The 211,238-nt window shown below is 39.3% G+C and overlaps 10 protein-coding genes and 2 long non-coding RNA genes across 27 annotated transcripts; 6 read left to right on the forward strand and 6 right to left on the reverse strand.

Annotated features, from left to right (window-relative positions):
- Window positions 1–17,515: 17,515 nt before the first annotated feature.
- Window positions 17,516–32,797, reverse strand: lurap1 (leucine rich adaptor protein 1). The gene is made up of 2 exons (XM_031283823.2): window positions 32,531–32,797; window positions 17,516–20,158 (listed from the first exon to the last, which is right to left on the reverse strand). Exons 1-2 carry the CDS (start codon window positions 32,741–32,743, stop codon window positions 19,283–19,285), a joined length of 1,089 nt encoding a protein of 362 aa, XP_031139683.1. The 5' UTR covers window positions 32,744–32,797; the 3' UTR covers window positions 17,516–19,282.
- A 422-nt stretch (window positions 32,798–33,219) lies between these two features.
- On the forward strand, window positions 33,220–50,564 carry ttc22 (tetratricopeptide repeat domain 22). Of its 2 annotated transcripts, none has more exons than XM_031283819.2 (9): window positions 33,220–33,342; window positions 46,018–46,306; window positions 46,696–46,996; window positions 47,872–47,927; window positions 48,006–48,121; window positions 48,244–48,362; window positions 48,637–48,798; window positions 49,181–49,333; window positions 49,419–50,564. In XM_031283819.2, the coding sequence occupies exons 2-9, from the start codon at window positions 46,044–46,046 to the stop codon at window positions 49,953–49,955; spliced, it is 1,707 nt and encodes a 568-aa protein (XP_031139679.1). In that variant the 5' UTR covers window positions 33,220–33,342; window positions 46,018–46,043; the 3' UTR covers window positions 49,956–50,564. The 2 variants fall into 2 exon arrangements, with proteins under 2 accessions (XP_031139679.1, XP_031139678.1); XM_031283818.2 differs by lacking the exon at window positions 33,220–33,342 and adding an exon at window positions 45,848–45,934.
- A 6,289-nt stretch (window positions 50,565–56,853) lies between these two features.
- Window positions 56,854–63,166, forward strand: LOC116039085 (cornifelin-like). 4 transcript variants are annotated; one of them, XM_031283826.2, is made up of 5 exons: window positions 56,854–57,041; window positions 61,289–61,323; window positions 62,399–62,504; window positions 62,605–62,792; window positions 62,885–63,166. In XM_031283826.2, exons 3-5 carry the CDS (start codon window positions 62,438–62,440, stop codon window positions 63,104–63,106), a joined length of 477 nt encoding a protein of 158 aa, XP_031139686.1. In that variant the 5' UTR covers window positions 56,854–57,041; window positions 61,289–61,323; window positions 62,399–62,437; the 3' UTR covers window positions 63,107–63,166. The 4 variants fall into 4 exon arrangements, with proteins under 4 accessions (XP_031139686.1, XP_031139687.1, XP_035863195.1 ...); XM_031283827.2 differs by having other exon boundaries at window positions 56,868–57,041; window positions 62,427–62,504; XM_036007302.1 differs by lacking the exon at window positions 56,854–57,041 and having other exon boundaries at window positions 61,187–61,323.
- An 8,998-nt stretch (window positions 63,167–72,164) lies between these two features.
- LOC116039084 (vegetative cell wall protein gp1-like) lies at window positions 72,165–88,191 on the forward strand. 4 transcript variants are annotated; one of them, XM_031283824.2, is made up of 4 exons: window positions 78,148–78,387; window positions 79,482–79,592; window positions 79,684–79,877; window positions 79,980–80,585. In XM_031283824.2, exons 2-4 carry the CDS (start codon window positions 79,526–79,528, stop codon window positions 80,379–80,381), a joined length of 663 nt encoding a protein of 220 aa, XP_031139684.1. In that variant the 5' UTR covers window positions 78,148–78,387; window positions 79,482–79,525; the 3' UTR covers window positions 80,382–80,585. The 4 variants fall into 4 exon arrangements, 2 of the variants coding, with proteins under 2 accessions (XP_031139685.1, XP_031139684.1); XR_004102241.2 differs by lacking the exons at window positions 79,482–79,592; window positions 79,684–79,877; window positions 79,980–80,585 and adding exons at window positions 86,961–87,069; window positions 87,820–88,010; window positions 88,109–88,191 and having other exon boundaries at window positions 78,312–78,387; XR_004102240.2 differs by lacking the exons at window positions 78,148–78,387; window positions 79,482–79,592; window positions 79,684–79,877; window positions 79,980–80,585 and adding exons at window positions 82,132–83,112; window positions 86,961–87,069; window positions 87,820–88,010; window positions 88,109–88,191.
- A 2,630-nt stretch (window positions 88,192–90,821) lies between these two features.
- On the forward strand, window positions 90,822–99,167 carry LOC118496267 (cornifelin-like). The gene is made up of 4 exons (XM_036007305.1): window positions 90,822–90,940; window positions 97,348–97,456; window positions 98,264–98,454; window positions 98,555–99,167. The coding sequence occupies exons 2-4, from the start codon at window positions 97,390–97,392 to the stop codon at window positions 98,741–98,743; spliced, it is 447 nt and encodes a 148-aa protein (XP_035863198.1). The 5' UTR covers window positions 90,822–90,940; window positions 97,348–97,389; the 3' UTR covers window positions 98,744–99,167.
- On the reverse strand, window positions 95,470–96,526 carry LOC118496269. The gene is made up of 2 exons (XR_004898814.1): window positions 96,405–96,526; window positions 95,470–95,747 (listed from the first exon to the last, which is right to left on the reverse strand). It is a non-coding gene; the product is annotated as an uncharacterized LOC118496269 (long non-coding RNA).
- A 628-nt stretch (window positions 99,168–99,795) lies between the features above and the next one.
- LOC116039086 lies at window positions 99,796–100,852 on the reverse strand. Its single transcript, XR_004102242.2, has 2 exons — window positions 100,731–100,852; window positions 99,796–100,073 (listed from the first exon to the last, which is right to left on the reverse strand). It is a non-coding gene; the product is annotated as an uncharacterized LOC116039086 (long non-coding RNA).
- Window positions 100,853–101,645: 793 nt separating this feature from the next.
- Window positions 101,646–103,729, forward strand: LOC118496268 (cornifelin-like). Its single transcript, XM_036007306.1, has 3 exons — window positions 101,646–101,782; window positions 102,590–102,780; window positions 102,881–103,729. Exons 1-3 carry the CDS (start codon window positions 101,716–101,718, stop codon window positions 103,067–103,069), a joined length of 447 nt encoding a protein of 148 aa, XP_035863199.1. The 5' UTR covers window positions 101,646–101,715; the 3' UTR covers window positions 103,070–103,729.
- A 392-nt stretch (window positions 103,730–104,121) lies between these two features.
- ttc4 (tetratricopeptide repeat domain 4) lies at window positions 104,122–108,040 on the reverse strand. The gene is made up of 11 exons (XM_031283822.2): window positions 107,754–108,040; window positions 107,450–107,567; window positions 107,169–107,330; window positions 106,636–106,713; window positions 106,345–106,469; window positions 106,170–106,256; window positions 105,746–105,981; window positions 105,517–105,601; window positions 104,998–105,080; window positions 104,307–104,399; window positions 104,122–104,243 (listed from the first exon to the last, which is right to left on the reverse strand). The coding sequence occupies exons 1-11, from the start codon at window positions 107,862–107,864 to the stop codon at window positions 104,216–104,218; spliced, it is 1,206 nt and encodes a 401-aa protein (XP_031139682.1). The 5' UTR covers window positions 107,865–108,040; the 3' UTR covers window positions 104,122–104,215.
- Window positions 108,041–109,684: 1,644 nt separating this feature from the next.
- Window positions 109,685–114,229, reverse strand: pars2 (prolyl-tRNA synthetase 2, mitochondrial). The gene is made up of 4 exons (XM_031283981.2): window positions 113,992–114,229; window positions 111,403–111,739; window positions 110,692–110,937; window positions 109,685–110,607 (listed from the first exon to the last, which is right to left on the reverse strand). Exons 2-4 carry the CDS (start codon window positions 111,724–111,726, stop codon window positions 109,726–109,728), a joined length of 1,452 nt encoding a protein of 483 aa, XP_031139841.1. The 5' UTR covers window positions 111,727–111,739; window positions 113,992–114,229; the 3' UTR covers window positions 109,685–109,725.
- A 3,967-nt stretch (window positions 114,230–118,196) lies between these two features.
- insl5a (insulin-like 5a) lies at window positions 118,197–120,860 on the forward strand. Its single transcript, XM_031283946.2, has 2 exons — window positions 118,197–118,519; window positions 120,408–120,860. The coding sequence occupies exons 1-2, from the start codon at window positions 118,348–118,350 to the stop codon at window positions 120,554–120,556; spliced, it is 321 nt and encodes a 106-aa protein (XP_031139806.1). The 5' UTR covers window positions 118,197–118,347; the 3' UTR covers window positions 120,557–120,860.
- An 883-nt stretch (window positions 120,861–121,743) lies between these two features.
- sgip1a (SH3GL interacting endocytic adaptor 1a) lies at window positions 121,744–209,570 on the reverse strand. Of its 9 annotated transcripts, XM_036006888.1 has the most exons (29): window positions 209,418–209,570; window positions 206,783–206,882; window positions 197,364–197,504; window positions 192,429–192,473; window positions 157,716–157,779; window positions 156,917–156,941; window positions 156,784–156,804; window positions 156,203–156,265; window positions 155,680–155,743; window positions 154,921–155,099; window positions 151,663–151,671; window positions 149,274–149,285; window positions 147,420–147,441; window positions 147,221–147,305; window positions 145,718–145,803; window positions 143,703–143,783; window positions 142,958–143,032; window positions 141,988–142,749; window positions 140,762–140,883; window positions 140,208–140,361; window positions 139,194–139,253; window positions 135,351–135,410; window positions 134,167–134,278; window positions 129,123–129,278; window positions 127,912–128,047; window positions 127,450–127,652; window positions 127,279–127,343; window positions 126,228–126,392; window positions 121,744–125,428 (listed from the first exon to the last, which is right to left on the reverse strand). In XM_036006888.1, exons 3-29 carry the CDS (start codon window positions 197,404–197,406, stop codon window positions 125,406–125,408), a joined length of 2,892 nt encoding a protein of 963 aa, XP_035862781.1. In that variant the 5' UTR covers window positions 197,407–197,504; window positions 206,783–206,882; window positions 209,418–209,570; the 3' UTR covers window positions 121,744–125,405. The 9 variants fall into 9 exon arrangements, with proteins under 9 accessions (XP_035862781.1, XP_035862788.1, XP_035862786.1 ...); XM_036006895.1 differs by lacking the exon at window positions 156,784–156,804 and having other exon boundaries at window positions 197,381–197,504; XM_036006893.1 differs by lacking the exon at window positions 206,783–206,882 and having other exon boundaries at window positions 197,381–197,504; window positions 209,418–209,566.
- Window positions 209,571–211,238: the final 1,668 nt, after the last annotated feature.

A 211,238-nucleotide genomic window follows, 5' to 3' on the forward strand; every position in this document is an offset into this window, starting at 1 on the left:
TATTTTAAAAAAAGTGACAGTAAGTGAATGATTAATAGTAGCAGAGTCAGCATGTCTATGCTAACAGTGTACACCAGACTGATATGATTTAGTAATGTAACTTAGCGTTCGTCTGTATTAATACAGAGATGTATATAGCCTAAATAAATAAATAAAAACAGCATATTAAAGGAGAATTCTGGCCAATTTGTACGTTAATCTTGATCGCTATAAATATGCGAGTACTTTCGATTGAAAAAAACACGACCTGAATCGGTGCTGGCAAACTTGAGTTGCTGCAGCTACCTCTACGAGCTTCCACTGAGTTAAAATGGCAGTTGTCGGGGCAAGTTTTAGAGTGCCTTTGTGCCTCTTAACAGACACAAAATTCAATTAAAATGTCTGTGCAACATGAACAGGGCCCTTACGTGACAACCAGATGCGTTTTCAACTCAGACATTGTTTAAATTCACCTACCCTGTTTCGATCCTGTTAGCTGCTAGCTGCCGTCCGTGATAAGTGTGTTCAGCCAGGCTTCTGTTATAATCATCACGCAGCAGTTCCGTCCATTTTGTGTGTGATCGATCTGGTGTTGTTGAGTAGGAGGCTTGGCAGTGTCGATTTGTGTGGTAGTTCCCTTAGCCGCGCTAGGAGGCCCGACCGGCATCCTTGCTTCTGATTTCTCCCTGCCTTCGTTGCCTCCTGCTCCCGAAAACAATCCAGTGAGCACCCTATGGTCTGGCTATGTCCTCCAGAGGACAGGTCATGCCTTCGCGACGAAAACTTGAAGTTTATTCCCCCTCAAAAATAGGTAATTGAGCACTGTAGTGGTTATGACCATATCAGTGCCTATGTAACTACATGGAAACAGGCCAAATGATGTCTGTGGCTTGCACAGTGATAGCGTTAGACAAGGCTATCTGTAGTCTCCCGCTGAAGTCCCGGTGTAGCAGGAAAAGGTAAAAAGTGTGCAGATCGCTCCGAGAAGCAAGGATGCCAGTCGGGCCTGCTAACGCGGCTAAGGGAACTACCACACAGATCGCCACTGCCAAGCCTCCTACTCACCAACACCAGATCGATCACACACAAAATGGATGAGCTACAAATACACACGGAACTGCTGCGTGATGATTATCACAGAAGCCTGGCTGAACACACTTATCCAAGACGGTAGCTAGCTCGCCCTGTTAGCTGCTAGCTGGTAGGATTGAGACAGGGTAGGTGAATTTAAAAAATGTCTGAGTTGAAAACGCATCTTTGTTGTCACGTAAGGGCCCTGTTCATGTTGCACAGACATTTTAATTTCTTTTTGTGTCTGTTAAGAGGCACAAAGGCACTCTAAAACTTGCCCGGACAACTGCCGTTTTAGCTCAGTGGAAGCTCGTAGAGGTAGCTGCAGCAACTCAAGTTTGCCAGCACCGATTCAGGTCGTGTTTTTTTCAATTGAAAGTACTCGCATATTTATAGCGATCAAGATTAATGTAAAAATTGGCCGGAATTCTCCTTTAACATAATATGTGTGTAATACGATAAATTATGATGTATAGGGTCGGGATATGAAATGAGTATAGCGTGAAAGGTAGTGGTATATTACATACATGCATTGTGCATTGTGCTTTACTAGTTGCGAAAAGTTATGAAACTGTTTTAACACCATACTCTATCTCCCACCTGTTGTCGCAATTACCCAATATAGATCATACCCCTGAAAGAATGTACAAAAAGGGTCACACCTTTATTGTTTGAAACCCTTCTGAAGACCTGTCGAATATGGTCTTTTTATTCTTTTATTTGTCATGAACAAGTCACGTAAACAAGAAAGGCTTCTTATCAAAGCTCCAAATACTCATGCGCCTGTATGTGTTTGCACATTTTAAAATTTCAAACCTTTTTCTTCAAGAGCATTAGCGTTTAAGCACATCCCTATCTAATTCTTAATATGTTTTGGATTACGTAGTCGGTGTATCTATACCATCACAAAACCTTAAAAGAAATTAATTACACATTGAATAAGTAGATGAATACGTACACAAAAGCATGCACACTGATTACATGTGCAAATCGCTCTCTTAAACTGCAGTAATTTTGCTGTAACCTTGTGACCGCAAAAGGCAAATACATCCGAATGGTGCATCGCTGTGTCTCTGAAAGCTGTAGTTTAAAGGCCTTTACACACCGGGCATGTTTGCTTTTTGCGAATAATTTGCACTTCAATATTTTTTATATCTATAAGAGAGTATTATGCATTTTCCTGTATGTTATTTGTCACGTCCACGGTGTGTAAAGGCCTCTAGACTACAGCTTACAAGGACACAGCAATCAAAGAGAATGTGACTTGGTCCAGACAATGTGGTTATTATACTCTTCTTAAACCGCTAAATAAAACCACCAACATATAGAGGATATTATTTCCCCATCTTTATATTTGCCACATGACAAAAGTACAATATAGTACTGATGCCATTCTGATGTATTTTCTTCTTACAGCCACAAGATGACAGAGTATTACTGCAGTTTAGGAGGATGAAATGCACCCTTGACAATCAAAAATGCTAGTGACAGAGCAACATGACATATACTGCACATTGCATTTTGCAGCCACAAGGAGACAGAAAGGCACCACTTATGGAGCTTACTAACTTTTTTCCCCCGGTGATGTCAAGGGAGCTGTATCCTTAAAGGCCCTCTGTGCTGGGTTTCTTGTATTTGCCATAGAAGGACATGATAGTGCAGAGAGCTGCAGTTGGCTTTGGCAAAGGGAGGTTTGAAAGCACAGAGGTGTGATGCCATGCAAGGGTTAGGTAATAGAGAGACGGGGGAAAGTTGTGTTTATGGTTCAGGAGCTCAGGATTATATTTTCTGTACTTAGAGGTCTTCTGTAAGGTGATAATGTCTTCGAGGATCCCAACCTGAAAGCCATCAGACACAAGTGTTGCAAATTAAGATGCATGACATCACACCAATGATCAAAAAGATCCAAAATCTAAAAACTGCCATGTCTAGTCAAGTGATCCAGATACCCCCAGAATCCCCCAGCAGCAGACCTCAGTACCTGCTTCATGGTCTGCAAACTTAGCAGCTTAACACGGGGTCGTGAGATAAGACGGCCGGCAAGAGAAATGCTACACGTGAAAGTTCTTTGGTGCTCTGCTGATCTCTCAGCTGTGACAAATTAGCATCGCCAAGAAAGGATTGAGCTTCAACACTTTGCCATTGAGGTGGTGTAAACAAATGAAGTATCTGTGAAATGCAGTAATCTTAAGATTGAACTTTTGTTCATTAGTGGGGAAAGAGTGACTGGTGAAAAAATAAGATTATGAACATTGACTTAAATGTTCCTTTTGAAGACCGTATGAGCTGCTCAAAGTTCCTGGCACAAAATGTTTTGTTCAAAGCCTTAAGCTTTGCCATGACCTAAAGAGATTTATACTCAGGCTTTGAAATGCTATAAGTAAAGAACTGTGAACTGTTTACACAAAACTCATTTTTCACAAAATAAATGTTCCTCTTGGTCACGTGTTATGTTATCTTAAGTAAAAACTGGATTAGCAATCTTAAATAATCCATATTGGGCTTAATGTCTCCATCTTTCTCTATTACCTGGTCCTTGCCCGTCTCTGCCTAAATCCATTCATCTGGAAATGGCAGCTCAAACACTTTCACAGAAAGCTTCCTCGCCTACCAGGAAATATCTGTCTGGTGTTGCAACTTTCTTCAAAAACAAACCTACGTGTCCTGACTGATTTATCTCTGGATGTTGTCATCTGGAAGTGATTTAATCACCTTTGGGTTGTAGAAGAAGGAGGTGGGAGTTGGAAAAACAAAAAAACAACTGACGAGGCAAAGAGGACAGTTTTGAAGAGGAGTAAAAAAGTAAATGCTGATCCACAGCTCTGCTCTGGTGGCTGAGAGGTTACAGGTAAAACCTTGGCTTTAAAGGACAATGTCAGAGGCTTTACATATATATAGCATATATACATCAAATCACAATCAACCAGTTTACTGTGTTTTAGGTATTTGGATGAGTTTCTTTCTCTCATTATAGGTATCCATTACTTTCTGTTCATTAAATGTATCATATTATATATTTACTCTCCACTTGATCCTGAGGAGAATATCTGGCCCGAAAGCAGCTAAATGCTCATACTGTATGTCCGCCAACTTTCTCTTTTTGCCATTTGGTGAGCAGGTAGTGTACATTGGTTTATTATAGCTTTTTTGCCCAAACAGCTGACTGCATCTAGAAGGGAGGCAATGTGAACCAAACAGTAAAGTTGCCGGCAGGAAAACCAAAACAATGAGCTGAAAGATGCTAAAACGCACTGTAGAGCTGAGGGAAACAGAGTTGCAAAGTTAAGTGATAATTTTATGTGTCCTAAATATAAGTGACACCTCTATTGCCATTCAACTGGTAATAGAAAAATATGCATTAGTGCAGCTTTAAGGGCTTCTTCAAACACACTGGTTTGGTACAGATCAAGGTGGTATCCACAGGGGTTGTCACTGGTTAGCTGTGGTTACCCACCACAGTAAACAAACATCTATCACTGCTGGTACACGTATAATTTACCTAAACTCTTTCTGCTCTCCCAAAACACAACGGTTAGAATTACTCAAAACCAAACCAGATGTGCTGAAATCTCTCAGCGGGATAAAAATAACCAAAAGGCAATATGCTTGTCGTCCATAAAAAGTTTATCTTGAAAAACCACTGTTACTATGCAGTTTTATCAAACTGGCCATCAGCGAACTGACAAATTGACCTGAAAGGCAAGTGTGTGTGTTTGTACCAATGCCACTGTTCATGCTGTGGCTCTAGCCATCAACTCTGTTAATGTGCATCAGGAGAAAGATTTAGCAGCTTGACCTTGTAAATCCTTCATTGATCGTCTGGCATTAATTCGTCCAGCAATCGGGAAGGGCTTTGGCTACTGCTGTTTATCCACGTTAGCTTTGAAGGCCTTAACATCTGGGGTAAAGGTCAGATTGTGGCAAGTTCACTGCAAAAGTCCACGGCTGCAAAGGAAATGAGGAAAATCCGCCTTAGCTGGTGCTTGAGTGCATGAGTATGCTGCATTTGGTTGTGCTCCCTCTTTTAGTAAACCAAGTGGAAGAGAAACATGGTCTGGTTGCCAGGCATCACAGCACACTGCAAGTTGGATAGATGTGGACTCACTGGGAATGTAAAGCCTTTCTCTCCCTGTTATCTGTAATCTTAAATCAACTGCAGCTCAGTTGTAGGGAAATCAGTGTCATCAACAATCTTAAGAGAAAGGAGAGACAATGAGAGAGAGAGAGAGAGAGAGAGAGAGAGAGAGAGAGAGAGAGAGAGAGGAAAACCAGAGAGCATAGGATGAAAAATATGAGAAAAGCCACAGTGGATAGGCAGTGGAAAAATGTATGAGTTAAAAAGTATCTGTAGCAGCAGGTGGAACAGAGCAGAGAAAACGAAGAGGGAAGAAAACCATGTAGACCAGGGGTCTTCAACGTTTTTTAAATCAAGGACCCCTTAACTGAAAAAGAGACGGAGCAGGGACCCCCCTACTAAATAATTGTATAAAATAAAGTTGCATATTAAACTGGGCCTACAATAACTTGTAGGGTGGCCTAAAGCCTTCATACATTTTTGCATAGAACACTAAGCTATTAAAATAGCCTCATAATTGTTGGCATGATTTTATAATTATGTTTTAATGTTAAACATACACACTTAGGATGAACTGTATCTGTGGATGGCTACCTTAGTGAAACCTTACATATGGGCCAGTAAGCCTATCATCAGTGGGGATTTATATTTGCTAATAATATGTTGGATTCATGTTAAGACTTTAAAATTTTGGAGAAAAAAAATTCAAAAATGTACTATCATTTGGAGGCCCCCCTGCATTGACTCTGAGGACCCCCTAGGGGTCCCGGACCCCCTGTTGAAGATCCCTGGTGTAGACAGAAGCTGTAGGACCCTTGGGGCCCTTTCTGTGCTGGAGGCCTCTGAGAGGATTTGGGAAGACATGCATATTGCTCTCTCACCTCATTTCTCTCAGACAAGGTTGCAAATATATGAGCTATTTGATAACTGTTAGATGATTTGTATCATCAGACATCTGGCAATATTTCATTTCAGAGAAAAGAATTTTCCAGTGATTGACTCTAGCCAAGCAGCTAGCCAATGAGAGCCTGGCTATCAGCATCCTTTACCCAGCGCAACTGGGCGAGCTCATGAATAGTAATGAGCTCAGGCAACATGATGTCAGACTGACCAGCTTTTGTAATTGGCCTGATTTCTCCGCTTATTTCTTTTCAGTGGCTAAAGCTGACAGAGGAGGTGGCAGTTCATTTTCACATTCACGACATAACACAAACACATATGGACCTAACATATTTCAAAAAATGCAAGTAAAAACGGTTTTGTGTGGCAGGGCACCTTTAAGAGTTTAATACTTAGTAAGAAGCTGAAATGTTTTAGTGAATTTAACATGTCTTTAAAGTCCATTTTCTCTATCATCGCTTAGGCATTTATGGATAGCCCTGATACATTTCCAAGTAAATACAGTTGACATCAACACATCCATCCATCCATCCATCCATGAACTGCAGTTACGCTAAACTTGCCTGTCTGTCTTTTAAGGAGGAGCTGAATTTGTTGCTAAATATCTGTGAACCCACATGAAAGTGCAGTTAAGTAGGATCATATTCTTCAGTTATGTTCAACCCACTAATTAAAGACCACCATTTTACCTCACAACCTTTCTCCATTGTTGTTTCCTGTTGTTTGGGCACAGAACAACTGGGTCACCCGAGCTTGATGGTGACAAACAAACATCCACGCTGTTTGTATTGAAATATGCCATCAAAGAGCTCGTCCTGTCTATTGTGACCTATTGTTCTGCTTGTTGGCACGAGGGAAAGAGAACCATTGCCCCACATATTTATTGGACACAAACTGGCATTCAACCAAAACCATTAACCCAATTATTTACATGGCAAAATTAATTTGTCCACTTGTTTATGGGAGGAAACATGAGATGCACATGAGTCTTCGAAAGGGACCTGGGGCAGCCTTTTTTCCATAAGTGGGTCGTATGAATGAAATGTCTCCAGATCAGTCAGTACGTGTGTCACAAAGAATGCTTGTCTCTAGCTAACAGGGTGAAAGAGGCTCAGCTGAATGGCCCCCTTTCACTCTGTCACTCAATTAAGGCCTAATTGGTTTGAGGTCCACAACAAGCATGTGGCAAGGCGACACCCCAGGCTTCTGTGCACTTGTTCACTATTTTCTGACTGGAAATATTCCTTTGATCTGTGAACTACCAAAGTAGGTTTTAAGCCAAGGGGTGGATAGCCTATTTTCTCTTTGAACATGTACAGCAATTTTAGACAATTACTTGGATATTTTTACAGTTCATTTGACGCACAGATGAAGTAGCTATTGAGGGAATGTCACAGGCCAGAGTGGTTTAGAGTTAAGTGCAGATATGGATCCATCCGAGACATTCCCATGAGCTGTCAGCAGTACAGTACAAAAGAGCATACTGTATCTGCATGGTGTGTTGCACTGCTTTAATGCATTACTAGAAAGCCTCTATCCCTGCTCTCCAGAGACCCATACAGTACAGCCATGTATTTTTTTTACTCCTTAAACCACAAACTGCACTATACTTGTGGTTATGTCAGATACATTTTCAGATCTTTAATTCTGCTAAAACTACTTTCTCAGTCAAAAACAAAAACCTGAAAAATACAATTTTTCTGGAAAAGATCAAATTAGGGATTCACTGATTAATTTTTACATTTTCAGTGTCCTGTCATGTCTGTAGAAAACCTTGCATCAGAGGTTTTAGGATCACACAATCGCTGTGAAATGTTATGTACTATAGAGTGCACTATATTTACTGTCTGCCATTTTCTGTCTTTTGAGTGTTGTGTTGTGCCTGTACACAGCTTTCTGCTAACAAAGTACACATGAGACGCATTGGGGAAAAGATCTCAATTTACTGCTCTTTATAGTGTAAATGGATTGTCTGTTATATGGGGAATAGTGAATGATGGTGTGATTTTTAGTAGGGATGCACCAAATCCAGGATTCGGGTTTGACTTTTTGACAGGGTTCGGTTTCTGCCGAACCGTAGAATATTTTTCCACCGAACCGAACCCTACACTTGTACTACGCGCACCAACGTAGTGACGCTGCCGTTGATTACGGGAAGATGTTTACGTATATCACAAACCGGCTCAATGCATATGACAAAAGAGGGGAGACCGAACAGGTTAAAATGCCAATAAAGTGTTTATTTTAAAGTAAACAAACTAATATTAACAAAAGTATCAAAACAGGTGTGGAATCAATGTTATCAGTAGTGTGTGCAGTGTGTGTGTGTGAGTGAAAGATGTGTGGACAAATGACAACTGCAACAAAAGAGATAAACCAAACCCAAACCAGGAGATGTGGATCCTAGGAGAAGGAGAATGCAGAGAGAGAACAAGCAGACATGACTTGTATAAATAGCCTTGGTTGAGGCCTACCCAGGTGTCCACCAATCAACTAACGAACCCTCCCAAACTGCAAGCTCATGCCAGGAAAGCCAGAGAAGCCACCAGCAGGCAGAAAAGGGAGGGGTCGTAACACGTAGGTGGAACGTTCAATGCAGTAGGCTGTGAGAAAGTGAAAATGGAACTCGTGAGCAGAAAAAGCACCGCCCGGCAGCACCCACAGCCAAAAGAAGGCAACCCAAGCGAAACAAAATTGTCACTCATCTGGCGATAGCGATGTGCTGTGGACGTTGTTTACTTCATTAATGTGTTTACTGTGCTAATGGACTGAGGATGGGAGTGGGATTCAGTATTCGGTTTCGGATTCGGTAGAATCTTAACCAGTGGATTCGGTATTTGGCCGAACCCTAAAAATCTGGATTTAGTGCATCCCTAATTTTTAGACACAACCCAGACACAACCCATCACTTAAAGTTCCTGCATACCCACAGTTCTTTTCACTTATTCTGGCTGAATAGACCTCTGTTCAGGTTGACGTTTGGTGGAACTTCTTGACGTCCCCAAACTACATTGCCAATTAAGAATGATACATGTATAACTTTCTTACCTTAACAGGTGCAACAAAACTAATAAGTCGTCACACACTCCCCAAGAGATGTGTAATGAGACAAGATACATTAAAACATGTGTATGGTTGGACATTAGTTGTGTAAGTGTAAAATACCACTTGTGATCTTAATGAGAACAAAAACAAACCAATTATATTAAGAGAAGAAACATTTGCTTGAAATGGGAAACTTTTGTGGCAAATTCCTCTATTCATTTCATCCTGGGGACTTTTGTTGCATCTCATTTCACTTCCAAAAAAAGGCATAAAACTCCCACAAAAATACTTAAATAGCTTTGCAAAGAATTTGCTTCAAAGACAACTCAACACATTTAAGATCTGTCATAAAAGAAGCCGTTTACAGATGGAAATCACCAACATCTAAACTAAAAAGATACTACATTTACAACATAACATGCAAAGAGATCTCTTCATTTACATCATTAAAAGAGAGACGGTGTACAGTTAAAATGCTCTAAAATAAACTTTCTTTCTGTGAGGTGTATCAAGCAGAACACCAACTTATTCAGTAGTTTTTTTTTCAAATCCCACACTTCAACATGTATTTGGTATATCTAATTTTATGTGCTAATTTTCATACTTAAATTATTGCAGTCCAACAGCTAATTATGTTAGCTGACTCCTCATGTACAAAGAAATACATGTCATCAGCTACAGGTCTAGTTTTTTAAAGTGTGTTTCAGGGTATCTTTTCCTTTATTTTTATAGCAGATAGTTTAGAGATGACAGGAAATGAGAGAAGAGACCACCAGGACACCCCGTTACTTGGATGGATTTAATTTAAGATAACACTCAATCATTTGGTAATAGCATCATACAGTACAGGTTAACTTCTGTATCACATCTGCCTGTGATTTAGTTTGATGAGGTTTTGATATATTTTACCTAAGTTTGTCTAAGTCTAAATATTAATAAAAGCACTTTCACCTAATATTGAAATAAAGATAACACAAACTGGAAAAGTGCAGCTCAGAAAAGTCTACTTATACATTATTCGTCCCTGCTGACCTTTTTTTCCCTCTGTATTCTTTAACAGGTTTGTTTGATCTAAGAACACGAGGACCTCAGCTAAATATTGAACACTCAAGTGGAATAATAATGAATCTAAGAGCCTTGCCTCGTTTACCAGGGATGACATAATCAATACTCCATTCAGTCTTCAATCAAAATGGAACTTACATATATAATAATACTGTACATATAATAATATAATGTCAGCTTGATATAATCTTTTTTCCCTATACTTGTTATTTTGATTGGCTGTATTTTTGTCTCTCTGTCAGTTTGCCGCCTAGAGACCTGCCTGAAAATGTGTTTACGTCTTGCAAACAGTGAGCAGTGAACACAAAATGGCCTCACAACTTGCATGCTGAGTATGATGCAACCATCCTGTGAGAAACACACACACACACACACACACACACACACACACACACACACACACACACACACACACACACACACACACACACACACACACATATCCAGTCACAAACACAGGCAGTCACACTAACACAAAACAGATGGCTTCGTCCTCAACCATGTTATGAGTTACTTCACCGCAAAATCTTTGTGTAGCCATTTGAAATTCCCAACAACAATTCCCAAAATACTGGCCTCTGCTGACCTTGACCCACGTTAGATCACGTCACTCGGTGGGAACACCACGGCCTAGTTCTGCCCCTTTGTTTGTTTGCCTCAGCGTCCCATAGACCCCGGGGACCTCTGGAGTAAAAACACAAGACAGTAGCAACCCACTCGTGGCACATTCCTCTGTCTGGGAACGTCCTAACAAACTCACAGGATCCAAGTAGTTGTTAATGTGAGGGGGAGGAAGACACGATGGGATTGAAAACATGAAGCTATTGTATGAGTGTAGCAAAGTGAAAAGAGTTCATATTATTAATCCCTAATATTAGTCCTGTCAGATTTTCCTCTAGTCTACCGAAGTCACTGTCTTATGTCACAGACAATGAAGAAGCTGAAATCTGGCATCCCTGGATCAATGTTTACAAATCCACATCAAATTTTATTTTTATCTGCTTCAATAAAGTTGAAGTTGGTGAGCTCATGCTCTCTGTGTTCTTTTGGCCATGGACTTCTTTATCCGCTCAAATCTAAACCGTGAAAGAAAACTATATGAGTCACTCTATAACATCTCACCTTTTGCCAAGACATTACACTCCTCTGCTCCTCTGAGTTTTGTATTTCAAACTCCTATTTCTGTCATTATTTCAAGATGATTCTTTTGATTCTCACTTGTAAATTTGGTTTTATAGATTCATCCCTGAAAATCTTTATTTGTCCTCACTGTGGTGACATTCGGTCAAAAAACAACATTCGAGGATGGAGGGGTCCTGATCTGTGGTTTCCTCTCACACCACGCTGAGGGGAGGATGGCCTGTGGTGCTTTTTCCTTCCAGCAGTTTTGGAAGACTCAAACTATTTGGGATGGTTGCTGTCATGACATTGAGGGGTACTCAAGGAGATAAGTGGTACTCTGTGTGTGTGTGTGTGTGTGTGTGTGTGTGTGTGTGTGTGTGTGTGTGTGATCAACTGACAGTGAAGAGAAAAGTGAACACCTTTTACATAGTTATTGAAATAAGTGACTTTTTTTTTTACATATGTTTTTCCACAATTAAATAACACAACATGTGTTTGCTAGCTGTTTTTACCTGCTTCCCATCTTTCTTCTAAGCTAATTAGCTGCTGGCTCAGGCTTCATATTTACTGTATAGATACGAGAGTGGTATTAATATTCAAATCTAAATCATGACAAGAAGGAAAATATATTCCATGAAATGTTTTGTGTGTTGTGTTATTCCTTTTGTCAATATTTTCTCTACCCACCCCCCTGTCCTCTACCCTGTCTTATAAGCAGGAAACCTTCCTCCCTCCCACTGTTTCACTGTGCTTTTACAGCCTGCCCACATTGTTTACGTGCACTCCATACACTTACCACCCGCTGTGGGGAAAAACACGCTCAAGTGGAAATAAAAATACCTTTGTCAGGGTTCTGAATAAAACGCAGGTTGAAGCCGTGGCATTTGCATAATCAGTCGAGTAACTGCCAGTTAAAATGCCGCTCTACAGCTCTGCTTAGCATCAGCGGGTCTCATGGCTCCTTGTGGTTGTTGGTTGTAAAATACAAGTCTCTGCTGACACAGGCGTCAACGACAGCCGCAAACACTTAGCCTGCTTCAATTAGCAGAGCTGTGCATTACCGGACAAAACCACTGTCTCCTGGGTAGTGAAAATCAATGGCTGACACTGACAACAGCATTTTAACACAGCAGTCCATCATCTCAACAGAGCAGCACTGCTTACATTTCTGTTGAGGTTGAGGAAAACCTTGTGTGGACTGTATGAGAAAAGTCATATTGTGGAAATTGTTATGTATATGTCAGAGGGCATTACACACCCTTCTACCCCCAACACCTTCTCACCCTCACACCCAGCCATCATCACCTCAATCTGTTAACCCGACCCAGTTTATTTTCACATCTGCAGAAAACACACACACCTGCATCACATCCCTGCCATCCTCCTCCTTTACAGTATAATCCCAGCACAGTGAAAATGCAGTTTTCCAGCAGACAGACAAAGGGGCTCAAAGGTTGTTGTTAGACTACACAAGGCTGATACTATCTGCCCCCCATTACAGCAAATCAATCGCAATACTGCTGAGCTGTAACCAGAAGGATGGGGGGGGACACAAATAACACTGGATTTATACACGAGCACACACTGAACACACACACGGGATTATGTCAGCTCATTTGAGAAGCACTTTACAATGAAATAGCACTGTGGGGATAAACACTTTTGATTTGTGCCCCTATAAAGGTGTGAGCATGTAAGGAAGTGTGTGGCCCATTGCACATGTGAATGCACATGTATGCTAGAAAACCTAATTCACTATTTATCTGAGCTATTTATCACAATTATTATGTGTTAGATATTCGCTTTCATGCAAAGATTGCTACTCTCATATTTGTAAGGTAATTATGAAGCTACAGTAGCTGGTTAGCTTAGCTAAGTACAAATACTGGAAAAAAGGAAAACAGCTATGCAATCTGATGTCTTACCCTAATCAGCCCTGTAACAAAATCCCATGTGAATATAGTGCTGATTTGGGTTTTCAGAATTTGTTATTATTTATTTCTTTTTCACACCTCTATTTGAAGTAGGGGAAATCATAAAAAGTAAATACTGGGTCATTCTACTTTTTGAGGAAGCATTTTCCATAAGTAGATATAAACCAGCTGCATGACACCTGTGAATGTTTATATGTGTTTCTCTATTAGGCCAAACCTGGTAGCCTATTTATTTGCTGTGGTTCCCTGACATCAAACTGCCTATGATGGTGGTTTCTTAGTGATTGCGAAAGCTTGAGACATCCTGCCAGAAGGACAGTGATGCTTTTTCTACTTTCATCAAACAGGATATTATGCTGTCGTTGTTGTGTGAAATGGCCATTGAGTGCTTTGAGTGCTAATGGATCTGCATTGATAAACCTTTGTGGGAGGGCTGGACCAAGTATTGATTAGAAATCTACATAAGGTTCACTGAAAGCACTCAGTGTAGTTCACATTAAGAGGTCAGGTGAAAAACAGCTGATGATCAAGAGAAGGTGGGGAGGTTTTGAATTTCTTATTTGCTTTCCTCAGGGGAAATATTTAATACAGAGTTTGTCCAAAGGATTTAAAAAAAACAAACAGCTGAATAGCATACTAATAGCATAGGATATTCTCATGAGCAAGGAATAAAAACACAAGCAAAAACATTTAAAATATCTTTATTCATTGGATAAGCTTGTATAATTTACATACTGCATAATATAATTCTCCACATTAATGAACACAATCAGTTATTATTATTAACATTTCTACTTCACAAAGGAAAAAAATATTTTTTTCTTGCATAACAAAATAATACCATAGTATTTCCATCGTACCATGGAAATAAAAACCGTTCCACTCACTCAAGCAAGATATAGATTGGACAGATCCAGTGAACTGCAGTCGGTCTCTCTGGCTTTTATCTTTCAATCCTCTAAGCTTTGTGTTGCCTAAGTAAAGTGTTGGACCCGGTTCAGAGCCCAGTGTGCACTCAGTGGGGTTTATTTCAATTCACTTCCATGTCTTTGAGCAGTTTGGGATGTGAACACACACACACACACACACACACACACACACACACACACACACACACACACACACACACACACACACACACACACACACACATACATACACATACTGGGATAAATAAGATTCAAGTAAAGGAAATGCTTAATGGCGCTCTTTGAGGAGCTGTCAGGTACCAAGTGACCCATGTCAGTCGTGGGATAAATGTGCTTGTGCATGTTTGTGTATGTATAAGAGGAAGGAAGAAAACAGCAGGATACCGGGGGTGGAAGCTTCCTTTTAGCTGCAAGCTGTGTGCATCGCTGTTTAGCGCAGCTGTTTATCCCTTTATCTTGCCTCCAGAAGGGCACAACCAGTCTGTCTCTTAGCTCTTCAAAATGGAAGAATAAAGGAAAAGGGCTTTTGACTGCATTTCAGGTGGCTAATAGAAAGAGTGGCTAAGCAGTGTGCCAATGTAGAACAGTGGGGAGAGAGACAAGAAGGAAGCAAAAAAGACTTCATCTACGGTGATGAAAATGAAAAAAATTGCCCTAAATTCTTGATATCTTGAGAAATATAATTTTCATCTGAAGCTTTTATTTAGTTTTACCGTGGATGTCTTGTGATTTCTGCCTCTCAAGAACTCACAACACTGTTAAAAACATTTTTTTCTGTTTTATTACATTACAAAAAAGATGTTTTGAGCCCAAATTGGGTACTATAGAATTAAACCTTTTTATTTCTAATGTAATAACATTAACATAAATGAAGTTTACGGGAGTGATTAACATTGTTTGGACAATACTTGTTTTTTTCAATACATACATATTGAGCTGAGATTAAAAATATTTTCAAGCAATTTTGAAGACCTCTTTAAAGTTTTCAAAAGATATGAACAAGGAATAGGAATTCTTATTAAAATGTTAATACGTAAGTATGGCTTTTTTAATGTTGAATAAAACATTTACTAATGCATTACTGATCAGCTATTAGCATTAATTATAACAACATTTGGTTATATGGTAAAACATCCCATTGATTGATGTTTATCCTTTGTATTTGTATTTGGTAATAAAGCAGATAAATGTTACTAGTCCATCAATCAATGCTCATCAGTGTCTAACTTTCTAAATATCCATTAAGTCTGCAGTTGTAAAAGTGAATAAGTCAAAATTGTTTTAATCATTAAGTCTGCAGTTATAAATGTTATCGCTGCAGCCCTTTTCTAGAAATAAGAGATTCTTCTCTACCTGGAAACCCAACGTTAATATTAATGGCTTATAATTGATCTATAAAACATTAGTAAATAAATCATTAATAAGCTCATCAGTTAAAACTTACAACCCCTTTTATACAGGGATCCTTCATCTCATCTCTTTCATCTCACCTGCCATCATTCAAACACTATTGCTATACTGCCACTTGCACCGCAGTAAACACTGTTTTATGTCATCACTAGAGCTGAAGCTTGCTCGCTCTCATTGTCATGGCAACCGTGTGGCTATCCACTCGCCTATGTAATCATGCTGTTTGTCTTGCTGCCCAGAATAGCTGGAGGGTGCCTGCCACCTGAAGCCAAGGCAAACACACCACGCACTGGACATCAGATAAATCCCAGACATCATAATAGGATTGGACGGAAGGGAGCAAGCCTGCCGGGTTGTGTTTACCTCCATACTCTCTAATATATACTGGAAAGCTTTGACTGAAATGTATTTTCCAATAGATTGCCAGTTAGTAACACTACCATGCTTATACTTATATCCCTCTTTCAAAAACAATCAGGCCACAAGCGATTTCTCCTGGCACCTAGACTGTCACCACTCATTAAATCTCTGCCATTGAGCGCTTTAAAACATGGTCTAATTTTAAACTGGATGTGTCCACTGAAAACACATGACAACATCTTGGTCTACAGTGTACCTTCAGAGAGTCACTTTAGCTTGACGTAATGTGTTTTACAGGTTTGTTCTTGGCAACTTCTTTTTCCATGTGGCTTGGCGAATTTGGAAAGAAAACCACAAACTAGCAGAGCAGAGAGTCTCTTTGGCATGCAATGTTGCATTACAGCCAACACATATGTTAAAAAGGAACGGTTTCAAATGACTTCATGTCTCTGACTGGATGATATACCGTGGTTGAAATACGTATCCAGCGATGGATAAATGCTCTTCTTTTTGTATTCAAAGAGATTTAGAGGGAAAATAAAATATGTTTTAATATGTTCCAACTCGTCCAAGAGTTCAAAGTCCAGTTTGAACACAGTTTTCCTTTCCTATCTCCTGGAACGGCCTACAGTTGCTGTTTCTGTGGTGCCGGCTTTATGGTGCTGTCTCAAAGTGAGAGGGCATTGTGTGTGCATGATGTGTGTGTTGGCACAGACTGAGCATTTCCATCGAACCAGTGTGGTGGGGGGAAAGTAGGATAAAAAGAAAGGCAGGAAGAGAGAAAAAACACTTTAGTGGCTCAAACAAATGGACATGCTGAGTTTGACATCTTACTGTAGCTGCCTTTAAGGACTTCTTTACAGTGACCTGGCAGGAAGTGGGTTGATTAAAGATAGACCGGCTTTGGTTGACTCCAACTTGTCCCTGTAGTTTGTCACCTCACTTCCTTCCTCACTCCTGCAATAATTACTACGACCACGAGAGGTTGCGGCCTAACTAGTCTATATCGTCGACGTTATCGCCTTCCGCTTTCTTTGTGTTGGCATTCTAAACTCTGGTCCATTTATGAGGAGTATGGTTAACTGCTCCTCAGATCTCTGCAGGGTAAATCCAGACAGCTAGCTAGACTATCGGTCCAATCTGAGTTTTCTCTCGCATGACTAAAACAACTTTTGAACATACACATGTTCCACCAAATTAAGTTCCTTCCTGAGACTATTTTGCAGCGCACTTAGCACCGCCCAAGACAATTGTGATTGGTTTAAAGAAATACCACAGCATGTTTCTTCTATCCCGGAATGCTGTGTGGACTAACCAACCTTCCTCCGCAGCGCTGTGGAGAAAGGGCTGGCAATGCAAGACTAATGCAAGCAGTTAACAAGACAAACAATGGACTGTTTGCTAAACCCCTCTCCCAGACTGAAACACGACAGACCTGTCAAGCTTTGGATTTCTCCACATGTTGAAGTCTAAAAATGTAAGGGCTGGATCATACATTGTGTTTATTCCATTATTCCATTATTGTAAACTCACTCTTAATTATCAGTTTTTCAAAAGGTCATATAAGGTAGGAGAAAGGGTAAGCCAAACCCTTTATCACAAGGAGCTTTTTTTTGACAAGGTAAACTGTAGCATACAAAGTTGTGTACCGATTATGTAACAGGTTCCCCGTTCGTTTATCAAATGTGTCGCTCTACCCCTGCAGCATCAACATGACTAACTGCAGACCGGTAGGAGAAGAAGTAACGCTATGATGAATGAGCTGAAAATGGTTAAAAACCTTTGGGACTCATCTATTCTTATCTGAACCTGACAGGCCAGCTGTGCTTAGGCAGGAAGTCAGCATCTCTCTCTCTCTCTCTCTCTCTCTCACTCTCTCTCTCTCTCAAACACACACACCCTTGTCAATAGTCTTGGAAACTCCAGGCTGCTTATGTAAGCCACAAGAAAGGCTTCAAGAAATATTGCTTTTCTTTTCTGATTGTTTTAGGTCTTCAACTCATTTCTCATGATTTAACCAATAAAGCTCTCAGCACAGGGCATGCAATATCCACCCAGCCAACATAACACGTTTGCCAGTCAACACTTACATAGCGAGAGCACACAAACTGGTTGGTATAGTCATTTGTACACGCAAGCAAGAGAGTAAAAAAACTCAGATTATCAAAACAGCAGTGCAGTCATCTCAAAAGGGAAAAGTACAGGCATATGTAGTTAAGGTTTACACCAATCAGGCACAACATCTGCTTAGTAAAAATGTACACGGGGTACCATAACGGTTAAAAGAAAAAATTATATTCAGCCATATTCAGTATTTGCCTACAACCAGCCACGACTGCTACCTGATGCACACTGTAGCTGTATTGCTTTTCAGTGAATATACAAGATTGCAGATGGTTGGTTAAGCACTGAAGGTATTTAGCTCCACAATGACACAAATGCTAACAGTGGGTATGTTATTTTTCGATGAGGGAAACTTTTACTAACCTCAGTGCTCTGTCTTCTATTTTAATATCTTCTATTTGTTTTGTTCAGGCAGCTACGAGTTCGGGGAGAAACACACTCACATATTTTATCAAAAGGTCTTTAATATTATGTTTTGAATAATACTTTATCAAGTAATACTGTCTATAACCATTACGTGTTCAGTTATATTGTCTTAGACAAAGGTTTCATATAATAAATTTAATTTGTGACTCAAACATGATGGTTTGATAGGGGAAAACTTTGGTCTTCTACTAACATAAATGCAGTACAATCGCCTCTGTCAGTGCTGTTTGTAGTGGCGTTAAAGGTCCATTACAGGGCGTATGAAGTAATTAAGGAGACCCCAGAGCAATATTCTTTACGGGGAGATCTTTGTTGTGCCCCTGGGGTTTTAATTATAGATTGAGTGTAATAAGAGAAACTGATCTAATGGGAATTATTTTTCTGCTTAATAAAGTCAAATTATAATTAAAATCTTCTCATTTACATTGGTCAATGTAGCATGTCAAGCAATCTGAAATCATGTTTCAGCTCTCCATCAGATCGTCTCACTGTGCTTTAGAAAAGAAAAGAAAAAATCAGGGAATAGAAAGAAAGACCCTGAGGCACAGGATTTTAAAACTTGATTTGTGTGAGGCAGCCCAGTTTGGCTAAAAATGGTCAAAATCCTGAAATGTGCATCCATCTTAATACTGACATCAATGTTTTATAGAAAGTTAGTGCAGTCACAGGAGGGAAAAACTTATTCTTAGTCTTTCAAACTCAGTGTCTTCCAACAAGGAAAGCTTCACTATGTGCATGTCAGACCAACAGTTCACTCTTCTTCTATCCTTCAGTGATCTGGTCTTTGATGTTACAGAGGGAGTGTTCAATAGTGGCTTTAGTCCTCTCTGTTATTATCCTCCTTACAAAAACGTCACATCTTCTTGCGACTGCACCCACCGCCAGTGCGCATCATACTCCAGATGCATTTTTCCGTTCATTTTGCAAGTATCCAAGTCGATCTTTCCATTTTTGTAAGGTTTGAGTTTGGGGCTCTGGCCGGTTCCCAGTTTCTCGTTGAGGCTGAGGCGGGTTGGGCTGCCTGTTTGTGTGATTGCTTTCTCCAGGACACCATTAGCCTTGATGGCTTGTGTCTGGGTATTGTCCTTAGAAACGGGACTTCCTTTACCCCTCTCTGAAGACTTCGTCCAGACCGGAGCGTCTTGCTTGGGGCCTTCAGACTTGGCTTGGGGAGAGCTGACAAGAACAGCTGGTTTCCCAGTCCCAGTCCCAGTAATAGCACTGGTACCCCCTGTCCCTGGTCCACCTTTTACCTCCATCCCATTTCCAACCCCAGTTCCATTTTCATTTGGTCCAGCACGAATCCCACTTCCAGACCCAGTTCCAGACCTCACCCCTACCCCAGCTCCTGTGACCGTGACCCCAGGGCCTCCCCCTGTCCGGCCCCCAGCGGTAGCCTCTGAGACCAGCGGCGTGGTGGAGCAGATGACTGACTCCGAGCTGGAGGGGCAGTACTCATCCATGTCATCCGCCAGGGTGTCCAGGTAGCTGCCGATGGAGATGTTGTCCAGCTTGTCATTGGGGTCCTGCAGGCTGCTCCAGGAGCCTCTCCAGGAGGTGTCAGGGCCCTCGCCTAGGCTGTACTGGCTGCTGGTTAGGCTGCTGCAGCGGCTGGTCAGCGTGCTGCGCTCCTCCAGCAGCCATTTCACTGCCTCGATGCCTTCATGGACCGCCAGCAACTGCTGCAAGATCTTGACGTCCACAGAACGCAAGTGAGCCTGCGGAGAAATAAAAAAAGGAGATGTGAATGAAGGTACAAAGTTTATGACTATTTTCATCGCGTTCATGTTTTGATAGTTTGCAATAGGAAAGCAAAAGTTCTATTTGAGAACCAGACAAACTATAAACCTGGGAACCACCAGGAGTCTGCATATATTTATTTTAAACATTCAGCTTTGGCTCCACAGGCGAGTGAAAACACCATTATAATGCTATTAAACCTTTGCAGATTACCATAATTGAAAGTAAAGTATAACAGAAGTTGGCAGGTAGAGTATACGCAGCAACCAGTGTGGAAACAAAAAAGGTAAATGTAGAGGGGGGGAAAGCTTAGAGATGGAAAGCAAGGGCAAAGGAGAGAAAAGATGGTTTAGAGAAATTGTGGATTAAGCTGTTTAAAGTGTTAACAGGGACATTTGACCAAAACTAACTCTGCAGGAGATGTTCAAAGATGGAAATCTGATAGAGTGGAAAGTATGACTATAGAATATGCCTAAATACCCTGTAAATGGTAAAAAAAATACTTGAATATTTATTTAGTCATGATATAATTATTCAAGTAATGATTAATCAGAAATAACAGCCACTGGTGTCTTCTAATGTTATAGTGTGTGTGTGTGTGTGTGTGTGTGTGTGTGTGTGTGTGTGTGTGTGTGTGTGTGTGTGTGTGTGTGTGTGTAGGAGGTTGAAAAAGCCAAACGATGAATAAAAGGAAAAAGATGGCTGCGGCCATGGAAAATTCCTCCCCAGAATACATTAGCAGAGGTCTGCGGTGAAGTGCAGGGCCAAGAGGTGATATATGGCACCGACATTCAAAGCTATGCAGTCCTCTCTGCAGATAACAAGTCTTTTTCAAAGCTTAAGCCTTTAGTCTTTCAGTATCTCAGTTTTCTAACACGTAATAATGTTTTTCTTTATTACTTTTTCTGTCTCTCTCTGCTACTTGCGCAAATGTGGTAGAATAGGTGGTCAAAAACTGCATATGTAGCGATGTTAGGTAGAAGTGCAGGGACCTTAAGACCTTTGCTGTCTGACCTTTAGGAGTCTTTGTATACTGCTCATTTCCTATATATATTATAGAAAGAAAGGTATTGATTCTTTCAACCTGCCAAACTATTTATCTCTTGGTCCTGCAATGTTAGCATCGATAGTCATGCCTCCAGTGGGGCGATGCATCATTGTAGAATTAGTCTGTATGGCATTTCTGTCATGATTCTCAAAAAAAACTCTCCCTGCCATCCCGAGATTCCTTCATCTACAGGGAAAACTGTGTATGTACAGAGAAAAATACGTCTCATACATAACCTTTTAAGCATAGGAGGTGGCTGACCTTTGTTTAAACCACTGCTGGCTGTAGAAACTACTTAAGCACCTTCAGTGTATTCCCCTCATCTTTCTCAGTATCAGGCCCACTGTAGTTAAACACTGAAGATGGGTGATTTAAATCAGTGGTTTCTAAACTGTGGGTTGGAAGCCCCAAAATATAAAACTGAGAAGTCACATAAATCTAAATTATATTTGTTTTTCTTCCTTTCTTCTATTTTTTTGTGTTTTTGTGTGACCTATTGAATACTTTCACATTTTTAGGCCTCTATAAATCATTCAAATGATACAATCAGAGAAGGAAAATCACCCTTTGGTCCACATTCAGGCCATAAACTTTGATGAGGGGTTACAAGCAGCTTCATTTCTAGGAGTCAAAGGCCTCAAAGGTTGGGAACCATCTGTTTAGATAATACTCCATGCTTACGTTGAATATGGGCGGGTTGCCCCTGTTACGTGCAGCCCACTATGTTACCGATGCCCATGTAATATGGACCTACATCATTAGCTCAACCACTGTTACTTAGTCTGATTGCCTTGAAATCTTTAAATGGGTTGTTTATGTGATTTGTGAGGACATTGATTTACCCAAACCTAAACCATAACCACTACATGCCTAACCCAAACCTTACCAAAGCATGACTTTAATCTGAACCAAAACCCAAGTCTTAATCATAAATGCAAAGATGGTCAAGCGTGTGGGAACCAGCTTTATGTCCTCAGATGGGAGTAGAGTCCCCACAAGACAAAAAAACTACTTTTTCAGGCTACACCTCAACACCCCGTGCTAGCATTTAACTACCATCTCACTGTAGCTCTCTGAACACACGTTCAGCTGTTTTGAGTTTGAATGCAGTTATTTGGACAAAAGCATCTGCCAAATGAAAATGTAATGTAACTATGTGACTGTGTAAAAAGATGTGTCCCCACATCATCTAAGATGCAGAAAAGACATCTGGAACAGCTAAGATGAAGAAGAATGGTGATCAATGTGGTGCAGATCTGCATGCATGCGTGCGGGGGGTGGGGTTTGAGGTTTTTTTTAGGCTGGCAGAGACTGAGCGCCTAAAGAGGGTGGCAGTAAAAGTAGCTCCATGTCTGTCAGCACTGAGGTAGCACAATGCTAACGAAGCTGTCTGTGCTCACTCTGCTGCTGAGTTGTCGGACAACATAGATCCACTAAATTCATTCTTCTTTAGTCGGAAGGCTGCCTTTTATTCCATAATCTATATTCAGCAAAAAACAGTTGTGATTGATGTGTATCTTTACTAGGGCTGCACAATATATTGTTTTTTTTATCGTCATTGCGATATAAACTGGCGCAATAAACACATTGCGAAAGGCTGCGACATATCGCGAAAGACACTCCGATATTTTTTGTGTTAGTTGAAAGAAAATATCAGTAGAAAACTGCACTTTAAAATGTGACTGTCATTCTTTTTTCAGTGTTGCCTTTTATAGTCAATTCACTGTTCAATATGTTCAAAAGAAGAATGTTGGAAATAATTTCCTTTCATTTGTTTTAAATTCAACAACCAATTTGTTGTATTTTGAGTACACTTTAATATATGTTTATTTTTCGCAAGTAATATCTTTATAATATCGCAGCCCTAATCCTAACCAAACCAAAATTATTTGTATCCACAATAACATGTAGACAAACACCCATTTTAAAATGCTTAATAATACTAGTCTGTAAAACACATGCAAGCAGTGTGTATTCTGACTGTACTTTAATATTCAATATGCTTTATCAGTAAACATGCATGTAAAAGGAAATGATGATACAAGTAGAGTTGAGTCAAATAATAGATAAATAATCTGCAACTATATTGATAATTAATGCTTTAAGCCATTTTTAAAGCAAAACATTACACAAAAAAACACTAATCAAGCAAACAATTTGTAGTCACAGTCCTGGATATAGATTTGTTTTCCTCAAACATATGGCATATACTGTAGAAAATGCGCATAATCCTACTACATTTTCCCAGAAAGAGCAATTTCAGTGAATAAATGTAGAATAACAAGCAGAAATGTAACCAAAATCCAGACCTAAAATGCAGCATTGCTTTTGGTCTTACTACCAGAAATGCTTTCATCTTTAGAATTAGTGGGCTATTAAACTAGAAATCAACATTGTACGATACAAAGATATCACATTCTGGTAAATAAAAATGTGCAAATAAGTCCTTTATGCAAATTGTGTTTTCATTCATTCATAATTTTTTAATTAAAAATGCCTACATGTCTATCATTGTGCCAACAGTGGAATCCGTCCAGTTTACATACACACCAACTGTGTCTTATATTGTGTGTTATGCCGCTGTTCCAGCAGGAAAATTATTTAATCTTTTCATTATTTCCGAATTGATTACAGCCTTTAGTTATACGATGAAGTCAAACTGACTTATTATAGAGAGGACCCACTTGATGAATGAAAAAAGTCAAACTGGGGCCAAAAGGTTTTTTGGTGAGTCCAGTCAGCCAGATGAGAGCAGGGAGTCCAGGACGTCTGCAGTCTTGAGGACTGAAACACACATTAATCATCTTTTTTTTCTTCATTTTTGTGCCATCAGTATACAGCCAAACGGATTTCAGTTTTCCTGCTGAGGCATGAGGCCAAGCACCATAAGACTGCATAGGATTCTGGAAAGTTAATGTTTCTGCCTTTGCACTGCAAACAATATTCAGAATCATTCTTTATTTAAAATGAATCTGCTAAATGAGCAAGATTTCACTAGGCTCAGGATTTTTCTTAAATCAAATGACATTGAAATTTTAATAGCAGAGTAATCTGCCTTAATCTAAACTGTTTTCATGACACCTAATACTACAAAATTCATTAAGTGGGAAAAAATGCTAAATTAAATGGTAACACTTCAGTGATCTCCTCTGCATGAGGGAATTTAAGTCAAGGTGTGTTTCAGTCCCTGACTTTGACTGACCTATTTCTATCTCTTTCAAACTACAAAACACCGGTGAGACCCTGAACGTGCCACGACTGCTAACACATCAGACGTACCTAAAACAGCTTCACACTGTACACTGAGAACATTACTGGGTTTATTGTAGTAAACATTGTTGTTTACTAGGGGTGTAACGGTACGCAAAAATCACGGTTCGGTACGTACCTCGGTTTTAAAGTCACGGTTCGGTTCATTTTCGGTACAGTAAGGGAAAGAAATGCAAACATTAAACTGCAGGTTGTTTATTACTATAAACTTTTTGTTTACACTTTTTAATAAAATATAATAAATAAAATATATATAAAATAAAAAAAGAATAAGAAAAATACTGCTGCAAAGTTCTCCACTAAATCTCAAACCAATATCACATAATAAAATATAATGAAAAATATAAATAAATAACTATGGATTACAGTGCAGCATTACCAATCCCAGCTTGTCAACAACCGAGTATGGTCGTAGATCAGCTACTATAAAAACACCAATTGCTTTCGTTATTGCGTTGGCCCGATCGGAATTACCAGCAAAGGTCTGTTTAAATGCCAACGGGAGCTGCGTTTGAATTACGGTCGTTTTTTTCCTTGTAGTAGTGATGTTCACACTCGCGTGATGCCTTTTCAAGTGCGTTAACAAGTTTGAAGTGTTGCCAGAAACATACCCGATCATTACTGAGCAATGTCGGCACACTGCTTTCGTCTTATCGACTAGTTTTTGTCCGTTGACGTATTTCTCTGGGAAACCGAAGTGTTCCCAAACAGGAGACCTTAATGATATGGGTGGCTCTTCAAGCTCCGGCTTGTCCGTACTGTCTATGGGCTTGTCTGCATTGGCCATGATGCTAGCTAGCGAGAGGCTGGGCTAAAGCGTGCCGTGTATGTTGTTGTTGTACAGCACGCGGTGTGTGATTTTTATTTTTTTCCCCAAACCTCTTCAGCGGAAATCCCGCCCTGCAGTCGATTTCATTGGTTTAGGTTACAGTGACGGCGGGTAGGTTTAGAGATCAGTGTTTGGTGTAGGCAATCTGTACAGTGATTGACATATTGACATGACCAATGAAAACTTTAGAATCAGCTGCAGGGCGGGATTTGCGCTGAACGCGGAGACTTCCACCACTTAATATGTTCGTGTGGAAACACGAAAATTGACCTATGTTCCGCACACAAAAGATTGCGTTTGGCCGTTCGGTGCACACGTGCACCGTACCGAAAGCCCTGCACCGAAACGGTCCGGTAGGAATACACGTACCGTTACACCCCTATTGTTTACTATTGTGGATATTTTGTTGGACTTTGGTTTCCAGATTGTAGTCTTTTTGGGACATTTTCTTCTGTAAAAATTGTAGAATTATGTGGCAGAGCAAATTGTGGTGCCGTGTTTGGGATCAGAGGTTTGAACCTTGGTTTTATCCAGGCAGAGATGTTGATTAAATGGTTACACGAGACACAAACTGAGGCGACAGCTGCTGCAAAACTCTGAAATGTTTTAGATAAAAAAGTCTTAAGTGATTGTTATTTTTAACTATCAACATGTTATTTATCAAATTCTAAAGCGTGACAGTAGATGCTCTGTCATCTGTGCTGTTTTGCTGTTCAAATGTTTTTCCCAAACAGAAGCCATGTGTTATTTTTCAAATAAAACTTGGCCTGATACTAACTCCTTATCTTAAAGGATTAAGGGGATACGATTTAGGTCTTATTTTTGTAGTTTTGGCCATCATTCATTCTAATCTGCAATAATATTCTTGACTTATTTACAACCAGTCTTGGCTGACCGCTTGTGTTTCTTGCCATCTGTCTCCGTTGCATGAATTTATCAATTATTTTGGTGAGTGTTTTGTTATCATAACCAAAATTGACAATGAAAATAAAATCCAATTTGTAATAAAACAGAATAATCCTTTTAGTTTTATTTTACATGTTATTGTAGACCAGCTTTCCCTTTTCAATATGCAAAAGGAAGTGTAACAATGCAATTTCAATCATGTATTGACAGATTGAGTGTCTAAACACAGCCATTCAGTCATGATACGGTACACTGCAATAACGTATGCACCGCTTAAGTGTGATCAGTGACGCAGACTCTCCCATGTGGGTGAAAACAGCTTCTCAATGTCACACCGCTACCTAACAGACTGCTGAATCACTGCCAGCAGGGACAGCATAAGCACACTTGTTTTCTCGTACACCAGCAAAAAAAAAAAAACCTGTCTCTCTCTGTGCAGTCTCTCTGTCATGTCCTCTGGTGTCCCTGTCTGTCATTTCACCTTCCCAATCTAACTCTGCAGACATACGGTGTCCTTGCAGAGTCCCTACAGGCTCAATTGACAGAAGGTCGGCCCTGTCGCTCTGTAAACCTCCAACTGCTCCATCTGTCTACCTTCACCCCTGAATGATCCGTAAAATATCTACTCATCCTTGTATTTTTTTTGTACTCATTTTCTCTTTTGTGTTTCTATATTTGACTGATCAAAGCATTGCACCTGTTTTTTCTTCTCTCATTATCATCTTTCTCCATCTCCTTGTTCTATTTGTCCCTTACAGACTACCCAGCAGATGTGTTTTGGATCACAACACGCAGGATTGTTTTTATTATTAAAACATATTTGGGAAAACAAATTAGTATTTAAACATAATTTCTTAGAGACAGGGTTGAAAACTAAATATTATGGGCAAATAAAGGACTTCAGGTCCTTTGGCAATAATTTAATTAGACAAAGTCTTTGAGGAGATATGGCCAGTAGCTAGAAGACTGAGACTGAGTTAAATAGACTAGATTTGGATTCCCTACAGCTCTGCTCTGCACTCAACGCTGACTTTGCAATGTCATGTAACTGCCCAGAGGTGGAAGAAAGAGGTAGAGAATGACAGGGAAAAGCTACAGAGAGAGAGGATGACAAGACAAGAAGAATGACATACCCCGAGCAATAACACAGCATGCACCCTGTATGAATCCCATTGATAGTTGTGTGTGTGTGTGTGTGTGTGTGTGTGTGTGTGTGTGTGTGTGGTTTTGAAGGAGTGAAGTCTCTGTCTCCAGTAAATCTGTTTAGATCAGGAGAGTCTTCCATTAGACAGCTGGAAACAATTGCACAAGACAGAAGCTTTAAAACTGCTCTCACAGGGATGATTAGTAATACTAAATCATTAAAAACAACATTTATTTGACTTCACAGTGCTGTAAAATCTTCTCTACCATACTATGCCATAAGCACTGATGTTAAAAGACAGATATCAGACACCAAGACAAGACCAGAAGATCACTCCAAAAGCCTTTTCACTCATTAAGTACACTGTATGTCATCTTAGATCTCTTCCTTCCTATTTCTCTGACATACAAGAACAATGATGAAAGCGACATAACATTAGTTAATGAATCAAATAGTGTAACGACAGAAATTTAATCAGCAATATTTCTGTCAATTAAATGTTGATCAATCATGCTCAAAACAAAACAGCACCAAACAATTGCTCCATAGCACTGCTAGTGGAGAAAAACGCCACAGGGTACTTGTATGTATTATTACATTAGCCATGCAAAGGGAAAGGCATTGTACAGCAGTTGCCTTATTTGTCGAAACAAATTCAGTTTGACTATTACTTAGTAACTCGGGGTGATGAATGAATTTTTGTTGTGTGAAGTTGACATACAATTTGAAGGCAGTGTGTTTGTTCAAGTCTAACATACACTATAACGTGTACACTTTACGTGTACACTAACAGTTAACAAGAAGCAGAGCAACATTTCATTACTGGTGGTGACACAGTGATAACACGACCCACACATTCACACAGATACAGAGCAGACTGATGCTGTAGCCCAGCATCACCATGCTTTGCAGTTACAGAAACAGTAGAGTAACAAATGACACACAACACAGACACAAAACAGTGAGAAAAAAAACATACAGATTAATAATGTATGCACAAGTGTGTGTACAGTTTTCCATTAGATTAAAGTGCAATACTCTTCTTCTGCACTCCTATTACACCACACCACTCTCACAGATGAATGAAGCAGACACACACACACACACACACACACACACACACACACACACACACACACACACACACACACACACACACACACACACACACACACACATACAGACATACATAGACACACACATACATACACACACTGCTGGAAGTTTCATTCCCCTCCAGTGAGGAAGAGGCTTTTTATCACTTCTCTCTCAGTCCTCCCTCTTTTGCAGCAGACCTGATAAATGGCTAAAATTGTTAACAAATCAGTCTGGCTCTCTGCTAACAACAGATTTATAGAAACTCTCTGGATGCTTTGTGAATCCAAACTGTGTGCATTGGTCGACTATATATACTTAGGAACTGGCTGACATTGTTCGACAACAGATACTTTCTTTTTAAAGGTGCAATATGTAATACTGACAGCTAGTTTTTAAAATAGTTACTGCAGTACAAATTAAAAATACTGGAGAGAGTCGTCTCCCCCGCCCCCTCCTCCCCAAACTCGAAGTTCAAGGAGATTGCCAGGCTGAGACCGCAGCATCCACAACAATGTTGCTAGACGCTTGTCTCACATAGCCAGACATTACTTCACAGCACATCAGAGTAGCTAACGTTAGATGCTGGCTGTACCCAACTGACAGACACACTTTCTCGACTTAGAATTAAGGTAGGAACCGCTAAAAACACAACAACCTCGTTGTCCTCTCCACCCGTCGGACAGACACACTTCCTAGGCTTAGAATTAAGGTAGGAACCGCTAAAAACACAACAACCTCGCCATCCTCTGCACCTGATGGACAGACACTTCTTCGGGTTACAATTCTGGTAGGAACCGCTAAAAATAACACTACCTTGCTGTCCTCTCCACCCGACTGAACACACTTTATTGGCTTAGAATTACGGCAACAATCGCTAAACACACTTCAAACTCACGGTCCTCTCTTCCAGATTTACAGCCCCCCCCCCTCTTGGCTTAAAATAACTCACTGTTGTTGGCTACGGCCGCTGAACAGGCTACACATTGTAAACAGCCATGGCCCGCTTGCCTGGTCCTCTGGTAACGTTAGCAGGGTTAGCATGGCGGCGTTAGCTAGGACCAGTCGGGATCACTTTACTGGCTGTCTCAATTTGTTTTTGCGAGTAACCAACTCGGGTATTCTAGCTATATAATTCAGTGTGAGTACATGAATGTTGAAATGACATAAAATGCCCGTCCCTTGTAGCCGTGATAAATTACCCTGAAGCTAATGTTTAGCTGTTCAGGAGGAAATTAGCCAACTCTGTGTCCTTTTTGGCTCTAAGTTGTCTCCATCTTTCAAATACATCTCCAATATTTACCCGGGGTTTGTTACGTCTCTGGTTACGCAACTGTTAGAAACATGTCAGTTTTTTTATCTCCGTTAATCCTGTTTGTTTGTTTGCTGCTTTCATGGCTGTACTAACGTTACAGCTGTAGCGCGCTGGGTTTACGTTTTTACAGGTATATCTGGCAACCTGGCCTGGCTGACAAACTGGGCAGTTGATAACAACACACAGGCCAAAACACAAACAGAAATTACGTCATGGAACGGAAAACGAAAATACTGGCATTAGCATTGTTGTCAGAAAAGATAGTATTTCAACTTAGCAAGTTTCCTTAGTATCTGATGACGCATTGGGGTCATTTTTGGATTTATTACAGTAAACATATAACATATTGCACCTTTAACATTCACATTTTGATGTCCTAATAATTGTCGTCGTTCCCTATGAAATTAATAATTTGATTGAAAGCTTGGAGACTAAATATCAGCCTGTTTCTACAGACAAAACTGGGCCTGATGATGTCACTGAAATGATCTAAACTTACACCACCAATATCATATCCAGATACATTTCTTCTTCTTACCTGGTATTTCATTTATTTAGCTTTTACATATTGAGCTGTCAAATGGACCTGCATGCCATCATGCTGCAAGCAGTGGGATTTGTGATGTGACTGCAAGGGGAATCAATCAAACTGTTGTTGATTTATTCATCGATTTATTAATTTTAAGAATTGCTTTTATCTATTTTTGCAAATGAACTATTCAAATAAATGAGCCCACATTCCTAAAAGTGAAGCTGATAATGTTTAATGAGGAAATGTTCAGTTATAGTGGGGAGAGAGCATTATTTCCTATTTAGGAATCACAACTCTAAAGTACCTGGGCTACCAGCTTTATGAGCTGGCATTGCTAAGACACTCGAGTGAAATAAGTTTATATTTCTAACACTCGACCAAACTGATAATGTGTTTAGGATGTTTGAATGTAACCAACATGTTTTGGTGCAACTCTCTCAGAAGACAGCTTGCTTTGTTTGGGAGTGTGGTGGCAGTGTTGCAACCATAAGAATGTATGACATACATGATCACAAAAGGGGAAACAAAACAACAGTACAGTGGTGCATTATTGCTACAGGCCTCCACTGTTTGGAGAAGGGTCCATGTAAACAAGAAGTAAGAGAGATATTTGTTTAATGGAACAAACTGACCACTGCTCAACAGGAAATAATCTGCTGTCAAAACAAAAGAACAAAACAAATTGTCTGGAGAAAAGAAAAAGTTCAATTGCAGTTCACTTCTACATGTGCTAATCATTAAATATGTGAAACAAAAGCAGTTTTTTTTTGTTTTTTTTTACATATGAATCAAACTAAAATATATTTCAAAGGGATAAATATAGCCTATAGCCCAATATATATCACACCAAAACTCTTGAGTATTTAGCCTATAGAAATAAAGTGTTGTCATATGTAAAAAAGTAAAAATGTACATAAATTGTGTAATTAGAGTGTTAACCATCTGACAATAGATTGACAATTAATTCCTCACATTTTTTGCAGGCCTTCAGGTGGTCAACTAATTTCCAAGCAACCATCTGCAGCTGTTGGCATGGTAAGGAGCATCTTGAATTGTTGACTGAGTATGAAGAGCCTTCAAATGACAAATATCTCTGATGCATTTTATACAGTAACATAAAGTAAAAAAATTCTTAACAGTGTATGTAGAGTATATACGTGTGTAAATATAACTATTTGTAACTTTATAATTGTTACTGTTATGTAACAGTATAATTTATTACAAGACTAAGATGCAGATTTGACCACCCTTGAAAAGAGCTAGGCTAGCTGTTTCCCCGTTTCCAGTCTTTTTGCTAAGCTTAGCGGCTTGCCTTGACTACAGTATTGAAAATACTATAAATTTGCTATTCAGTCCCACTGAATCAAAGCAAAAACATTGGTTAGTTTCAGGGAGTACCAATTAGAGTTAGACTGATAAATCGTCCAAGCCGTTATTATCTAATTGCAGACATCGTTATCTGTTTATATGTTGTTGGCCATACTAGGTTGGAAGCAGTATCACATTACATAGTTTGTCCACCAGAGAGCACTGACAAGTTGATTTTTTAACTGTAATATGTCCTGCACCTATCTCAATCACAATACTTTTAAACAAAATATAGGCCTATTAAGGGATCAGGATCAATATTATTGGTTTATATTATGTTCAAAAATAACAATAATTATAGCCAATGTATGCCTACCGTTATCTGTCACATTTGGCACATTAACTAAACATTAAATATTGAGATCTTATGTATTGGTCTTAAATAACAATTCCGAAGTCACGGTTAATATGATTTAGCTTGCAATCATATCAAAAACAAATACTAATGATGTTTTTTTGGTACTGTAACTATAACTGTTGTTTTTCATGAATTAATCTAGCTAATACAATACTATTAATACTAATAGGCTACTACTAATCTCGCTTGTAGCCTACACCTGTAGGCAATGACTGTGCTGCATAGTTTTCAACCATCTCTGAGTCATGATAAATTGATATGCTGATACATGTTTAAATATTCACAACAACAGAGTCCAGTGGAGCAGAACTGGATGGCTCAAATTCTCTTCTCAATAATATTATATCTATATATATAAATGGAAAACAAGATTCTGCCTCACACACACACACACACACACACACACACACACACACACACACACACACACACACACACACACACACACACACACACACACACACACACGACTAAAGCACTCTTACCATCTCCATCTTCAATTTCCTGATCTTTTCATCCAAACTCTTCTTCCCCGTGTCCTTACAGGTGTCGTGCGCGGTGGTCAGCTTGGCGTCTCCCCGGAGAGAGGACGCCTCTTCCCGCATCCACCTGAGCAAACCCTCGGGGGTCTTCCGGCCGATTTTCACCTCTATGTCTTTCAGATCTGGGATGGTCTCGCTGGCAGTGCCTTCATCCATCGTGTTCGTGTGTTTAAAGCGAAAAGATCCGCAAGATTACGTCCTTTTCGTTTCTTGGAAATTGTTGCCTGTCAAGCTGCGAAAGTCACTTCCTACAGGATTGTATGGCATCCTATGCGACTCCAGCTGAGTTAGACTGCGCCAGGAGAGAAAAACAACCTCAGCATCAACACAACCCTGTGGTTATTCCAGCAGAATAATGCTTAGAGAAATTCTTAATTTAGCTGTATTGTCATCTCGTGTCAAAATAATAATGCTGGTATATTTAAACAAACTGATCATCATCAAGTGAAAGCAGAAAGAAAATCTTCTAATTCTCTGTTTATTTCCCGTTTCGTAGTAAGTGCTTCCTCCACAGCGGTAAATACAGCCTGATCTCCGGTGTGCAGTGCCCGGTGTATGAGCGTTGCAGGCCGCTGATGTGTCTGGTAGGGTTGGAGATTCCTACGCTGAGCTACATTGCGCAGATTCCACCTGCATGACAGCAACCAGCAGCCGCAGAGTGGGAGAGGAGGAGACCCCAGACTGTCAAGTCAGCTGCAATAACATCGTAGAGCTTCCGATACGACTTTCAAAATAAAATACGCATAAAGGAACACGTAAGAATATTGTTGATTACCAAAATAAAAATTCTCCTGTCTGAACTGAACAGTGGTGGAATGTAACTAAGTAGCCTACATTTACTCGAGTAGCCTAGGCCTACTTTAGCACAAAAGCAAGGTAGGCTACTTGTAGCCTACACAGTGGTGTAAGTAGCCCTACTTATTATTAGCGCTTTTCAGGGTAGGCCTACTCAAAGACAATTTACACAAGTTCAAATTATTATAGAAAATAGCACACTATAACAAATTAAAAGCTATATGTTGCTGGGCAGAATTCAGATTCACTGTCCATCACATCAACAGTGTGTGTAAAGTAAAGACATCCAGACGCTCATTAGACGATGCTTCCAAATGACCCGCGAACTGAGGAACTTGTAATACATCTAACCGACATAGTTAATACGTTGCTGCGATGTATAGATTTCCATCATAATAAGACATCCAGATGCTCATTAAACGATGCTTCAGAATGACCCAGAATGATCAATTGCAGATAAAGTGATCTTTTGCATATGTAGTGGCGACGTAGCCTATGTGTGCTTACTGGGCAGATCATGTACTTATAAGTAAAAGTAGAAATTGTGTAGCCTAAGTTACGAGTAGGCTAAAAGGCCAGCATTCAACATTTTAGTTTAGTAGACTAAATGAAATAGCATCAAAATGTCGACTAGCTAGCCTACTTGAAGTACCCATAGGAAGTACCAAGCATGTAGTGGACTCGAGTAAAAAGTAGGCCTAAAAATCCTTCTGAAATGTAGACCTACTGAAGTAAAGGTACAAAGTTGCAGGAAATTTAATTACTCAAGTACCTCAAAACAAAAGTATGGTACATGAGTAAATGTAACTTGATGATACTTTTTGCTAATGTAGCCTATTATGCTACTTTATAAAGTGTGGTTTTAGTGGTACTTAGCCCACCTAAGAAATTAATAACATATTGGTTTCTGATGTTATTGATCCTACAACTTAAGCTTAGTGGCTGATATAATAGTTGTGTTTTAAATGTGCTTGGCTCAAGAGGCTGCAATGTGTGGAGAGCTGCACATACTGTATAGTATAGTATACGCATGCTCAAAACCGCACAAATTTGATGCCTCGCCTGTTGCCGCGCTGCGATTTGATTGGACCAAGTACAGTTGTTGTCATTGGCTCGTAGTCGGCTGCGGTAAAAAAAAACAAAAAAAACATGAAGGATGTGGATTATGGTCTACAGCACAAATTTAAAAGTCTGCTGCCATTTGAAGAAAAACGTGAGATTAAACACCTCGGTGCACACCAGCTGCGGGTTGTTGTTATAGCAAACCTCTGCTTAAAAATAATCACATATAATGTGGAGTTGTTCTCCAATACAAAATGGCTAACTGTTAGCTTGTCAGAAAAGAGTGTTTGGAAGGAAAGGTGGGCAAAAATGGGCTTTCAGGATCTCAAGCATCTTTCTGAGATTACCAAACATGAAAGCAGCAGGACAAGGTGGCGAAATTGGGCTTAACAACATTACCCAGTGTGACAGTGCATATTAACGGAGGAGTTGACTAGAACAGGTATGAGCCCAGTTGGATTATCACCTGTGTTAAACGGTAGGAAATGTGATAAAGCACATTATGTCAACTTGTGCACCATTCTTTTCCCACCTAAAAACGCCACTGCTGTCATCACTAACATACTTGCCAGGCTCTCTCAACATCTGGCTACCTATGAACTATAAAAGTCTGACCTATGTTTAGACCATTAAATAAACTGTCTGCGCACATATATATTATTAAATTAAAAAAAAACGTGTCATTTCTTTGTAGCCTACATCAGTTTAGTTTTACACCAAAACAGTCTTTGGCACAAAAACCAGCCCCAGCATAAACAGGCTATATAGTTCCATCCATTCTGTACTGTAAAGCAAGTATATCCATGCAGTATTAAATCTTTTACCAACACTCAATTTAAAGCTAAAAATGTCACTAAGAAGCTGTTTAGCTGCAGCAGAGTCCCTGTGGGGAGTCTAAAAAGTGTATTGAAGTATGACAGATGTCTGTGTTACTAAAGACTATCACATTACTCTAAATACACAGAGCCTACACACACTTACACCATATGTGGCTCTTAATGAAGGCTCTATCCCAGCCTACCCAGACTCAGTCCAGGCAATTGTTTTCTCAACAGGCCTGGACCTCCTCATGTGGAACCATGAGCACAGTGGCTGCCATAATTCATCAGGTTGAAAGCTCACAGTTATGAGACTGGTAGGCTGACGTATTGTTTTGGCAATAGTTTGGGGCAATAGAGATTATATGTTGTCAGTTAGGAAATTAAATAGGGTGTCTGGTAATTCTTTCCCCCCTGATATTTTTTTTATGGTTTAGGAGAAAAAGCATTTTAAAATTTGCTAACAAATCTATAGCTATCTGGAGATTGTTTTATCCATGTGCTAACAAATACACATGGCAAACAAGGTCTTTAACGTCCCAATTCCTACGCATGATGGAATAGAAGTATGTGAAAAAGAGGTCAGAATTAGAAAAGGATTTATTGCCAAGTAAGTAACAGTTAAGGAATTTGCCTTGGTGGTTGGTGCATACATAAACAAACAAAGTGATCATTAATATGAAATAAAAAATAAATACAGAAACAAATATACAAAATAGTTGTTTAACATAAGAAGAAAGGGGCTGAGTGGTTTAGTACAGAATGTGCAAAAATATATAGTATAGTAGTAACTGGCTGGTGTATAGTCCAGGATGTAGGTGGTTAATGCAAAGTGTTAGTGACTATGGGTGGTGGGGTTTAGAGCCAATGTCAGTGGGGGTCCGGGGCCTTGTTAATAAGGCTGACAGATTACAGATGAAACAAATCATGAAAAGGAATATCAATACTCTCAATTTTTGGGAAATTTGCTCTGCTTAGATTTCCTAAAGATGTTATGGGCTAACATATACAACTATTACACATTGGGACAGTACAAAGAGACATTCAGTTGTGTGATCTGCATTCAGAGAAGGCTTCTGGAGAGCTGAAGAGTTGCTTTTTACTACACACACTCACTCAAGCTGCCAGAGAGAAGCTGACTAAGAATGGAAATAAAGTGATGAGGTGGCTTAGAAAGGCAGAGGGCTTTCAGCTATAACACTAATTACATGTACAAGTGTGTCTCAGGGGAATAATGGATAAAGGGAGAATCTGCAGTAAAAGGGGGGGGCGGGGGTGGACATGTGCATTAAATAACAATACTTTAAAAGCAGGATTCAGGGTCTGAAGTGGATTAGGGCTGTTTTACTCTTTGTGATATGGCAGAAGAGCTACTGAGTCTTCAGTTTGACATGGAGAACATACAATATAATACTTAATCATTAAGTCCTTCCACTGTTAATAATGCTTTGGAACATATACAAAATAGTGAATGTGCATGCATCAAAGGCATTAATAACAGAGCAGAACTCAGTTTAGAGAGAAGGTATGAAGTCTGGATTAATAAGGCTTCCTGTGATCCTATGATCCTTTGTGTTTAGTGTCAAATCTCGTGAGGGGCCCCAAATTTCCCTACTATACTCCTGTCAATGTAAATCTAATGTCTCTGCAGAGAAGGATTTCAGAGAACTTTAATGCTGCGAGGTTGCCATCTTTGCTTACGTTCATACTGTTCACAATATACCCAGGAAGCATTTCCATTCTCATCCCTGACTGTCTGTATATTATTCTTCATCAGTTATACACTGTCCTTTGTGCCAAAAATTAAGACAAGCACCAAAACAATTAAGTAGGTTAACAAGGGGTTAGATTGAAGTATGTGGGACACATATCCTAATCCTACTTTACAGTGGATTCCTACTGCTAAAATAGAGGGATTATTAGGGGTCAACATCTTTCCCCATAATACATTTGTTTTGTCTCCTGGCTGCTTGGATGTAAAATCTATCATCTAAACTGGAGCCTTTATGAGCAAAATGCTGTATATTCTGTCTTTGGCTCGGAGGGTGCACAACCACACAAACAAGCATCTGTAACCATTATGTTACCATGCAATCAGCCTGGTATCCACGATGGCCACCATGGCAACGGTTGTCGAGAGGAGAAACTTTTCAGATTTCTGTACACCCACATAGTACAAATCGAAAAGGCTGCCCACGATGATCCATATCTGCAGTACCAAATACACATTATGCAACACACTCTGACAGTAACTCTGAATCTGTTTCAGGGGTAACATAGGTGGTTCAGCACTGTTCAAACCTGACTGAGGCATTTGTGTGTGGGTTTGGTTATTCTCTCTGTATTTGTGTGGGTATGCTCCAGGTTATCCAGTTTCAACCACATTAAAAACCTGCATGTTTATTAAAAGTACTCCTTTTCAATTTTATTTTTATTTTACCAGGGAAATGAATCACACTGAGATTACAATCTCTTTTACAAGTGAGCAACATAAAGGATACACTTTAGCTGACAAGAAATAACAGACAAACAGGGATGGACTGCAAAAATAAATAAGAAATAAAAACAGCACATTTTAAAAACAAGCGCAGACATGTTAATATATTTGATTTAAGTAGGACTTGAATTCCTCTCCGGGAACCATCACCTTATCGTGGTGGAGAGGTTTGTGTGTCCCTATGAACCTGAGGGCTGTGTTGTCTGGAGCTGTGTGCTCCTGGTAGGGTCTCCCAAGGCAAAGTGGTCTCAGGTGAGGGGCCAGACAAAGAATGGTTCAAAAACCCCCATGAAAAAACGAGGTAGAGATGGAGTGACCCTGCCCGGAGGAAGCCCGGGGCCCCCGTCTGGAGCCAGGCCCAGATGGAGGGCTCGTCAGCGAGCGTCTGGTGGCCGGGTTTGCCACGGAGCCCGGCCGGGCACAGCCCGAAAAAGCTACGTGGCATCCATCTCTCCAACCCATGGGCCCACCACCTGTGGGAGGAACCGCTGGGGTCGGGTGCGCTGCCACATGGGTGGCAGTGAAGGTCAGGGGGCTCGACGGACCAGACCCGGGCAGCAGACGCTGGCTCTGGGGACGTGGAATGTCACCTCTCTGTGGGGGAAGGAGCCAGAACTTGTGCGGGAGGTGGAACGCTACCGGTTAGATCTGGTGGGGCTTACCTCTACGCACAGTCTCGGTTCTGGAACCATACTCCTGGATAGGGGTTGGACTCTTTTCTTCTCCGGAGTTGCCCAGGGTGTGAGGCGCCGGGCGGGTGTGGGGATACTCACAAGCCCCCGGCTGAGCGCCACTACGTTGGAGTTTACCCCGGTAGACGAGAGGGTCGCCTCCCTATGCCTGCGGGTTGTGGGGGGGAAAACTCTGACTGTTGTTTGTGCATATGCACCAAACAAGAGTTCGGAGTATTCGGCCTTCTTGGAGACCTTGAATGGAGTCCTGCATGGGGCTCCAGTGGGGGACTCCATAGTCCTGCTGGGGGACGTCAACGCGCACGTGGGCAATCATGGAGACACATGGAGAGGCGTGATTGGGAGGAACGGCCTCCCTGATCTAAACCAGAGTGGTTGTTTGTTGTTGGACTTCTGTGCTAGTCATGGATTGTCTATAACGAACACCATGTTCGAACATAGGGATGCTCATAAGTGTACTTGGTACCAGAGCACCCTAGGCCAAAGGTCAATGATCGATTTTATAATCGTTTCATCTGATCTGAGGCCATATGTTTTGGACACTCGGGTGAAGAGAGGGGCAGAGCTGTGACCTGGTAAGCCCAAACGGGGAGTGCGGGTAAATTGGGAACGTCTGGAGGAGGCCCCTGTCCGACAGACTTTCAACTCACACCTCCGGCGGAGCTTTTCGTGCATCCCTGTGGAGGCTGGGGGCATTGAACCCGAGTGGACAATGTTCAAAGTTTCCATTGCTGAAGCTGCGGCGAGGAGCTGTGGTCTTAGGGTCTTAGGTGCCTCAAGGGGCGGTAACCCACGAACACCGTGGTGGACACCGGTGGTCAGGGAAGCCGACTGAAGAAGGAGTCTTTCCGGGATATGTTATCCCAGAGGACTCCGGAGGCAGTTGCAAGGTACCGAAGGGCCCGAAGGGCTGCAGCCTCTGCCGTGAAAGAGGCAAAGCAGCGGGTGTGGGAGAAGTTTGGAGGACTTTCAGTTGGCACCAAGGTGCTTCTGGAAAACCGTTCACCACCTCAGGAGGGGGAAGCGGGGAACCATCCAAGCTGTGTAGAGTAAGGATGGGACGCTGTTGACCTCGACTGAGGAGGTAATAGGGCAGTGGAAGGAGCACTTTGAGGAACTCCTGAATCCGACTAATACGCCCTCTATATTAGAGGCAGACCTGGAGGATGATGGGGGATTGCTGTCAATTTCCCAGGCGGAAGTCACTGATGTAGTCAAACAACTCCACAGTGGCAAAGCCCCTGGGATTGATGAGATCCGTCCAGAAATGCTCAAGGCTCTGGGTGTGGAGGGGCTGTCTTGGTTGACACGCCTCTTCAACATTGCGTGGAAGTCTGGGACGGTGCCTAAGGAGTGGCAGACCGGGGTGGTGGTCCCCCTTTTCAAAAGGGGGGACCAGAGGGTGTGTGCCAATTACAGGGGTATCACACTTCTCAGCCTCCCAGGTAAAGTCTACTGCAAGGTGCTGGAAAGGAGGGTTCGGCCGATAGTCGAACCTCAGATTGAAGAGGAACAATGTGGATTCTGTCCTGGTCGTGGAACAATGGACCAGATCTTTACTCTCGCAAGGATCCTGGAGGGAGCCTGGGAGTATGCCCAACTGGTCTATGTGTGTTTCGTGGATTTGGAGAAGGCGTATGACCGGGTCCCCGGGAGATACTGTGGGAGGTGCTGCGGGAGTATGGGGTGAGGGGGTCTCTTCTCAGGGCCATCCAATCTCTGTACGACCAAAGCGAGAGCTGTGTCTGGGTTCTCGGCAGTAAGTCGGACTCGTTTCAGATGAGGGTTGGCCTCCGCCAGGGCTGCGCTTTGTCACCAATCCTGTTTGTAATATTTATGGACAGGATATCGAGGCGTAGTCGGGGTGGAGAGGGGTTGCAGTTCGGTGGGCTGGGGATCTCATCGCTGCTTTTTGCGGATGATGTGGTCCTGATGGCATCATCGGCCTGTGACCTTCAGCACTCACTGGATCGGTTCGCAGCCGAGTGTGAATTCAATTCAATTTATCGCACCGTTGTGACGTGCCAGAAGGCAAAGCTCTCGATCTACCGGTCAGTTTTCATTCCTACCCTCACCTATGGTCATGAAGGCTGGGTCATGACCGAAAAAACGAGATCCAGGGTACAAGCGGCCGAAATGGGTTTCCTCAGGAGGGTGGCTGGCGTCTCCCTTAGAGATAGGGTAAGAAGCTCAGTCATCCGTGAGGAGCTTGGAGTAGAGCCGCTGCTCCTTTGCGTCGAAAGGAGCCAGTTGTGGTGGTTTGGGCATCTGTTAAGGATGCCCCCTGGGCGCCTCCCTAGGGAGGTGTTCCAGGCACGTCCAGCTGGGAGGAGGCCTTGGGGAAGACCCAGGACTAGGTGGAGGGATTATATCTCCAACCTGGCCTGGGAACGCCTCGGGATCCCCCAGTCAGAGCTGGTTAATGTGGCTCGGGAAAGGGAAGTGTGGGGTCCCCTGCTGGAGCTGCTCCCCCCGCGACCCAACACCGGATAAGCGGACGAAGATGGATGGATGGAGGACTTGAATTCAGTATGTGAAATAAAAACCTGCAGTTTTAGCTGATTTTACAAGTCATTCCATGAAGTTGGAGCATTGTAGCTAAAAGCAGTTTTGCCAAACTCTGTTTTAGTTTGTGGAACATCATACAGTATGTATCTACTTACAACACACCATTTCATATAATACACAGTGATGGGTAGAGTGCTTTGCATGCGTTCTTTGTGGAGTGTCTGTAAAACACATCTTTATAGTCTAAAACTGGCAAAAAGGTAGATTCAATCAGCTTTTTCTTGATTTTCTGTGTGAAGCAAGAACTGTTTCTGAAGTAAAAACCCAGCTTTAATTTCAATTTAGTGAGTAACTGTTCAATATGCAACTTAAAAGACATGTCTTCCTCCAATACAAATCCCAGGTATTTGTATGAGCAAACTAATTATATTGGCCTGCCCTGTAATGTGTGGAGCTAAGGCAGGGAAGGTCCAGGCTTACGAGTTCTAGAAAAAAACATGTATTTAGTTTTCTGATCATTAAGAACTAACTTTAATGCATGTAGATTGAGCTGAATATTTTCAAATGCTTTTTGTAGCTTTAAAATTGCTTCAGCAGGTGAGTTTGCAGAACAATAGATAATAGTATCATCAGCATATAAGTGTATATTTGCATTCATAACATTTTCACTGAGGTTATTAATATATACTGTAAACAGCAAGGGCCCCAGAATAGAGCCCTGTGGTACACCAGAGTTAACAGTAAGTTTCTCAGACATGTAGTCATTTAGAAGTACATGTTGACATCTGTTATTTAAATAGCTACTGACCCAACCTATAGCAGTATCAGAGAGGCCAATGCAAGCCAACAGTGATAATAAGATAGCATGATTGACTGTATCAAAGGCTTTTGTTAAATCAATAAATAATGCAGCACATGATTTACAATCATCTAGAGCACTGATTATGTCATTAAGTACTTTCATAGTAGCGGTGGCAGTACTATGATTTTTTTCTAAAGCCAGACTGAAAAAGAGATATATTATTATATATTTTATATTATATATTATAATATTATTACTAACCAGGAACTGTTTTAAGTGTTCACTGACGATAGATTCCAAAATCTTAGCTATCACTGATAATTTAGAAATTGGACGGTAATTGTCCAATTTAAATGGGTCACCACCTTTCAACATTGGTAAAACCAGAGCAGATTTCCAATCTTCAGGAACAATATTATGTTACAGTGATATGTTTAAAATATGAGTCAATGGGTCAGCAATGATTTCTGCTGCAAAAATTAAAAATATGGGCTCAATCTCATCAGGCCCTGCAGATTTACGAGTATCCAGTTTTTTCAGGGCCATTAATACCTCATGACTCGTAATAGGCGTAAAATTGAAACTAGGACTATAGTCTCCCCTTGAGTGACATACGTTTAAAAGATTTTGATCAGAAAATCCAATGAATATAGATCCAGCTGATACAAAATGCTTGTTAAAGAAATTTACCATGTCTGTTCTATCGGTTATTTGCCTTTCATTTATTGTTAGTTGGTTTGGGAAACCATTAGATGATTGTGTGGGGGACAACGACTTGATGGTTTTCCAAAACTTAGTTGGGTTATTTAGATTTCTTGTTGTTTAATTAAGATAAAACTCAGATTTTGCCTTGCGAACCAGGGCTGTACATCTATTTCTCAGGGCTCTAAAAGCCACCCAGTCCTTTTCTTGGTCAGTTTTTCTAGCTCTGGCCCAAGCTGAAAGCTTTCATGAAAAAGCTCAGACAGTTCATCAGTGAACCAAGGATTATCGCGGCCCTTCACTTTAAATTTCTTGATTGGTGCATGCTTATTCATGACCTTTAAAAATAATGTATGGAAATACTGCCATGCAGAGTTCACATTGGGTATTAAAAAAAGTTTATCCCAGTCACATGCAAACAAATCATGCAAAAAACCTTGAATATCAAATTTCTTAAAACTCCTCTTGTGACCTATGTGCTGATGGTCACTGCTGCTAGTTGTGATCCGTTCATGCAAACTCCTTCCTTTTCAGACAGGACTGCTGTTGTTTTCTGAACTGTTCAGAAAGCCTGGACCTCCTCCATCTTTGAGTAACTATTTGATTGAACTAACATCACTCTCCTGCCCCTATCCCTCCAACCTGTGCCCTCGTCGTACTCAGGACTGTGATGAACAGCTATCTTCTTTCTCCTCTGCTCTTCTCCCTGTACACCAACAGCTGCACCTCCAGTCACTAGTCCGTCAAGCTTCTGAAGTTTGCGGACGACACCTCCCTCATCGGACTCATCTCTGATGGAGACGAGTCCTCCTACAGGTGGGAGGCTGACCACCTGGTGACCTGGTGCAATCAAAACAATCTAGAGCTCAATGCTCTAAAGACAGTGGAGATGGTTGTGGACTTCAGGAAGAACCCAGCCCCACCTGCCCCCATCACCCTCTGTGGCTCCACAATTGACACTGTGGAGTCTTTCCCCTTCCTGGGAACTACCATCTCCCAAAACCTTAAGTGGGAGCTGAACATCAGTGTCATTCGGTCTGCAGAGAAGGTGATTGGCTGCAATCTGCTGCTGCTCCAGGAACTATACATCACCAGGACTCTGAAGCGTGCTGGAAAGATTGTGGCCGATCCCTCCCACCCCAGACACAAACTCTTTGAGACACTCCCCTCTGGCAGGAGGCTGAGGTCCATCAGCACCAAAACCTCGCGTCACATGAACAGCTTTTTCCCCTCCGCCACTAGCCTTATTAACAAGGCCCGGAAACCACCCTGACTCTCCACCCCTGGCTCTTCATGCCACTGTTCTCTCTCTCTGCTGTAATGCTCTTTGCTCTTTATTTATTTTTTTATTTCTATCTTTATTTTTAATTTAATTTAATACATACTGTGTACATATACTTATACTTATATTGTTTATACCTATACTTATATTGTTTAATATTCCATCTAGAGAATGTGTGACGTGCACCAACAACACCAAAACAAATTCCTTGTATGCGTTAAAAAACGTACTTGGCAATAAAACCCTTTCTGATTCTGACTTTTGAAGTCCCCCTCCACTCAAAACAAGAGTTGTCCTTGTTATTACTTACATTTTTGTTAGACCTTGACTATGCAGAATGATGTATGTACAGGTTTCAATTGTCAGTTTAAGACTTGTTTGAATGAACAGGAATTTGTGACTAGTTTGAAAGCCAAATACAGCCCAGTATGCATCTTACACAAGTGTGATGTGGAAACTTAAAACCTTCCGTGTGCACACTGAGAATGGACTTTTCAGGGAAGTAGTAGACAACTTGTATTGAGTATTTAACTCTTTTTTTAAGATTATGTTTTGGGCTTTTTCCACATTTAATTTGACAGGACAGCTAGGTGAGAAAGGGGGAAGACATGCAGGAAATCGTCACAGGTCGGATTCGAACCCTGGACCTCTGCATCGAGGCATAAACCTCTCAGTATATGTGCGCCTGCTCTACCACTGAACCAACCCGGCCACCTGAGTATTTAACTTTTCTGGATTTTGGATATGACATAACAGTTCTTCCTGGGTCTCACCAATTTGAACATATTTTATATTGGTCCTGTAAATTGCACTTATTATACAGTATAATCCTCCTTTACTTTTTTGTTATTGATTTGTTCCTATCTATGGCTAATATTGTACACCAGCTGTCAGAGGATTGCTGATCTCTCTTTGAATTATCTCTCTAACAGTCTTATGTGCTGAGGCTCTTTGGAGCTTTTCCCTGTGTTGTTAGAGAGCTTGCACTTGCCTGGGTACCACTTTTGATGTGGGTCTGTAAGCCCATAGAGACATGGCATGTGCTAGTCGGTTTAAAATACTTAACACCCTGTCCTTCTTGTTAGAATGTTTTATTAAAATCCAAGTTTACCCTCTGGTGGAAGAGTTTGGATTTGTATGCAAAACCATTCTAAAACAAAAACGTGTGTATCATGTGTGTTATCTGGTTTTACCAAGATAGCATTGTCACTTGCAGGATAGTGAGGATTCACAGTCAATGTTTGCTTTTGTTAAAGTTTTTTGCAGAGGATCTGCATATCTCCGTTAGGTATTTACATGTTTGGTCAACAGCTCATCATACAGCTGCATGCTTTTTTTTATTAGTTTAGAGTAGATTAGATTAAGTTGAGCTTTATTGTCATTGCGTGCAAGTACTGAGACAACAAAATGCAGTTTATCATCCAACCAGAAGTGTAAAAAGCAGTAAAGCGCAGAGTAATGTACCTGTATCGGGGTAAATAATAACAATATAAATAATAAAGTAGTAGGGGATAGTTAAGAATATTTAAAGATATACTGCATACGATATACGATATATACCTATTAATATGTGCAGAACTTATTTGTAATTAACTTATTTTTTATAATTAACTGGAATGTCATTGATTAAAGTAGTAGCTAACAGAAGTTTCATTGAGTTTCCTCCAGTGTTTCCCCAGTCGCATTGTTCCTGATGGTTCACATTCTTCTGTTGCCAACAGCTGACACAGGTAGGGACAGAGAGTAACTGAATCTTCAATCATCAATCATTCCCAAACAAGACTTAAAAAACCATTTTTTTTACAAGACATAAATAATATCATACTGTCAGAATGGACTTCAAGGAATGGCAGTTGGTGCTTTTGTTGAAGAGCCAAATAAGAAAAATGCGACAAAGAGCAAACCTTGTGATACAATCTCTTTTTGGAGAAAAAAAAAATTAAAAGAGATGATTACTAAGATTTCTGAATTTATGGATGATAATCAAAAAAGGGAGTTGATACAATAAAAAATGTGGGTAGAATATGTATCCATAGTTATACACTATTTTGCCCTTACACTAGCTGTTCCACTCCCTATAGTCACTCCCAAGCCTAACCTGTTTGACCTGTTTGCACCTGTGTGTCAAGAGTGGGTGGGTGAATTCTGTCGCTAGATAATAGATTCAACTGTAGGCTGAGGAGGACAAGGTATTTTCTTGCGCAGAATCGTAGGTAATATAAAATATAAGAAAGCAGTATTTCTTATTGTATTTATTGTCTTTTTTAAACAGCCGGTGGAGAGAAGGAGCAGAAGGCCATGGAGGCAGACAGCAAAGAGGACATTGAGTCTCTCATGGAGGACATGGACTACATCCCCGGCCACTTCCACCTGGACCTCAACCTTAACTGTGATCCCGTTGGGCCTGTGAAGCTGAGACTCAGGGACACTTACCTAAAACAGGAGAGCCTGCGAGGCGAGCTAGAGGTTGAAGCTGGATATCTACAGTACGCTGTTCGAAATCTGCTGGGTCTGCTGGCTTTTCACCTGGAACACTTGGACACAGCTGAAGAAATATTCAGGTGAGGATACACTGTCATTTATTAATTTATAAAGGCAGAATATTTCAAATATTCATTAAGCAAGAGATCTCGACTAGTGTGTGTTTTTAAAATGTCGTAGCATTCTTTACAATTGAAACACCACACAGGTTGAAATGTGTCTTACTATATATACAGTACTTAAACTCTGTGAGCTGACCAATAACCACCACATGGAGGACCTTCACAGCAGTGGAAAAGGCAGCACAAAAGCACAACCTGACCGTCTGCCAACTATAGTAAAAAACAAAAATCAAGACCATAAACTCACAGTAATCTTACACACTAGTTGACAGATTTAGAATGGCTGGGCCACAATTGCAGGAAGCTGCATAACAAACATACCATCTCTCTGTCTCTTGGCCTTTCAGAAGCATCTGTAAAGAAGACCCTGGGAACCTCAATGCCTGGGCCAACCTGGGCTACGTGTACGACAAGCTGGGGAGAGAGTTGGATGCAGGCGAGTGTGTGGAGAAAGTTTCCTACCTTATGGGCTTAGACGGTGGAGAGGCCTCTCAGGAAGAGACCAGGCTCCTGGCGGCCCGCTGCCTGGCTGAGCAGGCTTACGTTTATCCCTACGATGTGGAGATGGACAGTGAGGACGACCTGAGAGACAGACTGACGGCAGCATTGACACTATACAACAGAGCCCTGGACTATGGGGGTCAGCTGGTGAGATACATACAGTAATACTAAAAAAAATTTGCAAATGTTTTTTTATTGTATTTTAGGATTAACATGTAAATTGTAAATGTAAGGAGGAGCATTGAAACAATGACTCATAACCTTCCAACATTTCATTGGTTGGTATTCCATCCATGTAGTGTTGGTAATCCTTAGATATATATGATTAATTTCTCTTCTATGACTCATTTCACCTGCAAATTTTTACTGAAGTAATAGGATGTGGCTGTGCTCAGACAATTTTTATTTTTATTTTTCAAACATCTGTTTATTGTTTTCAGTGCATGTACATCATTAGAAGAAAACTTGATTACATGGGTTTAAGTTGCCGTTAGATGGTTAAGCTGTAATAAAAACACTTAATACTAAATATCTTTTTTTTTTTTTTTTTAAATAAAACACAATAACAGCACAGTGGTACAGAGGTAAGAATTAGAAATAACCTATGGCGGAATATTCACCCAGAGTCATACACCAGTCGTTAATGAGTCACTACGTATGTGCAGTAGGCTTGTGTAAACAAATATGATGTCGTAGTCTTAGTCAGGTATGGTCGAAAAGTTACATTTTCTCAAGTAAGAGAGCAAAGGCCCCCTTATCTAAGAAAACGTGTTTGAGTAGCCCCTAAATGTACATCTTATTTTCTCTAATTTAATATAGTGGCACGCATTTGGGATCCTCACCGCATAGCAAGATGCTCAGAAGATTTATGAATGAATATGAAACTTAGCTTACAATGACATGGATATAAAACTAAACTAAACAATGCTACACAGGACATGTACCTGAAGACTTAAATATGTATTCCTGCACAACAAATGTCATTTTATGACTATTAGTAAAGCATATTTGTTGTTTTTCAGCTACCAGTAGAGGAAAAACGAAGCTGGTCTTTTAAAATGGCAACCATCTATATAAGGTACAAAACAACATTATCACACGATAACCACTACACCACTTGATGTGTAATGTGTATTAAGTCATTTTCTCCCTGCAGACTGGACCAAATAGTAAAAACCAAAGAGGACTCTGAATACTCCAGACTCCCTCACTACAATAAGGGACTGAAGCTTCTCAAAGAAACACTAGAATCTGAGAAACCACAACACAAAGGTAAATATGTTTCTAAATTATTGTTTCTCTATGAATACATATGTTGTACATTTAGAGGCATTAGAGTAGTGCAGCTAAGTAAAACCTGGGGAAAAAAAACTGATTCGAAGCTCTCCCCTCAGCTCTTGCCTGGTGTTACGTTGGCATCATGTTGGAGAGGAAGGAAGAGTTCACCACTGTGCCCATGTCTATACATGACTGTGGCTACTCAGCCTCTGATCCACTATCCTGCTATGGAACTGTAAGTTAACTCACACATGTAGGCCTAGTCCACACCTACACTGGTATTTTTTCTTTTTTTTAAACATAGCTTTTTTTAATACCTGTCACCTTTTTACCCCATTTGAATGAACTTCTGCATTGTGTCTATCCCCACCAACAACCTGTTTCAAATTGAAAAACACACATTTACAGAAATAGATCTGTTTTAATAATAAGGTCAAGAGATTTCATTTAATTTATTAATATTTCCATATTTTCACCATAACATACAATATAACTGTCTGTGTCCTCAGGCCATAAACCTGGCCAGTGATGACGCATTCACCCTGAACCTCCTGGCAAAGGTCTTCTTTCTGTTGGGCAAACATGAGATGGCCACAGGGATCTGCAACATGGCCCTAAACGTGCTCCCAGACCCAGAGCTCAACTGGCAGGCATACTGCACCCGCGCCAAGGTACTGCAGCCGGTCAAGTCAGCGCCAAAATCAAGCTGGCAAAACTCAGTCAATTACCATTTGAAATCCCTTTAATGCTTGAGAATTTGCATTCATTTAAACTGTCTGAAAGATGCACAGCATTCACATATTCGTACTGAGCTGGTGTTAACTATAAATGGTTATTTGTGCACTGTATTTGTATTTAGTTTATGGGGGAAAAGTTAAGTTTATACTCCTATTGCATAAAGTGATCATTTCTATACATTTGATAAACAGAAAGGTCTATAGTGCAAGTTTTTCATGTACAGTACCAGTCAAAAGTTAGGACATGCCACTCCTATTCAACTGAATGAGAAAGCGTGTCCAAAGTTTTGACTGGTACTGGACGTTTTCCTTTTAGATCAATATGATGCTCTACGCCAGGGACCTAGAGAAGGCTAAACATGGTCATGGTGGAATCCCAGACCGACAGAAACTAACTGAGGCCAGAAAAGACTTGGACAAGGTCCTGACTGTACGTCCATGTCTGCGGACTCACCTGGAGATGGCACAGGTAACAACACAAACTACTAATGGGCAATATATAGTGATTTTCTACAGCAATAGGGTTTTTTTTAAATCTATGTCTGTCCCTTTAGGTGTACTACTACATGGGTGTAGATGCACTCCAGGAGAGTCTCTTGGTGGATGAGGGAGCAGTGAACAGTGCGATGGTGAGTCTGTCCCATGCCCTACAATTTGAGCTGGGTGATAGCTTGCCGGAACTCCACGTGCTCAGAGGACGCTGCCTCCTGCTGAAGGGGGAGGAGCAGAACGCTGCAGACTGCTTCAAATTGGCTGTGGAGTTAGAGAGACCAGGGAGCACAGACACCACAGCCCTGTGCTGCCTCCTACAGGCACTCTTGAAACTGTTCATGCAGGGAGGCCCTGACCCAAGCTTAGCCACCACCCAGCTGGAGCTGTGGGTGCAAAAGGCTGAGGAGAGGTACCCTGAGGACATTGTGAAGTCTGAGCTGAGGTGCCTTTACAGGACGAACACAGCAGAGGTCACAGAGTTATCCAGGGCTCTGATCAGGACAGGCAGACTGGGCCTAGTGAGGAGGCTTCTGGAAACAGTGGTGCCTAAACAGCTGGTTAAGAAGAGACCAATGGCTCGATCTTTCTCCTGTACATGAAGCAAATATGTGACTTTAGTAGACATACAGGTGCATGACCTAACCAGAACAGACATGCAGTAATTAATTAACTTCTTGACAGCATTTCACAGACAAAAATGAACGGCAGCGGTGTACTGTATTTTTTAAAACTGTGATTCTTCTATTATTAACTTGCATGTTTTTGTTTTTTTAAGGGACAACTTTTAGAAAGGTTAGATCTACAGAGAAACCTACAGTTACAGTGTTTAAGCACACAAGGATATTCCTTTCAAGCTTGCTTTGCAATGCAAAATATCTTAGAAATCTTTGAGTTTCTGTGTAAAATGAGATGACCACGGCCTTTGAGAGCATTGCTGAATTGAAAAAAAGAGTGGTTGTATGTATTAATAATGATATGGCTGTGGAAAGGATGCCCTGTTGGCTCTTCTACAGTGGCTGTCGAAATGACACAAGTAGTTATTGCTGCATAGTAATATTTAAATCATGTCACGCTACCTCTCTTTGATTGGGGATATTTCAATGCTCTACCACTGTTGACCAGCAGATAGGGGTATACACCATTAGGTTTTGCCTGGTTCATGAAAGGTTCTGTTTTTGGCTATGAATATAAGACTAGTTTTTGAATCACTTGTCATGTAGTATTTGGTCTTGGTCTAAAGTCATTTGACAAATTAAATTAAAAACTGGAATAATTTGATACAGAACAACAGGAGCCACTGAATGGTTTGAGTATGGATATGCTTTGGCTCTCGCAGTCACCTCAGCCACAACTGCAGAATTAATGTATAATGATGGGATGTCTTCCTCTAAACACAAAAACAAATACAGAGAGAGCTGGGGTTATTTCCATGGATCTTTATTTATTCTCTACACTTATATTTTAAGTAACAAAAGATGGCTGCAAGATGAAAGAAAACATTCTATCAAAGTCCTGTTCTGGCATTTTCACCTCAAACCATCCTAAAATGATATTGGGTCATTAATGCAGATATTTTTTTGTGGAAGAGCCAACATTTTACATGGCTGTATTGTTAGCAAGCTATGTAACTGATCTACATATGTTACATCATTGCATTGTGCATGTTCTAATCTAGGTACAACATATCTCTTTGATAGCCTGGAAATCCAGACCCAAATCCGAAAGATTAAGGGTCTGGCATTGAGTAATGAAAATGGCCCAACTCGAGGGGCAGCACCAAGCATGCGTTTGAAAATCACACTGCACGCAATTGGATAACACTACGACCAATCACAACAATACACGGGGTGACGTATCTCTTTGATAGTCTGTAAAAGAAATTGCTGGGATACCTCTGTTTGCTGTGCCTTTCGTAGCCTTGTTATTCAGGATTGCCATTAGACAGAAATATAGAATCAAGGTATGACACCCGTAAAACACTGATTTTATGTCAAAAATAAATTTCTCTGCTGCAAAAGTATATGCAGGTGGGTCACCACATACCTTATACCACCAGAGGATATTTTTTAACTTGACATGAATGTAGGTGTCTCCAGTCATATTTTATATGTTGAACCTTATTCCTCTTTTCAGGGTATAGAAGTTATTGAAATATTTTGCTTTGGAAAACTGTGCCAATGGAGAAATATTTCAAATGAAACACATGAAAACGTCATGTCATGGAATGTATTTTTCTACAACCAAGGAATTGCAGAAGTCCTACCAGTGAGTCAAAAAACTACCCATGAAAATCATGTGCTGTCTTTTTCACTCTCTTTAAATAGTTACAACATTTCTTTGGAGCTCAGTGTCTCACTGCTTTGCCACACCTGTATTAATATTAAAAAACAAGGGAGATGCCCTGTTGTTTTTACATCTATTTGCATAAAGATTCTGGTTCTGCAGCATTGTTAGTGCTTAAGTGCCCAATATTTACTTTCTGTGTGGAGTTTGCATGTTCTCCCAGTGTTTGCATGTTTTTTTTTTTCCAGTGCTCCAGATTCTTTCCAGCACAAAAAAAGAAAATGTTTATTTGAATATACATAATGTGCCACTCCTCATACAAGGCATATTCTTTTCCCAGTTTTGCTAATAAGAAATCAGGTCTTTTCTTTTCATGCCACTTTCTACTTCTACTTTACTACATTTCAGAGGGAAATATTGTACTTTTTACTCCACTAAATTAATGTGACCGCTTCAGATACTCGTTACTTTACAAATTAAGACTTTTGAACACAAAATGTATGTAGTTAATAAAATACGATGTTTTTTTAATTATAAATTAAACTGCCCAACAATATTTATACCTACAAGTAAAGCTGAACTGATTTGATGATTAAACACTTTGGTTGACAGAACTGTTCTGATCGTTTCCAAAATGTGAGGATAATTCTGCATTGAGTGGTTTTACTTTTAATACCTTAAGTACAATTTTCCTGATGGTACTTACATTTACTTTTAACAAATTTTAATACAGGACATTTTTTTCTTGTAACAGAGTATTTTTACAGTGTGGTAGTAGTACTTTTACTTAAGTAAATTATCTGAATACTTCTTCCACCGCTGCTGAGTACACTTCAGTCCCATAATGCAACAATAATAACAACCATGACAATTGTCTATGGTGGAAGTTGGTAGATCAGTTATTCTCTCTTTTTAAAGAGTGAGGACTTATCTTACTTAATAGAAGCAAACTACTGTTGTAAAGGTCTCAAGATAATGGATCAGGAGCAGAAAAATCACAACTTTAATTTTAACAGAGAGCATGAGAGTTTTCCTGAACATTACCAAAAGACCTACTTGCCCGCGCTAGGCTGTAGCTAATACATCGGCGGACTCGTTTTTAATTGTAACTTTTTATTTATTTTTTTTACAACCGAGTGTGACGACAACCGCGCTACTCTAGCAGAGTGTGTGTGTCCCTTGAGATTTTCGGTTAGGGGTCTGGCTAAATAACGTTACTGTAACTGTTAGGTTTGAGAGAGATTGAGGACCCAAATGCAGAGTGAGGCAGGCAGGCAGGAGATGGCTTGAGTTCAGGGATTTATTGATAACAAAAAACGGCAGCACAGAGGCTGGAAAAACCATAGGAAGAAACTCAGAGAAAAATACAAAAGTGACAGGAAAAACACAGGCTGACGGCAACACGGGCAGGAAACAAAAGGAGCAAACTTACAGGGACAGGACAGGACACAACGGACTACAAACTGACAGCTCCAGGACACAAAATGATCTGACAAAAGACAAGAGGAAGACAAAGACTAAATACACAGGGTAACGAGGAAACAAGAGGCAGGTGACACAAGGGCTGGGAAACAGGTGGAAAACATCAGGCAATCACACAGGCAGGAAAACACAAAGTAAAGCTAGACAAGACAAGACAGAAAACAGACTATCAAAATAAAACAGGAAACAGGAACAACAGACAGGAAACATGAAATAAACTAAACACAGAGACTTGACACAAGATACAGCGACACAACAGGGAACAGAAATATACAGAATAATTATACAAAAAACAGAAAATGTACAAAACCATAACAGTAACATTAAAACTGGAGGGCAACAGGTCTTTTGCAGCAACTCAAGCAAGGTAATAACAAGAAGCAAGTTAAAGATAATTCTGTAGCTTCAAAATTAATTACATGTGATTTTTCTGCCTCTAACCTAAGATTAGATCATAAGTAGAATTGTTTCCTTGGTATTACATTTACACTGGTCAGTCGTGGAATTCATTTGGCCGAAGGTGTGGAGGTCCTCAGTGAGCTAGGAAACATTGGGGACTCCTGTGCTTTGTTATCTGGACTAATATCCTGTCTGAACCTGAGTTACCCAGCAGATCTCAAATGCACTTTCGAAGTGATGCAGAAGATTCTCATAAATCTGGGTGGGCAGACAATTCCTAAAAAACAAGCTCATGGAGTAAATTTTCTCAAAGTAGAAGTCTACTATGCAGATTGTTTTTTTTTTTGTTTTTTACCTCCTAGTTTTCACAAGGACTTTTAGACACAGACTGGACACAGACTGTAAAAACGTGAAGCTACACACCAGACCTCAAATGCACTTTTGAAGTGATGCAGAAGATTCTCATGAATCTGGATGGGCAGAGCTCGTTGTCCAAAGCACAATTCCCAAAAAACAAGCTTGTGGAGCAAATGTGCTTAAAGTAAGAAGTCTACAAGGCAAATTTTTTTGTTATCCTAGTTTTCACAAGGACTTTTAGTTTACAAGTTAAAAAATCTTTTAACAGGTCTGAGATATTTCTACTTATGCGAAAAATGTGTTTGTACTTTTCCAGAAGAAGCTGTTAAGTTTAGAGATGTTCCGATACAATTTTTTCCTTGCCAATTCCGATACCCAAACTTGTGTATCGGCCAACACAAAGTACCGATCCCATACCAGTGTGTTGTTACCAGTGTGTGTTACATTTTATTATGTTTTAACAGCTGTACTATCCCTGTACTGGATGTGATAGTATTGCTATCATTGTTGTATGTGACTCAGGATAAACTTTTTGTGATCATACACAAACAATGAATGCCATAGAACTTTTTATCTAGTTTGACAGTGAGTGTAACAGAAGAAGAAAAATTAAACCACTTTAAAGTAGATTTTCTTTCTTGGCTAAATTACGTATTGGATCGGTGCATAAACTCCAGTACTTGCCGATACCAGCATTTTAGGCACTATTCCGATACTGATATCAGAACATCTTGTTATGTTATATGGTAAATTGTTCAGTAGCTAATTGCTACAATTGGCTACGTGTGTAATGCAGGCAAAATGTTTTATAAAATATATGTTGCATAAATAAAAATGTAAAATGGATTTGCATGTTGTCATTTTGTATGCATGTTTGGTCATATACAATACATTCTTGTCCTAGGAATGAAAACAACACTAATTAAACCAGCAAGATTGACATCAGTTCATTCAACAACACTGACATTACTATAACTGACAAAACCTATATGAGTTGGTATGTCAAGGTGGAATTTTGTTCTACTGAAGTATTTGACCAATGTAGAATAAACTCAAATTGATTTAACTAAATTAACTAGGAACAAACATATATATTCAACAAGATGTAAATTAGTTGAATGCAAATACTAATATTGCAATATTGCTGTGTTCAAATAACATGATGGTTAGTTGACTTAACTTGGTTTGTTTAGATGGAATATAGGTGGCATGATAAAATCATGTTCATCCAATGAATTATTTTTAGTGTAGGCTATTCTTATTTGTCAGGTTGATCAGTGGTGATAAATGATCTGAAGTCAAATTTTTAAACATTAAAAATGTTTTATTTGACTCAGTTTAGGCTGTAGCATTTCCTTGCTGCCTGTGAGGCAGATGCAATTTTCGGCATGGATGAAAGCAACAATAGGCTACTGCCTCAGATTGCTGAGCGTGACATGGAAGCAAATCGGCCGCAGGCATGCAAAACTCGGCACAGCCCCACCCGAAATAGAAAATCACAATAACATGTCTGTTTAAGTTGCTGGGCCACACACACCCTTAGATGTCAATTCACCTGGGCTTGTGGATAACGGCTGTTAAGTTTTAGCTTCTAACGTTTCAGTTGATGTTCGTGCGTGTCTGTAACCACAAGTAAGTGTTATATTTTTGTAGAGATAATATGTATTAACTATGTTTACCAACTATTTATGGAGCAATTTATTAGCAATTGTGTATTGAGTGGCAGGCCTTATATCCCTGGATTATGTGTAGCCTGTAGATTGACATTCTCATTATAGTTTAAAGGGCCGGTCTTGAATGTGTATTACATTCATTCTAAAGTCACTATTATTTTATAAATGCAAAGTAACTATCAGTTTCCGACTGTTTGAGTTGTATAACCAATGCCCCAGGCTTTTGTTGCATTTTATTTTGCCAAACAAACCCTTTTCAGAGGTTCTCTAAAATAACGGGGAAGAGATTGGTTTTTCCATTGACTCTACTGTAGATGGTAATGTGTTTGTCAACACATATTAAATCAAAACATGATTGACTTATGTGAAGCTGAAAACACAGTTAATTGACTGCACATGAACAGAAAAGCAGCAATCTATTAGAATAATATTTGAACAGGCTGTACCAACAGTAACTGGTAGAAATCAAGAAGATGGAAGGTTTGAATTCAAAGACGCTTCTCATTTTCTCATGAACAAGTTTTGCAACAAGGTGCTCCAAAGTCTGGTCAGATCATCTGAAGGAGATCAAATTGGTGCAAGAATGACATGTCCAGACATGCGTGCCTACTGAATTAGTGGCAAATGACATAAAATAAGATATGAACTTTCTGTAATCTTTTGACCAGTTTATAAGTTTTTTTGCTGAGCTCTGATTTCTGTATTAACAGAGTTATTGTTCACTGTGTGTGGCTATAGTCCAACATCCGATGGCAGCACAACCCTTGACAGAGTGGAGCAGTGGTCTCTTTGACTGCTTTGAAGATGTGGGGTCTTGTAAGAATCAATATCACAACTTAACTAAATTGTATATATATTTGGATTAAAGGTCTTCTTTAGAAAGACAACTCTGTTGGTGTGTCTCTGTGTTTTTCAGGTTGCTATGGTTTCTGGTGCTGCCCTTGCCTTGCTCTTACAGTTTCAGAAAGATAGGAAGGGCCTACCTGCTGTACATACAGTTGCTCGGGCGTTTTCAACAATTGTAGTCTATACAGTGATACTTGATCATACAGTTCCAAATATAGCCTATACCGGATCAAAACTTCCATTTATTAACTAATATTTTTTTTTAGGCAGAGTAGCCTAGGCTATTTTTATTGGATATAGGCTATTATTGTTTTTCAGGTTGATCAGTGGTGATAAATGATCTGAAGTCTAATTTTTGAACATTAGCTAAGAGTCAATGTTTTATTTGACTCAGTTTAGGCTGTAGGTCCTTGCTTTTCGGCATGGATGAAAGCAACAATAGGCAGTAGCCTATTGTTGCAAAACTCGGCACAGCCCCACCCGAAATAGAAAATCACAATAACATGTCTGTTTAATATCTATGCGTTGCTAGGCCACACACCCTTAGATGTAATTCGCCTGGGCTTGTGGAGAACGGCTGTTAAGTTTTAGCTGCTAACGTTAAGTGAAGTTTCAGTTCGTATTCGTGTGTGTCTATAACAACAAGTAAGTGTTATATTTATATTTTTGTAGAGATAATATTTACTTACTATGTTTACCAACTATTTATGGAGCAATTTATTAGCAATTGTATGGCAGGCTCTATATATCCCTGGATTATGTGTAGCCTGTAGATTGACATTCTCATTATAGTTTAAAGGGCCGGCCGTCCACACCGAGAACGATATAACTAAAATGATGTGAGCATCACCTGATCCACATACATTGCTGAACTATAACGTTCTCTAGCACTGCTTGTTGAATAATCGATTATGATTAGTCAATCACGGCATTCTACTGTTGGTGAGTAGGCTAACAGACCGTTGCCATGGACTGAGAGACTCTGGGGGTCGGACCATTTTTAAATGAATAACATCGTTAATTGAAGTAGCCTGTCTGTGCTCATACTGAGCTGTTCAGTGGATCACAAAGCTGGAGAGAAGGTGGAGGAAACGGGGATCGCTAACAGCGCTAATGGCAACAGTGCAAACAGAGCTGAGTGAGCTCTATGTTGAACTCAATCCCCGGGGCGACCTGGCCCTCCCGAGGCGCTAATAAGCGGTAGATAACCGGACGACCGGGACGCGAATATGCGTTTCCTAGTTAGAGCGAAAGCATGTCCTGCCCTGCTCTGCATTACTCTGCCTCTAAATGGCTTAACTTGCTATTCTGACCAATCCAACAAAAGGCAACGAGTACTAGCGGTCCCTGGCCTGGGGACGCTGACACCGCTGCATTTGGCAACAGTGGCGCAACAGCTCTCCAGAGCAGGGGCGATCCTAGGATCAGACCTTTAGGGGGGCTCAGCTCCAAATGAGAATGTGACACGGATATAGTGCATGCAAAAGTGGTAACCCCCCCCTCCCCCTCCATGCTAAATCAGTAATTTCCAGAGATGGCAAAAGTACTCACTTCCCGTACTCAAGTAGAAGCACAGATACTTGTGTTAAAAAATACTCTGGTAAAAGTAGAAGTATTGATTTAACTTCTTTACTCAAGTAAAAGTAAAGTACTGACTTGGAAATTTACTTAAAGTATAAAAGTAAAAGTAGCCTTGCGAATGACAACAATTTTTTATGCAAAGCTACCTGGACCACACAAATGTTACTAGAGTGCAAGCTGAGAAACTTCAGTAGGTAAAAAGGCTCTTTTTATGCCATTGCTTACATTTTAAATGGATGTCTGCCAATAGGCCTAAAAAATCACATATGATTATTGTGACAGAGACTGGGACTCCAGGTTAATATGATTCTGACTGAGTAGCAAGATATGAATTCAGTTGTGATTCTGTGAGAATTCACAGATCCAGTTTTTCTTTTTAATCTTCCCCTTAACATTTAAAGGAATCTACATGTATGTGTGTGTGCTGAAATATGGCTTCTGGAAAGAAAATAAAGGATTAAATATGAATTACTAAACAGTCATTAATTAAGAAGTTTAAGAGTTACATCTCATACACATTCGCCAGGAGTCATTCTTGATGCCTAAAACATCTTTCTGAGATAAGGCCAAGGATGATTGGGAATGTCTTGCTGCCGAATCTCTGGGATCTCTCTTTTCTTCATTTTCAATCATGTCGCTGTCCATACTACTATGTGCTAACGTTGCCACCATCAAGCTACAATGATTTGCCGCAAATGAATGCTGCTGAATTGTCTTGTAGTGGTGCATCAAGTGCAACGTACAGTATATTCCCATCCAATTAGATGGAATTCGGTATTGATGACGCAAAAAAATAATGGTAACTCCAGTGAAATTATTTGAAACTTGTTAATGACTAGTTTAGTGTTGTATGTTGCAGGGAATGGTGGACCCAAAAGCAGAGAGCAGATAGGCGAGAGTTGAGCTTGTGGATTTTATTAGGCAAAAAGAACAAAGTACTTATCAACAAAGGGAGTCCCGAATGAGCAGGCAACAACTGATTCCAGGGCAAAGGTAAAAAGGAGAACTGGAAATACGAAAAACAAAAGGCGTCCAAAACACAGGAATTAGAAACAAAAGGAAATTCAGGGAGTACAAAACTTGAGCTTGACTGACACACAAAACACTACTGGAACAAACAAACTGGCAGGAAAAACCACAAAGCACACTGACACAGGGACATACTACAAACAATGATCTGACAAAGAACAAGGGAAAACACAAAGACTAAATACACAGGGTAACGAGGTAACACAAGACAGGTGACACAAGGGCTGGGAAACAGGTGAAACACATTAGGGCTGGGCAGACAATCAAAAAAGGTGGGAAAAGAAAAGACAGGAAGTAAAACCAGACAAGACAAGACAGAAAACCAGACTATCAAAATAAAACAGGAAACTGAGCAAAATACAAAACAGAAAGAATACCAAAATAAGACAAAACCATAACAATTAGGACTGTATTTAAAGCTGATTCTGGTTTCCAACTTCGCCCCAGGTGTGTCTGTTAAAACACGGACGGAGACAACTTCTCTCTTTTGATGCTTTATTAAGATCAAGCAATGTGCAACCTAGCTAACAGGTGAACACAAACAACAAAATCACTAGCTAACGTACTTTAAATTTGCAAGAACTATAGACCAATACAACAACAGGCTTAAATTAACTGACAACATAAGTTATATGACTTACAGTTCAAGTCAGCTAGTCAGCTAGTCTCTTTTTCTTTTCTCTCACTTTTTTGTCCGTGTGGCGCGCGCATCCGCTCGCGGTGTGAGGCGCGAGTCCGCGCTATTTTCCGACATGCACTAACAATCACTCCTGATAGACGACCTTTTGTACAAAACTAAAGTAACAAGCCAATTTTCTAAAATGTAAGGAGTAGAAAGTACCGATATTCGTGTTTAAATGTAAGGAGTAAAAATAAAAAGTTGCCACAAAAATAAATAGTAAAGTAAAAATATCTGAAAAATCTACTTGAGTACAGTAACAAAGTATTTGTACTTCGTTAACTTCCCATCTATGGTAATTTCATTAGCCGATAATCTCTGAGCTAGCTACTGAACAACGTCAGCTAACGTTTTTTGACACTATTAACACTATGATGGAACTAAACCTGACACTTTATAAGTCACAGTAATAACAACCAATTTGACACAATGTTCTAACATTCAGCAATTTTAGTTGCTTACGTTTCAATTTGGGTTCTAATCTGCGCCATAAAATTACCAATTTCTTCTCTGGGGACTACCTCAAACTTCACAACCACACTCTTGCTCTCCCTCTGACAGATTAGATAGAGTGAGACTCAGCCAAAGGCTGAATGTGGAAAGCCTTCCTCTGTTATACATGTTCTTATTTGTAGAAAAATATGAAGTGACAATTCTCACAGTGTGACAACTTACCTTACTTACCCTATGATGTGGCAACTTGTCACAAATACACATCTTAACCATTTATAACTGAAGTGAGATATACAAATATAAAGTCTACACATTTGTGCACAATAATTTATTATTTATATTTAATATGGAAAATGAGTGACTGATGTACTGAGACCGAGAAATTGAAGTGAAAGCAAAAAAGTGTGACAAGAAGTCTTCCCTACTAATGTTTAAAACATCCCCAAAAAATACATAGAGGTACCCCTCAAAATGGAAAATGTAAGCCACGCCAAGCAATGTTTATTTTTGTAATTATGTAGAGTTGTTAGTCCCACTTGTTGAGTTATTGTAAGTTAACAATGATGTTTGTTCCCCTTTCCTTTTGAACCACACACACACTTCTACAAATAGTGGGAATAGTGCCTGTGAATCTGTATATATTTTAGTGTATATTAAACCCTTCAAAGGATATTCCCTTCCTCCTGTGTCCTGGCTAGACACTAGAAAGGTTAAATAAAATTAACTGTGGTAAAAGCAAGCTTACTGTAAACACAATATGAAGACAACTTGCGGGCTGTGTCTTTATTGTTGCTATCACTGGAGAGAGCCTATACCTTTATGTGCACTGTAAACAAAACTTGAATAACTTGTGTTGCTCTCACCATCTGCTCTTTCACGTTCACATCTACGCCAAAGTACGAGAACTCTGAAAAGCTTCAGATTAAAAAAAATATACATAATAAAGGTAATTCTGTTTTATCAATGTCTCTTCTTTAACTGAGCAGTGGAAGAACAATTAGTATAATCTGTATTGTAATCAAACACATACTGTACAAGAGGGGAAAGTTTCCTATAGATAGATTCAGATTTTTATAGCATTGTTTTATGCTCAGCATCACCCACAAGATGCCACTCCTAATCCAAAACATATTCTTTCATTCTTTCACAGCTTCATAGTAGCTAGCAGGTGCCCATCTCAATCAGGTAAAACATTTAACACCTTTATCCTAACAGTTAAATGAATGTTTAATGGAATGCTGTAAAAGTGAATTTACAAGATAAAGATAAGTGGGGTTTCTGAGACTAAAATGATTGATTTTCACGTTCTCTGTAACACAGCTGCATGGGCATCCTGGGTCTTTCTAAACTGAAGTCACCAGTTGGATTGTTTTAGAAACATACTATAGGGATATAATGGTAATTAAGAAATTCTTAGCATCTTAAATATATTGAAATATAAAATTCAAATTGTATGAAAATGATAAATTGTTAAAAAAGAGATGTGTGTTTTTATTGTTCTATAGACACTAATGTTCTGTAGAATATGATCTAAATAATTTGGTTTCTATCTGCAATTTGGAGCATTATGTTGTTTATCATGTCAAGCCCTGTATAATAATTCCTATGACTTAGAAGCTATTGGTGCCTGGTGGTCTTGAATGTGTATTACGTTCATTCTAAAGTCACTATTATTTTTTAAAATGCATAGTAACTATCAGTTTCCGACTGTTTGAATTGTATAACCAATGCCCCAGGCTTTTTTTGCATTTTATTTTGCCAAATGGGTGTGCACAACCTTTTTCAGAGGTTCTCTAAAATAACAGGGAAGAGATTGGTTTTTCCATTGGCTCTACTGTTGGTGGTAATGTGTTTGTCAACACATATTAAATCAAAACATAAGTCAATCGACTTATGTGAAGGTCTCATAGCTAAAAGCAAATTAATTTTCCCTGAGTGAAAACACAGTTAATTGACTGCACATGATAATATTAAATAATATTTGAACAGGCTGTACCAACAGTAACTGGTAGAAATCAAAAAGATGGAAGGTTTGAATTCAAAGACGCTTCTCATTTTCTCATGAACAAGTTTTGCAACAAGGTGCTCCAAAGTCTGGTCAGATCATCTGAAGGAGATCAAATTGGTGCAAGAATGACATTTCCAGACATGCGCGCCTACTGAATTAGTGGCAAAAGACATACAATAAGCTATGAACTTTATGTAATCTTTTGACCAGTTTATAAGCTTTTTTGCTGAGCTCTGATTTCTGTATTAACAGAGTTATTGTTCACTGTGTGTGGCTATAGTCCAACATCCGATGGCAGCACAACCCTTGACAGAGTGGAGCAGTGGTCTCTTTGACTGCTTTGAAGATGTGGCGACTTGTAAGAATCAATATCACAACTTAACTAAATTGTATATATATTTGGATTAAAGGTCTTCTTTAGAAAGACAACTCTGTTGGTGTGTCTCCGTGTTTTTCAGGTTGCTATGGTTTCTGGTGCTGCCCTTGCCTTGCCATCACAGTTTCAGAAAGATTTGGAGAGAGCCGTTGTCTCCCATTATGTGACATATGCACCCCCGCCATTACTACATGTTGTGGGATGCCTCTGTTAGTGCCTCCTGCTGTCCTGTCTCTAAGGGCTGCCATGCGAAACAGATATGGTATCAAGGTATGATGCATGTAAAGCTGATGGATACTGGATGTCACACACATGAAAGTGAATCAATGTTGCAAATATTGTTTTTCTTTGGTTCTCTGCAGGGTTCTATCTGTAAGGACATTGCAGCTGCCTGTTTCTGCGATACGTGCGTCTGGTGTCAGATGCATCGTGAGTTAAAACATCGCAAACAAACTCCCACTGTCATCGTCATGCAAAATCAAGTCAATGTCCAAATGCAGCCTGCTCCAGCGATGATGATTCCTGGATACCCGCCCCAAGCTGGTTTTGTGAACCAACCAGGAGTCTTTGTGATGTCATCCTGAGCTCTGTGGCTTCTTGTTTGTGTGTTGTTGTCTTCTGAAGGAAATATTATGCAGCTCAGATCCTGCTACTGTTTGTTTTATTACACAGACACAGACAAATGACAAAATGTAAGTGTATGTTTATGAGTGAAAACCAAAGTAGAAATCACAGTGATTTGTGTTCCTTTGGCATCAGAATATGCTGAATCAGTTTCAGTCTATTAATATAAATGACATTTATTGTTCCAAATCCCTTAATATTTGTTTATTTACAGCCACCATGGGCATCCAGTCAAGGATGAAGGAGACAACTGTAGTCCTTTAAAATCTTTATTTATGATTAAAGAAATAATAAAGTTGTATTAGGATAGGAACTACATTACTATTCAGCAACATCACAGTGCAGTTTATCCTAAAGCCCAACAGAGGGCACCAACGTTATATGAACACAAATGAAGTTATCCATTCATTGCAATCCTCCTCTTACTTATGCTAGTAAATAACTTCTACTAAAGATTTGGCACTAAAATAGACAAAAATCATAAAAAGCCACACAAATACAGTACATACATACACATATTCTATGTGATGGCCATGTGGTTTTAATAAGCATAATAAACAGCTAGCATCTTAACTATGAACACATTAAGAGATTTTTACAGTGCAATCTAAAAATGAATAAGTATATATGTAAGTATATACAGTTTCTACATAAATAAATATAAAAGCTACAGTAACTACTTTGATTGAGTCACACACTGCACAAAAGCAGCAACTCGCAAGGATCAAGGAACACCACACTACACACAGAACAAGAACACTGAACATCCCTCTAAGGTGATGGGTTCTAGGTGGTTCAGACAGAAACACAATGTGCCAATCAGAGAACATACTACTGTACATACAGTTGTTCAATTGTAGTCTAATTACAGTGACACTTGATCATACAGTTCCAAATATAGATATACCGGATCAAAACTTCCATTTATATTAATAATACTTGTTGACTATCAGGTCAAACTATTTTTAGTCTCAAGTTTCCCTGTTTATAAAAGAAGAGAATTCCTAATTTTAGTATTCTTATCCTAAACCTTATTCATTTTTTTTCAAGTCGGATTCACCAAACTCTCTTAATTGCATGAAAATTGTTTCAGCCTGATGAATGCCACCTCTTCATGATGAAGTGCTCCATCATGAGATTAGCCTACAGCATAGCGCCCCTAAAATGACTATATACTGTAAGCCTACCTGTTACTGTTCTGTCTGTTTGTGGGCAAGTTCTATTCACAAAGATGTTACCAAAGAAAAATAGATAAATAACAATAACAACCTGATCTCACAGAATTCCGTGAAATGAACACAGCCCCTTAAGTTAAGGAAAAGGTCGTGGGTGGGCTTACGTTTCCATGACACACGGGACAACAACGGGACGGTTGGGTTTAGGAAAAGAACGGGACGGTTGGGTTTAGGAAAACAATAACGAGACGCGGAACAACAACGGGACGGTTGGGTTTAGTTAAAGAAGAACGGGACTGTTGGGTTTAGTAAAAGAAGAACGGGACGGTTGGGTTTAGTAAAAGAAGAACGGGACGGTTGGGTTTAGGAACAGAAAAACGGGACGGTTGGGTTTAGTAAAAGAAGAATGGGACGATTGGGTTTAGGAAACGTGACACGCGGGACACGATCCCTGGTCTCCTGGGTGAAAGTCCTGTGTTTGACCCATCCTCCACCCCAACCAACCTTCGGATGTGGATTTTCGGCTTTTCATACTACTCGCTACCGTAGTCGCTCTTAATGCTACATCATCTTCTCATGGACTTTACTTTACTTATTGGCATTGTTTTCCGTGGTGGCCACACGGAATTTCACACATACCGTGCCACCACCACGTAATGCGGTGTTAGCAGTTTGTGATCATTTCACAGAATTCTGTGAGACCAGGCTGAACAATAAATAGAAGAATTCCACACTGCAGAGATTTCTTAAAGATGAAAGAAAGCTTGCCCACCAAGAAGTTTACAAAACCAAGGGCACAAAATATCCTTTAGGCACTCGTATAAAGTCACTATATAAAGTCATATAAAGTTGTGGTAGGCGATTTATTTTGGTGTCCTTGGGCAAAAATGTCATAATAATCTTTCAGCATATTGTAATTGAAGTGTTCTGAGAGAAAACTAGACTTCTACATCTCCTCTTGGCTCTGTTTTAAAGTGCCCATATTATGAAAAAAACACTTTTTCTGGGATTTGGGGTGTTATTTTGTGTCTCTGATGCTTCCACACACATACAAACTTTGAAAAAAATCCATCCATGCTGTTTTGAGTGAGATACAGTTTCTGAATGTGTCCTCCCTTCAGTCTCTGGGTGAGCTGTTCAAAATCGGCACAGCTTGTGACCTAACAAGCCGAAACGAGCAGGCTAACCGCAACCATTAGCTCGTAGCGTTAGCATGCTAACGCTAATGCTAACGCTAGCATGCTACCTCGTTCTCAACAGCAAAGCACTGCTACAACACACACAAGTTCACCATAATCCACCAAGGAACTATTTACATGTGCGCCCGCATTTAGAAGTCTCCCAGCTAATCCTGCCTTGTAACTGACCGAAGTTGTAGAAACAGCCTTTCTTTTACTGTCTATGGAGCTAGCTAGCTGACATGATCTACATCTGAGCTACTGGGCATGTGCGAGTGCAATCAAAGATAGTACAGAATAAGAAGAAGAAAAGAGGTCTCACTCTGTAGCTAAAACAGAGACCAGGTGAAAAGAGGATCTGCAGCAGTGAGAGAGAGCACTGCAGTACAACAAAAATATGGTGTTTTTTGAAAATTAAACCATGTAAACCTATTCTGGTACAACCTTAAAATACAATTATGAACCTGAAAATGAGCATATTATGGCTGCTTTAAGCTTTAGAAAATCTATCCTGTGATGCCAATCATTTTGTCAATTTGTTTGTTTGTTTTAGTGATGTGAAAGCTGCTGTGTTCTTGCTAACTTCAGTTGGATACTGAAGAAATCCACCCAGCTTTCAATTGTTACCTTACTGTATAATATACACAGTCTTATAAATGATATTTTCTGAACTATTGTTAGAAATTGTTTTAATGTTTCATGTGTCATGGTTGAAATAAGAAAATGATAATTAAATTATTATTCTTTACATTTTTGTAAAACGTGTTTATTTTAAACAGACATTACAAGTCCAAAGTCATTGGATTTCTATATACAAATCTAATAATGTTAGTGAGTTACACATTACTGCACAACACTAGTATCACTCTCCTATCAGTGATAACAAGAGGATCCAAGATATTTATGAAGAGGCTCATGTTGCTACTGACAAGAGAACAGTTTTGTGTTGTTGTCACCAGGAGTTAAATCCTGGGTAACGCCTTACAGTGTCTTTAGGGGAGAGCCATGGGCATAAATCTCATCTAACAGTTGGGGGGGGGGGGACAATAAACATAAAATTTCTGAAGAGCAATTTTTGAAGGGGACACAAATAATACAGCCACAATTATACTTGTAGAGGACATGTGTACACAGAGGAAAGCTTAATACTATCATTAGTGTAGCATGGAGACTGAACCATTACCCTTCTTTTCAGTGTTTCTCTTGATTCAATGAAAAAGCTGACTAAATTGACCAAGATATTCTTCTTTAAAACCATTTATTTATTTTTAAGTTTACAATCAAGCCACAAAAAGACCTTAAAACATAATTACTTATTTTGAAAAAGTGGCCCCATATAAAAGAAATGCACTGCTTTTGTACATTTGTTAAATTAGCTGATCATAATGTAAATTAGTGAGCCACTGGTAAAGCTCATCTGCTAACCCTGACAGCCACACACCTCCAAAAATATTATCTAAGCTCAACACACTTACCTGAGACTCTATACCTGACTGTGTCTGTTCCTCAGTTCTTTCTGTCTCCTTTGCCTGTGACATAGTGACGGTAGTATTTCCATAAGCACCCATTCTTAGGGACTGTTCGTTTTTTATTAAAGGGGCTACCGGAGGAGTTTTGGGATCTTTAGTCAAAAAAGACTTGACCCTCCCTTCGCCAGCAATACATTTTTCTATGACCCTCTAAAATGATTGGGGAAAAAAGGCATAACCCTCCCCAACAATTTATTGATGCCTTCTGTACTGGTTTATGCTTGGCAAAGATGTACAGATAGCCACTGTTTTTTTACTACTATGACATACATGACTTAACCTCTGGTGGCCATTTCAGTAGATTTACTCACTAACGTTGTGGAAACACAATAAGCATGGAAACTAAATGCACACTTCCTGCATTACTGCATTACTTCAAATACTAAGTTACTCCTCTAGTAAACTAGTATTCACATGAAATAAACCAATAAAACATTGAGACCAAACAAAGCACACTGGGTAATAAGACATTCAACATATGAACTGGTTGCTATGGACTCGTCACTAGGCTTCCTCAGTCATTGTATATTTTAGCATATAGGTAAAGCTGCCGAAGCTGAACATTATCCAAAACTCCATTTCTCAGACGAGCGTCAATTTGGGAGACACTACCACTGCTACCACTCCTTCCTTCTCAAATGCCTTGAAAAGGCTGTCGTTTGCACAATTTCAAATATCCGGGACCCAGGCGCGGAGCTGCCGGCATTGACAGCTGGCCCGCCCAATTAGAAAGTAGTGTGTTGGTGTGCAATGCGTTGCAACAATCAAAACCATGGATTGCTGTTGTGGCCAACAACTGGAAACTTTATACATTGTTAGTCAGCTATTTCATTACTAAATTAACTTCTGAGACTTTTTTATGTGAGAAATCAACTATGTAGAGCTCAAACATGGGCCGTTTTACGAAGATTGATGCCTAATTGCAAATTTGGTGTGACTGTGTCGGAGTTCAGAAGCTCCACAGTCTGACGTGACAGCCAGCCGGGGTCGCTGGCTTGCCGCCCAGCCTGTCCACCTTCACAGACCCGCTGTGAGCTGGCTGGAGCTCTCTCAGGAGACTCGCGGACAAGAGGCGCTTATTTCCCCGATCGTTTGTTAAAATAACTCAACACACATATCCATTATAAGATTAACTAGAACCTGTGGTTTTTTTAAGTTATAATGCTCCACAAGAGATTGCGGGCGTAAGCTCGCTGACCGGGCTGTCACTCACACACACGGAGCAGGCAGAGAAGAGGGAGAGCAGCGTCTGACAGGGCAGAAAGATACCCGTCTCCCTTTGACAGTCTTGTAAATAAATGATAACATGTATGTTGGATCTGTCAGTCTTCCTCTATCATAGGCGCCAATTTATGTTTTCCTCCGTGGGTGCTCACAGACGCACGCCCTTTAAAAAAAAAGGTAGTAAAAAATGTTTGCATTTCAGAACCTTAGGAAATGGACAGCGGCCGACACAAACACACACGCATATTAACTCGATAATAAAGCCGTAAAGTAGGCTATCTTTCAACAATACTCACAAATAGATAGGATTGGAGATGAGAAGTTTAACTGACACATAACCGCAATCAGAGCTCACACACACTCCACTTAGCACCAACTGCAATGTTTAATTTGAAATGAATCATGTAGCCTACTGGCAGTCTGGCACACATGGATGCTAAGTATTTTCCATGGGTGCTCGAGCTCGAGGCAACGTGAAACCTTTGAGCTAGTCAGCTTCATTATATTCCATCTTCATGTCAGTGACAATACTTTGGCAACAAGTGGCGCAGTTAGCTATAGGGTTGCATTCTCAAAGAAAGCAACTCCAAACTCGTGTTGCTGTCATGCTGCGATTTTTTGTTGGCTCAGAACCATCTGCTAGCGATGGGGGCCGAGACTGAGATCTACATGGAAAAGGACGCACCAAACAAGCCACTTTGAAATTTAGCTGTTTTCATGAATACAAACGTTGGGTGACCATCCCCAATGTGGTCTGATATTAGGGTTAATATGTAGATCTTCAATATTAACCCTAATATCAGTTCACACACATAACGTTAGGCTTATCGCCGTGTTAACGTTAGTTGTAGTGGGTGCATTTCTATCCAACAAGCTATTAAACAACCTAGGTAACATTACATTATATTACACTAACATAGCAAACTTTTTTGTCATGACTAATTTATTAATTACTCAGCATCATTTCTATTTGAGAAAAGAACAACTTCATCCGATGTTAATGTGAATAAAATAGCCTTGAACAGCCTACTTACTACATTCCACAACTAACGGAATGAAACTCATCCAACTACCAGTATGTTCTCTCATTCTCTCCTGTGGTCAGTGTTGCCAACTCTTTTCCAATGAAAGTAGCTAGCACCAGCTCCAAAACCATAGACTGTATATAAGAATGGACCAACAGATCCCGTTGCTCTGGACGGAGACCAGTGAAGGCCGTTAGAAGCACTTTTCCGGTGAGCGCTGAGCGTTACTGCGCAGCCTCCAACTGAGAGAGACGACGTAAATGTGCCGTTAGCAACGTGTCTGAAAGTTGTAAGTCTTCTGGTAGCTGTGCCAAGAGAAATCTCAATCATTCCCAATCTTGCAGAGACGGAGAGCGTAGGTATATGTAAGGAGATAACATAGGCACAGGCTAATTATTGCTAACTAAAATGCTAGTTAACATTAGTAATTACATTTAAACAGCTAATGTGAGACGAAACTGCCTGCACGCTTTTCCTGTACTATACGGTAATTCCTCTACTATGCGACAGTAAGTCGCGTGGTTATGACACAATTGTTAGCCTATTTTTACAAAAACGTCTGCTCCACGGAGCCATAACGTGAGGTACAAGGTAACGGAGCCTTTTATACATTGTCGTGTTTCTTTAGAAATAAACAATGGACAAATAGAGTCTTTAAACGCTTCAGATGTAAAGTTATTCGCTGTCAAAGTGACGTCAAAATGAATGGCAGTCAATGGGATGCTAACGAGGGGTGATCGCTTTGTAGCATTAAAATGGCGCCATAGGAGGTTCGCGGTCCGAGGAGAAGCTTACCCCCTTGTCCAAAAGTCGCTAAAAGTAGCAAGATGACGTCATACACTCATTTACATATTTATCCGTGGTCCGCCGGACTTGTGTGTTGGCAAAGAATTTCTAATAAGGGAAGAAGTTCCACTCTCTCGTTACTTCCGGCTTCTGAACAGCAGTTCCACCAGAGTTCCATTAGGGGGCGCTCACAGGCCAGTGCAGAATGAATGGGACTCTATGGAGCTATACCCCTCAAAATCCACTTTTCTCAGGATATCATTTTTTGTCTAATAATTTGAATGTTGCATTCGAAAGGGGAGGCTAAGAAAATACACACTGCTGAGTGTTAGATTTTTTTAAAAGTGGCTTTTTTGTTCTAAAAAGCCTTTTAAAATGTCAATGATGTCATACACATATACGGCCAGAGATTCTGCTTTACGGCAAGCTCTCAGTCGCTTCCTTTTTTCTCTCGAGGCATCGACAACACAGCTGACAGGTTAGACTCTCCCTGTCAATACACGTGCTACAAAGAGGTTTGCTAATGTTTTAAAGACCACGCCGAAATATTCACTCTGACATTCTGGTTCTGCTTCGGATGCCGTCAAGCGACATCTCCGATCGTAATCAGTCCTTCACTGATCAATTAGCATTCATTAGCAGAATGCTAGCGTGTTATGGGCAACAACGACTCAACCTGTAAGAAATCAAAAGGACATAAATACTCGTTCATTCAACTTTCGACTTATAATCCATGTTGAACTTGCAAAAACTACAATCAAATCTGAGATTTCTTAATGACAATCAGGCGAAAGAGACAAATTTAGCCGTCTAGCTACATAGAGTCCCATTCTTTTGCACTGGACCGCGATCACCCCCAGTGGAACTCTGGTGGAACTGCAACCAAATTCGGTACAATGGGGCTGAATAGGGAGTGGAACGGCTTTCTGTAGACCGGCTTTGGTATTGGTAAAGCAGGCAGTGGATCAAACCACTGTGATGCAAGGGAGGGTGGACTAAAAATGTTTCTAAACTTAAAAAGCATTTTTTGGGGTTTGTATTGTTTTACTACTTACACAGATATTTTAAGTATACATCAATATGTTATTTACAATACACACCATGGTTTTTAAAGATATTTCTATGGGGGGACAACCCTTAGATGGGGGGGGGGGGTCCCGACCCCCCTGGGATTTACGCCTATGGGTAGAGACAATGAATGGATTCAGGTTTTACAGCATTTTTTTGTTTTAAGCAGTTGATTATGCACAAGATGCCACTCCCAATCCAAGACATTCTAAAAGACTTTGATTCATTTTACAGCTTCAGAGTCACCAGGGTGTCCAACTCCATCAGGTAAGACCTTTAAAGTTAGCTAATAAGACTTATTTGTCATGTTCATCTTTAAACAGTTGTGTGACAATTGAATGACATGGTATAAAAGTTAACCTATACAATGAAGAGAAGTAGGGTGTCTGCAGATCAAAATTATTGATTTTCACTTTCTTTTTATCAGCCACATGCAACCGTTTTTGACAATATGTATTAAACTGTAATGAGGCTCTTACTGGTTAGGAAAAAATGTTCACCGATATGGGGTGTCTGGTCAGGACGGAAGGCAGGGATATCCTTTGAAACATTTTAAAAATATACTTAAACATATACAGACGCACAGGCACTAGTTCCCTATTTGTAACAATGTAGATTTGGTTCTAAAGGAGGGAAATAAACATTGATAAACATGTACTACTAAAGACTTAAACTACAATAAGAATGCCATTCTACAGGCTACACATACAACATGTCTCAGTGGTTAGCACTACTGCCTCACAACGAGTTGGCACTGCAGAGTTCAATCACCAGTCTGGACAGGATACAATAAGATGTGAGCTTTCTGTAATCTTTTTGCCAGAGTTTGAGTTTTTTGCTGAGCTCTGATTTCTGTGCGTTAACAGGTTCATTGTTCACTGTGTGTGGCTGAAGTAGTCCAACATCCGATGGCAGCACAACCCTTAAAAGACTGGAGCAGTGATCTCTTTGACTGCGGTGAAAACGCGAGTAGTTGTAAGAATCAAGACCACAACTTAAGAAACATTTGTTTATTGAAAGGTCTTCTTTAATAAGACAACTCTGTTGGTGTATCTCCATGTTTTTCAGGTTGCTATGGTTTCTGGTGCTGCCCTTGCCTTGCCTGCACAGTTTCAGAAAGATTTGGAGAGAACCGTTGTCTCCCATTATGTGACATATGCAGCCCTGCCATGTTAGCAGCCTTGGGGATACCGATGTGTGCGGCGCCTCCTGCAGGCCTGTCCTTAAGGGCTGCCATGCGAAATAGATATGGTATCAAGGTATGATGCTTTAAAGGTCATGAATGCTGGATTTCACATGAAAACTTTAATAAAATGGATGCATTGTCGAATTAACAAAAAAAAATATCTTTGGTTCTCTACAGGGTTCTCTCTGTAAGGACATCTTAGTTTCCTGTTTCTGCGGGTGGTGCAACTGGTGTCAGATGCATCGTGAGTTAAGACATCGTGAAAAAACTCCCACTGTCGTCAATGTTACAAACGTGAACGTGCAGCAGCCTGCTCCAATGATGATGGCTCCTATAAACCCTCCTCCAATGATGATGGCTCCTGTATACCAATATCAGTGAAAACCAAAGATTGAGATGATGATGAATAACTTTCAGTTTCTTAATAATCATGACAATTACAGTCTAATAATTGTTGACTATCGCAAAGTTTCTGTTTAACCCTTGTGTTGTCTTTCTGTCGACCATGCAACTTTCTTTTTTTGGGTCAAAATAAAAAAATAAATTTAACTTCTTCGTCATCTTTTTTGACAATTTTGTTGCTTTCCCCAATGTTTTTGAAGCTTTTCCTGACGTTTTGTCACTTTTTTCGACGTTTTTGTCACTATACCCAATGTTTTTTTAAGCTTTCAACGTTCATATATAATTTTTTCTCTTCAAATGCAATACAATTGAATAAAACACCCAAATTCAATGAAAGTAGTAAACTGATCATTTATTTTACTTGTGAAGAGTTATAGTTGTATGGAACCATCCATGTTATTTCTTTTTGACAATTTGGTTGAAAGAAACTGACATTTCTGATAAAGAAACTTTTTGAAAATGGGTCAAATTTGACCCGAGGACAACAGGAAGGTTAAAAAAAAAAATCTAATTTACTGTATATATCCTAAACCTCTCTTATTTTGTTTCTCTGAAGTTCATTCCAAGTCAGATTCACCAAAGTCTCTTAAGTGCACAAACCTGAAGTAAATTGATCAGTTCATCATGAATGTCACCTGTTGTTTGTGAGATTATATCATAAGCATAATTGACCGTTTAAGGCTACCTGATACTGTTGCAGTATGTTTGTGGGCAAGTTTCATTCACAAAAACGAATTTCACTCTGCTGAGCTTCAAGTCCTCTTGTCATAAATCACCAGACAAAAACTTTAGCAGTCAGTAATCATATTAGAGCATCAAAAACTATTAGAAAATATTAATAATACAATGAGGTTTCATCATAAGAGTCACAGACATAAAGAGTAAATGGTCTGACATGAAGTCCTATGCTACAAACTATCTTTATAAAGCAAAGCAGTCCATGACTAATATGTGAGGTGGTCAAGAGGATGTGACAACTCCCCCTGTGGATGAAGTCTAACTATCTGTTGAGAATTTTGTTCGTATCTACGAGAAAATTGGTAAATGCCACAAAATCCCTCGTACGACCCACTTAATAACAAATCTGTTCCTCTGAGTGTTTTTATCACTATGTATAGTGTTATCTAACATTGCTAGTTTGCAGTTGGCTGTAGTCTTTGCTGGGTCTTCAAATGCAACTTTTTGGCCGAGACACAGGAAAGAGTCTTCTATGTTCATGAGGCGACACAACAGTTGGCCTTCATCGCCACTAATTATTTGATATCAGTTTGATTTGTTTATACCTATTAAATGTTTTGTTCTGTTTAATTACTGTTTGGTAATTTTGTTTGTCATTTAATTGTCTAATTAAACACTTTAATAAAGTTGATTAACGCTGTTTTCAATCTGCAGGTTATTTGTACAGACAAACAGACACATACACACAAACAATCCACATTTAGAGATCTTATTGGTTTTATTTTATTTTGATATTTAGAAGCAGAAATATATGACAATGGAGATCATTCATATCATTTGTCTTTAAATCACTGGTTGCTTGCTTAACAAGGAAACACCAAGAGCTGACAGCAGGAAAATATTATTTTAAAGTAATTTGCATGGTTCTTAATAAGATAGGGGCCTTATAAGACAAAAAGGATGTGCAGGTTAAAATGTCAATTACAGAAAAATGATAAACACCTGTCAGCTAATCGAAATCTAAGAATTATTGGTGACATAAATAAAAAAGAAATCACACTTTTGCACTCAAAAAAATCCTAGTATAGTATTTCATAAAAAATCCTGAAGAAAAGTCATAGTATAAGAAAGTCATAAAGTCTTAAAAGGTCATAATAATAAGTCTATTTGATATAGCACCTTTTACAGACAGTCAAAAAGTGCTTCACATGATATATTTGTTATAGTATACCTTAAAAAATTCATGGTATGGTATGTCATAAAAATGTCAAGAAAACTTAAAAAAAAACTTTATCTCAATGGATGTACCTTTTATGCTGCAACACTTTTAAAAGCGACATCTCTGGGTTTACTTGGTAGAATGTCTCCTTCTCCTCATCTTCAAAGTACAGCTAGAACATGGAGAAGGGTCAAATGAGGTTATTGAATTACAAATGTATTATCATTTGATCTGATTCACGCTACATTTTTATAAAACTGGCCTTTTTGGTAATAAAATATACCTCTCGTCTGACTGCTGTACTCTTGATTAATTATATTCATCAGAAAACAGTCAGACTTCTTCTCCAGATATGACCGCCAGGTGATCCATGAAACTGAACAAAAATAAACCCATATCGCAGCTGGGATTCTGATTAAAGAACTCCTGACGTATTTTGACATATGAAGTATCCCACAGAAATACAACGCATCAAGACAAATTTGGGACCAAACGATACCTCTGTTAGTGCCTCCTGCTGTCCTGTCTCTAAGGGCTGCCATGCGAAACAGATATGGTATCAAGGTATGATGCATGTAAAGCTGATGGATACTGGATGTCACACACATGAAAGTGAATCAATGTTGCAAATATTGTTTTTCTTTGGTTCTCTGCAGGGTTCTATCTGTAAAGACATTGCAGCTGCCTGTTTCTGCGAGATTCCTGGATACCCGCCCCAAGCTGGTTTTGTGAACCAACCAGGAGTCTTTGTGATGTCATCCTGAGCTCTGTGGCTTCTTGTTTGTGTTGTTGTCTGCTGAAGGAAATATTATGCAGCTCAGATCCTGCTAGTGTTTGTTTTGTTACACAGACACAGACAAATGACAAAATGTAAGTGTATGTTTATGAGTGAAAACCAAAGTAGAAATCACAGTGATTTGTGTCCCCTTGCCATCAGAGTATGCCGAATCAGTTTCAGTCTATTAATAATTCTGACAACTATTGTTCCAAAGTCCATGGGAAAATCCCTTAATTTTAGTTTTTGTTTATTTACAGCCACCATGGGCATCCAGTTAAGGATGAAGGAGACAATTGTAGTCCTTTAAAATCTTTATTTATGATTAAAGAAATAATAAAGTTGTATTAGGATAGGAACTACAGTACTACTCAGCAACATCACAGTGCAGTTTATCCTAAAGCCCAACAGAGGGCACTAATATTATATGAACATAAATTAAGTTATCCATCCATTGCAATCGTCCTCTTTGGTCAAATAAAACACTTTGACAACTTATGCAATGCAATAAATAACTTCTACTAAAGATTTTGGCACTAAAATAGACAAAAAAATCATTAAAAAGCCACACAAATACATACATACACATATTCTATGTGATGGCCATGTGGTTTTAATAAGCATAATAAACAGCTAGCATCTTATCTATGTACATTAAGAGATTTTTACAGTGCAATCTAAAAATGAAGTATATACAGTTTCTACATAAATAAATATAAAAGCTACAGTAACTACTTTGATTGAGTCGCACACTGCACAAAAGCAGCAACTCGAAGGAACTGTCATGAATCCAGCATCTTGAGCCTGTTTTGCCAGTTTTGTTTTTGCTCTAACCTGAAATTCGTTTTTCCTGAGTTTTCCTGAACACATCCCGGCTGATTCTCCAACCACTTACACCTGCTGCTATCTGCACACCCGGTCCTGATTACCATTCCCTGCACTATATAAACCGTGACCAGACGTCCATTCCCTGCCGGATCGTTAGCGTAACCAGTATGTTTAGCTCTCGTGTCAAGCGTCTAGTTTTGGAAATTCTTTTGCTATTTTTGTCTCTTTACCTGTCGCTAATTTGCCACCTGTTCCTCTGTCTAAAGTTACTCATCTGGATTGTCACTCTCACCTGCCTGGCTTACTACTTCACTGCAGCTCATTTGGATCAGCACAAAAACCTCCAGCCTTCCAGCCTCACTCCCTGCCGACCAAACTGGACCTAATCGTTTCCACGTTCAATTTCCAAATAAATACTCACCTTGTATTTTCTACTTACCTTGTCCTGGTCTGCTTTTGGGTTCCTGCGCTAGACAAATCGTGACAGAACACCACACTACACACAGAACAAGAACACTGAACATCCCTCTAAGGTGATGGGTTTTAGGTAGGTCAGACAGAAACACAATGTGCCAATCAGAGAACATACCTACTGTACATACAGTTGCTCAGGTTTTTCTAATTACAGTGACACTTGATCATACAGTTCCAAATATAGATACCGGATCAAAACTTCCATTTATGTTAAAAATACTTGTTGAATATCGGCTCAAACTATTTTAATTTTAGTCTCAAGTTTCCCTGTTTATAAAAGAAGAGAAAATAATTCCTAATTTTTTATTCTTATCCTAAACCTTGTTAATTTTTTTCAAGTCGGATTCACCAAACTCTCTTAATTGCGTGAAAATCACTCGTTTCAGCCTGATGAATGCCACCTCTTCATGATGAAGTGCTCCATCATGAGATTAGCCTACATCATAGTGCCTCTAAAATGTCTATATACTGTAAGCCTACCTGTTACTGTTCTGTCTGTTTGTGGGCAAGTTCTATTCACAAAAATGTTACCAAAGAATAATAGATAAATAACAATAAATAGAAGAATTTCACACTGCAGAGATTTCTTAAAGATGAAAGAAAGCTTGTCCACCAAGAAGTTTACAAAACCAAGAGCACAAACAATCATTTAGGCATTTGTATAAAGTCACTATATAAAGTCACTTAAAGTTGTGGCAGGCAAGTTGTTTTGGTGTTGTTGGGCAAAAATGTCAGAATAATCTTTCAGCATATTGTAATTCAAGTGTTCTGAGAGAAAACTAGACTTCTGCATCTCCTCTTGGCTCTGTTTTAGGCTCTAGAAAATCTATCTTGTGACACCAATCACAGGTCATTTCAGAGAGAGAGAGAAAGAGAGAGAGAGAGAGAGAGAGAGAGAGAGAGAGAGAGCATTCCTATTGTCTGTTGTCTGTGAGAGCTTTAAATTGTGACCTTACTGTATAATATACACAGTCTTATAAATGCTAATTTCTGACCGATTGTTAGAAATTGTTCTAATTTTTTATCTTGTAATGTGTCATGGTTGAAATAAGAAAATGATAATTAAATTCTTATTCTTTACGTTTTTGTGAAAGCTTTTTTTTAAACAGACACTACAAAGTCCAAAGTAATGCATTTTCATATGCAAATCTAATAATGTTAGTGAGTTACACATTACTGCACAACACTAGTATCACTCTTCTATCAGTCTTCTATCAACAAGAGGACCCAAGATATTTATGAAGAGGCTCATGTTGCTACTGTTTTGTGTTTATAAGGCCTCAACTGTCATTAAATGTCAGAAACTCTTCTCGCCTGATGGATGTTTTTATCCTGTTGACTTTTTCGGTCAAGTTCTTGTCAATCCTGGGAAAACACCCTGCAGCGTCTTTAGGGGAGAGCCAAAGTCAGATGTAAAAATGCTTTATCTCAGCAGTGGAAGAACTGTGTTTAAATGGAAAGATGTAACATTTTGTATTGAATCTAAATAATAAAACGACAGACGTACTATTCTTAGCATGTAGGCCTACTGTAGTTTCGTTTTCATTTGTTTGTGTCAATGGATTCAGGTTTTACAACAATCTTTGTGTTTAACAGCCTGTCAATCACAAGATGCCACTCTCAATCCAAGACATTCTAAAAGACTTTGATTCGTTTTACAGCTTCAGAGTCACCAAGGTGTCCAACTCCATCAGGTAAGACCTTTAAAGTTAGCTAATAAGACTTATTTGTCCTGTTCATCTTTAAACAGTTGTGTGACAATTGAATGACATGCTATGAAAGTTAACCTATAAAATGAAGAGAAGTAGGGTGTCTGCAGATCAAAATGATTGATTTTCACTTTCTTTTTATCAGCCACATGCAACAGTTTTTTAAAATACGTATTAACTGTAATGAGGCTCTTACTGGTTAGGAAAAATTGGTCACCGATATGGGGTGTCTAGTCTAGAGATGTTCCGATACCGATACCAGTATCGGTATCGCCTCCGATACTGCCTAAAACACTGGTATCGGTATCGGGAAGTACTGGAGTTCATGCACCGATCCAATACCACGTAATAAAGCAAATCTACGTTAAAGTAGTTTCCTTATGTTCTTTTTCCGTTATAACTGACTGTCAAACTGTATAATAAAAAAAAGTTCTGTGGCGTTCATAGTTTGTGTTTTTTCATGTTTCACAAAGAGTTTAACCTGAGGCAGACCGACAACAAAGATAGAAATCATATCACATCCATACAGGGATAGTAGTATACAGTTGTTAAAACATAATAAAAATATGACACCCTGGTATCAGATCAGTACTCGGTATCGGCCGATACACAAGTTCAGGTATCAGAATCGGTATCGGGAAGCAAAAAATGGCATCAGACCATCTCTAGTCTAGTCAGGACACGGAAGGCAGGGATATCCTTTGAAATGTTTACTATATTCTTAAACATATACAGACGCACAGGCACTATTCCTTATTCACTATTTGTAACAGTGTAGATGTGGTTCTAAAGGAGGGAAATAAACATCAATGTTGTAACTAACATAAACCTCACCATTGAGACTAATACTCTCCATAAATACTGAAATAAACAGTGCTAAACATGTACTACTAAAGACTTAATACAATAAGAATGCCGTTCTACAGGCTACACATACAACATGTCTCAGTGGTTAGCACTTCTGTCTTACAACGAGTTGGCACTGCAGAGTTCAATCACCGGTCTAGACAGGATACAATAAGATGTGAGCTTTCTGAGTTTAAGTTTTTTGCTGATCTCTGATTTCTGTGCATTAACAGGTTCACATTCTTTACTGTGTGTGGCTGAAGTAGTCCGACATCCCATGGAAGCACAACCCTTAAAAGACTGGAGCAGTGGTCTCTTTGACTGCGGTGAAAACGCGAGTACTTGTAAGAATCAAGACCACAACTTAAGAAAAAAATATTTTTTGAAAGGTTTTTTAGTAAGACAACTCTCTTGGTAAATCTCCATGTTTTTCAGGTTGCTATGGTTTCTGGTGCTGCCCTTGCCTTGCCTGCACAGTTTCAGAAAAATTTGGAGAGAACCGTTGTCTCCCATTATGTGACATGGTCGGCCCCGCCATAACGGCCTTAATCTTTGGGATACCTGTGGGTGCGGTGCCTCCTGCAGGCCTGTCCTTAAGGGCTGCCATGCGAACCAGATATGCTATCGAGGTATGATGCTTTTAAAGCTGAAATACTGGATTACACATGAAAACTTTAATAAAAGTGATGCAATGTCGAATTAACAACACATTGGTTTTTGGTTCTCTGCAGGGTACTCTCTGTAGGGACATCGTAATTTCCTGTTTTTGCGGGTGGTGCAACTGGTGTCAGATGCATCGTGAGTTAAGAAATCGGGAAAACACTCCCACTGTTTTCAATGTGCACTATCAAAATGTTACAAACGTGAATGTGCAGCAGCCTGCTCCAATGATGATGGCTCCTATAAACCCTGCTCCAATGATGATGGCTCCTGAATTCCCTGCTCCAATGGGTCCTGAACACCCTGCCCAAATGATGATGGGTCCTGAACACCCTGCTCAAATGATGATGGGTCCTGAACAGCCTGCTCAAATGATGATGGGTCCTGAACAGCCTGCTCAAATGATGATGGGTCCTGAACAGCCTGCTCAAATGATGCCTCCTGCATACAAATTAGTGGAAACCAAAGATTGAGAGTATGATGATGATGACTTTCAGTTTCTTAACCTTGCCACAACAACAGGCATCCTCTAAGTATCACCAGTGGGATTGTTTTTAGGAGCATACTGTGTGACTTAATAGTGGAATATACTGTTGGATTATATATAAAAAGTCAGAGTATAGTATGTCTTAAAAATGTCATAAAAAAGTAAAAGTATAGGATGTCATAAAAAGTCAAAAAAGGCATACTAGTATGCCATAAAAAGTCATGCAATAGTATGCCATAAATAATCATAGTATAGTATGTCATGATAAAGTCATAAAAGACAGTATAGAAAGTCATAGTATATTGTGTCATAGAAAGTCATAAAAGTCATAGTAATGTATGTCGAAAAAAGCCATTGAAAAGTCATAGTATGTTATGTTAAAGAAAAGTCATAGTATATTATAAAAATATATATATATATTGTATAGTATGTGGAAAAAAGTGATAACAGTCATGGTATAGTATGTCAAAAAAGTCATAGTCTAGTATGTTGAAAAAAGTTATAAAAAAGTCATAGTATGTATGTTGAAAAAAAAAGGTGTAGTATAATATGTCGAAAAAAGTGACAACAAAAGTCATAATATAGTATGTTGAGAAGTCATAGTATAGAATGTTAAAAAAAAAATCATAGTATAGTATATTAAAAAAAAAGTCGTAGTATATATATGTTGGAAAAAGTGATAACAAAGTCATAGTATGTTATGTCGAAAAAAAGCCATTAAAAAGTCATAGTATAGGTGATTCAGACAGAAAAACAATGTGCCAATCAGAGAACATATACCTACTATACATACAGTTGCTCGGGCATTTTTAACAATTGTAGTCTAATTACAGTGACACTTGATCATACAGTTCCAAATATAGATATACTGGATCAAAACTTAAATTTATATTAATAATACTTGTTGACTATCAGGTCAAACAATTTTCATTTTAGTCTCAAGTTTCCCTGTTTGTAAAAGAAGAGAATTCCTAATTTTAGTATTCTTATCCTAAACCTTGTTATTTTTTTTCAAGTCGGATTCACCAAACTCTCTTAATTGCATGAAAATTGTTTCAGCCTGATGAATGCCACCTCTTCATGATGACGTGCTCCTTCGTGAGATTAGCCTACATCATAGCGCCCCTAAAATGACTATATACTGTAAGCCTTCCTGTTACTGCTACTGTTCTGTCTGTTTGTGGGCAAGTTCTATTCACAAAGATGTTACCAAAGAATAATAGATAAATAACAATAACAAACTGATCTCACAGAATTCCGTGAAATGAACATGGCCCCTTAAGTTAAGGAAAAGGTTGTGGGTGGGCTTACGTTTCCATGACACACGGGACAACAACGGGACGGTTGGGTTTAGTAAAAGAACAACGGGACGGTTGGGTTTAGGAAAAGAAAAAAGCAACAGTTGGGTTTAGGAAACGTGACATGTGGGACACGATCCCCTGTGTCCTGGGTGAAAGGCCTGTGTTTGACCCATCCTCCACCCCAATCAAACTCCCTATGCAGATTTTCAGCCTTTCATACTACTTGCTACCGTAGTCGCTCTTAATGCTACATCATCTTCTCATTGACTTTACATTGGCATTGTTTTCCGTGGTGGCCACACGGAATTTTCACACATACCGTGCCACCACCACATAATGCGGTGTTAGCAGTTTGTGATCATTTCACGGAATTCTGTGAGACCAGGCTAAAATAATACAATAAATAGTACAATTTCACACTGCAGAGAATTCTTAAAGATGAAAGAAAGCTTGCCCACCAAGAAGTTTACAAAACCAAGGGCACAAAATATCCTTTAGGCACTCGTATAAAAGTCACATAAAGTTGTGGTAGGCGTTTTATTTTGGTGTCGTTGGGCAAAAATGTCATAATAATCTTTCAGCATATTGTAATTGAAGTGTTCTGAGAGAAAACTAGACTTCTACATCTCCTCTTGGCTCTGTTTTAGGCTTTAGAAAATCTATCCTGTGATGCCAATCACATTTCAGAGAGAGAGAGAGAGAAAGAGAGAGCATTCCTATTGTCTGTTCTCTGTGAGTAAGATTTTGCTTGTTTTAGTGATGTGAATGCTGCTGTGTTCTTGCTAACTTCAGTTGGATACTGAAGAAATCCACCCACCTTTAAATTGTGACCTTACTGTATAATATACACAGTCTTATAAATGCTATTTTCTGACCTATTGTTAGAAATTGTTTTAATTTTTTATCTTGTAATGTGTCATGGTTGAAATAAGAAAATGATAATTACATTCTTGTTTTTCACGTTTTTGTAAAACGTTTTTTTTAAACAGAAAATACAAAGTCCAAAGTAATGCATTTTCATATGCAAATCTAATAATGTTAGTGAGTTCCACATTACTGCACAACACTAGTATCACTCTTCTATCAGTGATAACAAGAGGACCCAAGATATTTATGAAGAGGCTCATGTTGCTACTGACAAGAGAACAGTTTTGTGTTTATACGGCCTCAACTGTCATTAAATGTTAGAAACTCTTCTCGCCTGATGGATGTTTTTATCCTGTTGACTTTTTCAGTCAAGTTGTTGTCACCAGGAGTTAAATCCTGGGTAACGCCTTGCAGTGTCTTTAGGGGAGAGCCAATGAATGGATTCAGGTTTTACAGCATTTTTTTGTGTTAAGCAGTTGATGACAAAATTCCAAAAGACTTTTAGTCGTTTTACAGCTTCAGAGTCACCAGGGTGTCCAACTCCATCAGGTAATACCTTTAAAGTTAGCTAATAAGACATCTTTATCCTGTTCATCTTTAAACAGTTATGTGACAATTTAATGACATAATGTAAATGTTAATATATATATATATATATATATATATATATATATATATATATATATATATATATATATATATGTCGAAAAAAGTGACAAAAAAGTAATAGTATAATATGTTGAAAAAAGTGATAAAAAAGTCATAGTATATAATAATAATAATAATAAAGCTTTATTGCAGACACAGGTCCATATAACACATAATACAGTATACATAGTATAAAAAAGAGATACAAAAACACATAAAAAATTGCATATTACCCTATAGGATACACAATCATACATAAAAATTGCATATGAGCCTATATGTCGTCTTAACCTGGAAGTGTATCTATAACAACTTTTCAGAGGGCTGACTAGGGCTTCAATAATGTGGTTCTCTGACTTGTCCAATCGACACATAAAACTAAACATCAATTGTCTTAAGAGTGCCTCACACGTTGGCACTCTAGTGGACACAAACAAATGACTGGCACTCTGCCACCTAGGGACACGGAGCATCAGTCTCATTGCATCATTGTATGCTACCTTGAGCCTCTGCATACTCTTTTTCTTATAATTCGACCACAATTGAGCAGTATATAACGGTGTGATGTAGGTTCTAAACAGAGAGCACTTCACAGAGTCAGAGCACATAGAGAACCTCCTTATAAGCATGTTAGCTTGAGAGTAGATTTTACAGCGCTGTCGGTATAGGTCTTTATCATCCGTCCAGTCATCAGATATGACATGTCCTAAATATTTAATTTCCTCACACACAGCTAGAGGACTATCTGACAAATAAAAAGTCGGAAAAGTTGATTTCCTGTCCTCGTCACTTCTAACTATCATTATGTGACTTTTCATAGCATTATACTTTATGTCATAATCAAGGCCATACTGAGAACACACCTTCAGCATCTGCTGTAGCCCAGCACTATATGGACAGAGCAGGACCAGGTCGTCTGCATACATAAGATGATTAACAGTAGTGTTGCCCACAAGACAGCCAGTTTGTAACCTATTTAACTGATTTGATAATTCATCCATATAAACATTAAATAAAAGAGGAGACAAAATCCCTCCTTGCCGCACTCCGTTACTAACACAGAATGGAGCAGATACAACATTATCCCATTTAACCTGAAACGTTTGGTGGGCATACCAAAACTCTAAAATTCTCACTAAAAATTTAGGGACACCTCTATCTAACAGTTTTACAAACAATCGTTCATGATTAATTCTATCAAATGCCTTTGATGCATCAATAAAGCATAGGAATACAGATGAATTTAAGCTTGTGTACCTAGACACAATCTCTTTAAGAGCATAGATACACAGGTCAGTTCCATGTTTTCTTTTGAACCCAAACTGATTGTCAGTAGTAAGGACATACATTTCTAACTTTGTTAACAGTATTCTCTCCAGTACTTTAGACAAGGTACTGGCTAATGCAATTGGTCGATAATTGTCAATGCTGTTGAGCTTACCAGCCTTGTCTTTAAGCACAGGTACTGATATTACAGACATAATATCATTTGGCAGAACACCATGAACCAGATGACCATTAAAGCATAAGGAGAGCAGAGGGCAGAGCTTATGGCTGGCATATTTTAGATGTTCTGCAGTAATGCAGTCCATACCACAGGCTTTGTTGTTCTCCAACATATGAATGGCATCAAAAATATCCACTGCCCTAACTATCATGTCTGCTGAGAAATCAATATGTTCATAATTGATTCCAACTGAATTACTTTTAAGACAATTAAAAAGGTCACTGTAGTGCTGACACCAGAGCTCAGCTATTTTTTCTGGGCTACCAACCCCTTCAATATCAGCCGGTAACGTTGTTTTATTGTTATTCATAATTTTGACCTCTTGCCAGAAATTAGTAAGTTTGTTATTCTGTAGCTTTCTGGCTAGCGAGTCTGCTCTCATCGTGTTCTCATTTTTCTTAATAAAACGAAGTGCATACTTAACTCTAGCATTTGTCAATTTTTTCCTATCCAGCAATACCCCATGTCTAGGCCTACCTGCCTCTGACCAGAGTCTAAAGGCCTCTCTTGCCTCAGCATACTTTTCAGCCACAAACTCATTCCACCCAGGTCTGATGTTAACTACCTTACATTTACTTTTACAAAAGGGTTCACTGGAAGTATTAAGACATTTCACAATAACATCATACATAGCACCGAGTTTTTCAACATGTTGCACATCCTTGCAATTCATATCTGAACACATTAGGGCCTCATGAGGCAGAGCAATATTATTTAAGAGACTCTCCGTTCGCAGTGAGTATCCAGCCACCACCTCTTTGCTCAGTTTTGACCAGTCCAGTTTACTGGAGGAAGCAGCATTATTATTATTTCTGGACAGCAGGGGAACATTCTCAACATCTATCAGTGCAGCAATAGGTATATGATCAGAGATGGCAAGTTCATAACAAATCTCCACATTACCCAGTGAGGCATGAGCATCAGCTGTGGTCACAATATGGTCTAACCAAGATGTTGTGTGCCACGCTTCACTAACGTAGGTAAAACTTGTGTCAGGCAACAGAGCTTTACTCGATAAAATTAATTTAGACTCATTACAGAACTGCTGCAGGTGTGCTGCAAATAAGGATTTGCTATCAGACATGTCAGCATTAAAATCACCCATAACATAGACACAGGATGAGCTGTTATCCTCTATGAATGAATGAATAAAAGCTAACCTGTTCAGAAATTCGTCCTCATGCTCATGTGATTCATACGGTGTATAAACATTTAAAACAGTAAATTTCTTTCCATTACAGTTACACTCTAGTCCAACAGCCCAGTCAACATTTAGACGCACCACCTTCACCATTGAGTCATATTTAATGTTCCACAGTATAGCTACACCACCAGCTATCCTACCTGGAACCAGCCTCGTACTGAGGTCGGTAGTGGACTCTCCAGCCCCATGGAAGTTCATGTGTATAGTGTTCAACTTATCTAGATCTTGTTTGCAGGCACAGAATATCACATTCGTCCAGTATTGTGTCCACAACCAGACGTCTTGATCTATCAGTAGCAGAATGTCCAACTCGCAATCCGCGAGTATTGTAAGACACAACACGCATTTGATGTGTTTATTTGCTCCCAACGGAGCAGCTGGCCTTCATCCCATCCTCGCCCACACATGTAATAGGTACCCCAGCATCGTATAGTATAGTATAGTAGCTACATAGTATGTATGTGGAAAAAGTCATAGTATAGAATGTTAAGATCATAGTATAGTATATAAAAAAGAATGTCATAGTATATATATGTCGGAAAAAGTGATAACAAAGTCATAGTATAGTATGTCGAAAAAAGTCATAAAAAAGTCATAGCATGTCGAAAAAAAGGGATAAAAAGTCAGAGTATGTATGTCAAAAAAAAATCAAAGTATGGTGTGTCAAAAAAGCGCGATGAAAAAGGCCAGCCTGGACTGGGACTCTAACCTGGGTCAGAGTCTGCAATAATAACACACTGGTTGGCTATTGGAGCAGTACAAACCACTGAGCCACTGTTCCAACAAAACAGTTTTGTTGAAAACAGTAAGAGTCTAAAAAAAACTATTAAAAAGTCATAGTAGGGTTTGTCGAAAAAAGTTATTAAAAAGTCATAGTATAGTATATCTATCTGAGATTAACTGAAAGAGCCCTGGTAAACTTCCCATTGAAAAACTGGTACTCTGTGCTTTCGTCCAGATAATAAGATGTGAGCTTTCTGTAAACTTTTTGCCAGAGTTTGAGTTTTTTGCTTAGCTCTGATTTCTGTGCGTTAACAGGTTCATTGTTCACTGTGTGTGGCTGAAGTAGTCCAACATCCGATGGCAGCACAACCCTTAAAAGACTGGAGCAGTGATCTCTTTGACTGCTTTGAAAACTCAAGTAGTTGTAAGAATCAAGACCACAACTTAAGAAAAATTGTATATATTTTTTATTAAAGTGGACACATTATGCTTTTCCGTATTTTCTGTAATATCTACAATGTTATAATGTCAGATTTTCATGTTAAACATTCAAATAATGAGGTAAACACATTTACCTCAATATTTATTGTTGTTAAATTCTCCCCAAATTCGGATTGCATTACTGCTGAAACATGCCCAATTGGGTAGTATTTAGTTCAGATGCATTTATCTACGATTTTTGACGGTAAAAAGTGCTGCTAACTAATAAGTAGCTGCATGCTAACGCCAGATAGCTGTACCATTTCTCCCCAATTCCGTGTCACATTACTGCTGGGACATGTCTGGTAGTGTAGTGTTTGGTTTAGAAGCCTTTATTTGTGATTTTTCACGGTACAAAGTCCTGCTATATACTCCGTTACAGTAGCTCCTCAAGCTGCAACTAGTAAAACAAAAGCAGAGCGGAGTTTCCAGGAAACACACTGGCCAATCAGAGCTTTTTCGGGTTAAAGAGACAGGCGTTCCAACAGAGCGTCTCAGACAGAGGGTGAATACAGGAGCAGCAGTCATGGGCAATATGAGTAAGATAAAGTGTTTTTTGAACATTAAAACATGCAAACATGTCCTAGTACAAACACACAATACAAGTATGAACCTAAAAATGCTTTATAATAGTTCCCCTTTAAAGGTCTTCTTTAGTAAGACAAGTCTGTTGGTGTATCTCTGTGCTTTTCAGGTTGCTATGGTTTCTGGTGCTGCCCTTGCCTTGCCTGCACAGTTTCAGAAAGATTTGGAGAGAACCGTTGTCTCCCATTATGTGACATATGCAGCCCTGCCATATTATCAGCCTTGGGGATAACTCTGTGTGCGGCCCCTCCTGCAGGCCTGTCCTTAAGGGCTGCCATGCGAAATAGATATGGTATCAAGGTATGATTCTTTCAAGGTGATAAATACTGGATTTCACATGAAAACTTTAATAAAAGGGATGCAATGTCGGATTAACAAAAAAAAAAAGTTCTCTGCAGGGTTCTCTCTGTAAGGACATCTTAGTTTCCTGTTTCTGCGGGTGGTGCAACTGGTGTCAGATGCATCGTGAGTTAAGACATCGTGAAAAAACTCCCACTGTCGTCAATGTAGCAGCCTGCTCCAATGATGATGGCTCCTGTATACCAATATCAGTGAAAACCAAAGATTGAGAGTATGATGATGATTAACTTTCAGTTTCTTAATAATCATGACAATTAGAGTCTAATAATTGTTGACTATCGTGTCAAATTATTTTCTGAAGTTTCTGTTTAAAAAAAATCTAATTTACTGTATATATCCTAAACCTCTCTTATTTTGTTTCTGTGAAGTTCGTTCCAAGTCAGATTCACCAAAGTCTCTTAAGTGCACAAACCTGAAGTAAATTGATCAGTTCATCATGAATGTCACCGGTTGTTTGTGAGATTATATCATAAGCATAATTGACCATTTAAGGATACTGTTGCAGTATGTTTGTGGGTAAGTTTCATTCACAAAAATGAATTTCACACTGCTGAGCTTCAAGTCCTCTTGTCATAAATCACCAGACAAAAACTTTAGCAATCAGTAATCATATTAGAGAATCAAAAACTATTACAAAATTTTAATAATACAATGAAGTTTCATCATAAGAGTCACAGACATAAAGAGTAAATGGTCTGACATGAAGTCCTATGCTACAAACCATCTTTATAAAGCAAAGCTGTCCATGACTAATATGTGAGGTGGTCAAGAGGATGTGACAACTCCCCCTGTGGATGAAGTCTATCTGTTGAGAATTTTGTTTGTCATTTAATTGTCTAATTAAGCACGTTAATAAAGTTGATTACCGCTGTTTTCAATCTGCAGTTTTTTGTACAGACAAACAGACACATACACACAAATAATCCACATTTAGAGATCTTATTTGATTTATTTTATTTTGATATTTGGTGTCAAATGTGTCTTGCTCTTGACCACTAGAGACGTACATATTTCTCATCATCCTGTCTTTTTCAAGGGGAAATTAGAGGGGAGGTACCCGCCCCAAGCTGGTTTTGTGAACCAACCAGGAGTCTTTGTGATGTCATCCTGAGCTCTGTGGTTTCTTGTTTGTGTGTTGTTGTCTTCTGAAGGAAATATTATGCAGCTCAGATCCTGTTAGTGATTGTTTTGTTACACCAAAGACAAAATGTAAGTGTATGTTCATGAGTGAAAACCAAAGTAGAAATCACAGTGATTTGTGTCCCCTTTCCATCAGAATATGCTGAATCAGTTTCAGTCTATTAATAATTATTATTATTATTGACATTTATTGTTCCAAATCCCTTAATTTTAGTTTATTTAGTTATTAGCTTATTTACAGCCACCATGGGCATCCGGACAAGGATGAAGGAGACATTTGTAGTCCTTTAAAATCTTTATTTATAATTAAAGCAATAATGAAGTTGTATTAGGATAGGAACTACAGTACTACTCAGCAACATCACAGTGCAGTTTATCCTAAAGCCCAACAGAGGGCACTATATATTCATATAGTGACAAGTAGTCAGTGAAAGACTGTTAATAAGCACAATAGCTAGCATCTTAACTTACATTTAGAAATGTTTACAGTGCAATCTCCAAATAAAGCATATACCTACAGTTTCTACATAAATCAATATAACAGCTACAGTAACTACTTTGATGGAGTCACACACTGCACAAAAGCAGCAACTCGAAGGAACACCACAATACAAACAGAACAAGAACACTGAACATCCCTCTAAGGTGATGGGTTTTAGGTAGGTCAGACAGAAACACAATGTGCCAATCAGAGAACATGATGCTGAATGTAGCCTACTGATTCAGTTATTACAGAGGCATGCACATACCCTTGCTCAGGCATTTTCAATAATTGTAGTCTAATTACAGTGATACTTAATGATACAGTTCCAAATATAGATTTACCTGATCAAAACTTATTGTTATATTAATAATACTTGATCGGGTCAAACTATTTTAATTTTAGTTTCCCTGTTTATAAAAGACAAGAAAATAATTCCTAATTTTTTATTCTTATCCTAATCCTTGCTAAAAAAAATGTCAAGATGGAGTAACCAAAGTCTCTTGATTGCATAAAAATTACTCATTTCAGCCTGATGAATGCCACCATACATACAGTTGCTCGGGCATTTTTAACAATTGTAGTCTAATTACAGTGACACTTGATCATACAGTTCCAAATATAGATATACTGGATCAAAACTTCCATTTATATTAATAATACTTGTTGACTATCAGGTCAAACAATTTTCATTTTAGTCTCAAGTTTCCCTGTTTATAAAAGAAGATAATTTTTGTATTCTTATCCTAAACCTTGTTATTTTTTTTCAAGTCGGATTCACCAAACTCTCTTAATTGCATGAAAATCGTTTCAGCCTGATGAATGCCACCTCTTCATGATGACGTGCTCCTTCGTGAGATTAGCCTACATCATAGCGCCCCTAAAATGACTATATACTGTAAGCCTACCTGTTACTGTTCTGTCTGTTTGTCAGTTTATCTTCTCTTAACTGAGCAGTGTAAGAACAATGGCATGATAATAACTGTCCTGTAATCAAACATACAAAATGGGGATGTTTTCTTTTTGGAACACTTCAACCATATACAGTTTCTGTGTGTAAATGGAAAAGAGTAACATTTTGTACTGTAGTTACGTTTTAATTTCTTTGAGTGAATGGATTCAGGTTTTACAGCATTTTTTGTGTCAAGCAGTTGATGACGCACAAGATGCCATTTATAATCCAAGACATTCCAAAAGACTTTTAGTTGTTTTACAGCTTCAGAGTCGCCAGGGTGTCCAACTCCATCAGGTAAGACCTTTACAGTTAGCTAATAAGACATCTTTATCCTGTTCATCTTTAAACAGTTATGTGACAATTTAATGGCATAATGTAAAAGTTAACCTATAAAATGAAGAGAAGTGGGGTTTCTGCAGATCAAAAAAATAGATTTTCACTTTCTTTGTGTCAGCCACATGCAACAGTTTTTGTCAATACGTATTAACCTTGCTACAACAACAGGCATCCTCTAAATATCACCACTGGGATTGTTTTTAGGAGCATACTGTGTGACTTAATAGTGGGATATACTGTTGGATTATATATAAAAAAGTCAGAGTATAGTATGCCTTAAAAATGTCATAAAAAAGTAAAAGTATAGGATGTCATAAAAAAGTTATAAAAGACATACTATAGTATGCCATAAAAAGTCATGCTATAGTATCCCACAAATAATCATAGTATAGTATGTTATGAAAAAAGTCATAAAAGACAGTATAGAACGTCATAAAAGTCATAGTATATTATGTCATAGAAAATCATAAAAGTCATAGTATAGTATGTCATAAAAAGTCATAAAAGTCATAGTATATAGTATGTCAAAAAAAACATTGAAAAGTCATAGTATGTTATGTCGAAGAAAAGTCATAAAAAAGTCATAGTATATTATATTTAAAAAATTCATAGTATAGTATGTCGTATAAAGCATCATGGAAAGGGCCAGCCGGGACTGGGAATCGAATGAGGGTCAGAGTCTGCAGTGATTACCTGCTGGATGTCTGTTGGAGCAGTGCAAACCACTGAGCCACTGTTTCACCAAGGACTATTTTGAAAACAGTCATAGCATAGTATGTCGAAAAAAGTTAAAGTATGGTATGTCGAAAAAAGGTCAAAGTATAGTATGTTGAAAAAAGTTATAAAATAGTCATAGTATTGTATATCGAAAAAGTCATAGTCTAGAATGTTTTACATTACATTACATTACATGTCATTTAGCTGACGCTTTTATCCAAAGCGACTTACAATTAAGTGCTTTCAACTATGAAGATTCAAACTCCAGACAACAAGTAGTAAGTGCAAGTACATTAACTTTAAATAAGCAAAGCTACAGAGAGACATATGAAAGTGCAGGTTCAAGAATTTTTTTTTTTTTTTTTTATCCGAGGTGTAGTCGGAAGAGATGTGTTTTTAGCCTTCGGCGGAAGATGTGTAGGCTTTCGGTCATCCTGATATCAATGGGGAGCTCGTTCCACCATTTGGGAGCCAGGACAGTGAACAGTCGGGATTTCGTTGAGTGATTAGTTCTCCCTCGCTGTGAGGGGGCAGCAAGCAGGTTGGCTGATGCAGAACGAAGTGGGCGGGTTGGGGTATATGGTTTGACCATGTCCTGGATGTAAGCGGGTGCTGATCCGTTCGTGGCCTTGTATGTAAGTACTAGTGTCTTGAAGCGGATGCGGGCCGTTTTAAAAAAAACATAGCACAGTATATAAAAACAAAAGTCATAGCATAGGATATCGAAAAAAAGTCATAGTATAGTATGTTGAAAAAAGTCATAGTATAGATTGTTTAAAAAAAGCATAGTAGGCTAGTATATCGGAAAAAGGTCATGTTATATATATGTTGAAAAAGGGATAACAAAGTCACAAAGTGACAAAAAAGTAATGGTATAGTATGTTGAAAAAAGTGATAACAAAGTCATAGTATGTCAAAGAAAATCATATTATAGTATGTGGAAAAAAGTTATAAAATAGTCATAGCACAGTGTTTCGAAAAAAAAAAATCATAGTATAGTATATAAAAAAAGTCATAGTATTTATGTCGAAAAAAGTGATAACAAAGTCGTACGTTGAAAAAAGTCATAAAAAAAGTCAAAGTATAGTATATCCAAAAGTCATAGTATGTGCAAAAAGTGATAAAAACTTAATAGTATAGTATGTCAAAAAAGTGATTAAAAAAAAGTCATAGCATGTCGAAAGAAGGGATAGAAAAGTCATAGTATGTATGTCAGAAAAAGCCATTAAAAAATCAAAGTATGGTATGTCAAAAAAAGCGTCAAGAAAAGGGCCTGGATGTCTATTGGAGCAGTGCAAACCACTGAGCCACTGTTCCACCAAAGAGTTTATGTCATAGCATAGTATGTTGAAAAAAAGCCATTAAAAAGTCATAGTATGTTATGTTGAAGAAAAGTCAAGGTATTGTATGTTGAAAAAAGTCAGAGTATAGTACAGTATATCGAAAAAAAAAGTCATGAAAAAGTCAAAGTATAGTATGTCGAAAAAAGTCATAGTATCATATGTTGAATAAAATCATATATAGTATGTCAGAAAAAAGTCATAGTATACATATGTCGAAAAAAGGACTTATAAAACTAACTTTCTGTCATATTTGCTGTTCGAGTAGAACTACATGAAGCCGGTAATTTAAAAAAAAATCTGGCCCCTCTGTATGAAGGTAAATATGGTGCAAAACGGGAGAGCTTGTAGAATACGATGTGAGAACTTGCAGAACAAAAAATCTGAACTTGTATGTTAAAATTTGTACTTGTAAAAATTGAATTTGCACTTGTAAAAATAAAATTTGCACTTGTAAAAAATATTCACACACATGTGATCTGAATTTGAAGTCATACAAAGAAAAAAAACATGAGAGCTTGTAAAACAAATCTGAACTTGTAAGTTGAAATTTGCACTTGTAGAAAATGTTCACACACCTGTATTCTGAATGTGAAGTTACAGAAAAAATATTCACAAATGTGTAGATTGATATTTACATGAACACAATGACAGCTGCAAACTTATAATGCAACATTTACTAGTATACTTTTTTTTTTACTCTGGTTCATTTTCCATCACAACCACAACTCAGTGATTACAACCTCTCGAATCTGTCACTGCAACTTCACATATGTGCTCTCTCGCATCACAAAGTGGCCAATCTGCGCACCTCGACTTTCACAACACTCTTGACGATACATTTGGTGCAAAACTAATTTGTACCTGTGGACTTAGGCTGTGGAGCTCTGAGCTAACAGAACGGGAAAAGCAGGGTTTCTATCGCCAGATGAGGGACAACTCTGTCCGGCTTATTTATGTAGCATGGAAATTTGGTGGAATAGCATGCTAGCGTTAGCTAACTAGCAGCCAGCCCGCTTCTAAATAAATACCTTTTAATTGTCTAAACATTTTTAACAGTCAAACTAAAACACTGGCGGTGAGCTCCACGGCCTGCAGCCGCAGACGGACCGTCATCAGTGGGTAACAGGTGCCAAGTTTCACATCCCTGCCGAGAATTGCATCCACTAGGGAAAATAATGATTTTATAAGGCAAAGTACTGTTTAAAAACTAGGCAATAGTAAATCTCTTTGTCATGTTCATCAATAATGATTAGAATTTTAGAAGATTTAGAGACATCAATGTTTTATCAGACTCTGTAGCATTTCCTTGCTACCTAGATGCAATTTTCGGCAGCAATGAATTCTGCAGAAATGATTGTTTCTGCCCAAGCGGGTGCAATTCTTAGCAGGGATGCACAACATCAGCAAAGCAAGCTCAGGTCATGGCCGGGGGATGGGCCGCTGCTACCGGATGTGGGGCTCTCCGTGTCCCGCTGGAGCTCTGACTGCAGGTCGAGGTCGGCAGCGAAGCTTTCTGGCAAAAGCAATGTTGCTACGCTGGTCGATCCCCACTGATGACCGGCCGTCTGCGGCTGCAGGCCGTGGAGCTCACCGCCAGTGTTTTAGTTTGACTGTTAAAAAGTGTTTAGACAATTAAAAGGTATTTATTTAGAAGCGGGCTGGCTGCTAGTTAGCTAACGCTAGCATGCTATTCCACCAAATTTCCATGCTACATAAATAAGCCAGACAGAGTTGTCCCTCATCTGGCGATAGAAACCCTGCTTTTCCCGTTCTGTTTCTTTGTATGATTTCAAATTCAGATCACATGTGTGTGAATATTTTTTACAAGTGCAAATTTTAACATACAAGTTCAGATTTTTTGTTCTGCAAGTTCTCACATCGTATTCTACAAGCTCTCCCATTTTGCACCATATTTACCTTCATAATTTACCTTCATACCTCTGGCACCACCTACAGCTTGTAGTGCGATTTGCAAAAATCCACAGCTCACTGTTCAAATGCACCAATCATGGCCAGGGGGTGTCTAACTGTGTGTCAATCACTGCACATGCACACGCATTCATTCTCAAAAAAAGTCATAGTATATGTCGGAAAAAGCAATAACAAAGTCATAGTATAGCATGTCGAAAAAAGGTCATAGTAGCTATAGTATGTCGAAAAAAGTCAGAAAAAAGTCATACTATAGTATGTTGAAAAAAGTCATAGTATAGTACGTATATTAAAAATTCATAGTATAGTATGTGGAAAAAAGTGATAAAAAAGTCATAGCATGTCGAAAAAAGGGATAAAAAAAAGTCATAGTATGTATGTAAAAAAAAAAACATTAAAAAGGCATGCCTTGACCAAAAACCTTGAAAAGTTGATTACCGCTGTTTTCAATCTGTAGTTTTTTTGTACAGACAGACACATACACACAAAGAATCCACATTTAGAGATCTTATCTGATTTATTTTATTTTGATATTTGGTGTCAAACAATGTGTCATGCTCTTGACCACTAGAGACATACATATTTCTCATCATCATGTCTTTTTCAAGGGGAAATTCAGTCTTTTGGGGTTGAAAAGAGAATTTATTGTATTGAAAGTCCCAAGATTTGCAGGTTTTTACAATCCTTTTATTTTCTTTTCTGTTAAAAACTGCTTCCTGAATGATGAACCCTTCACCAGAACAATAAAGCTGGGAGTGCCTGCCTTGACAAAAAACCTGTTGACAGAACAGGAAATACAGATTGTCAGTAAAGGAGTGTCAAGGAACAACATGGCAGAAATATATTCACAGATAATTTCCGCTGATAAACGTTTCTTAACTGTACTGGTTTACAGAAGCAGAAATATATGACAATGGAGATCATTCATATCATTTGTCTTTAAATCACTGGTTGCTTGCTTAACAAGGAAACACCAAGAGCTGACAGCAGGAAAATATTTTTTTTTAAGTAATTTGCATGGTTCTTAATAAGATAGGGGCCTTATAAGACAAAAAGGATGTGCAGGTTAAAATGTCAATAACTATGTAAATTACAGAAAAATGATAAACACCTGTCAGCTAATCAAAATCTAAAAATTATTGGTGACATAAATGAAAAAAGATATCACACTATTACACTCAAAAAAATCCTAGTATAGTATTTCATAAAAAATCCTAAATAAAAGTCATAGTATAATAAAGTCTTAAAAAGTCATAATAATAAGTTTATTTGATATAGCACCTTTTACAGACAAAGTCACAAAGTGCTTCACATGATATATTTGTTATAGTATAGTACGTCAGGAAAAAAATCCTAAAAAAAAATCTTGGAATAGTATGTCATAAAAATGTCAAGAAAACTTTAAAAAAAAGACTTAATCTCAATGGATGTACCTTTTATGCTGCAACACTTTTAAAAGCGACATCTCTGGGTTTACTTGGTAGAATGTCTCCTTCTCCTCATCTTCAAAGTACAGCTAGAACATGGAGAAGGGTCAAATGAGGTTATTAGGATTAAAAATTGATTACATTTTTATAAAACTGGCTTTTTTGGTAATAAAATATACCTCTCGTCTGACTGCTGTACTCTTGATTTATTGTACTTATCAGAAAACAGTATTCTACATAATACTTGTGTCTACATAATATGAAATATAACTAACATAATATAGTGCATAATGTATTCACTTCATCAGAATGTGGCCCTCTATAGTTTGCAACAAAATACTTCTTATACTTATTATAAGTTTAGTATAGTATATAAAAAAAGTCATAGTATTTATGTCGGAGAAAGTGATAACAAAGTCGTATATCGAAAAAAGTTATAAAAAACTCATACTATAGTATATTGAAAAAAGTCTAGTATATCAAAAAGTCATAGTATAGTATGTCGAAAAAAAATCTAAGTATAGTATGTGGAAAAAAGTGATATAAAAAGTCATAGTATAGTGTGTTGAAAAATTCACAGTATAGAATGTTAAGATAAATCATAGTAAGTATATAAAAAAAAGTCATAGTATAGTATGTCAAAAATAATCAAAGTATGGTGTGTCAAAAAAAGCATCATGAAAAGGGCCACCCTGGACTGGGAATCAAACCTGGGTCAGAGTCTGCAGTGATAATTCACTGGTTGGCTATTGGAGCAGTAAAAACCACTGAGCCACTGTTCCACCAAATAAGTTTTGTTGAAAACAGTAAGAGTCTAAAAACGCTGTTAAAAAGTCATAGTAAGGTTTGTCAAAAAAAGTTATTAAAAATTCATAGTATTTCTATCTGAGATTAACTGAAAGAGCCCTGGTAAATTTCCCATTGAGCTCTGATTTCTGTGTGTTAACAGGTTCATTGTTCACTGTGTGTGGCTGAAGTAGTCCAACATCCGATGGCAGCACAACCCTTAAAAGACTGGAGCAGTGGTCTCTGTGACTGCTTTGAAAACTCGAGTACTTGTAAGAATCAAGACCACAACTTAAGAAAAATTGTATATTTTTTATTAAAGTGGACACATTATGCTTTTCCGTATTTTCTGTAATATCTACAATGCTATAATGTCGGATTTTCATGTTAAACATGCCCAAAAAATCATAATAATTAGGTAAACACATTTACCAGTATTTATTGTTGTTAAATTCTCCCCAATTTCGGGTTGCATTACTGCTGAAACATGCCCAATTTGGTAGCATTTAGTTCAGAAGCATTTATCTACGATTTTTGACGGTAAAAAGTGCTGCTTCGTTCCATTACAATCTAACGTTAGCAAATGCTAACTAATAAGTAACTGTATGCTAACGCCAGATAGCTGTACCATTTCTCCCCAATTCCGTGTCACATTACTGCTGGGACATGTCTGGTAGTGTAGTGTTTGGTTTAGAAGCCTTTATTTGTGATTTTTCACGGTACAAAGTCCTGCTATATACTCCATTACAGTAGCTCCTCAAGCTGCAACTAGTAAAAACAAAAGCAGAGCGGAGATTCCAGGAAACACACTGGCCAATCAGAGCAGACTGGGCTTTTTCGGGAGGGGGGCTTAAAGAGACAGGCGTTCCAACAGAGCGTCTCAGACAGAGGGTGAATACAGGAGCAGCAGTCATGGGCAGTATGAGTAAGATAAAGTTTTTTTGAACATTAAAACATGCAAACATGTCCTAGTACAAACACACAATACAAGTATGAACCTAAAAATGCTTTATAATAGTTCCCCTTTAAAGGTCTTCTTTAGTAAGACAAGTCTGTTGGTGTATCTCTGTGTTTTTCAGGTTGCTATGGTTTCTGGTGCTGCCCTTGCCTTGCCTGCACAGTTTCAGAAAGATTTGGAGAGAACCGTTGTCTCCCATTATGTGACATATGCAGCCCTGCCATATTAGCAGCCTTGGGGATACCTCTGTGTGCGGCCCCTCCTGCAGGCCTGTCCTTAAGGGCTGCCATGCGAAATAGATATGGAATCAAGGTATGATTCTTTAAAGGTGATAAATACTGGATTTCACATGAAAACTTTAATAAAATGGATGCAATGTCGAATTAACAAAAAAAAATGTTGTTCTCTGCAGGGTTCTCTCTGTAAGGACATCTTAGCTTCCTGTTTCTGCGGGTGGTGCAACTGGTGTCAGATGCATCGTGAGTTAAGACATCGTGAAAAAACTCCCACTGTCGTCAATGTGCACCATCAAAATGTTACAAACGTGAACGTGCAGCAGCCTGCTCCAATGATGATGGCTCCTGTATACCAATATCAGTGAAAACCAAAGATTGAGAGTATGATGATGAATAACTTTGTTTCTTAATAATCATGACAATTAGAGTCTAATAATTGTTGACTATCGTGTCAAATTATTTTCTGAAGTTTCTGTTTAAAAAAATCTAATTTACTGTATATATCCTAAACCTCTCTTATTTTGTTTCTGTGAAGTTTGTTCCAAGTCAGATTCACCAAACTCTCTTAAGTGCACAAACGTGAAGTAAATTGATCAGTTCATCATGAATGTCACCTGTTGTTTGTGAGATTATATCATAAGCATAATTGACCGTTTAAGGCTACCTGATACTGTTGCAGTATGTTTGTGGGTAAGTTTCATTCACAAAAATGAATTTCACACTGCTGAGCTTCAAGTCCTCTTGTCATAAATCACCAGACAAAAACTTTAGCAGTCAGTAATCATATTAGAGAATCAAAAACTATTAGAAAATATTAATAATACAATGAGGTTTCATCCTAAGAGTCACAGACATAAAGAGTAAATGGTCTGACATGAAGTCCTATGCTACAAACTATCTTTATAAAGCAAAGCAGTCCATGACTAATATGTGAGGTGGTCAAGAGGATGTGACAACTCCCCCTGTGGATGAAGTCTAACTATCTGTTGAGAATTTTGTTCGTATCTACGAGAAAATTGGTAAATGCCACAAAATCCCTCGTACGACCCACTTAATAACAAATCTGTTCCTTTGAGTGTTTTTATGACTATGTATAGTGTTATCTAACATTGCTAGTTTGCAGTTGGCTGTAGTCTTTGCTGGGTCTTCAAATGCAACTTTTTGGCCGAGACACAGGAAAGAGTCTTCTATGTTCATGAGGCGACACAACAGTTGGCCTTCATCGCCACTAATTATTTGATATCAGCTTGATTTGTTTATACCTATTTACCTATGAAAATATATTAAATATTTTGTTCTGTTTAATTACTGTTTGTCATTTAATTGTCTAATTAAGCACGTTAATAAAGTTGATTACCGCTGTTTTCAATCTGTAGTTTTTTTGTACAGACAGACACATACACACAAAGAATCCACATTTAGAGATCTTATCTGATTTATTTTATTTTGATATTTGGTGTCAAACAATGTGTCATGCTCTTGACCACTAGAGACATACATATTTCTCATCATCATGTCTTTTTCAAGGGGAAATTCAGTCTTTTGGGGTTGAAAAGAGAATTTATTGTATTGAAAGTCCCAAGATTTGCAGGTTTTTACAATCCTTTTATTTTCTTTTCTGTTAAAAACTGCTTCCTGAATGATGAACCCTTCACCAGAACAATAAAGCTGGGAGTGCCTGCCTTGACAAAAAACCTGTTGACAGAACAGGAAATACAGATTGTCAGTAAAGGAGTGTCAAGGAACAACATGGCAGAAATATATTCACAGATAATTTCCACTGATAAACGTTTCTTAACTGTACTGGTTTACAGAAGCAGAAATATATGACAATGGAGATCATTCATATCATTTGTCTTTAAATCACTGGTTGCTTGCTTAACAAGGAAACACCAAGAGCTGACAGCAGGAAAATATTTTTTTTTAAGTAATTTGCATGGTTCTTAATAAGATAGGGGCCTTATAAGACAAAAAGGATGTGCAGGTTAAAATGTCAATAACTATGTAAATTACAGAAAAATGATAAACACCTGTCAGCTAATCAAAATCTAAAAATTATTGGTGACATAAATGAAAAAAGATATCACACTATTACACTCAAAAAAATCCTAGTATAGTATTTCATAAAAAATCCTAAATAAAAGTCATAGTATAATAAAGTCTTAAAAAGTCATAATAATAAGTTTATTTGATATAGCACCTTTTACAGACAAAGTCACAAAGTGCTTCACATGATATATTTGTTATAGTATAGTACGTCAGGAAAAAAATCCTAAAAAAAAATCTTGGAATAGTATGTCATAAAAATGTCAAGAAAACTTTAAAAAAAAGACTTAATCTCAATGGATGTACCTTTTATGCTGCAACACTTTTAAAAGCGACATCTCTGGGTTTACTTGGTAGAATGTCTCCTTCTCCTCATCTTCAAAGTACAGCTAGAACATGGAGAAGGGTCAAATGAGGTTATTAGGATTAAAAATTGATTACATTTTTATAAAACTGGCTTTTTTGGTAATAAAATATACCTCTCGTCTGACTGCTGTACTCTTGATTTATTGTACTTATCAGAAAACAGTATTCTACATAATACTTGTGTCTACATAATATGAAATATAACTAACATAATATAGTGCATAATGTATTCACTTCATCAGAATGTGGCCCTCTATAGTTTGCAACAAAATACTTCTTATACTTATTATAAGTTTAGTATAGTATATAAAAAAAGTCATAGTATTTATGTCGGAGAAAGTGATAACAAAGTCGTATATCGAAAAAAGTTATAAAAAACTCATACTATAGTATATTGAAAAAAGTCTAGTATATCAAAAAGTCATAGTATAGTATGTCGAAAAAAAATCTAAGTATAGTATGTGGAAAAAAGTGATATAAAAAGTCATAGTATAGTGTGTTGAAAAATTCACAGTATAGAATGTTAAGATAAATCATAGTAAGTATATAAAAAAAAGTCATAGTATAGTATGTCAAAAATAATCAAAGTATGGTGTGTCAAAAAAAGCATCATGAAAAGGGCCACCCTGGACTGGGAATCAAACCTGGGTCAGAGTCTGCAGTGATAATTCACTGGTTGGCTATTGGAGCAGTAAAAACCACTGAGCCACTGTTCCACCAAATAAGTTTTGTTGAAAACAGTAAGAGTCTAAAAACGCTGTTAAAAAGTCATAGTAAGGTTTGTCAAAAAAAGTTATTAAAAATTCATAGTATTTCTATCTGAGATTAACTGAAAGAGCCCTGGTAAATTTCCCATTGAGCTCTGATTTCTGTGTGTTAACAGGTTCATTGTTCACTGTGTGTGGCTGAAGTAGTCCAACATCCGATGGCAGCACAACCCTTAAAAGACTGGAGCAGTGGTCTCTGTGACTGCTTTGAAAACTCGAGTACTTGTAAGAATCAAGACCACAACTTAAGAAAAATTGTATATTTTTATTAAAGTGGACACATTATGCTTTTCCGTATTTTCTGTAATATCTACAATGCTATAATGTCGGATTTTCATGTTAAACATGCCCAAAAAATCATAATAATTAGGTAAACACATTTACCAGTATTTATTGTTGTTAAATTCTCCCCAATTTCGGGTTGCATTACTGCTGAAACATGCCCAATTTGGTAGCATTTAGTTCAGAAGCATTTATCTACGATTTTTGACGGTAAAAAGTGCTGCTTCGTTCCATTACAATCTAACGTTAGCAAATGCTAACTAATAAGTAACTGTATGCTAACGCCAGATAGCTGTACCATTTCTCCCCAATTCCGTGTCACATTACTGCTGGGACATGTCTGGTAGTGTAGTGTTTGGTTTAGAAGCCTTTATTTGTGATTTTTCACGGTACAAAGTCCTGCTATATACTCCATTACAGTAGCTCCTCAAGCTGCAACTAGTAAAAACAAAAGCAGAGCGGAGATTCCAGGAAACACACTGGCCAATCAGAGCAGACTGGGCTTTTTCGGGAGGGGGGCTTAAAGAGACAGGCGTTCCAACAGAGCGTCTCAGACAGAGGGTGAATACAGGAGCAGCAGTCATGGGCAGTATGAGTAAGATAAAGTTTTTTTTGAACATTAAAACATGCAAACATGTCCTAGTACAAACACACAATACAAGTATGAACCTAAAAATGCTTTATAATAGTTCCCCTTTAAAGGTCTTCTTTAGTAAGACAAGTCTGTTGGTGTATCTCTGTGTTTTTCAGGTTGCTATGGTTTCTGGTGCTGCCCTTGCCTTGCCTGCACAGTTTCAGAAAGATTTGGAGAGAACCGTTGTCTCCCATTATGTGACATATGCAGCCCTGCCATATTAGCAGCCTTGGGGATACCTCTGTGTGCGGCCCCTCCTGCAGGCCTGTCCTTAAGGGCTGCCATGCGAAATAGATATGGAATCAAGGTATGATTCTTTAAAGGTGATAAATACTGGATTTCACATGAAAACTTTAATAAAATGGATGCAATGTCGAATTAACAAAAAAAAATGTTGTTCTCTGCAGGGTTCTCTCTGTAAGGACATCTTAGCTTCCTGTTTCTGCGGGTGGTGCAACTGGTGTCAGATGCATCGTGAGTTAAGACATCGTGAAAAAACTCCCACTGTCGTCAATGTGCACCATCAAAATGTTACAAACGTGAACGTGCAGCAGCCTGCTCCAATGATGATGGCTCCTGTATACCAATATCAGTGAAAACCAAAGATTGAGAGTATGATGATGAATAACTTTGTTTCTTAATAATCATGACAATTAGAGTCTAATAATTGTTGACTATCGTGTCAAATTATTTTCTGAAGTTTCTGTTTAAAAAAATCTAATTTACTGTATATATCCTAAACCTCTCTTATTTTGTTTCTGTGAAGTTTGTTCCAAGTCAGATTCACCAAACTCTCTTAAGTGCACAAACGTGAAGTAAATTGATCAGTTCATCATGAATGTCACCTGTTGTTTGTGAGATTATATCATAAGCATAATTGACCGTTTAAGGCTACCTGATACTGTTGCAGTATGTTTGTGGGTAAGTTTCATTCACAAAAATGAATTTCACACTGCTGAGCTTCAAGTCCTCTTGTCATAAATCACCAGACAAAAACTTTAGCAGTCAGTAATCATATTAGAGAATCAAAAACTATTAGAAAATATTAATAATACAATGAGGTTTCATCCTAAGAGTCACAGACATAAAGAGTAAATGGTCTGACATGAAGTCCTATGCTACAAACTATCTTTATAAAGCAAAGCAGTCCATGACTAATATGTGAGGTGGTCAAGAGGATGTGACAACTCCCCCTGTGGATGAAGTCTAACTATCTGTTGAGAATTTTGTTCGTATCTACGAGAAAATTGGTAAATGCCACAAAATCCCTCGTACGACCCACTTAATAACAAATCTGTTCCTTTGAGTGTTTTTATGACTATGTATAGTGTTATCTAACATTGCTAGTTTGCAGTTGGCTGTAGTCTTTGCTGGGTCTTCAAATGCAACTTTTTGGCCGAGACACAGGAAAGAGTCTTCTATGTTCATGAGGCGACACAACAGTTGGCCTTCATCGCCACTAATTATTTGATATCAGCTTGATTTGTTTATACCTATTTACCTATGAAAATATATTAAATATTTTGTTCTGTTTAATTACTGTTTGTCATTTAATTGTCTAATTAAGCACGTTAATAAAGTTGATTACCGCTGTTTTCAATCTGTAGTTTTTTTGTACAGACAGACACATACACACAAAGAATCCACATTTAGAGATCTTATCTGATTTATTTTATTTTGATATTTGGTGTCAAACAATGTGTCATGCTCTTGACCACTAGAGACATACATATTTCTCATCATCATGTCTTTTTCAAGGGGAAATTCAGTCTTTTGGGGTTGAAAAGAGAATTTATTGTATTGAAAGTCCCAAGATTTGCAGGTTTTTACAATCCTTTTATTTTCTTTTCTGTTAAAAACTGCTTCCTGAATGATGAACCCTTCACCAGAACAATAAAGCTGGGAGTGCCTGCCTTGACAAAAAACCTGTTGACAGAACAGGAAATACAGATTGTCAGTAAAGGAGTGTCAAGGAACAACATGGCAGAAATATATTCACAGATAATTTCCGCTGATAAACGTTTCTTAACTGTACTGGTTTACAGAAGCAGAAATATATGACAATGGAGATCATTCATATCATTTGTCTTTAAATCACTGGTTGCTTGCTTAACAAGGAAACACCAAGAGCTAAGTAGTAATTTGCATGGTTCTTAATAAGATAGGGGCCTTATAAAGACAAAAAGGATGTGCAGTTAAAATGTCAATTACAGAAAAATGATAAACACCTGTCAGCTAATTGAAATCTAAGAATTATTGGTGACATAAATAAAAAAGAAAATCACATTATTACACTCAAAAAAATCCTAGTATAGTATTTCATAAAAAAAATCCTAAAGAAAAGTCATAGTATAAGAAAGTCATAAGAAAGTCTTAGAAAGTCATAATAATAAGTTTATTTGATATAGCACCTTTTACAGACAGTCAAAAAGTGCTTTACATGATATATTATAGTGTAGTATGTCATAAAAAATCCTAAAAGAATCATGGTATAGTATGTCATAAAAATGGCAAGAAAACATACCTTTTATGCTGCAACACTTTTAAAAGCGACATCTCTGGGTTTACTTGGTAGAATGTCTCCTTCTCCTCATCTTCAAAGTACAGCTAGAACATGGAGAAGGGTCAAATGAGATTATTAGGATTAAAAATGTATTATCATTTTATCTGATTCACACTACATTTTTATAAAACTGGCCTTTTTGGTAATAAAATATACCTCTCGTCTGACTGCTGTACTCTTGATTAATTGTACTCATCAGAAAACAGTATTCTACATATACTTGTGTCTACATAATATGAAACATAACTAACATAATATAGTGCATAATGTATTCACTTCATCAGAATGTGGCCCTCTATAGTTTGCAAAAAAATACTATTTCTTATACTTAATTATTATACGTTTAGGGACGCAGAATATAATAGTAAAAATTATACAGTATTATTCCTGACATTTCTTGCACATAATTATATTTCATGTGCCTTTTATTCTACTTTATTTGTCATGGAGGGACCAATAATTTAGGAAAAACACACAAACCTGCAAATTTTGTGAGTGGTATTTTCTGTCCTCGTCCCAAGGTGGGAGTTCTTCTCCAAACATGACCGCCAGGTGATCCATGAAACTGAACAAAAATAAAAAAAGAGACAGTCATATCGCAGCTGGGATTCTGATTAAAGAACTCCTGACGTATTTTGACATATAAAGTATCCCACAGAAATACAACAAATCAAGACAAATTTGGGACCAAAAGAAGGAGTGAGGTTACCAGTTGTTTTCGCAGAAAGCAGAGATGAAATCAGTCTGCCGGTGTTCAGGATAGAGGAAGAGAACAGGCCAGTGCAGAGAGCGCTGCTCATCCAGGAACACCTGAGCCCCCGTGACCTCCTGAGAGCTGAGGCCATCCAGGCTCAGCGGTGATAGCGCTGCTGAGGGGCCTTCGTCCTCACTGTCCGAACCGCGCCGACGAGGCTTCGCCGAATGGAGGAGCTTGATGCCTCGATCCTGCGTAAAGCACACAAAAATATATCTGATAATCATTTGAAAAAAGTCAGGCTCAATGAATATAAAATAAGTGTCAGATTTGACAAATTGTTTCAGGTATAAAACAGTGATTTCCACAGGTTTGATGCTTAACTAAGCACGTTGTAGTTTCATTTTCCTCTCAGTTTAAAAAGGAAAAGGATGCTTACCTTTATAGCAGCCAGAAGAGCTTCTTTCTCGCCATGCAGCTTTTTTTCTTTGATCTTGTTCTTTCTGGCATCTCTCTCTGCTGCTCTCTGAGGCACACAAAACAAACAGGGCTTTGGGCTTGAGGGGAACCAAAACCTCCACCTTAAAATCGCTTGAACTCATTAGTGATTGTACCTTGTGTTTATCTGCTGCTGCTCTCAGCTCCTGCAGCTTCTTGTCAGTGGGATGGACCTTGAGTCCCTCATCACACCACTGGACGGCCTCTGCAAAGTTACGCAGCTCTATACAGCTCTGAGCCCCTGCAGAAACACACACAAGATATGTATACAGGATTGTTTTGTCATAATTCTAAGCAGCAATTTTACTTTCTCGTTATCACCATGTACTTATGCTATTGTAATATTTTAGAATTTCTAACCACATTTATTGTGATATTATAGTACAAGGTATGCTTATATTACATACCTCTAATCAAGGCTTTAAGGTGGTCTGGCTTAATCTTTTTTGCAGCTGCAGCATCGTTCAAGGCAGAGCGCATGTTACCTGTGTGATGTAAACCAGAAAAAAATTAGGATGAAATTAAGCAGGAAACATATGCAGATGTTTTTACAGGGGAAATATTATTCTGTGACATAAGCACTTGGCTGCTCTTCAGCTGAGTACAGTACTATATTTTATTTCATATTATATTCCTATATTTTAACTGCTACAATCTTATGTCTTAGATTCTACTTAGATTTTGCATATGTGACTTTCTTTTTTATATGTATTTGTATGAGCATTGTTTAGAGGGAGCCTGAGAACTAAGGAATTCACTGCTAACGACTGCTTCACTGCAATTGTTGTGCATATGACAATAAAGAACTTGAACATATACTTTGTAAACCACTTATTATTTATATGTATAACAAACCATATGTCTGGTGCAAGCAATACATGCATGTCTTAAAAAGCTGCTAATGTATCTGTATGGCTGGCATGTAAATAATAAACCTTACCCAGGTGGAAGTGCGCTGCTGCCCGGTTGGTGAGGAGGACAGTGTTGAGCTCCTGGTCTCCACATTTCTTCTTTAACCCTGCTGTGTAGGACAGTATGGCCTTCTCGTAGTTCTTCTCTTTGAAAAACTCATTGCCTTCATCTTTCAGTGTCTTTGCTTGCTCTGGGGAGGAATGATGGGAAAGGAACAGGAATTATTAACCGATTTTCAAGTCTACAAAAGCTTGTTTCACTGACGACAACTGATGTTTCAAAAGCTTGAGGGACTGGTGGCCCACCTACCTTCTGGGGGTCTATCTTCATCATGGATAATGGCCTGGAGACAAGCTAGTTCTGGGTATGTGTGTGGGTCAATCTCTTCGGGGGCTGTCTTCATGAACATGGGTACTTTATTAAACTCCTGAATGACACAAAACAGAGGATCATTGCGGATGGACAGAAAATGTAACGCTACCTCTATCAAAGTATCTTAGTATATTAGCTTGCTGGCTAACAACAACGACGACATTAAAGTTAACAATGCTCATTTCCGTATGACTTTCTTTTCTAATGTTGGTAACCGATAGCTTCTACATGTTAGCGTTACCTCTTCCCAGTTGTTTTCACTGAAGCCCTTTTTATATCTCTGGGTCTTGAATTTGTCCATGAACTCGTCCATGCCATCGTCGCTGTCATGTTGCGCCTCAGAGGACGCCATTTTTGGATTAAATATGTGTTTGAAGCGCTGTTTTTTTTTAAATAAATTATCTATGAACTATGACATTAGACTACTGCCTCCAGCATCAGCCGTAAAAACGTTAACTTTTTTTCGCCAAGCTTCTTGTTTACACATGTGCATGGGCGGTAAGACGTGTATAAAGATCCGTGTGGAAACATAGTACCGATATTTTAGTTCCGACGTCGCCTGACCAACAATTACTAATATATTTTATTATCAAAAAACTGCCAGAGATTAAATAGGTATAATAAATTTGCTCATGTGCTGTAGAATACTTACGTGCAATTTAAAGGTAATTTGTCGTTACTTGAGTATTTCAATTGGATTTATTTTGTATTGGTAAAATAACGTGATGAAAAAGAGAGTGACATACATAAAAGATAAATAAGATCCGTAGACATATTGGACAGTATTTCCATTTTATGCTTCCTTATAAGGAAATATTGTCATTTTTTCAACACCTAATTCAGATAACAGCTAAATGAACCAGTTACTTTTCATACAAAACATATTACTTTATTAAATATGATCAACATCATATTAAGGTCAATATAACTTTGACCAGCAACAATAAAACCATGCTTTTATGTAACAGTACTTTTTCATACATACAATTATGAATGCTGGACTTTTTAGGTACGATGAGGAGATAATAGACAAATGATAGATAGAAATGGTAAAATAGTCAGTAATTAATTGTACTTTATTTATTTTAATGCTATGCTACTTTATACATTGACTACATTTAAGAGAGAAATGTGATTTTTACTGTGATTTATTTGACAGCTAAAAATTAAGTTTATGTACAAATTAGTTGAAGAAAATATGATGCATTGTTTTAGCTTAAAATGACCCAGTTGTATATAAAGTAGTTAAAACTGACTTTTACCGGCAACGTCACTTTCATCAGAATAAATACATTACGTATAACACTCTTAAATGTACCTAAACTGTACATTAAACTTCTTTATTTTTGACCTTCTACTTCTGTAATTTAACTTGTAATCGAGTATTTACAGTACATTTTGTTGTTGTTGGTACTTTTGCTTAAATATCCATTACTGGAAAAGGTGTTTTGCTTTCCATTTACAGTATAAACCAAATGCCAGCATTGAGTTGTACTATGATGTCAGTTGTACGCTACAGATGCAAATGCATATTGAAACACGACAGCAAATAGTCATTATTTCTGTTCATGTTTTTATTGCATGAAAACATGAAAAAATGAATTGTGTATTACATCATGGTAACCAAATGCTATTTAATATCATAGGGTTCATTATCAAGCTTTTGTTGTTAAAGTAAATGTATGCCTCAGCAACCCTAACTTCAATTAATGTGTAATTCTAGATGCCAAAGCTATGAAATCTGAGCTCCATCATGGGGCCCAGACCAAGAAGCTTAAAGTTATGAAATCTGATATCTCCCCACCCTAACTTCAATTAATGTGTAATGACTGGGAATGAATAAAATGGGTGAAAAAACAACTCTTGAGCATTTGTGGGCGTGGCTAAAGACTTTTATGCCATATTAGTCCTATAAAAGGTTTGCAAAACATGAGATCCAATTAGAATTGAGATATATATATATATCTATATATATATATCTATATATATATATCTATATATATATATATATATATATATATATATATATATATATATATATATATATATATATATATATATATATATAGTCCTCTTTATGGCATAAGACAAACCATATCATACCAGGCTTTTGTTTTCTTTCCCCGTCACCTCACCGATTGCCTCATACACACTTATTACAAAGTACACACACAACCTAAAAAAAAATCCTTTATTACATTCAGAGTTGTTACTCATACAGTTTCCACTCTTCCCAGAAGATCTAACAGTCCATCTTTACTGAGAAACATTGTCTCACCTGTCTGCTGACAGATCACCTCAAATCTGGGGGTTGCCTCCAGAGCTCCCTGTCCTACTACAATAACATACGGGTAGCCTAGTCTTCTGGCATCCTTCAGCCTCTTCCCAATGGTCATCTGTGTACGGTCATCAAGAACAACTTCCCCTCTCAAACAAGGCATGGTCTCTCCCAAAGTGTGAACCAGTTCCTCAGCTAAGACAGCCGCCTCGTCCACCTTGCTGCCCTTCTTCGGTGGTAAAACACACGCCTGGTAAGGCGCGAGGAGGCCTGGCCAGCGGATCCCCTCTTCTGTTGACAACACCTCAATGGCTGCAGCGAGAATACGGGTTACCCCAAGACCATAGCAGCCCATCTCCGCAATACTAGGCTTGTTCTGGGCATTGCTGAAAGTGGCATTGAATATATCAGAGTACTTTTTACCCAGGTAAAAGGTGTGGCCGACCTCTATACCCTTTGACTCCAGCAGTGTGCCAGTTTTGCACTGTGGGCAGTCAGTTCTGTCTGATGACATGGTTTCTACATTAGCAGAGAAGGAGCAGTTCCCACAGACCAGAAGCCGGTCCTCACCGATGTCTGCTGGCAGCTGGAACTCGTGGGAGAGTTTACCGCCGATGTTGCCCGTGTCCGCCTGCACCTGAACGCAACGCAGACCCAGTCGGACGAAGAGCCTGGTGTATGCCTGGCACACAGATTCATAGGTCTCGTAAGCTGCTTCTTCACTCACATCAAATGAGTACATGTCCTTCATGTAGAACTCCCTCCCTCGAAGCAGACCAAACTTCGGCTTTGGTTCATCTCTGAATTTGCGGGTGATCTGTTTTAAAAATAAATAAGTCATGATGTGAAAATTGCAGCTCATTACAACAAATACATTGGTGGCAACAGGATGAATAGCTACCTGATAAAGGAGCAGAGGGAGCTGTCTGTAGGAGAGAGTCGTCTGGTGAGCGACCAGAGTCGTCACTGCCTCTTCATGTGTGGGACCCAAGCAGTAGTCGGTTCCGTGGCGGTCTTTCAATCGGAACAGCTCCTTTCCCATCAAGTCCCAGCGCTCACTGGTTTTCCAGAGATCAGCTGAGCACAAACTGGGCATGTCCAGCTTCTGCCCACCGATCCCCTGCATCTCTTGGTCAATTATTCTCACCTGTTGATTGAAGACAGCAGTTATTACATGTTAAGGACCAAAATGAGAATGTGTATACATTTATACTCAACCTTGCTCCTCCAATAGACTTTGCCAATTATTTGAATAAATCAATCTGCAAAAGAAAAAAGTACTCAGACTTTAATTTTTCTAACCTGTGACAAGGGGCCAAAATTAGACATGGCTATTTTTTATGGGGTCACAAACCAAAAAGGTTGGGAACGTTTGCTCTAGTGTGCAGTCATGGATGACTGTCAGACATATTATGTGACCTATACACCAGAAACTGAATAACCTTATGCATATGGTTTCTTTTTTGAGAATATATACTTGTATGATTTATGAGTCTTTGAATCAGTCTTTTCTTTATATAGCAGGGTCACAGATTCATGTCAGAAAAATAAATTTTCCTTTTTTGTGGAAATCACACAACCAGATAATTTCTTTAACAAAAACTAATCTCACCAGCTTCTCCATGGAGCGGACGGTGGCAGGTAGATAGTAGTAACAACCGGGGTTGGACGGATGGATGAGCCCAGCCTGCTGCATGAGCCTTTGACTCTTACAAGTCATCTCTCCCTGCAGCCGGCTGTCCAGCCCCACATCACGCAGGTTTGAAGGCTGGTAGAGGCGGGACACCAGGAGTGTGGGCTTGATTCGTCTAGAGTTGGTGGAGGCAGGAACAGTGGCATGCTCAGCACAACCTGAATGGTTTCTCCGGGGAAGTACTGAGGTTCTGTGGAGCCGCTGGAAGACTCTCTGCCAGATCAGATTCATTATGGGCTCCATGGTAAATCCAGACCTTTTAGATGAGACAAATCCGTTAGAGCTGAAGCAGTAGTCAATTCACAGAGAATAAATAAGCAATAGGGACATGTTTTTTTTGCATATTTCAATTGCCCTTTTAGATTTACTGATCCAATACACTACAAAAAGGTCAAACAGACCTAAACTATAATAAAGCTATACCAGCTGCTATAAAACACGATCGGTAACGGCCATTTATCGGCTGATGTGGCTCATCAACGATCGGCAATCAGTATTGGCGGCAAAAAAAACCTGGGTCGGGTTGCATCTCTAATAAGCAATATCTTGATTATTGATTAATCGTTTGAGTGATTTTTCCAGTTTGGGTCACAAAACAAGACAATTTGAGGACATCATCTTGGGCTTAGAGTAATTATTGTTATTACATACCATTACACGTCATTTAGCCGACGCTTTTACCCAAAGCGACTTACAGTTGCTATATATTAGGGGTGCAAGATATATTGACTCAATATCGTTATCGCAATATCACGTTGTGCAATATTACATCAAAAGTGTCGCAATAAGTATGCAATATTTAGTTTATTTTGTGGAGCGCTGCGTCCCGTCCGTTGACTGTGTGGCTTAGTTGTGTCTGATTTAGAGCCCGCTTGAAACGCTATAATGATCATCATTTCATTGGCCAGTTACCGTACCACTTGCACGTTAGTACACTTCAGCGCACTAGTCCAGTACGTGACAAACCCTATGGAGCGTACCACGTGTGTGCATATTTCAACAGAGTGACCGTGGAAGTGAAGAAATAGATAGTGACAACAAAAAGGAACGAATCAGAGAAGCGAAAGAAAAGTTGTGTCCTGTTCTCTTTATTTATATTTATTTATTTATTTTATACTGTACAACCAGTAAAACAACGTCCTGTTCTGTAGACATGGTCGTTATTTATTTATTCATGTTGTACCAGTCCAATATGACAGTAAGTTGAAATAAACCTTGTGTTGTAAGAACACTTGTTTAATTTGTTATGAATCTATTTTGATGCGTTTTCCCGTAACTTTTGTAATTTTACATATGTTTAAAAATATTGAAATTAATATCGATATCGCAATATCACATTTTGTCAATATCGTGCAACCCAACTATATATCAGAGGTCGCACGCCTAACTAGGGGTTAAGTGTCTTGCTCAGGGACACATTGGTTAATGTATCACAGTGGGAATTGAACCCAGCACCCCCAAACCTAAGGAATGTGTCATATCCACTGCACCATCACCACCCATATTGTAATGAGCATTTACTCTATTTTCTGACATTTTATAAAATAATACAAGTATAAACCAATCAAACAAAAAAGAAATCAACAGATTAGTCAATAATGAAAATAATGGTTAGTTGCAGCCCTAAAATCAGCAGTGAAAATGTAACTAAGTGTAATTGCTCGAGCATTATACTTAAATACAATTCCGAGGTACTTGCACTAAAGTTAAAGTTCATGCTACTTTATACATCTATTCCACTACATTTTAGAGGTAAATATATACTTTTTACTCCACTACATTTGTCTGACAGATTTAGGCTAGTTCTCAGTTACTTTGCAGGTTCAGATTAATAATACAAGGATAAAAATACGACTTTATTGATCCCTTGGTGAAATTCACAACCTACTCAGCAGCATGTATAGTAAGAAACAAGTAGTACATTTGCAACATTGAAGTAATGTACATATTAATGCATTCACAATTTTAATTCAATAATACAATATTATTCTGAAATGTGACATTCATTTTGTACTTAAAGTATATGTGATGTTGACACTTTTGTACTTTGAAGTAAAATTCGAAAAGCAGCACTTTTACTTGTAATAGAGTATTTCTATAGTGTGGTATTGCTGCTTTTACTCAAGTAAAAGATCCGAGTAGAAATACACATACACATCTAAGTGAAGTTATAGGAAAATAAATGATAGTCGCTGAATGCAGGTAGTAAACAGGAGTGGTCAAGGTCGTCAACAGTAATTTCCTTACAGATATATATATATATATATATTTAGTCTTTGGAAATAAGCTACAGATGTAAAACATAAATGCAGATGATTGGTTTAAAGTTTAGATGCCAGTGCCACTGGCAGCTTTCCAGAGTGTCCACAGCAGCGACAGATCCATGTTATCAAATGCTGCCCTGATGGACAGTTTAGCAGTGTAGTTGACGTTAGCTTGTTACGGTTAGCTTCCTCAGTTAGCACATAACGAAAAAGCCACATACACAGAACAATAAACACGACTCACCTTGGGACCGCAACTACTGTCAGATTCTTCTGAAGAGATTATCTCAGTAAATGAGCAAATAGTGGCATTTCTATAAAGTTGCCAGATTGCAAAACATTGAAGGTCTCTGCCTGCACCATGCTGTCTTCCTCAGCTGAGCTACATGCCGGGAGGCTCTTTGCCCCGATGTTACACCGCCACCTGCAGGTCTGGAGGAGTAACGGCGTTTCGAGACAGACAGACAGACAGATAGACAGATAGATAGATAGATAGATAGATAGATAGACAGACAGACAGACAGACAGATAGATAGATAGATAGATAGATAGATAGATAGATAGATAGATAGATAGATAGATAGATAGATAGATAGAAGTTGCATGGGGAAAGGACGAAGGTTGAATGGTCTGCAAACTCATTTAATAAGCCATTTGGTGGTAGCATTACTTCACTTCCTCACAGAGTCATGCTGCATTTCAATACCAGGTACAAGACAAATTTCTTCAAAATAATTTTGTTTATATAACCACATTGCATAGTTACATTAGTTACGTGCTTGTGAACAAAAAAATAAAACAGCCCAATATTTTCAGCTGTGATCTGAATGAGAAGCATACTAAAGTGCTGACTTTTGTTCATGTGACTGTGACTTTGACTCTGACCTCATAAATTACTTCATTTTATGAATTGTTTTTCTTGATTGCTTCTATCTGTTTGGCAAACTCACAGAAAACACTGTAATTACTTTTGGCTTTAAATTCCTGGAATGTCAGTGTGAGCAAGTCCACACAGCTATCCACAAAAGAATATGAAAATTAAAACACATTCATTAAAAAAAAAATTATATATATACCTGCAATTTCCCCTTGCTTTTCTGCGAACATTTCTCTCTTTCAGCTCAGTCTGAACAGTAAGTGTCCAAGATGACATATCTATTTTCCACATAAACATAATAACATTCATTCTGATAAAAAAGCGTAAATTAAATTCAGTGCAAAACATAAAAAACAAATATGAGTATATATAAAATTGGTTCATCTTTTCTGTAAAGCCTTAAAAAGTTAATTTTGTTACAACAAAACACAACAAATGGCAATAGCCACTAATCAGCACAGAGTAAAATACACTGTTTTGGCTCAATTGACGAGTTTTTATTGGATGTATGTACTATACTATCACAGGCTATCTTTGCCCTTTGTTGACATTATACTGTACTGCAGTCTGTGTTAGTGCACTTTTACTGGCTTTATAGCATTTTATGTCAGCAATTTGAAACCATTATTCCTTCAGTCAAGTCAATGACACACAAAAACCTGATGGTCAGCTCACACGGCAAACAGAGTGTCTCTCTCTGGCTCTTCTCTTCCAGGTGGACATTGACACTGACACATACACACACACACACACACACACACACACACACACACACACACACACACACGTATTCTCGAGCCAATTAGGTTTGTGCCTGTTTCATCCATTTATCTAGAGGCTCTTGTCGTGAGATTGATTCTCAGATAAATGGCCGACTGAATGTCTCCTTGAGATATGAACAATCCCACTAAGACAGATCTTATCTGCAAACATCACATTTGCCAGTTTGGTTTTAAAGTAAATATTGACTTCTTGAATCTTACAAAGACATACATGGCACTTTAAATATATTGTATCATACATTAGCAAGGGTGTATATTTGGTTACAGAAATGAGGGGGGCACAATTAAGTCAGTTTTTCAACCAAAGTTTTAAATGAATCAAGCAAATAATATATTGTGGTGAAATTGGTAATCAGGCTTCATACTAATGATGGTATCTGGATAAAAGAAATGCTGCATTAACCCTTCTTATTTTAAGTTTCCTTGATAGATCATTTACCATACTTTATGATAAACAATGTTGTATTTGCATCTTTACCGCAAGGAAAACTGCCCTTTACTGTCTTTGACTTATGTTCTAGCATATTTAGGAAAGTATAAACAGTATATAAAAACTCAAGATTAAATGTTTTTCTCTCAGGCTGAGTTTTAATCAGTTCCTCCCTTCTTAAATCTGGATTATGACAGTTGGACATCCCCATTCCCTCCTTTTATAGCAGACTTCAATTCAACTGTATTGTCATTCAAATTGTGTACAATGAAACGTAGTCTTCTGTGACATTTATCTTCACGTTTCAGTTTAAATTCTCAGTCATGACATTATGGCTGAATACTGAAAACATGTCGGAGTTTTGCAATTTGATCAAAGCTCCCACAATGGAGAGAACCGTTTTTTTTTTCTTCACTGCAGCTGCTGCTCAGTTTGCTATAGAGCCAAACTTCTGTCACAACTCTGTTAAAAGTGCATAATCAAGGTTCTTGTTTGAATTCAGATGAAATACAGAGTTGGCTCAACGCACAGAATCAGCGAACAAAGTCAGTTAGACATTATGTTGAGGGATAAACAGAAGCCCTTGTTTTTAGTTTGTCAGTCCAAATGGCAGATAATGTCACTCAACCTGATCATTTGACATCATTTAGGGTCATTTAAGGTCATCGTCTACACCTATCCTTTGAGTCAGTAATCAGTACAGTTGGACAAAACTGTGTTCATTATGACAAAAGAAGTTGTAGCTCTGATGATTAATGCACATCAGCTCCAGACACATGAAGACGATGATGCAACAGAAACACTGTTATATCTCTATTAAAATCATTACTTAGATTATATATATACAGCAGTGAAAATATTACAGACAAAATACCGCAGACTTAAACATAAAAAACTGCTGAGATAGCGTAAGGAAAACCAGGAGCCAGAGCAGAATCATAAAGGTCGAAAACATGTTAGGGAGCCAGAATAGTCGGGTTAAATGAATAAACCGGTGTCTGCTGATACTGCATGATAACCTTACCTGAAAAGAATGAGATCATGAACATGTCTGTTTTAGACAAAACAAATCCCAACTCAAGGTCCACTTACTGGCTATTTGCAGAGCTTTCAAACATATATGCTCAGGTACCATGTTGGCCGTGGAGCTCAGCAGATGTTATTGTGTGTGATTTGTTTTCGTAGCACCTTTAGGAGTTCAGCTAACAAAAAATTAAAACATTTGTCAGAAGTCATGCATTTTGAACGTTTATCTTGTTTTTATGTGGTTACTGTACATACAGTATTAGTGGAACATGATGTTCACCGGCCCTCAGTCAATTATTACTGATTGAGATAAAATAGCCCCGTTGATGCAGAATCTCTTTAACATACAAGCATCCAGGCTTTAACCTGGAAAAATTGTAGCAAATTGTAGTTTGGGTCCAGTTCAAAAATAAGGAAATAAGAAAATATTTACTACTTTAAACGTCACTTTATCAGGAAATTATTGTAAGTTCTTAGTGAGGTTTGGTTGACCTCCATCAATCTGCTAAACTTGTTAATCAAGTTTTCCTTTTTTATCATTACGAAAAAGGAAAGACAACAACTAAAAGACTTGTAATAACTTCTGATCTATGAAATAGACAAATTGTTGTTTTTTTGGGTTTTTTTTTTTTAAAAATTTGGTCGATTCTATTTTTATATTGTTGTTTTATTCTACCACACAGCACGTCCAACTAAACATAATATAACTTCATTGACATCCTAAGTGGGACCTCCACCGTTAATGATCGAACTGAAATGTCATGCTGAGTATCACATTGCACCATCAGCAGCAACGTAATGACCTGCATGATGGGACTGTCAACATTGACTTTTTTCCTCTCGTATGACCCAAACTGCTCATAAAGACAAGCACAACCGGGCCAATAAAGCGTTGTAAACAGATGAAACATCTGTTTGGGAATCACTTTGCATCACTCAATTAGCCATGCGGTGTGGTGAAGGTCGGTGCAATCACATAATGACCAAGGAGGCTGCACTCATCTAATGTGATTGTCAGTTTAGGGTTGTAAAAGGCTGATGGTCGTAACTCTCTCTTAGACGGCTAAAGATGGTGATAGTGGAGATGACCGGAAACATAGGACTGTGTGTGTGTGTGTGTGTGTGTGTGTGTGTGTGGGTGTGTGTGTGTGTGTGTGTGTGTGTGTGTGTGTGTGTGTGTGTGCGCGTGTGTGTGCGTGTGTGTGTGTGTGTGTGTGTGTGTGTGTGTGTGTGTGTGTGTGTGTGTGTGTGTGAGTGAGTGATTGGGATGGGCTAAAGGGAGGAAGTGGAGAGATACTCTGCATTGATGAACTGAAAGTCAGATGGTATATAACACATGGAGATGCAGGCATTGGGTCAAGAAAGAAGACTTAAAGACAGCCGGCAAGATAACAGATAACCAACAGAAAACAGAACAGAGCAGCTGAGGAAGTTTCAGGAACAAACCAGACCAAGAAAGACATAAATCTCCTTCAGGTATCCAGCATGCGTGCTCTGGTGGTTTTGCCTCTGCTTTTGTGTGCAGTGGTGTGCGTGGTCCAGGTGAGAGCAGAGGTGAAGGCAGTGAAGCTATGCGGTCGAGAGTTCCTGAGGGCCGTCGTTTACACCTGCGGGGGCTCCCGTTGGAGGAGAGTCCTCAGTGAGTCAGACATGGACGGTGAGATGACTTCTCTTTTTATTCTCTAATCTCTACATCTCTAATCTAACATTTCAACACAGTTCAACAAAGTTTACTTTTTGCCTTGGTGCAGGATTTCTTCTGTTTCTGCCTAGATTTATCCTTAAAGGATATGTTCACAATTGTTCAAGTCTGCCTTACAACAACAGACAAGTGGCTGCATAAACACTGAACCAGGTATTGCTGGCTGTAATTATTCCTTCTGTTCATTCCGGCCATTCAGAGATCCGTTTTCAATGTATATGATGGGGACAAAATCTGCAGTCCTCCCTCCATGAAAATTATTATTTTTCATTGTAAAGTTTATGTGAAGCTAATATGAAGGCTCAGCTGTCAGAGTTAAATGGATATCTTCCAAAGTTACAACCTTTTTGGTACAAAAAATACCTATTTTTGTTACTATCCCTCCACTGCATCTCCACAGGGAAACACAAATAGGCAATTCCCCACTAAAAAGGCTGTCACTTTGGAAGATATCCACTTGATTTAACTAACTTAAACTGATGAAGTCTCATATTAACTTTAGAAAAAACTTTAGAATTAATTTTTGCACAAAATGAGTACTTTGGATTTGGTTCCCCATCACTTAGATTGGAAGTGATCTTTTTATGGTCAGTATGAACAGGATGAATAATTACAGCATGAAAACGTCTTTAATGTTCATATGTGCGTATTGTTTAGAGACAGATTTGAAAAATTGTGAACCTAAATTTTAAATGTTTGTGGTAAATACACCACAGGGCTACCTACAATAGACAGGTGGGCTTATACAAATTTGTACTATTTACTTAATGCTATTTATTTTAAAGTTTATCTTAATCTCAATGAGACAATTTTTGTTTCTCTTTAAGTAGCTTTAGGGTTGTAAAAATCATCATACTCCACACTGTCTAAGCTTTTTAACATTCTGTATCAGCTTATTTCAGCTCTTCAGTGAAGCTCTATTGGGAAATGTCTCCCCAAATTCAGCCTGACATGTTTATGGTATTTTCATAAACTTTCTCTTGACTTGAATTTAAAAATAAAGTTGGTTGGTTACCAACTCCTGGGCTGCTACTTGTTAAGGGTTTAACTACTGTCTGGTATGAATCCTGCAGTTTGCATCCAACTTTTGTGGAAATGTAATCATTTAGTTTTAAGTTTTCTGCAAAAGGTGACCTCTAGAAGCTCTCATCCTCATTCTTGTTTTACTTTTTAACAATATCTCTCAAAGCATTTATGTGTTTTAATGTTACTTTCACTGACTCAGGCATCAACATTTTAACCCACTTAACTGCTGACTGCAAACTTGTAATGTACGACATTATCCCTCAGACTTAAACATAAAAGTTATATTTCTATAAGCCAGTAATTTGAAGCTTTCCAGTGCTGTAATTCTTGCTACATGTACTGTGTATTGCATACTAATTTAGCGGCTGTAGTTCAGTGGGTGTGAGCAGGCAGACAGGTGCCAGACACATTGTCTGCTATTTTACCTTATTATGCTTGAGGATCCCACATATCATCATTAAATGCTGCTGTAGTCTGTTCTCTGGGCAGCAGCCTCTCTCTCTCTCTTACTGTCTGTCACACACACAAACAAACCCAGTTAGCCTATCGGTCATGCTGATTAGAAAGAGTAAAGTGACACTGGAGAAGACAAATAGCACTGAGTTTAATCTGTGCAGTCATTTAGAGTTTCCTCATTTAATGGGAACATAGAGCTCAATTACACAAGACTGATCTGAAAACAGTCATCCATTATTATTGTTTGAAACAACTGTGAAAAACTTGGACACTGACATTTGCAGAGATGAGTGTGAACCCTGTTGTTGGACTGAATTAGAGCAAGTGTTTCTTAAACATTTGTTGCATTTTGTTGTTCCAGGTTTGCCCACAGGGGAGCAGGGCAGTTTGGAGAGCCTGAGCAGCAGCAGCCCGGGCTCCGAGTTGACCAAACGGGATATGAATAACATACTGACCACCGTGTGCTGCCAGGTGGGTTGCAGGAAGAGCGACCTCACCTTCCTCTGCTGAGGACAACCTCCCCTCTTCTTCTTCCTTTCTCCAAAATGACTCTGCTATCTCCCGTCTCGCCTTAGTAGAAAGCAAATCTCAATCAAAATACTGATGTTTTAAAACAATACCATCACTGTATTGTATGTACAACAAGGCTCATATCCACACTTTAAGTGATTGCTTTTAATATTTTTTTTTAGAGTTATTACTTTACCTTGTAAGGTTTGTAGATGTGAATGTGGACCACGTTTGTAAACATGTTTCTGAATCCGAGTTGGAACCATAAGAATAGATTTTATTATAATAAACTTATGGACAGATATCAGTATCTCAGCCCTGGTTTGTGTCCTGTATGTAGCCATGGATCCACAGGGTTGCAAGTGTGTCCATCTCTGCTTTGATGTATGTATAGGAAACTTGAGCTGTATTCTATAATTTCACTATTTTTGTCAAATAAATATTCTTGCACGGGAGTTACATTCTGTGAGGTGTGACATCTTTTTTAAATTGCAGTCCTCGTCACTGAGCAATACTCCAGTAAACCTAGAGTCAATAGGATCATCATAACATACATATGTGACAGAACAGTGGTGCTTTGAGCTAAATGCTCTCAATGGCAATGCTACCTTTCTGATGTTTACCATCATAGTTTGGTGTGTTAGCAACTAGCACTACACACAACAAATGTGATGTGATTGTCATTCGTTTTGCAGGTATTTGGTCAAAAACCAAAGCTTTGGACAATTTATAACTTATCCCAAGTAGAACATTGATGTGTGTACCAAATTATACGGGACTCTATCCAACGGTTGTCAACAAAATAATAAATGTGAACACGTTCCACCAGAGATGCTGTGAGACATCACCCAGTATCCATGAATGTCTGTACAACATTTTGTGCTAATTTTGTTAGCGAGTTATATTTTACTGAATAAGTGACAAATTTGCTAGATGAAAATTCATGGGATCACTAAAGTCACCGAGAATCATCCTCTGCGGACCATGACATGTCCAACTTTCAAGGCAATCCGGCTAGTAGTTGAGATATTTCAGTCTGGACCAAAGTGACGGCCCAATGACAGTCCAACTTCTCGCTGTGCTGCTAGTGTGTCTTAGAAAAGCCACAGAAATATACAGGAAACTACTATTTTGTATGTATTCATGAGAAAGACTAAATTATAAAGAGAAAACTGCAAACACAGACATCCAGTTATAACTTTTATTGGTTTTGGAAAGAAGCAAACTAAGTTTTTCAGTTCATCTTAGCATTGTTATGTACTGTACAAACAGCTTGCACATGTGTTTGAGGTTAACGGTACAGAACCAAAAAGCATTCTGGCTTATAGCACACATAAACACACTCCCTGCTCTCTTCTTAACATTAATACAGGTAACTGACAGCACAACACGTCATTTCAGTACTATCTATCATCATGAATGCCCCACCTGTTACTGCATGCTCGGCATGCAATAATGAATTACTGCAGGACAAATTCACCACAGAGATGAATATCTGTAAAAGTTTTGTTCCATTTTTTTAACTGATGCAAAGAATTATCTGACAACTAACAGACTGAGTTTAGTACTGCAACATGACTTTCAAGCTGAAAGACGTAGGCTGTCGTGTAGTGGTAATTTAAAACCGATGCCTGATGGGGGATGTGTGTGGTGGGCCTCTGTAGATAATGCTGTAGTGACTGTTGCACTGATAGCTTCAAGATTCACCCAGAAGGTTACAGCTTCCTCTCAGGCATGTGGATCCATCCAGTCAACTAGATGAAGGACTGACATGACTGAAAGAAAATGTTACTAAACTAATGTGGGCGCTAAATGGCACCAATCATCATCACCTTGCACTGATAAATTAAATGCAACCTCAGAACCTCAGACAATTCCACAATGCTCTTTTAGACCGAATCGGCACATAAATAAAATGACTTTTATCTTAACTGCACAGCTAAAATCTGATCTTTTTATTAGCCAAATAACTACATCAAAACTACAGTAAGTCCGATCGAAAGTACTCCATCATTTATTAGGAGTATTGACATGTTGCTAATAGTCCTCTTGACGTACATTTAGTCAAAGATGCTTCTACGACAGCTCTGAAAGGACCATGATTGGTTTCATTTAGCAGAATGCCGACATACAGTACAGTACAGTACAGCGATCTTCGGCTACACTTCACACACACTTTTTTGTTCTTTGTGTTGAGTGTCAGAGCATTCAGGAAGTTCAACATCATCAGCAGTGTTTATTACACATTAAACAATATAATATTTTTTCATTTTTATCCATTTTAAAAATATTCAGTTTATTCTCCTTAACAGAGGACTGACTGTCCGGGGTACACGCACAAAAAATAAAAAAAATAAATTAAAAAAAAGAAGCATTTTGGTCAGCTTAACCTCAATCTACAACCTCATTCAACTTGACATCTCACAGAGACCATTACGATTATGCAAAATAAAGCCATGGATACAAGCGCTGGTTGGATGATCAGGGGTGTACTCATGATATAATCAGTTCAGGTACCACTGAGGTGAATGGAAACAGGTCAGAAAACAGATCAGACATGTTAGGCTAGATGTGGGAACTGAGAATGTTGGATTAATACAAGTGTTTTCTGATGAGGTTTAAGTAATAATAATAAAAACAAGCTGGTCCTAGTAAACTAATCTTGTTCCAGTAGTGGTACCACAGTCACCAAACATCGTCACTGCTGTTGAGGAAAATGAATTGCTTTTGTTCTCATTGTCTTAACCTTATTAAAAGGAAAAGTTCAACAACTTTGGGAAATATGCTGACTCACTTTCTTGCAGAGAATGTTAAATGTTAAGAGGGAGACACGACACGTTTATCTTAGCTTAGCATAAAGACTGGACTTAGGCACAGTGATGCTTTGAGCTAAATGCTAACCCTCTCACAATTACAATGCTAATGCTGACATTTAGCAAGTATATTTAACAAGTTCACCATCTTAGTCTGGTAAGGAATCTCCAAAGTTATTCCAATTCATCCTGAGGGGGACATGTTTGTACCAAATTGTATAGCAATCTGTTCAGTTTTAGCCCATTTCATTCCAAACCACAAGCATCAACCTGCTATAGAGATCACAAGTCAGTAGGATTCATCATCTGAGGACTATGAATGTAAAATTGAATGGCAATCAATCTAAAAGTTGAGATATTTCAGTCTGGACCAAACAACAACTGACTGACATTGCCTTCCATACACGGCATATATCTCTGTAAAAAACAGATTAGCTGCTTCCAGTCTTTATGCTAAGCTAACCGTGTCCTGGCTCCAGCCTTATGTTGAACAGACAGATATATGAGTGGTACAGGTCATCTTGTCTAACTCTCGAAAAAAGAAAACAAATATTTCCCAAAATGTCAAACTAACTCTTTAAACTGTGGACCTTGCCCATGGTATAACTAACTCTACATAACACTGCTTTCACAAAGCATAACACAGCATCCAGGAAGATATTTATCTTTTTCTTTAAATTACCCCCCACCCTCATATATAGTTCAAATCTTCTGTTGCACTCGAGTTAAAAAATTATATCTGAAATAAATTCAAAAATTATACCTTATACTGTACACAGTTTACCCAACTACACAGATAACAAAAGAGAGAGTTCAAATATGTGTACTTTTCAGGGTTCTGAGTTGTGTGATACCATTCAAATTCTATTTGTATACAGAATCACATGTTTTATACAACAAATCATCGTCATCAATAAATAAAAATAGAATGCTGTCATGTACTCTGGAGTCTATCACTGCTGTCCTGGGAACAACATAAAGGCTATCTGACAATACGAGGAAAACACCAAACGCCCTTTAAGATATATATTATCAATTTAAAATGACACTTTGTACACATCGTTTGTTCTGACGGGAAAACAGATTTTTCTTATTTTGCAACCAGTAAATGATTTATCATTGCAGCTGCCTAACTAGCTAAAAACTCTCCACGTCTGTGTATTCCAGAGAAATAAAATTAACAGTTTGATTGACTGATCAGTGCATTTGTATTAAAAAAAGGATGTGATCCAAAGTCATTTGACCCTGTAGTACCAGTAGGTGATGCATGAACATTTTTGTAGTTACCTGATTCTGTGTTTCAATCACTGACCATAAACCTCTTTAATTTCACCTCTTGTGACAACATGTGTCAAAATGCATCAGTAAATGCATTTACTTGCTGGCAAAAAGACACGCAAATGGCTGCCATCAGTGCAAGAGCTCTCTCAGGCTTCGAGCTCAGACTCTATTAAAAGATCTGATTTTGAAGGTGTATGATTATCGTATTGTCCTGGGCCCTGCTTTAACTCAAACCAGTCTATCTTTGGGGCGTTAAGACTTTGTGTCAGAGGCTGAGGTGTGTCTGACTGCAGAGATCTTATTGAAGGGTATTTTTTACAGCCAAATCTTTCTGGACTCTCGACAACAAACAGCTTGTCACCCAGAGTTAAAATCTGGCCCAAACTCTTTTTGTCAATGTCTGTCTGTCAGGCAGCTGCAGTGAAACTTTAAAACAACACCACCACACATTGACCAGAGGACGATGGAGACAGAGGCACAGACTTCAGAGGGAGGAAGAACCCAGGTGTCAAACTGCAGCAATACAGATGTTATGAAATGAATACAAATACGATAGTTACATGACCTTAAACAGTTTCCACGATGCTATTTGCAAGTAATACAATACTGCTGGGTAGGCTGCGGACCTGTCGTTTGGGTTCAGAAAAGGTTAATGGAAAGTCTGTCGTCTGGTGTTGGTTTGTCCCCTGTCCTCGATGCCAACCTCTGTCCACTGCGATTGTTCTGTTCAACAGTGCTGTTGTCAGTAGCATGGGTTAGTTGTCGGCCAGGTATTTTCCTGAAACGCAGCGACGAAATGTTTAGGTTTTATGTTTGTTATGTTATGTCATTTATAGATCTTTTATAGATCTACTGTTAACTTCAGAGACAGTTACTACAGTAAGCTGCATGATTACATAATAATAGACATAATGACAATAAACCTAATGCATAAAAACGATAAATTAACATACACACATACTGTAGAAAAATAAAAATACTTTTTGCAAGGATGAAATAAGAAAAACCTTTTTTTGGCTGCACTAAAATCAATTTTATGTGTTATTAATGTTCATTAGTAATCTGCAGTAAATAAAGTTTAGTACTAAAGGAATCTGTAATTTCATACATCTGTTGACTGATTTCCAATTACCGGTACATAGATCACCACTTAGAACAATCAAAAGACTTACTTCCAAAAGACAAAATTAATAGGTATTTTCTACTTGTATATTATACCTCAAATTAGCAATATAATAGAGAATAATACACAGACTTTTAAATATTAAGAAATATAAATGAAAACATTTAAAAAAAAAAAAAAAAAAAAAAGTTTTCTAAAAATCTGACTAATATTCCTTATACTCATATTGATATTTGACATCAAAAAATGATGATAATCATTACTTTTTAAATGATAAATAAGTGACTGTACTTGACATGGGAAACTCAAAAAATGTAAAACATCAGTGTAGGTTTAGAAAGGTTCGATCTACCGGATGAGCTGGAAGAGCGATCATTTGACACTAGTGACAGTGATAAATAATGTTTGGTTTGGAAAATCCCTCTATGTGTTGTTACTAAAAGGCTAAACTGACCTGCGGCAAACCTCTTCTTGATGAGAGAGAAGCGGTATCCTGGCCCAGCCAGCTCAATGTCACAGCCCGACAGGGTGCTGCCCTCACTGGTGAACTGCACCGCCAGCGGAGCCGGTTTACTGGGACCTTCTGTTAGCTGAAAGCGTGCTAACAATGAGCCCACACCTGCGGAAAGAGGGCGACTTTAGAAAGACGTCTGTCAGCCCCGAGGAATGATTCAGGGGTGAAGGGAAAATAATTTAATTCACAACATCTCATAGACAGTGATGTGCACCAGGAAATCAAGTTAAAAAAGAAGTGAAAATAGCTTCTGACTATGACTCTGACAAAATGAAAGATGCTGGAAGCAGCTCTCGACGACTTTGCTATATATAACTTTGCAGGAACAGGCTTTTCTATCAAATCCTGCTCACCGTCAAAGTATTTGCTGGACACAGATTTCAAGGAAACACTGACTGAGATTCATTTGAAAGGAAAATGACATATTATATAAGTCATCTATGTTCAAAAGAAGCTGGACTAAACTGATCATGTTTGAGCCTGGTTATGTTTTCTATCTTATATATAACTACATAATCTAGTTTACTGTCCTTCTCTTGGAGACCAGCCTTTCTGCTTTGCAACATATGAAACAGGCAACAGACAATTTAGAGTACATCAGATGACGTCGGATTGTCAAGTCAGATGCACAAATCAAACTAAGCTTTCTCAGTTGAAAATATGTGTAATATTCCACTGTAGCTTTTACATAAGGCACTAATTTCCAGAGGAGCTCTGGAAACATACCACACACACGGTCACATGTACTATACCTTTACAGCTTTACATACACTATACTATGCTTGTCTCTTGTTTTTGTGCTATGCCAATAAAAGTAAATGTGTACATAAACCTTTAACCAGGGCTAACTGGTAATAGATTCAATCTCTTCTAGGCCGATACAATCAGAATATAAAACAAGACTCATCAATCGCCACAAGGCTATTTTCTAAAGAATATCAATATTACTAAACGGTATACTGTATCATTACTTTTATCATTCTGTACATACCTCCATTTTCAGACTTCTGTGAGATATCAGGAATCTTCCAAAGGATTCTTTGCTGCTCCGCATTCCTGTCAAGATTACAAGAGGACAGAAAACCACATAGATGAAGCTTCTGAAGATGAAATGGCCAACTAAAAGTCAAAGTCAAACGTTTCTGTAAAGTTTAGACCGTACCACGCAGCAGGAGGTAAGACAGCCTGTAGTTTTGAAACCCCTCCATCGACAGGGACGAGGAACTGGACGTTGTTGAGGGCCATCGGCGTCGTTATGGCCTCCCCGTTGTATTTGTAGTCTATTCTCAGGTCAGTGCTGGTGGGCTCGCATCTCCAGCTCACCGCTAGATTCAGAGGAATCGACTGGAGCCCCTCCGTCGATACCTGCACACAGATAGAAAATATGCAGACACTACTTATAATAATCGCAGTGCCAAAGCATTTTGTCTTACGTTTAGGGATTCCAACATAATGTCATGTTGCCCCTACAGTTCATATAATCACCCCAAAAAAAACATGTTTAATGGGTAATAGTTGATAAGGGGTTGTTATAACTTCAGTGGCATATTTGCCTATACATCTCGTCAAAGCTGCTGTGTACAGTATCTCTTAGCTTAGTGACTCCCCAGGGGTGCGAGCTCACCTGATACTTGAGCATGTCCACATTGTAGTATGTTGCCTGTGGCTTCTGCTCTGCCACCTTCTTTAAATGGGATATCAGGTTTGGCATGTTTACCCAGAAGTCCTTGGCATCAGCCTTGGCTTGTGTGGTGGTGTCGCTGGTGGGGAAGAATGTAGAAAAGCATGATCAAAATACATTTCATATGATCCTGGTGGTGATTTGTCTAACGTCTCAGTTTTAAAGGAATGTTTGACCAGACAAATAAACTTATTGTGGCAATAATGACTTTGGAAATTTGAGTCCACATGCTGAATTTGACAAGCTTTGGTTAGCCTTTTAATTCTCACAATGAGCCACAAGAGGTCGTGCTTGACACAAATTTTACAACAACTATGCAACAGCAATAAGTATTCCGCTGTAAGGCAAAACACTTTTAGTGCTTTTAGGTTAGCTTATTAACATTTTAATCCCAGGTAAGTGTTTTTGTATTTTTCAAACCTGAATAATAATTAAAAAAAAAAAACAAAGACAATAAAAAAAAAAAAGCCAACCTCTGTTCAGTGATGACCTCATGATGACTCAACATGCAGTCAGCTGCATTAGTGTCTGAGATGATCTAAAGTTTACTCATCCTCACTAACAACCAAACTCCTCCATATGGGACCATGAATGTTTTATGAGCCATTCCTCAGATAATTTTACTAGTTTAAGTCCTTATGTCAAATACAAAAATATGTGCATAACCCCATCTAAAGTTTTGTTAGTTTTTAGTTAAAACATACTGTATACGTTTAAAGTTTCACTTAGTTTTTAGGACACTTCATGACCCTCTCTTTTAAAAGTGTTTGTTTACTTCATGCTGTTGTATATTTTAGACAATTTCTATATAAAACACATTGCATTTCCCCGTATGAATGTGCTGTATAAATCAATGATTATTATAAAAAATCACAATCAATTGGAAACAAACATAATTGTTCAAAGAGCTTGCATTTACTAATATTTATTTAATATATAAATACACAAAGTGATTGATTTGATTACATGATACAACATGCTCTTTAAGCTTTTATCTCACATGCTCTTTAAGTGAAATTAATATTAATACAAATTATAATGCACAGTGAGTATTTGATTTGGTTTTAATGAAGTTTAGTTAAATTATGGTGAAAAACGGTGTGTTTGTTATTTGTTGCTGAGAGTGAGGTGATGCGTAACAGCTGTGTCATTACCAGCAGAGGAGCTGGGGGTTAGGCAGCACATGCTCCAGACGGCTGTAGTTGGTTATGCTGAAGGTTAGCACGGCGGGGGACGAGTTATTGGCAAAGTGCCGCGTGATTCCCGCCGGAAACGACAAAACCATCTCACCTATGATCTTCACAACACACCTGAGAGGAAGAGGAAGACAAGGAGTGGGTTAGAGAGAGAGAGAGACACACACACACACACACACACACACACACACACACACACACACACAGAAACTGTACATATACAGTACACATTTCTGTTGATTTCTCCGTTTTTCTTCTTTGTGTTTTCTTTCTTGAAAAAGCTTTGAACCCCAATTTGTTTCTCATACTGTAATTTCTCAATACAACTTGTGCTTATGAGCCTGCATTGCAGCCTTTATGTATTTAACACTTTGTAGAGCATGATTCACACATCATGCCAGTGGTGGAGGAAGTACTGAATCTCAGTACTTAAGTAAAAGTACAAATAACCAGAGATATATTTACTTTACTTCTCCGGGAACCATCACCTTATCGTGGTGGAGAGGTTTGTGTGTCCCTATGAACCTGAGGGCTGTGTTGTCTGGAGCTTTGTGCTCCTGGTAGGGTCTCCCAAGGCAAAGTGGTCTCAGGTGAGGGGCCAGACAAAGAATGGTTCAAAAACCCTATGAAAAAACGAGGTAGAGATGATGTGACCCTGCCCGGAGGAAGCCCGGGGCCCCCGTCTGGAGCCAGGCCCAGATGGAGGGCCCGTCAGCGAGCGCCTGGTGGCCAGGTTTGCCACGGAGCCCGGCCGGGCACAGCCCGAAAAAGCTACGTGGCACCTCTCTCTCCAACCCATGGGCCCACCACCTGTGGGAGGAACCGCTGGGGTCGGGTGCGCTGCCACATGGGTGGCAGTGAAGGTCAGGGGCCTCGACGGACCAGACCCGGGCAGCAGACGCTGGCTCTGGGGACGTGGAACGTCACCTCTCTGTGGGGGAAGGAACCGGAACTTGTGCGGGAGGTGGAGCGCTACCAGTTGGATCTGGTGGGGCTTACCTCTACGCACAGTCTCGGTTCTGGAACCATACTCCTGGATAGGGGTTGGACTCTTTTCTTCTCCGGAGTTGCCCAGGGTGTGAGGCGCCGGGCGGGTGTGGGGATACTCACAAGCCCCCGGCTGAGCGCTGCTACGTTGGAGTTTACCCCGGTGGACGAGAGGGTCGCCTCCCTACGCCTGCGGGTTGTGGGGGGGAAAACTCTGACTGTTGTTTGTGCGTATGCACCAAACAAGAGCTCGGAGTATTCGGCCTTCTTGGAGACCTTGAATGGAGTCCTGTATGGGGCTCCAGTAGGGGACTCCATAGTTCTGCTGGGGGACTTCAACGCGCACGTGGGCAATGATGGAGACACATGGAGAGGCGTGATTGGGAGGAACGGCCTCCCTGATCTAAACCAGAGTGGTTGTTTGTTGTTGGACTTCTGTGCTAGTCATGGATTGTCTATAACGAACACCATGTTCGAACATAGGGATGCTCATAAGTGTACTTGGTACCAGAGCACCCTAGGCCAAAGGTCAATGATCGATTTTATAATCGTTTCATCTGATCTGAGGCCGTATGTTTTGGACACTCGGGTGAAGAGAGGGGCAGAGCTGTCAACTGATCACCATCTGGTGGTGAGTTGGGTCAGAGGGTGGGGGAAGACTCTGGACAGACCTGGTAAACCCAAACGGGTAGTGCGGGTGAACTGGGAACGTCTGGAGGAGGCCCCTGTCCGACAGACTTTCAACTCACACCTCCGGTGGAGCTTTTCGTGCATCCCTGTGGAGGCTGGGGGCATTGAACCCGAGTGGACAATGTTCAAAGTTTCCATTGCTGAAGCTGCGGCGGGGAGCTGTGGTCTTAGGGTCTTAGGTGCCTCAAGGGGCGGCAACCCACGAACACCGTGGTGGACACCGGTGGTCAGGGAAGCCGTCCGACTGAAGAAGGAGTCTTTCTGGGATATGTTATCCCAGGGGACTCCGGAGGCAGTTGCAAGGTACCGAAGGGCCCGAAGGGCTGCAGCCTCTGCCGTGAAAGAGGCAAAGCAGCGGGTGTGGGAGAAGTTCGGAGAAGACATGGAGAAGGACTTTCGGTCGGCACCAAGGTGCTTCTGGAAAACCGTTCGCCACCTCAGGAGGGGGAAGCGGGGAACCATCCAAGCTGTGTACAGTAAGGATGGGACGCTGCTGACCTCAACTGAGGAGGTAATAGGGCGGTGGAAGGAGCACTTTGAGGAACTCCTAAATCCGACTAATACGCCCTCTATGGTAGAGGCAGAGCTGGAGGATGATGGGGGATTGTCGTCAATTTCCCTGGTGGAAGTTGCTGAGGTAGTTAAACAACTCCACAGTGGCAAAGCCCCAGGGATTGATGAGATCCGTCCAGAAATGCTTAAAGCTCTGGGTGTGGAGGGGTTGTCTTGGTTGACACGCCTCTTCAACATTGCGTGGAAGTCGGGGACGGTGCCTAAGGAGTGGCAGACCGGGGTGGTGGTTCCCCTTTTCAAAAAGGGGGACCAGAGGGTGTGTGCCAATTACAGGGGTATCACACTTCTCAGCCTCCCCGGTAAAGTCTACTCCAAGGTGCTGGAAAGGAGGGTTCGGTCGATAGTCGAACCTCAGGTTGAAGAGGAACAATGCGGATTCCGTCCTGGTCGTGGAACAACGGACCAGATCTTTACTCTCGCAAGGATCCTGGAGGGAGCCTGGGAGTATGCCCAACCGGTCTACATGTGCTTTGTGGATCTGGAGAAGGCGTATGACCGGGTCCCCCGGGAGACACTGTGGGAGGTGCTGCGGGAGTATGGGGTGAGGGGGTCCCTTCTCAGGGCCATCCAATCTCTGTACGACCAAAGCGAGAGCTGTGTCCGGGTTCTCGGCAGTAAGTCGGACTCGTTTCAGGTGAGAGTTGGCCTCCGCCAGGGCTGCGCTTTGTCACCAATCCTGTTTGTAGTATTTATGGACAGGATATCGAGGCGTAGTCGGGGTGGAGAGGGGTTGCAGTTTGGTGAGCTGGGGATCTCATCGCTGCTTTTTGCAGATGATGTGGTCCTGATGGCATCGTCGGCCTGTGACCTTCAGCACTCACTGGATCGGTTCGCAGCCGAGTGTGAAGCGGCTGGGATGAGGATCAGCACCTCTAAATCTGAGGCCATGGTTCTCAGCAGGAAACCGATGGAGTGCCTTCTCCAGGTAGGGAATGAGTCTTTACCCCAAGTGAAGGAGTTCAAGTACCTTGCAGTCTTGTTCGCGAGTGAGGGAACAATGGAGCGGGAGATTGGTCGGAGAATCGGCGCAGCGGGTGCGGTATTACACTCAATTTATCGCACCGTTGTGACGAAAAGAGAGCTGAGCCAGAAGGCAAAGCTCTCAATCTACCGGTCAGTTTTCGTTCCTACCCTCACCTATGGTCATGAAGGCTGGGTCATGACCGAAAGAACGAGATCCAGGGTACAAGCGGCCGAAATGGGTTTCCTCAGGAGGGTGGCTGGCGTCTCCCTTAGAGATAGGGTGAGAAGCTCAGTCATCCGTGAGGAGCTCGGAGTAGAGCCGCTGCTCCTTCGCGTCGAAAGGAGCCAGTTGAGGTGGTTCGGGCATCTGGTAAGGATGCCCCCTGGGCGCCTCCCTAGGGAGGTTTTCCAGGCACGTCCAGCTGGGAGGAGGCCTCGGGGAAGACCCAGGACTAGGTGGAGGGATTATATCTCCAACCTGGCCTGGGAACGCCTCGGGATCCCCCAGTCGGAGCTGGTTAATGTGGCTCGGGAAAGGGAAGTTTGGGGTCCCCTGCTGGAGCTGCTACCCCCGCGACCCGTTACCGGATAAGCGGAAGAAGATGGATGGATGGATGGATATTTACTTTAGTAAAAGTAAAAGTACAACAATGAAAACCCTACTTAAGTAAAAGTAGAAAGTACCTGATTTTAAATGTACTTATTAAAAGTAAAAGTACTTGCATAACGATTTATTCTGTTAATGTCTATATTCTAATAATTAAAAAAAACTGTATGGGCTGTGGCATTTTAATTAAGTTAGTTTTAGGTTAAAGTAATTGTGCTTACCATCTGTGGCCCAGTTTACATTCTGACTTACAATTCTGGTTATCTATCAGGGTGATCTGCATGAAGCTCGACTTTGCATTATTTCCCACGGGACAGTGAATGCTGCACACATTTATTTAGCAAGAACACACAGGCTTGAACAACAAGTACATGGCTTCACAGCTGAGGAGGACCTGGAGTGTTAAGATAAATATACGGGTTGTATATTAACCCTATGTGAACGGATGCTTCACATATGACCAAGCAGAGTATTGGGAGCAGCAGCAGTAACAGGACCAGCGGTAGTACCGGGAGCGGTACGCGCCTGGCCAATAAATGCTATTGAAGGGCGGGTCTTGGCGTGGCCATAGTGGGATTCGTAATATCGCGAGCAGCACCGGGAGCTGGACGGCCGCTGCTGAAGGCTTCCCCTGAGGACTACAAATGTGTGACGGTGAGGAAGACGTTTTGGCAGGGGGGAAAACTGATCAGAAAATGTAACGGAACGTTGTAGAAATGTAGTGGAGTAGAAAGTATAGATAATTGCTGCAAAATGTAACGAAGTAAAAGTCAAAAGTATGCACTATTGATTGTACTTAAGTACAGATACGTGAAAAATGAACTTAAGTACAGTAACAAAGTATTTGTACTTCGTTACATTCCACCACTGCATCTTGCTAATATTAAAAAAGCCTAAATCAATAATTTAAACAGATTAGTTTATTCCTCTCAGCTCCTAAACCTGCCCCAAAGCAGTGTAGGCACAAAAACTGAGCATGCTCAGTGAGTTCGGTCTTACATTAAGTACACTGCAGGGATGCAAAATGCAGTCACAAATTTTACAGGCCATATTCATTATATAATGAAGGAATATGTCATGTTTTTTGTGCATGACAAACCCTTGCAACCCAGGTCAGGGAATCCTACTGTCATATGTATTTCAGGATATGTCGTGAATGTGTAAAGCTTTTTGTTGACCTACTTGCTTGGGTCAGCTCCTTTAAAGAAGGCATTGACCGTCTCTGTGAATGCAGCAGCCACAGGAAGAGTGTCCTGAGCCCCCATGGTGAGAGGACTGGGCCCTCTGGAGCAGCCTGGAGGCAAAACACACACACACACACACACACACACACACACACACACACACACACACACACACACACACACACACACACACATTAAAATAGTCTGAATAGGACAAGATACACTCACCACACAACCAACAATCCAATGAGCTGAATTAGTCGCTATTTACTATTCTTTTCTGGTTGTTATAGCAAAAGTCAGGGCTTAATCCAAAGATCAATGTATAGTAGCTTCAACCAATTATAAAAATACATTAACAGACTAATAGATACATGGTCCAACTCCCAAACCAGGACTCTACACTCTTCCTAACCAAGTGTGTGGATGAATTGAGGAACAACACACGGTGTGCAAACTACTGTGATTCTATTTGAAATGAGAACAAATATTAGTGTTAGTAAGGTGGCATGAAAACAGCAGGTTATGTGTGAAGAGGAAAGCCATTTCTCTTTTCTATTTGACTGTGACATTGTAGAATTAAAACACAATTACTTCATATATCTCCCACAAATTTTTTTATTTTTTATATAGCATGTTACACGCTGGCTTTTATTTGAATAAGCACAGGTAGATGAGAAAGGAAAGACAGAGGGGAGAGGTAAAGAGAGACCAAAATATGTTATGCATGCTTATTCCAGACATGCTGTTAAAGCTGAATTATTCTGAAAAGATCAAAGGAGATAAGAGAGCCCGAAGATCAAACCAAAAACCAAACAACCAAAAGGACAAAAGTGACGAGGAAGTGATTAGCAAAGTACACGAAGAATGATGATTCTTCAGGAAATGAAAGCCGGTCAGCGCAGACGAAATGAGACTGAACAATGTCAGGAAGAGAAGGTAGAGGAAGATATGAGAAGACTTCATAGTTGACTGCATATGGGAGGGGAGGGGGGGCTCAGCCAGGAGTTAGCATGGCGTGGGTTAGGGTAATGGAGGGATTGCAAAAGAAGGAAGAGGAAGGAGAGGGGAGGAAGGAAGGAAGGAAGGAAAGAAGGGGCAGGGCAGGGGGCGAAGCTTGCACAAATTATTCTCAGAAGAGTGTGTGTGCACGCTACCCTGGCTGGTGCAGAGAAAACTTACCTTCAAAGGTTAAATAAAATTTCCCTCTGTCAAACCACACAAGGGATGGCTGGTCATTCTCTGTGTGGGGTTGAGGGGTGGGGTCAGGAGAAAGGGACGAGGAGGAGGGAGGAGGAAGAGGGATGAAGGGGAGGGAAGTGGGTGAGGAGGGATGGGGGGGGCAGGGGGGAGGAGAAAAGGACAGTAGCGTGAGTCTCACATGGCAGGTCTATCAAACGTCACAGTGGGGTGAAACGTGGAGGTGGAGGCCGAGGGGACGAAGATGCACAAGCCGAGACAGAGCTGGTGACAACATGGGTGGTGGTTTTTGGTGGGTGCTTGCGTGCGTGAGGAAGGGCAGCAGTCAGGTGGAGTGAGGGCCAGGTGTGTGCTGCTGGATGCTGGCAGTGGTACGACTCATTGTGTGATACAGGAGAGAGGAAGTCGAGGCTGCAGAGTCTGAGGGGGGGGGTTGCCAGTTTCAGGGGCAGCAGCCAATGTTTGCTCTATTAGGGAACATATTACACCAGCTGATGCTCTAGTTTCTGGCAATTTAGGTAGCACTAAACTGGCACTACTTTCTTCATCAGTGGCATATTGTTTCGTACTGCGTTTATCTATTTTAGGCTTTTCTCTCAGTGTCTTACTGTGCTCACATTTTGCTCCAGGCCTCCACTTTTCAAATTATGAAACAAATGGAAGCATACTGTCATGTGTAAAGACATCCTGCAGGGGGCAGGACTAAGACTAGAGAGCAGAAAGAGGGAGGGACTGTGGTGCACAGGGAGAGAGATGCTGCGTCCCAATTTCAGTGGCTGCATCCTCCAAGGAAAACAGCCTATGAAGGTGAAGTTTAGCCTCACAGAGACCAACACTAAGTGCATTCAGACAGTCCTGGTTAACTTTCATCGTAAGTTTATCACAAAGAAATCCCCTTAAACTAGAGCTACACAGATAAATAGGCTGATATATTGGGCAATATTATCTTATTGCAGATTATTAGTAGCTGTGTCTCTGTTGGCAGATGTGCCAAAGATATACTTCAGGTAGTTTAGAAATGGTGTCTCCATTACAAAGTTTGTCCACCAGAGTGCTATAGCAAAATAAAAAATCCTGCTCAGTTAAAAACAAAATGAAAAAAAATTAAAGGACCTTTATCAAAAATGTTTGCTATGATAGCCAGTATATCATTATCAGATTTAAACTCTAAAATAGCTGCAAATATAAAAAGTGACCTGTGAAGAAAAGACCTGTGTTTATGTGTTTCGACCATCCACAGTTGGTAACTTTCACTTCAATACATTGTGGACAGCTGGCAAAAAGTGTACCAAGTGGGGCATCTTGGTGGCCTAGTGGTTAGGACGCATAATACGTTAGACAAGTGAGACAACACTACGTGTGTCCAGACAAGTTTATCCCCAATTCAAATGGTGGACAAAGCAAGCTTCTGAGTTTAGAGTACACGTTGGTAACATTCACTATGATGGACAACAGGCAAAAGATGTACCTGGTTAATGATAAACAATATATATATATATATATATATATATATATATATATATATATATATATATATCAATATATCTTGATGCCCACCTCAGCACAAATATCTGATAAACGTGAAAGGGATTTTGTATTTACTGAAATTATGAGTTAATAGAAAGTATCACTAAAACACTGACCATTGAACAATGGGTTTTGGCAGGAGATCCCAATATGAGGGTCGGGATTTTGTTGAGAGGTCATGAGACGATTTATGTGATAGGAGAGATTTCTTTTACACATCATTAGGTTTTTTCTAACTTTTCTCGAATAATTCCTTTTATTCTTATAAAATAATGGCTAGTTTAAGCCTCTGGAACATTATAAATATCAAAACAAAAACCTATGAGAAGGGACAATTATTGCCTTATTAAACCTGTAATGAGAGGTCACAAGGAGAAGATGCTTAATTTTGAGGACACAATGGAAAAAGGTGGATTACAGGATATTGTAGGCTGCAAAGAATACACTGGTTCTGTCAACACAGTAAAGAAGGCCTCATTTCACAGCTGCATTTGGAGGAGCTCTCTTTCAAAAGAGTCAAGTTTTTCCGTGATGTATTTAGCTCATGAACTCGGACTTTCCAGCCCCTGAACTGGGATTTAGCTCCAGTTTGACTAGATAGAACATTACAAGGGATTGTGTTTACATATTGAACTATTTCCAAAAATAATAAAACATGCAACAAAAACATGACTCCTTCAACATTAAATGTGTGCCTTGAACTCATGTCAGTGTTTCAGTTTAACACAGAGCAGAGTAGGCTTGTTCTAGTACATACTATAGTTTTGATGTAGGGTCTCAGCAGTGAAGGTGTGTTGTTAAGTGAGTGGATTAACAGATCTGTTGGGTGATGGAACGATGAGAGCAGAGCGGTGCTTCATGAAGAAAACAAAAGGGCAGGTGTTCAGATAGAAAGGGCGGGTGTTTTGGGCTTGTATTCTCCTATGGCTTTAAAGTGCATGAGTGACAGGTATGAGAGGTGGGCGTCAGGGGTTGAGTGTGAGAACAGACTGAGGCTTTAGGGCCGTTGGAGATTGGTTGAACTTATGGCTGTTTTGTGCTACGCCAGCGGTAGAGAGAGAGTAGCATGAATACCAAACAGCTGCTGCCTGTCTAATTCAGCCTAATTCTCATGCCAGACTTCAAACAACTCGGTGAGCAGCAGCTCTGATCTGACAGTATGTGTGAGAGTGTGTGTTTGAGTGTGTGTGTGTGTGTGTGTGTGTGTGTGAGAGAGAGTGAGAGTGAGAGAGAGAGAGAGAGAGAGAGAGAGAGAGAGAGAGAGAGAGAAAAAAAGACAGACAATATGGATCTCAAGGGCCCACAGATAAGGAGCTCTTCAGACTCGGGCTCAACACTCAAACACACTCTTGTGATGCAGACTGGGTACAAAGGTATCTTGGAGGGACTGCACTGCACTCTGTGTGTGCACACACACACACACACACACACACACACACACACACACACACACACACACACACACACACACACACACACACACACACACAAAATATATGTCGCCAAGAGAAGAGCCACGAGGTTGCCAATGGTGAGACAGCCACTGGTGCACAGTCATGAAATAAAGAGAAAAGTCTCACGAGCACGCAGATGGGCATAGGGGAAGACACTCAAACATTTTTGTAAAAAAAAAAAAAAAGAAAAAAAAAAAAAAAGCTATTCAATAGATGCAGCTTTTTGTGTCCCCACATTTTTTTTTTCTTCTGGCAGATTTAACAAGAGAGATACAAGAGAGTGAGTGAAAGAGAGAGTCAGATATGCAGATAGAGAGAGAGAGAGAGAGAGAGAGAGAGAGAGAGAGAGAGAGAGAGGCTATCATAACTATTAAATGCTTGGCAAATGTGTGGAAAGGTTTGGGTCGGCAAAAGCAAAACAATGAAGAAAAATTACAATTTCACTGAAAAATGCTGCCACGTTTGAAAAGGACAAAAAATGAATGTGTGGTATGTCCCTAAATCTGTGAGCAAAACATAAAGTAGACAGGTCAAATAAGTAGGCATTAGGATAATGACACAGATATTGTCTTTTTAACTAATTTGAGATGTTAATGTGAAAAGATTGATGGAGGCTCAATCACAGGCTTTCTGAAACGGTGCCAGAATGTGTGAAAAAAGACCCCAAAAAGTGTGTCACTGTCCCAATACCTACACACTTTGACTGACAAAACACTCAGTGATGAACCTTCACCCTTATGTCAAGTGCACTCTGGGTAAAGGCCATCAAACTGATTGAAAACTGACACAGGAACACTGCCCCAACCCATCCCCTTTCCTCTCTCTGAGGGGATCTCTACTATACCTGCAAACGAATCAAAGTGTCTCTCAAAGGTGGGCAGCTTGTCTACATAAGCATCATCCTCTGACAAGCCAAAGAAAAAATAAAGAGACAAACGGCAAAACAAAAAAGCAGATTGCAAATCAAACAAAGGAAAAAATAATTGAAAATTTAAATCAGAAAAGTATTGTCAAGCACACAAAAATTAAATTCTGTAAAAAACAAAAAATGGAGCATCTTAAACACAAACAAGATGAAAATGTCAAAATTAAAAAGCACTGAAACTGGAATAGTGTCAGTTTATAATTACAACTTTCTCAGTGAGCTTTATATTACTGTCAAGTCCATCAGCTTTTTGGTCTACTAACAAAACCACAATAAATACATAAATAACGTATACATTTAGGACTATAATAGAGACTTCAGTGAAATCTCCAAACAGAATCCATATTACAGTCTGAATGTAGTAAAGCTGTTCACTAATTTGCAAGTTTGTCCCTGCAATCCATTTTTAAAAAAGCAACCACCAACCAGTGACTATATTCTGTGTTTTATGTAACTGCTGCTGCCTCCAGAGTGTGTATTTCTTAAATCTATTAGGACTTAGCCATGTTACAGTTTACTGAGATTTGCTATTATCCACTCACAACTCTGCAATGAAAAATCCTTCAACACTGACTCTGAAGTTAGATCAAGGAGTATAAACTGTTGCTGTGCCATTAATTCATTAAAAGGAAGGTTTGTCATCAATTTGTCTTCAACCTAAACCACAATATTTACAATATGTATGTGAAGTTTAATTATTCATTGTATTAAATATTTATTTAGGAGTAATAAATAAAAAAATAAAAAACTGCAGGACTCATTCCACACAGACTCTGAGTACAAGGAAGGACAGGGCGAGTGCATAAAATCAATAATGAACTTTTAATATATTAGACATGAAAAAGTTAAATTCAGCTATCACTGCTAGCCTCTGTGAGCACTGCCTTCAGGCGACAGGCTGCACAGCTCAGTGACGGTTGAGGGATCACACACCTGACACGGATACGGAGAGCTCTTTATTGACCGTGGGGGTGGTGGCGGCACTCATGGAGTTGGTGGAGGAGATGGAGGAGGTGCTCTCGGCCCGCGCCAACGGGGCGATGGGAGGGGGGCTGGCTGAGTGGACCGGCGGGCTGAACGGACGATTCTGAACAGATAAAAAAAAATAGTAGGAGAAAGACAGATTAGAGTAAAATAAATGAGAAAAACATTTTTAGGTTCAAGGTTTTTGCATCTCTTTCTTTGGTATACCTGGAAAACTTTTGTCAAAGTTAATTTGACCATAAGCAAGTTGTACGGTTGTGTTTGGCTTTGAGCGCTTCGATTATGGAAGTTTCCTGCTAGTCCATGCAATGATGCAGTTGAGACAAAGACCAGGAGAGCAGTGACTGAACCCTTCCAGATATTAACGGACCAGAACTTGTCGCAACAGTGAAACCGTTTGATATTGTTAAGTGGGTAATAAAGTTTAAACACGGTGGTTGTGTTTTTTGCCAAAACACAACCATCTATATCAAAAGTGAAAATATGAGGACTGCAACACTTACTGCATCTCCTACAGTGGGTTTTCCTGGAGGAAGTTTGGGTCGTGAAGGGGGGCGAGGTGGAGGTGGTGGTGGGGTGGGGTTGACTGATGAAGGAGTGGCAGGTCGCACCGGAGAGGAGGAACCTGCAGAACAGAGCAGAAACATATAGAGATTAATTTATAACACTCTACCGTTCTTTTTAGAAGCTTAATGGTGTGGAAACAGCTACAGTACAAATGCAGAATAGGTGCAGGATGGACAGAACCATCTTTAGACACAAGCATGATTCCTATTTTTCTTTGTTTTGGGAATATATTTTCATGCGTACAATGTAACTAAAGAGCGTATTATTTTACTATAAACAAGGGATGTGTATACCTAAGTTTAATAGTTTCCCTTCTTTATAAAAAGACAGATTCAGTTTTTATATTATTGTTTCACTTCAGTCCTTAAAATTGGGTTTTTACTTCTATACAGGATTAAGAACAGACAATCTCCTATAACCAGACAGAATTAATTCTTACAGCATTGGCTTGTTACAGTCTGTGCACAGCTATTAGTCACACGCTTTCTTTTGTGAACTACTGGCCTAAAAATGATCAATATTCTTCTTTGTATTTAGACTTTTTCTTCACATAGTTATGTATTCTGTGTTCGGATCTCTAGCTCATTAAAATTTACCAGAAAAAAATGTTTGTCTACTGCTTAATTCCTACAGAAGACACTGTATGTGCACTAAAATTGAAAATGTTCCGACTGACCTTTAAATAGGAGTCAGTCAGAACAACAACCTCCGGTAACATAACACAAACCTACAGCAGAATGGTGGTGTACGTCAAACAAGGCCAAAACATGACCTCTTTTCCAGGGATAAAAAATGCATTCACGGTTCACTTTGTGCAAGTTTAACAACAAAGATGGTGCAATCAGCTGAAAGGAAATTTAAAGATGGTGCAATGTTGGTAATACAATCCCTTCTTAACTCCAACTCAAAAAAATCTCTACCTTACCTTATTTCTATGGACACTGTTCACATTAGTCACCTGGCTGGTTTGATGACCAGGACATTTTGTCTCTGTGTTTTCATTCATTCTATTCTTGTGTGAGTGAGCGTGACAACCAATCATTGTCCTCTTATTTAGTTGTTATCTAAACGTAATTCAGGAAATTGTTTCCACCAATCCAAGCTAAAATAAAAAACCCTGTCTTCTTAGACTATATTCCAGTTAGAATCTTGGACTACTCACCGCTATTCGTGCCACCAGCTCCAGATGTGGGACCCGGTGATGACACCACTGCCCGATATGTGGGGGGAGGAGGTGGGGGAGGCGTAATCCGACTCCCTGGGCTAGTATCATTGGGCGAGGTGACAGTTTCACTTCCGTCCTCTTTGGGTTGGGTGATGTCTGTGTTCTTGTACTGCTCCTCTTGAGCCAGGACAAGTGGAGGTGGGACGGAGCACGTTGCAGGTCCCTCAGCAGGCGGAGTCACCACTGGAGGGGTGCTTGCTTTGGGAGCAGGGGCTGGTGGGACGCTGGCGGGTGAGTCCAGCGGAGGGGGAGAGGAAGTGGGAGGAGACGCAAGCTCCTTTGGTGGTGCCAGAGGTGGAGAGGTGGCGAGCGTGAGGGGATTTCGATCCTCAGGTGTAGGAGGACCTGAGTGGACAGGAGGTGCAGCAGTCTCCCCTGAGGAAGACGAGGGGGTTGGGAGAAAGGGCACAGGTTCTTCTTTTGGGGGAGGGGATGTAGGGAGTGGTGGTGCAGGGTCTTCAGGAGGAGGTGGTGATGTAGGTAAGGGTGGGGCAGGAGATTCAGGTGGAGGCAGGGAGCATGGAAGAGGAGGTGCTGGTTCCACTGGTAGAGGCGGCCGGTCAGGAGATTCAGCACTGAAGCACACCCACGTGTCGCCTGTTTCCTCACCAGCAGAGGGAGGCTGTTCTGGTCCAAAAATGTTGTCCAGGTCAGCTATTGAGGGCTTCCTGGTGAAACGGTCTGCTTCTGTTGACACTTCTGAAACACAGAAAACAGTGACCAATCAAAGGCCGTGTTTGCAGAGGTGCTCAGTAAGTTTACACACAGAGATAAAACGTGACAGGCAGATAGGCCGACAGTGAATGTTAGAACCAGATAGTTGGAGATCAAATGTAACATTTTGATTTATCCCGAGGTGATGGTGTGATATAACAGGAGACAGAAATTAGATAAGAAAACCTCTTACCAGGGTCATCTACAGAGGGAGGGCCAGTCGACAGGGGAGAAATTGGGACATTCTTGGGTGGAAGTGGAGGGGGAGCTGCAATAAAAAGGGCAATGATAAATAGTCCTTTAGGACAGATTACTGCCAAATCAACATAAATGATTGTTGATAAGGCAATGCTTATATAAAGTTTATTCATGCTGTTGAAGACTTTTCACGTCACTGCAACTTATGGTGGGCTGCATACAATGCTGACTTTAGCAAATGAGAAATTAGCCTATAAATGCACAAATTCTTTTAACAAAAGCATTAAAAATTTGGATCCATACATGACACCTGCCAAACACAACCACACAACTTGAGGAGAAAGGATCATCCCACAAATCATTAACCATGCAGCACAGCACACAATCAGTCACCATTATGCCAAATGCAAGGAGGAGACAGCGAGGCAGCATGGGTTGGTGCAGTATGGAAAAAAAGTACTGAAATATCCCATAATAAAAAAGAAAGTACAACAGTGAATAATTAGGTTGTGAAATGGCTGATGAAATGAAACAGGTCACAGCTGGCTGAGAACGAGAAGCAGAGTGTTATGCCACACAAGTGTTTGATCGGGTCAGTTTGCAGGTCTGTTTGTTAGTTGGATGATGATGATTTGGGGGGGGGGAGAAGAGATGAGGTGAGCTGATGGATCTGTGCAGTCATTCCAGAGAGAAGAAGAAGAAGAAGTGTGACACAATGTGCACATAGTTATAAAACTTACTTCCTGTGGGAAAGGATCTGGTCAAAGAGGATTCAGGCTCTGACAGAGGAGTCCCCCACGCATCAGACCCAGAGAAACCCACTAAGTTCAGGAGGGGACAGAACAGGCCAGGTCAGGGGGATTAGAGCCAAAACATTTAAAGGGTTTCTGATTCCTTCGGGCTATAAAAACCCATTCAGTGTAAGAGGGTAAACAACAGAGATCAGCATGTCAATAAAATCTTTCATTAAAAACAGTCTCACAGAGAATACATTTTCTTTGCCAACTGAATTTCAGTGCCACTGTTATAGTGGAACACAGGGCTCAGCACAAAATGCATCTGAATACATGGCTACAATCTTATTCACTCAAACTGATTTCTAGAGGCAGAATACAAACTATTTGGGCACAGAGGTGGCCCCACAAATCTCTCCAAGCCCACTTGTGACCACTTTTTTGAAGAAGAAAAATACAATAGTATAATAACATTATCATTTAATGAATTCAACATGATGAAAGTTGATATAAAAGCTTACCTTTCATTATTACCTTAACCATTAACCACGCTATTTAAAATTTTACTTACCACTTGTCTCAACAAAAAATCTGATTATGCCAAAACCCACATTATTATAGTTGTGTAATATGACAATATACTGTATGAGAGGTTAGTTAACTGAAAGACATTTTGTTATACTGTTTACATTGAGCTGTCTATCTGTCTATCTTACTGTATTATTACTGGTTATATAAGCCCAAGTGTTGCATCTAATATTGGATTCATAGGATATCTGCATTATTGTGATTAAGTAATTTTTCAGGCATTTCATTTACTGGATTTACCAAAAACAACACTGCCATCAGATTATCTTATCTATAAACTGCTTCTCTAAGAGTTTGCAGTACATACACTCAGTTACAAGTGTATTAGGTACACAAAGCTACAACTACAGCAGTCTAAAACAAATGCTACTTTCAAACTACATCCTCCAAAATAACCATACAGTTAAACCAACACCTCTCTAAAACAGTTTCAACTAAAATTGGACATTATAACCTTCATTAAGGTAGGATTTATTCCAGAGATCTATTAGACTGCATACATTTTAGCTACATAAAACCTTAAAAAAAAACAACAAAAAAAACAAAAAAACAGGCAACTTAGTTTATAATACATAGTATCATAAATATAAATGTAGTGGACAAAATATTAGAATCACTTAAAAGTACTGTATGTCCAGTAAAAACTGATCACTACTGTACAAAACCTCATGAGGTCAGGATTTATTGCAGCGCTGTTGTATCAGACTGTATTAGGTATAGCAAGCTGTACCTAATCAACTTAAAACTGAGTGTAAAATTAGATATACCATGATAAAAATGTGTATCTATAATCACACATCCCTACTCGTTATGCTTTTGTAACAATAAAACCATAATGGGTTAGAAAGTAAAAAGTTACCAGTTGTCACACACAGAGTTATTCGTCTAAATGAATGTATATAGGGAATTTGTGTGAGGTTGATGTTAGTTATGCCTGACATGCCAGTTGCGTAACAGCTAAGAGCTCTCCCACAGCCTGTACCACTAAATCCTACTGGATTGGCTGAGAGCGTGTGACAGCAGAGTCTGCATATTAACAAGCTGCACTGTGCACATGAACATGACCTCCACGCCAACCACATGCCAATTTCAACTTTGACCTTAGTAAAGACAGAATCCACAACTGCACAGTGAGCCTGAGGGAAGAACAATGATGTTAGAGAAATAGGTGAGAGGGGGGAGGCGGTGGAGGAGGAGAGAGAGAGAGGGTATCTGCTTTGACAGCCAAGCAGGGCTTAGCTGGCGGCCTTAAAAAGACAATAAGTGTGTGTTCAGAAAGCCTTTTTCATTGTGTTGCTATCCCAGTTTATTGTTAGAATACAGTATGTTTGTGTTGATGGTTCGTTACCAGTGTTTTGTCAGACACAGAGATGTACACACAGAAGAGACAGAAACTCAGAGTGACACGACAAAGACACAGGGAGGAGGGTTACCTTCAGTTTTAGGTTCTCCAAAGGCTGTTTCCAAAGGAGGCCCAAATAAGGCTGTGGTGTCTTCAGAGACTGGTGATTGTTGACTGCTGCAACACACAAAGGACAAAAGGAAAGAATTGGTTACAGAAGGTAATTTTAGGAAACAGCTACACTGTACATATCATCTAAGTATAGCTTCCGTCATCTGATCATTTACAGGTAGAATACACTTGAACACATAACAGATCCCACTTGGTATGTAAATAAACAATATGTTATCCCTAGACCCAATGCCTACACTTTTAAGAAGTAAATACAGATCCAAAACCGCTATACTATACAGACTATATGGCTGTATATACACATTTTTTTATCTGCTGTCGTCTTAATGAATTGGATGACAGTTAAATGTAACTGTATTATAGTAATTATTATTTTTCATTTGTCTGTGCTTGTTTGGCACACTATATGCCTTTTTTTGGTTTAATTATGTGGGGTAATTTGAACAATTTATTGATATGTTGCTAATTTTGTGATATTGATTTTATTGTGATAAGAAATGCATAACGTTTTTCTTTTTTTACCTGCACAGTTACAACATATTCAAGCAGTAATGGCAATTTTTAGCTGTGGAGAGAGGAAAATCTACACCTGACAAGGTGCATCTGTATCATGGCTAATGGTACTGGACTGACAACAAACAAAGATACATGTAGACACTAAAAACTAGCATTCAACCAAACCACAAAAAACATGAGGAATAACTATACATACAACTATAAACCATAAACACAAGCATTCATACTAGAAGAACCTGTGTTTATGTTCCCACAGCACACAAAGGACCATGGTGTTGTTGAGTAGATAAACACAGTGACAGCTCTGCAGATTCATTGAAGCCTCAAGTGGCCCTCCAGCAGAATAAACACAATTTCTGTCACAAACTTCTTATGTTTTAGTAGGATGGCAAAAGTTGGGGGAAAGCTAAACAAAATTTTGTTGTGTTTATCATTCATTATGTTAGAAGCACAACATAACTTATCTCACAGCCTTTGGTTATATTAAGATATATATAATATAATATATAGTAGCAAATGTTAGAAAGCCTTGAGTCATACACAGAAGGTTTCAGTGAGACAACAAAAGAGGTGATGCTGGATGCCACTGACATCCGAGTAAAAATATAAAAATCGCCAATGCCATCACCTACATTAGCTTACAATGCATTTTACAGCATGTTCCAAAAGAATGCAGTATGCAGTTTCCACTGCATTGCTTTACAACACAAAGGTTTATATTTTAATTGTACAAGGCAGTAAAAGGGAGCCAGTGTCTCAGCCCAAATAAAACCAGTAAAAATTGCTTTTTAGAAATGCAAAAAGAGTAAACATACAGATACACAGCCCAATGCCATAAGACAGGCGAAGAGATCAGCAGTGACACATACAGTATGATACACGTAGCAGCACCATCTCATTAAGTGGCAGTGGCTTGTCCCCCCTCAGGGAAGAGTGAGGTACATACCTGGGGGGTTGCGGTGCTGGGGCTGGTGTGGGGGCCACAGTGGGTAAAGTAGGGACGACACGTCTCGGTCTGGCAATCTCCTCACCTGGAAGCATAATTAAATCAGTTTAGCACATGTGAGTCTTTTTAATCATATTCTCTGTAATTCACCAGCATTAAAAGTGAACCTGGCCTAAGCTGCAACGAGACTGATACTTACTGGATGGGTTCCGTTTCAAACCCTGTAACATAAAAAAATGACAGTAAATGTAAAAACCCAAAGACATGAAACAGCAAAGAGTCACTAACAAGTACAACGTTGCCTTTATTCAAATAATATTTATCTATAATGCTACTAAAATCAGCATCCTACATAGCCCCATCTATGTAGAACAGCTGCAAATACACAGAAAAACATCCAATGTAAATGTGAGGCAGTCCTCAAAAAAAAATCTAACTTTTCTTTTTATATAAAAATCTGTGTGGTTTAAACAGAACAATATTGTATGCTGTACAGTAGTGAAGGTCAGAGGTCGACTTAATCTGATGAGACCTGCGGAACTACAAGACCCATTATAAGCTACACAGGAGTAAGCATTACTAACACACAAACACTGCGCGGTACAGAAAAGGTTGTACTACAGGACGAAGATTGCCTCTATTAGACAGCAGACAGAATTGACGATGAGAGAAAATGAGGAGACAGAGAGATGAGGAATGAGATGCAGTAAAAGGTCACACAGGCAGGACACAAACCAGGGACAAGGCAACCCACGGTAAGTGCCCCAACCCCTGTTCCACCCCCAAATGGAAATACTTTTTGCAGTTTTTAAGTTGTTACTTTGCAAGATTATTTTTTTTTTTTTGGGGGGGGGGGGCATTTTAGGCCTATTTATTTAGGACAGCTGAAGACATGAAAGGGGGGAGAGAGGGGGAACGACATGCAGCAAAGGGCCGCAGGTCGAAGTTGAACCCGCGCCGATGCGTCGAGGAGTAAACCTCTATATATGGGTGGGCGCTCTACCAGGTGAGCTACACAGGGGCCCTACATATCTTATTTCTATTGCAGCATTATCGAAAGTCTTTCTTTTGTATTTACCAACTACAGTACATTTTCATACTAATTGAAAACCCTGGAGGTACAACATTGGGTAGGATAATGTTGACCAGCATGACAGTGGTCCCTTAGATGGCACTGTAAACAACAATTCATATGCCTTATAAGTGATTCACTGAACACTGCCCATTCAGTGAAATATGGCACATACAGTTCTAACAAGTCACCTCAGCAGCTGCTGTATATCAGATGGACAGCAAACATATCTGCCATTAGGGATACAGTTTAAATAAAGGAGAGTAAGTTACTCCGATAAATACCTCCAAAATTCAATAACAATAACATTGTTAGTGTCACGTAACAGTAACTGCTGCCTGTAGTGAGCTAACTATGATGTGAGCATTGGTTTTAGGTGTCAAGAGAGAAGGTTTGAGTCTGATAAAGTTTGAGTGTAAGAAAGTTAAAAGAGAAATGAGTTATGTTGTTGGAGAGGCATCAGCAGAATAATATTGCCTCTCTAGCTGTCATCTTAAAAAAACCCTATGTATGAGAGCGTATGTACGAATTCACCATGTGAGGGACACAAGAGGCCAAGAAAGGCAGAGGGCAGATAAGGAGAGAGAGGGAGGAGTGGGGAGGAGGGGGGGGAAAGCAGATGAGATGAGAAGACACGATGATGGGGGAGTGACTGAAAAATGACATCAAAGGGTCCAGCTGTCAAAAGTGCAAATTTTATCCCCAGAACAGAGACCAAGCACGAAGCCATTCAAGATGAAAAACAAACATGCTAGTGATCTTGAGAATCTAGGGGAAAAATATAGTTATTTATTCGTTTAAATATTAATGTCAAAACAAATTAGCCAACGGTTTTGACCCGTCGCCTCAGCCACTGAACCCACCTACGCATTTTTCGGTCTTATTTAACCGACTCCAAGGACAAGGTGGAGCAAAAGGGTACAAGAAGCATGAGACATTATAAGCCTGACCCCAGGGAGACGGAAAGAAAAGGACACTTACCGGGCTACGTCTCTGTGACCAGCAAAAAGGAAGAGAGAAGAGACACCTGGTCAGAGAGTGACAAATCAGTAAAGCAGAAATCATATGCATGAGGAGGAGAAGAATTTTGCCCTTGAGGGGACGAGGAGGCTTCTCATTTGGCAGCTTAGGCTCTCCCGTCTCCTCCTCGCATCTCTTACATTCTCAGTGAGAGGTGCGAGGAAGAGACATGAATGAGGGGAGCAAGGAGACATGTTAGCATAATGAGAAGCACCCAACATATCCATAAAGAGGGTGTGATGTGCTCATCTGTCTTAGAATTAGTGAGACATTTCTTGTGCAGCCTTATATGGTTTCAGGATGTTTAAGCATAAATGCAAATGGCTCAATAAGCAGTGGTGGAAGAAGTAGTCAGATCCTTTACTTAAGTAAAAGTACTAATACCACACTGTAAAAATACTCAAGTAAAAGTCCTGCATTGAAAATGTTACTTAAGTAAAAGTATGTAAGTATCATCAGGAAGATGTACTTCAAGTTTTAAAAGCAAAAGTACTCGATGCATAAAAATCCTCACATTTTAGAAACCGGAAACGATTAAAACAGTTCTGTGTTTAATCGTCTAACCATTACAGGTGGACTTTTTAACCGTTATATCGTTGGGTAGTTTTGTTTATAATAAAACATTGTATTTTATAAACTACATGTGTTTTGTGTGCAAAACTCTTAATTTGACTTATTCAAATTGATCTGTGTGTGTGTTTGTGTATATGCCTGAATGCCCGTCTTCTGTTGATGGTGAGAAAAAACGTGTAGCAATTTAAGGCCTTCGGATAAAAGAGGATATTTGCCTGAATCTCTAATGTCATCTGTGAACCTGCTGTGACTGGACATCATCCAAAAAAGCTTGTGGAGCTGCTTAAATCACTTCCCTCTCTTCCTGCCCTCATTTTTTATTTTTTTTATTTCTATACCCATCCCTTTATTTGATAATTTTTGTTAAAAAAACAATATTTTTGCCATCTAATCCTTTTAAGTATCCTTTCATTTTCCCTTCTAGTCTCCCATCTAACCCCCCGGTCTCTTTAATTTCTGCTGAAATCTCTCCATCTGCCTGCGTCACCTCCGTCTCATCATCAGCTCTCTCTCCCCTCCATCTCTCACTTGGGAGCTCCTGCTTGTTCCAGTTGTGCAGTGGGCCATGAGTGATTAAAATGATGCAACAAGGAGGTGGGACATGCTGGTGGAAGGGATTCATTTCATTGGGTGAATTGGAGCAGGCCACAGCGCAATAGTGTTTGTCATAACCAATTATCTTCTCCCTGCTGTATGTAAACAGGAAGAACAACAGGAAGCGGTCAGAGTCACACATTGTGACCTTTAAGCCTAAAATATTTGTCTTTAACACACAAATAGTTGTGTACAAATAATGCTGTTTTTTTGGGCCACTCCAAACAATTATGATATATTTAAAAAAAAATAATCAAAAAACGGAAAAGAATCAGAAGAACATTTTGTAACTGAGGCAGGTCATAACTGAACTGAGACAGCTGTAAAGTGCCTGAGGTGACTCTTTATGTAGACCTGACTGCACAGTGGCTGGCTATGGCACATATTATAAAATATGAAGAATTCATGATACAAGTAAGATGTTGGTCTTCTAAATGAAGCCTTTCTGGTTGAAATGCTAGTAGATAATAAGACAAGGGAGTAATAATATGGGATGTAAGACCTCTTTTTCTTTAAGATTTCTTTTCGTTAAGATGTTTCTAACATCCATCCCTGACCTTTTCCCCGCCTCCTCTAGTGCTTGTAGTCGTGTCATTTGGACTGAGAGGTGAAAGCTCAAGACTCCAGAACCAATTAAAATCAGATTTAAGACGTCTTAGTCAGTGGAAAAAACTTAAAAGACAGCGTTCTTAGTACCAAGGCAAACAAATCAACATGTGCCAGAAATAAGCTAAGCAATCACACACATGCAGATACAGTAATCTGCTATATAACATGATACAATGAAACACACTCACACCAAAAGAGAAAGCACACATAACATTGCCTTAAACATGCTGGGCCACTAATAAAGCCTATAGTTATTATTACACACAGGCAGTGACGGACTGGCCATCTGGAATTTGGGCAAATGCCAGAAGGGCTGCCCCCCTATGGACCCCTCTATGGGCCACTACTGATGCGTGGAAACATTCACTCGGAAGGCAGAGTTCCTAATTTCCAAGCTAGGTTATTGACAAAAATAGGGCCGGTGTGTTGCAAATGCCAGGGCCATTTTTTTTTTTATCCCAGTCCGTCACTGTTTGTACTTAGCCTATTCTCAGCAACACAGAGGTAATTTTATGAGCAAACAGTCGAGTATTAAAAAAATATATAAACAACAGTATGCAAAGCAAAGGCTTACCGGACTCCTCTACAGAGGTTATCATCAATAGAGGCAGCAAAAGAACGAGAGATAGATGAGAAATAAAAGGGTGGAATAGTTAGAAGACTGGAGGGGAAAGTGTATTAACGCTGGCAAAACAAAGCATCTCTGTACAATGTAGGCAGCCATCAACTGCAATCATTAATACAGACAGATAAAGCTGGCGTAGTACTACGGTTCCCTTCATTCCTTCACCTACACATTACCCACTACTCCTACTAACATGATGTGAACACAAAATCCTGGCTAAGGCTTCATGTGAAATAAGCTGTTAACCTGCATCATCGTGTACCTCTCACAAGCTTGTGTACATATGCATAATTCATACAGAATATGCCAAGTATTACCATATAATTTAAGCAGTCTGCTAAATACAACACTTAGTATCTAGGTATGTATTATACTTGGTACTATGTGTTTCAGGTTTTTTTTAAAGCTGGGGTAAGAGCTTATCATATTTACAGTACAGGCAAAAATCCAACGTAGTCAGAATGTAGAGCCTCAGTTATTAGTCGAGGGTGTTGTCAAGTGTGAATCTTGTTTTTGAAAATCAGAGCCCAGTCATAAATGTTTTAGTCTGGGAATAAAGTTTAACTGGATTAGTTTAAGAAAAAAGAAGAACTAGAAAGAAGTGGAAATAATCACTGTTTGCTTTTGGAAGCCTGTTAGAATTTGGCCCCCTTTTCTTCTTTTCATCAGACCATGTATTGTCAGTCTATAGCCAGGGCTACCCAGAGTTGCCAGGGACTCGGAGTGATTGTGTGACTCATGTAATTTATGTGTGAGTTGCCCAGGCAAATGTGATGCTAATTTGAACTGGTAGAGGTGAAGGTGGCATTTTTGTAATCACAGCTACAGGGCAGTAATTCCAATGTTATGATTTTGGTTAAAATTAAGGTGACTTGACTACATTAGATGCATTTCAAGAAGATGTTAGGGGAAACTTATTTCACATAACTTTTCCTGGTTTAAGAAAAAAGCATCAACACATCCGGATTATAAGTTAATATAACACCACAATGCATTAGGGCTGAACGATTAATTGCATTTGCGATAATATCGCGATATGTTAAACCGCGATTTCCTAATCGCAAAGGCTGCGATTTGGTCACATGACTCGCGAGAGCAAATCAGTCTGCACTCCGCAGAGAAAGCATCAACTAGCACGCTAACGCTACGTCGTACCTTGAGCTGATTTCTGTTATTCAAACAACTCTGAGTTGTAGTTTAAAACTTTTACAGCCATTTTAATAAAATGAAGGGTTTTATTCGGGCTTGAGTCTATACATGCAGTTAATGGATACAGGCACACAGAACTCAAGGCTCGGTTGGCAACGATTAGCTCTGATTAGCGGTTAGCTCTGGTTAGCGGCTAGCTCCATTATAAAGATATGAGTGGAGGAGCTGCCACTGAGAGGGGTAACAACCAGACTCTGATAAATGACGTTCGGGGAGCTTTCACAGCAGCGTGGCCGCGGGGTTTCAACAGTTTTATCAGTACAGTTAATCCCACGGCAAGAACACCAGCAACTAGCTAACGTAACGATAGCCTCTCTGAGCAAGTGCACACGGCAGCACGTAACTTCACGAGGGGGAGGGGCTGGAGGCAGATCCTCTCTGTGCACTGTAAAAAATGACACTTTTTTTTTTTTGTGTGTGTGTGTGTGTGTGTGTGTGTATAGATATATACTATATTTTTACTTATTTAACTGTCTATTGTGTAATTGTGTGTTCATACTATAAATTATTATATTATTCTTTGTTGAATAATACAGAAGACAAAGAGCTTAAAAAAATAATCGTATATCGAATCGCAATCGCAATATTTGGGAAAAAAATCGCAATTAGATTATTTTCAAAAATCGTTCAGCCCTACAATGCATCCCTAAAACCAAATCTGTCACATTACCAGTGCTTTAACTACCATTTGTTTTAATTATGAAATTTTTCTGATACATTGATTCATTGTTTACTCAATAAAATGCCCAGTTATACTAAAAAATGCCAAGGGTGTCCAATGTGATGTCCTCAAAGTGCTTGTTTAATCAAACCAACAGTCTAAAAGTAAAACATATACAATTTACAGTGATAAAAGCTGAAACCAGTTATTTTTTCTTAATAAATTATTTTAACAACTAATCCATTCTCAAAATTCCTGTCGATTAATTTTCTGTTGATCGACCAATGACCTCAGCGTTGTATTTGTGAGCAAAAAACTCAAAATGGCAAAAAACAACCAATGTGTCCTATCTACTAACACGTGCGCATAACTATTATCAGCATGGAAAGACCTTCACCCCTGATCAGGTTAACGGAGTCGGTGGGTAAACACACGGAGGCTGAATTAAATTATTGACTCCAGAAGCTCAAATGACCACAAGCAATCTCACTGCACAGCTGACTGGCGCACGGGTTCATTGTGCCCACTTTCCTACCTGAATTATTCAAGGCGGACACCCAAGCTAACTGTCCTCACTGAAGAAGGAGGGAATTATGGGTAGGCCAAGGAGTACCACTGCTGATTACAGGCTGTGTGAAGGGGATGTGTGCTTGAATTTGGGCTCATCAACTGAGCTGCATTACTTCAAAATAGAGCTTTACACCCTGCTATTCTGTGGTTTCTGACGTGGTGGTAGGACATCGGTCTTGTGTTAAACAACAACGGACTAAACCGGAGAACACTGAGGTCACTTACAGCACTGACCAAGTATCACAAGCGTCACAAATTAACTGTGTAGAATTCAAACTATTATATCAAATCAGCTGAGCTCACTCATCACAAGGACATAGATTGTGATTTCAGTCTAGGGTTCAAACCAGAGACATATGTACTGTTGCGTTAAAACAAACTAGTTCTGTTGTCTTGTAGAGACCCAAGAAAAGTGAAGCAGTGACCCATTTAGAGTTCCTGTCAATAGCTAAAACATAACAGTGGAATAAAGTAAAATACATATTGTAGAGAAAGATGGTAGATCAGGAGATACGGGCACACACAACATCATGCAGCATCTCAGTGGGAAAAACGTGAACAACACACATGCACGGCCATATCTGTGCACAAAAAATAAATATCTCTACCTTTTAAAAGGGAGTTAAAGAGGATGAAGATAAGAAGCAGGAGACGTGATTCACACACAAACACACACTCATTATAATCATCTTTACACTAATAAACAGCCATCTGTTAATGAGAGCCTCAGCCAGCAGTGAGAAGGGAGTGACGTCAGAGCTACTCACCATAGGAGTCGGGGACAGGGCTATGTTGCCTATGGAGGCTTTGAGCTCGTCGACTGAGGGCACCGACACTACACGATTGGCCGGCAGCGGCTTGATCTTGATTTTGAATTTTTTCCTGTGGTCCTCCTCTCCTTCCGACTCATCGGAGGAAAAGAAGTGGGGCTTTTTGATGGTAGGCGGTAGATCAGCGTCAAGGAAAGCAAAGTTTCCTTCCTCAAATATTCCAGGATTTACTTGACATTTGACTTACAATATATTATAAAGGCGACTCTGTGATTGTGCCCAGGCAGCCAAACTCAGGAACTACATCACTGGTGAAACTAGCCTTACTTCCTTGGTGACTGCCTTAAAATCATATGGTTCTATATGTTCCGTACTTGTAATTCAAACCATTTAATAGTACACATAGTACAACACTTCCGATCCCATTCACGTCCGTCAAAGACTCATTCTTCTGTAGCTGCGTTATGTGCTGCACCTTTTTACCTTTGTTAATTGGATGTTTTACACTTAAATAAGCATTTGACACACTTTGTCATCACTGTCAAGTGGCGTTTTGTGTGTAAAAGGTTAGGGTGAGCAGAATTTTAGAGGGTATGAAGTACATCCAGTGTGCACCAATTTAACAAATCCTGTACCAACAATAGAAACAATCCATTTTGGTGAGCCAAAGCAACTTTCTTTAAACTACATGTGTTAACAGAGAAAATAAGACAAATTAATTCTGTCTAATGAAAAATAAAGCAGTGCAGAGGATATCTCCCTCTTCTGACTCCTCCTCAGGTCTGATGCTGTAGCCCTCATCATCCACCTCAGGAGAGTTCTGAAACACAAGAGTGACTCAGTATAAATCTCTTAGTTGTATGCCAATAAAATGCTAACAGACAAAAAGCAGTTGGTTCAAGGCGTTGCATAAGCTACAGTTTTATATTTATATATTTATTTATAATTAAGCTACAGTTACATACATTTTACAGAGACTTACGGTCATAACAAATGCTAGGTTCCCTGCTAAATGAAATATGACCAAATTCATATTGACAAAGTTATAATCTGGAGCTAAAATGTAAGCAATATAATGTTGCAAATGATAATAGTTAAACCCATCAACTTTTAATATGCGTTGTTCACAAATTTGTCAATAACACATTGATTTTACAATAGTATGGATCAATACTATAAGCTCATTGAATGCATATAAAAACAAAGCAGCAGTGAGTTGTTGCCGACCAAGCTGAAGAACTGTTTAAAATCAGCATAAAATAATAATCCTATAACTTACATATCTGTCCCAGTCGATATCTTCATAGAAGCCATTAGGGGCCCCGTTGGTCTTCTTCTGAGACTGAGAAGAGAGAGACACCAGAGAGTGAAGGTACAGTATATTCTGCACTACTGTGCTACGACTGGATGTGTTTTATGTTAGCTACTGTTTGGTGGAACTATACTATACTACTGAACCTTGATGCTGTGTACTCTGCAATCCATGCCATGTGAGACTGTCCTACAGTTTCCTATTTTCCTCTTACAGGCCTTAATTTGTTCTCTGTTTTCTCCGCTTGGTCACTAATGTTCTGATAATGATGATGATTATTGTTATTATTATCCAACATGCTGCAAATTGTCCAACAGTGCTGGATAATATTTCAAGCTTTAGGTCTCTTCAAGCTACCCCAGGGATATCCTGTTGCCCTTTTTATTATTTTTCTCAAAGCCTCCTCAGAGGGCCAGCTAATGAAACGATAGCTGAAACAGCAACACTAGCTGATGGTTGATATCTACAACCAGTCTAAGCTCTAAACTCTAGACTAACTATTCTAAAGATTAATCTACTCCAAAGGACTAGAGACTAGAGTTCAGTACCGATTCAATCTCTTGGGGTCCCTGGCAAGTAAAAAGAACACAGAAAATACATAATGAACTCACAATCACCAGACTTGATTTCCTCCAGTGGAGAATAAATGGTAATTTATAAATGATATTTTCTGTTACTTACACCGCTTTCTCTGTCTGGGGACCCCCTGTGAGAATTTAAAGAAGCAGAGAGAAGAAAGGAGATCATGAAAGTCGTTTAACATGTGAGCTCTTCATTTTGAAATCAAGTGCTTTGCTAATTAGTCGATCCAAAGTATTTAAAAGGGGTAACTAAGGAAAACCTTTTAACGCCACCATACCCACACACGACGTCACAGCACACAAACCTTTTACATCACGTGTCTCACGGCAGTTACAAATTGGCTAAACACCCCCGGAACACTATTATGCTTACAGAGATTCTGCAAGTTCTTGATCCTGCTGTACTGCTTTAATTTCAGTATATTTCTGCCATCGTATAGACATATATAGACAGAAATAACATTAGCAGTATGCAAACAAGCAATGTCACAAGCACTGGATATTTTACGTATGGTCATTATTCTGTAGATTGATAATAACATGTCATATAGGATTCATACTTAAGAGTTTAACAGATCCATTAATACAATACATACTATACCACTGTGGCTCATAATTGACAGGTAGACTCTTGAATAGTGCATGCATGGTCAATAGAAGCAGCTGTCTAACATTAATTTGACAAGACCTGCACTTAATACTAATCCTGTAATTGTTCTTAATGTATATGCAAGACCTGCTGTCATATATTATTTTTTTCTTCTTAAAATAACGCAAATTCAGAGGTTTCAGCCATCTCTCTGCTCCACTGCACAGCATTATTGTAAATACGCTCAGCTGTGGAACAACTAAGTGCTCTATGTTCATACAGTACACCAGGAAAGAGGATCAGGACTTACGTGGAGTCATTGTCCTTCTCTTTCTTCCGTATCCCAAAGGCCTTCCTGGTACGTTTTTTCAATCCTGAGGAGAAAAAAAAGAGGAAAAGGGTGAATTATTGCTTGAAGAGACACCAAAGGCATGACTAAAAGGTAGTGTCTGTGTGGGGGGTTTAAGAGTAGGTGGGGTCAGCTGTGCTTCATCTATCATCCAGGAGATTAAAGACAGCGGTTTTTATGTATTATTGAGTGACTGGCTGCATCGCTGTGAAGGCAAACACTGTCTTTCAGAACTAAAAATGTGTTCATGGTCATCACAGATGGACAGACAGCCTTGCAATCCTCAAGGCATCATTTTGCAATGGAAAAATCATTAGTACTGTGAAAATTAATGTGCCAAGAATTTAACAAGAATAGCTTAGAGCTGTGGAGCAGAGAGGAAGCTGTTGTAGGTCACACAGCAGATAATATACAAAACTTCAATCCATAATGCCACCAAGGCATCAGATTGACAGCTGCTCTACTGGAGCTGCTCACTGACCAACAATGCAAATTTTGGCCTTAAGAAAAGTTTTGGTAGATTTTGAAAAAAAAGTCTTAAATTCAATGTCTGGACCTTGAAACCAACACCACATTTGATCATGTAAGGAAAGTGGATAGTATGCACATCCAACCCCAGTTAAGTGCAGGAGAAAAGAAGCATACAAAGAAAAGGAGAAGTAGTCTGTCCCTACATGGAATTCTGCAACCTCTCATTTCAGCCTTATTTGCAAAAAACTGAAAATGTAGTTTTCCCCACCAATTAGCAGATATGGCTTGTGTGTTCTTGCTTTCCACAACAACTTAAGCTCAAGTTTCGCTGCACTATTGTTGGATGTACTATGGGTTGAAGTAACAACACAAATTTACAGCAAAATCAACTGAAATTCCATTGAACTAGAGGATTACATTATAGTTCTGTTTTATATGTTGCATTTCTCTTAAAGAGCTCCATGTTCAAATATCCAATCCAATCATGTCCTCCTTCCTTGGAGGAATTTGAATCACAATCCAATAAAACAATCCAACAAAACAAAAAACAAAAGTTTATTGCAGCTCTAATTCATTTTATCAATTATACTGTACCATTATGTCAAACAACAATGTCTCAAATGCCCCCTGGCTTATTCTTACCCAAGATGAAAGCCCAGTTGTCCCCCTCCATTTCTTTTCTGATAATTCCTTGACTCTCATTCTTCCTCGTCTGGTCCTGAACTCATCACATCATCTCATGACCAACCTATCTCTTCCTCATACCACATGCAGGTACATACTGAGCCTTAGAGCAGGAACTTGATGCTAACACACACACACACACACACACACACACACACACACACACACACACACACGCACACACGCACGCACACATGCACACACGCACGCGGTATCATGATCCTGTTCTTGATCTGTGTCTGGTACACAAATTCAACACCAGTGACTTCACTCATGAAATAAAGACAATTGTCCTTATTTCTTGTGTTTGATACAATTTTTTCCTACTCTAATATCTTTGCATCAGCATGGCTGCAGCTTAAATTGGAAATCGATCTAGAAAGGCCTATTGACCATGAGGAGGAGTCTTACCCAGAAATACCCTCTCATTGATCTTGCTAACATATTCCACCTTACATCCTGTGAACAGCCATTTTCACAGCTTAAATGAAGGAAACGAGCTCACATACATCCCCAGGATGAAGGCACTTTCACAAATACAAAGGCTTGTCCCATGAAAGGTAGCAACACATGTCCCAGCAGACATTTTAAGAACATATACCGAGACATGCACACACCTCAAGAAACAGAGCTTGATGATACACTATACTGTAGGTGATCAGCTGTAAGGGAAAGTCATTGAAGAAAAAAATAGATGAAGTGTGAGATGTATAAAAAAAATGTATATATTTGTGCGTAAATGAGGGTAGAAAACATGCCTTTACAAGAAGATGTTTTTTGTGAGAAAATCCTGACAGTCAAATGTCTTGGTGTTTATTTTCACATTTCACATTTATTCATGATCAGAAACAGACATTTCAGGTTGCAAATTCCCAAGGTCATTGGTCAACACATTAGTTCTTATAGTGATGTGCCAGTGCAACATGTCCCACAAGTTGGACACTTTGAAACATCCATAATACAATGAAAAATCAACAGCAATGGCCTTGCAAAAGGTAATACATGACCAAGATTAATACTTTTTGAGTATATTTTAAGAACAATTCTTTAGTAGGGAGAGTGCTGAAACTATCACACTGTTTGTGTGGGTTCTTGTGAGTATGTTTGTGTTGTTTGGTCATTCTGTTGTATTTTACAACCCCCAAAAAGTACCCAAGGCTTAATTTCAGTAAAGCCAGACAAAAGCTTTTCTTTTTTCCTTCTGTGGCTCAACAGGTTCCCTATACTGATCTTGGTGAGGCATCTGTTGGAGGTCTCAGTATGAGGACGCAATGTGCTCTCTCGGCCTGTAGCTTAATAGGGGAAGGAAGCTTTACATTTCCCTTCAACGGCTGTTCAGCAAAGCCAATGAAGGTTCAAAACTTCAGTTTCAGCTTTCTTTTCCCTCTCAACTGCTACTTCAATTCTCATGTTTATTTATTTATTTTAATACCATTCAGAAGCACACTCTTTTCCTTGTCGTGGCCCAGTTTAGTGGTACCTGTTGATTCACAGTCAAAATCTGGTTGTGTATAATTATCTGCCATGATACTGCCAGCTGGGGAGGCCTGCTTTTCTTCACCCTTTTAAAGCAACTTGCACCATGCCGGCATGTTCTTGCATACCAACTTGACATTTTTAAGATTCTGAGTCTTGTCTGATTTTAAACTGCACTGTTGTTTTCAGCAGACTGTATTTGATCTAATTTGTCAGAAGCACATTTATTTATGGTGCCAGCTTGTCTCAGGCTTAAGTTGATGTATTCACTAAATATATTTCCCACCCCTCTATTAGCCTCTTGTTCTTTTTCCCCCTTTAGGTCTGTTTCCCTTTCCTGTAAATCCAGCATTGTCCCCGAGCAAGAGCTGACTGAGGTTTACAGCTGTGCTAATGAAAGAGTATTTTGTTCGGACGTGACAGAGTGCACATGGCAGCTGTACCCTGGGTACTGAAAGTCTGTATGCTGCATTACATGAGATTAAAATCTGCATTGTTATTTCACTTTATTTTAATGTCTTTTACCTTTTGTTTCCTTGTTTTTCTTTATTAAACGTTTTACTTTAATTTTATTGGATTGTTGAGTATCATTTTGAGAAAACTAAAAGAGAGAAAAAAAATAAACACTGGCGGATTGCCAAAAGTGATGGTGAAAACTAGGAATAGACCGATTATTGGCACGTTTTTTGGCAGTTTGCAGATTATCTGTATCAGCGTTTTTATTTGCCTGATAACCGATAAAGTTAATTAATTTAAAAAGTGCGCTACTTTGGCTTCGCTACAGCTCTGTGTCTGCTTCGGTTTCACTCACCACTGAGTCTGACTTAATGTCCCGTCCACAACACCATCTGACTATCTTTTACTGTGTATTATGTTGAAAGTTTCAGATGTATTAAATAATTGCTTAAAGCATCTAAACAAAGTTTTGTGTTGGATTTTGTAACATTCCAAAATCTTAATTTTGACTAAAGATCTTCATTTTCACAGTATATGCATATCGGTTCCAAATATCAGATATTGGTTTTATTAACTACTAATAATCGGTATTGGCGTAGAAAAACCAGTATCAGTCAATCCCTAGTGAAAACAGGCAGAGAGCAGCATATAGAGACCAGACAAACCTGCTGTCTTGCATATATGTTCTTAAGCTTTACTCTCAAAGTTTTTTTGGGCTATAAAGGCAGGTATAACTAACACTTATGATACAATTTATAAATAACCAGAATAATGTAACCTAATTCTTCAGATCATTCCAAGGCCTGAACAGATACTTTGAAATTGTATTTACACATGAGATTCAACTGGCCAGCGTAATTTAAAAAAATAATGCTATAAATTACAGTAGGACCTAAATCTGATTGGATGATGTTGATGTGAAAGAATACATGTATGCGTATGGCAGGGGTTAATTAACTAGAAGGAAATAACTGAGTGTGCAGTACCCCACTGTTAAATGACTTAATGGCTTCCGTGCAGAGGGATGCTAGCACAAGTGCTAACGTAATTAGTGGTCTCTTCTCAAGACACAGTAATGTAATTCTAGGAAAAGCCAAAGGACATGAAGCCAAACAGGACAGGACACTGCCAATGCCAAACCTAAAAAAAAAACTATATGACAACCGAAGAGCAACAGTATGCTGACCAAAGTTAAGACATTCAATCATTTTGCTCTGGAGGGCACCTACAGAAAAAGTGTAAGACTTAATTTCTAGGGAATTATTTCCAAAATAATGTTTATTTGGTCTCTGAAAAGAGTTTAGAATATAAGGTTCAGGATAATCTTGGAGGGGTGGGAAGCTAACTTTAGAAAGGGTCCCAAGAAGTGAAAATAAACTCACAACAGGAGGAACACAACCCAGAGCAGCACAGTGTTATTATAACTGTGAGATCCACCCTTCAACCGACAGGAAGAGGTTGGCACTAACTCTGCCTTTAAAGACCACCTAGAAACACAGCACTTATACATTTTCTCCCATTATTAAATTGAGCACCTGTGCACAAGAGCTCCTTCCAATCCTGAAATCAACTTAGACAGCACGCCTCTAATTCAAAAGCTATCTAGAAAAAATATTACTACATCTAGGACATGCTGGGTTTTTTGTCCAAATAAGTCCTTTAGTGTTCCTGTATGTCTGTCTGTGTTTGGAGGTTAAATCTGTCCTTAGAGATACACTGATGAATAAAGCAGCAGTTGGTTATTTTAGTGAGATCTCTGAAAAACCACAAACTAAATCCAACACTGCAATCACATTTATAGATTTGAATTTGGAGGTAAACTGTTCTCGGATCTCAGCTCTCATCAAGTTAAACTTCCTGCAGCATCTGTTTTGCAGGAACAAGAATTGCTTTAAATCAGTCTAGTCTTAATTGTGTCCGTGCACTGCACCTATTGTGTGATTGTGACCTCCTGTGGGCTTGCATATGTCTGCTTCTGCCAGGGGTATCTGGTGCTTTAGCCTATAAGCTACATTAGCCACAAAGTCAGAGAGCTAAACTTGACACATATGCACAAAAAATGCAAATAACACATCCATTTTGGTAAAAATTATTTTTATGGCTTTTAAATACTATTTTTAGTAGAGCATTAAATTGAATTCTTAAACTCTCATTTGCTGCTTTATTACAAATGAACATCTAAGAAAGCTGACCACATTTCTAAATCTAATTCAGTGCCTGTATAATTTATATTTATCCCTAGAAGTGGATGAAAAAATATGTTACTGTTTATTATAATACTGTGTAGTATGCATGTCAGAGCATGCTCAGGTGAGATAATGGCATGACAGAACTAAAGTGTGAAGACGGTGCGTGGGGTTGTTTTTTCGTACTGAGTCAAGCTGTTGACTAAGCACGAGGCGAAGCATGTGGATCCACTAACAGGCAGGCAGACACGTTAGCAGACAAGGAGACAAGTAATTAGTAGAACAGGACGAAGGCTGGCAGGGACATAAACAAGCCGACAGAAAAAAAACATACAGACAGGCTGTAAGAAACAGCAAGTAGACAAGGTGACAGCATGCACCGCGACAGGCAGACTGACATACAAACAGAGAGTTAGACAGGCATATTGCAAACAGGAGGTTTAAAAGGCTTTTTTTGTTGGCGTGACTCATCCATCCTCCTGCCCCTGAGTGGCAAAAAGAAGGAGGCAGGTGAGGAGAGAAAAGCTGCTCGAGACTGGCAGATTCACTAATAACGACCTCGCACTGCTGCAGTGATGCAGATAAATGCTCTAATATCATGAGGAGACACGTGTTGTGCAGCTATGTGATTGCAGCTTCCATCTTATTCCATGCACTGTTTTTGCAGACCTGCATAGAGCTGAAAATGTTAAAGTCTCAACACTGAAGTGTGTCGTTAAAAGAGGCAGAGCAGAGAAGACTGGAGATAGATGTAATTATGTGCTCAGGATGTGCTGACTAAAACCATATGCTTCTTTTTAGCAGCTACTATGCAGCACAATGTTTATTGTGAGTGTAAAGCATGTCTGAAAATTTGATTTGTGTAGAGAGATGTCAACTTAAATTAATAGACACAAACTCAAATGGTTCAAAATTAGCATCATCTACTAGCCAAATGCTGGTAAAATATGCAAGTGGCTTGTCGATTTGCTTCACTCACCAGCAAAAAAAACCAATGGTAATCTATTGAGTGGCTGGTCAAATTTGAACATTCACTAGTCATTGGCTGGTGGACGAAAAAGTTAATTTTAAACCCTGCAAACAGTTTCCTAAAATGTTACACAAACAAGGCAGTGCACATACTGTAGTCTCCCAAAGTTGGTCAAAACATATTTCTACTGGCACAGGAAGGAAGAAAGCCATTTATTCAATCTCCCCCACCTACAGTTTCCCTGCTGCACTCAGGATTAAAGTCACCACTTCTCTAAACGTCCTGCCTCTAACCTAAAGATGGAGGAAGACTCTGACAGGCCAAGAAGAGAGAAGCTGTCTGTGGATATGTGCCCTCTTTCTCATTACCTGGCAGGACAAACAGAAAGCTAGGAGGGGGGCACGGCATGAGAAAACCTCCAGACATTGTCATCGACAGCCATCACCTTCAGCCTCACTGTGTGTGTCAGTGTGGCAGAAGAAATACAAAGATAGGATGTCAGCTTGCGTTTGTGCCTGTGGATGCTAAACTTAGGCCTTGACTGTACGGTCCAGGTGGCTGTACTGTGAGCTATCAAGTGTAACACGTGCAGTAACAATGTACCCAACACCTACACAAGCGCACACACATTGGGAATTGGATGGTACATGTCCATTTTGTTGCACAGATGCACCCTTTGAAAAAAAAAAAGAAGAAAAAAAAGAAGAGATGTATCATCGAGTGACGTCACCCACCTCTAAAGGAAAGTGGGTCAGGGCCAGAAACCATATAGCAGCATGCCGGCAGTGCAGAGATGAACAAAAGATGTTTGAGAATGCCGGGAGGGTGGTGATGCACCCATCTGTGCACTTGCTCTATTTCCATTCTATACTGTACCTAAAATCTAATTTATTGTGGCCGGGTTAGCTCAGTTGATAGAGCGTGTGCACATATATAGACGTTTACTCCTTGACGCAGCGGTCGCGGGTTCGACTCTGATCTGCGGCCCTTTGCTACGTGTCATTCCCCCTCTCTCTTCCCTTTCATGTCTTCATCTGTCCTGTGGAAATAAAGGCCTTAAAAAGCCCAAAAAATAATCTGAAAAAAAAAAAATCTAATTTATTTTTATTTTGTTATTTATTTGATTAATTGATTAATTATCTAGTCTATGAAATGAAAATAGTAAAAGCGGCCATCACATTGTCATAGAGCCCAATCTGACATCTTCAAAGTGCTTTTTTTGCTTGACTAAGTTCTTTTTTCCCCCCACAAAAATTCACAAAAAAATACACCAACTTCCTAAATGTAAATATTTGCTGGTATTCTAAGTTTATACGACAGTAAACTGAATAATTTGGGTATTTTGGTTAGAAAAAAACAGCATCTGAATGTGTCAACTCTGGTGAAGTGTTTTTGCCATAGTTCACTGTTGTCTGATATAGACCAAGCGATTAATTAATTAATCCTCAAAATAATTGTCAGATTGATCGATAATGACAATAACTGATAGCAAGCCTAGCCGGAACTTGTGAATATATGCCATTTTTCATTGATAAACAAGTTTAACTATTGATCGAATACCGGAACTGCCGCTCATCACCAAATCATCTCAGCACTATAAGACTAATGCCACATAATATAGCATTCGGTGTAAGATTATTTGCAGTACTTGTCTGACATCTCTTCTTCCAACACCATTGTTCTTCAGCTCTTCCCCTCACCCTCCTTCACTCCTGTCTCTATAAACAGCCAGCACTCATGGTTCCCATCCCCAGGCTCCAAATAGCATCCACCAAGGACTGTGTAGCAAATGACCCTGCTGCCAAGCCAACAAAGTAGCTTTTAACATGGATTTCCGGCACAAAGACACAGGGAGAATATGTATTTCCCACCAGTCTGTCCATTTATTGACACAAGACTTTCATAGATCAGAGAGGCAGATATGGGAACAAAGTGCCCTCTCCGCCTCCAGCTGGTGCTCAAAACGCTCCTGCTCATGTCACAGTCTGATACTTCTGTGATTTCCTACACTTGCTTGTCACATACAGGCAACAAAATGAATCGTTATTTCTTACTAGATAATGTCATTAATAATGAAGCCATGTTTTCAAAGTGTGACTGTTAGATACATGCTGTGAAAAATGTAGGCATTTCTCTCAAATCATTAGCAAATCACAAATGAGATTTTGAGATCTTGAAAACCAGCAGGGATCATTGCTCTATGCTCTTTTTAAAACACTCATAGTTCATTGTTTTTCCATTTATAGTGCTGTGTGTACTACATCTAGACCCTGGAAGTAGTTTGAAGCTTCTAAACTTTACACAAACAGAGCAACAACTTGAGGGTGGCCTATTATAGTTGGCAGGCAAAACTTTTTTATACAAGCTCCTTCAAATGTCTCCAGAAAAAAACAACTACAGTATGTATGGGTGTTATCAGACTAGAGTTGTCAAAACCTCTGCTAGGTGTCCCAATCTCCCCTGGAGATGAGTCCCCAGCTATTTCAGTCATGTCCTCCTATCAAAACAGATCACCACAGCCTCTGCCACTGAGGGGAAAAAACAAAAGTAGAAATCCTCCCTTCTTTCATCTACATTAATCTGACAGTACCCAGAATGTCATCTGCAGCCACCCAGCTAAAGCCCATTACCATAGGAAGATGAAATAGCAAGGAGAGAAAAATAACCTTCTTTTCTCTTTTTTAAGCATGCTGCATTTCATAGCCAAAGTTAACCAGCACATTGGTTACCTGGCACATTGGCTCTGCTCGAGTGACATTCAACAATCGGTTCAGCTAGAGCAGCAGTCATTTCAGAGACGCTGGGGGGAGGTAAAGCCATCAGTCTCATTTGGGTGTATTTTTCCAGAATGTATGCTCTCTGTGCACATTGGCCTCTATCACAGAAACGCTGTGTGCTCCTGCTGTCCCTCATTCCTCATGATAATGGTTCTATTCTCATACAAGTTTTCATTAAAACATGGTTTTGGTGTTTTGTCTTATTTTGGTAGTCTGTTTTTCTGTTTTGTATTTTGCTCCGTTTCCTGTTTTATGTTGACGGTCTGGTTTTCTGTCTTGTCTTGTTTTGTTTTACTTCCTGTCCGCTCTTGTGATTGCCTGATGTTTTTCACCTGTTTCCCAGCCCTTGTGTCACCTGCCTCTTGTTACCTTGTTACTCTATATTTAGTCTTTGTGTTCCCCTTGTCCTGTGTCAGATCATTGTGTTTTTTGTCTCCTGTCTGTATTCCTGTATGTTTGTTCCTGTCCATGTGTTCAGTCAATGTGCCTGCGTTTGGAATCTCCCCTTCGGCTTCTGTGTTCCCGTTTTTTTGTTATCCTTTTCTCTTTTGACTTTTTGGATTTTGGACTTTGTTTTTTGTCTCCCTCAGTTTTGGACTCATTATGTTGTTTTCTGCATTTTTGCATTTTTAACTGCCTTATGGTATGTACCCTGGTTTTGTGTTGGTAATAAATCTCCAAGCAACTAATCCTCAGCCTGCTCTCTGCCTTTGGGTCCACCATTCCCTGCATCTCACAACAGTTAAAGATATCATTTTGTGTAGATAAGAGATACATTCAGGGTGGGAAATTAGCACCCGCCACCAGCCAATGGAGAGTACTTTTTCAAAGTGGCGGGTGACTTTGCCTTGTATACCAGCCACAGTGGCAGGTGGATTGGACAGCTTTTGTCAAAGAATGCTGTTGCTAAGAAACAATGCACAATGCTTATAGGAGTCGCGTTATGTTACTGCTAATAAATGCCCAACATTTCTGGATTTTGCTGCTTCATAATAAAAACATTAAAATACCAAAATAACGGAGGACTTTTATTGTGAAGAACTTATAGGAAATGAAACCGTTCACAGCCGGGGCTTTGACCACGCATATTTTTGTCAACTCCAGACTTTTGTCAAGTAGTTTTCAGCGATCATCCATGACACCATGTAGCTGAGCTGAGGTAACGAAAATTATCGGTTAAAAACACCGGCGACATATCCCCGGTGTTAAGAGGCCTGCCGCGGAGTCAGCATTAGCTATGAATGTACTCTGTTGAGGGCGAAGTAAAGCAAAAGAGAAGGTAGCCTACTTTTCGAACAAGTGGCGCATTGACAAAACATACAGAGAAAGACCATGCAAAACATTTCAGACCATCCTGCCAACCTGTATTAAACATCAATGTACGCTGTAACGATTTTTCAGTTGCTGAAAGCTACTGCTGTTTTAATCCTGTCGGCTCTCTGCTGCTCAGTTCCACACCCGCCCACACCCACCCACACACCCACACCCACCCACACACACCCACACACACACACCCATGGTGGATGCAGGAAAAAACGGAGATGAGATGTACATGATGACCTAAATTGAGGACAGCTACGGTCGTTATTGTAAGTCCAATAAGTACTTTATCAAACCGTATGAATGTGTGTCCCAGGCCAGGTTAGGAAATTAACTAACAATGTAAAGATCAACAAGCCACTGACAGAAATGTTCAAATTTGATTCATTCAATAAATTATTATTTTTTATCTTAAATCTACCAGCCATTTTCATATTATACCAACATTTGCAGCATCCTGAGCCTTTTTGGTAAAGTTACTAGGAAATCTCAGCCCAGAGTAATTTTATTCTCCCCAAAATATGTTTCCTTTTTATTTTTAAAGAACTATACAAAAAAACAACTTTCACTGTCTCTCGCAACTTCATTACAACAAAAATACAAAAGACATCGCAACTTTTATCGCAATTTTTTATAAAAGTTCCCGCAAAATCAGGCATTTTGGGCCGCAACAATCTCAAAAAAAGGCTGCGAAATCCTGGAGGGACTGTTTAATGCTATGTTACTGAGTTACATGTAGGCCTACAATTACTATAGAATATGACCAAACACAATTTTACCATGGTCTCGCAAGGTTTTTTTCACATCACTTTTTATTTGCCTATATTTATAAAATATGTATTAATAATAAAAAAGAATGTATTGAAGCAATTCAAGATATGCTAATGCACTTTCTTTTATAAATTTGAATTCCGGAAAAAGTGGCTGGTAAAAAATAGAAGTGGCTGGTAAAATTGAGCATCCAGTCACAGTGGCTGGTGGGCAAAAAAGTTAATTTCCCACCTTGGAAACATTTACTAAATACAAGCCCCTTTTCTGCACAAGCTGACATACTGAAATGAGTAGAAAAACACTTTGATGGTTGCTAGTAAGGTGTGAGACTGAAGTGCTACAGTAGTTGGCTGCATGACAACAAACTGAAGATCAGCCTCCAAAAGATAAAGGGACAAATGTTTACTTGCCTCATTTCAGGCCTCTTTGGGACAGTGTGACATCAGCTAGTGTGATATTGTCTGGTTTTCAAAGCTGTTTAGGTGGGTGTTTAGCTTAACAAATAACTAATGTAAGACATCCACAGTGGAGTCGCCCACAGGTATCACGACAAGTTCACCTTCTCATCATTCCATTGTCACATTTCTGTCACTGCTGTATAATCATCATTGTAGATTAGGGCTGAACGATTAATTGCATTTGCGATAATATCGCGATATGTTAAAACGCGATTTCCTAATCGCAAAGGCTGCGATTTGGTCACATGACTCGCGAGAGCAAATCAGTCTGCACTCCGCAGAGAAAGCATCAACTTAGCACGCTAACGCTACGCCGTACCTTGAGCTGATTTCTGTCATTCAAACAACTCTGAGTTGTAGTTTAAAACTTTTACAGCCATTTTAATAAAATGAAGGGTTTTATTCAGACTCGGGTCCATACATGCAGTTAATGAATACAGGCACACAGAACTGAAGGCTCGGTTGGCAACGATTAGCTCCGGTTAGCGGTTAGCTCCGGTTAGCTCCGTTATAAAGATATGAGTGGAGGAGCTGCCACTGAGAGGGGTAACAACCAGACTGATAAATGACGTTCGGGGAGCTTTCACAGCAGCGTGGCCGCGGTGTTTCAACAGTTTTATTAGTACAGTTAATCCCACTGCAAGAACACCAGCAACATGCTAACGTAACGATAGCCTCTCTGAGCAAGTGCACACGGCAGCACGTAACTTCACGAGGGGGAGGGGCTGGAGGCAGCTCCTCTCTGTGCACTGTAAAAAATTACACTGTTGTGTGTGTGTGTGTGCGTGCGCGCGCGTGTGTGTGTGTGTGTGTGTATATAGATATATACTATATACTATATTTTTACTTATTTAACTGTCTAGTGTGTAATTGTGTGTTCATACTATAAATTATTATATTATTCTTTGTTGAATAATACAGAAGACTAAGAGCTTAAAAAAATAATCGAATATCGAATCGCAATCGCAATATTTGGGAAAAAAATCGCAATTAGATTATTTTCAAAAATCATTCAGCCCTATTGTAGATACAACATAATAATAACACACGCAAGTTAATGTGATATGACCAAATCAAGTCGTGGGTTGGAAATTCAAAGGCATGTTGTAAAAAAAAGTAACGTTGCGCCGAATTGAAAAAGGAACTACGTTTCGTTACCAAATTTTCAGTAGTAGCGCGTTACACTACTTTTTACCCGAAAAAGTAGTTACGTTACTGTAACGCGTTACACCCAACATTGTGTAGTACTTCATTGGGCTTCCACTCTGTTGAATTTCTTTCAGGCCACTGCAGCCTCGTCTTTTTGAAATGACTGAAAGCACACATACCACAGACAAAATGACTAAATCCTTCTTGTGCCGTCATGTAAAATGTAATTTCTTAGGGACAGAACGTCTCTAACAGGCAGAGAAATTATTTTGTGTTCATCATCATACAAAAAACAATGCTGCAACAATAAGTTCAGTGAATAAAGAAGGTGGACTGCAGCTCTAACTGCACTTAAAAAAATAAGTTTTCCTGATGTCTGTTGACCTTCAAGCTAATTCAATTTAAATCGTCCAACTACGTGCTGTAGGTCCCGGCTTGTCTTCTGGCTCAGGACTGAAACAGAAAGGACCTATTTATCGCTCCTCTCATTTATGTGAGGCTCAAGTTGGACACGGTGGTGAGTTCTCAGTGCTCCAGTCTGGCGCAGTTACCATCACATATTGATCTGGAGTCTCCTGGATGTAGTTTTCTAAAGGTGAAGGCACCATATAATTCACACCTCAAGGGACTAGACAGCTGCATTCAGGAAAGTACAGTATAAGAGATGCACACTGTTGCAAAATGGTGCAGCTACAGTCCAGCTCAGAGTGCTAACAGTAAACTGATCAAAATCAAAGAAATAAACATACAGTATTTTATATAACAAATGTGCAAAATATTTAAAAAATATATATACTCTAAACACAAGTATAAAATGAAAAGGTAAAAAGAAAAGACAAACTATTTGTGAAAACCTCTGTCCTAATGGAAAAAAACCCCGATAGCCTGTCCACTGATCAACATGATCCCCCGTGTGTTTCTATTGACATGTGATCTGTGTTTGCTGACAAGTGATCAATGTTTCGATCCCATAAGCAAGTTTGGCAGGATTTGTCTGTCACATCATCACGCAGCACAGCAGAACCGGCATAATAAAAGTGGAAATGAGACGCTAATCATTTCAAGCCATGTCAACATATTTTGTAGTTTGATGGTGCTTTCGGCCACATTTAACACAATTTTGATTTGCTGTATTAACAACCTTAAAAAATACCACCAAAATACTTGTTCATATAAAATCGTTTACATCTGCCCAGGGGTTCACATAAGCCAGATGTAAACTACCAACTTATTATATCAAAGGATGGTGGAAAGCTGAAATAACTGATCAACAAAATTTGAAAAAAATCAGTAAGGGAGGGACAGTTTATTTTAATTGACAGACCAAGCCAAGCTAAAATGCTCAAAAAATTCCACTGGGATGTCCATGTGCTCTGTTTCCAATAGATGTATAAGGAGGCAACAATTTGCTAGCATCTTATCCATAAGACTTTAATAAGGTAATACCAAAAGTATATCTTAGACCATAAGTAAATATAAAACTGGCATCGCTTTCAGGCTCAAACTGCATTGCTTGCCAAATCTTCTGGATATTATGAAGATACTTATGCAAGTATTAAACACTTAATTTACAGAATGTATTCTAATATTGTGGAAAAGTAAATATGCTACATAACATGACTCGTCCAGAGATTTTCCTCCATTTCAAAATCAAATGCAATGATTTAAAGTAAATGAGCCTAAAGGCAAAAGACAGTGTGGGTGTACAATGAAGTGTGATTCACAGATGAGAGGATGGATAATATATTTTTTTCAAAACCAGGAGATCTGTGTTTGCACTGTTTATGAACTCTCCATTGTACTGAGGAGATGGAGGATAAGGAGGAAAGATGGAGGGTCTGTAGTTTGAAAACGCGCATGCACACACAACACCGACATACGCAGCAAACACAAGCCCAGCCCACATTTGATATGAGTCACCGATGAATCAATTTTACAGAGCAGACTGGCGAATAATCATTAGGAATAAACAACAGAGACATGAACAGAGCCCCTAGTGGCTGTTCACACACTTTCACAATGTAGGTTGTTTCTTACATCTTACAGTCAGAAGGTGTCAGACAGAATTGGAAGTTTGTCCTGAGGGTAGGTGGTCTGAGTGAAAGAGGATATGCCATAATGTAGCTAAAATAAAATACTGTATCTCCTAGAGAGTAACATTCTCCTCTGAAAATGATCATCTGGCAAATATTTTGTGCATGTTGTCATGATGAAGAAGACCACTAGTGAACATGAATGTGCAATGTGTGTGTTTTAATAGTTTGCTTTTGTTAAAGTGGCCACAGAGACACTGCACAGGCACTTAACAGAATGGGGAGCGCACCCCAATAAAATAGTGCCGTTAACTGAGCCAAATCAGCATAAAATATCTATATTATAATCTTAGTTCCCTAACCAACATCAAGTATGTTGACTGTAGAGCAAAGCTGTAACTTTAAAACTGTTGCATCAATTGTGTTAAAAATATTTTTGATTTACTCAAATTACACCCAAAAACGGGAAGATGATCTGGATCAACCAGTCTCCTCCGTCTCCTGTGTAAATGGATCAACCTGATTAATTCCTCTCCACACACATAAGCCTTATTACTCTGCTCAGAATTTTTTTTTTTTGTAAAAGAACCATGATGATTTTAGACAGTTTGATAAATACTTGTTAATAAATCCAATGCTCTATACCAAAACTGAAAATGAGAGAGCCAAGACTTAAAACTGCCAAATCATATTGCAAAGGATAATCTATACCAACATGTGGTCTATATTGCTAATACAACTTGGAGAATTAGTCTGTCTTAGTCTTAGTCCCTTTCTGAAGCTTATAAATGTTAAATCTTTGCTTTACAAATGTAGTATGTGTTGCAGGGCAGGAAGTGTTCATGATATTGTCTCACAACATAGCTACAGTTCCAGGCGCAACCGTATGGATGGACAGAAGTAAACCAGTTTTAGGGGCAGTTTGGCGTAAATTAATCAGGTAGGCTTCAGCCAAAAGTAACTGTCCAAGCCACAATTAGGATCTTGGAACAGTAGTTAAAGTTTTATTTGCCCACCTTGATTGCTTGATAGTAAAACTGAGACTTAATGGGGAGACTTGTCATAATAAAATCTAGCCCATATTTTACAAGAGTGAAACAGTACATTATGCTACAGAAACTCTGCTTCCACTCTCAATTACACCCATTGAACATCTCTTTTATGATCCCCAGCACAGCTTTATATCAATGTTTCATAAATCAGGTGTGTGTCTAAGAGTGTTAGTGTGTTGGTAGATAATCATGGGAATTTGTCTTTTCTGTTGGCCAATGCACCAAGTAACCAATCAGGTAAATGGCTTTGATTCCATCAGATAAACTCTTGTAAAAACTAAGGCTGGGCATTGACTGATAACAGAGAGATTAACTGATTATTCATGAATACGATAAATTCCATAAATAATGCCATTAAATCATGCAACAACCTTTTCTCTACTTAGATCTATTTCACTCTCCCTATCCTGTCCTTTTAGGTTCCTCCTTTCTCCGTTCCCTTTTTTCTTCTACTCCATGCTTTTGCCTTCATGTGTGCACATAAAAGTGATGGTAGAGCTGAATGTAATTAATAAACTGCCTCTCCTCCCACAAGTCCTGTTAGTAAAATAAGCCTATTCATCAGAGTGTCAGTTCCTCATTGGTCAGCATTGCTTCAATACTCAATACAAAGAGCAGATAGACTGAGCACTTCAGAGTCTCTAGAGACACAGTCCTTTAAGGCCCCACTCATTGAATTTTCACTTTTTGTATGGTCAGTTTGATTTCCTGTAGAGATTAACTTATTCATGGATTAATTGATGAGCCAATTAGTTGGCTCATCAATTAATCAAGACAAAGTTATTTGTCTGATAAAAAGACCAAACATTTTCTGGTTGAAGCTTCTCAAATTCAAGAGGAAATTTGTTTTTGAGCTGTTTGAGTAAGAGAGCACTTTGAGCACTGGTAGCTTATTTGTGACGATATTTGGCATTTTTGTTGACATTTCAGGACTAACTAAATAATTAACGATTACTAGTATTTCTTAATTGCAGTCCTATTTGATTCTGTGTTTTAAAACATGAAGATGCAAACACAACTGTACGGTCTTCTGAATTAAGATAAAGGGAAACTCAACTAAATTTACACAAATATATGCTTACTAGTCATGGGGAGAACTACTCTCCTGTGAACATAGGTGTATGTCTGTATGTCTTCTGTGGCTCTGTAGGAGCTTTGTCAAGTCTGAGAAAGTAATCCTGACAATGTCATCGGGGGTTTTCTCGGCTTGGCCTTGGATACTACTGATTCATGACAGAAAGATTGCTTTACAAAGAGGTTGGGAGTATCTAATAAAAGATGCAGTCAAATTGCATTATTAGAAATGTAGGATTCAATGTTTGGGGGGACAGTGTGATGAACTAGATGAATGAGGTAAAAATTGAGAGAGACATTAAAGAGGGATGTGGACAGGCTCAGGCATTACTTCTCTAGGCACTGCATTCCCAGCAGCCAATCAGATGTCTTCCAGTTACCATGCCATCTTTATGATTTGGCTATGAATATGGTGTGTTTTCCAGTGAGGTAGACATGTGAGTATGTGTATGTGATGTGTGAGAGAGAGGGAACAAGACACAGACAGAGAGGCGTACAATAGATTGCAAGTCAGATTATGAGGCTGCTCAGAATGAAAAGTTTCCACATGAGCAGAAAGCACTGCTGCACCAGGCTGTGTGCGTGCATGCGTGCATGAGTGTGTGTGTGCATGCATGTGCACGTGCATGTGTACGTGTGTGTGGTCTTGCCCAGATGAGGCTTGACAGAAAGTTTATATGCATCAGTAGCTTGGATGCAGCCTGGTCACGTCCTCCTTCCATGTGCCCCGAGGGAGCACAGGAAATGACTTTGTTTGTAGAAAAAAAAACAATTATGAAAATGAGGACAGAAAAAGGAGGGGATGAGAGAAGGAAGAATACAACAGGGTGTCAACTTTGCACACGCTGAAGAGACACAGAGGTGAAGAGCTTTACGTTAAAATGGATGACATCAGGAACAAATGTTCTATATTCTCCTCCGTCTCTTCTTCTTCCCATTAAGACAGGATCCTAAAAAGCTGGCCCAAATTCCTGTGGATTACATCTGCCTTATTCCCTCCCAAAAATCTAATCTCAGTTCCTTCTGGTTAAGGCAGACCGCTGACTCCACCCCTCCCCTGTTAACACCCAGATTATAGGTTTGGTCAGCTTTTGGTTGCCAAAGGAATGTCCTGACCGTCCATGGTTCATTAAGACAAGGGCTTATTAAAAACCTCTGAATGCATCTTCTCACAGTCACAGCCCTCAAATAAAGAACCACTGACATCATCAAAAAATGGAGCACCGTTTGTCTCAAGGAGGGGTGAGTGAAAGTGATAATGAGGGTGAGAGGCAGAAAGAGAGAGGGGATGTGGAGAAACCACAATGAACCACAAGATCTGGAACCACTTTGAGGGAACAGACCATCAATTCCAGTGTCACTCTAATGGCCAGCAATCTGGTGCTGTGAAAAATCATATATAAGCTGCAGGTTGACTGAGGCTACAGACTGTATCTACCTACCCTCATGGTGTAGGTAGATACAGTCTGCTCCTGAAGATATAATTTTAACAGGACATGCCGCCAGCTAGGAACATTGGTTATACTGCTGGCTTTGTCTGGTTGTACAAAAACACACACACACACACACACACACACACACACACACACACACTACACTTATGTAGGGCTGCAACTAACAATATTTTCATTGTCAATTAATCTGTCAATAATTTTCTCGATTAGTTGTTTGGTCTATAAAATGTCAGAAAATTGTGAAAAATGTCGATCAGTGTTTCTCAAAGTCCAAGTTGATGTCCTCAAATGTCTTGTTTTAGCCACAACTCAAAGATCTTCAGGTAACAGTTACTGTCATCAAGGAGTAAAGAAACCAGAAAAGATTCACATTTAAGAAGCTGGAATCAGAGAATTGTGACAGTTTTTTCTTAAAAGATAACTCAAACTGATTAGTTGATTATCAAAATAGGTGGCGATTCATTTAATAGTTGACAACTAATGGATTGATCTTTGCAGCTCTAGATTCATGAACTGAACTTATGACCTGCTCTGTACATTTCTTTATTTCTTAAATGGGACAGCATATGTAATGTTCTTGTTTAACACTTGTCTGTATGTGCTGCTAACATTGTGTACACATGTTGTGTAAGCTGCGTAAAAGGTACTGAAAAAAAGATGCTGTTCTTAGTGACTGCTTGTTATGTAACATGCTGGTACTTCTATAACAACAAAAGAGGCCATTGCAGGAGAATCCTGCTACCACTGCTACACTAACGTAATGCATAATGGAGGACAGTATGACTACTTTATATCAAGCAGCAGTCCTGAAGCTGTTGCATGCATGCAAAAACACACAAATGATAATGCACAAACAAACAGATGCATACAAGCTTGCACCGTGCAGAACTCAATTGCTGTGCTCCAATGAGACAGCATAAAGGGTTAAAACTGCTGGATTACAGCCTGCTCTCTCCCTCTCTGGCTCACTGCGATTCGAAAGTATATGAAACACACTTTCTTATTGCTGATGTTTTTGGAAGAGTTTAGTATTTAGGTCAATGAAATGAAGCACAAGGCATGACATCTAAATATTTTATTGAAGAACTAAATAGATTATTATAAGATCAGTTAGCATTGGGGCACTTAAATAAGAAAATTGAGCCAATACGTAAACTTCTCTAACAATTCAGTTTAGACAGAATCCTACATACAGAGTAACAAGGACTGGTTTACTAGTATAGGTGCATTGATCAGGATACATACACAGTAAATCCAGATTTTAATCCTAGATGGATGTAATAAAGCAAAATGTTCTAAAGAGATGCAGATGTTGGTTTTAAACACTAGGGTAAAACCTAACATGAACACAAATGCTGCTGACGACAATCTCAATTTCAGTTCCCAAATGTTAGCTAATACAACTATTTGTAGATAGTCTTATGACTTGCCACGGGGGGGGGGGGAGAGAGACAACACATAACCTTGTGATTCTGGGTAAATAAACGGCCCTCAGCATGGGTGGAGAAATGTTTGTCAAACGCCATGTATTTGTGTTAAATGCAAATCAACATTCTGCTGATGTTTAAAAGTCTCGTTAGACAGCCCAATCTCAATTTATGAGAAATACGACAGGAAGGAATTCTTATTCCTGCATCGCCCCCACAAGCTATTGATAGTGGTTAACATTGTGGTAAAGTGAGGGGAGTAACTTCTCCCTTTTTAATTTGGACAAATTGCACTTAAGTCACACGGGTCTGCCTAGCTCATTGGTTTTGGAAATGATGCTAAATGACCAGATATGATTCTCACTCAGTCCCTGAACAATAAGGTCAGTGAGGTAATGAATCTGAATACATGTTTTACAGTTGGCAGGAGTGATGAGCCTGGGGTGTAATGTGAAACACTGCAAATCATCTTCAACACAGTTCACATCTTTCTTCTGTACTGTCTGGCAAAGCACAAAAGTGTCAAATAATTTTTGGTGTATACGGTAGGCTACATGTTGGCTCCAGATTACTTTGGCAATTCTTCAACAGTAAACAGTGCTGTGTAAACAGATGTATTTGGAAGGACTTTGATATCAATCTGTCTTTTCTTGTTTCTAGTCTATTGCCATTTCTGTCCTTTCCAGCTTTTATCAGCCTATCACTTCTCCAATGCTGACTTTTAAACAATGCATAATTAAGTGAGCTGTCTGACAAAAAGAAATAAAGCCTGCACTCTCAGATGCAAAAATGTGAGAAGGCATAACTTAATTAATGCCACACTCACGACACAGCATGGCTATGAGGTGGTTTACCCTCAACTGGGGTGATACTGAAAAGCACTGACATTACTGAGTCACGTGTCACTTACAACTGACATTCAACATTTTTCCTATCACTCCTTCAATCACTACTTCCAGGCAGACAGAATTAATTATTCAACAAATAATCACATAGTAGACAATAATCTGTTTGAGTCAACCCATTTGCTTTTGTTTATGATGGTGCTTGATTATTATACAACCACACACAAAATAAAAGTTATACCGGAAAGGTTACCGGAACAGTCTCTCTGAGGATGCAAGTTGTGAAACAATTACTGCTACAGCAAACTGGAATACAGTATGTCAAAGACCCAAAACACAGGAAAAAAAAGGAGGCTCACTCTCAGTCCTCCCCTGGTGAATTTTAACAAGTTGCTGAACGATATTGGACTAATATTAAAAATCCTTTGCGGCCATCTTTCATTATAGACATAGTGTTCAGCTGATGCTTCTTTCAGTGTTCCTCAGCAGTGTCTTACAGTGGGACTACACATGACAGGTGCTTTGTGCCGTGTGGTTTAGTTTCACTGATGTGCAGGTTTCTCTCTGTACCTCTAACTCCCATGTCTCCCTGCCTCGCCTTTCTCTCCCCGTCGGCCTCTCTCCCTGCTGATATGGTGAAAATCAATGGCTCCTCTATTCTGTGGAGGGTCTAATGTCTGCTAATGAAATCCTATCTGCTATGAGTCATCCATCTGATAGCTGCTGGGACAACGAAGGACCACCTCTACAGCCTCATTTATGAGACACACACACACACACACACACACACACACACACACACACACACACACACACTTATGGGCACTTCAAATGCTTATACATCACTTATATATCCCTTACTTCATTCAGAAAATCATAAATTATGGCCAGCTGTTGCTGTTGCTAGAGCCTGACCGATACTGGATTTTTTAGGCTGATATATATATATATATATATATATATATATATATATATATATATATATATATATATATATATATATATATTTTAATTGCAATTCCTTCACTTAATTTACAAACCATTACCATACAATGCAGTACAATTTTCATATCCTTGCAATTCCTTTTTAATTTTTTTTAAATTATATATATATATATATATATATGCAATCCACCCAGTGCTGATAATAATAATAAAATAACAAAAGTACCCCTCATAGCTAAAGAAAAATTAAAGTAAAGAAATATATCTAGTATACGCATATACAGATACATCTGCACCCCTATACACTTCTAAACATACATCTATACATACACATATATACATACATACACTCCCAAACTTTTACCTAAGAAACATAGGAGTTGATTTGTGTGTAAAAACTTAACGCACACCGTAACTTAGTTCATTCATTCATTCATCAGTTAGTCTACCAAAAACACTAAGAAAAAGGAGAGAAGTGCATGAATAAATAACTAAATCTTTTTACATAACAATAATTGGTATACATCTACAATTTAAATCCATTTTTATTCATAATTCACTCATATATATATTTTTTTTAAGTGATTTTTGATAAGGATCCCTTACATTCTTTTTTTTTTAAATTTACGAAATTGTCACCAAGATATGTACTTAGCGTGAAGTGAATGTGAACTTGACCACTGCCTTGTAATATTGTTGAAAAATAAACTTGTCTCTGCTCTCTAATGGACAGAACTATGTGGTGGTGTTACTGTTCCTAACTCAAACAATCTTTGGAATTTATGTACTGCAATTTCTTGTTACTTATCAGCCAACATAAAGTATACCGATATATCTGTGTAACATTCGCCGATATATAGGCTAAGCCAATTTATTGGTCGGAATCTAATAGACAGAATATCCTTAAATTCACTTTGCAATCTCTTCCTAAAAAAAAAATCAAAAGCTATATAGTGTGTGTGTGTGTGTGTGTGTGTGTGTGTGTGTGTGTGTGTGTGTGTGTGTGTGTGTGTGTGTGTATGTGTGTGTGTGTGTGTGTGTGTGTGTGAAAAAAAGATTGATTCAGATCTGCAACATTACATGTGATAGCTCACATAATGTGTAAGGTCTCTGACTCGTGTGAGCCACGACGACGCCTCAGTCCCAGGTGTTCCATTTTCTGTTTCTGAGACAGAGCACACTCAGGGGCAACATACTCAGATTTGTCTTAAAGACCAATAACAATAACCTTAACATGACCCTAACTCAGAGTCACACAAATTGGTGCATGTAAACACACTGAATTCCAAAGTAATAAAATACTCTTGCATGCAACGATGCAGAGGGATATTTCTTCAACTCTTTCACTCGAGTCTGCCTCCTTAACCAGGCCTACAGCCTAATGTACACAAGCCTCACACTCACACAAACAGAAACTGTCAATGCGAGACACTTCACATGCTGCGTTTGTCTCTTTGATCACATCACAAAACACTTAGCTCATCCCTCTTTAATGAATCAAATTTCTCTTTCCCTAAACAAGACATCTCTCTTTTTAACTCTCTCTCTGCAACCTTTCAATCCCTCCCCATCTCTCAACCTAACGAGTATCAATATAAACGCTGAAAATCTCTTCCTGTTGCTGTGTCTTTGCGTCACTGTGCTAGTGCATCCTCCGCTGATTGAAACTGACATCTGTTTGCACTGGTCTGGCTCGCAGCCATAAAACAATACATACACAGGGAATGCTAGACCCAGACACATCCACAGATATGGCAAAGAGGGGATTTGTCACACACACACAAGGATTAATACAATGCCACTTTTTCTGATAAACCTAGTGCTGAAAATATTTATAAAATGGGAGGAAGGAAGGAAGTGACATGAAAACTGAAGCCTAAAAAAACATTTAAAAAAACTGATGTCAGCCGTATATCTTTCATTTTATAGCTTAATTTGTTCTTTGCTGCTATATTTTTCTTACTCCCACAGAGTGTGAGGTCAGGTTACAAAAAAAAAAAATCTAAAATATCAATGCAGGTTTTCATGTCAGCTTCCAGTATCAAACAGCAAAAAATTCTTTCTAGAGTCAAAAATCAGGATGAAACTAATTATATATTCCTGTATTCCTTTACATGTAACCCATGCAGAATAAGTGCTGTTTCCCCGGGGCTTGGTTAAAAGTATTTGGGGAAAATAAAGAAATCACTAATTGAAGTAGATGAACACAACAAGGCCTCTCATCAGTGCATAAATACAACGGATGATCATGTGTTCTGATGTTTATCTCATAAACGAAGAAGAAAAAGACCACACAAATTTAATCCATTTAACTGCAAGATTTCATGTTAATTTATTAATTAAGTAGAGTGGAAGGAGATTGAGCCAAACACTAACAGTCAGCTTGGGAGCTGAATACATTATGCAGAGAAGAACATTAATAATATATGTCCAAATAAATCCAACTTTCCCTGAGGGGGATCCCTGCCACCATGTCTATCCACCCCTCCTTCTACAGTATAATATAAAAGACAGCGCTAGAGGAAAAGGTGTAGGAAAGGAAAGAAGGACAACAGGACATACAATATACTCAATATATTCTCTTCAAGAAAGAGAAAGGTACCCAGGTGGAGAAGGGATGGGATGAGGAAGAAGATGGTGGGAACAGCAAAGGCAGAGATAAAACAGAGATGCCACCAGAGCTCTGTGTGATTGTAAATGGTTTATATAGCAACTTGTATGGGCTCACTGATGTGAACAAGATTCTACCTGAACATCACAACACCATTTGGCATGAGGAAAGCAAGGCATTAGCACACCATCCTAGTTGATTGTGTCCCTCTGTACATACAGGTGTGGTGACAAAATGAGGATGTACCTGAAGCTGCCATTTTGATCCAATATACAAATCCAGAAGGGTAACCTAAAGATCAGATTAAATCTATCCCCCTTCCCACCACATGAGCTGATCAGACTCCAAAAAAGCCACAAACGAGGAAGTGACTCAACAAAATACAGGCCTTTCACGATGACTGTACTGTCCTCTGCCCTCTCCCTCCGGGGCTCTGATACGCATTGCTGCTCTCTGTGTATCTCTTCCACTCTCACGATATCCTACTTGGACATTTTAACTCACTTCATCTCCTTTTCTGTCTCCACCACTCCTCATTTTGTTTACCTGCTTCTTCCTGGCAATGGCTTTCTAGCAGACTCTTCACTCTCCCTTTCTATCTACCAGCTTGTGTCAGCTTATTAGTGTGTGTGTGTGTGTGTGTGTGTGTGTGTGTGTTCTTGTTTTACTATATTCGTGGGGTCCAAAAACTGGGAAATACAGTATACTTGTGGGGTCTGCACAGCCTTGTGGGGCCCAAAATGCTGGACCCCACAAGTTTAAAGGGCTGTTTGAGGGTTATGACTTGGTTTTAGGATTAGGGTTAGAATTAGGTTATGGTTAGGGTGAGGGTAAGGGTTAAGGTTAGGCATTTAGTTGTGATGGTTAAGGTTAGGGTAAGGGGCTAGGGAATGCATTATGTCAATAATGGGTCCCCACAAAGATAGTGAAACAAACGTGTGTGTGTGTGTGTGTGTGTGTGTGTGTGTGTGTGTGTGTGTGTGTGTGTGTGTGTGTGTGTGTGTGTGTGTGTGTGTGTGTGTGTGTGTGTGTGTGTCTCCTCTAATTGGGTACTGCGAATTGCTCTCCTGGCTGCACTACTATGGACTGTAAAATACACTATTATGAAAGCAGCATTTTTAATTGTGTATGTCTCGTTCGAGAGATACACTTTGTAATCCTCGAAGTTAGCCTCTCAGAGCATCTAGGCTGTGACCTGAACACATCATTGTGGCGTGTGTATGTGAAAGGACATCCAGATGATGAGTCAGTCAAACAGACAGCACAGTATATTCACAAATATTTGTACAAATAAGACTTATGTATTGTCTTACTCAACAACAACAGCATAAAGATAATTAACAGAACTGCTGCACTGAACTACATTTAATTGGTTTTCAGAATTCCTGTGTGTTGATTGATCCATCATCTTTCCCTGCACCTTTCTTGTCATATTCCAAGACACAAAAGCCCCCGTGGTGCCATCTCAGTGATGGCAATAGATTTACAGCAGCAGCCCCAACACAAGACACTCTTTTATGATAAAAACTAGACCCACTGATTAAATTAGACCACACATCTTTGACAGCAAATCACCTACTGTTTTGACAGCAGGCTCCTCTAATCTCTGCGTGGGCTCTGTCAGGATGAAAACGGCATCCCTAGGTTAACAGTCAGTGCTACTTCCTGTTTGTTTTTAATCTGCTATGTGTAACATTTTAACTTCAATAAACCAGTACTGGCACAATTGGGAAGATAAGAGGGAACTATTGTATGGTAAATTGTTTTTGAAAACATTATTTAGTCAAGGAAAATTATTTCCTAAATTACGTCCAGTGTACGGATTTACTATGCACTGCTTTTCATTTTTAACTACTCAACATCTTTAAAGCTGCAGTGGGCCAGCAAATGCCAGGATTTGAAGTAGAGTAAGACCTCTTCCTGCAGCTCTCCCCTCTCTGTCGCAAGGGCATTTGTATACGCAGAACAGCCAATAGGAATGCTCTTTCTCTGTAATGACCTGTGATTGGCCAAAGTCTCCCGTCACAGGCTAGATTTTTTTAAAGCCTGAAAACAGCAAAGGAGGAGATGCAAAAGTATAGTTTTCTCTCAGATCACTTGAATAACAATATGCTGAAAAATTATTATGTAATTTTTGCCCAAGGACAACAAAAACAAATTGCCTTCCACAGCTTTAGAGCATGATCCTTCCAAACGCACAAACACAGTTTAAACAGTTTTCAGTTTTTATCTGATGACATTTTTGACAAAAGATATTTTTCAAGATTTCCGCAACTGCCACTACATTACACAAACATGTCTGTTTATCTGGCTTTGAATCTTGGGCATCATTACATAGTGTGTGTGTTTGTCAGCACAAAGAACAAGATGGAATGTGGAGGGCTGTTGTGAGGATGTTGTGCTGCTGTGTCTATGAATGTATGTATGCATATTTATGTATTTATGTATGTACATACGGATGGATGAATGAATGAATGAATGAATGAATGAATGAATGAATATGGTGGTAAGGAAGAGAGTGTGAACAAGACCGAACAGATTGATTTTGACTAGGGATGCACCGATCTGACTTTTTCAGTCCCGATACTGATACCGATGTCTGGGCTTTGTGTATCTGTTGATACTCGATACCGATCCAATACCATTGTTGAATTAATAATACACTGTATACCTTCCACCTTATACCTTCCTTCCACCATGTGGAAGAGACTAAAGGCACCAGACTTTCCTAACTAAACATTACTTTCCTAACTAAGACAAAATAACATAGATGTAATGTATTGAATTGTTATTTATTTGTTATTTAAAAAACAATTCTGCATTCAAATCGAAAATAGAATGTAATCAAACTTCTTAAAATAAATTTAAATAAATCAAATGTAGCAGTAGAAACAAAATAGTGTATTGGTCAAACATACAATGGTAATCAAACAGTTCCCAAACTTTATTTTTGGATGTGCTTGACTAAATTGGTAGTATCGTACTTTGCAGTACTACCACCACCCCTCGAAACATTTACTTTGCAGCCATTGCAAACAGCCAACAAACTAGCTAGCAAGCGTGAAATATCTCCACACAGCCGACTCTTTGGCTCGCTCCACGTTTAACTCAACTCTTCCAGCATGCGACACACTTGCCGCTGATGAATGACGTAGGATGTGCTGCGACGGATCGGCCCGTAGAACTGTTCATTTTTCCGCTTTCCGATCCAGCTATTTTGTCAACATTGGGGCCGATATCCGATCTTATTATCGGATCGGTGCACCCCTAATTTTGACTGCTTTACCTTCGTCTCCTCTCCTCTCTCCTGTCTTTGTTGTGGGAAAGTTAATTTGGGTTTCTGTCAAACGTATTGTCAAGCACAGTCACAAATGAACCCATTCTACTGCAACACGTTCAACAATGAGAAAGACACACACAAACATGCACTTTGATGACTGAACAGACATATACCGACACATTTTTCATACCAGTATTGTATGATGTAGCGTTACGTGCACACACTTATGTTATTATTAGGAAACGCCAGTGACTCACTTCACTCCAGAATACGTACTAACGTCAGAAGTAAAGTCGTACACAGCTGAAACACATGCAGTCATCTCATTATTTTTTTCACCTAAGGCAGCATGTCAATGTACACAGTCATTATTTGGACACATACAGTACACACACACACACACACACACACACACATTATTAAAGCATGCCACTCCTGCTATGCTCCACTGAAGGACTTTCCACAAAATAACAGATTTGTCCTATTAATCACTACCTAGGGACTACAACAACCTACAATAAGACCTGTATGCAATTATGTAAACAGCTTTTATTTGAGTTTTTAAATCTGTGTAGGGCTATGTCTATGAAGGACTAGCTTAGACTAATACCAGAAGAAACATGGACTTAAACTATGACTCAGGATGGAGAATAAGTGGCACCAATGGTGAGGTATGCCAGGTAGACACAATTCTGCATTTCAGAGATGCATGCACAGACGGTGTGCTGCTCTATTTCATGCCATTGTAAAATTACTGCTAGGCCACTGAGGGCTGTTTCTGATGCATCAGCCCACATGAGTTATGTGTTTGGGCCAATGGCAATTAAATTACTCATTTGGGTCTGCAACAGGGAGCAGTAGCAATCGTTACACAGAGGACTTCAAGAGGAAACATACAGTATACCCTTAACAATGTTTTCACCAACATGGAGACATACCGGGTGCACCATCCTTTATGATTTTGTGCCCACATCAACCCACCAAATAGCCTACTTATTTATTCACATATCGATGAAAATATGCACTTGGGAGCCTCTGCCCAGCTCGTTACCAAAACAGACATGAGTCAGCCTCACGATTGTTATTTGGGAAACCATATGGCAGCAGAGTCCTTCCAGAGTTAGAGCCTATTGGATGCCATGGTAAATAGAGCAGAGTTCACCAGAGATATTCTGACTATTTGACATCACTGATCTTTCTCCAAGGCTTCTCAAAGTCACAGGGTAATGTTTTGTGGTAATACAATGACGGTGTTTGTGTCTGTTAGGCTAGGACAGTTGCGTGTTTGTAATTATTGTATGATATGGCTAAAGAAACATTACCACAATCCAACATAGTATTATTACTTCGACTCCATTTCAATTGTTTGAAATGTTGTCAATGTCGTTTGAGTGAGTTTGTGTGGCAAAAAAACATCCCCCTAATGCAGCTTAGAACCAAGCACCCCAACTCGAGCTAGTTTCCTCTATCTGTGTCACGTGGGCTCTGCCACTACCACGCCTCTTTAGGAGACTAGTGGCAGGTCTGAGTGTATTGATTCCAATGGGAGAATTGAACGTGAACACAGAATATGAGCGATCCTTTCGTCCCATAGTCACCAGAGTAGATAGTGGACCCATTTCTCACAAGCCACACATCTCAAATACACTAGACACTAAAATGTCATTTTTCAGATGTACACATCAGGAGACAATTTACTTAGTTTGAGACCTGTTTCTGTCTCAGGACCAATCTCTTGCGAGCTCTGGCAACACAGAGAAGCTAACGTCAGAAATCGTTCATGAACGCCCTAACAAAACTAATCTCCGTGATGCTAAATATGTCTTTTAGTTGAGTAAATATCTAACGTTAGCAAAAGAAAATATTAATAAATTATTCAAACATAACTTTTCATTCATCCACAAGACGTTCACTACACGTTCAAACGAGGCCATGCCTTTTTAGGAGACAGGAAGTGTGTACCGTTTCATACCATTGGCAATGCTTGAAATGCGCTCTCTTTAATATAAAGGATCTTTGCCCCAACCCCAATTTTTGTCTTGCTCATGCCAGCAGGCCTTGAGCAAAAAATTGTTGAAAATGGTGATGGGTAAATGTTAAACTGTAGTCCAAGTGCTGCCAATAGACGCATAAGCAACACACACTGGTTACTTCACAGGGATCTCAGCAGCAATATCCTGTTGCTCTCAGTACAACTCAATTGAAAGAGAAGATCATTTATGCGGAGATGCTTTTGACAAGTTGAGTCAGTGGCTATGACCCTGCATGCATGTGTGCCATGAGCAAAACCAGATAGACAAGGAATTTAATTGTATCATAGCAAAAACAATACAATCATACTAATATAATGTATTATTCGAGAATCCTTCAACTCGGCCATCATCACAAAAGCTAATAATTATCAAGTTTCATATAAAGTCAGGTAATAGACCATTAAGGAATGAAGTGGAGCCCGCCATATGGCCTTGTGTCCTCTCTGCCCTCTACTCTGCAGCATTCCAGTCAAGGGTTTATCCAAGTTTCAGCCAGACAAGCTCTAAGTATTGGGCCTCCCTGTGACAGTGATTCCTACTGTTGCTAACTAGGATTAACAAGACTACAAGTCTGAGACCTGCTAGTGGCCAGGATAGTATGCAGAGTTCATTACAACCCACAAAATTGTTAGATGTAGTAAACAAAACTCTGCAACAACATACTGAAAAAAATACTAACAACATACTGATTCTGCTATTCTTACAGCCTTGTCAGCACCGGGTCTATAATGGCAACTTTCTCTTGATGGTGGTGTTACAGGAAATGCCATGGCTTCATTAAAATCAAAAGGGTTTTCCCTATTGGGAGCATCACTGTGCTCAGCACATTTTAGAACAATCTGCCAATATGATTATAAGCTATTTTGTATACACAGTTTACAATTTGGCCTGAATGTGGAACAAAAGGAAGTGTCCAAAATGCTAAATGTTTAGGCTCTAGGGAGCACAATAAAATGTCATGGTAGTATGCCTGTTACATGTTTGATGTTGTTTGCAAGAGGAAGTTTTGGCGAGATAGTAGAGTGCTAGAGGAAAGGTCAGAGGGTCACTAAAAGCAGTATTGGACATTAGAGAGTAGTCACTGATGACATCTTACTTGAATTTTCAAGTGACACACTGCTCTACAGTTAGAAATTGTATCTATTAAACTTCACTTTTGTCTCGATGATGTCTAAGCCTCGTCGTTATAGCTCCTACCCTCAAAGTCCAAAGGGATCAGGATTCCCACGCTGCACCAGTGTGATTACTTTGAGGAGAGCTGAGTAAATTACTAGTGAAACAACCACCACACGTGCAGGCTCTCGTGAGTACAAAAAAGCATACTGGAGATTTGTTACTTAAAATTACATCTGTCTAGGATGCAGTAATCCCACTTGCAGTAAACCCAGGAAATTCATAGCAAATAATCATGGTAAGTACTATCAGACCATTGTAAATTATAGGGGAAGAGGATTTTTTAAGGAAAAACACAACACAGAAAAATGCATTTCTAAAAGTATGTTTGATTTTTGGATTTACTGTAGGGTATTGGCCTCATTGTGATCATCATTTTGGAGGTTACAGTTCACCAACAGTTAAAGGTGCTCTAAGCGATGTTGTGTGACGTTACTCCTTGTTGACATTCAAAGTATTTTCAAACAAAACGAAGACCAACTCGCTCCTCCCTCCTCCTCATCCCGTTCCCTCCCTTCTGTGCTTCAGCGTAACATCGCTTAGAGTACCTTTAAATTTAGCACAACATCCCTGTTTTTAGCTGCTATATTGTGTCTACAGGGAAGGGGGTTATCACCAATATGAATACCGAATCTCTCCCTTTGAACTAAAATGATGTAATCACCCCATGTCTTCTACCCTGTGTGTGGGACAGCCATTCTGGTCATGCCATTCTAGCCATGACATGGGGCTTTAAAAAGCAGAGCTAACAAGGATTAGCATCCAATTTTAACACCTGAATGTAATCCTGCCCTCCCACAGTCCATGCTAAGCCTGCGCTAGCCATGCTAATGGAAGGGAAGAGGTTTGCAGACAGTCCACATTTTTTCTTCTCAACTGTTACCTAACAACTTGGCTCGTGACAAATGCAGTGGATGACAGGACAGCACACTTGCAGAAAAGGGGGAGCAGTAGTTTAGCTTGTGATTTCTTACTGTTGAAGTAAAGTTGGATAAGTCGGTTCTATTACTGTATTATTTTTGTTCAACTCTGCTTCTCTGATTTTATATCATGATTCAACACTGTACAAAAAAATAGAACCACGTGATTTGTATACTGCTTTGCCCTGCAACAGAAAAAAGAGAGTTGCCTAGATTACCTATCAACACACTGTCACTATATTTTACTGATCAACAATGTGCAGAGCTAAGCTTTACCTTCAAGACACATACTGTATCATAAACCAAACACCAAAAGGGAAAACACAGAATCACTTTGGGTTGATAATTAATTACTGGCTATTGTGTGGTCAGTTATAATTGCCATGAGATATCCAATATTTATAATTATATATCACGCAGATACCGGCGCAGTCAGCATGAGCTTATTAGACATTATTGGGCACAAGGTAACTGTGTGCTACAAACACAGCTCTGTCCTAACTCTGACAAGGGCAGAAAGGGTGTAGCCTTATGTATCATGGTCATCATCTAAATTATAACCTGCTGAGCAGTTTTTAGTTTGTATAATGATGATGCAAGTGTGACAAGCAAGGATGCTGTTATGGTTGCTGTCATTACAATCTGCTCCAGGCTGTCAGGCTGGCTGTTGTTTGCGTTTTTCATGATACAGTAGCATGGCAGTTTAATACACCAAATATCAAACATTCAGGAGAGGCTGTTATTGTTGTATCAGTCTTTTTAAACTGATAAAATGACTTTCATATTTATCTCGATCTTTCTGACTTCACACTAGGGCTGCCACCTCTTAGTCGATTAGTCGACTAATCGGTCGTTTTGGTCTTAGTCGACTAAGATTTCTTTAGTTGATGAGTCATTTTTTATGCTTATTCATGTTTAATTACTCATTTCCAAGAAACTTATGAGCACATTTCTGGTAAACACAAGATTTAAAGTGGTGCTTTTGCAGGATTAATTGTGGAGAAACTCAGTTTTACAGATGGTTCATTAACTACATTTATATTGTGCTTTTCTAGTCTTAATCACCTCTCAAAGAGCACAGCTCTGTCGATTACATCAACTAATCGATTAATCGACAAAATCATGTAAGTGTTAGTCGACTAAGAATTTCTTTAGTCGAGGACAGCCCTACTTCACACAGCAGGCCGGTAATCGCAGACCTTTTATTAATCATGCATGGGCAGTTAACAATTAGAACGGACATGAAGAACAGTTCAATTATGGTCTCCTACAAATAGGAAACTAATCACGAAACTTTTGAAAAGAGATCTACAGAGCCTTTTGGTCATATAACTATTTCAATTCATTACACGGTTATATGTCAACTTTTAAAGCCGTTTTTACTGAATTACTTCCTGTTTGGCATGTGGAAGTGATCCATTCAGTGGTTTGACTTTATTTAGTTTATTTTATTAGTTATTTTTATTTTGTTTATTTACTTCTGTGCGTTATGTAAGTGTTAACCTCTTTATTGCAAGCCCAATTCCCCTTACTGTGCAATAACGTTTGAATGACAGAATAAGCCTTAGATTGTTTTCATGGTCTACACTTCTCCACAAGCTAGCATGGTGGTCATGATATCGTTACTGCCAATTCTGTAAAACTTGGAAATGTTGTCTTTTAATCGATCAATCTTTTTATTTGTCACATGAAATCATAAACAAACATAGCATCACGTCCCACTTCATGACATCCTTACAGAAACATTAAACATGCACCATACTTCAAGCTATTAGGCTCAGCATTCGAAATAAGAAGAAATGTGGTTTAGGACTGCAAATTATATAACTGAGAATTATTGCTGAAAATCAGTACAAGCTGCTAGAAACTAACTATCTGAGAGCTGCCACTTCAAAATCAATATATAGGTTCCTGCCCTCCCCTACAAATCCACTCCTAACTTAACTGACCGGGCTACTATGTTACTATGTAACATTTTCTTTTTCAAAACATCATCATTCCTTTCAAAACTCTGACAGACAGACACACACATACACAAACACAACCAGACAGCAAGCTAATGAGATCCTTCCTTAGCAGCAGACACACTGGCATTGAGTTCATTTACTAAATGCACCGGAATAAACATGCTAGAGTGACAACATCGTCTAGAAAAAGAAAGAAAAATGTATGTATCTGCAGTGGGTAAATATCGTAAGCAAAAGTGACCTAAACGTATTTCCCTTCAATGCGGCCTATGTATCGCAGACTATGGAAGCTTACATAATCCAAGGTTGATTCAGTAAAACATATTAAGGTTGTTCTGGTCGATCAAATGGCAAGTGGTTAACATACTGTAGGATGCCTAAACCATATGAAAGATAAGGAATAAGAGATATCATATGAAACAGATGGATGGATGGAGGCTTTCGCGTGCCAGCTGCAGAGCTGTAGGGATTCATCCCTCCATCACTGGCCTTCCCCCTGATGATGTCATCAATTAAAGGGACATAAAACTAAAACAATCATCAGTTTTCTTTTTCCTCACTATGCTCAAACCAACAGAGATGGATCGGTCCAACCATGGGTGGCTACAAATGTACGTATGCACCCACCCGTACAGATATGCAATCCACCTGCCAGTGCTGGGTAAAAATGGCAATGTAGTGTGAGCAGATACACAGCAGAGTCTTATGGTACTATGCGTGTGTCAGTGCATGTGTTTCAGAGAACACCATACAAAGAGAATTTATACAAGTGAGCCAGCTGGGCACATAAGCCCTCCTGCACAATAAATCCAAATAATCCTTTACGATGGGAAGCGGGAAAAGGGGGGGTGGGGGTGTACTATGCACATACAGACACACACACTCAGAAAGGTGCACACGGTTCAATGAGCTTCGCTATTGTGCCGCTGTGGTAGACATTCAGTGGCTGTGCCCTTTTCCTAAGAATAACATGCAAGTCACCGGAATGTATGCACTCAAAATAGCAGGGCAGTGTATGACATTTGAACCTCCCAAACACATACACGCTTGCCAGCAGATGAAGCGCTGTAGGACAAGGACATAAAGGGGGATTACCCTGAATAGCAACAGAAAAGGGGACAGCACAATAAAAATCACCTTACCTTCCATCATGGTTGCAGATTTGCATTCCTCTATTTCCAAGGAGCCTGAAATGAAAGCAGAAGGCGTGGGGAGGGGGAGAAGAGAAGAAGCCCCCAGTTACCAGAGAGACAGTAGAATTGATGGGCAGCAGAGCAGCCGTGTGCATGTGGCTAACGCCCTGGCTAACTGTGAGCCTCCGACACCCCCAGACGTTGCCTGTCAACTAGCCCAGGAGGACAGAGAGAGAGAGAGAGAGAGAGAGAGAGAGAGAGAGAGAGAGAGAGAGAGAGATACAGAGAGAGATAGAAAGAGAGAGAGAGAGGAGAGAGGAGGGGTAGGGGCCTGGCCGGGTTTGCTGCCGATCAGAGCTGGGGCTTAAGCCATGGATGATGCTGCTGCTGCTCTAACCTACACATTCAGCCGAGGATGCTGAGAGGTGGGGGGAAAGCTCACTGGAGAAAAAAAATAATTAAAGAAGGCAGGGTAGATAGAGAAAGGGAGGCAGAGAGACTGAGAGGGAGGGTGGGTTATGTGTGTGTATGTGTGTTTGGCAGTGGGGGTGGTTGTGTTGAGGAGGGGCGGAGGCAGTTTGCTGAGGTCAGAGATGGCCTCAGCCAATCCCTGCAGCTCTTTGTTGAGTCACATGGCTTGCAGCTTGAATCTCCTGACACCATGGCCCAAGAGAACTCTACATCAGTAACCGCTCTCGCTTGACAAATACTTCTGAGCATGCACTGAATACACACACATGTTTACACATCTAAACAGAGGTGCAGAAAAAGCCACCATACATGTACAGAGTAAATACAGAGGATACACATATGTGGTAAACACACACACATACACACACACACATGCACCCCTCCCCTACCCCCTACCTTATGTCAGTGCAGTGTGCCAAGCCTACCCAGCGGTGAATGACATTAATTATTTGCTCGCGGAGAGAGTAACGTGCAGGTGTGAGCCAAGTGACAACCCATGTTGAGGACGCACACCTACACAGACTCTACAATAACACACCACTGCACAAAATATGTGCTCTGCACCCTCCTGCACAGTGACTATTCCTGTAGTAGCTGCTTGTGTGTGGCTGCATGTGTCCCGCCCTCCTTGGAATAAGGTGCGGTTTCACTGCCCTCTCTGTCCCTCCTCCTCTCCCCGTCCCCTCCCACCTTCCCCTCTCTCTGCGCTCCCTTTTTCTGTCTCTTTGCTTTCCCACTGCACAGGGACGAGGATCGATCAGCGTGACGTCATGGCAACGCAGGCTACAGTTGCAACTAACGAACAGGAAGGACCGATGACCGGACAGCCCCCAGAGAGGGGTTTGCGCTTGTGTTTGTGTGCTGATTAATTTTCTATGAGAGGGTGCAGAGAGAGAGAGAAAGGGAGGGAGGGAGGAAGGGAGGGAGGGAGGGGGTGAATGTTTATGTGGACAAACTAAAGAGCAGAGGAGACTGACAATTAGGCAAACCTACAAAACAACTACAAATGAGACACTAAAGTGATACTTAACAAAAAAAAAGAAATCTGAGCAATTTGATTCTAGTATTGTTTCTAGGATTATTGTCTTTATTGTTAGTAGTAGTGATAGTAGTCATCGTAGTCACAGTAGTACTTCATATTGTGTATATATATATATATATATATATATATATATATATATATATATATATATATATACTATAAGTTTAGTAATTTACATTTATTTCAAACTAAATATCCTTCTTCTGTAGAAACATGTTTTGTAATATTTGTTTCTTTTGTAAGGTCAGACAATATAAACAATCAGAAAGACAAATTAATATGTTAAAGTAAGATTTAATAAAGAATAAAAAAACAAAAGGAAAGTACCAAAAATATAATAATAAAAAAAGAATAATAAACATTACAAATTACTAATGTTGCACTATTTGTCCAAACATTAAAACAGAAAGACTTCTCGTGTCAGTGAATCTTACTTATTTTTAAGGAAGCCAACGTCCAGGATAGCAAATGTAACATTTTCCACAGAAAGAGAACTTGATACCTTTTCACCACTGCTGGTTGTTTATTATGCTTTTTTTTCTATTATTACTGAGCAGGAGTTAATGTAAGAAATCTGTAAGAATACTGAGAGAACTAAACTTCTCTTTTTAAAGCCATCGTTCTGTGTATTTCTTGAGCATTCCTATGGAAGCCCGGTATTCAGCGGGTATCAAGCTGTGCCGTCATAAATCTACTGAGCAGGCAGTAATGTGTGTGGCGTAATGGTGTTCACATAGATGACTTTGTATACATCCATATGCATATATGGATGTACACTGTATACTGTGTGTTCATGGGGAATCCTATAGCCTGTGACAAATAAATATATTTCCCCCCCTCTATCTATCTATCTATCTATCTGTATTCAGTTATGCTTTAACAGAAGTCAGCCGAGAGCCTCTCCATGCCCAATGAATCCTCTCCAGTCAGGCCCATGTGATAGGGTCTCCCTCCCTCCCTCCAAATCTCTTTCTCTTTCTGTGATTTATCACTTCTTCCCTTTTCATTTACTGATTTATCCCTTTTCCTAACCTGTTATTTTGTCAAGCTGCTTCTATATGGCTCATTCTGTCACTTGCCTCCTCCCTCCTTTCATCCCTCTGTCTCTCTTTGCCAAGTTCCTCTGTCTTAACACCCAGCAGATGCTCCCCAAAAAGAGGGTACCCCACCCTCCTACCAGCTTTAACTCCCTTCCCCCTCGTTCTTCCTTCTCCCCGTTCACTCCAAACCTGTATTTGGTGATTCCCTGCCCTCTCATCTGTTCGATTATTTCTGCTGCCTCCCCTTTTTTGTCTTCTTAGCTACATCATCTTTTCTGTTCTCACCACATCTCTCTCCTATTTTCTTCTACATTACTCCTCTTGACTCAGCCCTGCTCACTTCCTTGGCTGCGAGACAACAAGCATCTTCTCCTGCACTGCCATCTAGTGTTCACTGAGAATCATGACTGATATTTACCATTGTGCTGGTGTTGAGGCAGTGCTGAGGAGGTAAAATATTGTGGATATTTGCTATGTGAAGTGTAATACCATCAATATACTGTACTGGGCATGTCTGGGGCAACTAGGCTGATATTTGGCAATACAAATAAAGAGATATGTATAGTGATTTTGCAGTTGACAAATGCTGCCATGCCAGCTAGTGGAGGAGTGTAGAATAAGGGAGGAGGAAGGGAGGGGGATTTGCTAAATAAAGCCTAATGCCTTATAAGCTCTGTTTTGGAGCTGCATGAGTTGGAACAGCCTGAATAAAGACACACACACACTTATGTCATTTACTATGGAGAGTTAGACAATCGCTACAAGTATATAAAGTGGGCATTTTCTGCATAATATACCAGAGAGAGGTAGCATTTATGACCACCTTGATGAGCAGTTTTAACAAAGCTCTTTAAAAAAATATATATTATATTGACCAAATACCAAAAATACCTCTGTTGACACAATTTTGGGGTTGCATACCCTTATGTGAAAGCACCTTAACAAATGCAAAAAACATTAACATTTGAGGAAAAAACTCAACATATGGCATCTTAAAGGTTGTGATGCAACTTAAATGGTTTTATTATTTATAAATAAAAATATCAAAAAACTACCACAATGGTACTAAATATGGTTCAGTGAAAGTTTCTTGAATTAAAAGGTTTTGAAATCTTTGAGATTTTAATAAATACACAAAGATAACCATTTAAGAAATTTTAAATTAAAATCAAACTCACCAATGCTATGTCCCACGGTGCTTTTCATGTGGGCATATTTTCAATTTTAAGTTAAATGTTTTTAACTTGTTTAGGCTATTTTCACATTTTAGAATCTCCCAGTTTATTTGCTATAACAATGAATGAGTGTTCATGAAATTGGCTATAGGTGACGATATATGGAATAATGGCGTGAGATGGATGAAAATATGGTGAAAAAGAAAATAACTCCTAAGTATGTCACTTCAATTGGAAATACAGTGCTTTGAATAGTATTAAAATCAATGCAGCCATGGGAAAAACGCTTGTCGGCGCACTTCAAGTGACTTAAATGTCGCATGACACATACTATTAACTCCTGAATTTAGAAGCAGGAGCTCAAAAACTACATACCGGGCAACATCTCTCTCTATTGTCACTTAGTGAAAATTAACATTAATATAACCATACAATGTTACTGTAACAGATAAATCAACAAGATGACCTCAGCAAAGATCTAAATGACTACACTACATTGCAGGCCAGTGGATTTGAATCTCAATGGCATACTCGTGTTGTTTTGAACTTGAAAGATTTGGAGCAAAATTAAATATAACAAAAGACTGTGCACTGGACAGCAGAGGAGATCTAGAAAGGGTAAATAGAGCATGCAGCTTTAGAGAAATGAATAAAGTGTGTTTGAATGCCATGGGAATCAATCCACCTACTTCTCTTTATCTTTCTAGCATTCATTATCTGGTTCTTCCTTCCTGACAACTTCTGCTTTTTTCTCTTTTTCTATCTAAATGACAGTACCAGAGTGTTCCCTGACGCAACCTTCTGAGTGAACACACTGCACAGTGAACATGCAACACACAGCATACACACAAATGCATATAGGCACACAAACAACACCCATATCAAATCCACATGTTAGGGCTATACAATATCAGTAAGGTCAACAAAAAAGTCAAGGTTAATGGCTAAATATAGTACACACAGCTACAAGTACACACACATAATACTATAGTTAAAGCCCATACGCTCACAACAAGACACACACAACCCATTTCACCGCAGGAATCATATAATCTAGCGTAAACTCCCTGAGAATACAAAAAAAACCCACAAATGACTGAAAAAGAAAAGTTACCATTATCCCTTATTTTCAGGTACGGTCACCATCCGCATTCTCACTGCTGAGGTGTTGCTGTACTGTACAGAAAGGTCAAGAAAGGGTTTTTACCTACTGTACCTGCAACGATGCAAAACCAGCCAGTAAACAACTCCTCAGTCATGTAAAGCCCCTCTCCATGGAAACTCCTTGTTCTCAATCTCACCCCAGCCAGACAGAGAGATGAGAAGGGAAAGACGAACAGAGGACGAAGATGATTCGCTGGAAAAGATAAGAGGGAGACAAGAATGAGGAGTAACCAAGGACTTCGCCAGACTGAGCTGCTCACAGGACATGCACGTACGCTGATGCCGAAACCAGCGCATAAATTGACCACTGCAAGTGTACCGGCGAAGGTATACACACAACTGCACAGGAACACAACCTACGGAGAGAAGGTTAGACAAGTCGGGCAGTGACGGTCAACATGTCCTTTACTGCAGTGCACGCACACACACACACACACACACAGTTTTTCCTGAAGACAAATATTTTAGACTGCATGTATGCATGTTACAGATTCTAAATGTTGTTACTCTGCATCACCAAACTTTTGTTATGGTATTTCCCAAAGTTTTCAACAGTCACTCTGAACATCAAGACATTTTATGAACTTTAGCGTCAGGTACTTCATTCTATCAGGTCTTTCTGAACAGAAAAAAAAAAGTCTTGGTCGATTTCACCGACACAATTCCAGTTAGCCTACTGAAGGTATGAAACCACAGTCAAACATTTGTAAAGAAATATTTACAAATCTAACTTTTTGGAAATGTTTGTTGAGATGTCTGTTGTTTATCCTATTAAAAGGCTGAAAATTAATCAATGTACTTTAGTTTATTTTTCACCTCTGATGTTTGCCATTCTGAATGATTCACTGTTAGTATATTCTGTAACAACAAAACAACTAAAAATCTGTTTAATTAAATTTTTTTTTTTTTTATTTTTTTTTTTTTACATGTAAGGCAGTACACTTATAATTAGACAGCCAAAAATACATTTGACATTTTGAAGAACCCAAAAATGACACACTGTGACGCCATCTACTGTACCTTTCCAACCCTTCCATCTCTGATCCACTTACAGCTGCTCTGTTTCCTGTTTTAATAACAGTACACTGACAATAAAACATACAGTTTGTCACAGGCATTAGCAGTATCACACAGACACACATGTTCATTTAACACAGGGAAAGTAAGGAATTGTGGTAAAAAAAACATCTATTTTTGACTTCCCAGTATCTAGATACACCATCTGCACAATTGCATTCAGTCTGGATCACTGCAATACTAATCCCAGAGTAAGCTATGGTTGGATATAATAATTTAGCATTACACACAGCTTGATACCTGCAGTGACACCAACAAAATTTCACTACATTGTCACATTTAAGTACTTTGCGACACGTTCTTTGGTCCTTATCTCTGTAAAACACTCTTTCCTAAGAGCAGAGCAGCCTCCCTGGCATTTAGACACACTCTTACTATTCAGAAATAGACTATGGGTAAGGATGCTCTTATTTCTGGCACATATTTTATACACCCCAGATGGCAGAAACTTGTGAAAAGTGAGCCTGTTTACTTAAAAAACAGCAGATGAAAAGAAAAAGTGAATCTTCTTCTCTATCCCCACCCCATCTACCTCTCTTGTTCCCTCCCTCTCACAACCTCTACCTTGAATCTGTCTCAAGTTACCCCTCACCCGTACACTCTCCACCTCCCTCCCTCTGACCTACTTTCTCTCCACCTCATGCCTTTCGCCTGTGGGGTGCAGTGTTGCTCTAGTCTGACTTATTTTTCAGTAATGCCTGATGCATCTATATGCAGATCCAGAACTGTTTCCACAACCAGCAAAAACCGCAAGACAAATTCAAATGGGTAATCACTCTGGTACTGTGAATAATGTTAAAAGGGGGAAGCTGCATTGAGCAGCAAACTGTCGTCATCATCTGGCAAATGAGGAACCACTGGGAGTCGAGGATGAGGTATGGTGATGCCACTACATTCATCAAATGTGTTCTAGTTCCATCCTCAATCCTCATAAAACAAAAATAGCAAACTTGCACAAATTGAGCTCTTTCCTTTGCAACAGCAACAGCTCGTGCTGAACCATTGTTGATTAACTGATTGTGGTGGTAATGCAACTCATGGATGCCAGCTGACAACCTTGCTGCTAAAGTAACTGATGCGGTGGGGGGGACTTACTGGGAAAGGAGCTGCATGTGTCTACGACAATGCACGCAACACATCATGGCTGCTTACTCTCCTGGGGTGAACTGGGACCCCGTTGCCTGCTTGTCGTTAACGAGTAATGATCGGTCGATGAGGGTCGGCTATCGGTCAGAAAAAAAATCTAAATTTGCATCCCTATACATGATTAATTACTTATCTTACTACTTACATACTTCTTACTTATAAAATATAAAAAATTCTCACATGAAGATTTGCTGCTTTAAATGATAACTACAGTACCTTACAGTTTTCTGGCTGATGGTCAGACAAAATAAGCAATCTTCATACAACATAGCTGGGCTCTAGGAATGACAGTTTAAAGACCAAACAATCACTAAATAAAATAAAAGATCATTTGTTTTATGTTCATGCAGGTGATCATCTTAGGGCTTTTCAGACAGGCAGGCTAAGTGCAGGCCTCAGACACAGGACCAGGGATGCAGGTGTGTGTCTGGATGCAAAACTTGAGTTACCTTTCCACCTCTAAACAGTACTGAAATTCTTAATAAGAAAAAAACAAACCTGAAACAGATTTAATGATATTCTATATCTTGCCACAGTTACTGAGGTAACAGGATAATGACCCTAAGGCAGTTACACACCAACCAGACGGCCGACTGATGGCAGGAAAGGCAGTTGGACTGATCGGTCTCCCTGAGTTGGTCGAAAAACTGCCTCGGAACACACCAAAGCGACGAGACGTAATACGTCTCTATAACAGCAGGCGGCGCTAATCTGTATTGTCGCCCAAAAAATGAAAACCGGCAGCTGATTGAACGAACGCCTGTTCTGGCTGCTGCTTCCGGATTTTGGATTTTTCGAACGGCCATTACTGGCGACTCATTCAGATTACGATCTCATATTGTACTAAAATAGTTCACCGAAACGTGTTTCTGAAAACATGAAAATGAGGGCCGACAGCTCCTCCAACGGACGACAGCACGGAACACACCGAACAGACTCGAGTCACTGACCTCACCAGACTGTCCAACGGCCGATTATCGGCCCGGTGTGTAACTGCTTTCAGTCAGTGCTACAGGAGCAGCGCACTGAAGAGCTGGGAAAACCCAGTGGAACGTGACCATGCAGTGATGTGAACACAGCTAACGAGAAGAGAGAAGAGAGAGGAGCGACTTTTCTCCTACAATAAAATCATCAGGTTCACTCACAGCTTGCAGTAAATTAATAAATCATGCACTTCTTTTATGTTTTTTTGGGGGCAGGACAGGAAAGGGAGAGACAGGACTCAGCCTACATGGCACACTCTACTGGGTGAACTAGAGGTTGCCCCCTTTTATGTTTTGTCACCGTTCACTAAACACTGTTTAATAAAGCATAGGCTAAATGGTCTCACTTGAACAAATGATGATACTGGATTTATAATTTGGGTTTAATGGTGCATTACTGTCATTACAGTACTTTGACTTCCATTGGAAATGTTTTTGCATTGATGCCATATTGTTTCCTTTGTAAACTAAAGGTACCCTTACATGTGAGAACCATGTCACTTTTTTCCTATACCCTAAATTTTAGGTTTGTCAACAAAGAGAAGGAGTTTTACAGGTATGATGCCTCTCAGTAAACATCATCTCTATACTGGGCCTTCCCTGGGCTCATGTTGCAACTGTCACGTCTCATGTCCCAAGACCATTTCCTGCACAATGCTGAAGCAACATCCCTGCAAACCTCCACCCTGCTCCAACTCTCCCGACCCCCAAAGTACCCTGATGAGGGATCATGATTAAGCAGCCGTCATTAAAACGTACACAGACAAACCACCCGCCACCCACAGATTAGGCAGCAGTTGAGTGCAGTCAAACCAAAACAACTCGCTCTCCGCGGCAGGGGAAGGCATGCAGGGCGATAAGGCGTGGCGGTGGCAGGGTGCCATGTCAAGTGCCTACGTGCCAACCAGCCACTCATGATACTCTTTGTCTGTGTGGCCAGACAGACACACTGTTCTCTGTCATTACCCAACTTGCTGCCCTGCCCAGGGGTCCAGGCACACACATACACACTACATCAAGCAGCAAGGTTTTCTGTGTAATTAGCACCCACTTCCTAATTACTTGATGATGCTGAGAAGGCTGACTGCCTGCTCATATGTGGATTTGGATTGTTTAGTCTGATGCCACTGGGGGTATTATTTAGATTCATAGCTTTATGTTCTTATAGCAAGAGATGGGAGTTCTTAACACGTTCTTAACATCTGGGAAAACAAAAAAGCACTAGTGAGTGAGCGAGTGAGATAGCAAGTTAGCAAGTGTTGCAGGTTAGCATAGTTGGTGACATTGGAAGATATTCAATCAGACTTTAAACCAGCCACAGTGGTCAGTTCAGTTCGAAATGAAAATCAACTTGTGGAGACTTGAAACTTGAAATTATAGTCTTGTATGACTACATTTCCTACTGCCTCCCTGCCCTGCAGCACCAGTTTAATACTGTCAGCCTGGACTTTTCTCTGGCCCCAAACCCCAGCCCGAGTCAACCCCCTGTTAAAAGCCCCCTCTGAAAACCAAGTCCTCCCCTTCAGCCTCAGGGGATGGAAAAGATGAGCTCATCTCTCTGATACTGGGCTGGTCTGGTCTGTGGTCTCCCTAATGGTCTCCAGGATGTCAGCACCGGTCCAATAAGTCCCTCTTACTCACACCAATTACCATTTCCACACATGGCCCAAGCCTAAATAAACAGAGCCCAAACTTGCTATACAATCAGCTTATATCTATAAACAGTGGAGAAGTTTAAATTAGGCCACTCCCAAGAGTACCGGCCTTTGCTTGGACAGCACGGCTGAGATGACAGAATGGAACCAGATGAACTCACTGCAGGGAGTTTCAAAGGAGTATTTTAAAGACAACACAAATAGCACAGACATGAGTTTGACACTCCCCAATAGTTTATTTGGATAATTCAAACAGAACATTTTAATATCAAGTTAAATCATTATAAGTTGATATTAATTTGATTTGGAAGGTATCGTTCTGTTTCCATGGTAAATGGCCCCCCATCAAGAAGAAATTGAGCTAAATGACTCCTCTACCTAAAGCTAAGGTGGGAACAGAAAACCCGATAGTTTAATTAGTTTTGGCCAAAAAAAAAAGAAGAGAGAAACACTTGCCTACGCTTGCTTACTGGCTTACTCTAAGTTGGCTGGACACCCACGAGAATGTTGCTAATATAGGTTGTGTGTGTGTGTGTGTGTGTGTGTGTGTGTGTGTGTGTGTGTGTGTGTGCGTGTGTGTGTGTGCGTGTGTGTGTGTGTGTGTGTGTGTGTGTGTGCGCTGTGACGTGCCGGCAGGAGGCCAGCTAAGCCTCCCAATGACGCATTTAATATTGAACCAATAATTCATGAGGCATCTTAAAATAGGAGTGTAGATTTTTAAGATCTGCTGTATCTTACAGTAGTGAGAACAATGAACCTGCCTCTGACATACTATAGTAGGTCATGATGAGGCAGATTCAAGTCATGATGAAGGAGGTATATGTTGATATAGTAAGGTTCACAAAATGACAGACGATCATGGTTCACCAGTTCCTGTGGTTGGTTCATGGTTGCTGTTCCCGCTCTTTGCAGGCCTTTAAACAAAATGTGGGCAGTGAACCCAACTAGGACCAACCACACTTCCTGAGTCAGGTGGGTAGAGCATCAGTAGTCACATTTCCATCTAATTGACAAGCGAATTTTAAGCAAACTTTTAAAATGTCACAAAAAAGAAAAAAAAAGGAAAATGCGAATTAGAAGCGTTTCCATCAACTTGTTTAGAGCGAATAAACTAGACTATGTACTTTCGTCACAAGTTGACGTTACGCATGGTTGTAGATTGCAAACCGGCTTTTTAAATCAAAGAGTTTAGAAGCTAAGTTATTTGGCTAAATGGAGAGAGGTAGCATTGTACAAGTTGGCCACCTGTGCAGAATACAGGGTTGAGGCGTACATAAAAATACGTTGATGGAAACATGACTAGTGACGCAGCAGGAATCTTCTACTGCAAAATACGTGAAAGTGTGTTTTGAGTGTAATCGTGGGAGTGGATGGGTAATTCTCAAAGTACACAAAGGTTCTTTTAGCATATTTAAACTCTTCATTTATAAAATTGATAGTTTAAAAATAAAAAGTCAGGCAATAGTGCAACAATGATCATAAAAAATTCCCAGAGCCTAAAGTGACTAGGGCTGGGTATCGTTCAAAAGTTTTCGATACCAGTACCGGTACCGTGACTTCAACATCGGTTCCTGAACAATACTTTTTTCGATACCAATTTTATAAAATCCATTTTAACAAAGAAAAACATCAATAAATTACAACATTACACATTAAGACACAAATCTTTTTAATTATTTTAATGAATTCATTATTCCTACGATGTGTAACGTTAGACAGCCAATCAGCAGCATTACTAGATCTTAGTAGAAGCATGCTGCATGCTTATTGGCTCACTGTTGCTGATGAGATTTACTCCTTAGGAATTGAAATTTGGTATTGAATGATAGGGCATTGTCCGATACTCGATACTATAGAGGCAATTCAGTTGGTGCCTAAAAAATATTGAATTCGGTACTAGGGCTGGGACGATTCGTCGACGTATTCGACTACGTAAATGCATCAACACAAATAATTTGCGTCGACGCGTCACACGTAGAAATCTTAAAATAACTTGGCTGCCTCCAGCAACAGCGCAAGTATGGATTCCTCACAAGTTCAACAACACGTTGAGAAAAAGGCTCGCACACGGTTTTCTAAAGTGTGGGAGTATTTTACTCTTAATGCCAACAACAACGTGGTAGTCTGTAGACTTTGTAAAATGCATCCCTGAGTCAGAATAACAGCAGCAAAACACCGTAAGTTCTGCTCACCTTTTTGTCCCTTTCCCTCCCAAGTAGAGTTTAGATTCTCTGCCCGAGCCCGAGCCCAAGCCCGAACTTGACCCACGGGCCGGGTCGGGCCGATATGTCCCGCCACCATCCTCGGGACAGGCCGGACCCTTGATCAAGCATTTGTGTTTTTTTAATCATTACTTTATTAGCCTAAATGGGTGGGGGAGGAAGCTATGCCTCTCCAGCTTCTCCTGTAGCTCTGGGTATATGTCCTGCACTGACTTGAGTGTGACGTAAACTGTGCTAAAATCGTGTCTCCCCCATCTGTTGCACTGTCTTCGATAATTGCGCAACCAGGCCAGATTGTTTCAGATATCTCACGAGTCCTTTATAACGTCACTTATAACGGCCCACGTATTAAAAAATTGTCGGGTTAAAATCGGGCTCGGGCTCATAATTCCAGTAAATGTGTTGGGCCGGGCTGGGCTCGGACACAACGTGCACGGGCTCGGGTAGGGTCGGGCTTGATTTTCTGGGCCCGATCTAAGCTTCACTACCAAGCATGTGCAATTATCAACATAGTGACACGGAATGTGTTCCCAGTAGTAGCCCAACGGTACTACGGCTATGACTTAACATTAAGCATCATCAAACGCTGTCAGTCTGCAGTGTTATTTTTTTGCTTTACCATCATCATGAGTGACCCAATCGATTACAGACTGTTATATTAGACACTCTGCAACTTGCCTTATGTTGGATTTATTTGATACCTCTGATTCCATATGTTGCTAAAATTGCACTTTCTTTTACTGTAAGATTAAAGGGAGAAGAGCTTGGATTTTAAACAAGAGCTTAATCATTATTTTACCTACTACTGTTAAAAAAGCAAATACAGGCTACTCTTTTGCACTTGCTCTGTTTACTTTAAGTTTTATTTTTGTATTCCTCCTGAAAGTGACTTTATTTTGTTGTTGGATTGGACAGGTTGCACTACAAATTCATTTTACTTGAACAGTGCAGTGTTAAACAATTTTCATAAATAGAGATTTGAACCTTATTGAAATTGTTAATAATTGAGCAATGGGAAAATAATCGCTAATTGAAAAATGAATCGTTAGATTATTCGAAAAATTAATCGTTAGATTAGTCGACTAATCGAAAAAAATAATCGTTAGATTAACTGTTTAAAAAATAATCGTTTGGGACAGCCCTATTCGGTACCCACCCCTAAAACTGACAAAGCACTTGCTTTGTCTAAACTACAGTCTAAAATTCAAAAGGTATTCAAAGAACAAGAAAATGGTCGCATTGGAAACAGGAAATGCATTACCCCTGGTCATCATATCAAGATGCAGTGGTGTGTTACAGTACATGTATCATCAAAACAGTACCCTTCCTGTGGCATAAATCTTCGTCACACAAAGTTGCAGAAAAAAGGCAGTTTGAATTACATGTTCCCAATTTTTACTCTCTTTAATCTTGTTGAGGAGCAGGTTAGTACTTGCTTCCTACCTGATGTCACTTTATAGGGGTCTTCTCCTGAGAGGAGAAATGGTGAACTGCACGCGCGTTATTAGGGCTGATCGTGGATTTTTTTTAGGTCAATAGTATAAATATTACATCAATGTTACATTGGTAAATTTATTTTTCAACAAACATATATGGCAATATGTTTAATTTGGTTAAAAGAATTGTGAAAAGACATGTTTGAGGCAGGGCATTTTTACAGTTATTATCCCTCCCCCCACAGATATTTATAGCCTTTATCTGTGTTAGCTGTATAGTAGCCAAAATCAATTAGTGACATGTGAACGGTCATTGGTAGTGTAGTGCAATGTGCCTTTCTGTTCTGTGCTATGAGGTGCACTAAGAGGTGTCCGACTTGGGAGTATGTAGGGCAGGCCCAAATATGCACATGCGCATGCGCACACCCACCCGCACGCGCACACACACACACACACACACACACACACACACACATACACATACACATACACATACACACACACACACACACACACACACAATTTTGGAGTTGACACATCAAAGCGCTTCCCACTATGCTGGAGCTGAATCTTTGGCAGAATGCAGCAGCAACAGATAATATACAAATATGCGCAAATTACACACTCCAATATCCATGTGCATGTACATACACATGTACACGCAGAAGCACTTCTACCCAGAAGGCACAAGATTCCTTGCTCTTCGTTACTCATCGCTGACTTGTTTTACACCATCTCCTGAGTGTCACATAATAGAGCATGTTCTCCTCTTTTCCTCACAGAAAGCCGCAGCTCACCCACACGCACAAGGCTTACCCAAATCCCTCACACACTTCCGGTGAACTCTCTGCCTTCATGATGCTGACACACACAGTACCACAACACCGCCAGTTACATTTTTAACATTGGCAAATATACAGGACATATTTCTTTTTTATTTAACCACACCTACCTCAATGTGAAAAATCTAATTTGAATATAGAAATTTGTAGTCCCAAAATGTTCCGCCTTTTTCTTTTTAGCCAGCTACTGTTTCAAAATCCATTTGTGATCTGCAACACAATAAAAAACATGATCAGACTTAACCCCTAAATATATATCGTCTGACTTGTAGCCATATACAGTAGGTCCTAAAAATAGTTTTAAAGTAGGTAAGACCTTGACATTTGGCTACTTGAGCAAGGTGACTTCTTTAAAATGGTTCATATATTTAGAAAACTCCTTATGTCTTATACTTAAAACAGAAATGATGAAAATGAAAATGCCAAATGGTTGGTGTTTTCCCAAGCATGCAGACAGGCCTGTATGACTGATACTCTCTGAGGAAATACTTTGCTCCTCCACACTAGGACATACTGTGAGGCATCCCCCATGAACACTCCATAGCGAAAGCAATGATAACACTTTCTGTATTTAACAATGCAAAATTGGCTAAAGAAGGATATATTCTTATTTCTATTTGCTCAAACAGACGGGGGGAGATGATTCAAGGCACATGGAGATGATACATTTTAAATGCTTTTTCATTGAGCAAACCTGGAAGTGTGCCCAACAATAGCCAACATTTCGTATTCTGCTATTTAACTCTTTATTTTTATTTAAGCCACTCTGACTTGTAAAATGTAAAACCGGTCTGAACAGGTCTTTGCTCGCTGTATTCTCTCTCCCACCACACTTGGGCAAAAAATAACTAGGCTATGTTAACTATGTTAATGAGGTTTTACAGTATTCATAGAAATAAATGTGATATGTATTGCATAACTATAATATAGTAATAGGCCTATTTATTTTGTAATGCATAAAATATTCTTGGTACCTGAGGCTCTGCTACTTTATTTGAAACCATTTTTAATACTTTTTCCCCAAAGTGTCTGCTGTTCTGCAGTACGATAGGGGACACAGTGCTGTCTTTCTGGGCAGAGCCCAGAAAACATTCCCTGATAAAGCTGCATTTGAGGGTTTTCACAGTTCAACACAGGAAACAGAGAACCAAAATTTTCCCAGGCTGAATTCCCAGGCACTGTCCACCTAAGGCTGAAACCTAATTTCTCTCTCATCACTCTCAAGCTTGGCAATCCCTTCTCTCCCCCACAGCTTTTCCCACATTTCACAAACCTCTACTTGAACTCTCACACGTCCAGTAGGCCTCTGGGATATTATAGCTGTCCCAACACAATACCCCCAAGCCCAAGCTAATATCTGCACTGATTTTTTGTTTAAAGACAACTGACAAAATGTCTCCGGTCACTAAAGGATAGGTTCACAATTTTTCAAATCTGTTTCTCAAACAAATGGTAATTATTTTTTCTTTGTGCCAAGCTTCCTGATGGACAATCAACCTGAATGAATTGACTGGAATACACTAATTTCTCAGCTGTTTTAGATGACAAAAACTGATCAGTCTTGTATCCCCTTCTCCTCTCTCTACTCCCTAATCGAGCCCTTGCTTTCACGTACTGGATTGCAACATTGCGTAATAAACTTTAACTAGCTGCTACAAATAGGCTATCTCCATTGTGTTTTTAGTATTGTCAGGGGTATCGTGATTTCAAGGCCCAAGGTGACTAATGTCAGGACCTGACAGTGTCAAGACTACCGTGGCTTGAATCCCCAAAAGCAGTCCCTTAACTTTCATAAAAACCCTGAAGACTGATCAGAAAACAATGTTGTACATTTGGAATCCATGATTGAAAAGAATATATTTTATCTCATATATCATCATCATATGATATGGTATTTAATCTCATAAAGATCTCAGCAACATGTAAAACTGTGTGAAAATACAGATTGTCAAAACCCACAGCATCATTTTCTGGCAAACACATTTTTAGGTCTTCCTGGTTTTGCATCCAATGTGATTTCATTTCCTGAACAATAAACAGTAAATTCCCACACAACATAGGTTTTAGCCCTAAAATTAGCTAGCTAACCCATGAAATGTTTTCAGAGTGTTCTTCTAGTCTTGTTAATTCACCCTTTTGACTCACACTAAAATATCACTCACGTTTTCTGTAGCTACTTCACATTAACTAGCCTACTACTTTTTGTTGATAACTTTATCAATATAGGCTAATAACAGCAATGGTTTTGTGTCTGGACCTGGCCTGTGTAGGGCATGGATCTATCCACTGTGCTGTGTCGTATCAAATTTCCCCTGCAACTGATCAGTATCCTACCCCTTTAGCTACATGTTAAAGCCATAACGTTAGTGGATTAAGTAAATGTGTCCATTATACGTAATTAATGGCCGACGGTGCCTCCGCCGGAGTCCATTAATTGCATAATAATGGAGATCAAGTATTCATCCATATGGTATAACATAACGTTACTGTGTGTAATGTAGTAAAATTATACAATGTTATTTAGTTCAAACTTATTTCATTCAGACACCAACGGTATATAACCCGTTTGGACCTCTCATGTAGCTAGGTAACGTTAACGTTAGCTAGCTAGCTAATCGTGGTGAAACTGTTAACGTTGATGTTTACATTTGAGTCACAGAGCTAGCTAACTGTTAGCTAACTCACTGTTAAACTGTAAAACCGAGGCTATAGCCTCGGTTTTTCTCAAAGATAAACTTCACTTACCGCTCTTTGGACAACGTTTTGTTTTTTAGGGTATATTCTGTTCAATTGAAACCAAATATATTCTGTCTTCTGCACAATTAAGAAAAATGTATAACCCTTTCCAAACTTGCGACTGTTTTGCTCAGCCAATGAAGATGGACGTCGGAAGTGACAAGTAACGTTAATGTTAGCCGTTATCTTTTTTTTTTTCATTCATGGCATGTTTGACTCATGGATGTATTTGACTACGCCTAGATATTTTATGAATATGCTAGTGCGTGTCCGACTGCAGGTTAGTTTTGGTCGGTATTCAAGGCGTGATTACGCCTAGAGGCAATGGGTGTGTCTGTTTGTGAAAGGGGACCTGAGTATTGACAAATCTGTTTATTTTTTTTTGTTCTTTTAGAAACCCAATTAATTAAACAAGAACATGTAAAGTTTGGCTTACATTTAGATTTTATTTATTTTGTCAATTAGAAATATTATGAGATCCATCTGACTATATAAATACAGCCACCAAAAATCATTTTTATTATCATTTAATCTGCTGCTTATTTTATTGATTAAACACTCAGAAAATAGTGAAAATGCCATTTTAATTGCCCAAAATCAGGTGAAAGGTCTTTAAATTGCTAGGTTTGTCGGACCAACAGTCTCATAGCAAAGATATTCAATTCAAGCCTACTAGAAGACTAACAACAATAAAAGTAAGTTCACATAAATTACATATTTATAATTTTTGCTTAATGACAAACATGCAGTCAGTTGTTGCAGTCGTTTCAGCTCTACTAACATATGGTATTTTTGAATTGTGTCTAAAAAACACACAGAGCCGGTTCTATTAAAAACTAGACCCCTGGACTGCAGAAGTATATTTAAGTAGGCCTATAGGGTGTGTGTGTGTGTGTGTGTGTGTGTGTGTGTGTGTGTGTGTGTGTGTGTGTGTGTGTTTGTGCATGCGTGCTTGCGTGCGTCTGTGTGCGTCTGTGTCTGTGTGTCAGATTTTATCTGTGTCTGTACCTGCTGTACGAGACATTGCCTGCATGTGACTGTGGGGATGTTATCCCACAGAGAAATGTCTAAAGCGTGTGTCTCAGTATCCAGTTGCCATGGCAACCTGATTGACAGCGACGACTTGGTCATTCCTGGATGTGAGAGAAAAACCCTGTCAAAATCCCACTTCACAACCCAACCTAGGCCTGAATGGATTTTGTTTTCTTCATTCTCTCTCATATTGTTTTTAGCATGTGTGACAATAATACTGCTTGTCTACTTGACACATTATGTTACATAATTAGCATGGAGCACAAAACCCAAAAATCTACCACTGACATTATCTATGTTCTCATGACTTCATAAATAAGTTGTGCAAGTGAAACACTGTAAGACGTACCCGCGACAAATACGGTTTCCACAAGAATATTTTCTTAGTTGAAACCACAGATGATACATACTCTTCACTTCACACATTTGTAATACTCTGCTTCCAACTTATTATCTTAATACACAGTTCCTGCATAGCAACTCCATACTATATTTTGTCTATGTGTGAAGTCCTCAGTTGATGTTTTGAATTTAAAGGTCTAGGGTGTATATTGAAATTTCGTAGTTATTCTGTTTATCAGTTTTATCTGGAGTTTATTGTTGTACTGTATATAATTATTTGCCTCTATAGTGTATTTATTGTTCTGTCTACTGTGTAAGTGATATATATTGAATGTTTTTCTGCCCTTAAGAGGACTTACTCCTTTGTTGCACTTCCTTATGTTTCTCTCATTAATGTGTAGTGTAAAGTGGTTTAGTCGAAGTTGATAGAGTGTTGCATGCTGTTAAGACTGTAAA

Source organism: Sander lucioperca, chromosome 11, assembly GCF_008315115.2.
Source record: "Sander lucioperca isolate FBNREF2018 chromosome 11, SLUC_FBN_1.2, whole genome shotgun sequence".
NCBI lineage: Eukaryota > Metazoa > Chordata > Actinopteri > Perciformes > Percidae > Sander > Sander lucioperca.

Bases quoted from the DNA above. Each gene is read 5' to 3' on its own strand.
- lurap1 (XM_031283823.2), bottom strand. From the start codon at position 32,743: ATGGATGAAGGCACTGCCAGCGAGACCATCCCAGATCTGAAAGACATA. The intron at 20,159-32,530 runs GTAAGAGTGCTT...ATTTCTCCGCAG, and splicing joins GGAAATTGAAGATGGAGATG to GCTCACTTGCGTTCTGTGGA.
- ttc22 (XM_031283819.2), top strand. From the start codon at position 46,044: ATGGAGGCAGACAGCAAAGAGGACATTGAGTCTCTCATGGAGGACATG. The intron at 48,363-48,636 runs GTAAGTTAACTC...CTGTGTCCTCAG, and splicing joins CACTATCCTGCTATGGAACT to GCCATAAACCTGGCCAGTGA. The intron at 49,334-49,418 runs GTAACAACACAA...CTGTCCCTTTAG, and splicing joins CTCACCTGGAGATGGCACAG to GTGTACTACTACATGGGTGT.
- LOC116039085 (XM_031283826.2), top strand. From the start codon at position 62,438: ATGGCAGCACAACCCTTGACAGAGTGGAGCAGTGGTCTCTTTGACTGC. The intron at 62,505-62,604 runs GTAAGAATCAAT...CGTGTTTTTCAG, and splicing joins CTTTGAAGATGTGGCGACTT to GTTGCTATGGTTTCTGGTGC. The intron at 62,793-62,884 runs GTATGATGCATG...GGTTCTCTGCAG, and splicing joins GAAACAGATATGGTATCAAG to GGTTCTATCTGTAAGGACAT.
- LOC116039084 (XM_031283824.2), top strand. From the start codon at position 79,526: ATGGAAGCACAACCCTTAAAAGACTGGAGCAGTGGTCTCTTTGACTGC. The intron at 79,593-79,683 runs GTAAGAATCAAG...CATGTTTTTCAG, and splicing joins CGGTGAAAACGCGAGTACTT to GTTGCTATGGTTTCTGGTGC. The intron at 79,878-79,979 runs GTATGATGCTTT...GGTTCTCTGCAG, and splicing joins GAACCAGATATGCTATCGAG to GGTACTCTCTGTAGGGACAT.
- LOC118496267 (XM_036007305.1), top strand. From the start codon at position 97,390: ATGGCAGCACAACCCTTAAAAGACTGGAGCAGTGGTCTCTGTGACTGC. The intron at 97,457-98,263 runs GTAAGAATCAAG...TGTGTTTTTCAG, and splicing joins CTTTGAAAACTCGAGTACTT to GTTGCTATGGTTTCTGGTGC. The intron at 98,455-98,554 runs GTATGATTCTTT...TGTTCTCTGCAG, and splicing joins GAAATAGATATGGAATCAAG to GGTTCTCTCTGTAAGGACAT.
- LOC118496268 (XM_036007306.1), top strand. From the start codon at position 101,716: ATGGCAGCACAACCCTTAAAAGACTGGAGCAGTGGTCTCTGTGACTGC. The intron at 101,783-102,589 runs GTAAGAATCAAG...TGTGTTTTTCAG, and splicing joins CTTTGAAAACTCGAGTACTT to GTTGCTATGGTTTCTGGTGC. The intron at 102,781-102,880 runs GTATGATTCTTT...TGTTCTCTGCAG, and splicing joins GAAATAGATATGGAATCAAG to GGTTCTCTCTGTAAGGACAT.
- ttc4 (XM_031283822.2), bottom strand. From the start codon at position 107,864: ATGGCGTCCTCTGAGGCGCAACATGACAGCGACGATGGCATGGACGAG. The intron at 106,470-106,635 runs GTATGTAATATA...GTGTTTCTGCAG, and splicing joins CCTTAAAGCCTTGATTAGAG to GGGCTCAGAGCTGTATAGAG. The intron at 104,244-104,306 runs ATTGTAAAAACC...CAACCCCAAAAG, and splicing joins ACAGAAAAGAAAATAAAAGG to ACTGAATTTCCCCTTGAAAA.
- pars2 (XM_031283981.2), bottom strand. From the start codon at position 111,726: ATGGAGCCCATAATGAATCTGATCTGGCAGAGAGTCTTCCAGCGGCTC. The intron at 110,938-111,402 runs GTGAGATTAGTT...TTCAATCAACAG, and splicing joins TCCGCTCCATGGAGAAGCTG to GTGAGAATAATTGACCAAGA. The intron at 110,608-110,691 runs GTAGCTATTCAT...TTTTTAAAACAG, and splicing joins TCCCTCTGCTCCTTTATCAG to ATCACCCGCAAATTCAGAGA.
- insl5a (XM_031283946.2), top strand. From the start codon at position 118,348: ATGCGTGCTCTGGTGGTTTTGCCTCTGCTTTTGTGTGCAGTGGTGTGC. The intron at 118,520-120,407 runs GTGAGATGACTT...TTGTTGTTCCAG, and splicing joins CAGTGAGTCAGACATGGACG to GTTTGCCCACAGGGGAGCAG.
- sgip1a (XM_036006888.1), bottom strand. From the start codon at position 197,406: ATGACTGAGGAGTTGTTTACTGGCTGGTTTTGCATCGTTGCAG. The intron at 155,100-155,679 runs ATATCCTCTGCA...ACGCTGATCTAC, and splicing joins GGAGGAGTCAGAAGAGGGAG to CGCCTACCATCAAAAAGCCC. The intron at 127,344-127,449 runs GTACGGTCTAAA...TAATCTTGACAG, and splicing joins GTCTTACCTCCTGCTGCGTG to GAATGCGGAGCAGCAAAGAA.